The sequence below is a fragment of the Agelaius tricolor genome, unplaced genomic scaffold (genome assembly GCF_023055355.1).
Source record: "Agelaius tricolor isolate 1412-34295 unplaced genomic scaffold, bAgeTri1.0.p SCAF_2, whole genome shotgun sequence".
Lineage (NCBI taxonomy): Eukaryota > Metazoa > Chordata > Aves > Passeriformes > Icteridae > Agelaius > Agelaius tricolor.
The window spans coordinates 46,807,937-47,096,294 of record NW_027269262.1 but is presented as its reverse complement, the minus strand read 5'-3'; the positions used below and the strand labels follow the sequence as shown (position 1 = coordinate 47,096,294).

At 38.5% G+C, this 288,358-nt stretch overlaps 5 protein-coding genes and 1 long non-coding RNA gene across 12 annotated transcripts; 3 read left to right on the top strand and 3 right to left on the bottom strand.

Annotated features, from left to right (window-relative positions):
- Positions 1-63,199: 63,199 nt before the first annotated feature.
- On the bottom strand, positions 63,200-82,648 carry METTL4 (methyltransferase 4, N6-adenosine). Of its 2 annotated transcripts, none has more exons than XM_071417898.1 (9): positions 82,512-82,648; positions 80,630-81,144; positions 79,856-79,918; positions 76,305-76,671; positions 74,121-74,190; positions 72,133-72,307; positions 71,811-71,917; positions 71,124-71,212; positions 63,200-64,977 (listed from the first exon to the last, which is right to left on the bottom strand). In XM_071417898.1, the coding sequence occupies exons 2-9, from the start codon at positions 81,056-81,058 to the stop codon at positions 64,832-64,834; spliced, it is 1,446 nt and encodes a 481-aa protein (XP_071273999.1). In that variant the 5' UTR covers positions 81,059-81,144; positions 82,512-82,648; the 3' UTR covers positions 63,200-64,831. The 2 variants fall into 2 exon arrangements, with proteins under 2 accessions (XP_071273999.1, XP_071274007.1); XM_071417906.1 differs by having other exon boundaries at positions 63,200-64,974.
- Positions 82,649-84,020: 1,372 nt separating this feature from the next.
- NDC80 (NDC80 kinetochore complex component) lies at positions 84,021-98,562 on the top strand. Its single transcript, XM_071449039.1, has 16 exons — positions 84,021-84,646; positions 85,033-85,119; positions 85,895-86,018; positions 86,146-86,318; positions 87,544-87,646; positions 88,461-88,550; positions 89,815-89,908; positions 91,029-91,135; positions 91,946-92,090; positions 92,388-92,593; positions 93,780-93,932; positions 94,206-94,295; positions 95,110-95,202; positions 96,713-96,843; positions 97,215-97,317; positions 97,676-98,562. Exons 1-16 carry the CDS (start codon positions 84,546-84,548, stop codon positions 97,796-97,798), a joined length of 1,923 nt encoding a protein of 640 aa, XP_071305140.1. The 5' UTR covers positions 84,021-84,545; the 3' UTR covers positions 97,799-98,562.
- An 11,273-nt stretch (positions 98,563-109,835) lies between these two features.
- SMCHD1 (structural maintenance of chromosomes flexible hinge domain containing 1) lies at positions 109,836-177,679 on the top strand. Its single transcript, XM_071417888.1, has 48 exons — positions 109,836-110,098; positions 121,730-121,805; positions 122,256-122,417; positions 125,027-125,109; positions 125,215-125,345; positions 126,871-126,985; positions 127,138-127,257; positions 130,129-130,295; positions 132,505-132,598; positions 132,852-133,062; positions 133,901-134,018; positions 134,106-134,289; positions 134,800-134,997; positions 135,081-135,194; positions 135,643-135,749; positions 136,028-136,110; positions 136,266-136,379; positions 138,631-138,708; positions 138,782-138,901; positions 142,871-143,015; positions 143,225-143,321; positions 144,901-144,973; positions 146,606-146,745; positions 147,715-147,849; positions 148,664-148,891; positions 149,611-149,759; positions 150,466-150,554; positions 151,655-151,773; positions 152,406-152,573; positions 153,628-153,753; positions 155,676-155,755; positions 157,057-157,214; positions 158,822-158,937; positions 159,388-159,449; positions 161,402-161,489; positions 161,913-162,044; positions 163,212-163,361; positions 166,779-166,905; positions 167,076-167,195; positions 168,484-168,569; positions 169,542-169,664; positions 169,874-170,064; positions 170,826-170,935; positions 172,258-172,328; positions 173,202-173,373; positions 175,308-175,466; positions 176,162-176,285; positions 177,260-177,679. Exons 1-48 carry the CDS (start codon positions 109,919-109,921, stop codon positions 177,360-177,362), a joined length of 6,096 nt encoding a protein of 2,031 aa, XP_071273989.1. The 5' UTR covers positions 109,836-109,918; the 3' UTR covers positions 177,363-177,679.
- An 11,613-nt stretch (positions 177,680-189,292) lies between these two features.
- On the bottom strand, positions 189,293-192,774 carry LOC139585259 (uncharacterized). Its single transcript, XR_011677010.1, has 2 exons — positions 192,637-192,774; positions 189,293-191,029 (listed from the first exon to the last, which is right to left on the bottom strand). It is a non-coding gene; the product is annotated as an uncharacterized lncRNA (long non-coding RNA).
- Positions 192,775-195,463: 2,689 nt separating this feature from the next.
- EMILIN2 (elastin microfibril interfacer 2) lies at positions 195,464-232,995 on the top strand. The gene is made up of 8 exons (XM_071417822.1): positions 195,464-195,685; positions 195,783-195,905; positions 209,441-209,616; positions 211,420-213,354; positions 218,920-219,252; positions 219,871-219,909; positions 226,140-226,277; positions 226,837-232,995. The coding sequence occupies exons 1-8, from the start codon at positions 195,558-195,560 to the stop codon at positions 227,172-227,174; spliced, it is 3,210 nt and encodes a 1,069-aa protein (XP_071273923.1). The 5' UTR covers positions 195,464-195,557; the 3' UTR covers positions 227,175-232,995.
- A 1,978-nt stretch (positions 232,996-234,973) lies between these two features.
- On the bottom strand, positions 234,974-278,970 carry LPIN2 (lipin 2). Of its 6 annotated transcripts, none has more exons than XM_071417860.1 (20): positions 278,801-278,970; positions 264,768-264,968; positions 262,350-262,445; positions 258,699-258,997; positions 254,565-254,672; positions 250,518-250,641; positions 249,566-249,887; positions 249,226-249,325; positions 248,249-248,436; positions 246,961-247,054; positions 246,551-246,620; positions 246,358-246,447; positions 245,557-245,639; positions 244,305-244,449; positions 243,417-243,565; positions 242,880-242,966; positions 241,375-241,527; positions 240,213-240,327; positions 239,429-239,532; positions 234,974-239,115 (listed from the first exon to the last, which is right to left on the bottom strand). In XM_071417860.1, the coding sequence occupies exons 2-20, from the start codon at positions 264,957-264,959 to the stop codon at positions 238,971-238,973; spliced, it is 2,664 nt and encodes an 887-aa protein (XP_071273961.1). In that variant the 5' UTR covers positions 264,960-264,968; positions 278,801-278,970; the 3' UTR covers positions 234,974-238,970. The 6 variants fall into 6 exon arrangements, with proteins under 6 accessions (XP_071273961.1, XP_071273938.1, XP_071273951.1 ...); XM_071417837.1 differs by lacking the exon at positions 278,801-278,970 and adding an exon at positions 269,968-270,270; XM_071417856.1 differs by lacking the exons at positions 240,213-240,327; positions 278,801-278,970 and adding an exon at positions 269,968-270,269 and having other exon boundaries at positions 238,975-239,115.
- Between the last annotated feature and the right edge of the window lie 9,388 nt (positions 278,971-288,358).

Here is a 288,358-nt window from a genome sequence, read left to right as displayed (position 1 = left end):
AAGGGTCTTTCTTCTTTACTAGAAGTGAGACATAGCACTCAATATGTCTCAATATTTCTCAATTACAGCAATTAAATATATCTGTGTCTCCAGGCACATTGATGATGTTAGGAACAGAAAAATGAGACTTTAGACAGAACATCAAGGATATTTTCTGTTAGATGAGAAATTATATGGCAGTGTCGCCCAAGATAACTGGATTTAATGAAAAAGATGGAGAAATTCTGGTTTTCTGCAGCACCATTTTTTGCTAGGCCATGAGTGTCCCTGTGCCTTTTGCAGACATGTCCATTAACCTGAGAAATGCTTGAGACCTATATTTGCTTCTACTTTCTTCACAGAGTCTCAGAATGGATAAAGTTGGAATGGCTCACAGTGGGTCTTGTGGTCCAACCTTCCTGCTCAAGCAGGGTCATCCTTTGACAGCTGTAATAAGAAGGTGTAGTTGAATACATATCATATGCATATTAGCATAGGTTGAAACATTTTTATCTTATCACAGTCTCAGAAAAGTTCAACATGTTCTCTGTGCTGTCAGAAGGGAAAGAAGTGCGCACAAGTATAAATATTTTATCCATCCGGTGCAACCGCAATTAAACTAAAACACAGAGTGCTAATGTGTTCTTTATGTCACCATGATTAAGAAAACATGATCTGGGGTTTGGGGTTTTTTTCTTTTTTTTTTCCCTTTTTTTTTGTTGATGTTGGCATTTTTTCCCAAAGATATTCAATTTGTTACACTTAAAAAGGAAGAAGTTGGTTGTTAAGAAAATGAGATCATTTCCTACAAAGCTGTGACTTCAAATGCAAAGGATCATGAACTCAGAAGTAGCTCTAAATAAAAAAAAAAAAAAAAAAAACAACAATTACTTTAGGGAAAATAATAAAAAATAAACAAATAAGCTTGTTAACTTTGGGATCTCGCTAATGAAGTTCTCACATGAAGTTAGTCATGAAGCCTCAGGCTCAAGTGGCTGGTCTGAATTAGACCCAGCAGACCCAGTGATGAACCCAGTGATGAACCCCACCAGAGAGAGGGATTTTTTTCCCAAAAGAAATATATTTTATCACAATGATCTTCTGAGCTTTACATTTCAGGGTGTCAGTGACTTCTGCTCACTACCAGTGAGGTTTTCCCAGCCTGCCAAGTGTCACAGGAGTGACATCAAGGAGATTGGACAGGATGCTGGAGCATTATATCAGGATCTTCAGCAGAGATTTGCAGTATTCACATCATGTGCTGTGTGATATTGTACCCAATAAAATAAAATAAAATAAAATGGATCTTTAGCTTGCTTTCCAGACAGTTTCCCCTGGAAACTCAGAGAACACCTGTGAAAGAAATGCCCCAAGGTTTTGTTCCTAAGCTGCTTCAGAGGAAGGTTTCTGAAGTTATTATGTCTCCACATGATACCCTGAGGAGAGGAGCTCAGGGCAAGCATGTGCTAAATAGATTTGAACCCAACCAGCTGCTGATCAGACACCTCCTCCGCGTACTGTGTTGCAAGGAGCAGCACCAGCGTCTGAGACAGTGACAGAGACCATGCCATGATTGTGCCTGCATGAGTGTCTCCCTTCCTGCCCCACAGAAGAAGTAAATTTTCTCATGGAGTTCAGATTGTGAGTCCAGTGAGACCTCTAAAAGCCGGGGGAGAGGATCCATGATGCTCCTGATGTGGAAGCAGGGGCTGGATGACATGCTCACCCTCACACTCCCCACACAGGATCCTGCTCCCCGACACCCAGCACAGAGGACTGGTGGTGTGACTGCCTGTCACACCTGACCCAGCAGGGAGATAAATAGTGGCAAGCCTTCCAGAGAGATACTCAGCGTGCCATTTCTTATGGTCTCCCTGCTGGCAACCAAATTCTTCAGAAACCTTTGTCACATAGACATCTTCTGCTCTTGCCACCTGTGCAGCTACACAGTTTTTCCAGTCCGTTCCTGTTTACAAACTTCTAAGTTTTAAACCTCATGGAAGAATCAGCTGACAGAAGATTACACCAAAATTACAAAAGTGGAGTAAAATAGACCTTTTTAGTAACTACTTTATCATCTGTGACATCTCCATATTTCCTTTCTTCAAACAAGAGAAAAGCCATTAAACTCCAACACTTCCAGCAGAGCTGATGTTTAGGAAATGTTCAGAAATGCCCCTTGGGCAGTGATCACTGAAGTCACAGCCTGGAGCAATCCTTAGGACTCTGCAAGCTCTCTATGCTCACTTATTCATCATCTTCTTGTCTTACGTAAGCACCCAGACTGGCCTCTCCAAATGACCCAAGACTGACCCTTCCAATATTCCTTATTTAGCCTTGCTGAGGTCTTTGCCTGACTGTAAAATGTTAGAGGCTGATTCATTATTGCCTGTGAGATGCATTTTTATCGAAGGGATAACGGAACTATGTAAGGGTTCTTGTCCTTTATTAGCTACTTTTACTCTCAGTCTCAAGCAGCTCAATTCTCCCCACAGAAGAACTGTCAGAAGTTGATCAGGACCTAACCTGCAGTGAGGTGGGGTTTTTTTCCCAATTGCTGTATCAAAAAAATGTAAGTGTGGTCAGATAGGAATTTTCCTTGCCCTCTCAGCTCATCAGCTTTATCAGCTCAGACTGCAGAAGCATCTGCCACTGACCAAAGGCTCAGCTGCGGCAAGGACGTGCATTTCAGGTTCAGCCAAGACCAGATGGTTTTTATCAGCTTGTGCAATAATATTTTATGGTAGCTGTTGTTACTCCATCCTGCCTACAGGCCTTTTAGCCATGTTTCCTCCTGGACATTCTGGAGACAAGGTTGGGGGAGCCATCAATTCCTGCCTGGCCTCGGCCTCACTTTGACATCTACGGTGCTGAGGCAGTGGCTGTCACGCCTTGTGAGTTAAATTCAGATTTCCTATCACAAAGAAGAATGTGAAGAATTCTTCAACAAAGGAGAATGACCCTCATCTTCATGAAGCAATTATAAAAATTCACTCCAACCTATGAATGATTGAACCCAGTGCTAAACTAACAGAGAAAAAGCATGGCAGGAAGCAAAATCACAGTGATAATTTGCCCGAAATATAAACCAAACAAATCAGATAATGGAGATTGCTGACCTCACTGAAATATCGAAACCCACAGATGTTTCCAGGCATGGCATAAGAAGTCTCCTGTGCCTTGTATCTTCTGCACCCGCCAGAGTGACTCCTAAACACGTAGGAACTGCTTTCATGCAGCTCCTTCAGTCCTCACAGCTCTCTGCCACTGTAAGCAGACAGCCGACCGTGGAAGAGCACTGATACCTACCAAGGAACTGGACCTAATGCTTGTCAGATATGGGAGATCAGGCACGGTATAGAATAAGATATATGTGTGCAATTCCATGGCTTCTACAGTGTTTAATTAAGGGATAATGATCCCAGACTAGATGTCACCAGGAAATCCCATGGAGATTGGAGAGCATGTGCTCCCCCACCTAACAAAGCTCCCTCCTTGAGTATCTTCATTGTCCCTGTCATGAGTCTGTGGGTCCTGGTCAAGTAAGAGGATATGAATCCACACTGCAGTCTGAATGCTTGTCACCCAAAACCTTGCATAAAACCACCAAATTAATTCCTGATGAACCATCAAAATATTCTTCAGCCTTGTCAAAACTCATTCCCTGCCTTGCCATGGATTTCAGTGCAGTTTTGAACTGGACTAAGAAGTGCAATGACAGGTTGGACTGGCTTTGAATTAACAGTCCAACACTGAAACAAATCTCCTAAGCAGATTTTTATCCATTTTTGTATGTCAGGCTACCATGGGATGTAGTTTTCTTTGGTTTATTCCTTCATACTAAAATTTTAGACTTACATCACCAAGTAAAATACATTTAGGAGCACATGAGAGTAACATGAATATAAGCAGCATAAGGAGGAAACAACTTCCAGAGGATACCATAATGTGCTGGTTTTGTCTGGGGTAGAGCTAATTTTCTGCACAGAGGCAGGAATGGGGCTGTGTTTTGGATTGGTGCTGAACACAGGGTTTATAATATAATGATGTTTTTGTTGCTGCTGAGCAGGGTTTACACAGAGAAAAGGCCTTTAATGCTCCTGGTACTGTCATGCTGGTGAAGAAGTATGGGGTGCATGAGAGGTAGGGAGGAGACACAACCAGGATGGGTGATCCCAACTGACCAAAGGGGTTTATTCCGGACCATATGACATCATGCTCAGTGTAGAAAGTGGGGAGAAGAAGAAGGAAGTGGAGGAAGTGGGACATTTGGAGTGATCACATTTGTATTCCCAGGTAACCGTGACATGTGACAGGGCCCTGCTCTCCTGGAGATGTCTGAACATCTGCCTGCCCATGGGAAGCAGTGAATAATTCCTTGTTTTGTTTTGCCTCTGTGCATGACTTGCTTTTTCCTATGAAAGTGTCTTTCTCTCAACCCACAAGTTTTCCGGCTTTTGTCCTTCTGATTCTTTCCCCATTCTCACTGGTGGGGGAGTGAGTGGGTGGCTGCATGGTACTTGGTTGCTGACTGAAGTTAAACCATGACACACAACTGCTTACATATTTTTTTCTTCAGAGTTTTTATGAATCAATAATTTCATTATTTACTTTATATTTTAGAATAACTTTTTATGTTTGCTTATTGCATCCATTGAGGGCCTCAATATGACTCTTGGAAACTCCTGCTCAGTAATTTTTCTCCTAAGGATTTGTCATTCACAGCTCAACAACAGTGACTTTAGTTACCTGCTTTAATATGCTCTGATTCACAGCTAAATGCTTTTAAAAGGAGGTCTTAGACAGAGGCATCCCCCCTGTGTAGCAACACTTGAGACAGAAAGGGAAAAGACCCAGCAGTCCCCGTGTGCAGTGCCCTGGGCAGAAGCCCTGTTTGGAGAGCCCCATCAGCACAATTGCAATGTCATAGAATCATAGAAAGGCTTGGGTTGGAAGAGACCTTAAAGATCATCTAGCTCCAAACCCCCTGCCATGGGCAGGGACACCTTCCACCAGACCAAGTTGCTCAAACGCCATCCAACCTGGACTTGAACACTTCCAGGGTTGGGGGCATCCACAACTTCTTTGGACTACTTGTCCCACTGCCCCACCACCCTCACAGTGAAGAAATTCTTCCAAAAATCTAGTCTATAACTCTCCTCTTAAAAATCATGTCCCCTTGTCCTGTCACTATAGGCCCCTGTAAAAATGTTCTCAGTACAAGCTGAGCCATGGGTGAATAGGGGTAGTGCAGGCCAGGACAGCAGCTGACATTGCAGGGCCAAGCCATGCCAGTGGCTGCCAGAACCTGCTTCCAGCTGTGGAACAAACCTCTCCAAGAGCTGCCTTTCTTGATGCAGCTTTAACCAGCAGATGCACATCTCATGGAACTGCTCTTTTTGGTGCCTTAATTTGCAATGCAAATACCTAGAAATGGTGGCAAAGGACAGACCAGTCAAGCAGCTCCTGGAGAGGAGGCACAGTTTCCTAGCACCTGGTTTCTCTACAAGATCCACAATTTTCTGGTGTTTTGGGGGAGTTAAGTCTTCTAAGGCCCAACTCTTCCAGGCTAACCTGGAGTGTCAGAGGGAATTTTAATGCTCTTGGTCAGACTTGCCTGACCAAGAGGAAGATGAAACCTGGCATCTTTTTTTCCAGGCTTAATATACATAGTTTAGCTAAGGGCAAAATCTCCCTTTCTCACCTTTCTTGCCTGTGGCTGTCTGAACTTGACTATTAATATGTATATATATATAAAGTGGAATGATCAAGATGATGGAAAAGATGAGATCTATAGTTTTTGTAGTCTGATAGCACATAGGCATCCAAAGACAAGTCATAAAACACAGTTGCCCAAGGCCATCTCCTGCATCACGAGCTCTTTCCATTTCCCTTTCTCTTTTGTACACAGGAATACTACACCTCTTGCCCAGGGCACTAGCCATGTTATTGTCATTATTGAGTGGGAACCACAAAGACACTTGGAAAAGATCTGTGTTCCAAAAAAAACCTTCATTTTCCTTGTCTGATTCTTTGTTCCACGGGATGTACAGCAACTACAGAGGAAGCAATAAGCCAACTCCATTTGTCCTCAGTCACAGAGAGTATCTGTCACTCATCTGTGCTTTCTAGAGTCTATGGTACCACACAGTGTTTCCCAATAACATAGTTTTATGTCAGTAGAATAAATACCAGCCTAAAAACTCTTTGCATCAGAGGGGTTTTGCATCCTGTTTGATTCAAAGAGCATGTAAGAAACTTTCAGGCACAAACTCAGCCTCATGGGCAGGGGTAAGACTGAGTCAGCACTGAGTTCAAACAGTGTCAAAGTTTGAGTCATATACACCACAAAACCCTGCTCTTAATCAGAGGCTTCCTGCCCTTACATTCATCCCCTCGTACTTAATAACATAGCAGCAGGAATATTTTTACAGAGCTGCAACTCTCTCTTTTATTTGCATTTTGGGGATCATTAAGTGCTACCAAAAGCAGAAATATGGTTGTGTCCCTGTTTAACTCTTCAGATAAGCACTGAAAATGGAAAACACTTTCACAGAAACCTGGCACAAGTGGCAGAGGGAACCCAGCTAGCAGGAAAAAACCACAGATGCAAAAAAAATTAAATCAAACCCCTTAAGCTGAAAAAGTTACTTTTAAATTTATGTAGCACTGCATCCACGAGGGCATTTAACCACAACAGTTATAAACTCAGCACCTCCAGACTTGAGAAAGATTGATTCATTACTTATAGATTATTTATCATTTAAGTATTTTTCTTTTTTTTCTTTTGTTTTTGAGGGATTTTTGTTTTCTTCTGGTTTTGCTGTTTTGTTGTTGTTGAGGATTATATTATGCCCTTTATATAGGTAGAAGCAACCCTTAAGACATACCTTACCATTTCTTTGTTTTTTTGTATTTATTCACCTCATTTTCAATTGCAATGAGTGCTGTCACATGGGAAGAATTTTGCTTCTTCTCATTTCTGAGCTGCAATCATATTGTTTTGGGTTGGTTTTTTTGTGTGTCTGTGCATGACTATTGTTTTTTTCTTTTTTCTTTTTTTTTTTTTAAGTAGGCTAAGTACATCTGTAACCAAAGCAACCAATCTCTGGTTAATGATTGTCTAGAAATTCACCACAGAAGGTTATTTGTTTTCCCAAGAACCTGTGAAAGAAGCTTCTTAAAATTAAAAGAAAGATCCACTCTAAACTTATGAGCTAAGCAACCCAAGGAAAGCCCACAACTAAGAAATTTGAAGCAGGGTTTCAGGGAGGTTTGGTTTAGGCTTCCTCTTATGGGAAGGGGGAGTACCCAAAACTGAATGTCAAAAAAAAGCAATACCAATCCTTGCTGGAACTGGTTTAGAATTTGACCAGCTGGCAGAATATAAAGAGAGAGACAATTTATCATAAGTTGAGAGTTTCTTAAGATATTTGCTTTATTTAATATATTTACAGTGCTCTAGAAACATAGAAGGAGAGTTGTCACAGCAGCAGGACAATCTTACAAGATTATTTAGGTTAATCATGCCAAAGTAGCTTTATCTAGTTTTTCACCCCAGCACAGACAGCTGTCTACTACAGGGCCCAATGGAAGAGAAGGGCCAGATCATAAGAACACCAGACTGTCTGGTCTCTGCAACAATCAATATTCACATCTTTACTCTCAAAGGGCTACCATCCACCCAAAATTGAGCTATGCTGTTCCAAGGAGAGCCCCATACCAACATAATTTGTAATTACTTGTCACAAAGCATAGGGCTTCTAGATCTCAGGGAAAAACAATGTTTAAAATTAGAATAGAAAAATTGGGGTTTTCTCCTCTTCTCTCAGAAAAAAAAAAAAAATTACAGCTCATATTTTCCAGAATGCTCTTGCCTAAGGTACATAACCAGCATGTAGATATTCAGTTCAGAGATGCAGCATTTGCCTGAGATAAAAACAGCTGTAGACATCATTTGATAATTGGAAGTGTGAAAATTGCAAATATTGCAAGTAATTACAGAACAGGTGTAATCAATTTCCCCACTGTAACAGGGATGTGATGCAATTATAGAGAGGAAGGCAGAAAGCTCCTCTTGCTGATATAAGTTGCTTCTCTTCGGTTTAGTGTTGACTGTATAAACCATTGCTTTAATTTTTCCCTGAAAGTTTCCTTATATTGCAGCAGCTCAGTAGAGGCACTTAATCCAGCAGGAAAAATTTACATCTCACCTTATGCATCATTAAAATCTTGAATTACTTCTTTTGAAAGCCTTTGCTCAAGGATTTTTGGAAGCTTAATTCTCCATCCTTTATTATTTTTCCAAGCAGTTCTGGAGAATTAAAAGAGGTCAACCAGGCATAAATTCCTACCATGGAAATCTTGCTGATATCCTCCAAGATATCATGCTCTTTAGTTATTTTATTCTTAATTATAATTTCTCCTTATTTACTTGGTACTAACATAAGACTCACCAACACATTATTCCGAGTACATTTTGAAAGAGAATATGATTCCCTTGCCCTTTCTGCTATTATTAGCTCATTTAATGACCATTTCCTTGGTCACTAAGACAGCTGGACAGTCTGACCTAGCTCAACCTTCACAAAATAAATAATTCTTTGCATTTAGGTCAGAATGTCAACTGTGGCTTATTCCAGATTTAATTACTCCTTCAATTTGCAAATCTAGGGAGATATTTTCCTATGTTTATTATAATTCATTAGAACTAATTGCAGAAGCCTGTTTTTCCCCCCACTGCCAAACTAACCCTCAGTCTGAACTTCCCTCTGCTTCCCTTCAAAGCCTTTTTCTTTAAGAGCCTCTCTGAGCTCCATCTCTGCAAAAGCCATTGTTTCTACTAACTTCACTGGAGCTCATTCCACTCTTGGCTGGGAGCAGGTGAAGAATAAACACTACCATGACACGTGCTGATCTATCACTAAAGTCACCAAATAAGCTGATCCTCAGACAACTTAAAACTGATGCAGATTTGGTGGACATAGTGATGCCTCAGGTTTTAGCTTCTATATTTTTCAGATTCTGTACTGCTTTAGTGTGTGGTTCTGAGCTTCATATTAGGGGATGGTAAGCTCTCTTCACAGAGTAGGTGGATAAAGCAATTCCTTCTCTAGCTTGGGTTCAAGGACAAATGATCCAAATTTCAGCCCCAAGAGCATAAACAGTGGCAACATGAAGAGAGAAAAACAAAAAGGATGGGACTTCATAGCCTAAAGCTGTAATTGGACAATTAACTCCAATATGCAAATGGACCATAACTTATAAAAGTGTGAGACCCCAAGACCAGTCATCCATCTTGTGACCATTTTGGGTTCATCTTGGGTGTAGCCCTGGCTGGGCTCTTGTGCTGCCCAAGGTGTATCCATTGAGGACATTTAATAAATACCTACTTTATTCTTTAACTCAGTCAAATCTCTGTTTAGGTCAGCATTGACAAGGCATCAGTGGGATGGGTGAAAAGCGAGCCACATCCTGTCAGATGGCAGCAAAGAGGAGCGGTGAGTCCTGCCTGCTCTCAGCTCACCTGGGTCAAGCCTGCTCTCCAAGCTGCCCCGCTGCAGAGGATCACCTCCTGCTTCTGGTTACAGCATCCCTCTGGAGTCTGTTCCTCCATGCTGACATGTCAGCAGTCATAGGACAATTTGGTTCAGGGAAGTTTACACCACTGCTGAATAACACAATTCTTATTATTCACAGCAGTACATCTGAAGTTCAGGCCTCTTTCTGGCTTTGGTTTTTTTTTGCATCTTGTTTACTACAAAATGAAGTCATTTGTTAGGAGGTTTGTTTTCATATTTCCTTGGCATTCTCTTTGTAAATGATCTTTAGGTGTTCACATACCTTGATTAGAATTTTTTTCTTGACAACCACAAGCCCTGAACAGATGCCTACAAATTAAAAATTATCTTGACTACAGTTTTGGTTGCAACATAGTCCATGTTCAGTGTGAGCTTGTCTTCTCCCTGACTCTGGTTTTCATATTTCATATACATAGTTCAGCTCTACTGAAAATATTGCTGAAAACAGTAAACAAATAATTTCCCTGAGATTTTTGTTTGTGCAATGAATCTTACCTAGTTCCTAATTGCTGTGCTTCATGTGATCAGCCAACTGAAGAAGCTGTGTAATAAAATTGCTATTAGTGTCTGAAGGGATGATAAAGGCTATCACTACCAATTTACACTTCTAATGTTCATAGCTTTTTCTCTTATTTTAATGCCATATTTCTACAGCTGCTTGATGCATTGAAAAATGTTTCTGCTACTCAGCAAGGATCTCCATAACATTCATTATTCACTTCAGCATAACCAGACATATATTGTGTGGCAAAGGGAATAAATCAGCCCAAAAGGCCTGCCCAGGTATCCAAGCCCAGGCAGACAATCCCACTGTGAGGCTGTCAAGGAAACCAAAATCACAGAGGTCTGTTTGGGCTCAAAATAGCCCTGAAGAGATGGTGATGATTGTTTCTCAGAACTGTCCCTGCTCCATGGACTCATTGCTAGATCTCAAAACACAGGAGGGTTACAGAGACAGCTCTGCTATTCTTAAACTTTCCACACCTCTGGTTTGGCACAGGGAAGTTGCAGTACCCTCCACATGATGTTGGGATAAAATGTACATTCATAAGCATGGAGCAATCAATGCCAGCTTGAGACTGCTGAGAAATGGTGACAACTCCCTACTTCTATAGATTTATTAGTATTGTATATTAAAATAACACCCATTTCTCTAGATCGATTTATAGCTTTTCCTGAAGCAGAACACAGGCATCCACTCCTGTACCTGCACAACACAGATTCTCTTTGAGACAAAAGATGTCTTTTATTCTACTCAACACAGAGCAGTTTCATTACCTGCAGCCTTCTCCATAGCTGATTTCAGACTACCTGGGCCAGAGGGGATCTGATAGAATTTCTCTGAACTGAGATAGAAAGCACTACTACCCTGACTAGCAATTTCCACATAGGTTGCCCAGCCTCAGGAAACAACAGGGACTCACAAACTTTCCCTGCTGCCCACATCATAGCCAAATCCCTCTAGCTGGGAGTCAATATTGTCCAAGAAAAATGAGCCAATAAAATTTTCATCTTGCCTTCAAAACATTGTTGATTAAACAATACTATCACCTTATAAAGTAGCAGGATCGGGGTGACATAATTCACAATGAGTGGAGATAGCTGAGCTTCATTTGAAATTATCTCATTTCTAAACAATCAGGTTTTTGATTACAGCTATGCCTGAAGCTGTTCATTCTCTTTCCTCTGGATGCTTGGCCACTCAAAACAATCACTTACTCTTGATCATGTTTCTGTTGCTGAACAAACACAAGTCTGGTGTTTAATTTATGAGCAAAAATGCTGCAGGATAGGAAGATGCATGAAATGGGAACATGAAAATCAGCAAGATATAATGTCCCTGATAATATGTAGTCCTGCCGGTATAATCTTGGATCAGTCAGGCCCAAAATCTAGCTGCACTAACTTGTCTCAGCACCATTTCATAACTCTGCTTTACAAAAAATTTACAGAAAGACAGGTTTTAGTGGTGTTTCAAAATCCACAATTAAAATATATTTTCCCAAGACAGAGCACTGTCTTTTTCCACGTTATGCAAAATTCTTCTGCAAGTCCTTGAAATAAAAATAAAAATTAGATCTTCTAAAATTTTGCAAAAATTGTAGCTTCTTCACTCTTCCTGTAAGACCCCTACACATCTTCTGGTTAAGCCCTTAGTAAAACATGCTATAATCATTGAACACATCTATGGAGAAGTGGTCAAAATCTTGTAAAAAGAGCAGAAGGAACACTGTGGGAATTAATGAGATTGAAGAGGATTCAAAGATAACAAAATCTGAGGAATGTGCTGGATTTTATCCTGAAGTTTGTCCATGTATCTTGAAAGTGGAAGTAATGCATAACAAAGGAAGTTAAATGCAGCTGAGGACCCCAGGATATGCTGTTCCATTTGCAGCTTAGCTCTAGTAGCTCCATGACACAAATAACCTTTCTTCTGCAAAAGGAAAGGCTGAAACAACAGGCAGAGACTTTTTCTATTTTTTCCCAAATGACAATTATTGGCTTTAAACAAACAATACCATTCAGAGAGGAGCTGTTCCATGTACAACTTTCTTAGTTTTGATGTAGTGGCCAGAGTTTCTCCACACTACAGTATTTGGCTGCAAATACTGGCTTGAGAAAAGCTCCCACGCCAGATCATCCTTAGAAATATGCTGTGAAAAACAAAGAAAATGATATTTCAGAAGGAAATTAGGATTCAGACACAAATTTTTACAACCAGACCTAGGAGTAGTGGGGGCTGGGAAGAAGTATCTATTTCTTTTTTATATTTTAAGAATAAGTTGGAAGTGCTCACAAGGTGAGGATGCAACTGAAATTCTGTGTCTGTTATTTTCTCTTCTGACTATTCATCCTTCCTCCAGACCACATATGCATTTTCTTTAACTCCTAACATTGTCATTTAAAATTATACAACATGAGAGTTTGTTTCTTGTGCTTTATTAACACTAGTATCAAATGACCTGGCCTAAGCAGTTCTGTATTTTAAAACCCTTGTCTCCTGCATTCAGATTCCCTCCTTTTCCTTCTTTTTAAGTACTATCCTACAGTTTCAATTCTGCATTCAAGCCTCCTTCTAAGTACATTTCATCAGACTGCTCAAACAGATTTGCCTCTTGAACCGAATAGGAAGATAAATTAATACTTGGGCAATACAGTGCCATTTCATCTAATGCATAAACTCATTCAGATTGATTTCCCAAGCTAAAAAAATAAATGTTCAGAAATTGATAACAGTGAGGCAGAAGTGCAGCAGCAAAGATGTGGCAGCTGGGGACCTCAGAAGTGGTTATCAGTGAGGTGCTGAAGTGGTGTAAAATGACACACTCCATGGAGGACAGGCTGCAGGGAAAGGCAGCCCCACTGCAGCATGGCAAAGCCTGGAGAGGGACAGGGAAGGGGCTGGGAAACAGAGATGTGGAAGATGAGCAATGGCAACTCCATGGAAGATTTTATAACTGGAATAAGAGCAATAATTAGTAATTAATAAAATAGTTAATAAAACTGATTCCATGGGGGGGGCAAACATCTGTAAAAAATTCAACTGTTCTCAAATGACTTAGCCTACAGTAATGTGAGCAAAGAACTCTTGAGGACACTGTGTTTGTATTGTGGATTCTTTCCTGTGTCTTTTAAACAGCTCCAGGTATGATGAAATTATAAGAAAGAGGTCTTTTTACTCTGTCAGCTTCCTATGGGAAATTTCACTTTCCTTCACGGATCTTTTCTGTTGTGAAGACTTAATTTTCTTTAAACAGCAGCACTTTTAACTCAGACTTTTCTTGATTCAATACATGTTGTTACAAAGATTTTTTCCACAGGAGGTGTCCTATATTTTTGTCTGAATTTCACAATGAAGAGTAAATTTTTCTGAAAGTTTGACAGTATGAACCACCTTGTCAAAAAATTTATTTCAAATTTCTGAATGTTAATTGAGTTCATTCAGTGAATATTTCACAAGTTTCTTTTCTGATTTTGGGGGGTTTAACAAATACCAGAGCATTTTCATTCAGACAAAGATAAGGAAATTTAGTTTGACATCTTGTCCCTCCATTCTCTCTTACAGTTTGAAGGTTTTTCAAGGGAAAGGGAAGCAAATAAGAAACAATCCTGTGATTTTCACAAAATGTTTCTATAACTAATTTTCTGTAACTGATGAGAAACATGTTAGGTTGGAAAGAAGTGTGGGAAAATGGAAGGAGAAAATAGGATGACATTGTTCTCTTTAGAAGGAACCAATGCTGACAGGAGCTGATGCTTCTTTATTTCCAGCTCATCCTCTGTTAAATTTTGTCTGAACTTGTAACATTATTAATTCCCCCTCTGGAGCAAATATTGGGCTGACCTGCATGAGGAACTTTAGACAATTCTCCCTTTTTGTGACACTGAAGTATCTGGTTGAAAGCTCATGGAGATCTATAAGACTTCTTCAAATAAAGTCAATAGATTTTTCATCAGGTCCAAAATGTTGTTCTAGTTCAAAACTAATGACTGAAAACAGCCCCAAGAGTGCCAATGGGTTTTGCCTGTCAATGATTCCCACATGAAATATGCCCAAATTACAGGCAAAACAGTATACCTCTTCCTTCCTTTTTGACAGAAAATCTCTCCCTGTCATCTGAAGCAATTTTATGTACTTTCTATAAACATTCTGAAAGTTTCGGAGATCAAACTGGGTCATGCTGGTAAAAACATGAAGTTTCATCACCAGCATGATATTTCTGCAATATTCAGCCCTTGAAGGAAGGAAAGGAAGAAGAGCTTATTGCAGTCCTCCCTTACATCTGTTGCCATGAAATCTGTGCATGAATAACTGGACAAGAGATTGTGAGTGTCTTACATCCTACACCAGCACTAGGGAAGTGTGTGACCAGCAGAGGGGAGTAGGCTTGCAGTGGGTGCAGCAAACCCTGCTTGTTTCCTGGCCTAGGAGCAGTGAAATGAGATATAAGATGACCCATTCTACCACCATGTCTGTGCTTGCAAAATGAAGGCCCTGCAAACTGCAGCAGGAACCTGTGAGGCACTGAGAGATTTGTCCTTACAGCAAAGATTTATTGTAATGTCTTACATCAAGTGACTTGGGGAAATAAGAATAGGTGGTGGTGGATGAAAATTTAAGAAAGGAGATGGAAAGAAATATGGTAACAGAAAAGCAGAGTTCAGAGAAAAAAACAGCCCATGATTAATAAGTACTGTTGGTTTCAGTTGTCAGCACACATGACACAAAAATCTCTCTTTAGCAAAGAATTATGAGCAGCTGTAACTGGAGTAATGTTGTCTTTGCCAGGCTGATGGCCTTGGAAGGGTGCTCTCCTAGGAAATATATTGCATATATTAGCAGAGATTTTAGTTTGAAAGAGCATAAAGAGTAAACTTTTTTCCTCCCCTCTTATGTTTTAGCTACCTACCAACAAAGATTTCCACAGGATTATAAATTTTATCCTAAAAGAGCTTAATAAAGAGCTTGTGGCAGGCCATTTCCATGTGTGACCAGCCTTTGATGTCTAAAGGTTACACAGAAATTGCCAGTGAAAAATGACTGTAAGGACAGCTTCAATCAATAACGTTACCATGATTGATTTTCACTTGCCTTTGATCCCATGTATAAGTAGCCTGTACCCATTCTTGGGAAAGAAAAACCAAGTGCTGCAACCTCTTCTCCCTATGATTATTTTTATACTGGAGATTTGATACCTCAAGTATTCAGCATGACTGGCATTCTGTGTTTCACCAAGCAGTGAGCTGATGCATTCCTCCCTCCCAGGGCTGAGCAGCAGGTTCCTAACCTCATGCTGCTGGAAGATACACTGAAACAAAAGACTCTTCTGTCTTTAGTGACTTACCTGTATTTCAGATAACTCACTGGAGGAAAGAGGAAAGGGATGTGGAATTAAACATATAGGCTGAATGGACAGCAATTTCTGTATCTGATAAACCTTTATCTTTGATAAGTGCTGATATTCTTAATCCTGGAGTTCAAAACAGACCTGGAACTTCCATAGATTAAAGCAATCAATTAAAATAGATGTGCAGTACCTAATGTATTTCCCTTTGCCTCAGATGAAAGGTCTTAGTCTATCCTTTGTACAGTGCTCAGGGCAATTCAGGGTCTTTGAAAGTTCTCTATCAATCTTCTCTGGCAGGTCCCATGGCTGCTGGTGAATCATTCTTGTTAGATAAGACCAGAATCTTTATTTGAATTTTAATTCTTGCTTTTGGCATTTAGGCACTGCACAAATACCTAAGTCAGGAATACAGTCAGGCTACCTACATGCTGGAGTACCAAATCCATTGTGTGAGCTCACAGATATTTTCATTTAACCTTCAAGGACTCTGGATTTTTACACTTAAGTTATATTTCTATACCTTTTCTCCAAACACTTCTGATCATTCACGTATCCCCCTTCTCTACTCCCTGCCTAACTGTCAGGGATAAACTGAAATTCTCCCTGGCAGAAGCAGAGTGGCAAGTGCTGCAGTGGTAAGAAAGACAGTTTTCTCTGTAGTTTGCACTGGGATCATGCACAGTGCAAAGGTATATTTTGTAGCAATTCAAAGGCAACTCCTCCACTTTGTGGTAAACTAATACACTACTCTGGCTTGAAATATCTTTCATTTGTTATTTTTCTGTCTGCAGAAAAATATGAAGTTTTCATAGGTGCTCATTTTGATTAATGCCTCTAGGTGGGGGGGAAAGGAATAATTTGTCTCACTTTGCATTATTTTCAGATTGACTTGCTATAAAAGGGAGGCTTAAGCTGTGACACTTACTGTCCATCTGCCCATTCATCTGTTGAGCTGTCTGTCAGTCCCTCCTTCTCAGTAGTCTTTGAGCTCACTAGCCACTTTCAGTCAAATTTGACAAATGGCATCATAAAATCAGTAGTAGGCACCAAATTAGAGCACCCACTGATGAGGAGATGGCATCAGCCAGCTGGCCAGCAAACATGTGAAGGCTGCCCAGCCAGCCAGTGAGCAAGGGACACCTTACACAGGCCAGCAGGCAGGAGAGACTGGGGACATTGCTCTGGTGATGTGTGAGACATCTGTGCCACTTCAGCCACTGATGGAAGGCTTGTTAGGGTGACAAACCCACTCTGTAGCTGCCTGGCTGCTGGGTGCACATCTGCACACAACATCTGGCTGTGAGCGTGAGGGATTGCTGCTGGAGGCCAGGGACAGGGGCTCCTCCAGGTCCTGCACCCAGCTGAGCTGAGGGAGTGCCTCTGCCCTGCACCAATCTGCCAAAATGCTGTACGTGGGCAGGGAGGAGGAAAGCTGCCTTCACCTTGAAAAACAGGAGAGATTCCTCTTTCCCTGGAAGGAACCAAGCTCCCTTCTGGTGGAGGAACCCCCCTCACACACACGGGGATGAGGTGGGCAGGAGAGCAAGGCAGAGGCAGGAACTGAAAGAGTCCCAGGCAGAGCAGGGGGACAGTGAGCAGGCAGGTGCTACACATGGGGAGGAAGGCATGTCCTCAGGGCCCACACTGAGAACTCAGTGGCATTTGTGGCACCAAACAGCTGCTGCATCACAGCCATTCAGCCTCTGGCCCAGGAACAACCTAGAGGTGAGGATGTATCTCGCAAAGGTACAGCAGTACTTGGTTGTGCATCCCTTTCCTATTCATATTCTGATTCAGCCTGAGCTTTCCCTGGTTTAAAATGTTCCATGTTGCAGTGTGTGTTCCAGTAAAACCTTTTTCCTGTTGTGCAAAGGCCATCTGGTGCTGCTAACATGCTTGGTTTAAATTAATTGCTTAGGCAGTCACCTCAAGGCTCTGGCTGGCTCTGAGTGCCATGACTTTGTCCAAATTTTTCTGATGTTATTTCCTGCCTTCCTCATCCCTCACCCTACCTGCTGGTCAGGGTTTGAAACATCACACAGGGTCCTTGCTTTCTGTTGGACACAGCAGGACATATGGGGAGAGGAATAGGCGACTTCTTCTTCCCCTTCCTTTGCTCTCAGAACCAATCTTAAAGGCACAAAACTTATTTCTGGGCTAAACAGATGAATGGGGACATGAGCATCATAAAGCCACCCCAGGACATGAAGCATTCAAGGATTGCTGGCATTGCCTTCCCTCATTTTTTATGTCATCTTCCCCTTTGCATTCCTCTTGTGTCCCAACTGCCTTCCAAGTCAAAATGCCAGCCTTCACAATGATTCCAGCTACTCCAACCTGGTTATCAAAACTCCCAGAAATGTCTGGAAGCATCTACAAAATATATGCACATTGTCAGCAGAGACCTTTGTAACCACTCAGAATTTGAAAAATAAAAGAAAATAAAAATTTGAGGCAGAAATTATATGGGGGACAGCTACACAGGTTCATAGGTGGGAGGGGTTTATTATATTTTATTTTTATTTGTGTAATTTTTTTGTATTTATTTTCATTTTTATAGATATTTATTTTTGTGTGCATTTATATATTTATTTTTATTGAGAAATAACAACTTGTTTTTGCTGTTCCTGTTCTTTTGACATAAAAAATTATTGGCAATATGTTGCAAGCAGCCAGGATGGGTGCTGCTTTCTATAAAAAAAGCTAAATATAGGAAGAAGCCAGAAAAGGAAACTAAAATAGTAGGCCACTAATAAAAAAGGAGACTTCAAGAACTGAAGGAGCAGGAAGAGATTGAAGACAACCTGATGGAACAACAAATCTGAAGAACTGGAAATTGAAAAAAAAATACAACTACAATTATGTATAATAATATATCATTATATATCAACTAAGTATAGCAATATATCATTCCACTGGGAGAAAAAGATGGAAATGATAATAGGGGACCAAAATAGCTGTATTAGGTATTTTCTAAGCATCTGAAAATATAAAAGAGGAAATAATAGTAAATAACTTGCTGAAAAGCTCAAGGAAACATAGATCTTATCATCTTTTCTTCTGTATTCGTAATAAATAGGGGTTGTGGATGCAGTTAATTTTGATAAGAGAGACATACACACTGAAACAGGCTTTGAAATGGTTTTGAAAGTATTAAGAAAAAAACAAACCAGAGTTTTTCAACGTGGCACAGGCTGATCAAATCCACTCCTGTTTGAAGTGCTACCCAAACTGATGTTAACAGATCTGCTACAGAAAACATGGGAGCTGCAGTAAGCACTGATTTGGGGTTTTCTTCCACAGCACAATGGTCCCATCAAAGCATCAAGATCCCAGTAGTACTAACAGAAATGACAAACCCAAACATAGTAGAAGCCATTATTTAGCCCTACTCAGTGTTATTTAGGACACACCCCTGGAGCCTCTTTTCTAGGAGAAAAGGAATTATAACAGACTTGAGAAACACAGCTTGGGAGAAAAGAGTGGAGGTGCCCCCTCAGCAGCCTAGGAAAGAGAAAGGGAAGGAAGGCACACTAATCCCCTTCTAACATTTGAAAAGCTTTTATAAAGAAAATTCTTACCTTTTTTTTTTTTCAAATTTACTGGGGATATGACACGAAGAAATAAATTGGATTTAAAACAAAGGAGATTACTCTTAGCTGCTGCAAAATTTTTTAATGAAAAATAGTGTTTTACACTGGACTACACACACCGAATATAGATAGATAGATAGATAGATAGATAGATACGTACATATAAATATATATGCAGCAGCACTGAGGAATTTTCTCCTTTGGAGATTTTAAGACTGAATGGATTGAAATTTGTTAGGTACAGTGTCTGTATTTTTTACCATATTTTTGCAATTTCATGGACTAAATGACCTCTTAAAGCCTTTCCCATGATTATTTTTTTATTCCCATGCAATGATTAGGCACTGACTATTTCTTGAGAATCAAATTGCGGCATTTTCACTGACTTTATTTAAACTGGAAGTGATTTATACACTGTGCAATGGCCACACTTGAAGGACTCTCTCAAGAGATGAAATGAAGCGGGTTATGCTAGCAAGGTGTTCATATGAATGACTGAGATTTTTTTTAACAAGGTCTTGACATCTGCCAATACTCAGCAGAAAGGAAAGGAAAGCTTTGAAGAAATCTGGCTTTAAGGCAAGGTTCAGCAACAGTGAAGTACTTTGTGCCTTGATTTAGGCATGCATGCCCTTTGGAAATGGCATCTTGGACTCAAAGCCCAAATTGTAATTTTTATGGTAAAGGAAGACACACAACACTGTTTTACAGAATTTCTGTGCGTATTGCTTCTCTGTGGGAGTTAGTTTATTCATTATTCTTCTTATGCTGGCCTGGTAAAGACCATGTAAAGCTGATTGCTCTTGATTCATAAGCGAAAAATCTCCTGGATACAGAGAGTTGTCTCTAATGCCTTCTCTACTGACAGTTAAATAGAGTAATTGTTTCTTCAGGTTCAGGGTTCCTAATTTCCCAGGCTGCCAGCACACCAGATCTAATTGTATCAGTCAGGAGGCAGGAGGTTCCCTGGTGGAAGGTAACTCAGTGTGACCAAGGTAAGCAGCTCGGATGTGGGCATGCAGCCCTCAAACGTGCCTCGCTATCAGGCACATCCACCACTTCAGCCCAAAGCTTCCTTCCATCCTGAGCAGTCCTGGTGTTCTCTTCTCTTCAGCACTAGGAATTGAATCAGCCATTGCTGGAGGCTCAGGCTACAACAGCGTTTACACTCACAAAAGGAACCAACCCCACTACACTGAGATTTCTCTTCTAGTATTTTTGCTTGCATCTCCTCTCTAACGCTGCCTATCAGCCTTTTGGGCTTGTCATAAGTTGATGGTCACACAATTCATATCATACTAGTGTCAGAAATAAAGCTGAAGTGCAATAGTTACCCTCATTCCTCAAAAAAAGAAGTCTAGTTGGGAAATGGAGGAAATGGTCTATTTATTAAAAAAAAAACACAAGCTGATATCTGGGTTTCCTGAAGTTTTGAAGTTGTTCTGCAATATTGCTCTGGCACAATCTCCAAATGCAATAAAACACTGAAGAACTAGAGACAGATAGATTAAATTAAGGAGATTTTATTCTCAGAAAAATACACTCTATTCATTTCAGTGTGCTGGGACAAACTGAAGGAGCAGACAGAGCACTCACTGCAGGATGTATTCTGCTTTTGCTTATTTTCTTGAGTATTTCATTGTTTTAAATAACTAGGGGTGTTGGCTCTTCACATTTTACTTTCCTAGAAAACCATAAATTAGTCTAGAAAATGCATTTCCTTCAACTTTAGTTTTGGTACATTAAGCACTTCAACCCTTTCAGTGCTTTCTAATCTTCTCAGTTAAATACAGAAAAGACACGCACAACAGTCCGTAAAATACTGGATTGCATTCTCAACACAATGGTGCATAAGTCACAATTCCCAAAAGGATGGAATCAGTAATACAAGCAAGAGAAAAATAGTCCCTATTAAAACATAAACTGTGTGTACCAGTAGTTTAGAGGGAGCTGTGAAACAGGCTTCCGTCATCAGCATCACTGCATCTTCAGTCAGCCATGTCTTTTGTGGGCTAAGTGCTCACTGAATATTTAAAACTTATGCTAAAACATTTAATAAATAATGCACTAAAGGTCTGATGGTCTGTCAATGCCAACTACATCGTAAAATGGTTAGAAAAGGTAAGTGCTTTTATCACAGATTGTGCTCCCCACCAGTTTGTTATTTTCACTCCATGAATAATTTGTGATTCTAAAAGTAATATTAAAATCCTTTTCCCAAGTGTATCTACACATATTGTACTGTACTGCTATGTTCTACAGTATGAAATATTTAAATAATTTGAACATTTTCTGTGTGATGCATTAGCAGTGAGGGAAAGTACAGAATGTGTAAAATATTTCATAGTTGTCTAAGATTCTGCAAAGTACAGCACAAGTCCATTCTAAAAGGCCTTTTCCTTGTGCTCTCAGTGGATTTGTTGCTCTTTTTGTCTTTCTCAAGTTTTTTCTGGTTTTATTCTTATAAATTCTCTCTGTCCACAGATCTAATTCTTTCCGATAATAGGCTGCCCAGCTCAAGATGAAAATGCATCAGTCAAGGGAGAAGTTGCCACTGGTTTCAGTGGAGATGCCATGTTTCACCAACTGCACAAAGATTTACAAGACTAATTATTGTCCAGCAGCACTGATTTTTGCTAAACAGCCAATACCGAGGAAGGGCATTGGCTCTCCTGGTTGGAAACCAAATGGCATTTTGTATATTTTCTGATATTTCAATGTAAAAATTCCCACACAGTTTTCAAAACATCTTTTCCTTAAGAACTTTGGCTCTAAAGACGTTGTACCACCATAAGTCCCAGTGTGGTTCATTGAAATTTGTCAACGTTACAAGTTTAGCAGTCTGGATTACTTGACACCAAAAGAGTCCTGTAGAGTGCTGAAACATTTAGGGGAGCTGATAACTCCTAGATAACCTCTTCATTAGGCTTCCAAGGGGTGACTGTAAAACTTGCAGAACTACAAGATGTTACTGCAGGAAATGTAGATACATCTTCACCAGTGCTACTCAGTCACAAAAATCTGGACTAGTCTAGAGAAGGATTTCTGTCATTCAATGACCAGTAACCAGTCTGTCCAATCATTTCCTCCCAGAATTTCACCACATAGTAACAGGACACTTTTTCATCCTTCTGAATAAATTAATGTGGGAAATGAGAAAGAACAAGAAGTTCATTAGTAACTTAGATAAAAGGGTTGGATCAGAGATATTTTTGCTTTTCCATTTGAAAACTTATTTCCCTTCTGCAGCCCTTTGTTTAGCTCTGTAGGCAGTAAAGTCCTTAGAGCAGAGCAGCAACACTCTTTTATGTTATACATTTACAATGCTTCACACAATGGGACATTAATCTACTAAAAAAGGACAATCAAATGGTAGATTTGACACCTTTCTAAAAATGCTTTGTTCATTAAAAGTTGTACAGAAAAAAAATCATTACACACATGATACATGTTTGACCACTGACTTGAACTGGTGCTTGGGTCTATTCCTAACTTTTTCATGAGGTAAGTGTTCTTCTATTTCTCCCTTCTGTTCCCTCCCTTACAAAAACAGAGACAATATTCTGATTATGGATGTTGTGTCCCTCCTAGCCCTGCATTTAGTGCTTAACCCCATATTCTTCTGTGATTTTATTAGTAAAATATTGGGGGATATTTATCAAAACTTTGAATATATGTGCGTGTGTGTGTCTGTGTGTGTGTGTGTGTCTGTGTGTGTGTGTGCATACACATGGCTACACAATAAATACATGGATCTACAGAGTGATTTGTTCTGACAGCTGTGTTGTCAAGCTACTGAAGAAATGCCAAAGAAAGATGTAAACTGTGCTGAATGAATGAGGTAATGCTGTGAGGCATCTCCAGGAGCTTTTAAAGAACATAGATGACAGAATACATCATAAATTGTGATGAGCTAAAAAAAAAAACGGGAGAGCAAGGCTGCACAAAGCAGCAGCAACCCCCAAGGATGAAGATCCTTCTGAGAACCACTTGTCACCCAGTTTAGACAGGCAGCCCACCAGAAATGGCTTCTGTTCCAATGGGACTCTGTGCTGAAGGCCCTCCAGCCTTCCCTTCTGCACAGTGAGCTTTCCCATTGAAGCTGCTTTGATCCAGTGCTCATCTCTTATTCTGTGAAAGGTCATGTGCTGAGTTTTGTACTCCTCTTACATTTTCCAGCTTGAGTTATCCTTCTTGAACAACATTTTTAATGACAGTGGTAATTGGACAGAAGACACTCAAACTGAAAGAGTAGACAATGGAGGGAAAGCAGGTGATTAACTCTTCCTAAAATGTGCAAACATTTCCAGAGAAAAATCTGGGGTTGTTGTAAGACAGATGCAAGCTCAAATCTACATAAAGTTTCCAAATGGACAGCTGAAACGTCCCCTTAGGGAAAAGAGAGGTTAAGTGGCTAGCAGCTGCCACAGCACCCCAGATGTGACAGGAGAGGCAGCAAGCACTGACCATAAATTCCCAATTAAGATTAGCTTTGCCACCATCCATAGTTCAGCCATTTTCTTTACTGGAAGAGAGGAATTGAAGTAGGAGCTTTGCAGCCAAAATTGCAGCCAATGGTCTTTGGTAAGGCAGCACACTCAAGGTGTGAGTGAGCAGAGAGAGCAAAGGCATTTTGGAGACAGTGACATTTAAGACTAGCAAAGAGACTCTGGCAGCAACAGTGAGTATAGGTAGACTATTAAAGGTAAATTGTCAGATTAAATATTATACTCTCAAAAAAATTGCTTTCCTTGTTATAAAGAGATTATTAAAATCAAAAGAGTTTAAAGAACCTAATTTACTCTCCTGAGTCGAAGGTGTTTACTTCCTGAATTGCTCCCAGCTTGCACTACTAAACTAGTTAAACCATTTCACTTTTAAAGCTAGTTTCTTGTTGATTTTATTTTGGCCTCTAATTCTATCTTGTTGCAAATTGCAATAAAGCCTCGAGGCTTCCCAACAGGTCATGGGAGTCTAATACGGAGTACAATACAGATGTAATCAAGAGAAACCCACAAGTACAGACAAAAACAGACTAAAACAGATAAAACAAAGGGGAAGGAAAAAGATTGGGACTGCAGGAAGACGTTGGTGATAATAATATAAATATTATTATATAACCATATATATTGTATTTACCTTATATTGTAATTATCGTGTAATTATTGTAAATATTGAAAATATTTACTGTCTGCTCATCACATCTAGCCTATTGTTAGTTATAATTAAAATCTACTTTTCTCTTTCTTCCGCTGTCAGTCACAAGACTCTACCATCAAGTTATATTTGATCGTAGAAGCCAGTCACACCAAGAGGGCTCCAGGGGTAGACCCTTCATACTCATTGCTCCTCCAGGATAAGTAACGTGTTATAAAAGTGTCTTACAACTTGCTCTGAAGAGAGCTATTTCTTTTTGTTTCTCTTTTCAAAACAATTTATGTTTTATTTTTACAAGACTTAGAATTGGAGACTTAGGTACAAAAACACTTCTCCAGAGATGGATCTGATCCTCTCAGTGGTATTTTCTCACTCAATACAAAGAACTGGCACTCTCCCTTTGACCACAGAGATACAAATATGAACACCCTACTGTACTCCTGAAAGCCTTTATTTCCTCAGAATTGGCATAAGAGGACCCTGATTCAACTGACATGTGACATGCCCCTTGGTTTCTGCTGCTGCACTGAACCTTCTGTCATCACATCTTCTACCTCAAGACTTTCAGGGAGGAGTTGGACCAGTTCTTTTTTTTATCCTAAAACTCTTTTCTTTTAAAGAAGAAAAACAGTTCACCCATTATTTTAATTGAAAAGTTTTCTCTTTCTTATGGATGTGAAAGTCTCAGTTGGACTTGGAGCCTTTTTCCATACCTAGCTTGCTCATAAATGATTGCTATGCATCAGTAAGATGTTAAAGTCTCCTGTCCGTTTCGATGCCTACTTGTCATTCTTCAGTGAAGGAGGCATCTTTACTGGAATTCATATCAATTTATAGATCAAAATAATACAGGATAAAAACAACTAAAAATATTTATAAGTCACACATTGCTGGCTGTTGATTGAAGCCAGACATAACAGTGATAAAATTTTGGGTCTACTGATCTCTAACTTCTACCTCCAAGGCATATTCCATAATCATGTTTTTATAATATCAAGAATATTAATGAATCTGTTTAGAAAGTTTAGAGACATGAGTGGCAGGTAAGGTAAGAAAGGATGAATACCAGTGATGAATACTGGAAGTAAAAATCCTGACACAACTGAGGTGCCATAAAAAATAGCACTACTTTTAAGGAATATACTTAAAGCCACACAAGAATAATATCAGTTACTAACTGGGAAGCATTTAAGGTTTATGAAAAATAGTGCATACCTGAACAAATTGGACTCCCAAACTTTTTCAGCACTGACATTTCATAGGTACATAATCTAGAGTCTGCAACTCTTCACAGAACTCATGCTAGAAAAATTAATTAATTACCATTTCTGAGGTTATCTTATTGATGTGTTTCATAATTTTTCTCATTTTAACATCAGTAGATTATGCATTAAATCCAGAATATCTTGACCGGGGTTGAAATCTTCTCTCCTTCCTCTCCACACAGTTAAGAATAAGTTAGGGAGAACAAGCCTAATTATTCTACGGCGAGAGAGTAAGCCTAGAAACAATTTACTGAAGAGTTCCAGCCATAGCTTCAAAGAAGATTAAAAATCAATTAAGTACCATAACAAGTTGCCTATCTCCCTAAATATGCACTAATTTCTATCTCTCCAGATTCCAACCATCCATATTAACTAAAGGAATTTCTCCCTGATGCTTCTGTTGTTTCTCCAACTTCACAAATATGTTAGCTTGAGAGATAATGAAGAGCTGACTACTTTCCATTCAAAGGTTAGAAGATAAACGTTTCAGAAAACGTACTTTAGCTGAGTGCCTGTGGTAATACTCTCATGATACTGTGTCCCATAAACTGGTGTTGCTCCCTCAACATGACTGCAGCGTGAATAAATGGAAGAGGCAGAAACACTTGGGGACACAGTTTAGTGGTGGACTTGGCAGTGCTGCCTAATGGTTGGACTTGATGATCTTAGAGATCTTTTCCAACCTTAACAATGGACACAGTTTAGTGGTGGACTTAGGAATGCTGGCCTAATGGCTGGACTTGCTGATCTTAGAGATCTTTTCCAACCTTAACAATGGACACAGTTTAGTGGTGGACTTAGGAATGCTGGCCTAATGGCTGGACTTGCTGATCTTAGAGATCTTTTCCAACCTTAACAATTCTATGTTTCTATGGGAGGCTTGGAAGAAACCACGGCAGTGTAATACCGTTTTCTGCTTGCCACCTGTCAAACAGAAGATTTGAAGTGCTGCTATTGGGAGGATAGCTCATAATATACATTAGGGTATGTGATAATAGCCAAAAAAATATTTTGAAGTGCTAGACTTATAGACTAGTTAAAACTACAGTGAGAAGAAATAATTTGATTATGCATGAACTTCTTCTAGTGTTGGGAAACACTGCAAAATGCTAGGTACCAATAAAACATTTATTTAGGAGAAAATATATTGCTGGCAATAGGAAAGTGAGTTTGTTCATGTAGGTCAATAGTGATAGGTGTGATTAGAGTGGGTTTGCTTGGCTAGGTCCACAACATCCGGCATAAAGTAAAAGTAATGATACTACAGCTGTTGTCACAAGTAGATGTTTAATAAACCATGTCATGTAGGTAGTTTCAACCTATACACCAGAGAAAGATTCAAATGAAAAATAGTTATTGTTTGCTACCAGTGTTTTAAATGCTTTGAAATTCACAGCATCTACTCTGAGTGCAGGTGTAACAACCACCTATTATAATTTGCTGAAGTAGTTGACTGGTAGCAAAAAAAATATCCTGAAAGAAGATACAGACCTGAAGTATCTCATGCTGAGGCCACTTCATATTGAAGAGTTTTTAAGTGCTATTTTTTCTCCCCCCAGCTTCTAACCTCCATGAGTTAGAGGAACACATAAACCTCAGTGTCTGACTTTGCACAGCTGATTAACCTTGGCTAAGGTCCAAATGCCCACCTAGCCACTCACTCACTCCCTACCTCAGTGGGACAGGGAATTAATAGGATTACAAAATTTGGGGTTGAAGACAGGGGGACAGCTTAGTCATAATCTCATCAGCTCTTAAATAAACTGCAATATTCAGATTAAGTCCAGGCTGTTGTCTTACTCTGCTTACTCCCCTGATGTCCTGACATCACCTGCTGGTGTGAGCACACAGTATCTGCAATTCCCTTCAGCCTGGCACCCTCTTGCTCCCCCCATCACAGTTATAGGGCAGACAGAACCCCAGAACAGAGGAGCAGGCATAAAACTAATTTCCACATGGAAATACTTTCATTTTACTTTTCTACACCATCTCCTGATAGAACATCAGCACCCACAGACATGCTCCCCATTGCAGTTTTCCCAGAGCCACCTCATCCCTAGAACTCTGCCATTTGCTCTGGACTCTCCTGATTCCCCCTCTTCACAGCACTCCTCAGCACTACTTTTAAGCTCTTCAATTTAGCAGAAAAGCCCTCTGTTGGAGGGTTTTAAGAGCATCACAAGACCCTTGACCATTAATGCTGACTGTTCCACAAAAGTACCAATTCAATTCACTCTCTTCCCTTTTACTTGCACAGACAAGTCACTATCCAGTAATGGCTTCAATCAGCTTCAGAGCACACAACAATAAGGATTTAGGAGACACGGGTGTTTGAGCTCATCCTTGATCTTTTCTCTATCAGTACAAAGTGTGTTTGCATTGCTTTTTCCGTGACCCACTTGTAAATATCACCGGTGATACAGGGAGGATGAAGAGATTGTTAAAGTGTTGGAGAGAAGAAAAATAGGGGTGGAAAGAGGAAAACAGACCTCCTAACATCATTTTATATGGACATAAAGATACAAGACTGAATGCTGTGGGTCTTAATCCTAGAAACCAGACCACAGAACCACAAAACTAAGGCATCATGGCTGAACAGTTGGCCATTAGCAGGCCACAGAAAGCAAACTCATCAGAGGATTTTGTTCCAGTCTGTTGTTGCTGCTGCAGTGATATGGGAAAAGAAAGAGAGGATTAGCTAATTGCTGACCTCAGTAGTCATTCAGTTATAGAGTGGATTGAAAACTTACCCTCCAAAATTTCTTCTTTTGAAAATGCAGCTGGGTCAACCTAAAATTGCTGGGAGCAAATTGATATCTCTAGCTTAAAAGAAAACTTAAGAATAATTATAAGATTTACTTGTTTTTCTTTCAGATTTGTAATAAACACTGAAATGTTCAGGGTTTACATTCAAATTGAAACAGTCTCAGTTTATCAAATCAAATATTTTCATTGTCTGATTTCAAATATTATTTTGTTCCTTTTCCCAGACAAGTTATTTCTTTTCCACACAGGATGAACATTTTACTAAACAAAACTATTCTTTATTCAATAAAAAGGGGCAACTTTAAAGATTTGTCCTAATAATCGTTCTATGTTTCTCCTTTACTTTTCTAACTCTCAATGCTCCTGCTAGAGTAAAATGCAGACAAATCTTCACTGGTCTCCTTTCCTCTGTCTGGGTTGTTTTCAGAGCCTGCTTGCTTATTTCTAAGCTGCTGTGCTAGTTTTGCCATGGAGGAAGGGAGAGCAGGACAAAATTTATAACAACATTCTCTTTGGGATGCTGTTCTCATAATGAACACAAATTGCTCTCATTTATCATCTTGTGATGTAATCATATAAAAGCCTTTCCCGTCCTCATCCCTATAAGGTAACTGTTTTGCTGTATTGGATTATAATGACAAATGACAAACTCTTTTGCATGACTTCAACTGTTTGAGTCTGAAGGGATTGTTACTCTGTAATGCCACCGTGGGCTTCCAATGGATGCAACCCATGCCAAAAGCTACAGGTGGAAGTGTACAGTACACCAGCAACTTAACTATGCTGTGATGGCTCTTAAAGGGGCAAAAAGAGAAACAAGCCAACCCAAACAAACAAACACAACAGCAGTCTTCAGGACAACCAAAATTTTAAACACCATAGGGAGTAAATTGTGGCTACATATAACATCTGAATGGGGCATAAATCCAAGGATTCTACTTCTAGGATGTTTTATTCAATAAACAAAACCAGTTGGATTTCTCACTATATCAATGTTCATAGGGTACAAATTACCATGGAGTTATCTACAGGATTCATTTGCTTCATGTCTTTTGGAGTCTAATAAATCGATTCAATTCAGGGCTGCCAAAACATGCAGAGTTCCAGTAACAAGTGATGCAAGTAAAGGGTGCTCAGCAATGCAACACCATTGTCTACCATTTCTCAGGAACCTACTGTGTTGGTATTTCCAGTAGGAGAGGCAGAAATCTTCCCCAGTGTTCCAGGAGAAAACTTCACCATTTCATGTTTCCCCAGAGTATGCCAGCAATTTAAAATTCGTGATGTGCTATTTGCAAATAGTTAGGTACATAATTAATACTCACTTTGAACTTAGAACATTTGCTCTGTTGAGCACAGAATTTGACACATGAGTGAACTGCCTTTTCAGGAAAATCACGGACAGCCATTTCCATAAGACACATGAGTCCTCAACAAGCACCACAAAGAAGTTGAGGTATGCTTTTCCTTTTGTCTTCCACAAGTTTTTTCTGGAGATTTTGATTAAGTACCACGGACTCTCACATCCTTACACATCGAGTGACAGAAGAGTTGAGTCAGCTTTCTAGTATCATTCTTTTCTTCATTTATGCTGCCTGTCCTGTACATGACTAAATATTCAAATTACTTATAGACTGTACTGTTTTCTTTATTAAAATGAATAGTGATACATTTAAAATACATTTAATCTAAATCACATTGTAACACCTACCTCCCATTGAAATAATTGAAATATATTGCAAAAAATTATACATATCTACTCTGCATTTCATTAAAGAATTTTGCAGGCTTAATCAGCCTTGAATATACCTATGCTTCAGCTCTCCACAAGATTAAAATAAAACGGTACCATACTACTCTAATTATAATATTGACCTAAAATCAGCCACCAGCTCTACTGAATTCAGTGAATGTAATGGTGAGGACACTGTGATTTTTTTATATTATTAGCTGGGGAGAGAAGTAGTAGACAAAGTTGATCTCTTATCACCTGAAGAAGAAATGTTATGTTTTCTATATTTACCCCCTGAGTAAACATAACAGCAAAACTCTTGCTTATAACTTAGATGCTTCTCTATTAAAATGACTGAACAATTTGTTTCTCCCACACTTTAAAGGCTCTGCTTTTTGAGGTGCCAAGCAGCAAAGTGACAGAAAATTGCAGGTTCCATGACATCTCCTTTGTCCCCTACTGTTTTGGCTTTTTTACTGAGTGTTTTAAATACTCAGTGTTTTTAATACCATGGCAAGGAGCACATCAATGACACTAACAGACTAGGAAATAGGAACAGGAGTACCACAGCTCTTACCTGATGTTAATCTCCTGCTACCAATGAGAAAGTTTCACCACCACATTCCCTGAGTCTTTTGGTTCATTAATTGATGTTGACAATACATTCCTGCACAGTGGACATTTCGGAAGAAAACCACAGGCACACAAACATGGGGCTCAAAGCAACTCTAAGAAGTGATACAGTCCATCCCCTGTCCCAGTGCACGTCATCTACAGAAGCCTTGACAGGTTATGTCTAAATAATTCCTAAATCCCCAAATGGAGATTTTCCAGTTCAGCTAAGCATTTTGTTGTTGAGTTTAATGGCCATTGTTTGAATTCAGTACCAGAAAATGCTCCTTCTCTTAGCTCCTTCTCTTTTTATGTACCTGAAGACTGTCACAAGCTCCATCAAAGTCTTCTCTGTAAATTAACCAAGTTTATTCCATTTTCCACTGAATTCACATTTTCTGCATGTCCTGTTTCTCTCTGCAGGCACCTTTCCTGTAGCTCCATGAAAGCCTATGGGTCCACAGTGACAACCTGCAACAAACTGTCAACAAATATTTGTCACATCACAAAAATGCATTAAAAATCACTATGGAAATAATATCTGGTTCAGCTATTCTTGCCCATAAGGGACAGATACAAAATCCTGCATAGAGGAGTATGTGAAGCACTTCATCAAAATTAATTTTTAACTTAATTTTATTAATTCACTTTGATGGAAATATTTAATTAGCTACTAAGAAGTAAAGGAGGTTTGGGATCCAAAAAAACATGGTTTTGGATGACTTTCCTTTTCAGGGAGTTCACGTTCTGCCTACTCCAGCTGTTGGCACTACCAGGTATTTGTAAGGGATTCCAGGCTGCTCTCAGTACTATACAGGGCTCTCAGTGGGTACGAAGGGCTGGAAACAACTCACACATAAACAGAGACCAAAAAAATGCTTTCAGATTTTCAGAACTCTGCAGTACCTGTGGTGACAGTGTCATGTTATTCTGTTGAAGCAATGCACTTCTGTAAGAAATAAAAAATGTTGTTTAGCTATCACTCAAGGTCCTAATTGAATATTTGGAATCCAAGACATTTGGATTATTTTGCTGGTTGAGTTATGAAGGTACACTTAGCTGTGGATAAGTTACCCTTTATCTTTGGCTGAAAGCTTTGTATAAAAAATTATGCCCAAACTAATATATTTTCTTTAAATACATCTACTTGTTCAGCAACTGTCTTTAAGGCTGCCACTCTTTCCAAGTAAGTGATTACGTGACCTTCTTCTAAAGTTTTTCTTTTGTTATAAGCAGTTTTTATGGTAATTTTAATGATTATTAATGTATTCTTATCATAACATTCAGGCACTTGTCATTGTCATAACATTGTAATTTTGTAGCATAAGAACCCAATATTGAAATTAACTGGAGGCTGACAAAACACATATTTTTACAAATCTCTCTATGGCCTGTGCAAAGCATCACAGTAGTTTCTCACATTCTGCCCATCTTCTTTCCTGCTTGGGGAGGGATGGAGGTTTTGCAGGATATCTCAGTTTTTGAGTCACAGCCCCCCTGAGATTTGCATCGACAATCTTTGTAAGAGATCGCTCAGCCTGTCTTGGTCTTTTCTTTTAGTGTCGCTTGCTCTTCAGCCACAGCCAGATCTGAAGCAAAGCATGGTTAAGATATCTTACAAAAAAACCTCATTTTTTTAAAACCTGATACTGCTTCTTTCTCCATCACCTGGGAGACACAAGCAGCCAAATGCTCACGTCTGCACAGGCCAGGTGCTCTCACTCCTTACAGCTTTAATCTGTTTTGCCTCCTTAACTCCCCGGAGAAGGTCAAAATGAATGGCATTGACCCCAGGCGTGTAAAATGTCAAAATCTCATTAACTTCATTGTTTCAGCGCTTGGAGATTTTCATTAATTACCCTTTTGTGCCTCTGGTGTCAGCAAGAAGTGTCCTGTGGGTTGCTCAGAGCTTCAGGAGCTGACAGATCATCAAAGATATCCTTATAAAGCTAATACCATAGAATAATTGTGGCTCCCATACCACAACGTTTTCAATTTTAGTGAGAACGGTTCCTGTGGCAGTTGATTTAGGTTCATATTTTATAGTTTTATATTCATGATTTCTTATTAGTACCTAATAAGATACTCTTCTCAGCACCTTGGAAAGTCAGTTCCTGTTTCTTTCACTAGAACATCATCTGCCCTTATGCTGATGGAACCCATGAAAATGATTTCTGAGGCTTATGTCTAGCAACATGTCAAAGGAATCAAAAACCAAGATGTTTCTTATGTGAATAAACAGAACAGTGCAAAGTTATTATGTAGTCCAAAGCAAAAACAGCTATTGGCTGAACTAAATAAGGAAGCTGGAAATATAAAAATACCTTTCCTCACTTCACAATTTGGTTCTGCTCAGCAATTCCATAACAGCCATACCATTATCTCATGAAATCAACAGCTTGGCCTTTGCATGTAATATGCTCACTCTTCACTTGATGATGTGAAGCAGTTCCCAGGCAGAAGCACAAAAAACTTAAATTTTTCATTATTTGCCTACAGGCTAAAAAAAGAGACTGATAAATTATAGAATTTGTAAAAATGATTCTGGTTTTGCTGTTTTTTCAGGAACATGGATCTCATTTTGACATTTTAAGTTCAACGTGTGTGAGATATCACATGGAGTTGGCTGACTCAGTATTTTGGAGCTGCTTTGAAGAAATGGTCCCAAGTATGAGAAAAGTACTTAAGAAGCAGGATTAGCATCAGAATTTTTGGGACTATTACAACCTTTTAGGGCTATTACAATCTTTTAGAAAAATCAGATGATATAGATGTTTTTCAGGCTTTTGGGAGAAGTTGTTCTAAAATGGCATCCTTATTTGTGCAAGGAAATACAATATTGAGACCTAATTCTAAATCTTCTTACAGTTTTAAAAAAAAGATAAACCTACAAAAAGATACATTTTTTAATATTAAGCACTGTAAATAATGAACAGGTCAACTTTAAACCCTTTTTAAATGTGGTGATCAGTGACAGAATCCACAGCATGAAGCTGAGTCAGAGGTGTTTGTGGTTCAAGTTAAGCCAGGAAAAAGGGCTTTGCCATAGGTATTGAAAGCTGTGGTATGGATTTCCTAGGATTTTATTAAATACCAGGAGGTAATGACAAAAAGAACAGAAAAGTGAAAAGAGAAAAAATATAAATAATATCTAGTATAGAGACACCAATGAAAACAGAATTATATTTTCAGGAAAATTCAAACACCAAATTGACCTGGTGTGAAGTACCTCTTTAGACAAAAGAGAGGTGGAGAGGAAGAACAGGTAACAGATAAATGAAAAATAGGTAAAGAAAACAGAAATAGCTTTGGCCAGACATAGACACATCTATGCCCTCCTTGCCCTCAAGAAAGGGCCAAGTCCTTGAGGGTGGTTCTCATCATACTCCCACCATGTCTGAGCAAACCTCAGCACTGGAAGGGAATCTTTGGAGCTCTCACTGGGTGCTATAACCACCTAGCAGATACCTAAAGGATTTTCACTTACAGCCCAGGAAATCAGCTGTCCAACATCGTCTGCAGTTATCTGTGTAGCCTGTGACTGAAGTCAGGCAGGAAAGCCAATGCCTGAGCCTTGCCCAGAGAGACCTTGGTGTCATATTCTGTGCACAGACACCTCCTGTACCTGTCAGAGCCATCTGTGGGCATTCACTTGCTCCTTGGCACCAAAAAGTGGAGATGAACTCACTGCTTTTTCATTGCACCTCATTTCACACATTCCAAGGATGATGGTGAGAGAAAGTCTTTTTCTGCTGCAAAAAATCATCAGTATCTAGTACTCCAATTACTGCCAAAGGCCATGTTTTCAATATCTGCCCAAATCATTGAAGAACTACTTGACAAAGAACTGCTACTACTAAAACAAATGGTGTGGAAGAGATTAACTGGTCACCAAATGGAGTGAGTGAAGCATTCAATAAATGATACAGAGGACTGGCCCTGTCTGAGAGGCACTGTAGATGAAACTGCAATAAGGTATTTCCACTCATCTTAAGGACCTTTTACAGCACATCTTCAGCATCCTAGAGAAACCCTTCTTACAGTTGACTGTGTTCCAGCTGCAGGATGGGAGTTTGTGTGTTTATTCACACCTAGTTACTAAGAAAGTTTGAGTCCTTAAATTAACCAAAATCCACTTGCCTAATGTCTTCAGTTGGGTAGCCAACTGAATCCATAGATTAAAGCTAATATGTCTGTATATTGGAGTATTTTATTCCAGTTCTAGAGCATCACCTCATTGTAAATGACATCTCAAAGTCGTAGTGTCATTTAATGAGTACAATTTTTTCAAATATCATTTTTTTAAAATATTCACTTGCCCCATCTCCTGAAATACCGGCTGCAGGATCTACTAGCTGTTCCTGAACATTTACAAATAAAGCAAGGTGTAAGAAAATCAAAACACATAGACTTGGTTAGCTTTATACAGGACATGAGTGATAGATATTGTGTTGTAAGTCCAAACAGCACACCACAATACTCAGAGAAATCTATAAAACAGAGCCAAAGAGATTATTTATGTTATTTCTTCACCCTAAGGATCAACTGTCTTTTCTAACAGATTTCCCTCCAGCCTGTTCTTAAAGGCAGTCTGACAGATTCCAGCATTCTCCTGGCAATCTATTTCAGCACTTTGTTGCTTTGTTAAAAGAATATGTCTCATCCTGAAGTCAATTCCTTGACTTAGTATTCTCTGTCTTCGAAAAGCAACAGATGTAGAAATTAAATTGATCTTCCTTCTTGTCTCTCCTTCTTTTTGCAGTTTTGAATTGGAAACCTGTGGGAAGAGATTGAAAAAAAATTGTAAAAAAGCATAAATATGTAGTAAATTCTATTACTTTATCTAGTCAATCTTACATCTTACATGATTCTATGGTTTATTTATATACTTTTTTTTTTGTCATTCATTCATTCATACACTTACTAAATTTAATACCCATACAAGCCACATCTCTTCAGTGGGGTTGTGCCACCACAGGATGTTATTACTTCCTATATCTGAGGGGTAATGGATTAGTTTATATACACCATAATGTGATGCTTGCTTTACCACAACACCATGGCTCATGTTCATCTTGTGAACCTTTGTAACTAATAATCTCCTCTGCAGTATTCCTGCATTGTTCTCCATTCTGCACCTGTACATAACTATCCTGATCTATATTTGCATTTCTCTTAGCTAAATTACATTCTACTTCTTTCTAAATCATTTCTCTTTAAGAAAAAAAACAAAAGACAGAAAGAAAAAACTCTACTCCTATCCTTCAACAAGTTTGAAATCCTTAGGAACTCTAGTTTTAGTAACTTCTATGTTTAAGGACTCTTCCTCCAAAGATAAAGCTTTGCAGTCCTTTCAGATCTTAGTCTCATATTCCAAAGAGTCCTCCTTCAAAAAATCTGGGAAGGAGGAAAAAAATCCCAAACTGATGAAGTTGCATGTGTGTATCAGATGACATTCATAACATATGAAGTATGAAATTAAATATTCAGGCATGCTAGAGCAATACTTTTTAATTCAGTCCTGAGAATTAAGCTAAAAGCAGATTTTGTAAACAAAGGCGTATTTTGTTCCACCCAAACCACCACCACAAACTATGTACAAAGTCTTTCCTGGTATTCCTCAATCAAATGATCCATCCCTTGAAGACAATCAGAAAATGGTTATTTTCAAGCAGTGAATATCCTAATGTAGTATTTGTTCGAACGCATAAGGAAAATAAAACCTCCAACTATAAAACTATGGAATGGACCTTTTTAATTCTTATGATGATTTGTCTTATTTTGTAAGAGGAATCTCATCCAGTTTAAGAGTGACATTTTACCTTACACGCCAAAAGGAATGTGAGTACTGAGTATAACCTCACCTTCAAACAGAGGAGGCGGGGACAGAAAAGCTGATTATGAGTTCTGAACAAAGCATGATCCACTTAGGGTAAAATTCTACATAAAAATGCCTTTTTTCCTTTCATTAAAATTTATTCAAAGAACAGATGGGTATGGAGTTTTTTAGCATTTAAAATGGTCTCTTAGGTGTTTAGAAGCAATGATACATGGAAGCTTGTCAACAAATGGCCTAGGGGGTAAAGAAGCTTGACAGTAACAGAGGACCAAATATTCTTTTAAATACTTTCAGAAACAAGCAAAACATTTTTTAGACACACAGGACACATAAAAGCAAACTCTACATTGTATTTTTTAATAATTTAAATGTGTGGCTTCCTTAACAGTGAGGAAAAGTGGTTTCTTCTTGGATTCTACTTCTCGTTTTCTCTACAGATAACTTCTATTTGTGCTATTCATCCACAATTCCTTTTAAGATATTTGCAACATCAGTAGAAAGGAGACCTAGTGAGCTGAAATATTTGTTCCTCTGGCAGCAAGTAGAGGAGCCCTGCATTCAGTGCAGACCAGACCCCTGAGCTCCTGTGTGTGAATGGAATACACTCCAGAATAAAGTCTCACAAATTGACTCCAGAAGTATCTTAACCATGGCTAGTTTTTTTAAAGCTGCTCATGATTTCTCTTCAGTATAGACTATCTCATCCAAAGGAATAAAATTTTCCTGATCAACAACAGCAGTGGGATGGGTTGTTTAAGTGGATGACTTGGATGTGTTGAGGGCAACCATGCCTAAAAGAAGCCACAAGAGTGAAATCCTTGGATATTTCTGCTTCATACATGAGCAGTGACAAATGTGAATTATGTGTGAATGCAATAGCTGTTCTCTCTCCACTAAAGACAAAAATCCTTTTTCTTTCAGAAAAAAGTCTCTGCACTCCTGCAGTATCATCAGGACTTCTGGTGAGCAGTGGTCTTGAGCATGTGCACATGCTGGCAGGCTGTAGTGAAGAATAAACCTCGAATCGAATCAAATCTTTCCAGCAGGGATATCTAGGAAAGTCACAAGGACCACTGAAGTTCCATTTCTTCCTGAACTTCCCAGAAGACACCCAAAAACATCAGCAGCAAATTACTGCAACATCAATATTAATTTTGGGAACGCCTAGGAATCCTTCCGGCACTTTGGCTACACTTAAGATCGTCACACTCTGAGAAACATACTTGTTGAAAAACTAGTAAAAACTAATTGCAGTGGGTATGGAAAAAGCAATATTCTTGAGGCACACAGAAAGTTGTTATTCATTTGAGGTATGCACCTTCTTAAAGATCAAGAAAAGCATGCAGATGTTACCACAGAGCCATGAAAATATTTCACTATTTTAAGGGGTTAATGGAAGGCAAAACAAAGCAGCTGTAACTTTAAATCCTGATAATTTAAAAGACGTTGCTCTGTCATTATTACAACTCATAAAAAATGTATTGTTGCCATAACAACCGCCTCATCACATGTGAGACTGCCTGCAAAACTCAAGCTTTCTTTAATCAGACAGACACATGGGCCCAAACCTGAAAATATTTCACCAATACATTCATGACATTTACTCTCTTGTAAAATGAACTTTAATGCACACAATGATTTTTTAACCATCATTATTATAAGGAAAAAAAAACCACACACACACTATTACTAGAAGACTCCAACAGATTCTGCTTCTCCTCCTAGGCACAAAATTTGTGTCAGGGAATGATTGCATTTCTTCAGATGGAATAGGGTCGATGAATGCATTCAGTGTACATTCTCTTCACTGCCATCATTTTCCTGGGGCTGCACCATGTATCATTTGAGTAACGCTGCACATAAATCCCAGATGGTGGCAGGATTTGCAAATGATCTAATGTGGCAGTCCCTGCCTACATGCAAGGATTCATTGAGGAGAATTGCATTTTAATGGCAGTAGAACGTGCACCACCTGGCTCCATCTGATAAAAAGCCCACACAAAAGAGCAACCACATTTCCCATCCTATGGGCCTGAGAGCGATGTGATGCTTGCTTTACCACAACACCATGACTCATGTTCATCTTGTGAACCTTTGTAATTAATAATTAGTACAGGACCTGCTGCTAAAGCTGCACAGTTCAGGCAGAAACATGGAGCTGGCTGGAAGGATGTCCGTTCAGAGGGAAGGGCAGCATGTCCCCATGTCCTGTGGCAGCTCATTCCACAGCTGCTGCACAGCACAGGTGTCTGGTGAGATGGACAGCAGTGCAGTCACACTGCTCCTGGCTGCCCAAAAGTCATCTCTGCAGCTGTGGCCTGTCCCAGACAGCATTGCTGTCCCAGACCTCCACAGGAACAGTTTCCTCAGATGGTCCCACACTTGGGCTGAAGCCCTCAGCCTGAATGAGCCAGCATTGGGGGACTTACACCTGAAGTCCCATTCCCAGGGGAGCCTAATCTCCAAATTAATAGGTATCTGGGGATGTTGGCTGGGCTTAGAACAAAAATTTCAGCTTTGATAAGGCAGGGCTTAAGTTACACCCTGTGGAAATTTTAGTTTCCACAAACTGAAGCTTTCCATCAAAATCTTATTTCCTTGGATTTTTGTCAGTCAGTCCTCCTCTACCACACAAATGATGTTTAATGTGCTACATTTGATAAAAAATTTAATGTATCCTTTCTTTCCATACAGGTATTTTCTTCAAGTTTTGCAAATTTTCAATCTTAATTCTTCTTAAGTGATGTTCAACAAGTAAATGCATTCCCTTCTAACACATCTCCATGTTTAATCATGGTTTAATCTGATTTTCTGCTCTGGATTTTAGGGGTCAAAGTGCTTGGCTCAAATCCTAGTGCAAACTTGCTTTCTATGCTTCCTTTGCTTTGTGTTTCCTTATTTTTTTTTCCAGGATGTCCCAAAACATGCTCAATGTGCTCATACAGTCACTGTTGCTAAGTGCCCAAACTAGCTGTATAAGTGGAAAGAGTGTTGTGCACTTGTCATTATAGCATTCAGGCTTAGGCAAATATCCCTCATGAAAAAGGAACAGCCCAGAAATATGTTTCTCCTTCAACTGAAATCCTATTGTACTCTGCTACTAACTCTTTTTTTTCCCCATACTTCCATAGACTGGGCTAAATTTACCTGTAAAAAGGAGAGGGAAACAAGAAAACAGAGAGAATTTATATGGTTCAGAGGAATCTGTGTCTAATGTCAGAGAATGGTGGATTAGAGAAACCAGAGGTCTGACTCACTCTGGCAGTTCCTGACTTTCCTGTTTTTCTAGAGAAGTGCACAAACACTTGGTGACACGCCAGTCCTTGGCATGCACCTGCCTCACTGATAGCTCCCACACACACAGGGGAGGTGGGGATTACTTTGGGAAAGATTTAAAGGAAAATAGGAAGAGAAAAAAAGAGGATGATAGGACAAAACCATGGGTGAATTCAGCCCACAGGTTCAGGGAATGGTTAAAGGCAGAGTAAGGAAGAAAGATGCAATCCTCAGCCACCAATAAAACATTTCTCTCACGAGTCACTGCTAGAGAACACATGCTGAGTCATGGGCTCTATAGCAGTAATTTTAGGAGAGATGATTGGACAGTGGGAATGGTCCCTTAAAACACTAATCTGCTTTGGAAATATTTTAGGTCATTCAAGGAATACAGAAAACAATCTTCCCTGAAACCCATCTGTCTGTCCAGACAGTTTTGGATCACAAAGAATTAGTTGTTTGTTTTGCTCATATTTCTTATTAAAAGGTTATATGTTAAACTTAGTACTAATGAGAGGAAAAATAATGGCACTCAGCCTCCATCCCCAAATGAGTCCCTCCTAGAAGTGTTTCATGTTAAATGTCGAGATTGTTATGCAATTATATTTCAAATTCACACACAGACGTACTGTGCTTGCATATTTAACTATGTTTTCCTATACAAGACCTGCTTTCTGTCTTTTGGACTGAATCACTGGCTGAAATGTCCCTTCTGGCCACATTTAAAATCTTGATTATAATCCTTGATGAAACAGGGAAGTGAATAATCCTTGTATTTAATCATAATAAATTAAACTAATGAGCTTTCCTGGAAGATTTATTACTTCTCCTATGGATGAAATTCCACTGGCTGATTGTATGCAAGCCAAAGAAAGTCTTATATAAGGGGAGGGGGTGGGGGAAGGGGTGCATAATATTTTACTTGAAAACAGAACATTCCCTATACGTTCCTAAGAACAACTAGGTTTGTGATTTTTCCTTCACACTTGTATGAGAACCAGAGAGGGAGAGTCAAAGGCAAAGTTCAGGGACTCAGCAATGGGGTGGAGAGATGCAGGATAGTGCCAGGAATGGTTTTAGCCAGTAGCAGTCCTATCTGACACAAGGAGATAGGCTTTAGTTCTTTGCCATTGCATTCACGTAGTACAATACAGTGACTCTTTTGGCAGCACTCTAAAATATATACTCCAAAATTGCATGTACTTATTTAAGACTAGACATGAAAAAAGGTAATATTTTCCACTTAAATCCAAGAAGCTGTTGAAGCACTTTTCCTTTTTCATCAGGAAAAGCAGCTAAGGATGGGGTCTGGTCTTGACTCTGCAGAGATTTTTCTCTGTAATATAGAGACAAAGCCTGGATCCCGAGCTGCAAGTAGAATCAGATAGGAGAGCTTTCCTCCTTGAGTTTCCTGGTCCCATTCAAATGTAGGCACAAAACAAGAAGTATCCCTCTCTTCACATTTGTCTCAGGGCTGTACTAATGTTGGCTTGTTGGCTGATAGTAAACCAGAAGAAGGCATACCCCAGAGTGAGGAGACACACCACCCAAGAGAGCTGTGACCATGCATGAACTCTGATGGGTGATTGTTAGCAACAGGATTGTAGATGGTGTAGCAATAAACAAAGTTCAGTGCATGAAAGGGCACAAAAAATCTCCATATCCAAGTAATAGTAATTTACCCTTGCAATTCTTTCCCTTCTTTTTCTCCTGACAATCAGATAAAGTGTGGGAGGCCATCTGTCTGCAAGAAGACAATCACTGCTCTGCCGTCCCAGTAGGGTGAACTTAGTCACTGCTTAAGGAGAATCATAGGTCTGAGTCAATTACTGCAGACTTTCTACACACAACATGCTTGCTTCTTTGCTCCACTCAGATAGAAAACTATTTTTAAATGCAATCTTATGACTTTGTTTTCACACCTCTTGTAATAAAACAAGAAGTGCTTAATGTTTCTCCTTCTGAAATTTTGGTCATTCTTGCACCATCACTTTAGACCATGTAGTGCCGGTCCAAGGACATGGCTAAAATTTGTTGATGTGCCTTTCAAAGACCAGTCAATTTGCAAGCACCTTGTTAAAAGAAATGAAAAATGTTGTTTTCTGTTGCAGATTAAACTTGTTCCAGACACCAGCAGCAAACTCAGGCATCAAAGAATTTCTGGTCCAGTGGAGCCCTCACAAGCCTAATCGATACTTCAATTGGATACTGCCTGTCAGGGCACCACCTCTGTAATAATTTTCTTCTGACTTTCTTCTCACCCCGTGAAATATCAGGTGAGAAAAATTCCCAATCCATAAACGAACCAAGACACAGAGATATACAGCAAAAGCAACAGTGGGAGAGCTGGGCAGCTGCTTCATTACAGGGTTACAGGCTACTGGCATTTGACTGACATTCCTACAGCAAAAGACAAACAAGCTCTGTCTACTAACATTCATTTTTCTCTCTCCTGCATACCTCTCTCAGAAGCGGCAAGCCTCTGATAATTGCTGCTGGATTCTCCCCTAAGAAATGGGTAAGATGGGGCTCCAAGTGCACTGTGCAAATGCAAACACAACAGAAAGAGAAGAAATTATATTAAATTCCAGTGCTCTTACTTTCTTCTTGTCTAGGTTTGCTGCTTCTGGGTGAGTATGGATTCAGCATGGTATACATGGAGAATTTAATTAAGGAGGGCCAATGAAAGCAAACCTTTCCCTGCTCAGCACCTGTACTCTGACTTCAGTTTTAGAAGCTTGCTTGATTACTGCAGGAAGCAGTTATACAGAAAAGTAAATTTTGATTGTTCTTCATTCTTAAACTCTGTTTGATTACATCTGGTAAATATTGTGCCCTAAAGTCATTTAATTATTCAGCTTTTCCACTTTTAAATAATATTAGTGCTGTATGAAAGGTTACCTGGAGGGCCAATTTTAATGGCTGAATACATCCTGAATAAAAATATTCAAAATTATTTCCAAATGTTTCCAATGCCAGCTTTAATAGTATTCATTTACAAGCAGAGTTAAATTTCAATGTGTACATCAAACTTCATTTATTTTTCTGATTTAACTGCTGGGCTACTCCAGTTGTGGATTTCTGTATATTTTGGAAACAGGTGGCTGTTAAACTAAGTTCTGGTTGAGGGGATAGTATTAATCAGTATACTGCAATTTGCAAGACACTTAAGACTTGAATCCCCCATTAAATCCAAATCTACCCTCACAAGACACTAATTATGGAAATGCATTCATATATTTCAGTGATATTAGTTACACATCGACATCTGCCTCAGACAGACAAATTAAAAAATACTACTGCAAGTTAAACATGGGGTTCTTCAACACATGAGAAGGGAGATGCAGCACCAGGCCACCACCCATTGAACAGAATTTCATTTCTATGCATTAATAATTGTTTCATAAAAGATGATAGATAATTTCCAAATACAATCACAGAATAAAAACAGACAAAAATCAGAAGTTAGCTGAAACCTTTCGGTATAAAAACCTCATATTTTTACATTGATTAAAGTCCCAGACTGAGCAAATATTCATTTGGAGTCACTAGACTACACTCTCCATCATTTTACATGCTGCTATGTTGTGCAATAAAAAGTATAGGAAGCACAGCAGTATCTGTCAAAAGTATTGGCAGAAATAAGGCACTCAATTTCAGCAATTTTGCTAGTTATAGTATAAAAAATCGTCCTATTACCCTGCCTATAATAAATAATAATCTTCACAAGGGTTTGAAAAAACGATATTACAGCCATGTGAATTCATATCTCTCAGGGTATATAAATTGGGGAATAATATCTAAGGTAAGCAAAGCCTTCTGGAGCCTTCCCTTACAAACCACAGTCGTGCAGTAAAGACAGTGCAAAGTTCAGCAAAGCCAGCTGGAAGGCTTCTGTGAACCTCAGGAAGGATTGATCAGACCATGACAAAAGCACTTCAGTCAAACATAAATAGAACTCACATTCATTCAATAATGGTATATCACTAGTTTAAAAGACAAAGAGCTTTTCTGTCTTCTAAAAAAAGAACATCTGAGTTGAGAGTGTGATGTAAAAACCCTTACAAGTAGACGAATCAAAATGGATTTTCACCATCTATTGGGTCACACATCTGTAACCCAAGCCCCTTTGTTCCTGATAGATTTAGTGTCTTTTCCAAATCATGAGACACTTTCCTGTTTAAATTGCTGAAGCTTTACTTTTAGCACTGCAACAATATGGGTGGTTTAGGCAGAGGTAAATTTCTTCACAGGAAAGAAGATCTGGTACAGCTTGAACTCGTTGCAGAAAGAAAAAAGAAAAAAGAAAAAGAAAAAAAGACTGACGACAACCATGTAATTTTTCAAAGTGAAAGGCAAATATTTGACGAGGTTATAATAGACTCAGATAGACTTCCCCAAAGGAATAACATGTGCACCCTTACTGGCAGCAGGACTCTGCTGTGATGAACATATCTGTTTCTTCAGGCCTCATGGGAATGTGGACCTGGGGTTGGGGGTGCTGGTCTCAAGCTGAGGTGTCACTTGGGCTGGAGATCTGGTTTAAAACCACACAAAACCAATCAATCAAAACCCACCCAGACAAAAGGGACATGTCTATATTTTTTGTCTCTGAATTGAAATTCTCTGAAGTGATTTGATGTTGTTGAGCTTCCTGGTCAAAGAATGGACTTTCCTTGAGGTATCTCTAGTGCCCATTCTGAGCATCACAAGAGACACTACAGGGAAACAGGAAGTTCTCTAAGCAAATCCCTGCAGAAGCCCCAGGTTATCAGAACACAATGTGAAATGGTCACAGCCACTTCTTCCTCAGCACACCTTCTCATACCACCCTCTTTCAAAGTAAGGGGGAGAGAAGGAGGACAATCCTCAGCCAGCAGAATTTTGGATGGAAAGTCCATCTGGTTTTGCAGGCATAAGAGAAGCCAAAACCTGGATCTCCTGAGGCTAATGACAGTTTGGAAACTACACTCCAAAGTCTTTATTGTGTTATCACTTCATTTCAGGAAATAAAAAATAATAGGGAATGAGGGTGAATGCTGTACTTCACTAGATGAGCAGTCTTGGAAAAGATTCCAAGAACTCCTTCATATATTTGAGAGTGCTGCTGGCACCAAAATCATCTTGTTTTACTGTGATGTTGCTTTCACCTAGGTGGATAAATGTTCAGCTTCCAGTTTCCAAACAAATATCATCTCACTTGTGAGGTTCTTTGTCTTCCAAACAAAGCTTTAGCATTTTGGGTTTTTCCTGAAGAATTTCAGCCTGATGGATATTGGCAGTAGAAGGCATGTTAAATAATGCATGAAGAAAAAGATGGACACAAGAAGTGTCAGTTTTCCATTTTATACCCTTTCTCCCTGCAGCCTTTGAAACATATTTTATGCAGTTTCTTTAAAATTCATACAAATATATAAAGGCTAACCCTTCACATTAGGCTCTCATGAATATACCATGCAAATTCATATGCAAAGCAGATGTAACCCTCAGGCCATTGCCACATGCCCAGCTGTAAAAGAGGTACCACTGTGTCAGGCAGCATTTTGTTGTTTCTGGCAATCCCTCTGAATTTAAGTCAGTAATGAAACAAAGTGGAACAGACAAAAGCAGTATATTTTACACTCCTTTACACTGGAAATACAAGTACAGATCAACACACTGTCTCTAACCTTATGGGATTTTTAGCTGTCTCCAGGTAAATAAATCAGCCTCTACTTTTGTTCCTTCTCTTACAAATGCCCACAGTTCTGTCAAAGATTTGAAAGCAGTGGTGTAGTAAGATATCTCAAAAACTGATTCCATATGTACAACAAACATCCTTTATATCAAACACACATATATTTGCATTGCTTGCTCAGAGCTAGACTGTGACAAAACAAATAGATGATCTCATTCAAGAAAATCTTCTTTCTAATGATACATGTTGGCATCATATATTTTGATAAAGAAAATACCTTATCTTACTAAGAACCAGTAATTACACAAGTGTCAATATGGAACAGAAGAGAAGTATCTGAAAATATTTGATTCAGCATGATCCAAAACCAACTGAAACCAATGGAAAGACTTTCAGTCTTTCCTGAACTTAGTCTTAATCCCTTCCAGGCATCACACACTATCCTGCATTGATACTCCCACCTAAATAAAGTTGAAATATTTGTGCATCAAAGAACAATTAGTCTGAGAAAAGCAAGAACAAAAAATACTTTCAAGGAACAGTTTCTACTAAAAATTTAATATCAATATTTTACCACTAGGCTAAAACAGCATAATACAACCATAAATGTTGACATAAGACATGCATTAAAATCTTAATTAAAGTGCATTCTGCATAACAGCAAGTCTTGGCAGTGCAGGCCATCTACAAAACACTATGAATTGCATTTGAAATTTGAAAAGAGTATGTGCAATTCTCTTTTAAAAAATGCATCATTTTTCTCAAGAGAGAAGGAAGTTTAATAACATTCAAATTGCCCAGCACTTTAGGTTTGCCTGAAATTACACACACATCATATAATTTGGTCCTTATAAATGTTATTATTTTTCCTACCCAAAGCTACCATGCTATCTAGACTATAATAAATTGTATATAAATTGGGGAATAATATCAATAATCAATAATATTGAGGTCCCAGTAAACTGGTGTTTTTGTAGAAGGGCTTAACACTTCTAGCTCTGATCCAACAAATTCTCTCCACCATAATCTCTTTGGAATTAATGATTTATTATACTTAATGAGACTTCTAACATGCAGAAAATTAGACAAGTCGTTATGTCTTCAAAGGATCACTTCCTGCCAGGCAAAAGTAAGAAAGCAGCAGACACTCAGTAGAGGGATGGATGATCTCTCCAGCTCAGACAAAGAGCTCACTATTTTTTTTTTAATGTATGAATTAATCATCTCCAGTTACCTCTTATGAAGCCATTACTGCTTAGTTTTTATATATAACTGTGCGTCTCAAATCTTTATATTCAAGAGTTGCACATCTGTCAATTAGCATTAATGCGATACAAGGCTCTCTATTTTAGGCTTCATGAGAGCTTAAAGTAGTTAATTTCCTCTCAGGTGCTCCTAAGCATTGAACTTAACTTCAAAACAGTAAAATCTCACTTTTCTCTCTTAAAATTTCCTTCATTTATCTCTTTGTCAGCAGAAATTCTATTTCTTTTAAACAAATACTGTTGTGTTGACACCATGACAACCAATTTGCACAGCAATAAAAATATGGTCCTTGTCCTCCACTGCTTCTTCCCTTCCTTTGGATCTCACATGCACAACACTGGATCAAGACTTAAAGGGTCTTCACCAAAAGAGACCACCCCAGATATAATTCCTGGGGAACATCAACTGGTTCAAATTAAAGGCTTAGATTCAGATTGACACTCAGAAAACTGCTCTTGCTTGAGCCAATTCATCTCCATAACACAGAGGAGGAAGTGGCCCCTGCCATGTAAGAAGGCCTATTGCACCCTTGTGAGGAAGCCATTGTGCTGTCTGTGTTTGGTTATGGTTTTATTTTAGAGTGAAGCATACTCAGTAAACCTGGTAAAAGGAAGCTATGAGAAAAATGGGAAGATGCTAAACCAGGGTTGAGGTCAGCAAAAAACAGATGCCAGTGTAAGAAGGTGGGCCATATTCAGAAATAATAGGATATGGGTTTACACTAGGGAAACCAAGTGTGGTAGGATTCAATAATGCAGGTGGAGATAAGATTCTGGTGTGAGGATCTTTTATTTTCAGTCCTTTCTTTTCTCCAGAGATTAATTTTCAGGGTCTGATCTGGTTTCTACTTTTCCATTCATATATGACAGATCTTGGTTTCACTTCCTTAGGCTGTGGGACCAATCAATGTGAAAGGAGAAAAGTGGGAGATGAAAATGCTGTTTACCCACTGTAAACAACATTTACAGCTAAATATTTGCTCAGAACTGCCCATTCTTTCCTTAAGGGACTTTGGAGGAAGAGACTGGAATCAAGATACAAGACTCATCTTGTTTCTTTCAGCCTCTTACACTGCTCCAAGATAGGAAAAGCAGAATGTGGGGATGTGCAGAATTAGGGAAGACCTATTGAGCCACCAGCTTTCATTACCAGCATGGAATCAGTGTTAGCTGTTTTTTATTTTGGGGCTGAAGGACAGGATTTAGCATCTGGAATGATTTTTTTGTGCTATGGTTTCTTTAACTGCTGCCTTTGCAATGTACCAAAGAAGCCAATGCTTCTTGAGATTTCCTCTGCATTTACCTTTTCTCATTAGAATTTATTTTAATAATCACACATTACTCCAAAACAGCAAAAAAAGTGTCCTTGTTTCTGTCAGAAATATTGCACTTGGTATGCAAAGTTGTTTTTAATCGTCAGATTGGTCTGCATACGTATAGATAGCGCCTTACAGCATTGTTTCTGCAGCCTTAATGGGGAAAATGTACATACTGGGGCAAAGTAATTGGATTTCGGCTGAGAAGCAGCATTTGAATGAAATCAATAAAGATTCTGTCATCTAATATTTTAAGTTTGGTACAATGTGTATACTGCAGGTCAGTGTAAATTCATTAAAAAGATCAATGCGATGAAATTTGTCTTGGGTGCCTTGAAATATCCTAGGGTGACTTGAGAGGAAGTTGCCAAGGAAACAAGAGATGCAACTCAGAGAAACATTTAGGTGTTTTAACTTGATGTCTGAATTCTACTGAGTTTCTGTGATAGTATAATATAGGAAGTTGTCATGGAAACAAAATTCAACAAATGGTTAATGAAGAGCCAGGCCAGGCAATTACTGCAGGTGGCTGTGTCAAACAGTTTGGACCAGAACATCCTTAAAAAATGAGAACTCTCCACAGGTCCTTGGTGGTTGTTTTTTCCACCAAATAAAAAGAGGAAATTATGCTTGGGCACCAAAATGGTAGATGCATTCTCAAAACTGCTAACATTTTAACATCTTTTTAGCTGTGTTAATTTTTGTTAATATAAATCATAACTCTTTAACCAGCATCTAGAAGCTCTCCTACAGGTAATCAACCTGCTTTGAACTTCAGATATAATTCTCTTGTATTATTGTCCATAATAAATGAAACATTTTAATTAAAAATACTTTTAAAACTCAATTTGTATCTTGATTGGTGCCTCTTCCAAAGGCTTTTTGTTTGACATGATGTTTTGGTTTTGCTCTTTTACCCTAGGTTTAGTCCCATGTGTACTTTTCTTCAATAGTAACTCCTTGCCAAACTTATTTTAATTTCTGTAATAGAACATAACAGTCATTTTCCAGGATCATGCAAGCATCAATATTTTTCTTCCTTTATTATTCCATTTCAACTTCTCAATTTCCTGTCTCATTAGGTCTGAGGCGTTTGTTAGCATGTGTACAGTGCTTTAGGGCCTCAGCACTGATGTGAAAACCCATAACTTCCTATCAAATTCAAAGGAGAAATCTAAGAACACATACAGTAGCATGCAATGTATATTCTTTTTTAATGCCTTGAGGAAACCATGGCATTGGCAGTCTCAAGGAGATTAGCTGATACAGGCTCCATAACTAAGCACACAGAAGGCATTTCATTCTGTTATATATATATATATATATTTATATTTATATTTATATATTTATATATTTATATATATATAAATATATATACAGTATATATATTTATAATGTAAATATATATACATTCTGTTCCATGCAGACAGACCACACCTAATGAATAGATAAGATAGAAAGGTAATCTAAATACTTCTGCATGGAAATTCCTTTCACAAAGCTACTTAAAATTCACAATAATTTTACTTCCCCAATGGAATGCCCTCAAATAGTTGTTCCTGGGAAGTATTTCCTATCTAACACTCATACTAAGAACATAATGCTATTTCATTTGCTAAAAAGCTCCTGACCATTATGTTCTAGCTTCAGCCTGTCACTTGTTAGAAATAAGGCTTTTTGAGATGTTTCACAAACATTTTTGTCTGCCTTAAATAGCAAGGGATTAAGATGCCAAGTACTGGATGACAATATTTGTAGCTACCTCACCACTTTCAGTTATAACTACAATTGTGAAATTTACATTATGTCATTTCTGCCAGCTCCACACACACAGACATACAAATGGGACATTTTGAAGCATATCTGTGCTTGTACAGGAATGAGGGTAAAGAAAACTTGTGTCATGTGCTTGGCTACTAGAAATGCCATATGCTTTCAATGAGGTTTAGCTTTTTCATGAACACAGAAAAATCTTCCCTTTGATCCCTTCACCTCCTCCTCACCACTGTACCACAAAGGTGACAGAGGTTGGTGGAGTATCCACACACCCTGTGGTCCTGTTTCCCTCTGCCTGCTGCCCCAGGTTGTTCTTCATATAGTGCAGCTGCACTGATGGTGAACAGGAGAAAAAATAGGAAATCCAACCCAAAAATACAATATTTCTAGCTCAGCAAGACCCCTTCAATTCATTATGGGATTTTTGTGGGGGAACGTAAGATGTAGTGTTACTTTCAAATCTGTCTTCACATGAGCTTCACAAGGTCCAGATGGATGCTTGGAGAGAAGAAAAAAGAGAATCAAACTTTCACAATTGTCTCATTAAAATTCTGGAAATATCTGCACTTCTCCATTCCTTTGAATGAAGATTTCCAGGAAAATTTCAGCTTTTATGTAAGTTTCTGGACTTCATGGTCATGTAGAAAAGTGCTTAAAAGGTTTAGAAAGAGAGGACAGATAGGCTAAGCCTTGTATAGTATGCTTTTTTTAATATCTACACATTATTGAGAGGCTGAAACCACGATACATGAATGATTGGGACTGGTCAATTATCAAGATTCCAAATGTAAACCATATTTAACATGAATGCATGCCCTTGGAAACCACACACAATCTCTTTTACCATCAATGCTCCCAGCAGAAAATCTAAACAGAAGTAGGATTTTGCCAAGCACCAGATGACATCCCTGAGCTGTGAAGGGTACAGAAAGATAAAGAGAGGAAAAATAATTCATTGTCATTCCCAACATAGTAGTTAAGCCTACCTTGCCCTTAAATGCATTTTGCAAACTGTATGATTCTGTAATTTTACAGCTTTGTGCTAAAGATAATACAATAACCTTGAAATTTGCTTCATAGCAACACAATCAATTAACTACTTACATATGGACAAACACTTGAATACATTGTATTGTGTCTGCATGCTACATTGCACTTCTCTTGTAGACTGCATTCAATTAACTCAAGGCTGCTGTGAGTTCCTGACCATGCTGCAGAATAAAGTCCTTCAGTGAAAGGGTGGTTGCCCCTTGTGTGTCAAGATATTCAAACTTTAAACTTGAATGAGTCCTCTGAAAGTTTAATTGCAACACTATTAGTGCTAGAAAGTCTGTTTTTAAGGCCTGTTGCAGTTTAAGGCAGCTGAGGAAGTAAATCAGACTCTGGCTCACTGTTCATTGCCCAAAGATGGTGTAGTCAGCTGGATAAAGACAAAAAATGCATCTTTGTTTGCTATGCAGTCAAATACCATATGTCCTCTGGATTATTTTTCTTTAATAGCATTTATCAGAATTTATCAACTTCTTGAGATCCTAAGTTAAGGAATAAGGAACCTTAAAGTTAGGGTTTCTTTCTCTACTATTTGTATTAAGTAACAAGAAAAAAAAGGTGCTCCACTGTAACAGCAGTATTTTCCCAGCAACTCATTTTGCTTGGTGTTCTGAAAATACAAGCTGAAGAGATATTGAAGCTATGGGAATCCTGGGATACAAAGTTACACTACCTTATTAATCATCTGTCCTTTTTAAATGCTCCCATAGGTTAGCATTTATGTAAGAATCATTGGCATCACTGGGTTTCTTGCATACTTTGTAATGACCAGTGCTACTATGTTCAGTCAGGGATAACAAATTATACTTTACCTAACTTATACAATTATCATTTCACACTTTGACTGCTCACAAAAAGCAATTTACATCCCATACACAAATTTAATGCTTGTACCTCTGAAATTGGGAGCAGTTCTATAAAGAAAACTGATTCCTTATGAATGATTTTTCAAACTATAAATGTGAAAACTCAACCTTAAAAAAATTCAACAGTCCTTTTTCCATTAATATAACTTTCAAAATGAATAGGTCTGTGAGCTTTTTATTCTTGAAAAACATAGTGGAGAGAGGCCAGAGCTGTCTTCCCAGAAGGAGTCTGTTAAATAATAAATATAAACCCCAATAACTTTCAGGCACTTCAAACCAGGCACAAAATACAGAAAACTCACAGCAGTTAGTCAGTAGATCAGAACCAGGGATTCAAGTAATTTTTATTCACTTGCGCAACTCAGGGCAATTTGTCTCTCACTGAACTGCTGTTTACAAAGCATCCACAGCAGAAGAACATTTTAAGCATCATGTGTATGGAACTTCCCACTAGGAAACACAGCTGGTGATATGGCAATTTAACAAAAATAAATTAAATCTATACATGACCCTCTCAAAGGCTGAGCAGTTTGCCAGTGCTTTGGGGAAAATTCTCCTGTTGCTTACATCCTCTTTGACAAATTTTCAGGTCTCTTCTGATCTGCAGACCCTCCCTGCATCTTCAAAGTATGGACTCATGGGTAAATTTAAGCCTCTGGCCAATTGACCTGGCAGGGACTGAGCAAGAAAATCCACATCAAAGGGTACAGGCTGGGACAGGGAATCCAGTCAGCCCCTTGCTCAGCATCAAGGCAGGAGTCATGTACTGTAGGATGTGACTCGTGCACAGGATGTGAGAGCCAAGCCTCTTGCAAAGCTCGTGTGGTCTGCTCTTGGTGAACAGCAACAGGACGGGGCACAGAGATAAGGCTGCTAAATGCCAGCTGTCCCTTGCTGGGGGGCTGCAGCATCTGGAGTGGACACCTTCAGCAGCGACGCCTGCTTCTCCTCCATCAGAGGAACTAGACCACCTGCTATCAAACACATCGGGTGCAGGGTCTGCTCACCCCGACTGTGACATCCTTCATTCCAGGTGGAGAAATCCTGACCTCTTTCTTTCTTTCTTTCTTACCCAGCACTTTTCAGCCATTCCCAGCACTGGACAGGCTGCATGGCTGAACTGGGCCACCCTTCAGCAGCGACCTTGACTTTAGACTGTGCCCCTCACTGGGCCAGCAAAGATCTGTTCAGAGCTCACATAAGCACAGGTGAAAAGTTTAAGTGTACTGCTGACAGAGAGATTTTTACTAAAATGTGTGTGGGAGCCTGAGTTAGCCTGTGGTGAAAACATGGTCTCAGTCTAGATACTCCATCACAAGAATGACAGATCCAAAGTGCACCAATGCACTATCCTAAATCACATTGTTTCTAGTGTCAGGAAAGGAAAGCAAATAAAGCAAGGAGGTAAGGACAAAACATGATGAGTGAAAATATGTATGTGTATCCATAAGCACGTGTGCCCACCCTACACACACACTACATAACCTAATTGCATTTCCCATGATAACACCTTCAGGAAGACAGTTCAATTTCAGCTATGAAACATAGCCCCGTTTTTTTGGGTATGTCATAGATTTCAACTGGCAGTTTACCAGTTGATAGTTTGAGGCTGAAGGAAACACTTTCATTCATTTCACTGAGGGTAATCGTGGTGTGCAAAGGCACTGATTAAAATGATAAACTGAAAGAGGGCCAGAAGTGAGAGAAAACCTCTCTGCCCCTCCTGCCTCTACTCGCTTCCTGCTCCTCAGCACTGGATTCCTCAACCTTTGCCACAACTTGCTGGTAAATAGTCTGGGCTAAAATTAGGTATATAGCAAAGGGTAGGTGTTACCATCTGCTGCATGTTGTTAATTCTTGATGGCCTGATAACGTCTATTTTTGATGTTCTTTATTAGCTTTCAGGGGAGGAGAACACAGGGATGGGGCTCTAGTGCCACCATCAGTGGTTTGCAGTATTTGCTGCTTTTCTTCAGTTAACAGCCACCTCTGTCACAGCAAAGGAGTTTAAGAAGAAAATGCTAGGTAAGACAAGTGACCATGACAATATTTGAGATATTATCCATCATTTCAGTGCTTTGAAATAATCACTGATTTTCTCATCTGGTTCTGAACTCTCCATTTTCATTCTCCACCTACAATCATGCTCCCAAAGATGGAGTAAACAAGCCAGATAAGTGACTTAGCACACATGACTCTCAGCCTTTTACTAGGTAGTAAGCATGTAAATGATGGTTCTTTAAAGACAACAGCTGAAGGCCTGAGCTGTCTTTCTGATCTTTTACACTATACATAGCTAAGTATTTTGCATCATGCTCAGCTAAGCATACTGCAAACAAAACCTGGAAAGAGAAAATAACTCAGAAATTAGCTCAGGCCTCTCAAACTAAAGAGAATCTTCATCATAAGTCAAATTTTCAAGTGAAAAGTTTATTAAGTATTTTAAAGGTTAGTACTGGAGGCTACCTTTTTAATACAAGCTTGGAATGCATTAAAAGTTTTTACCTGGAATCCTGAGCTTTATACTGACCCGTTATTTTGGAATTCCAACTGTATGTAGACTTCTTATTCTTATCTTGCACATCCTCATAAAAGCTCCTTCATCACATGCTACCAGTCATCTCTTCCTAGAGCCCATGTTGGTCATACTCAATAATTCTCTTTCTCCTCCAAGGTGCCAGAGATTTACTATGACACCAGCTGTGACAATTAAGTGCTTCATCCTCTAATGAACCAGATGATGCAGCAGTCCAGCTCTCAATCCCATTGAGCTGCCATCCTGGCTGGGTGCCTCTGCCATCTTGACCTGTCTGCCCAAAGTCCTTCCTGAGAAATCTTGGCTGTGTTCTTCCAAGTGCCTGAAAAAGCCAACAAGCCAAGCACCGCTTTCAGGACTGGCAAGTATATTTGTTTTCAGCATCTCTGCGGTGAGTCAGTGAGACAGATGTACTCTGGAGGGCTAGCAAAGTCACATTGCCTTTTTATGAATAGCTGAGATATTCAAAACTGCAAAGCAGCTTCCCAGAGGAGGCAAATGCGCCCCAGCCTGAGTCGGCTTAGGCCTTCCTGGAAGGCTCAGTGTCTGGAAACATTAAGTAAGAAATATCAACAGCAATTGTAAATGTCAGCAAAGAGAGTTACTACTCACAAGTGATACATTAAAGATCCCCATCCAGTGGGAAAACTGTATCTGATATTAAGCTCTCCCCAGACACAGAGCTCTGCTACAGAGAGATGGAATACTTGTAACTGAAATAGATAAATGCTCTGGCTGCTTTTAGAAAGCCTCCTGAATTATGTGCCTTTTTCAATCTAAAGAGATTTATATCTCAACATGAGCGGGCTCTACTAGAACAATCAGAAAAAAAGGGAATGTCTGCAGGTGACAGTGTTACCCAACTCCAACTCACCATGTGACCTAGAAGCAAGAATTGTTAAATACTTAGCTCAATATTTCTAAAATTGTGGTCCATGATGTTTCTAAGGGTCACTAAAAGATACAAAAGAAGTTTAAAATGTTAGATATCAGGAGCAGCTGTAGTTCATTTCTAAAGGAGGTGGGTTTTGGATGTGGATTATAACACGAGGAGGCAACGTTCACAAGATGAGGAACTCATACACCCTCAGCTGCTACCAGCAGCTCAGTTCCTTCAAGGTAAAGCATTAATTAAAATCACATGTAGCTGGCAATTATAGTTTGGTTTGATACCCCTGTAAGACATAGAAGGAGCTATGTCTGATGCAGTGAGTAAAAATGTTGGGATTACTTGGAAAAAATGAGTCAAAAAATAGTCACAGATGGTTTAGAAAATACTACGCCTGCCTTATAGGGAGCTATCTGTTGTTTTCTAGTCTGAATAAGCTGAGAAATTCACAGAAGGGATGATCGGTGATGAGAAAAGTGGACACCATAAGCTGTCAGGCAAAGGCTTTGTTTGTGTAATCTAGCAGCATTTCATCAGCTTCCAAGAAAATTCACAAGTTCATTCCAGTTGAGGACCATCACATGTGCTGCTGCTATGAAGAAATGGAAGAAAGAATAAGGGTCTTGCAAATATGAAATTATCACCTATAGTACCCAGTCAGAGAAAGAAAACTAAATAGTTGTATCCCTAAATCTTATTCACACACTCCCTCCTCTCACAAACAGACACGCAGAGTATGCAAAAGGATAAGGACTGCTTGCTAATCCCTGGCTACTGCAAAGGAAGATAAGTAATCCTCTGTAATCAAATCTGTATGAAGCCTTTGTTTCTTCATAATAAAGCATTCATGTTACAGATGCCCTGCCAGATTTTACCGTCTTTCCATTATATTGATTCTTAAATAGGAAAGCTATCATACTTCTGACTGCTTCTCATGAGGAGACTAATTAGATTATTTCATCATCTGGTTCATCAAAGCAGGAAATACTTAAGTGTCACAGCTGGTCTCAAACTAAATATCTAGTACCAAGACTTTAAGTGAAAATTATTACATCTTTAGTGGGTATTTCATAAATGGCTAGACAGTAAAAAATTATGAAGATAACAGATATAATCTCACATATTTGGGCTGCAAAGGGAGTCAACTCTGCAAGTGCATTTGGATTTATTTTCTCTTGCTTTTGCTAGTACTATCATCAAAGAGGTTTTGTATAACGAGCAGTTCTGGAAAACTGAGAGAGCTGTTTAGATTTCTGGCAAAGATTTATGACTGAGAATTAAAAACTCTGAGGCAACATCTTCATTTAAAGTGAATGTCCTGTTACTGATGCAGCCTTTCCAATCAGAGTACTCACCACTGTGGAAAGATCAACTACAAGGAAGCACACCCCTCCTTGCAAAGGAGCCATCCCACTGCTCAATCACTATTCACTGTCTATCATTCCTTTCTGAATTTGTAAAATATCTTCCTCTTTTGCACATACTGTCTACATTCAGCAAATCCTCCTGTGTGACAAAGCCACAACTTTGTTGTTCTTCGCCTTCTATATATACACAGAGGAAAAGAAAAGACAAACTACTCATGTGAAAGAAGAGTTTGTTACCACAGTGATTTTGAGTGAAATGGCCTATCACCAGCAGACACTTAGGAAAAGGCCTAGGCTTTGCAGGTCTACTTAAGACCTCAAAAAGAGCAGTGTGATAGTAGGTAAATAATTTCCTTTAAAGAGTATTCTCATGAAAATCATATGTAAAAGTAGAGTCTTCATATTATATCAAAACCTCAGTAACTTTGTTATGGGAAAATATAATCCTATTTCTCTTACAGACCTATAATGTCATTATGTAAATGGCTATACAAAACCATGATTGCATCAACTAAATGAAATTGTTGTGTAAGACAGTTGCCAGCCTCTGCAAATGAGGGTTTTCAGCACTGTAATACCAGAAAGTTTCCTCCTATAATACTAGAGGTAATGTTAACATTGTTGATTCCTGTGGCATTTTTTACTTTGAGGTTTATCATAATTAACCTTGAAGAGCACAGGACCAAAAAAATAACAAATCTGTGGAAGTTGATCATGCAGTGAAAATTGTAATAATATTTAGACTCCTCTTATGTTCTACACTTCCTTGACTTTATTAGAAATTTAGAATTCCTCATAAATTTGCTGGCCAGTTTACTTGGTCAAAAATAGCTCCTTTTAATCTAAACTCCCTTGGTTACTTTTAAAAAATTAGGCTGTAGGCCTCATAAAAATTTTCAACTGAAGTTTTGACTGGGTCACTTTGATGTGGAAAAATGTAATTCTTATGTCATAACTATCTTTTAGAAGTGATATGAACCTCAGAAAAGGACACATTCTTTCTGAACTCAGCCTAATTTTTGGAGTGCAGAGTAATGGAAGATGCAAATAGTTTAAAACACACATGCAATAGTTTGAGGGCAGTAACAGTGCCATAAGAATATTTCCAATAAGCTGTCTCCTGAATTAATGGCATAAAGCTGTTACAAGACAGTGCTATTAAATAAACTGGCAAAATTTTGCTACAAACTTCAGTTAATGATCCTGTAAAATCATGACCCATGATGCAGATATTTTTAGCCTATTACATCATTAGCTATTCTTAAATTTCTAACTTATCTCTGCCTTTGTGCTGGTTTTACTTTGAATGCATTTCATTTTCTACATAGTAGTCAATGTGTAGCCATACTTTATGCTGGAAAAAAAGGCCAGAAATGAAATTCAGATTTTTGTACAATTCTGCGGCTGACCTGTAACCAGCAGTGTGCAACGTCTGCTGTGCTAAAAATGCTGGCCAGGGAACTGCACCCACTCTCCTGTGTTGAAAAATGTCTCCATCTCCAAAAAGGCAAAGAGATGGATCTTTACAGATCTTTACAATGAAGTCTCAAACATGTGTATGAGCTTGTCCACAGTAATGGTTTAAGAACCATGAGCACTGCAGTGGCACTAGTTGTGAAGTGTACAATCCTCATTATTCCACTGCTTTTTGGGCACTGTTTTCCACTTTGTTTTCTCCTCTTTACAGACCCTCATTTTCTCATACATAACTCATTTTCTCATCTCAAAACTGTATGTTACAGAAATACCCTTTAAGGAAGGACACAGAAGGGAAAAAAGAGATCTAAGACAGGCCAAAGTGACTATTCCACCAATCCCAGGTGCTTAAAGGACTGTAGGCTCCACAATCTGAGGCAAATGGAGGCAATATTACGGACAAAATGAGAATGTCTGACCTCCTTCTCCCTCAGCAGAAGTTATTGTTTGGGTTTTACACAAGAAAAGGAAAACTGAATATGGGTGCCCGATATTCCAACTGGTGATAAGCAATACTCCTATTTTACTTAAAGACAATTTACTTACTGACATGGGAAAAAGGACAACATGCCATTGCATATTGAACAACAGGGGGGAAAAAATCTTACTCAAATATTTACCTTCACAGCATTTTATTAGTAGCATTTTGTAGTACTCACATATTATCTGAACATGAGAGACATAATTCTCTCCCAGGATTTTCCTGGGAAGCTGTGAGAAGGCTCAGAGAAAATAATTCTTATCTCTACTTGCTGCACCTGTTGTTGTGCACATGTGGAATGTGTTATGGGGATTGTTTACCAAAGAGTGATTTCTTAATTGGACTCTGGTGATGGTGTTTTGATTGATTGACCAATGAGGTCAAAGCTATATTGGACTGTCTGGCAAGGGTGATGGGTTTTTCATATAGTATAGAATAGTGTAGCAAGAATAAAGTGATTGATCAGCCTTCTGCAATCATGGAGTCAATGCTCATCATTCCCCAGTGGGGACCACTGCTGCTACAGTATTTTAACCATGAGTACTATCTCCCTAGCTGATCTGAAAAAAGTTTCCTGAATTCTGTCAGGGCTATCATTTCCATAAAGGTCATCGAATGAGGCCTTATTTTGTTGTTTTGTTATCAAACAGGTAGCACTAGAGAACTGATAAATAAAAATTCCCTTGTGGATCATAGTCCTGCTATGGTACTGTTGTCCTTTTTTACTTACAAGTTAGGCAACACAACAGAGAAATCACACCTTTCTCTCATGTGGCTTGCATTTTTATGTTCTTGTGGCAGCAGCCAATTTTGCTATTGCCACAACTTCCCATCCTCCAGCTTACATTTACTAAGTAGCCCTTCATTCCCCCTTATCACCAGATGTGATGTTCATGTTTCCAATCCCATACCACATGGGATTCTTGTTTCCAATCCCATGCCACACTCTGTTATCTACAGATGTTTGTGGAAACAGGTAACAAAAAAATAAATTCAAACCATGCAATTTTACAGACAAGCCTTCCTGATAGTTAAAAGAAATCTAAAGGCACCTCCAGTAACAAATATTTAACAAAATAAAGTTACTAATGTGTAAATGAATATTAGATTGAAGAAAACCAGTTGGGAAATCAAGAAGGAGGAACTAAGCAGCAAAAACCAGAGCTATGGAAAGACTTACTTTGTTGTAAGTAAATGCAAACTACTAACTGAAATATAAAAATGGTCTGAAACAAGTAAAGGAAATTTGAGATTTTCTCATCACAGGGAAAATAGGAAAGATTATGCATTTCTTAAGAAGGCACTGTGATTGCAGTGTCAGGATCCCAGTGTCAACAGTGCCTCCCAGCCCTTCTTCTCATAAGACAGGTAGCTAAAAAGCCAAATAAGCCAGAAGGGAGGACCACAACAGAGCTCTGCCTGCAGTCTGGCAGCCAGAGTACTTCCCAGAATGCCTGGATGCCTTGAGAACAGAAGAATTTTGAATCTCAGCCCTCAGAGCATGGCCCGTAACTCTCTAACCCCAAAACAGCCCATGTGGCAGGCTCAGACCCAGAGCTGAAAGCCCAGGCTCTGCAGCACATCAAGAGTTCAACAGGTTGAATAAAAAATGCTTGTGAGTAAAAGGCAACTTTCTTTAGAAAATTTTCAGTCTACTTGAATAACAACCCTGACAAGAAGGTGATAACCTCAACTCCTTTATGCCAGGAAGGAAAGTCCTCAGAGCTAGGCCCAGCTAAGTGACCCAGCCTCATTAGAACAGCTCTGATGTCATTTTAGTGATGTCAAGGCACATTGAAGCTGCCAAAGAACCCACAGAACCATGGACCTGCCCCAACACCCTGCAGGCTTCCCATGCTTCTGAGATGTGGCCAGGGTCATGGGAACACACCTGGGCAGCTGCTATGCTGTTCACTTATCAGTGTCCATGTTATGCTTCCAGAAGATTACAAAGCAAAAATATATCCATTAAACAGTCCCAGGCAAGCTTTCAAACCATGCATGGTATTGGGACATCTCTAACCAAATAAATAGTACCTTTTCCCCACAAATTGGTAACATTAGGACACTGACAAGTAAAAATATGGTGATATTAAATTTCTAGCAATTCACATATCGTTGTTATTCAAAGAACTGTATCCTAGTGATTCACACACTGTATACACTGATTCTCTCCAACAGGTCAGCCTTACCTGCACACACACAAGCACATACACAATTCTGTCCACAAAAATCTGGCCGACCCAGCCATGGAAACATTGAAGGTCAGGTAGGGGCTGGGTATAGGGCCTTGGCAACCTGATCTGGACGAAGATGTCCCTGCTCATTGCAGGGAAGCTGGACTAGATGACCTGTAAAGGTCCCTTCCAAATCAAACTATTCTATGATTCTATGAAAAAACCTGCCAGCTGGGACACCACAAGACTTCTTTCAGCAACTGGAACATACCTCATATCCCTTGGCTATTCTCCAGCCACCTTCCATTCTCTTCTTCTTATGTCCAATCCAAAATAAGCAGTAGGCAAGTCTTTATTGGTGTGTTGAGGCTAGTGAACAAAATTATCGAGGCAGAGTAGCATTTATCTCCTGTAATTTATAGCTGTTTATGTAATTTGGAAATCTATTTTTAAAAGTCAACCCTTTGCTGCTGCTGACACCTATCCAAGCTGAATGCTATGAAGAGGTACGACCTCTTCAATTACCTCACTAACCTCACTTCTTTAATTATGTTTAATCTTGCAAAAGAAGTTTTGCTGTTTCCACAGGAGTACATGCCTAGCAATCATTATTCCAAAAACATATCTTACTGGTATAATTCTTTTTACTTCACAGAAGTTTAAAAATACAAGTAAAGGTCATATGCTAATTTGACATTTCAAAATCACACTCAAACCTGAAGATTCATAAAAGTTTGATTATGACACTTGATGTACTCTATGTATAGAAAAAGCTTAGAAAAACTTCTTTTTGTAATGCAACTGAGTTTTTTTGCAATAAGACATAATATTAAAAGGCTTTAAATAGTAGAGAATACCTAGCCAAAGAAACTTTACCATTGTCCTGCTAAGACAACAACAGATGTACCAAACAACATACTTTCTGAAAATTCTTGAGTAATCACAGTTGTCACTTCTCCAAGGTTGCCACAAGAATTTATAGCTTAAAAAACCCTTTTAATTTGTGAATGTTTTAAGTAAAATACACACTCCACCATTTTTTTAATTTGAATGTGTGATACAAGAATAAAAAAGAAGAAAATCCCATTTAAAATGGGGGAAACAACATTACAAAACCTTAAGAACACTGAAGATGTGCATAATACCTAGGCTGATACTTATTAAATACACCTTTAGTATCTCATTACCATCTTGTATTCCTCCATCCTTACCTTCTCCCCTTTTCTTTCATTTCTTACGAACTTTGTAAACTCTTCAGAGCAAGTTTGTTTTTTTTATACAAGGCTTGACACAACAGAGAGCATTTTTCCCTCTGAGTAATTAACATATACAACATAAAAGGAAAGCAGATCTTAAATTATCCTGTTATATTAGCTGGTTTCACTCATCACTGATCTTTCAGTATGCTGCAGATTCTGCCTCAGAAGAATCTGACAGACACTGAACAATCAGATGGCTGGTTAGGAATAGCTGGGGTCTTGGAGAGCTAGAAAAGTGTAAGGAGCGATTTAAATTATGAATTCAGCATAACAGGCAAATAATTATGCTTAAAAGATGACCCTATCACCTCAAACTATCAACTGCTAACACCACCACGAGATTTCCAAGTTAGCAACAGTTTTCTCCTCCAAGTTTTCTTCTCCTGAGAAAATGTAATGGTTTCAGGTTGGCTGCAGATGTGTAACATCACTTCTGTCATATTCACAAGGTTTTATTCATGGCCAGAGCAGTGGAAAAGCAGCAAACAGGTGTCCAAGGCATAATTTTGTAACTATTTAGGACAGGATAAGATATGACAAGTTCCAATCTTCAACTTTTGACTTAGCCTGAGCAGCTTAGAACCTGCCTGCACAAGTCCTCTACATACAAGCCATACTTAGGAGGCTGGATTCCCAGGTGCTGGAAGTAGCTGCTCAGCTGCTTCCATTCAGTGGTGAACACAGTGATGGTAGGTTAACAGCTGGGCTTGATCTTAGAGGTCTTTTCCAATCTTAATTATTCTAGGATTCTAGAAAGCCACTGTTTGCAAAGGGACTCCACAGAAAAGACAAATTAATCAGGTCATTAATTGTTAAACAGCCTAAAGAAGGTTATTCCCTTAGAAGGGTTCTGCTGCTTAGCTCAAAGGACAAGGGTGGTTTCTTGATCTTTAAGATTGTTCATCTATCTTTTAGCTGGAATTAAAATGATAATCTGGAGTTGTTCATAGCAGCGGATGTGGAACAGACAACATTGTCATTTCTTGTGCTGTTTTGTAGAGTACAAAGGGAAAACAAGATAAGTGAAGCAGTTATCATTTATTACATGCTTGAGTCCCATACATCATTTAGTACTGGATGAGAGCATCTTGGGAGGGCAGGGGAATTCTGACTAGGAAAGCAGAAGCTCCAAGTAGGGAATGTCTTCTAAAACTAAAAGCAAATAAAGAACCATCTATCCCTTGTAGCTGTAGGTAAGATTGCTTATATACTGACAGTTTAAAAGGCAGACTAAATAAAAACATGCAGCAAGAAACATTTCCCTGGGAAACTACTTCCACTATTACGTTATTTACTTATTTTGAGTATGTGTTTAACTGTTGGGGGAGGGAGAAAAAAGCATTTTCCTTGCTTTATTAACTCCACTGCTCCAAGAGGCAAAACATGGAATTGAACAGTAATATAGAAACTGGAAATAAGGCACAAGTTTTCATTTTCATCTTTATTACAAAATTATCAAAAAATACTCTGCTAACATTTTGAAGTTAAACTTAAAAAAATCTTCACAGCTCACCAGGCTACCAAGAGGAAAATGAAGGAAAATAAATTAGGCAATGTATTTTGTTCTTCATTACAAACAGTCAGAACTCAGGAACCTGCCATCAGGAAAATCAGTTTGTCCAGCACCTCTGCCTCTACTGCTATAAATGAGTAAGTAGCAGAGGCCTCATTACATTTTCTTTATATTTTTCAAAGTAAATCTAAGCACAACAAATGATACACAAAGTGTAAAATTCTTTAGTATTTTTTTAAAGGGATCATTTTTTGTTAGCTGAAAAATACAGCTCACTAGCATGGCTTTATAATGTTCCAGAACATTAGGAAAAAATCTTTTAAAAATACATATAATCTGTTAAAATTTCAGAATTTTTAAGATGCTGAAACTGATCATTTACAATGTAGTCAAAAAATTAACACCATATACACAAAGACAGAATTATCAATTGTTTTAAAAGTATCATTTTACATAGAATATGGTCAGTTAAAAATTCATATGCCAATATAAGCACTGCTCCTTTTATTTTCTCTGAGGCAGACAGATACATACAAATATGTAGGAAGATACACTGCCTTCATAACTATTTTAGTTCAAAATCCATTGTTTTGCAAAAAAAACTTTAAGAAAACAGGCATCATTCAGAATTGTTTACTTCCATTGACTCTTGAAAAACAATACAATTCTTTATTATAATTCTTTTAAAATAGCACAAACTACAGTACAGCAGTAGCAATGTGCTATCAGCTCAGATTTGATAGCTGCAGTGAAATTACTTTAAAATATCTTTCTTTTCTTGAGTTTTTAAAAAGAACAGGGATGAACTTACACTCTAACATTGTTGGCAGATGAAAAATTATTGTTTTAACCCACCATATTAACCTGATGGGTTAATATGATTATTCTTCAAAAACCACAAGCCTATAGAACCATAACATGCTAATTCTCTAGGGTCATGTTAAACATTGACCAAGAAGGAAAACTGCAGAGTAACTAGCCCAGTTATGCCAACTTTTTACCAGTTCACTGGATGGTCAAATATGATTTTGGGGTGGCTGACCACCAGGAATCACCAAAGAAACCCCTAGTACAGAAGAACATGTGTGCAAAGCAGAGGGAACATATGTTAATGATTTTGGGGAAATTAGTACTATCAATGTCAATGCATATGTATGTAAAATACAGAATATAAACAGGAGCTTTCTCTATAATCAACATACACAATATTTCAGAGAGGATACTCCCTCATGTACCTGGCCAGATAAAAAATGCCTGCTTCTTAATGCTACACTGCTATTAAGGAGTTTTATCTTCACTGATTTTTGGTAACAACATCAGTATCTAAATATGTTCAGATCATCAATATAAGGGACCACCTTGCACAGAGGGGAGATAGCATTAAACAGGTATCTGGTCACTTAAAGAATTCTAACCAAAATGCAATTGGTTTTATTTCTGTTACCTTTAGGTGCACCATCAGCAATAAAGCTAAGTTCAAGAGCCCCCTGGGAAGATGTGGAATTTCAGAGGGTATAGATGTCTAAGACCCAGCTCAGTTTTCATTCTGCAGAAGAGTGAAATAATCAATGTGCTGAAACTTCAAGACCTCATTTCCCCAGCTGGTCCAACCAGGCTGTAGATTGCGAGCAAATAACTCCAAGCATTCCACATCTGGCTTGATAAACTCTGCCAGAACTGCTGTGCAAGAGAAAAAAAAAAAAGAGAATAACAATGACAATGGTACAAACAATAGCAAAAAAGTAAAACCTCTCCTGTGATGCTGGCAGATGAAAAAATGAATGTTTCATTAAAAAAGGGAAAGACAGCAAATTAATTTCAGAGGTTTCATCAAACAGCTGGACTATTTATAGTGAGAAAGTAATCTTAAATAAATGCCCTTGAGATTCTGAAAAATACTGTCAAGGCCTTCAATAGCCTTGATTTATTGGTTTTCATTTAGAGAAAGGGAAGGAGGATTTATTTCAGCCTCTACATAGATGAATTCTGCATTTTTTTTACTAATATCAACCAAACACCTCCTAAAACCTCACTTAGCGCCAATAACATGGGGGCAATACTTATATAAATAAATAAATAAATAAATACATAAACCCTTTCCTTAATTAAGAGCACACTCTCTTTTCCTCTGTACCTTAAAGGGGATGAAAGTATTTTTTATAATGACAACTGTTAAAAGTAATACCAGTTAAATAAGTATAGCACTAAAAGAGCTATAAAAATGCAGGAACTATTTTTTTCCCCAATATCAATCTGGCAGCTGAAGAGATATTTCTATAACTGTTACTGCTATTCAGTAACATAAATCTCAAATTTCTTTTACAGTTAGGCATTTTTGCTGCCTAAATCCAAATATAAAGATGCCTGTCATTAACATCAACTGTGTCACTGATCATGACTGGCATTCTTGGAGTGATAGAAAAAGATCTTGCATCTTGCTTGAAAAGTATTATTGCCAAGAGTTTATTGTTAAATGTGTTACTTGTCATATAGAGCCATTTAGTCTGTGGCTGGTTTGAGCAACTCCTTAACTAGGCTTCATGAAATGGCTACAAAGACATTGTGTACAAAAACATGAGAAAAGCAAAGGGTTAAGGAGCACCCAACACAGAGAAGGCAGAAAAACTGAAAAAATTATCTATACTAAAAATTGCATGTTAAGTTTTTTGTTTTGCTGCTGAAGATAAAAGAAGAAAAATTACAGAAACATATCCCTCTCCAAAGGATACTTTGGTCATTTTTAGATCAGATCTGCTAGTGATTTCTGAATCTCTGTCACTTAAAAATACAACTGATAAGGCCAACATTTTGCTCCTTCACTCAGTCTCTTCAGATATGATCACTGATATGATCACTGCAGAAAGCAAAAACACATCCAGGCAACATACACCAAAGTATGAGAGGAAATGTTTTTTCTTTTTTTTTTCTTGGTGCAATCCAAGTACTGACTTTTTGCATCAAGTTTGCCAGTCACAGATGCCCCATGTGCGACTCCAGCTGATCAGGTCATGGATTGCTCCTGCTACAGAAAGATGAGCACCCACTTCACTTTCTAGTGTTAGCCAACCCAAGATGCATTCCCTACCCTGCGTGATCACCTCTTCCAAAGCTCCAGTATATTAAAAACTTTTCTGTAAATATTTTTAATGGGTGTTTCCAGGCTTTATTGTATTTTGGCATGGTGTAAAAATCTATTCGCCTTCTCCCAATCTTTAACAAATGTCACATGAATGCCTCAGATGGGTTATCATCAAGGCAGCTTTTAATCTAAAAAATACTGCTACCAGAAGGAATCTTATTCCAAAAACCTGCTTCTTTTAGAGGCAAGATAAAATGTTTAAACAAATCTAGCATTTACAGAGAAGAATCCGGGAAGTTTAGAGGAAAATGTACATTCTGACAGAAAACTCACACACTGTTTGGTGTCGTGGGTGTTCATCTAATTAGACACCACTTATGAGCAGTTGCTTAATATCATTTTGCAAACACAACATAATAAAAAAGTGGTAAAATTTATTGTTCTTTTCACAGCTCCATTAAGATAAGAATTTCTTGTGCATAATTTGCTGACAATTTCATCAGAGGGCCAAAGCACCTCTCCTAGGAGGACAAGCTGACAGTTGGGGCTGTTCATCTTGAAGATGAGAAAGCTCCAGGGAGACCTTGTGGCTTTTCAATGCTTAAATGGGCCTGTAAGAAAGAAGGCAACAAGCTTATTTTAGCAGGGCCTGCACCAATAGGACAGGGGATAAAGGTTTTAAACTAAAATATGATCAATTCAGACTAGATATAAGGAAACAATTGTTTACAGTGAGGGTGCTGAAACACTGAACAGATTGCCCAGAGAGATGGTAGATCTTAAAATTCATAAGTTAAAAATAATCATCATAGCATTAGGTTCAGTAATCCAAAGCAGTTTTAATAGACACCAAAAACTTCCATGCCTAAAAGAACAAATTTGAAAAGCACACTTCAACCAATCTCAAAGACTGGTTCAGAAAGCAAAAAAGGGATAACCAAGAAACCGATCAGTTCAGCAGAAGCAGGAAAAGTGTGCCAGTCTTTCTATCAATTTGGTTCTAGAATTTAAAAAGGAAGTTGCAGGAATCTCCCTTCTACTTCTGGCAGGGACATCTTTTTAAACTTCGAGGGCTTTTTAAAAAAAACAGATATATTACATATAATTTGAGATCACATTATAGTATGATTCTTCATTGCTAGGTTGTAGGCATTTACATAATCACATCAGGCAGTAAGTTGCACTGCAACAAAATTACCATATCAAAAGAGCTGAATTTTGTTGGCTTAAAATCTCATTACATTGGTTTCCTTCAAATAGGAAAAATCAGTGTTCAAGTCACAAATTATGTCTTCTTTGTTAGACCTTTGTATCACCAGTAGGCTATCTTAACACACATGGATCTGATCTGCAGCCCTCAAGCAAACCCTTGGGGTTTTTTCCTCTGAAAACAGCTTAGAGGAGTTCCATCAGTAGAAAAATTAAGTATTGAGTTTTTCTACCACAGGAATAGATTGAAAAACAAAACAGAACACAATTACTTCTATCCACTTACAGATACCACTGACAGGAAACAGGTTAAATAGATGATAAACAGCCTGTTCTTTATCACTTGCAGGTGTCACAAACACCAAGACAGCAACTCAGATACTTATACTTGAGCACCTAATGCCCTAGGACATGTGAAGCGAGCACAAAGCCAGCTGGCAGACACAACAGCTCCAGAAAACCCATTTCATTCTGAAGCACAATCCAGTGTCCAGGCAGGAGACTTGACACAGCTGCATACTCCTAGTCCCAGACACGTATTGAAGATGCATGCTCCTAAAAATGTTTAAATGAGCTAAAGAATTATCTTTGAAACAAGCGACATTTTTTGAACTTCCACTGCTTAAAAAGCAGGTTCTGCATTGACAAATTGGATATATAAAGTGAAAATAACTGTCTGCTTTTTCACTGCCTGATCAGTGAGCCATGCAAAGCACAAAGCACAAGTTATCTCAGTTTAAAATAACCCTTCAAAAGAGTTTGCGACGTAGAGGTCCTTATTGCCCAATTTGTCTAAACCCTGGACCAGAAAACGATCTGAAATCCAGCTCAAAGATGGCTTTACAGCACTGTGTCTTTCCTGAACTTCAAGTTAAACCTAGATGCTGATGCAACAATCAATTAGTCTTACAGCAAGGGCTCACAAGGCCCATAAGGAAACAAAAGGCATTTACTTCTTTTAGTTCCAAGCAAACCTTTATAACATGGCCTAATAAACCATCACTGCTACAGGAGGAGGGACTTCCCATGACTCCTCATTGCACAGTTCTGCTGAATATATGCAAATTGGTTAGAACATAGCCAAGAATTAATTCCACTGCTTTTAGGCAAACTCCTAGACAACAGCATTATTTTCTGACAATAAATGCATATACTTAAAAACTGGAAGAGCAATGGCTGTAACAAGAATAATTTATAATACAGGAAAAGGAAAAAAGGTGATGTGAAGTTATGTAGAACTTCATACACATCTGTAACAGAGTATCTTTTGTGCTCTCTAAGAGCATCATTGAATTGAATTAGGAAGAAAACCTGCTGTTATTTGAATCAAAACCTGGAGTAATAAAATTTGATTTCAACACATTTGCATAAAGCAGCTTAAGTACATTTACAATTATATATTAGAGCTCTAAGCATTGAACACAACACATGCATCACCAAAAACCCCTACAGTTGCAATTTCATGGTTAAATGCACTGTAGGAACACAAACATCTCTTTTTGATGGCTTACTTTAATTTACATCTTTCTCTTCCCCCTGAGAGATAAACTCTTATAATCAGTCATTAAGTGGCTACATATGTATCAACATACAACCTTTATTGTTGTAATAAGAAACAAAGTGCCAGACAGCATCAGTAAATACTAATATTTTTGGCTTTGTTACTACTTAAACAAAGCATAAAGAGTGTGTGTGACTCATCAAGTGTCCTTCTCCCCCCTTGCCAAATCTCTGCTTCTGTTCAAATTTCTTCTGAACCCCTCTAGCATGTAGCTCAGCTGCTCTCTACTGGCTGCTTAAGATCATTGCCTGGTCATTAAAGAGACACCTTGTACAGCACAGAAGTCAAAGCATCAGCAATCAGCTTTTGCTTTACTGTCTACCTTTTCATTACATAACCATATTCTGCTCAGACCTGCCAAAAAACCTGTAGGATATACATGGATTTTCACAAAAACTTTTTAAATCATTCATATTGCTCCAAGCAAGTTCATTTTTTCAAAGAGAAATAGAAATGCTACACAATGTTATCAAATCCCATTACTCAACTGAAGACTCAAGGAATACACACAAGAAATTAGGAAGGACAGTTTCCTACAAATTCCACTCAGGGTTATAATTTATAATGTATTCTCCAATATGGTTTCTAGATTCTGCCCTACAAAATAATTGTTCCAAGGACCACTGTTGCACTAAAATTTTCTATAATACATCCAAACTGCTGGTTTGCACCCTTGGATGCCTCACAAGTTTCCTGTTTGTGTCCAAGTTTGCTGATAAGTATTGGCTTGCTAAAGAGACCCTAGGTGACAGCCTCAAAATAACCACCCCACTGTTCATTAGCTTAAATCAATACATATACCCCCTGCTGTAGCCCTTATTCTTGAAGATGTGGCTTCAGGATGGCACTTTTTTCTTCTATTTTTAGCTAACCAAATTATGTCCTTTCTACTAGTTTTTTAACAGGTGTGTATGTATATATATATATATATGGTAATTTAATAAATGCAAGCCCCCAAACACAGATTTTAGAGCATCCCTGGAGGTACACAATTGTTCAGATCAAAAGTAGTTCTACCCCTTGGGAAGAGAAAAAGAAAAGCATATCAGTGAAGCAAAGCATGACACCTCTCCTTTCCAAGAGCATTAAACATTTCTTCTACCTGCCTTTTCTGATGTGAATACAAAACACCTGGAATATTTGCAGACTCACTGCAAGCTTCCCCCTTAGTGGAGGATGAAATCGATTTTGTGAGAGGTATTAATTATATTTCTTACCACAGCCTCGTAAAGTTCTAAGGTGCTGTAATGATGAAAGAAGTACCACTTTCTATTGACAAAACTAGTAGAAGTGCTTCAGAACAATTCTTTGGACTAGCTCTAAAAAGCTGAATTTATACCCACGCTAACTGGCTGGCTGGAATTACTGCAGCAGTTTCAGTGAGTGAAATACAACTTCAGTGAGTGAAATATAACTCCTCAGAAACAAGCAGGGCATGCCTTATTTTTTGCTTCTTATTAGCAATCTTAAAACAGTTAAGTTTTTGGATTTAAAGGCACAATTGTACTGCTTGCATATAATCAAAATCAATATAATCAAAGGCATATAATCAATTCATGTAGATATATAAACATTTATTTCAGGATGACATAATAATGAAAGAGATTTCTGATTTCCTATTTTATGTATTCCCAAAGTTCTCTCCCTCACAAGGTACTTCAGGTCATTTGTCACAACATCATATATGAAGTATCTGCAAAACTGTTTTTGCAGCATTTAAAAGATAAATTTTGAAAAAGGCAACATTTTTTCTATGTCTACCCAAAATGTTCATATACTACTTGAAGTTCTGGTTTTCACATTAATTTTCTGAGACCGAGACTGAGGTGCTTCAGAAAACTTTTAGAGGAACCACAAGTTCTGTTGAGTAAAATTGCTTGACAGATGGGAAATTAAGGCATTTCTAGATACACCCCATAATGAGGCATTCAAGACCACTGTGCTACAGAAACATTAGGCATAAAAACCAAAACATACCAGCAAGAGGAGGTTTATGTGAATGCAGACTGCAGGGTATGCTGACAATTAACTGATGCTCGGGAATTGGAAGAATACTTTCAGATTTCCTGTCATATAAATCAGAAAAGAAAAGAAACACGAGAATGAATGTTACCCAATGTGATGCTACAGCTCTTGCAGAGTGATTTCAGATGGGAGATAACACACAGAATGCTCATTCACAAACTTCAGGGAAGTCCAAGGAAAGTTAAATGCTGCTCAGACGTAATATATAAAATGAGTTTATGAAATCATTGGGGCTTTGGCCAAAACATGGTTTACAATAGCCACGTAGAGCCACTGAGAACAAACAATGCAGTCCTGTACCGCATCATGTATGGAACAACAGCAGCATCCCCAAAATGGCATCAGCCTGTGCCAATGGCTCGTGGTCCAAGAGAACCTGTCAGCAAAGGAAGCCCTGTCCACAAGGCTTTTGTCCAAGAGTTTCCCAAGACAGCAGATGCAGGAACAGATGGGGGTTCCATTCTTTAGTCTCACTAAGGCACTCCCTTACTCCAAAGCTAATAAGGCTATCTTTAGGCCCACAATCAGCCAAGAGATTTTGGGACATTATACTGTATTATGGGTAAGTGATACATACAAAGGGAATCCTAGCAGCTGCCAAAAAAAAAAAAGACATTTACCATAAATATCCTGACATACCTTAAAGCTTCCTTTACATCTCCTTGAACTCTCCCCAGTACAAGAACTTCATAGGGTTTTTTGTGCAAAGAATCCAAAGGCAACACAAATTCTCCAGCTGTGGTAATCTGACACAAGAGAGTTAAAAATACACAGTAGAAAATTTTAATATCCCATATTTTTCCAAGACCTTTTCCTTTATAAAAAGAAGGATACTGATGATATCACAGCTTTCAAATACCAAAGCAAATGGCAGTAAATAGACAAATTAGAAGAACACAACGTGTCATAGTGCAAGTTTTCTCAGTCTCCAAGAAAGCAACAAAATAAATTAAGAACTTACTTTTACCCAGTGCCACTCAGCAAGTGTTTTCACCGACCAGTGAGGAAAAAGTTCATCCTTAACAAAACGTAAGTGCTTCTGTCTGTTAGTCACCCACATGACTACAAGACAATTTGGAGCAGCTAGTGTTGGTACTGGAATCTGCTTGATTTGCCATGAAGACAAGTAGCTGTACCTATGCCAATAAAGTGAGAAAGCAAATTAGCATATACCAACCATAAAAATTGCAGAGCAAAATAAATGGATAAAAAAATTACACAGACCAGTCACTTCAAGAATTATCTCCTGATAATCTAAGTCATAAAAATAGTTCAAGACTGACACCCAGTGGACAATTCTGAGAGATCTGATATAAAATCATTAGTGTATGTACATAAGTTTTACTGAGCAGAACCTTGAACTATGTACTTCCACTATGCCTCGAAATAAAGCACTATTAGTTGTGGCTCTGAAGTTTAGGAGCCCATGTTTCTTTTCATTTAAGAACTATCAGATGTAACTCAATATTCTCATCTTTGTGCCAGAACAAAGCTATTTAGTGAACAGCTTCTTAGGCAATGTAACACTATTCACTTTTCATAATAAACTCTCTTCTGAATGAAAATCACAAGTGAGTCACACTAATTTGAATGGCAGGAGAAGGGGTCATTAGAGATAATAACTTCTCCAATTATTTTCACAAGTTGTTCATTTTTTTAAATTATCAGCCATGGTAGAATTTTTCTAGGTTATTCAAAACCATTCTGCACTTTTCTGAGCTAACTGAATGCTACACTGGTGAATCCAGGATGCTTTCCAGATCCTGTCCTATTCTACCATTTTTTTTTCATGATGCAATTCTACACTATCAATAGACTGCAGCTCGTGGAACCTACACATTGCAGCACCAAAAATATTGGCACACTGCCCAATGAAAATTGGCAGCCACCATGCAGGTAGCCAGGACCCTACACAATGCTACAGTGAGAAACAGTGAACAAGGATAAAATCCAAATACCTCCTGGACTGTCTAGAGGAGAAAATGTTCACCTAGATGAGAAATGCTTCACAATGATTAACTGCCAACAAGATAATTATGAGCAGTGATAGCTCCTCCACTCTTTCCCTTTTATTATATAAGGGAGAAAGGATCTTGGTGACTAACTTATGCTCGTAACTACAATTATTCTCTGAGTACCTTATATACTCAAGAAAGACACTTCTGAATGAGAAATGTCTCATTTGAATGAGAATTTATAGAGGTTTCTGAAGGGCTTTCAAAAGAAAGCGTACACATTAGTCTCTATATCTTCAAATTATGTCTTCATAACAAGCATCAAAAGCCACAGCAAACTTTATTCTACAAAGCTGTAAGACCATATTTCCTGTCTACCCTTCTTTCAAAGAGATACAATTCTATGGTAATCAAGAGGACTCCACTAGCATAAATATGATGTTACTCAGCAGTGGAGGAAGCCTATAAAAATTTAAGTTAATAACTTCATAAACTACAGTACTCAGAGCTCCTATTGCACTAGAGGATTTCACTGCTGCATTATCATGTTCTTCTAAACATTAGACTGAAGCTTGAGTTACACCTCAAATTAAATAAAAACACACTCAAACTCCTGAGGAAGATTTCAGTCCTGGAAATACTTACATATTTATCTAGTTTTATGTCCACTGAAGTAACCCTATTAATTACAAACTAATATGTGCATGGTCTGGGCTCTACAGAACAGCTGAATCCATACTTTCTTTGTAAAGGGCTAACATTCTCTCAGCATAATTTAAGATCTGCTCTTGCAAATATCTTCTATGCCAAGTATCCAACGCATTTCAGTGAAATACCTAAGACAGTCCATAGATTTGAAGTGTGAAAATATTCACAAGTTTGAGCTACAGTCTCAAGGTTATACTGGTTGTAGATTGGATCAATATATTAAAATGTTAATTACCCTTTGTAAGCTACCATGACAAAGTTTGTTTGATTTTACTATAAAACATACCTGTTACTCCTTTTAACAGACTTGTTCTCCCATGGTGGATCAATCACAATTACATCATATTTTTTCTTGTCTGGCAAGTAAAATTAAAGAAAAAAAAAGCTAAATCAGTAAAGTAGCTTTAAAAATATCTATGAGTTAAAGCAGATATATAGCAAAACTGCAAATTTCTTCTGTTCTTTCCAAATAAGAAGTTAAAAGACTTTTGACATGCTTGTTTTAATTCAGATAATCATATCCAGCAAATTCAATATTTTTAGGCTGATTACCTAAAGAAAGGACTTTTATGTGGTCTGTGTCAGATCCCTCTAAGAAATTTTGAGGATCTTTAGGACTTTCAGGAAAAAAAAGCTAGCAGAGTGCAAGTCTCAAAAATAAAAATTTTTCAAAGTTTCCCAACAGAAGCTATGCAATAAGGCACCCAGCTGAGTGAAAAGCTACAGCCCTGAATGCAAGATTCCTGTCCTGTTTGATCTTTTATCAGGCCAACGGGGACATGCAGAGCTTCAAGCCAGCCCTAGAAAACTGTTTTGCACTACTGGAGGTAAAGAGAGACAGATAGTGTATGAAATGGGAATCAATGAAGAGTAAAAGAACCAAAAGAGTTTTCATGGGAGAAGCTGAGTTTACTTTAGCTGGAGGATAAAAGATACAGAACAAATCCATGAAAAAACAGAACTCCCCAATTTTATTTCTCCAGAGAACATTTTTGTTCTTTCATTTAGTCTGACAGTAAGAACAACAGCTTAGTATCTGATGTTCATGAAATGTGATTACCACATATTATTCATTTAACACTGGAGGTGTTATCCTCAGTGGCCTGACCAGCAAGAATTACTTCTCTTTTGGCAGGTGAAAGAGAAGAAGAGAGATAATAATTAAAAGGGACAGCAGATTTACTCAGGAAAAAAGTCTAGAGTCAGGGCATTATGTTAACATTCACTGTTGTTTATTTCAAAAGCACTTGCCCAGATTTCTTGGACTGCTCTGTAACTCCTTGGAGAATCTTACATGCTCCAGTGTGGAGAGTAGTAGCAGAATGATAATAATCTTCTTTCTTTCCTACAGATGAAAACAGCTTCCTAGCTAGATTTTGGACTTCAAATGCAAAATTATTATTTAGATAGTAAGATTCTACCTCCTGAATATCTTCTCAATAAAAAACAAAATTTAAAAAATCAAAACATCTAAATTACATATGCTTCCTCTCTTCTCATGTGCAATTAAAAAATCTAAAATTAGTGATTAGAGGGAAGAGCAGTAATGCCCAGCTCTTGCTCACAGGCAACATCTTTCCTATAAGACTGTCTGATAAACCCTAGCTGTGACTGATAGTGATAAAAATAATAGTAATAATAATAATGAAGGTCAATTTGAAAGCTAATGGAATGGCACTGAAGACTGATGCATGCGGTCAGCTTAGGGCTGGGGATAGTGGCTTGAATAGCTTTTGATGTACTTTTACAGAGAACTTGATTATTCTAAAATCCCCTAATTTCCCTGTCACTGATTTTTGCATAAGCCAATACTCAGCTGTGAAACACAGCAGCTGAAAAGTCAAGTCATGGTTGCTACTGGTGGTCTTGCTAAAGTGATGTTGCCCTCCAGCTCGGTGCAACAGCCTCTCAAACTGTTACCTTCCCTGGGGGATACTGGGTTTTGTTCCACAACCTGTTTATTCCAATCTAAAAAGACCCTGCCACTGAACAGGATGAGTCTGTAAATGAACATTTGCTTTATGGTGCATTATCTCATCCCTCCCCCATGGTCTAATCTAGCTAAAAATCAAGACAGCAGACCACCACTTCAGCAGTAGCATGGACCTATCTATGCTAAAGGCTCATCCTGTGGGACAGGGACCCAGCAGAACAGCTAATCCCAATTCAATGCGTTTATGTGACTTCTATGCTGACAGCGGCTCAGAACACACTCACAAACTCCTGTATTTTGGCTGAGACTTTTAAAGGAGCCTCCTGGAGACAAATAATCCCCTCATAACATGATTTCCTAGCCACTCAACATTCCTTTGAAAGTCCTTACCTATTTGTGCAAAGTTAGAAATATCACCTTGAAAGCCTGCAGCAGCATTTGCTATGAGTGTAATGCTGTAGCTAAAACCTGTTCATTGAGTCATCTTGACATTACCTGCCCTTCTTGGGCAGGAGAAAAACACCTAACGATACTTACAGTTCAGCAGGGGCTGTAAACATGAAATATCAGATAAGAGGAAACTGCTTCTTGGTGGCACTAAGTATTTCTGCCCCATTAACACAATTATCTTTGCACAGTTTGAGTTGTTTTCCATAACACACGAAAGCAGGTCCTGCTCTGCATTGGAGGTTTTCTCCTCTAGCACATGTACAGCTTGATGGTCACTTTCATTAACAGCTGGAAACTGCTTTGCCATTTCACATAGTTCAGCCAAGCCACAGACAATGTGCTGAGGAACATTATTCTTCCTGCAACTGAGTTTTGCAGTCGTACGGTGAAGAAAACCACTTTTGAGTCCCTCTTGGACTAAATCCAAAGTCCCTTCCCAAATGAGCTTCCTGACCTGTATGGGGACAAAAAAAAAAAAAAAAAAAAAAAAAAAAGAACCAAAGGAAAAAGGAAAAGATCTTTCAAGTATCTACTTGATCAGGGAATGCAACAGAAATCAAAACATTTTCAATCTGCAGGCAGGGAAAAGGATCCTTGCCAATTACTGAGATCAAAAGCTACAAAGGCATTATCATAAGGTGTGTGTCTTGGTCTAACCCCCGCTGGCAACCAAGTACCACAAAGCCATTCGCTCACACCACATGCCTCCCAGTCCCTGGTGGGGAGAAGAATCCAAGGAAAAAAGCAAACCTCATGGGCTACTGTAAGATCAGTTTAAAAACTGAAACTAAAAAATTATTATCATTATTTTAATTACTGAAAAGTGGGAGAGAGAGAGAAGTACAGCCCAAGAGAAACAACTGACGCACAGTAAGAACACCCACCACCTACTGACTGATGTCCAGCCCATCCCTTAGTAGCAAATCCATGGCTCCTGGCCAACTCCCATCGTTTATATAGTGAGCATGAGATCCTATCCATGGAATATCCCTCTGGCCAACTCAGGTCACCTGTCCTGGCCATGTTTCCTCCCAGCTTCCTTTGTGCACCTGCTCGCTGACAGCACAGCAAACTGAAAACTCCTTGATTCAGGGTAAGCATGGCTTAACACACGGATGTTTGAATTGTTGCTGTCAACATTATCCTCATGCTAAACCCAAAATAAGAATATTTGATGTTTTCTGATCTATCCTGATCAGGCTGGAAAGGACAAAGCAGCTGCACCTGGGTGCAGACATTTGGGCAACAGATCTAGCTTTAGCATCCAATATGTTAACTCTGGGGCTTTTTAAAAGTCTTAGGTTTATTTTTCATTTGCAGCACTCCCACTCCATCAACTCAGCATTAGCTGTCCAGCTACCAAGCAGAAAACTAACTCTATCCCAGCCAAAACCAGGACACCACGCTGTTGTTGGTTTCATTTTTTGGTAAAATTACAATAATTAGAATGCTGGAGAAAGAAAGAGAGAGAAACTACTGAATAAAACATTTCAGACAACAGATGTGGAATATCATTGTTTCAACCAAACACAAATTTCAAAGCAATTATCTGAAGTTTAATTTAAAATTCTAATTTAATTTCAAGTTACTGTGCCCATGAACATCTTTTTAATTAAAATGTATACTGGGATCTAAAAATCAGTCATTTTCCACATTTCAATTCACTTCATAAAACAACAGTTTATGCATTTTACAGTCATACAGAAGTACCATCAGTAAATCAAATTAAAGTATCAGAACTCAATTTTTGCAACTTTTCTAAGTGGCAAACATCTCAAATAGCCTGTTAGTCAGTCCAGGATGACACAAGTCTTGGATGTATTTACAGTGTCATTCACCTACTAGGGAGTCAGCATCTCCCCTTCACAAAATTTAGAGACCCATTTTATTCCAAAACATGGAGCCTTTATGAGTTTTGATTGTCAGTGAGGTGGGTTTATCCATTTGTCCATTGTCAGTTACAGGGGCTTTATTAAAGCCCCTGTAAAAAGCCATTATACTGTGGTTTCAAAAGCTTCTGATTACAGAATCTTCAAGATTACAAGAGGGTTTTACAAAATGCACTTTATTACAATTCCCAGATTAGTGAAAGGGGAAGAAAAAGATTTTTTTTTTATAATTTAATAGCGCCACTCTAGATATCAGACAGTAGAGTCATAAATTTTTAGGTTTGTGATAAGAAAAGCTCATATTGTTTCAAGAGAATTAATAAACATATCTTCAGAAATTATACCTTCTTCCATGCATGTGTTAACTCGCAGATGGACAAAGTCTCTTGAATATGAAGCAATCAAAGCAGGAGTTTTAACAAAGGGCTGCTGAAGGAGTTTAGCATATTTTGTACTGTTCCCTATGTTGACATTGACTGAAATTCATAAATGGATTCAACAGCTGAAATTCATAGATTCACTTGCAAAAACAAAAAATTGCGGTTGTTTGGGTTTATTTTTGGTGAGTCTACAGATATAAATAAGTGTCAAAATAATCTGGCTTAATTTGCAGAGGTATAACCTTTAATAACACAAATTTAGTAAAAACCCAATACTTTCTAATCTGTGAATGATACAAGAGGCTAACTGGAGTCACTGATTTTTCCAAACTCTGTATTTTCCACATATTCACCAAATATCACCAAAGTTACACAAACCTCCAAGGCATCAAACTTCTTTTTTTAATTTCTTTCCTTATTTCTATTGTTGAATGATTTTTTAGCCTTTGTGTTTTCATACTCATGTTGATGCTGAACTTCAGAGTTTTCTCCTTTAAGGTGATTCTGCACATGCACAGCTTATTCACTAAAATAATCACAAGACCTCTACACTGTATCAGCAAGTTTACACACGCACATGTTTACTACAAGACTTTTTTTCTTTTTTATAAAAGAAAAAAGCGTAGCCATCTAAATGTAGTTCAAGCAGAACAGATTTAAGCAAAAAGCCCAGTATGATTAAACCTTTGTCAAAGGAAAGAAAGCAAGTGTAGCCCCTAGTTCAGGTTCACATTACTATTTGGGAAAGCAGTAAGAATACATCAAACATTACCTACAGATTGCATTTCTACAATTCACTACTATGTTTCAGTGTAATTCAGTTGTATCTTCATCAGTACACAACTGACATAAGCATACAGACTTCAAATCCAATTCATTCATAATGTTTTAGTAGGACAATATAAAATGTTAGAGAAAGATTAATTTTTTTTTTCAATTGCAGAATAAGATATTTTGACGCACATTTGGTCACAAAGTGTTGAGTAACTCCAGCACAGTGTCCTGAAACACTGAAAGCTGATCTTCAGAACAGGTTATGCTGCCAATTTCAAATCAGCCAATTCCTAATATTCAACTCATCACCACACAATGTTCAGTTGTCTCTAAGAGTCCAAGTTACTTTGAGAATGCAGCTTCCAGATCTTTCTAATGTCTCAGATGCAACTTCACATGTATCCACAAAGAAGACCTATGCTGTAAGCACAAATTCAAATGAGGACTGGAGAGATTGACCTTCCTTTCCCTTTCCTTCTTTTCACCAGTGGAACAAGCTACAAAAACAGAATTTGTTTGCAACCATGCCCTCCACTCGGCACACGCCCAAAGTCAAGTAGCAGGTACTTGCAAAATATACATTTTTCCAACTTACCTTTGAATGGTATTCCAAAGCATCCAGTTCACCTTGGTTGAACACACATTTCCTCTTACGTTTCTGCAGAATTAGCAAAAACCAACAACAAAATCCATATCATTCCACAATGAAATAAAAGGGGAAAAGACATCAAACATACCTGAATTACAAATGAACTCTAAAAGCAGAAGAAAGTTTCCTGTTTTTCTATCACAAGTACAAGCCAAATAAGCAAAAAGATCCGAAAATACCTAACCTGCTGCAGGCTTTCACAAGGTACATAGGCTTAAAGCTGTTTTAAATTATTCATGGCACTAGGATCTGAAGGCACCTAGTGCACAGTTTGTGCTCATGCCTCCTTTGGGCCCATACTAAAACTTTTCAGCTGCCAAGGGCAGTTTACCAATTAGAGAAAAGAATTAACTATGTCTTCATGATTACATTTATTGGCTTAGACAAGTGACTCTTATTTTCTTTTGTCCATATGGAACAGTACTAAACAACACTGAAAGTAAATTCATGCTGTCCTTCCCAACTTGCTAATCTGCACAATCTCAACAGCTACCACAGCTTCAGACTGTGTACCTGACCACAACCAGTGTCAGGGGATTTCAGGAGTAATCCACTGCTTATGAGACACAGAATGCACATTACTGAGAAGGGACCCAGGAATATTCTCAAAAGTTCCCACTCTTCTACACTACCTAAAAAGACTCAGGTATGCAAAACAGTATTAGTAGTTTATTATTTATCAAGGGATTACTGTAATTTACTGTGTTACAGATAACATACCTTCCTAGCAGTGGCAAGACAATCTCCAGTGTCACTCTTTGCTCCTTCTTGGTATTCCTCTCTGCTGCTGTTGGCCTTTATTTCTGTCAGACTCACCTCAGGGCATCCCTGACACAGCTGCTCCTCAGGAGCCGCAGCTATATGGGGCTTAGAAATATCAAAGAACTCCTCCCGAAACACATATCTCATTTTTGCTCTTTTACCTTCTGTTTCTACGGCATTTCCAGGACAGTAAGAAGGACCGTCGCTTGATGATGGGGTGGCAGCAAAAGCAGAACTACTGTGACAGTCTTTGGTAGATGTGGCAGAAGTATTGGGAGTGACGCCACCAGGGTGTGCAAAGGAGTCACAGATCTCATAGCCACACTGGTTGATGAAAGAGAGATGATCCAAAAGCCATCCCACTGTCAGACGATGTACCACAGACATCCTAAGTCCCCTTTTCAGGATGAAAAATCAGCTCCCTGAAACCATGGCCTTCACCAACCATTTGGCCTTCCTGGAGCAACCTCCTCCTGTGGGAATTTTTATAAGAATTCACTTTACAGAATTATCACTGTTTAATAAATTAGCACCTGCCTTCTCACAGACATTTCCATGCCCACACAGGGCACACTGTTGAAACTCCTGACTTCAGCTGCTTTTCCCATTATGTTCATCCCTATACCACTACTTTTTTTATAGCAACTAAATTTTACACAACTTTTTTATACCTTTATACGGTATGCACTTACCCTTTTTAACAAGTCAGAAAACAGCCCTATGACCCATCAATTAAGTCTAACACTATATGGTATGTGTGTATATCTATACACTGTATATACACCACATATACATGCATTTACACTACATGTCTTTATATGTTACACGTGTGCTATATAGACTACATATATTCTATTTATATGCACATGCTATATATATATTCACACATGTGAAAAATGCCAATCACTTGCTTTTAAAATTTTAAAAGTTTAATAGTAATAAAAATGGTTATAAAAATAGCAATATAATTAGAGTAATAATTATTTGGACAATTTGGATTAGGACAATATGAGACAATAGAAACAAAGAGTTACGGATGTCCGGGTACCTTTTCCTGGGCAGCATAAGCCCGAAAAAGGACACATGTTAATGAAGGATTAACCCCTAAAAACAATAACCTGCTGCATATTCATACACCTCATACATGACACATAAATTTCATTCAAACACAGGATTCTGTCTGGCCATTGTCAACTTCTTCCACTTAATCCTAACTGGCGTCTTCATGGCTGAGTGAGGTGGGAAGAAGTTAGAGAATTTATTGCTCTCTTATCAGGAGAAACTTTCTCTGAAACATTTAGGTGTCCTGTGGCTGCTATCTCGCTACAAGTCCCTTCTTTAAAAAAATATCTTACATAGCATAGTTTCTATTTTAACATTTTGTTATAACCTAAAACTACATTTAACACACTAGTTAAATGTGTTAAGAAAATTAATACATCATAACTTTCTAACATAACACATATAATATTCATTTTAATATTTGCAAAAAGGCAATCATAAAATATGCGGTTTTCACACACATAAACACACACATATGTGCACATATACACACTATAGTTATATATACGTGCTCATACTGTATCTACACACACACACAAATATATATACACATATACGTATGGAGACATAGATCACTATGACGGCACCCAGGAGCAGTAACACAGGCACCAGAGCAGGGGTAGCCGCGGCCCCAGCGCTGTTGAGGCCGGGCGCCGACTCCCGTCCCCGCGGGGGCACACAGGGACCGAGAGCTCGGGCTTTTCCCTAGGAAAACTCTCGGCGGCTGGAGAAAAGCCCAGGGCTCGCCGTGGCCCGGCAGCGCCTGTCAGACACTCACCGTGGGCACAAGCACGTCGCCGTACGCCCATGGCCCTTGCCCCGAGCCTTTCCGGGGGTGGGAGCCTCCTCCGCTCCGTTTCCACCGCCCCCAGTCCCCGCCCGCGGCGCTGCCCGGCCCGCGGCCCCGCCGTGACGCAGTTCCGTGTGACGCTCTGGGCCACGTCCGGGCGGGCGGATTTGAAATTGCGAGGAGGCGGCGGCGGCGGCGGCGCTGGCGGTAACGGCAGGGCAGGGCGGGGAGCGGGAGGGCAGCGGCACCTTCACCCTTTCACCCCCTGGGACAAGTGTCCGTGCGGCGGCGGTGAGTCCCGGGCTGCGGACTCGCTGCTGAGTGCCCCCGGTCGCCTTCGGTACGGTTTAGACGCGCTCTCAGGGCGAGCGGGTGGAGCTGCGGCCAGCTCTGCCGCGCTCTACGCTTTATTGGTTTTTTTCTGCTGGCGTGTTGGCTCTGGCAAACTGCTCTTAAATCTCTGCCCAAACTCTGCTTTTTCAGAGTCCTGGCTTTTGTCAGCAGCAGCGTGGCCAGCAGGACCACGGCAGTGACAGAGCCCTGTACGCGGCACTGGTGAGGCCGCACCTCCAGCGCTGTGGCCGCTTCTGGGCCCCGCAATTCATGGTGGGGCTGGAGCGTGTTCGGAGAAGGGCAACAGAGCTGGGGAAGGGTCTGGAGCACAAGTCCTGTGAGGAGCGGCTGTGGGAGCTGGGGGTGTTTAGCCTGGAGAAAAGGAGACTCTGGGGAGCCTTATCACTCTGGAACCACCTGAAAGGAGGCTGAGCCAGGTGGGGATCGGCCTCTTCTCCCAGGCAATAAGCGACAGGACACGGTCCTAAACTGCACCAGGCTTTGGTGGGACAGTTGGAGGAATTCCTCCACAGAAAAGGCGATTGCACACTGGAATGGACTGCTGTCATGAGTGAGTGTGTTAAGCTTGTTCAAACAACCACCACACCTGCTCAGCATGGTGGTGGAGTCAGTGTCCCTGGAGGTGTTTAAGGAAAGGCTGGATGTAGCACTTAGTGCCATGGTCTAGCTTACAAGGTGGTGTTTGGTCATAAGTTGGACTTGATGATCTTGCAGGTCTTTTCCAGACTGATTCTGTTATTCTAGAAGCTAATTGCTTGTTATGTTTGTGAAAATTCATTCTCTCTGTGGTTGGTCTCAGTTAAAGTAATGGAATAATGCAGATTCTTCCCCAGACACAGTGAGAAATGCTGCCCTATGAATTGAGCTTGAGCTAAACTTCTGTTGTGGTTTGTGAGCAGTGGAACTGGAAGCCAAATGAAGCAACAGTTTATATTAATAATGTGTTTTGGTAATGTCTGTAATAGAGGGGGGTTTTATTAGTTATAATTCAGTCATTTAAGCCTATCCCACAAATAAAGTAGAACCTCTGTAGAGGGAAGAAGCAAGCAATTTTTTTGTGACTTTATGTTTCGTGAGTTCTATTTACTTCAAATTCCCCCTTAACGCCACAGTGGCAATAATGGTATTAATATTCCAGTTTGATTTACATTCTGCATGCATATTCTGAAGAGAGCCATAATATTATCTCAGAATAGGTTTTCCAGTTATTATGCTATAATACTGGGACATCAGTTGCAGAGGAATGGATAGGCTCAGAACAAGCGGCTCAGGAGCTGATGTACAGCAGAAGTGCTGTAAGCAGTACTTGTGTACTCGTGGTAGTGGGGCCTTTTTCCCAGTGGACTGAAATGAAAAATTTCTCAAGCTCTTTTGCTTTTAGAACATGTAGGTTTGAAGTGGCCAAATATAAAGAAAGGCAAAACAGTAGGTTTGGAACAAGCACTAACGCTTTTATCAATAAAATTATTGATTTATATATTTCTGGAGTCTAGCGTAATCTTTTTTCTTCTTTTTTTTTTTTTTTTTTTTTGGTCCAATGTACAGGTCTACTTGTTTATTCTGAGCCTTTGGAAAATCATTGTGGCATTTAGAAAAGAAAATACCCTTAGGTGCTGGATTTTCTGATACTGCTGGAATACTGAGGGATTGTGGTTTACAGCAGTCACAATGAGGCGAAGCTCAAGTATTGCTGGAAGCAGCAGTCGACAATCTATGATGGCACTGAGAGTGCAGGACAACAACAAGATGGGTCTTCAGACACCTCAGATGTAAGTCTGGCTGGTCATGTTGCTAAAAATAAGTATATAAAACTAATTCTGAAGAGATTTATCATAGTGTGTTTGAGTGTGTGAGTAGCAACTGAAGAAAAAAATTTGAATAGTGAGAAGAAGGCTCCTTACAGCCAAGGATGTTTGCACAAGTGCTCCAGTTTTGCAAAAACACTTGCTTTAACCTTTTTGTGTACCTGTGTCACGTTTCAAATGGTAACATTTTGTTACACCTTTCTTAGGAGGTGTCTGGATGCATCAGTTGACCTTTCTGGGATGTTACTGGGATGAAGGTGTTTAGGAATATATGTGTGTGTATAGCTCTTGTATGAGCAAAAGATGAATTGGTAGAAGCAGTCACTTGAATCCTTCTCTCTGCTCCTCAGGAAGGACAGAAGCACCTTTGGGAAGCTGAGCATGAGCAAACCTACATCTGGAGCTTCAGAAAGAAAAGTCAGCTGTTTTGGGAACAGGTATGGATAGCTTTCGTTCTCTGCACTGTAAGTCAAAACAAAAATGGTCCTCTGTAATTTTGGCATTTTTCTTTCTTGACAGATTTTCATTATAGGGAATAATGGATCTGAGGCAAGCAGACCTTCAGGTCTGCCTTCCTCCAGTCCTTGCTAACTAAACAATAATGCTGTGGAGCAGGAATTGCTTTGGGAGCTTTGTTGGTTTTTTTTTCCTTTTGGGAATGATGTGCACTGCAGATCTTGAGAGTATTTCAGAGTATTTAAACATTTTCTTGTTTAAGGAAAAATGTTAAGGCATCTGAAGTATACTCTGTGTTAGTTTCCTTTCTCTAAGATACAAACCTTCCAAAAATCTATAAACTTTCTGCTTAGCTCATGACTTTCTGTGTTGTGGGTATCTTCTTGATAGCAAGCCAATGTTGCTGGGGTCTCTTCCTTTTAAATATTCCTTGAATATTTTAGATTTTATTTACAGTCTCAAACATGATTTTTTCATCTTTGGGGGTATTTTTCTGCTCTCTGAAAGTTTATTTCTTTCAATAAAATGAAGAAAGTATTCATCTAGGATGCAGAAATCCCTTTGTTGTACATGTGGCATTGTGGCTTCCAGGTTGATGTTTTTCCAATGACCTTAAATGAAGAGAAAACTTCATGTATCACTTTGTATACCAAATGCAAAGAAAACATAAAGATAGCAGTTGTTGTGACTTAAACATGAAGAGAGTTCTTCTTTCTATGCTTTGTCACAAGACCTGTATTTATTGTCTGTCCCTAGAGCGAGTGGGGCTGGAGGGTCACGCAGCAGCCAGTATGGTGTGTTTGGGACAGAAAAGATAAAGGATCCCAGGCCCCTTCATGACAAGGCATTCATCCAACAATGTATCAAAAAACTTTGTGAGGTAACGTATTAATTTATTCTGCGTGTATGTTAAGAGGTGTAAAATGTGCTAATCAAAATGGTTATTTCCCTTGGTTTCAACTATAAATTTTATTTAGTGACTGGTATTCCATGTGTCTTTTGCACAGTTCCTTGTTGAGAATGCTTATGCCCACAATGTTTCCATGAAATCGCTACAATCTCCATCAGTTAAGGACTTTTTAAAGATCTTCACCTTTATCTATAAATTCCTCTGCCCTTCTTATGAACTGCCTGACTCAAAATTTGAAGAGGAAATTCCCAAAGTTTTTAAAGACCTTGGGTAAGATGATTATTGTTAGTCTCCTGGGCTGAATAGATATGCTATGGCTGGAAATTTAAAAGCTAAGAATTCTGCATTGATAGTTGGGGGGAATGAATAGGTTTATTTATTCAGATGAGACTCTAAAAGTACAATGTTGTGATTGTTTTGTTTCACTTTTGTTTAACTCTAGGTTTACTCTCTGATTTTCAGCATCTGCTATACATTTTATATTTGAATTTGCAGAACTATAAGCTCTTGGAATCTTGCTTTGTCATGTAAAATTTAATTGATTATTTGTATAGAACTTTGAAAGACAAGGCATGATTTTCTTTTACAGACCTTTCTGTTCATTTTGTTAGAATCTAAGAACTAAAATTTCCAGAATTTTGGATCAAGACAATTTAATTTTAGTTTAAACAAATTTAATTTAGCTTAAAATATGTTTTCCTGCCATTTTTCTCATTCTGCTTTCAAAGCAGAATGTGGAAATAACAAAAATTACTGTTGAGGTGAGAAAAACACTAAGTAGCTGAGTGGTTTATTGCTGAATTTGTTCAGTGTTTGAAATCATTAATGCCCCAACACTTTCTTGGAAAGAAAATCCTCTGCCTATTGATAACTGAATTTTCAGTCTCATTAAAAAATAAAAAAAAAATTAAAAAAAGGGAATGTACACCCATGATGGTGTCAGAGTGCCAGGGCTCCTTAAATGTAGGTGCAAATCTTTTTTGTACACTTCTCGGCATTTTAATAAAATTTTGTTTTAATCTATAACATTTGAAACTGCTGACATAGCTTGAAATGTTGAAAAGGATTACACTCTGCTGCACCAAGGGTGTAATTATGGATAAAATTACTAATTCTGACAAGTCACTTGAAGTTTTGGGAGTTCAAGAAGCATCTGGACGACACTCTTGATCATATGGTTTAGTTGTAGGCAGTCCTATGAGGAGCAGGGAGTTGGATTTGTTGATCCTTACAGGTCCCTTTCAAGCCATGATATTCTATGAATCACAAAATGAGAAACCCATGATAATTGAATAAAATCGTGCTCTAAGAACCCAAATTTTTTTTTTAAGTTTTCCTCAAAATTTCCTTTGAAGTACGGTAGAATTAAGTTTGCTCTTCCTTCTGTGCTTTCATCTACATATAAAAATGTGCTGCTTTATTTTCAAAATGTGGTGGTTTGTTTTCATCACTGTCTGCCACAGCTATTAAAAATGGATCTTCTTTGGCCTTACAGGTACCCCTTTGCTCTGTCAAAAAGCTCCATGTACACTGTGGGAGCACCACACACCTGGCCTCAGATTGTGGCAGCTTTGGTTTGGTTAATTGATTGTGTCAAGGTAATGTTTGTCTTAAGATAAATATTTTCACTTTCCAGGCTGGAATGTTTGTTTCAATACAGATTTAGTACATATTTTCTACAAATCTCTTTGTTTAACATATATGTAAACATAGATCTTCTCAGCTGTCATCTGGGAGCTGACCCTTAGCCTTATGTTTTAGTAACTTTTAAAGTGAGCTTTTCATGTTATATTGTGATAGTTTTTTTTCTTTAAATGTGTGCACTGGATAAATGTTTAAAAAAAGGTGGTGAAAAGCTGATCTGTACATACATTAAACGTGAGAAGTTAATGAGTATAATCACTGAATAGAACGTGTATCTCCAGTAGAGATGTTGTGACATCTGCCATTCTCTCCTAAATTTGAAACCTAAGGATGGAATTTTCAATTGAAATTATTCAAATGTCCTGTGATTCTGATACAGAGTGGCGAGTTTTCAGTTTGGGTGGGGTGTTTTTATTTAATTTTAGTTTTGTTTGGTTTGCTCGGGTTTTTAGTAGTGGTAACTGTTGTTGCTACCAGCTCAGGTCTGAGCAAAATTTGGCATCTGTGACAGAAGTTGACCACTGCTGAATTGAGCACCCATGAAAACCCTGTCCTCTTTTGCTCAAAAGACACAAGACAATTTGGCAGTGTTGACTGTCTAGTTCATGCCTCTTTACCTGTGTGTTTAGTCAACTCAACGCAGGCATATTCCATCCTGCTGGCTGAAATCCTCATCCAGTGTTACTTTGCTTCTTTTCATGAAAACCAATATGGAAACTAATGGATGCCTTCATATTTGCTCTTTGTGTGTGCACCTCTGCTTTTCAGCTGTACAATGCGATCAGGGAAAATGCACCATCATTTGATGACAGACAGAGCTGGGGAGGAGAGACAGATGATGGAATTGTACATAATAAGGTACCATAAGAATCAGAATTCCTCAAGTGGATTTTGCCATGTGCTGTAACAACACAATTTAATTACAGTTTAGATTGTTGTTTCATGTATTTATAGATTCTGTTTCCTTTTATATTCACAATGCTTTCTAGGAAGTAGAGTAACATTATATAAAAACCTGATCAACTATTTCCTGAGCAGGTATCATAATCAGTCTATTGGTACAGACTGGGTATTAAACAAAATATTCTCCTTATTTTATATTCACCTTATTCTCCAAGTATATACTGTTCTCCTTTGTGGAGAAAGGGCATCATTATGCTGTTTATTGTTTTAGTAAAGTTTCTGATATATTTTCCTTTAGCACGCAAGACTTCTGAGGTTAACTGCAGTTCAGTGTAAAGACAGTGACTTAATTCTAAATATAGTGACTTGTGCCAATATCTACTGAGTTTACTATGTAAAAATTCATTGTAGTTTTATTTCTGAGCCAAAAAATAGGGTGGCAGTATAATTCGAGCTCTTAATCCAACAGTTTGCTTTCTTTTTAATTTATCATGGATTATTAGTACTACTCAGATTTAACTCAGTGTTAAATCACAGCAGGTGTTTGGAGGGGGCTGCATTATAAGCTAAAACATTTAATTAGAAATTGCAAAAATCAAGTAAAATCATAATTTTGGACTAAGGTTACAACATGATGGTTGGCAAGTAAAAATGCTTTTAAACTAAATACGTTCTTCTACATTGGCACTTATGCATATATATATATATATAGATACAAAATTCACAATACTGGTGTAATTACTTCTGAAGCATCTGTGACTTAGTGTCCAGCAAATTCTTTTTGGGTAACCTTTCTTTAATTCTAGATAAGAGTACTTTGAGATCTGCAGATCTGAATTTTAATGGTCATATTTATAGAAAAGGTCTGTTAAACAGACCTGCAGTTTCCATAAACTAGCCTGAGAGAATCAAATGCATCAAGATGAAAAATTCTTAAATATTCTACCTACAATCTTTGTTAAATATCTTTGTTAAAAATACAGTACTTCCATACCCTTCTTAGTGTGAATTATAGGTGTCTCCTTCTGCCTGAATATATAATCTGTTGACATTCTGTGTTCAAAGGGAGGAAAAAAGTTTAATTTTACAAAAGTGCAATCGAAGCATTAAAGATATTTTTGATGTCTGTTTAATTCCACTGATTGAGTAGCTTTAGACTATCCAGATAATTTACAGGCCTTGGAATGGTTGAAACGAAAGATTTTTAAATTGTTTTCAGCTTTTCATGGACTACTGTGTGAAGTGCTATGATCTTTTCATGAAAGGGAGAGATACCTTTGAAGAGTTGGATGCTGAAGTGCAGTCGAAATTAAGTAAGTTTTCAAATTTTAAGTATTCAATTGTGTTACTGGTTTCTTTTCTCCTAGCATCGGTTTGTTCAGTTTACAAGTGAAAGTGATCTAAGGGAGTCTGAAATACCTAAGTATGTTTCAGTTACTTCAACTTAATGCTCTCTTTTTTATATATATTTTTAGCAGTACAGATGGATAGGTCATGATCTGCTATCAGCTGTAGCTGTGTCACCTGATTTTTTAATGTCTTTGTCACAGAAAACCAGTATGCAATTCTTCAGATGTGAACTCCATCTATGCAGATGACTCTTGTTTCTGTCTGGCAAAGTTAACAATTAAAAAAAAAGAAAACTATTTTCAGAGGATGCACAGCTGATGAGAAAGTTCAGCTTTTGAAAGATCTGAAAGCAGTCTGCAAGAGTTCCAAACTCTATTGTGAGGGTTCTGTATGTGATTCAGCATGCACCTGTGTTTGTCTTCAGGGAGGTAGAAAATTATTAGGTTTTTTTGACTCACTCATTTCACCACCTGCAGAAATACAATGTGAGAACAAGGAAGAAAAACATTTCTTACTTTCTTTGCTCTCCTATGAAAAGCCAGACTAAGGGGCCCTTTGTTTGCAAACTGGAGCCATCAGTTGGAGAGGAAACAAGATACCACACTGTTACTGGATATTGGGAAAAAATAATCATCCCATTTTTTGGCAAAGCCAAATTCAGTAAGGGAAAAGATGTCTCAAGAAGCAAGGAAGTATATGGATAAGAAAGAGGTTGTTAAATAAGTTTGATTTGTTCTAGCTTCACAAGGTAGTCCTGACTTGTATACTCTCCTGTGATGTGGGCTGGATGAGAGTTTGGAAACCCTTCCCTCTTGGGAGTGACTTTGACATGAGGACTCTTTCTGACATGAGGACTGAGGAACCCATTTCTCTTCTTGTTTGTTCTGGGGTTTTTGCCTGGTTACATTTTAATGAAAGGTTTTTCTTATAGGTTTCTTGATTGTTTTTAGTTATTTCTTTAGTGTAAAATAATTATCCAGATAATGGGTATTTACTGTGCTGAAGCTCAAGTTCAGATACTCAAAATAGGTGGTGCTATTGAGATAAATTTGTAACTCCACTCTCTCTTCTGCTCTCCCACAGAGGATTTATTTAATATAGATCCATTCCAGATGGAAAGTTTAGCAGCTGAGAACAAAAGACTTCAAGAAGAGATTGCAAGACTAGAGAAAGAAAAGGAAAGTGAGCCGGTTAGTAAATTGTGTCTGTTTACATGGTGGAGTTTAATTTTATAATATTGACCATTTCTGATGAAGATACTTATGATACATAACAAATGGAAAAATTTCAGTGCTTTGAGATTTTAATTAGGCCAGATTTTTACAGACTCTATACCATTATAGAACAAGGCTGTGTTTTTCTGTGGAATCTTCAGTAACTATTTGTTTGATAATGTGCAGGTATTTACAGGTAATAAGGTCTTATATTGACTGAAATATCAATAAAATACTTGAACCAAATTTTTTAATATAAATTTCAACATTATTTTTTTCAAATGTGTTGGTATTCAAATATGGGATTCAGTGGTAACAAATATATTTTATGGAAAATACTTTGCTTGAAAAGCTGGATTCTGCTTTTAATACATCCTGAGTTTAAAAATGGGTTAGTGGCTGTGCAGGTGGCAAATCGAAATTCCTGCCAACTGTGCAAAATGTGCTGAGTTTATTCCTGGCTTTCCATGCCCCTGTTTCATCTGCCCTCCATATATTATTAGAGTTAAGTTGTGGACTACCTGTAGTAAGAATTGTCTAAAGCAGTGTCTGATGCAAATGAGAGACTTACTGCTGAAATGCAAGAATCTTTTTGGCCTTCTTTGCTGTTATTTTAAATGTGTCTTGACTTGACTTAGCTGTCACAGAGATAAAAAATTATTAAAGTTCTTTAGTTTTATATTTGTGCTATTGATATTGATCAATTACTCTACTTTCTTATCTGGAAAGTGAAGTCATTGTTTTATATTTATCTAAGAGTGCTTGTTCTTTTCACCCATTTCCTAGGATCGTAGAGTAACGCTACGAAACGTGAAATCATCTCTTCAAGCAGATGTCCAGAAATACCAGGCTTATTTGGCTAATCTGGAATCTCATATATCCATCCTTGATCAAAAACTGGAAAGTGTTAATGATGAAGTTGAGACAGCAGGTAAGGAGGACTTGACCCAGTCAGGACAGTGAAGCTAGAAATAGTCTTCAAGTAATTGTACTTCTCAGCTTGAGAGCAGAGCGAGATACTTGGAGTAGGATGATGCTACAAATAAACTTTCCAGAATGGATTGCTTATAAAGATTTTTTTTTTTGTCTAATAGCTCTCTGTACACTGGAGTAATGGAATGGTAATGTTATCTAATAATTATGTTATTTACTCATACAATACAGAGGTGAGGTTTATGTATATAGGCTGGTATTTTATGTCCATTTCACAAATGTTTTATGAACTTAGAAATTGAAGTAGAAGCCATGAAGCAGGAGAATGCCCGGCTCCGGCACATCTTAGATAACCAGAAGTACTCAGCTGCGGACATTGAGAGAATAAATCACGAGAGAAATGAGCTGCAGCAAACCATTAACAAGCTGACTAAGGAGCTGGAAGCAGAAGAACATCAGCTGTGGAATGAAGAGCTAAAATATGCTAGGAATAAAGAGGCGGTATGTGAAAACCCCACTACACTCAGAGGTGGCTGCCAGTTTTCATCATGCAAGCTTAAAATTGGAGTCTTGATAATTTCTTTCCTAAATAATCTAACACCACCACAATACATATATCTAACCAGGCAAAACTGACAAGAATGGCCTCTGTTTACATTATATCTGAAAAATGTTGCGCTTTTCTCCCTTTTTCTGTTTTGCACTTGATGGAAATGTACTTTTTTCTGTATCATAAGCGATGTGTCTAGAATATGAAGCATGGTAAGCTGCCACTGCTACAGCATTAAGAGCTTTGATAACATTAGCATGCCATTGCTTTGATAACACAAGAAATTACAGGCTAATGGTAATATTTCAGAGCAAGGAAGTAAGGCAAAACTAGTGAATTTGAATCAATAGCTTTGCATACATTTAGGGCCTGATTAGTTCTTTGTGTAGCAGTTGTAACATCTTTCAAGGTCCAAGTTATCCCTTCAAACAGCATGAAAAGATATAGTCCTGTAAGTGATGGGATTTAAAGGTTCTGCTTTGCCAATTGGAGAGCTAAAGAAAAGATTTCAAATATATTTGGTAGGGTTACCCTTTATCAAGCACTTTTATTAACTTAAATCCTCAGGTGCAAGTATGAAGCACATAAAACTGGAAAAAGAACCCCTGGGTTCTTTAATGTTTGCATTTAATAGCACTCATTAATTAGAAATTAAAGCGTTTAATAAGCTTTGTTTAAAGGCATGCTCAAGTTAGTTTGTTGTTAGGATGTGTGGCTGTGTAGCATTTCCTGTCAAAACTAATGAGAGAAGGCATATTGACCTTATGACTGATCATTTGTTTAGTATTATTTTCCAGCACGACTTTAGTTCCCCATCAGCTAATTCTCAAAAACTTGAGGCAGGAAAAATTATGGCAGATGAATATGGAAAACCACAGGTGAAACCATTCAGTGTTCTCAGCCATAGACACTAAGAAACCTCAGTGTGCAAACTCTGAAAGAATCATAAAACTGTACCTAATGCAGCAAACTGCTGGACTGGCATTGCATACAGCTCTTGAATACTGTGGGGTAACAAGGAATTAAGGTTACAGAGAGCAACTCAGGAACATGTCTAAAGTACTATATGAATACTTCTTGCAAAGCTTTTCACTTGTATCTCTTTCTATTATTTGTGCCCTTTTCTCCTCTGAGCAGATCGAAATGCAACTGGCAGAGTATCATAAACTGGCTCGAAAGCTGAAATTAATTCCAGTAAGTGCTGAGAATTCCAAAGGCCACGACTTTGAGATTCAGTTTAATCCTGAGTCAGGACCAAACTGCCTAGTCAAATACAGAACTCAGATCAAGGTAAGTAGAATCAATCACTGAAGGCTTTAGATACCACTCACAAAAAAAATGTGTTTCTTTGGGAATGCTGGGAAGGTCTCTCAATCTCACAATGAAATGTCATTGAAAAGCTTGTGTGATGAGTCACCATAATGACATTGTAGTATGTGAAAGAAATTTGGTATTGGAGAATATAGTAACTTAAAAAAAATAAAAGGGAAAGATGTACTGGGGTGCATCTTGGTTCCAATAAGCAAATTGCATTTGTTGGATCTTCTTGTATGCATATTACAGGCTCCCCTCATGGAGATCATCAACGAGACTGAGGAAGAAATTAGTAGAGCCACTCAACGGAAAATTACTTTGGAAGATACTTTGGAACAGGTGAGTTAGTTAATGAAAATTAACACTGAGATACCAACCCTAAAGCTGTATCTGCTGCTTTCATTCAGCCTTTTGCATGGCTAAAGTGTGGTGTGGTGTGGTAGGTTGGTTTTTTGGATTGGTTGGAGTTTTCTGAGGACAAGCAGAGGGGGAGAAGCTGTGAGAAAACTGCTTTAATTGTCATGAAGCCTAGAAGATTTTCTATGAATTTGGGTCTTTGTTGGTTGAAATATTGTGTATTCCCTGAATTAAAGTTTATGTAGCTTACATATATTAGACCATAAACATTGGAAGCATTTGTTTTTAATAAATTGCTCATTCCAGTTGATTGTGTGGCTTACCATCACTGACAAATTGTCATCAGGAAGAATTTTAGTAATATTGGATTTGGGATAGATTGAAAAAGGAGAATTTTATTTCCTCATTCTTTTACCTTTACCTCAGTTTTTATTGCTGAGCATCATGTTATGTGGTATGGAATGTCCTCTTGGCCAGCTGGCCTGGTTTTGCACCTTCCCAGTCTGTTGCCTATCCCTACGCCACTCAGTGAGGGGCCCTGGGAGGGATAGAAAGCCTTGGAATGCTGTGTTAGCACTATTCAGCAGTAGCCAAAACTTTGGTGTGTTACCACACTGTTTAGCACCTTATCCAAAACAAAGCATAACATAGGCTGCTATGAAGAAAGATAATACCATCCCAACCTAGCCTAGTTTAATTGTTTAACCTGTTCAACCAGATGTGGTTTGTGGTGGCATGGATTTTTATGTTGGAATTCTTTTTGAACCATATTTCCTTGGTTATGTTTTCATCCTAGGTGAATGTAATGCTAGAGGACAAGAAACGCAGTGTGAAAATGCTGACAGAAGAAGCTGAAAAGCTGGATGATCTTTACCAGCAGAAGCTTAAGGTAGAACTTCTTACAGTTTGGTGACAACTTATCTTTAATGATACCCTTATCCTTAATTTTTGTATTTACAGCTAAATTTTTGGGTTGCATTCTTTTTGGGCTTCTGCCTTTGCCTTCTTCCCTTCCTCTTACAGGATTTTTTCATTATTTTCAGAAAAGTGATTTGACTGCTACCTTAACTGAATTTCTTGTAAGAGAATCTGGCATCATACTGTAGCAGATCCTGTAAATCATAAATTACTGCATCCAGTAATAAAAGCAGCAACAATCATCTGACATCAGGATGTCTTCGGGCATGTACTTGAAGCAAATTTTAGGATTAACAGAATCTGTCTTGTCTAATCAATTTGTATATAATAAATAAATTTACAGTTTTTAGTAAACATGTTTAATCAGCTTCTGTAAAAACTAAGGAAAACATTGATTGACCAACAAGCATGTGAAATTGTTTTAATGATCTCAAACTGTTGCTTCCTTTAGCTTCCTTTCCCAGCACAGGAGCAGTCCCTATCCTTTTCCCTACTTGCAGTCCAGTAACAAAACATAACCCTCTCTGTTAACAACTGAATGGCTATTTTGGTACCTCCCAACTTCTCTGACAACACTGCTTTAGTGGGGCTGTGGTGCCCTGCAGAAAAATGTTCTTTGAACTATGCCAGTGTTTACCATATATGCTCCTGTAAATCCAAATTCCTGTGCTATAGCCATGAAACAGGGCTATTTCACTGCTATAATACCTGCTGAGGCAGGTGTATATATAGATATATAAAGGCAATTAATTTAGTTTATATTTTTCAAAACCACATGACATTTAGCTTTTGATCTGTTCCTCTTGCATGTACTTTAGAGAAAAGTTAAGCTCATAAAATACACACTTGCCACCAGATGCTTATAAGGCATAGTCATGTAATTCCTCTTCTAATTTTTAAAATGCTGTTTGTAAGTCTTAAGTATTAAAATTATTTTTGAAGGATGATGTTTCAGTAATCTACCAAAATTGCATGTTGAGTTGACGTCAGAATTTTGTTTGGTTTTGTGGACTGTATAGCATCAACAGTGCCATTCTCCTTGAAGAGATGATTATTTGGAATTGTATTCTCTTTCAAACAAAAAAAAAGCTATTTTCTTACTCAAATGTGGTTGTATTTTTTAACCTAGAAACATTTGTTCATGATGTGCCATTTCTAAGCTATTTAGACTATCTAAACAACACTTTTTGATTTTAACTCTGAAGGGAAAGTAGCTGCAAGACAGGCCTTTAAATACGGTTAAAGGAATAAAGAGATGGTTAGGCTTATTCTGGGATGGGGATAATACAGAAAACAGCTGAAACTTTAGGTTTGGGAGGGATGTCCTTGGGTTTGTTTTTTTTTCAGTTCTGAACTTGGAGTTACTTGTGTGAATTTTGAATTCAAGCATTAGGATATAATCAGGTAGTAGAAAGAAGAAAAAAAAATCCAAATTATACCTGAGAAAGGTCTTTTTTTTTCTCCTTTCCTTATGACTATAGGAGATAGAAGAGGAAGAGCAGAAATGTGCAAATGAACTGGAATCATTAAAGAAGCACAAGCAGTTACTTGAGAGTGGTGTCTATGAAGGGCTCAGTGAAGCCACAAATGAATTGCATGATCTCCAAAGACAGTAAGGCTCCTAACTTCCATGTCTGCCTTGTTTATTTTGGTTTTTAAGGATAAAGATATTCTCTTGAATGTAACACAAAGCTGTTTCAGCAGGTATCCATCTTAGTGTATTAATTTCACAAGGTAACAACTGAAAGATGTTTCTCCTCAACAGTATTTTGCAAAAATATTTGTCTGCTGTATCAGAACTCCTGTTTTCCATGTAAGGGGTTTTTTAAGTTGAGCATTAATATATTGTAACTTGGTTCAAATTAATACTAATGGAAAAAAATATGGCTAAACGTGATGATAAATCAGACTTGAAGTGATTGTTTTAAATGTCAGGAATTCTCTAATTATGGACATGACCTTCTGAGTATCTTTACCTTTTAGATATCAAGTCGTTTTGCAAACAACAACAGAAGAGAAGAGAAAAATTGGTGCTAACTTGAGTCGTCTTATAGAAACAGTTGCTACTCATATAGCATCTATAGTGGTAAGCTAAAATTTGATATTCAGAACTAAATCTCTCTAGAGACATTTGCAGTTAAACACTTGGAAATTAGAGCTTACTCTTTCTGAGGAAGTATCAGTTATTTAGCTGCTGCACCGAGTCCATGGATTCTAGTTAAATTTTCTGACAAAACCTTTGGTGTAAATAATCAGAATTGATTGTTAAGTTTCAGCAGCAGTAACATCCTGTCAGGTTAAACCTGTTTCTGATAGATGTCTTTCAGGAAAGTGTTTGATTGAAATTAGTTAACCTGTGCAATTACTGCTTAAAATGCTTTAGCAGAATCAGTAAAATACAGACCATGACAGAGCTACTAAAGTTTTCTGTATCTCTTTTCTAGAAATACCTTGATGAACAGAATGCGAGAATTTACAGAGATGATGAAGAATTCATGCCTGAAGATCTATTGTCAAACTTGACCAGCATCCTAGACAGTTATAAAAAGAAGGCTGAAAGTGTCTAATCACTAGAAAGATGAAGATAAAAATGTTGCATTTCTGAAGCGCTAGTATGGGGCCTTCTAAAGGAATGGGTACTTAGCTGTGTTTAGCACTGAAACTGATTTTAAGTGGAAGGAAGTAATTGTTTGTTTTGTTGACACAAATACATTTGAGAATTAAATATATTAGCATTTTCTTAAATGCTTTGCTCAGACTTTGTACTTTCAATAGCATATGTATGTGTTTAGGGCACACACATCACAGACAGTTCACATCCTTCCCCAAGCCTTATTTTACTAGCAAGACTAAATGTAAATGTCTGCCTCTTGCTTGTTCAGTTACTTATGAAACTGCACAGAGACACCTCTTACATGAGTAAAAAATCAAAACATCTTTTGAAAAGATTAGTCTTGTATAGTAGTCTTGTAAATAATCTAGAAAAAGAAACACAGTAGTTTGAAAACCAAGCTTTGTCTTTAGCTGCTCATACTCCCAGATGAAACTTCACTGAACTTCTTGAATATATGTACCAGAGAAAGCTCTAAATAGGACATCATATGAATTCTGGCTGTATATCTAATCACTTGTAAGTTTGGTGCATGTTAGATACATCAAAATGGTCTACAATGTCTGTATTCTTCTTGTTAGGCCAGTTGGACAAACTTTGATGTTTCCTCAGGAAAGTAACAGTAAAATTAGTGCATGGGCAGCTCTGGTCCAAATGGATTCTTTAAAGAAAATGGATCAATGCTATGTGAAAGTAGTATTTTTATCTATTCTGTGTATTATTTTGTGTTAAAAAATAAATAAATAAAACCCGGCATTCATATCTTGGATAGTTTGTGGTGGTATTTCCTATTAAAAGCATTGAAGTATTTGAGTGTTGTTTTTATAGGTCAAACATTCAAATATACAAAGATAAAAACAATTTTGCAGTTGTTTAAAGGCATTTAGCAGCTGATAGAAAAAGAAAGCTGCTCCTTAATTCTACAATATTTGAATGCAACACGGATCCCTAGGATATACAACCAAACTTGAGTTAGACCCCATCTAAACACAGACTGAATTGTCTAATTCTAGGCTATTTTTGCAGAATGAGTTTAACACTCAGTTGTTCTTAACATAGTGCATGAATCTTCTGGCCCTGGTACAAGTATTTTGTTTCAGATATGATAATGATGACATTATTTAAGCTTCTAATTTTCTGTTCTTTTTTATACTCCAGAATTCTAATTTGACAGCTGGAAAAGTCTTCCAACAGCTGGGAAGTTTTTATGCTTTCTTTTGTTGTCTTCTTTTCTCTTATCTCTACAGACTTACTTTTTGTCTCGTGTAACAAATGAGTCTTTACTACATCCCAGCTCCTTCTCTTTAGAAGTTTTGTCCTTTCGTGATCTCTTTAATACTTTTGTTATCTAAAGTGAGGTAGCAATCTAATGGAGCAAAACTGAGCTGTTGATGAGAGCCACATTCCTTTAAACTATGTGCTCATTTAGGGGCTATGCTCTCTCTTGACTCCCCCATACCTGTTTATCTCTGCTTCTATAACTGACCTTGTGTTTTTAGCATCTGTAAGTTCCTTGCCATGTGCAAGGAACAGTAGTCAGTTGATTAAATGAGAGCAAAATAAATGGCATTTCCAAGGGCTTTCTATTAACCATAATGAAAATGGGTCAAAATCAAAATCACGATGCCTTTGCTTAATGAGCTGGCCAATATAATATTCTGAAATTAAAGTGGTCCAAATATTTTTTAAAAATCCATGTTAGCAACATTGGCAATGTGGTTTTGTTATTGGTCTGTATGTCAGTTAAGCTAAACTGCCTTTAGAACTACCTCAAATTTGGATCTAGGTTCTGTAAAATACTGTGGGGCTGTGTGTTGTAATCTAACAGATCAACACCAGGCAATGTTTACTAGGTACTATGTCTTCACAATTTAAAGATTGAGGGAATTTTTTAATCCTTGTTCAACATGTTTTCTCTGTGATATTGAAAGTCAGGCAGTTATTTTTTATTTGTGTTCTGTAATATGGCTTCTGAATTTAGGCAGTAGGCACTAGAACATAATTACTGCTCTTGGTTTTGGTTTTGTTTCTTTATTGGGATATAAAGTCTTAATGAGAAGGTACCACAGCACTTGCACATTTCAGTAGTATGAGTCATTTGTAAATGTTGCCTCTTGTATGGATACAGTTGCCTCATTTAGTGATAGTGTACCTTTTGTACAGTATAATGTGTCAATTTTTGTATTCTTACACTCAATAAAATTTCTTCTGCCTGTTTCTAAAAAAGACTGATCCTTACTGCAAGTGTAGAAATAGGACATAAAATCCCAATCATCTGACTTTCCTTGAGGAACTAGATAATCATTTTAGCAGCAGATACTAATTCCCTGGCTCTCCTTGCTGTTGAACATGCATTGTGTAGGGGAAAACTAAAATGCAGAAACATCTTCACGTAGATTTTAGAGGAATAAAAATTGCTTTAACCTTTTTAAAAATAGATGGCTTTTCAAAAATTCTTAGTAACATAGGGCCAAGCTGCTTTATGATGACAATGATTTATGTAGTGTCCTTTTGGCATTAAACTCACCAACCAGCCTTTTGCTATCTTCATGTTGCATAAGTATTTCCTTTCCATGACCACTCTTGCATCTGCTTTATTATTATTATTATTATTATTATTATTATTATTATTATTATTTATAAAAAAATAACATTTGATGCTATAGAAGCATGCTGGAAGTCTGTAGCTTTCTTCTTTTCTCTAGGGTATGTTGTATTTTTCGTATTTATTTTGTTGTCAGAACTCTCATCACCATCAAGAACATGGTAGCTCTTTTTTAGTTCTTTTTTTAGAGTACTTCTTGAGTGCATCATGTAGATTCATTCAGGTTGGAAAGGGCTTCTAATTTCATTGAGTTTAACTGTCAGTCTAACAGTGCCCCATCCACCACTCAACCATGTCTCTGAATGCCACATCCTCATGACTTATAAATGCCTCCACGGCTGGTGATTCAACCGCTTCCTTGAGCAGCCTGCTCCAATGCTTGACAACTCCTGCTGTGAAGAAATTTTTCCTAATAGCCAATTTAAACCTCTGCTGCAACCTGTGCCTGCTCAGGCTTTAACGTTGCAGTGTCTTATATGAGGCTTCTGCAATGCCCTTCATTGATTTTGCCAACATAAAGCATGGCATGCCTATGCAAGCCTTTAGTTCTGAGCTGAGTAACAATTTGTGCTCTGTGGCTCTGTAATACTTCCAATAGTGTGCCTGCTCTGGCCTTTTATGGGAGCTCTTAGCCCTGCTCCAACTTATGTGGTAGAATTAAAAAAACAGGTATATATTTTTTTTATGTTCTTTTTTGAAAGAGTAAGGAAGAAGAAAAAGTCAATAGCTGAAGACATTCCCTTTTCACTAACAGGGGCAACTCCCTCAATGCAATGCTCTAGTAAAAAAGGAAGACTCTGGTCTCTCATGCTAAATGACTGTAAAGCAATGGATATTTTGTTAACAAGGGTGTTGCCTATTCATTGCTCATCTACAGGTTATTTGGTATACAAGTATTTTGAGCACTGCAAACAATCTGAAGAGACTATATATATAATCTTTCCACTCTTCTTCGGGATGCTCTTGTTTGCTTTAATACTGGAAACGTTAATGCGTCCTTCAGAGCCAGTTAACCTTCCTCTTTTGGCAGTAGTACAGAACAGGGAACTTACCTGTTTTTTCAGTACTTCCTGTCTACAGATTTTTGGCTTTGAAAATGTCCTGGTATGATGAAATCATGTATCATCAAGTCTTTTATGCTTGCAAAGCTCTCCACCATATAAGGCTATTGAATCTTCATCAGGATTTTAGATTTTAGGTGCTTGTTGGAAGTTTTGATGGTATTCATTCCTTTTTAAGAAATGGAAGAAGCACAGAAGACACAAAGGCCTCAGTGCCCCCCACTTGATGAGGGACTATCAATGTCGTAGTCAATATCGTATCTAAAGGATGTGCACTGACATCTTCAGCATCTTTAGTCCTCTATCAGGAGATTCACAGAGTTCTATCACTCAGCCTGAGGAAACTCCTAATTTCGCAGGCTTTTTTGTTTGGTTGGTTTTTTTTTGGTAGGACTTGATCTGTTTACAGGATTTTTCTAGACATGACAGATGTCAAGTCTGTTGCCCACTACTGCCCACTGGACAGTGGACCTTTTGTGAACCCTGGCTCATAAAGGTCTACCAGTCCCAGTATTTGCCTGAGGTAGACAGGATCATTTGTCTGTCTACAGGATGACTGGCTGCACTGTCCCTCCATTACAGAAGTTCTTATCAACAGCTTCATGATAACAAGGAACCTTTGTGATATGTGGTCTGTATGTTGTTGGAAGGGTGTTTCCTCTAGCACCTCATGCATGAGACCACAGTTTTAATTGGCAGTGACCACAATTTTAATTGGCAGTGACCTGATAAGCATTTTAGTCTCAAGAACCTTTTGCACAAGGCAAAGATTTAAAAGAACATCTGTTACTCCAGTTTCACCTCTAAAGCAACATTTATTGGTCTGGCAAGACTCCAAAGCAGAAGGAAAGGTGATGGAATGTGTATAAGTATTTTGAAACAAGCGAGATGTATGTAATTTTACTTCACTTTTCCTACAAGGATTCAGAATAGTGCATGCCTTTGTATTGTTAGAAGTCATGTGGTTCGGAGAACACTGAACACTAGCACAGTCATGCATGACAACTGGTATGCCCAGCTGAAAGGCATTCACTATTCTGCCTGGAAAAGAGCATCTGGAGTTACTAGTTCTAATTATCTGGAAGGTCTTGATTAGCAATGGAAATTACATTACATTTGAAATGTAGAGTGGACACCAAATAATGGGGTCTGCTTGACTACTGCTGGGTAGTGACTTACCATCTTCTTCCCCCTTCCCAAGGCTTAGGTCATCACTCATAACAAAGTCATAGGAAAGCTGCAGAGTTGAGTCACACAAGACAAGAAAGGGTTGCATGGTTCAGGCAAGTTTAGGTATTTTAAGAGAAAACCACTCACTTGAAAGATATAGAATTGTAAAGGTATAAACAAGAAATCAAGGAATGATAATTCAGCATTAATGAGGATCTCTTCCAGCAATTGCTGGATGGTTTGACTCTACAGAAGCCACTCCTCAGGTTCTTTATAATGGATTTTGAGAACACAAATACTTGGCCTAGAAGCTCCTTAAATACCATCTGTCTTTTGTGTGTGCTTGTATTGGGGTTTGCATGGCCAGGTTTTGGTAGCAGGGGGGCTACAGGGGTGGCTTCTGTGAGAAGCTCCTGGAGGATTCCTCCATCTCCAGCAGAGCCAATGTCCAAGGCAGCTCCACTCCAAGGTGGACGTGCTGCTGGCCAAGGCTGGGCCAATCAGAAATGCTGGCAACACCTCTGTGATAACATATTTTAAAAGAAAAAAGTAAAGGTTATTGTACAGCAGAAATTGTAGCCAGAGAAGAGCAGAGTGAGAATATGGGATAGGAACACCCTGTTAACACCAAGGTCAGTGGAAAAGGAGGGGAAGGAGGTGCTCCAGGTCTAAGGTTCCTCTGCAGCCCATGGTGAGAACCATGCTGAAGCAGGCTGTCATCCTGCAGCCCACGAAGGTCCATGGGGATGCCAAGATCCACCTGCAGCCCAGGGAAGAGACCAACACCAGAACAGGTGGATGCCCAAGACAAGGCTGTGAACCCATGGGAAGCCCATGCTGGAATAGGCTCCTGTCAGGGACCTGTGCAGAGAGAAGCCCACACTGGAGCAGGTTTTGTGGTATGACTAATGACCCTGTGGGGGGCCTACACTGCAGTAGGCTGTGCCTGAAGGACTGCACACTGTGAAAAGGTCACCTACATTCCAGCAGTTTGCAGAGAACTGTTTCCTGTGGAAGGGACCCCACACTGGAGCAGGGGAAGGACCGATCAGCATCAGGAATAATGTGTGATGAACTGACTGTAACCCCCATTCCCTGTCTCCTTGTGCCACTGAGGGAGGGAGGGAGGTAGAGCTGGGAAGGAGAGAAGTGTGGGAGTAAGGTGTTTTAAGGTTTATTTTACTTCTCATTTTACTTCTTACCTGCTTGGATTTGGTTAGTAATAAATTTAATTAATATCCCCAATTGGAGTGTGTTTTGCCCATGGCTGTATTTGGTGAGTGATCTCTCCCTGGCCTTATCCCAGCCCATGAATTCATTGCGTTTTCTCTCCCCCACCCAGTTGCAGAGGGGAGTGAGAAACCGGCTTTGGTGGGTGCCTGGCATCTGGCCAGCATCAACCTACCACAGTGCTACAACAAAAACTGTATGATACATGCTTGAAGAATTTCTGCATGGCAAAACACGCCCATAGTGACAAAGACAGGGCAATGGTTACTGTGTGACCATCCCAAAATCCGGAGTATGAGGCAATGCCACGCAGAGACATGTCACAAATAAGTAAGCAGTCAACTGGGGTTGCCTGGGCTTTCTTGGAGTCCATGGTGCCACTGCTACCGGAGCTTGCGATAAAATCACTCCTTGAACGTTCAGGAGAAAGCAGCCAGGGAAAGGAAAAGGGTAAAAAGAAGAGTGGTAAATAAGAGTGTTAAAAGCAAGGTAACAAGGTGATAGGAAGAGAAAAAGGAGGAAACACCCTTCCAAAAAAAAAGCAAGGTAACAAAGTGATAGGAAGAAAAGGAGGAAACACCCTTCAAAAAAAAAAAAAAGGAAATGCTAGTGATGCTCAGCTATAGGACACCTGGAAGACACTCAGCTAAGACTACAGAACAGCAATAGCAATTTGAATGGAAAAGCATAGGGTCTTACATACGAGGCAGGATCTTCTCTGTGAAAATGTATTTATCAAGTTTTCCTATTTCTTACACATTTTACAGGACATAACAATGTATTTGATCCCAGTCTTTTAAGAGTGTGATTGGAGGGATTTCTTCAGACATGATCTTAAAAATCATGGCAATCATAGCATCTGTTTTATTAGAACAGCAATGCTTGAAGACATAAATCTTATACTGCAACAGCCTTTCAAATTAAAAACTGTTTTCTCCCATTGTGCATTTGCCAGATACATGTTCTCATGTATTTGTTCAAGAATCATTCATGTTTCTTTGTCTACAGAGGAAGAAAGTTTTTATGGTTGATATATCCTCAATAATTTCCCATGAGAAAGTTGACTCTGGAACTCACAAGGTGCAGTGGATTGCCATCAAACTTATTTCACGACCACTGAATATTTGGCTGCATTCATTTGCCCTTGTCAGAGGTGAATGACAAGAGCTTCTTGCTTAGAACAGCTTCTTGCTGAGCTTTTCAGTGAAGTTCCCTGCTATTGCCATGGTTCCTCTCAAATAGTTACATGACAATCCTAGGAGAGCTGACATGCTAAATCCTACAAGTATCCATCTAGTGTGGTGTCTTCCTTCCAAATACGTCTTTGGAAAATAGTGCAAAACAGTACAATGATCAGATATGGAATAACTTGTTTTCCAACTTAAACTCTTCGTACTCAGTAATATTTGGATATTTATTCTAAGGTGAAAGTATATGATTTGTATGTCTACCAGGAATAATTTCATTCTTAATTTTTCTAGTCCTTTATCTCTTTTGTATTCATAGGAAGAAAAAATTGTTTTAAACCTCACTAAATTATGCATTCTCATTACATATTTCATAGCTCAATCCAATGTTTTATGAAGAGTAGATCTTCCTGTCAGCTCTGCATGTTTCCTAATATAACTCCATGTTCCTTCTTTCTTTGTGAGATATACTAGAAGTTCCTGATTATCTTTCCTATTTTTATACTTTTAACCATAATACTTTCTTAGTTTGATAATCCCAGTCCTCTTAGGCATGCTTTCCACAACTATTCATAGCCTATCTGTAGTCATCAGAGCCTTTATTTCTACTGGATTTTAACGAGCATGTCACTTCGTATTTTTCTTAATGAAGTACACAATGAACAGTGAAAATTTACATGAGTTTTACTCACAAAGCCCAGCTGACGGACTTAATTTGGACCAAAGGAGATTGAACTAATGGTTTGTTGTACCTCCCCCTTCTTCACCATCTCTCTCTCAGTTGCCTTCAATTTTTTAAATTTAATTTAATCTTTTATCACATCAGTCAGGTATTTCAGAACCATGGACTGTGTTTACAGTCCTCTCAACTTGACTAAGTGGATTGTGTTTCACAAATTTTATCACTTTATTTGCTCACTAATTTTTGTCAAGTTACTGAGAAGCAAATAAAAAAAATTACCAGATAGCAACTCAGTAACTCACTTCTCTATATCTATCTTAGTTTTCATGTTATGATGATAATTCATTGTTTAATTCTATGATTTGGTTTCTGTCTCTCAGATGGCTTGGTTTTCTGAATAGTGATGCTATTGTTTCACACCTCAGTGACTCAAATAATGATCTTCTTTTATTTCACACCTCAGGGGTTCTCACTAAGGTATTTTTTCTAACAGGCCAGGTCAAAGGTCCATAGAGTTCTAAATCCAAGATGCCATGTCTTCTTACATGTAAAACCTTTGTTAGCTTAAGGAGGAACAGCATTTTTATTGTATCATTTGGAATTGGCAGCATTGCACCTACAAGGCATATGTAGGCAGTAGCATCCAGTATCACTCAATAGACTGTGCCACTGTGACAAGCTACTAGAGAGGCTGTGCACTTTCTTCTAGTGAAAACACAGCATTTTTCATTATGTGTATACAAAATATTTACTATCTAAAAATGTCCAGTCCTGGAAAAAAAAAATCAGGAATTTAATTTATTCCTTCAAAAAAAAAAAAATTAAATACACTCAGGATATAACAATAAATACATCCTTGCACACATACACAAAAAAAACCACTTTCCCGAGCATCATCTGAAATATCAAATTGCAAGATGAACAAATTATTGGTTACTCTATTGTTACTATTAATTTTGAAAAACAACATGATATCTGATCTTAAAATATGGTACATGAATATTAATTCCTTTTTCAAGATAAGAAATTCTTTTTCACAAGGATTAAAATGATTATTCAGTTGTTCAAGAACAAAAAACTTCATACTGCAAAATGAAAACTTTGCAACTGCAGGCACTCTTTAAACCAGCTTGGAGATAGGCTAATAGCAACTTATTTTCATGTAAATTAAGTGCCTGCATTTCAGGTAGAAACATCCCTTCCTCCTTGCAATATTAATTTTGAAACTAGATTAAATAGTTCATCAAGTTTTTTTTCCAAAGCACTTAGCATTCCAAAATGGAAGTACTGTCTCAAGTACACTGTAACACTAAATTTTGTTTGATGTACTCATAAAGTAACAAGGTTTGACACACTCTTCCAAATTTTATCAAGTCATCATTTAGAGGAGCTCAGAGTCACAGCCTATAAAAAAACTCTCAAGAGACCCTTCCTCTCTTAATCAGTCAGTGCAAATGTTCTTCATTCTCACAAAACGCCACACTGCTCAGCTCCACTATGCAATTTGCTTTCTTGTAGTCTAACTGAGCCCAGAGAATGGTGGAGTTACATCCAGATAATGGCCAGTCACAAGTGGTGCTCTGCAGGGCTCAGTGCAGAGGGCTGGGGCCTGTCCTGTTCAGTATCCTCATCGACAACCCAGGTGATCAAGCAAACCCTCAGTCACTTTGCACCAAGATGTGCAGAACTGTTGATCTGCTGGAGGGGAAGAAGACTCTGCAGAGAGATCTGAACAGGCTGGATCAATGGGCTCAGGTCAATGGTCTGAGGTTCAACAAGGCCAAGTGCTGGATCCTGCCCTTGGGTCACAGCAACCCCAGGCAGGGCTACAGGCTTGGGGAAGAGTCACTGGAAAGCTGCCCAGAGGAAAGGGACCTGGGGGTGCTGGTTGGCAGCAGCTGAACATGAGCCAGGGTGTGCCCAAGAAGGCCAATGGCATCCTGGCCTGTGTCAGCAACAGTGTGGCCAGCAGGACAGTCTACCCTGTACTGGGCACTGGTGAGGCCACACCTCAAATCCTCTGCTCTGTTTGGGCCCCTCACTAGACAAAGGACATTGAGGGGCTGGAGCGTGTCCAGAGAAAGGCAATGGAACCTGTGAAGGATCTGACACACAAGTCTTATGAGAAAAAGCTGAGGGTGCTGGGGTTGTTTAGCCTGGAGAAAAGGAGGCTCAGGGGAGGCCTTATCTCTACAACCACCTGAAAGGAGGCTGTAGCCATGTGGTGGTCAGTCTCTTCTCCCAAAACACAAGTGGCAGGACAAGAGGATATAGCCTCAAGCTGTGCCAGGAGAGGTTGAGGTTGGACATCAGGAAGATGGAAGACCTTGGAAGTGTTCAAAAAGCAAGATTTTTTTGTTACTCATTTGTCACCTCTATTGATTTACAAACCTCCCCTACATGCCATCACAATCCTTTCCTCAAAACCAAGACTCCTTGGAACAGAAGCAGCTATGCTTTTGTGAGAGTTGGATGAGTGGACAGTGGGGTAGATTGAGAACTGGGTGACTGGCAGATCCCAGAAGGTCATGATCAGTGGCACAGGGGGGCCATATTTGGAGGCCTGTCATTAGTGTTGTCCCCCAAAACTCAATACTGGGTCCAGTACTGTTTAATTTGTGCATCAATGACTTGGATGAAGAGACAGAGGCCTCCTCAGCAAGTTAACTGGTGACACAAAGCTGGGAAAAGTGGCTGATTCCTATCCCAGAGGGCTGTGCCATCCTTCAGAAGGACCTCAACAGGGTGGAGAAATGGACAAAGAACCTTCTGAAGCTCAACCAAGGTACAACACAGGTTCTGGCATGGGAAGAATAACCCCCTGCACCAGCACAAACTGGGGGTCGACTTCCTGGAAAGCAGCTCTGCAAAGAAGGACCTGGTGGTCCTGGTGGACAACAAACTGTCCATGAGCCAGCAGTGCCCTTGTGGCCAAGAAGGGGATCCTGGGGTACGTTAGGAAGAGAGCATCACTAACAGGTCAAGGAAGGTGATCCTACTCCACAAACCCCAATGGGGCCACAATTGGCGTTCTGTGTCCAGTTCTGGGCACCTCAGTACAAGATATGGAGCTCCTGCAGTGGATATAGTGGAGGGCAACAAAGACAATTGAGGGACTGGAGCACCTCTCTTACGAGGACAGATCTGGGCCTGTTCAGCCTCAGGAGGAGGCAAGTGAGAGACGACCCCACCAACGTGTGCATTGTGTATCTAAAGGGGGGGTGCAAGAGGATGGAGCCAGGCTCTCCTCTGTGGTCCCAAGCAGTAGGACAAGAGGCAACTGGCAGGAACTGATGCACAGGAGGTTCCACCTGAACACGAGGAAGAACCTTACTGTGCCGGTGACTGTACACTGGAACAGATTGTCCAGAGAGGTTGTAGAGTCTCCCCACTGGAGACACTCAAGAACCATCTGGGCACAATTCTTTGCTCTGGGATGACCCTGTTTGAGCACAGATTTGACCAGGTGACCCACTCTGGTCCCTTCCAACTTGACCATTCTGAGATTCTGTGATTATGTAAAACAACACTGTTGGGATCCAGACTGGCTGCTTTGTTTTACGGCAGACGAAGCGGGACTTCACACCTCTGGTCCCTCCCTGGCCGCTGTCCGGTGACAGGAGCGCGCCCGCCGGTGACAGGAGCGCTCCCGCCGGTCCCCTCGGGCGGCGGCTCCCGCGCCACCGCTCGCAACGGCCGGCGGGCCGCGAACACGGGTGCAGCATGCGCTGCCATGGCCCACCCCGCCTGCGCTTTCTACGGCGACGATGACGATCCCGATCCCGATCCTGCTCTACCCGGCGGCGGAAGTGGCACGAGGCGGAGGGCGCTAACTCATTCCGAGATCACACCGCCAAAGTGGCGCATTTGTTTCCAGGCCCGTCCCACCCGCCTGCCCCGCGCCCCCTCGCACTACTTCGTATGGCCAGCACAGTTATCGCCGTCCCTCTCCTTCCCTCACTCCCACCCTCTCCTTCCGGGCCTCCACGGCGCCTCCTTCCCCAGCTTCCGGGCCGGCTCCGCCTCCTCCTTCCCCTGCCGGGACGTATTTTGCCGGGCGGGGGCGCTGGTGGGCCCGGCAGCAGCAGCCGTCGCTGCCGCCATCGCTGCAGGACGGTTTCAGTCTCCTCAGCTCCCCAACATGGCAGCAGCGGCGGGAGGCGGCCGCGCACCTCGCAGGCCGGCGCTGCTGACCCCTCGCGGCAACGGGGACCGCACCGTGTTCCTCTTCGACCGGCGCCGGGAGCAGGCGGACCCGGACGAGAAAGTGCTCAGCTACGGCAAGGACAACTACCGCGCTTTCCGCAGCGCCGTCTGCCAGGTACGCGGTAGGGCGGGCGCGTCGGGCGCGGCGGTGGCGTTGTTTCACTAGTGAGCGTCCGTCCCTGAGGCGCTGGGGCTGGGGGGCGGCCGGGGCGGGGCGGGGGTGTCACAGCCTGCTCGGGGGCCGCCGCGCCTGCCGCCTGCCCGCCAGCTTTGTTGCCGGGATAGATGGGCGGCCATGGCGGAGAGCCCGCGGCCGCCCCGTCGCCGTCGCCTTTCTCCCGCAGCCCGAGAGGCCGGTGCGGGGCGGCGGCGGGAGCAGCCCCTGCCGGCGGGCGGGAAGGCAGCGGGCGGCCCCCGAGCGCCCCCGCTCGGGGAGCGGCGGCGGCGGGCGCGGTGCCGCGCTCCGGAGGGCGTTTGTAGCTGACGCGGTGGTTGGTGCTCGGTCGCAGCGCCGGCTCGGGGGTCTCACAGGTCGCTTCCAACCTAGATGGTTCTGTGGCTCTGTTTCTGCTGTCCGAAGTGGTGGCGATGAGCGCCGTTTCCCGTCTATAGCGGTGGCTGCCATTTAAATACCGTGTCTGGCGGCGCCTTTGCCTGTCGCGTGTCCTTTCGGTTCTTTTTCTCTGTCGTAACGCGAAACGAAACTTACTCTGTCTTCACAGCTCGGGAAGGTGGAGATTGTTTTCCGCGTACGGGCTGTTCCAGCAGTTTGCTGGCGCTGCCAGTAGGCATCGCCCGTTTCTGTCACGGTTTCGTTTTCTGAGCGAGTGGTAAATGCCATAAACCTCTTAGCTGCCTGCGTGTTTTACCATGTGAAATGCGCAGGAAAATCAGCTCTGAATTTCTGTACTAATTTAGTCTGATAAAAAATTTAATTTTAGTTTCTTTGTCCAGTATAATTTGCACTTCGTTTTCTAGCTTGTAAATTCTATTTTTTACATATAGATGGGATATAATAAATACCTGTTTTACATTTTAATAAATAGAATTATTTCTAAATGTTATAAAAATTTATCGATTATTTATGAACCATGTAAGTACTACGAAGTATTATTTTTATATGTAATATAACTATATCATTATTAAATATATAATTAATATAATTATATGTGATAATAATTATATATAAGATACAGGCAAAATATTTATTGAGAAAAAAATAACTAAATAAGTAGTGTATAAATTGTTCTATGTCTGGACAGTGTTTCATGTAATGGCTTCCTAATGTGATGGAAGCTTTGAGTTGCCAGTGTTAGCAGGGATAGCTGTCACTTGTGATTGCAGAGTTCTGTGTCCAAAATGGCATAGCCACGGCAGAGTCATCTTCCCTAGAAGTGTCCAAAAAAGGAGTAGAGGTGGCACTTTGTGATATGATATGGTTTAGAGAGTGTTAAGTCTTGGAAGACTGGGAAGTCTTTTCCAGCCTTTTTGATTCTGTACTCATAAATAAAGGGGTTGTGGAGTGTTAGCACATTGCTTTGTCTGATCAGTGCCCGATAAAGACATGAATACACTACAGTGTAACATTCTGAGAAGCTAGACAGTGGGGTGGGTTCATGACCTTCCAAGGGTTTGTATCTCCTGTGAGTAATTTATGAGTGTTAGATAATTTTCTTCTAGAATTGTCTTAATAGATACAACTGCACCTAGCAGATGAGCTCAAGAATACTAAGTATTTTCAGTAGTTGAGGCAAATATGTACCTGATGAACCCACCCGTCTTTCTCTTAATTTTGTACTTTATCGACAGGCTGAGTTTAACACTAATTTACAATTTGTTCTAGAATGGAGTCTGTCTTTTCTGGGTTTTTTTACATATACTCCACAGTCCAGTGACTTAATGTTTCCATATGTCCACATGGTGTTCAGTTCACAGAGCTTTTGGCATATTTGCAGTACTAAGCCATCATCACCAGCTGTGACAGATCTCGGGTACAAACATCTTTGGGCATTTTTTTTACCAGAGATGTTTTGAAGTTGGTACCTTAATGCTGTTAGGCAGACTTCTCGCATGGGCAGCTGAGCGTTTGAGAAGCCTGATGCTGCAAAGCAGACCTTGCTGTGCTTGAATGTGCTGCCTGTGAAAGTAAAATTTTCAAGTATCGTTTTTTTACTATGTTTAGTATTACAAGCCTTGTCACCAGTCCTGGTGGCTGTTTTGCGTGTTAAGGATAACAGAGTCTGTGCTCTTACAAACTTATGCAGCAAGAACCTCAGCTGATTATTCTGTTAGAGAAAGACCTTCTCCAATAATGTGTTTACTGTTATGAATATGAACGAGACCAAACTTTCTCTGGAGAAAGAGGTTTTCGTTTATTAAAATAGCTGCAAGGAATGGAGTACCCAGGATAAGCCCAGGCACCCACACAGCGAGCCAAAACCAGAACAGTGCGCTAACCCCAAGTGCACTGGGTTCTCCCCACAAAACAAGTATCCAAAAAGAAGAACCCTGACCCAACCGAACTCCCCCCATTTATAGCCCCCTTTGAGTCCAGGATTGGTCCATTTTGGATCCGTGCGGTGATTGGTCCATTTCCAGGCTTCTCTTTGGTCTTTAATGCCGTTCATTCTGGACCAAGCATTTCTGCAGGGCTTCAAACGATTCCAATCCCTCTTTGACCTCTCCTTGCCCCACCAGACCACTGTTTCACCAAACCCTGGACCCTTCTCCTAGAACATTCTAATCAGCCCCCCCCTTAACATAATACAATTAATATAACATAATTAATACAATATAATTGAACTATACCCTAATTTAACATAACTTAATTTTTACCTATAACATTTACCATCGGTGAGTGTGGTCAGAGATGCCTCTGTCACTGCTACTTTCAGTGTAATGACTCTTTGCACTTTGGAACTGTCATCATCTGATATGTGGGGCATCTGACTCTGAAAAAATGCTGAGACAGGTGGATTGGCATGACCTCTAAATGTTGGTACAGTGAAAACTGATGTTTGCTATCTCATGTCTCCCACACCAACAATATACAAGTTCTAGGACTTCTGAAAGAACATTTTGGCATCTCAGTGCTCCAAGAGCTTTGTAAATTTGGTTGTACTCCAAAGTTCTCCATTTCTGGCATCTCGAAAGTTGTAACTAATTACTTTTAGGAGAAAGTGATGAATGGGTTCACCGGCTTGGGACAGACTTTCCTAGGTTCGTGGTGCTGAAAACAGCAGGGAAGTGATGAAAGCTCAGGAAGAACGATTCTTTTGTTAAGTGGATTTTGAGTTAGTTCAAACTAAGGTGAAGTGGAATGTTGTAGTCACTTTTAGACAATTAAAGCTGTTAGGCACTGTCAGACTGCTTGATTGGGCAGATACCAAGTATGTAGCAGTGTTGTTTCCACGGGTCTCCTGTCTGGTGGCTCAGCCTCAGTACAGGCTCAGCTTTCAATGGACTTTGATTGGAAATTTGTTGTACAACTGAATGATGTGAGTGTAGCAGCAAAGGTGCTCCCACATGGCCATGGCTGACAAGGATGCCAGAAATATTAAGCTGTTGGAACTATTTATGTTGTGAACGTTTTCCTATGGCACAAGAGAATTCTTCTGGGTAGATGTGTATGTATAGGAGTCAAATCCTACAAAAAATTATGAAATTAAACCTGATTGTGGTATGCGATGATCCTGAATTGAGAAATTTAAGTACCTGAAGGCATGGTCTTAGGCTGCTACTTCTGAGACTTAGGGATTTTTTTTCATAATGCAGAGAGAAGGTATTTTCCTGTTTGTGGAGCAGAATTGATTCAGCCACTTCAGAGGCTGATTTAGGAGCTTATGCATGTCGTGTCTGTTGTTATATAAAATATTCCTCTATAATAACTAAAATATTCTTAATTAGTTTTTGAAATTTTGGGAGGGGGTTTTAAGCAAATTTTTGGTTTTTTACTATCCCATAAGTAGTTAATGCATGTCTGTGTAGTTGAAAGTGGCTTTATATACTGATAAATTAGCCTTTCATTCTCAGTGTTGCAGGAGGGAAGATTTAGGGAAAAAACCTTATAAGAGGGTGGAGCTTATAGGTCTTGGTTCTTCATCCTTGTAGTGATCAATCCTAAAGCAGAAAGCTCTTAATTAAGAATAATACTAGCTTGAGTATTCAGTTTGTGCCCATGTGGAGCAGTCATATAATTTCAGTCTAGAGAATCATGAAGTTTTAAGGTGAATAAGGGCATTAAATGCTGTGTGTTGCTTCTTCTTGGCAGTACTGTTTCTTGTGCTCCTTATTGTTGTCTTCTGCTAGGTCTGTACCCTACTGCTTGTCCTGATGTTTAGAGTATAATTCAAAAATACTTAGTAGCAGTAAGCAAAATGTAGCTAAACTGTTGGCAGCTAATCTGAGGTTCCTTGCTCGCTTTACCCAGGTGCAATGTGGAACTGGAACACTTGAGTTTGTTGCTGGGATGGCAGAAATCCTTCAGTCACTTAGAGAGGTCATGCTCCTTTGATAGCAGAAAGGTGTCTGTGCTGGAAACTGCACAGAAGTTTTGCCATGTGTGAAGGGATTTTTAAGAGGCTTTGAGGTGAACTACCAGTCTGAAGACAGTTAATGGTACTAAGATTAGGGTTACTACTTGTATAGGATCCAAAGTCATTGGTAAATGCTTCCTTAGTTCTTCTGAAGCTTCTCCTCATTGTTGTGATCTCCTTGTGTAAAAAAAAAAGAAAGCATAGATCTGTAATCTGTATAAAAAGTAATTATCTGTAATTAAATATCAACAAGTATCACAATAAAACAATATTTTTTGCTTTTAGTCTTTTGTTGAGCTTCCCGTTGTATCCTAACCTACTTACTATTTAAACAGATATTTAAATAGATTTTGCCAATCCACCCAAATAAATTCCAATGTCTCAATGAGCCAAGAAGCAGAAAAGGATATTCATTAAGATGGTGTATGGAAAATAAGCATAAGTGTAATATCAAATCAAGACAAGAAATAAGTGAAAATTTTGGTAAATATTTGCTTACAGTGCATAATAAATGAAGTATAATCAAATTATTTGCAATCAAAGAAAAAATATTAGGAACTTCTGCAAGTTTGTATCACCAAAACATCATTCTGATAAATGCTTAATAGAAATACTTCCATTAATGATAAAATCAGTCCATCTTGCAATAATTGTATTTTTGTATTTTAAGCCCTATGATTGCTTAGCAATTTTAGCAATTCTGTGTAACCAGAAACTAAGAATAGATGTATTTTAAACATGCTATGCATATGCAAAGCAAGTTTCTCCTTGATTTTTAAAGACACTGCTGGAAATACTGTAAGATGCAGCAATGCTGTAATTTTTTTTCCAACACTATCACACTGTATTGCAGAATTCACTGAAATTGTTACTGATGTTTTGATGGGAAGAAGGATGCAGTTTGCCTACCTTTGTGCACTTAGGTACAGCCTTATGTGTATCAGTTGATTTGGAAAGCTGAGTGGCTTGTAGGTTCCTGGTCAAATTCAAGTGTTGGCAACACAGTCACATGAAGAGTACCTGCAGTCTTTAGTATTGGTTATCCAGGTGCAGTTGTTAGATGTGACTAAATATTTTTTGGTTTTGAAGAGTGGTTTCTGAATTCTTGTTCCTTTAAGAAGTGGTGCCATACAAAGTATTTTGGTAGGAGAAGCTGGCATGAAATTAATGTTCAAATTTTGGCTGATAGCTGCACTGAGTCTTTGTGATTGTGATTTTAGACATGGTAGTTTGTGAAGGTCTTGTGGAAGTTACTGTCTAGACTCAGACTAAGTCTAGTAACATGCTCTTTGTAGAAATTCTGGGGTCCCAAGCTTCTTTCTGCTTGCTAAAAGTTGCAAATCTTGAAAAGATGTCTGAGTTAGTGCATCATTCTGGACAAATACACTTGTGACTTCTGTAGAGATGTTGTGTCATACCATTTGCCACTTTTCTTTTTTTCTCTTTTTCCATCAAAATTTTGATAAAACTTTAAGGTACCTCAAAAACCTATTCTATTACTGAATCTTGTGATACATAGCAATGTTCTAAGTGTTTCTCTTAAACTCTTAGTTCTTAACTTCTTAACATCTTTTATTGATTACTTTTCGTAAATATTTAGAAGTGTATCAACTGAACTTCTGAAAGTAGTGAAGCTTTTAAGTATGACAGAGGGCAAGGACCTTGAAGTTCTGCAAATGTTACCCTCTGTAATTTGTTCTTTAGATGGAGATGGTGCTGTCAATAAAGGATGGTTGGAAAATATTTTTAGAGCGTTAGTGTTCATTGCTAGTTTTTGTCTGCAGATAGTCTCTAAAAACCATTTGACCAGAAGATATGGGCTCCTGTGTATCTCTGTAATATATAATTTTTTGATTTTAGCTCTAAGAAATGCTTAGAAATAATTTCTACCTTTATTTTTAATTTTACCTGCTTTTCTAGAGACTTTTGGATTCCTCTTTGTTGGTGTCCAAATATATTATATATAAGTTTGTGTTGTGACATTAGGGAAGCTTATTGAGATTGATTAGAGATGACTGTCATCATCCTGCCCTGCTACCATGAGTGCTTAGTCCCAGGTCCTCACTAAGACATCCTCAGCAAGTTGTCATTGTGTTGAGAACTGTCCTAACAGTGGAATGGAAAAGTTTATTTGATTAGCATTCTTAGGAGGCACATACAGTTGTTCTTATATACTTCTGGCAAGGTCTCCACTTAATCTTTTTATATTTTAGTTTTCATATCTGCTACTTCTATTAATTACCTAAATATTATATAGTTGTATGAATAATTGAGAGAGATGATACAAAAGACAGTTCTTGGCTTGAAAATCTGGGATTTGAGAATGAAATAGTTTCCCTTAAATGAGTACTATCATTTCATCCATTGTTGATGTAAGAGATTTCTCTCAATTTGGACTGATAAATCTTCATTAAGTGGGCTGATTAACCGATAAATGCATGTCTTTCAGATGATAATTTGGTAAATAGCATGGGATATTCAGTTAATCAGTGCAAAATTACAGAAGGCTACAGCCTTCTCAGTGTTTGGATGTGGCTCTTAGCTTCATATTTTCAGATTCCCGGACAAGTTTTTGTAAAGCAGCTGCTGGATCAATTTGAAATACTTTAAAAGCTATTTTGCCTTTTGCCATGTTGAGTTGCTAAGTGTATAACTATGAAGGAGAGCATTGAAAATGACATTATCAAATTTCTTAATGTTTAACTAATACAGTTCCAGTTCCCCTTTAGAGGTTTGCATTGGCAGTACAGTTGTAGTAGTCAGAGAAAAAATACTTCTTGGATGTGGAAGGTGACTCCATGGATTTTATGTCTCTGTTATCCTTTGGCTGCATCACTAAGGCCTGCAGCCATTTATTCTCATTATTCTCATGTGCTGTCTGCTTGGATTGGTTACGGTTGGAGGATGCAGAATTTTAAGGGTACAGAAGTTGCATATTGTAGGGAACAACTGTTTGTGTTGGAAAGGTTTGGATTCCAAGGGGTTAAACATCTTTTCTGAAGATACTGTAGTCTTGGCTTCACTGTTCTACCTTTGTCATGTTGGAGTGTGTTCTATACCAGGAGGAGCAGAGGAAGTGGGCCAATGACTCTGTCCTTACAGCATGTTATTTCTCCTTCACTTACCGCCTCAAGCCTATTCATGTGACTGCTAGCGGTGGTGGTGCACACACTAAGTTAAATATTTGTTCTTTGAGCACCTTTTCCAAGGCAGATAGTAAATCCAGAGGCAAAATCTATGTTGACTTCCTGTTGAGTGTTTTAGTTGGCTCAGTAGGCAGGTAAGACTTGCTGTGTGTGTGTAGATCAAGTAGCAGTAAAACTTTTGAGCTTTTGTGCTCATATGTGAAAGAGAAAAGAAACAGAGGCCTGTTTGAAGTGTAAGCTACCGAGGAGTTATCTATGGTTTGAGGGGTTGTGTTTTTGTTTTGAGGTTTGTCAGGTTTTTTTTGGTTTATGAAGAAAACCTGTGACTGAAGCTGGTACATAAACTGAACCTTGCTTCTTGATTCAGACTTAAAGGTTAAAGATACCACAGTTCATTCACGCTTTCATGTGTCATACCTGTAAAGTGCTCTGCTGAAAGCTTCTTGGGCGTGTGACATTGTCTCAAACTCCTTTAGCACTGTATTCATCTCATGTCATAAACATCTACCAGCAGGTTGAGAGCTATTAACTTTATTTATCATTAAACATAGGTGGTGCTCCAGACCGATCCTCCAGTTACAAGGAGGGCATTTTTCTTGTTTGTACAGGCAGCTTTTTTTGCGTCTGTGTCATTCTATGGGTTTAAGGATTGATATCCTGCTGTGTGCAAAACAGGGTAAACTCAGGGGTTTTGTTTTTCTTAATTTAACTTATTGCCTGTTAATACAAACTTCTGATGATTGATTGTGGGGGAAATTAATCACTTAGAGAAGTGATGCATTTCCTTCCCCTCTTCCAAACTCATCTTCTGTCATACACCATTCTTTTCCCATTCCTAGTTTAATTTATCCTTGTTCTCCCAATGCACATCTCATGGTCAATCCCAATTCCTTTGGTTAGGCAACGGGTGGTGTGAGACATCAGGGCGTGTTCGGGGCTTTATTCTGCTGCTCATACTGTTTGTTTTCCTGCTATGATGAATTGCCATAGGTCTCAGCTCCATGGGAGTAGGAGGACAGAGAGAGGAAATTCTGTGCCCTGATGTGGGTCCTCCATGGCCCTCAGCAGCTTTGGGACCCTCCCTGCCCTGGTGTGGAGAACATCCTTTCAGTGGGTCTGTCCTGGGCAATGTCTCCTGATACATCATCTCCTCTGTTGCTTCTCTTTTGTCTCTTCTATGTCTTCCCTAATAAGTTAGAGCAGAAGCACCATGTGCCCTTCTGGTGGAAATCTGGGGGAGGAGTGAGTTATTTCCATGGATTTGAGAGCTATCTGGAACTGGCTATGGCTGTCTCAGGGCAATTGATTGCCTCTTCTCACACTGGTCACCCCTACATCTCTCTGACATCAAAGCCCGGCAGCGTACACTCAGCACGCTTCCAAGTGTGGTTTAGCAACTAATTTGATTTTCATTCAACAGCTATGGTTGTTTTCCCAGAATATTAAAATTTTGGTTTGTTGACATAATCTATACTTTTTAGGCTTTTGGTGTAATTTTTCTCTTCTCTATGTACGTAACAGTTCATCTTTGTACTATTTTAACTCTTGCATTTGCATGAAGTGATAATATGTAACCAACAGTTTAGGGATCCTTGCCTTTTCATGTCTGCCTTTTCTAGGTTGTGGATTTATTTGAAGTTTGTGTCTGTTTTTTTCCCCCCAACGTCTCTTCTTTTGTATACAAAAAGATAAAGGCTTTCGCTTAGTTGTTTGAACACAGTAACCTCCAAACATGCTTTCACTGTGAATGTGCCGAGGTGTTTCTGAGCATAGTGATTGTACTCTTGCAGATTTTGGTGACAGTGAAAGCTTCATCATGGTTGTGTGTCTGGATTATCATGGAATAACTCACAGATTTATCGTATGAACGTTTTTCTGGGTCTGAACTTATCAAATTGAGTTGTGTACATCTTCAGTACTTACTTGGAAAAGGGCACCATGCTGGGCTGAAAAAGACATGGCAGTGAAACCTGAACTTCTTACCAACAGAAGATAACATGATATCTCTTACATGCACAAATCTTACTGAGAAATTAAACATTTGACCAAACATTGTCTGTTAGAACTGAATGAAAATTGCCAACTGTACAAGTAAATTGCCCAGTAGGTTCACTTTAATTCAGGAATGACCAGCAGCTTCTCGTTCTGGAAATCAGATCCACATACTGGCACAGCTGTGCAGCTGCTTCACTGCTACCTGGCATAGTGGGAAGAGACAGGGACTAGGATAACCAAGAATGTAGGAGAGAGGGAGGGAGGAAGTAAAACAAGTAAGTCTTATATAGAAGTGAAGCATTCAAACTGAGTAATTCCCAAAGTTTACAAAGGATATGGCCTGTCAAACCGTGGCATGGACAAGAAAAAACAGTAATCTGCAGTCCAGACTGCCAAACTTGGTCTGTGTACCTACCTAGTAGTTTGTGAAGTGGAAAGGACCTGCTGCCAGTGGACGCTGAAATGCTGGGTTCGCCCAGGAAATTAAAGCATAACCTGCCAGGCTGTTTGGGTTGGTTTAATTGAGGCTCTCCCATGGAATGGGGGGGAGGACCAGAAGGATGAGGCTGCCCCTGCTTCCATAGCAGGCTGCTGCCTTGTACATGCACTAGCTGATCCTAACTTTTTGCTGCCTTAAAGTAAATACTGCACTCTTCATAATGGTGTGAGAGGAGAAGAGCCTTTGGGAGAGTGAGAAAACAAGGAAGCTGTAGCTATAGCTGGAGGGAAAGATGCTTGTCTGTGCTTTCAAATGTAAAACTCTACAGTTACTCTCTATTAACCACTGACCTCAAATGGCACTGTAGGATGTTAGCTTTTAAAAATCCATATATTTTAATGCTTACTTTTCTTGCTCTCAGCAGTTTTATAGTTTTTCCTGTACAGATTTGCTATGTGGAATTTTGTGTAATGTGAGAGGTAAAATTGAAGTGATCTGAATTCAGAAGAGTTAAAAATACTACTTAGGGTTCTTAAGTCTGAATATCAGTCTCTGTCATCTGCATTAGTTTCACTTGCACCAAATACTATGAGAAGTTCACCATTTTTTCTAATTTTGCTGATTAAAGTTACAGATAATAACTGTAACTTTAATGTGGTCACAGGGAGAAAGTAACTGAAATATGGAAAGTAGGCTCTTAATGAAACCATAAGTAGTGTTTAAAAATATTTTCATGAGTCTGAGTAATAGGGATGGAAAGAGAGATGTGGGAAATGATGAGGGCAAGCTGCTACAGAGAATGCTAGAGCTTCCTTCAGGGAAGAATCTGGCTAGAAATGCATAAAGTACTTGTCTGAGTTGTCACTGCAAGACTGACTGGGTTGATGGAGTTTGATGAGACCTGGGTTGACTTTTATTTGAGTTTCAAAGACTGGAAAGGCAGGAGAAGGTACCGATATTTAGTTTATTATTTTGGGAAAGAGATTTGTGTTGATCATCAGGGTGTAAAAATGAAAGCAAAAGTAGAAGCATTTGAATGCATGTAGAAAGCAAGATAAAAAGTCTAAAGCTACAGTAAACACATTCAGAAGAAGGCATCAAAGTGGCAAAGATTGTTTATGTTCAGAAAAATAAACTTCAGTATTTTAACAGTAAAGAATTTTTCTGAAAGAAATCTTTATTTTTTTCAGATGTATGATATAATTGAAGAACAACGACTTTAATACCCAACGTTAAGAAATATTAGGTTGGTTTGGTGTCTTAGGAGTGCAGTCAAATATGGGACACCCTCTAGATCATAACTATTGTTATTGTAGTTTCACAGTCTTGTTCCTCTGCTCTCAAGGGGGTTATCTGTAGGACAGTTCTTCCTCCTTAAAATTCCTGTTGCTCACTAGAGCATATTTTTCTTTTATGCAGGTAAAAGAGCAAACCACCCTAGTATGAACAGATTTGGCTAAAGTGAGAAAATAAGTGATCCTAAGTTCAACCGTGTTCTAAGAGATTATGTGATTACTCACCAGTAGCTTGTGACAAAGTAAATAGACTGTGCCTTTTTTTTTTTTTTTTAAGTATCTGAATAGTTTTTGGACTACTTAGTTATCATAACTAAATAACCTTCAATTTTATAGGCATTTGGCATACCTTCTGATGAAATCTTTGTTATCACCACAACAAATAGGAAGGAAATCTCTGAAGATAACTTCAGTAAGTATCTTAGATGACAAAATAATTACAGTTATTTCTTACATTGGCCATAAAGGTAACATGATAACTGTTTGTGCTCTATGATATACAGTAATTAACTGAAAGTACAAATCCTGTAATAGTTTGCCAAAAATTGTTTAAAAATTACTTTCACAAGCATGATTTTGATGAGTTCATATGATGACAGTTATACTAAGTATTTTCTGTCACAAAGTCTGTAAATGATAGGAAAAAATTATATGTACATCGCTATTACCTGAGAAAACTTGCATTCTAAAGCTTGGAAATGTGAAAGGATATTAATTTAAATGTAGTTGTTGTTAAATGCTGAACAGGCAACGCCTAGGACAATACACAGATTACCTGCGGCTAAGCCCGTACTTGTTTTGAGAGCACAAGTTGCCTGATGCAGTGCTCTTCAATGTACTTTACATTTCATCTTCACTGCAGGCGAGCTTGTTCACGATGGAGTTACTTTATATCTGCTGCAGTCAGTTGATCAAATGTTGCTTTTGGCAACCAAGGAGCGAATTGACTTTCTGCCCCACTATGACACACTTGTCAAAAGTGGCATGTACGAGTACTATGCCAGCGAGGGCCAAAATCCTTTGCGTAAGTACCTGCAAAAGTAATCTTGTGTAAATGATGTTTTTATGAATATAATGTGGTTATGAGCAGTTCAACTTAAAATTATAGCTGCTAAAAAATAGTCCTAACTGCAAAACAAAAATTAATGTGTTCTTTATACAAATTCTTCTTCTAAAAATTGTTAAAAGTAGCCACCTAAGGATCCAGATTTATAGAGATACCTTCTCAAATACTTGTTCAAGAAGTTTGAGTATTTTAGAAGTAAAATAACTTTAGCCTGAATAATCTTGTGCATGTCATTCAGACAGGTCAGCATTTGTGTTATGAGGTTTTTGTCTCCTGTACTAAACTGTAGACTTTGTGTTTGAATTTCATGAACGATTTTTGTGTGAGCTACTATAGAATGTTTTGTGCCCTCCCATCTGGGGTGCTACAGGGCTTAACTTACCAACAAGAGCAAGTAATTCTTTAAAAAGATGCTGCTTTAATCAGTTTTTATCTAAGTGGTGCATGAAATATGTAACCAGTATTTTGTATTGTTTTATTGAATAAATTACTTTCTGTTCATGGCTTCTCTGAAAATTCTGTCTGTGGCTGTGATTACCTTCTAAGTACTATGTAGTTCAAAGGTACAGCAGGTTCAAAATTGCACAGAAAAAAAATCCAAAAAATATCAAGAATCAAGCATCATACCATTCCTGTTGTTTTAAAACAATATAAAAAATGTTTATAAATAGCAGCTGTTATTTTTAAGGACCAGTCTTTCCCCTTTCCTCTTTGTGCACATCATTTGTTCTGTGCCCCGGCAAAGGCACTATTTTGGTTCGGGTTTGGTGGTACTGTTGAGTCAGTGGTACACCCATCCCTGTGCACAGGAATTGCTGTGTAAGGCCACTCAGAGCAAACATTCTGTGGAGATCTGTGCTTTATTCCTGCCAGCAGGCAGTAGTGGACCTGTGGCTTTCCAATACAGAGAAACTGACTGGAAAGGCCAAGCTGGGCATGGTCTGTAGCAACCACACCCTGGTGGAATTTGATTACATAGGCAAGTGTAAAGTATTGTAAGGACTCTAAACCTTAGGAAAAGACCTTTCAGTTGTTAAAGGATGTTAAAGGGTGTGGTTCATGGGACACCAGGAAACACCCTTGGGGATAAAGGAGTAGAAGAGTGCTTGCAGTTGCTTAAATGACTTCAGAGCGCAAGAACTATTGATTTCTATGTGGAAGAAATTGGGTGTAGAAGGCAGGAGAATAGCATGGCTGAGTAAAGACCTCCTGGTCAAACTGAAACACAAGAGAGAATTGCACAGCTGGTGGAAGCAAGCTATAGAATAATAGCAAGCTAGAGAATAATATAGCAATAATAGCTAGCAAGCAAGCTAGAGAATAATGCAGGGATATTGCCTGGGAATATACAGATGAGATCAGGAACACTAAGGCACAGCCGGAGCAAATTGGCAAGGGATGAGAAGAAGGTTAATAAGGGTTTTACAGATACATTAGAAAAGGATGACAAAAAAAGTTGCACCCTAAATAAATGAAATATGAGGTGAGGAGGTCTAGGGGCAGCTGACATGGGGAAGACTGAAGTACTAAACCAATGCCTAACCAATTCTGAGTGTTGATGAAGGACCATTGTTCTTTGCTATGGAATAGTAAATATGGATCACCTAACTGATGCTCAACTACTCTGCAATGAAGAAAGTTGCAAAAAAGTGCAGAACAGTTTTTGTACTTCGATAACAGCTTGAGGGAAAATGCCACGTGCTTCAGTATTGCTGTGTTACACTGATACTCAAGGGTTTTCTTTTACATGTCTGAAGTATGTGGCCAGTGTAAATTGCACTGTAGCATTCTGAAGAACTCTGCAAGTTGTAGGAAATAAGGTTTCCTCTTTAAAGAGACTGACTGGAAATGTGTGTTCACTAAAGCTGGTCAGTCAGATGGAGTTAATCTGAATTTGATGTATTTTTTCAGATTAAATGCAATTTTCCAGTAAACTTAGGTAGTTTTACTTTAATTAGGTAAGTGGTCCAAGCGTTAATGGTTAGAAACAACAAATTTGTGCAAACAGTTTGCCTGACTATTTCTGCAGTGTATTGCCATGGATCTGACAGAAATTTGGCTGTATTTACCATTCACTGAAATCCTTCAACCATTTCTACAATTTTCTTTGTTTTCTATAAAAAATTAACATTGTAATTTTAAGTGTTTCACAAAATTTCAATTCAGTTTTCTTCAGTTAATTAATTCTTCCCTCAATATTTTAACAAGTCAAAGTCCATTTTTATGTACTTTTGACTCACATATGAATCATAAAAATTAATTTCTAATCGTGAAAGGGACAAATCTGTCTTTTGTTAAGGAGATGGTTTATCATTGTTCTTTCTAATAATTGTGATATTGCCATTAAGAGATATGGGAGACTTAGTGATGAAACAAATCATAAAGTGCACGTAGAAAAGCTGTTTTGTTTTTTTAAACAAGATGTTATGTGATTTTGATTGTTCTAACTGGGCTTAGGTCTTGTCTGTGTTTAGCTAATGTGTTGTCCTAATTGTTGAAAGAAACTACTATAAGTGCGTGTCTGTTTTCTGAGCACTAATAGGGTTTTTTTTCGTCAATTTCTTTAGCATTTGCCCTTGCTGAATTGATTGACAATTCTCTATCAGCTACCTCTCAAAATACTGGCATTCGGAGTATACAGATAAAATTGGTAAGATAAAAATACTTCAATGTTTTCAGATGTAGCTTGCATTATCCTTTTTTTTCCTGTTGCTCCTTGTTGACTTGTGCTGTTTGTTTGTCTTTTCCCAAACAGCTGTTTGATGATTCCCAAGGAAAACCAGCTGTTGCTGTGATTGATAATGGAAGTGGAATGACTTCTAAACAGCTTAACAACTGGGCTGTATATAGATTGTCCAAGTTTACAAGACAAGGTGACTTTGAAAGGTTAGCAAGTTCTAAATATTTCTACAACAATTATCTAGCTCTGCAAAGGTCCATAAAATATGCTTTTAAGGCATACCTGTATACCAACACTCAGCTAAACCCTGTCGTTTTATGATTACATAAATAGACCCATACTTTTTCTAAGTAGGCAATAGAGAAGCTTTATAACACAAAACTGCTCTTCTGTTGTTGTGACACACTGAATACTCTGAATACTTTTTTGTTCTTGAGACCTTTTCTAAACTGTCTTTTGCTTGCCTGCATACAGTTTGGGGCATGCTATGTTCTGCAAGGGGTTTTTGTACCATGTTCATCTCTTACCTGAAAGCCTTTCAGTGGTGCATTAAATGATACATTCAATATCTGTTAAGCTACTGCAAAACAGATGGTTTTAGTTCAAATTTTCTTTTTTTTAATTTAAATTTTAATTCTGTATAATGTATTATAAATTATACCTGGAGATGTCTATTTTTTGATGCAGGCTACACAAAATAAATGTTTTGCATTTAAAGAAGAAAGTGGAGGTTCTGTGGTGGGTTTTGCTATTTATATGAATTAACTTTACAGTTTTGAGTCTGTTCTTAAGAGATGTTCTACCTGCACAGCCAGGCTTAATCCTAGTGTATAAAATTCCACAAAATCAGTTATGTACAGTTTTTGAGCTTTGGTCACATTTTAAATACCTTAAGCCTAGGATTGTAAATGTGAAGATGATAATTACAGTCTCAGTCATAACTACTTTGTCATATGAGCAGGTAGTGTAAAAAGTAATATGGTTGTGGGAAGTGATAATATAGCTGGGGGAATTGGAAACATCTCCAAATGGAAAGTCAATGTCTTTTAAGCATCTGGAGATATGTGCATAAAAAGTGATTCTGGGTCATTTGTAGAGAAATTCAATGCTTTTTGAAATTGCTGTAGCCAACTTTAGTAAATTTAGTATTCCTAAAATGCAGATTTAAACTGTGGATTACTACCACTTAATGGAAACAGAGGTCTAAATTATAGTAGGATACCATCTGCACCTTATTTTCATTTGGGACTGTTGTGATTTAAAGATAAATGTTTTCCTAAACTAGATAAGGCTGTTCAAGGTGACTTAGAAGACATGGAATTTCACTACTGATAGCATACATTATCTCTCCAAGTCTGCATTTAATAGTTGGTTGGCATTATTTCCCACTTTGACTTAAAAGTATTTTTATGAAAGGATGCTGTCAGAAAGATCAGGCTTGCTTTTTAAGCCATTTTTTTTAGTAAGATTTGGTTTACGAGAAGGAGCAGAAATGTTTTATAAGATGACTTAGGAAAATACTTACTCTGTCATTATCCTTTTAAAAAGAGTACATCAAGAATTTCAGGCACATATGTTTTAAGCTTGCAGTTTTAAAAGGTATAAAGTGAAGGATTTTTTAACAAAATGCCAGGAGGAAGAATTTAGTAGAAGCTTTAGATCAAAAGTATCTTTATGTTTTTTAATTACTTTTGTCTTGAAAAATTTTATTAAAGACACTTTTATTCTCAGTGATCACTCAGGATACGTGCGTCCTTTGCCAGTGCCTCGTAGTTTAAATAGTGATATCTCATATTTTGGAGTTGGAGGCAAGCAAGCAGTGTTCTTCGTGGGACAGTCTGCCAGAGTAAGTCAATGTCTGACTTTAATTTTATTTTAGAACGTTGGCACACAATCAGATTGTTACTTCCTAATTTTTAATCACAGCATTAAAGTATGTTATGATGTTAATTTTAAGTCTTATTTTGATTTTAAGTGCTGTTTCTTTAATAAAATCAGATGATAAGCAAACCTGCAGCATCTCAGGATGTTCATGAACTTGTCCTTTCTAAAGAGGATTTTGAAAAGAAGGAGAAAAACAAAGAAGCAATATATACTGGATTCATTCGAAACAGAAAGGTAAATACCCTTAAGATTCTCACATTTGTAATTGAAAGCCTTTCCCAGGTTAATGTGATTTAACTGTGTAATATTCCTGTAATACTTACCTGGGGATATCTTCACATTAGTGAAACATTTGCACCATGTAGTGTAAAAGGCAGTAACCAAGAACTTGAAGACACTAAAGACAATTTATGCCTTATTTTTTTATGTGATGCTTTTTCCTCTTTTCAGTTAAGGTTAAATGACAGAAATGCTTTACAGTTTTGCATGTCAGGTTAAGAAAAATACTTTAAAATACTTTTCCAAGCACAGCAATTTTTTTTGTTGTATATGAAACAAAAATGAATTTTCTCTGAAGCAGTAAGGAATAAATTAGGGAACCAAATTGTACTTGTTTAGAAATATGTACGACTAACCTGCATATGGGAGAGAAGTCCAGCCAGACCAACAAAACCCAATGATTTTATAAATATTCATAAATGTTGTAAAATAAATGAACTGTTTAGCTGAAAGCTAAACTCAACAGTCCTGATGCTTTTCATGAAGAAAAAGAGCCTAAGTAAAAAAGCTGTAAGATAAGGAGGAAGATTTAAAAGAACTGGTTTTTGGACATTTTTGGGCAAGGAGGGAGAGGCAAAGATATAGCTAAGGGTGCAGATGGGAGGAAAAATGGGTGGTGTGTATGATAAGGTAGTCAGACTTGAGCCCATATCTTGTGGATTATATCAGTGTTCTTGGTGTTTCATATGGATGAGAAAGGAACAGTAGGTAAATAAGGTTTTTATCATGCCAATTCTGGGTCAGTGAGTTGCAACAAAAAATGAATTGCCAGTTTTGGTTTTATTCTCTCTACAATATCAGACTCAAAAAGTAGAAACTGAAAATAAAAGCTGACAAAATCTGCTTTATTGTAAAGGGTACAAATGCTTTCCCTCCCTGCTTGATACTAAAGAGAAAGGTGGGATGATACAAAGTAGAAGACAAACTAAGGCACGCATAAGTTGGAAGAAAGCAGCTGAATGAGATGCATAGGTACTACTAAAGAGTTCAAGAAGCTGGTGCAATCAACTGTTTGAAATGCTGTGGTAATAATATAAAATCAAAGTTAAATTGACACTGTTAAAATGCAAGTAAAATTTTATTTAGAGTTAAAAGGTAACTTGTAACTATCCAAGAGGGAAGAGATGATGTGAAAAGTAATAGAAGTGAAGTGTGGAGATAATAGAGATTTCCCTAAAAGATTCCTAAAACTCAGGTTTAGGAATTTTTTTGCAAATCATTGAAATACCTAGGCCAGTTCATTATATTGGTGTGAAATAAAATGTATGAATCCATCTCGCTAAAGACTTGAAAAATGGTCTGTACTGTACATACTTCAGCAAGAGAATACTGTGGCAAAAGTAGAAATTGTAAATGGATTACTAGTGTGAGAAGAATAATTGAGCCTTTGAGCCATTCAGTTGGTGAAGGAAGTTACTTTTGCAAAGAAATTAAGATGTAGTTAATATGAAACAAAAAGAACTTTAGAACAAGGCCATAACACTGAAGAGAAGTAATATTAATGGTATCCCTGCTGGTCATCTTTCCTTGATGGGTAATAGGCACCTCTCTTCAATGCAGTCATTTCTCTGGACCATTGAATATTACAGAGAAGTAAATGGTAATTTTCTAGTTGAGATAGATGCTAGGAATGTAGGGGAAGGTGCCATGGTAGTTTGTAATCTGTAGTGGGAATGTAGCCAGATAATTCAGGAGTGGTATTTTGGAGGCTCTTTTGGTCTGTAAATTTCTTCCATGCTGTACAAAGTGGCACTTGTTCAGCATAAGTGTGCAGCTTCTAGGTTTGTCAGATCACATGGGGATGAGGACCAAGCAGCTCTGGCTTTTCTTTATTATTGCCAATCCCATCACTAGCATAGAAGAGTCCAGGCTATGCTATGGGCAGGCAAAAGAGATGTAGTCTTCTTTGACGAAAAGTCTCAAAAATTGTTTAATTATCCTTTTATCTAAGGAGAGCTCTTTGATTCCCTGGGGAAAGTAAGTCTTGATAGAACACCCTTAACTGTTTCACATAACTGGTTAGATAGGACATGTTTCCTTTCATGCCTTAGTGATATGGGGTTTGTCTGCTTTCCTGCAAAATAAGACATGTAGCTGCATTTACTACAACATATGTTCTCAGTTGTAGCAATTGTTTGAATTCACTAGAAAGATCTTAATCTTTGTTTTAAGATTAAGGGTTTTTTTCTGGATGTACCAAATGTAAGGGATTACTCACTGCTCCAGTGTGAAGCATGACATCAACCACTGTGTCTTCCTGCACTTTAGAGAACTGTCAAAAGAGCAAAGTGCATCCATTCAGGAAAAGACAGTCGGTAGTTTCTGGAATGAGGAATCTCTCTTTCTGTTAGACTACTTGACATTTCATCTGGAATTGAGGATTCACTTTTTTTTCTTTTATAACAAAACTGTTTCTTCTGCTTGAGTTTCTGCTATAGAAAGCAGCCTATCCCTTTAAAAGCCAGTAATTTTTTTTGGCTTTGTTTTCTTAAAGAGGACTTAATGTCTTGCACACTTAATGCTTCCACTTGATGGATGAGAACAGGGATATTACACAGCGCTACATTCAGCGTGCTTAAATGCATTTTTAGACAGCACACTTTAAGTGCTGTGGTGAAAGTGAGTTGAAAATAAACTGGATTGGGGATGTCACATTCTCAGTTTGTTGACTTTAATTTGGAAACCTTTATTTTAAGCTTTAATCCTTTGTGATACTTAGCATCGTGTGTTCTGTATTACTTTTATGTTTTTTAATCTCTTTCAAGTTGATGAGAGTTCGGAAATTCAGTTTACATCCCTGATCTTACTATTTTATTCTTTTTGCAGCCATCTGATTCTACTCACATCACAAGTGATGATGAAAGATTTCTTCATAATCTAATATTAGAAGAAAGGCATAAAGAGAGTTTCACAGCAGTTGTCATTACAGGTGTACAACCAGATCACATGCAGTACTTGAAAAACTACTTTCATCTTTGGACAAGGCAGCTGGCGTAAGTTGGTGATTTAAAAGATTTGAATTAAAAGTGGGCTACTAACAAAGTCAAGTAATTATGAACTGCTTCTTTTTTGTACTTTGACATTGGCCTTATTATTTTTAAGGCTGTTAAAACTTCAATTAGCCTCCCTATCTAACCAATTTTACAGAAATTAACACAACTGAATGGGGCACCCCCAACCAAAGATGTGATTTGATGATTAATACATAATCCACTGTAATTCTTACATACATATCCACTGTAATTTTTAGTAGCCTATTAATTTAATGGTGTATTACTAATGTAAAAAGTTATTTATCTAATTCCTAATAACTTCATCAGTTACTTTGCTCACAGCCGTGCTCCTAACCTTGGTACCTAGCATTGTGTTTACAGTTTTAGGGGATCTTTTGGTTGGTTGACTTTTTTAAACAACAATAAAAGAAGGTACTGCTCTTCATCCCAGTTTAAGAGAGAGAAGGATATATGACACTATCTGCTCTGTACTGTAATAATGTTGTCAGTGGGCCTGCAGAGCCTGGAGATACCTGTGAATAGTTTGGGCTTACCTGTTATGATGATGGATCCATCTGTGAATGTAAACTGAAATACAGAGGCCTAGACCAATATTGAAATCTGGCAAACTACACAACTTTGTTTTCAAACTATGATTTCATTTTTGTGATACCTATAATCTGATAATAATAGATGTACTTAAAAGAGGATTAATATAAGAATTAGGTAATATCTTACTATGTGAAATATCATTCAGTGTTGCACATAAAAACTTGTTGCTGAAACCATTTTTAATGTCATGAAAATATAGGGTACATCTACCCGCAGAGGATAATTTAGATCCCTCATTAGCTTCCAGGTGCTCATCCAGTTAACACTCACGCTTTAGTGTGTGTTAGTTCTTTCCAACCATCTCTTGAAGTGAAAGAGCTGCCTCTGTTTGAGATGGAACCCAGGTGCAATTATTCAGATATATGCCCTGTAGCTGTTACAGTAAAACCACTCACTTAGCCTTCCAGTGCTACACAGTCCTGTGTCACTGTTTCAGCTGTAATGGCCCTTTCCCTCAAACACTTCCCCATTCCCTTCTGCCATGCCTTTTGCCACACATGCAGGGTACCAGTTTCATTCCGCTTTCATGCGCTGCAGCACAGCCCTCATTATTGTGGATGCTTTGAAGTGGAGATGAACCCCTAAAATAACAATGTCTTAAGGCCAGGAGACTGCCTTTTGAAGTCTGGAAGCACACAAAATACTAAGCAGTTTGGACATACTATAAAATCCTGAGCAATGAGACCAGGAGGAGCTTTTTTCTGGGAACCAAGATTTCTCTTTGGGGAACATTTAGTGTAGTGGAGGTCAAAGATAAGTAGCTATAAACTTGCAGGTGCATTTGACTTTAGTCATGCATTCAGTCCCCTTGACTAGTACAATCTCATTTTTCTCCAGACCATCCCCCAGAGCTTTAAGGATACAGTCTTTGAAGTTGGAAGAATTAGCTAGCTTGCTGAAAAGTTGAAGTAAATGGAGTTAAGTTCCTCAGTTTTCTCAAATTGCATTTCTCTATGAAATTATTTAATCTATTTGACCACATGGATTTTTTGAAATTTCTTAAATGAGGAAAAATGCCAATTAGAAAGCAACGTTTAGAACTGAAAAACTATTTCTATTATGCAGATCACGTCCATGACTCCTACCTATATTCAAATTTATGTAAATAGTGTAAAGATAGCGATTGTTTGTTACATATTTCTGTTACTATTAGATGATTGATATAAAACTGATATCAGAGACAAAGTGTGGAAACATTTGTGGCTCTAGTTCTGATTTCCAGACTGCAAGACAATTTACAGTAGTTTTTTTTTAGTTTACCCTTTGATGTAAAGGATCTGTAGCCAGATAACAATTGTAACAATTGTAATTTTTTTCACTTACTCATTTTTTTTCAAATTTGTTTCCAATTATTTTACCCAAAAATTGGTCCTAGTGTGATTGTGCATGACAGAGATGAGAAGAATGAAAAGGAGTCACTCCCTTTAGTAAATCTTTTGTACCAGATATATGTTGTCGAGGAGTTGATTTATAACAGTGCAACAAACCAGTTATATTATAATAAAAATAAAAGCTTATTTAGATTTTTTTAAATTATAATGTGCAGTTTTTAAATTTCACTTGCTGGTTTGTTTTTTTTTTCTGAAATGTATTTCAGACATATCTATCACTATTATATCCATGGACCAAAAGGAAATGAAGCTAATGCTGTAACAAAGGAAATAAGCCCTTTCAACAACATTGATATTCAGGTAAGAGATTTTATACATGTGAGTCAAAAGTCCTCTTTAATGCCAACTTATTTTATATTGTGCCTGTTTGTCTGTAATAATGCATTTTAAAATACAGCATTCAAGATGTGTATGTAGTTTAATTTTTTGAAGTAATTCTGTTTAGCATTGCAGTGTAGGAACTAACTCCTTTGCTAACAGTCAATTGTCAAAGTGCTTATTAGTATAAGTCTTTTTGCTTTAAGGAAAATCAGCTTGTTTTCCTTTTTTCCAGATTTCAATGTTTGAAAAGGGAAAAGTGCCAAAGATTGTCAATCTGAGGGAGATCAAAGATGACATGCAGACATTGTATATAAACACTGCAGCAGATAGTTTTGAGTTCAAGGCACATGTTGAAGAAGAAGGTATAGTTGAAGGCATCATCCGATACCATCCCTTCCTTTATGATAAAGAAACATACCCTGATGATCCATGTTTTCCATCAAGTAAGTGAAATGTTTTGCTGCTTGTCAGTCCTATCATAGACAGTCCTACTACTCTAAATATTTTAATGAAATAAAAACAGAACAACTTTAGGTTGAAGTGTAAATATTACCTGGTTTAGGTTGTGACAGAACAAAAAAGTTCACATTCTTTTGGATGAACAGATCTTGTGAATTGTCTGTTGTGGTAACTCGTTCCTGTAAACTTAATCTTTGGCATACCACCATCTGATTCCAAATTATAAACTCTTATGGAATGTACTCCAGTTGAAACTTTGCACTTTCTTGATTGCATGTTTGCTCCAACAAAGTAATAAAATATGAGCAGTTGATTCAAGAGATTTTAAGAGATACAGATTCAAGAGATTATAGTATCGAAATACTGCAAAGGACAACATATAGTCTGAAGTCTTTAGTTTAAAATTTGTTTTACTCAGTTGTGAGTTTTCAAATGCTAGGGGTTTTAAAATTCCTTGTGCCTTTCTTTTTTTGACAAAGCAAATCTTGAGTTAATTGGGACAAGATTTCATGATACTAGAAGAACATCAGTTGAAACGAAGGAAAAAGTAACACTCAAAATTTTAAAGTTTTGATTTGGTAACATTTAACTTCCATTTAGAATTTTTCTTTACCTTCCTTAGTTTTTCTGCTTGGTATTTCTAAAACAGGAAAAAAAATGTAATATTGTATGTAATGAGCTTGATATAATGTGCGTTGCTTCTGTGCTGAATGTAATAACAATAGTACTTCTTCATTAAGTTTGCAATGGGTTTGGATATTACATTAGTTTTTTAAGGAAATATATTCAGGAGACTATCTTTCTTTTTTTTTTTTTAACAAGGATTAAATGATGATGACGACGATGACTGTTTTTTAGTAGAAAAAGGTGCCAGAGGAAAAAGGCCTATTTTTGAATGTTTTTGGAATGGAAGATTAATACCATACACAACTGTGGAAGAGTAAGTGGTGATGTGTTTGTACATTCTCTTTCTATAACGTAAACCTCTCTTTATGAAAAAGGATTGTAATGACTTTCTCCTTTTAAGTTTTGACTGGTGCGCTCCTCCAAAGAAGAGAGGATTGGCACCAATTGAATGCTACAACAGAATTTCTGGTGCATTGTTTACCAATGATAAGTTCCAGGTCAGCACAAACAAACTCACTTTCATGGATCTGGAGCTGAAGCTAAAGGATAAGAATACTTTGTTCACAAGAATCTTCAATGGACAGGTAATTACTGCATTCTGTTAAGTGTTTCTTCTTGGTGAAGTTCAGTGCATGTAATACAGAAACCTTTGTTTACTGGTTATTTGTTCATGTCTCTCTGGTTTAGTGAGCAGTAAAGCTGAATCTTTAAATCTGAAAACTTAAGACTCAGTATTTTTCCTTTTATTTTCTTGAACAATTACTTTATTTAGTTGTTACATGTCAGTTTTTTCTGGAAAAACCCTCTTCCTAAAGGAATATGGCTGCTGGGGGAAGCACTTTTTTTTGACTTTAAGTGTAGCTTTCCTCGAGTTTTTTAAAGTTTTCAGACTGAAGAATCCTTTTTTTTCTTTGCTTCTGTTCCTGTGTTTCTTTTTCTTTTCTGTTTGTTCTTTTTGTGTGTGTGTGACTTTTTGGCTTTTCATTTGAGTACAGTATCTCTGTACTCTTACAACTGTTCAGGCTTCTGATGTGGTCAGATTCAAATTTTATAATACATTGTTAATATGTAATTATTTTGTAATCTCTTTATAGGAGCAGCGAATGAAAATTGACAGAGAATTTGCTCTGTGGCTCAAAGACTGTCATGAAAAATATGACAAACAGATAAAATTCACAGTCTTTAAAGGAATAACTGTACGTACTGATGTATTATCCAAAAGAATGCAGAGCCCTTGGACAATGTATGCTGCAATAGAGTGGGATGGAAAAACATACAAAACTGGACAGCTGGTATGTTAGTTAAACCCTATGAAAGGCAGACACTGTGCATTTGATGCAGAAGTAATGAATTAATTGGTGTCTTCTGCTTATAGGTGAAAACTACTAAGACTCATCCAATATTCTATGGAAGCATTGAGAAATTTTACTTGTATGGGGACCATGATGGGGATATATTTGCCACTGGGGGAGAGGTTCAGATTGCTTTGGTAAGAAGAAATACAGAAAGGATTCTCACAGCTAGTGTGGATATTAAATCTTTAAACATAGTCCATTGTCTGACCTGATTAAATTACTTTAAATAACAGTAAATACCTTTAATGTTATTTTTTACAATCAGCAATCTAGAAATACTCAACTTGAGCTTTAATGTGAATATATTAAAATTATTATTCATTATGAACAGTCTGACTTAGTAAGATTTGTGTATGGAATAAAGTATCACAGTTAACATCAACAGTATATTGTGCATCCATTTGTAACTCTTACGGTTTCAGCAAATTTTAAAACAGTATCTTGTAGTTTCACCAGGTAGTATTTGTTAGCATATTGCATTATATCTGTGTTGACTTGTTTAGTCCCTTGATTGGGAGGTCTTTCTCATCTGACATATTATAAAGTCTGGCCACTTATAACTGCACTGAATTTTTATTTCAGGAACCACAGGCGTTGTATGCTGAAACAAAAATTATTCCAATCTCAAAACTTGACAGAACAGTGTCTGACAAAGTTGTTAAAAAATACATAGAGGATGAAATGGCTAGGTAAGCACCAAGTAACAATTACATAATTGTGGAGTTCCTAATTATAGTTTTTGTATTTAATCAGGAATCAAACAAAGTTCAGTTTTATTCCCAAATGGGAAAGCAGTCAGCTGTTTCAGTAGAAACCAAAAAAAAAAAAAAGCCGAGAAGACATAGGTTGGGATTTGGTTTTTCTTTCCCTACCACAAAAATAGTTTCACATGTATTTAACTAAAGGTAAATTGCTCTTTATTTTAACTTACTGAAAAAACATTCTCCCTTTTTTTTTTTTCTATTAGACTTCCTGATAAATTATCAGTAACATGGCCTGAAGGAGATGAGTTGTTACCAAATGAAACAAGATTTGCTGGTACACCAATAGGTATATTTTTTTCTTCCAAATATTAAACGCCAATTAAAAAATACATTGTGCACCCTTGTTAAAAAGACAAGCATACAGAAATCTCTGATCACTTTTAATTCACTTTTAATTCACAACAGATTTTAAAAGTCTGTCATCTTTCATTTTAAATTCAGGAGCATTAAGAATAGAAATTTTAAATAAAAAAGGAGAAGCAATGCAAAAACTTCCAGGTACAAGCCACGGAGGTTCAAAGAAACTTCTTGTTGAACTCAAAGTTATTTTGCATTGTGAGTATTTCATTATATTTAATTGTATCTTTATTATTTTTAAAGTGCATAATGGATAATAAGGTATTTAATTGTATAATATATGTATATATTTTAAATATATATGTATATATTTAAAATACATATTTGAATGTGACAAATGGATGTCGTAGTTAGACAATATTCCATCAGTTCATGTAGCATTTCAAAGCCACTTTTCATGAAATGACAACTGCCTCAATACCATGTATTGTCTTAATGCTGTATTTTGATTACATCTTCTGTCACAAGTAAGGAGGGCCTAACAATTCCAGCCTGTTCTACTTAACCTGCATAAGAAGATGGGTAAAATGGATAATGTTTCTGTAGTTCATGTAGCAATTTACATGAGCTGCATAAAAGTGGGGAATCAGACTTGTTTAGTATCTAACATAAATTCGCTTCAGAATTTTTAAAAAATCAAGGGGTTTTTTTGATTTACTGGTTTGTGGTTTCCATTTTGTGGGTACTTCACTTGATGTTCTCACATTGCATTGTTAAGAATTGCATTCTGTCCAAGTTTTTTTGTTTTGAACACAGAATTAGAACACCAAATTCTCTGAAAACTCCAATTCTGCACATGTCAAATGTATTTGAAACTTGTAGAAACCTAAAATCTTCTTTCTTTCCATACACCATAAGCAATTCCTTAATCTGTTAGGAGTTGTAAAAATAGCTTTATGAGCACTGAGGTTATTGTAGTGGTACATGTCAAGGAAACCAAATTGAAGTATCTTAGCTACAGTTTAGTGCACGTGTCATGAGGCTACACGTGGTATTTTAATGGCTCTTGTTCATGGGAGCTGGCTGCTGTGCATGACCATTGTCCAGCATAGTGTGCTGGGGCATAAAGAGGTTGGAATTGAACAAAAGCTGTTCATTTAATCTGGATTATCAAATTGTCTCCTATCAGCATGTGTGACACACCAGCATTTTGCAAACTTAATGAGATAGGGCATCCTGATCTCAGCAAGTATGGACTTGAGAGAGACCTGGTGTTTCTGTTGTTCTGTTTTGTCAGGGTCGTTCTTAGGATCACTGAAAAGTCTGCCTTCAGGACCTTTCATGTCTCCTGACCCATTCATTGAGGGAAATTTGTACTTTTAACTGTTTCTACTACTTCCTGTGTTAGCTTTTTTTCTCTACTCAGTTGAAGAATCAGTAGTGTAATCCTCATCTTCTTCACCAGAACAATGAATCCTAAGTGATGATTTGGGCATAGCACACCTAGCAAAACTCAAACCCTTAATTGTATAAATGAGAGAAATGTGGTTACACCCATACAAAGGCCAAGAGCAAATATAATGTACAAAAAGTTTCTCTTCTCTTTTGAGGAGTGAATACTTGATGAACTGTAGTGTGGTCTACCAAGAGACCTGAGCTATGAGAAACCTGATCTGTTACTGGGGAGTCTTATTATACAAGCTTCAATTCAAAATTAGGGTTTGAATTAGGGTAAGGGAATGATAAAATCTTGTTGACAGCTCTTACTTTATCTTATGTATGCCATTTGGTGCAAGGACAGGGTCTTGAAACTGTTTTGCTTAGCTATAAAACAATTTGTATTTCTACTGCATTTCTTTTTATTCTGTGTAGTCTTATTGCAGTCACATTCTATATTTTGAAGTGTGTTTCAGTGGAAAATAAAAAGTATTACTACCTCTTGATACTTCCAACAATAAATCTTACCTTCTGTATTTATCTTAGGTTATAGAACCAGTCACTAAAACTGAAACTGCCTCAGAGTTTCAGTGTGTTATTTTTTGTATATGTCTTAATTCTGCAGAGGTTTATAAAGACAGATAAAACAATTTGGAGCAAAACAGGAATTTTTTTTTCCAGTTATGTTTTCTGTCAACTGCACATTTTTATCATTGCTCCCATTTAAGCGGTTTTGCTACAGTCATTTGTCAGTTTGATCCATTACCAGCATGGAGTGCAGGGTGCTCATAGTTACAGGGAATGTACAACCAATGAGCTAACAAAATTCAACTTTACAAACCTGCTTCTTTCAGTGCAATGGGCCTGAGGCTAGCAAGTTTTAATTAAAATAGGATTAGACAGGGAACTCATTTGTTTAGCTGTGATCATTGTGTTTAGTTGTAAACCTGAATCAATGTTAGTTAGATCCAGAAGTGATAGTAATACTAAATAATAAGTGATGCTAATGCTTGAAAAAGTTAAGAACTATGGTGTAAAATTTAAATACATGAGCTAAGTGTTTGTTTTGCAGCACCTACTGAGAATAAAGAAATAATTTCCCATATCAGTCAGCATGGAGGCAAGTGGCCATACTGGTTTAAAAAAATGGGTAAGTTGCATATTCAATATCTTCAGTTTATTTGTAATTTTTTTTTTCTAATTGTACTTTTATATCTGTTTAGAAAATCTTCAGAAACTTGGTAACTACTCCTTGAAACTGCAAGTAGTGTTGAATGAAAGTAATGCAGACACTTACGCAGGAAGGCCTCTGCCATCTAAAGTATTTAAATTTACTATTGTAGGTAAGAATTCCCATCTTTTTTCCTATTTTTAGTGTTTCTGTTTGATTCATATTATATCAAAATTTGTCATGTCGTAGTTGAGACATGGTTTTCAGCACTGAAAAGTAGCATTTGCATGTGAAATTTGAAGAATTTCCAGGAAACAGTGGGGTTTTGTAGTAGGTTTTGATCTCATGTGTAATGTGTTGGCTCTGTGGCAGGCAGTTTTACATAAAAAATAAAGCTCCTTGATGTGAACTTTCCTAAATGTACATTAAAAAAACCAAACTTAAACTTCATTAGAATCCCCCCTTTTCCACATGCCATTGACATAAATATTCTTTCATAAAACTAGTATTCATTAGGCCAACTTTCATGCATAAACCACAGAAGTGCATTCAAAAACAGGTTATATGTTTAAAATAAACATGTTGAGATTGAAGTCTTTTTTAAATTAATTAATTAAGGAAGAATCCGATGCAAAACTAAATTCTCATTTGGTTGTAATGGATATGTCTCTTTACTGCAATGCTTACTAGAATACTCATTTCAGAAAGGGTCAGTGTGAAAGGAGAGGTGGTGAGGTAGCCTGAGAGGGTTTAGACTTTCCAGAGCTTGATGATGGTGACAGTTATTGTTGAGTGTCTGTGGCTGAGAGAACAGAGAAGGCCAACAAGGTAGATACTGTAGTGGGAGTCTGTTACAGACCACCCAGCCAGGATGCAGAGGCAGATTAAATACATAAACAGCTGGGAGAAGTGTCACAATCACTAGTCCTTGTTCTTACGGGGGACTTCCTCTTTCCCAGATGTATGCTGGAAATATAGCACAGCAGGAAATGGTCTAGGAGGTTCCTAGAGTCTGTTGAAGAGAACTTGCTGAGCTGACACAACTGGTGAGGGAGCCAGCTGCGCAGGGAGCCCCATCTCCTTTGTGACTTTCTCTTTGTGAAGAGAGAAGGACTGGTGGGTGGTTGGAGGCTGTCTTGAGCATATCAGTCATAAAATGGATGTTTACAGTGTTCACTGTTCTTGAAGTAAGGAGAGAACTGTCACCTTGGACTTCCAGAGAGCAGGATTTGGCCTGTTAGGTGAGTGGTTGACAGAGTCCCTTGGGAGGTAGTTCTGAAGGGCAGAGGAATCCAGAAAGGCTGGAAGAAGAAGAGCAAAAAGGAAGTTCACAACCTGAACTTCAGGAAAAGACTCTGGCCTCTTCAAAGATCTGCCTGTTAGAGCTCTATGGAAAGAGGCCCTGGACAGACTGGAGGCCCAAGCAAGTTTGTTAGTATTCACAGTCACTTCCAAGCTCAGATCTGGTTCATCAACTGAATAGAAAGTCAGACAAAAATTCCTGGAGTCTTGCATGGATGAACAAGGAACTACTGGCAAAACTCAACACAAAGAAGTATACAGAAGGTGGAAATGGAACCAAGTAACTGGGGAGGAATACAGACACCATCCAAGCATGCAGGGATGGGGTTAGGAAAGCCAAAGTCCAATTGGAATTGAAAATGGAATCACTAGCAAGTGATATCAAAGTCAAGAAGATAGACTTTTTTAAATACATAGGTGACAAAAGGATGGCTGAAATAAACATGGGCCCACTGTTGAATGAGGCAGGGAACACAGGATGTGGAAAAGTCTGAGATACTGAAATCGTCTGCCTTAGTATTTACTAGTAAGTAAATACTAGAATCCCAGACCCCAAAGACCTTCCCCTGATGAAAGGTCTGGAACAAGGAGGATACACCCTTGGTGGAAGATGATCAGGCCAGGGAATACCTAAGGAAACCGGTGATACCCAAGTCCGTGGGCCATGATGAGACACACTCATGAGCCAGAGAGAGCTGACTGATAATCCTTATGAGGCCACTCAATTAAATAATCATGGCAATTGAGAGAACTTCCTGATGTTTTGAGGAAAGCATCACTCCCATCTACAGAAATCAGGAAGAGGACACACAGAGCTACAGGCCAGTCAACTTCATCTCAGTGGAAAGGTGATGTTTGTGGGAAGGTAATGGAGCAACTAATCCTGAAAACCATTTCCAGGTATGTGAAGGACTAGAAGATCATCAGGAGTAGTTAGCATGGATTCAACTTCTATGATGAAAGGACTAGCTTAGTAGATGTTGTCTACCTAGACTTCAGCAGGGTTCTCATCAGTAAGATCCCATAAGATCCTTACAGAGAAGCTCATGGAGTTTGCACTGGATGAACAGAGTGAGGTGAATTAATGAACAGTGAGCCCAGAGAGTGGTGATCTGTCTAGTTGGAGGGCAGCAAGTAGGGGTTACCCCAGGGGCCAAAACAGGGTTTGAATTCTGCTCAATGTCTTCATTCATGATCTGGATAACAAGAGAGAATGTACCTTTAGCAAGTCTTCCTGATAACACAAAACTGGGAAGAGTGGCTGATACACCTGAGAATTTGCCACCATCCAGAGCGACCTCAACAGGCTGCAGAAATTGGCTGTCTGGAGCCTTAGGAAATCCAGCATGAAGGGCGAAGTCCTGCACCATGGAAGGACAACCCCCTACCTGCCACCCAGGTATCTGGAAAGCAGCAGGAAAGGACCTGGAGGTCCTGGTGGGCAGCAGGTGGACACAAACCAGCAATGTGCCCTTACAGCAACAAGCAGCAACAACTTCTTGGGCTGCATTAGAAGCTGGACAAGGGAGGATTGGTGAGGCTAGCTGGGGTACTGTTCCCAGAACTGGACACATTTCATTACAACACACAGACATGGATATTCTGGAGAGAGTCTAGCACAGGCCCCTGAAGCTGAGAAAGGGACTGGAGGGTCCTGAGGCAGTGAAACAATTTTCCCAGAGAAGTTGTGGTAGCCCCACCCCTGGAAGTGTTCAAGACCAGGTAGTATGGGACTCTGAGCAACCTTGTCTAGTGGAAGGTGTTCCTGTCCACAGTGGGGGGGGTTGGAACTGGGTGATGTTTAAGGTCCTTTCCAACTCAAAGCATTCTATGATTCCATGATCTCTTACCTGAAAAAAGTCTGGGAGAGCAGTGACTGCTTTGCCTGAAGATGACTCATGGGGGTCTTACCAATGTCTATAAATAACTGAAGGAAGTGTAAAGAAGGTGGAGCCAGGCTTTTTCCAGTGGTGCTCAGTGACAGGACCAGAGCCAAGGGGCACACACTGAAACACAGGAGGTTCTCTCCAAACATCAGGAAACAGGGGTTTTTTACTATAAATGTGACGCAGTGGTGGCACAAGTTGCCCAAGAAGTTGTGGAGTTTCTTGGTGATATCAAAAGTTGTCTAAAGATGTTCCTGGGCAGCTGACTCTAGGTGGTGCCATTTGAGCCAGAGGCATTGGATAAGATGACCTCCAGAAAACCCTTCTGACCTCAGCCATTCTGTGAACTTTATCTACAAGAGGGACAGGAAGAGGGAAAGAAAAAAAAGCTAATTTCTTTGCATTTAATATCAAAATGGTTATTTTTGTCACAATTTTGGGAGGTACAGCTAACATCTGTTTTCAGAAGATCAAAGCAGGGGGAAAATATCAATGTTTTCTATTTCTTCCACAAAAGAGAGGCTTTGAATGCAAATTCTTGAGGCAGAAAATAGTTCTTTGTATGTAGCATATTTTTCTAATAGTTTCTACGTATTGTCAGAGTATAAAGAGGTGTTCTTGTATGACAGTAAAGGAAAAAAAATGTTTGGCATTACTTCAAAAGAGTAGTTATCTAAACATATGTCTGAAAACATGCCATGGAAGGCTCAAGATGTTTCTGTGAACTTGCAAGTAAAGAAGAGGAAAAAAAAAACTTGTTCTCTGTAGAAAAATGAACCTTTCCTCTTCTTTTATCTCTTTATCAAAGTGAAAAGAGAATCTTACTATTTTCCAATAGTAGTGTCTGTTTACTTTGTGTCTGAAAACCTCTTGACTTAATTGCAGCCTTAATCAAGAAAAAGCCAAGGAGTGCACATAATTCTTTCTCAAAATGTATTATTCTTTTCTCTTAGAGGGCAAACCAGAGAAATTTTTGGTGGGTCTCTTGGAGCTTCCTTTTCGAATTGGAGTACCTTTTAGTATTCCTTTGGAATTGCAGGATGAATTTGGTCATACAACACACTTGACAAATCGCATTAGACCAATTCTGGAAGCTAGGTAATTCAGCCATCTTTTTTCTTTGCCCTTTCTTTATATGACAATAATATAATAATACTTTAGGGTTTATCTGAATGATATTCTAGCAATTTCTCACATAAATTAACTGATATTTTTTCCTTTTGTTTTCATAAGAATGTCTGAAAGTATCTTAAACACTGTGTTTGTTTTTAAACTGGTTCTCTTGTGTTTTCTATATATTTTTCTAGTGGATTAACACTGAAGCATGACGACATACCTGTGGCAACAAAGTGTGTCATTAAGGGTGTTACTGCTAAAGGCTGTGTAAATAGTTGCCAGGGCAAGGTAGGCTAATAAATTTAAACTTTAAGTAGCATATTAAGAGACAGAGAAAATAATGTTTGTGTGAAATGAATTGTTAAGTTTGGTCTGCACTAATGACTACAGATATTTCTTGGGATATTTTTAAATTATCTTTAAGAGCTCTACTTGGAGAAATTTGTATTTCCTATACCTGCACTCTTTTCACAACTGATGGGACCTGGAGCTAGAAAGGCTGAGCAACACATGGATGTGTGGTAGAGTGTTCCCAGCACACCAAATCAGCTGTCTTAGTTTGAACTAGTGCTGAGATTGGTTTAGACCAAATCATCCTAGTGACTTTTGCACTGAAAGATGATAGGGAGCTAAAGAAAATGAAATCTTACATTCTTAGTTCAGATGAGAGTAGTAGCAGCTAATATGCAGGGTGTCTGCTCAAGCTTCTTTAATTTTTTTAATAATAAGTTTCCACTATTCTTGTTGCACTTACACATTTATGCTTATCCACTTACACACTTATGTTATCTAAAGCCAACCTGTTACTGATGGATTCTCAGCACCTTGTCAAGCTTCTGCTTTACTGTAAAACCCAAAATGTACATTCCATGTTAAAAAGATTTTTTTCATAAAACAGATCTTAATGCTTTTGATGAATATAGATTTAAATATTTTAAAAATATTTTTAAATTATTTACAAGGCATATTTACACAGTATTTTAGCCAGGTCCCTATCCTTTCATTTAGTCTGATAGTCTAGTATATTAATGACAAAGCTAGGAGATGAGGTATCCCATTTTACTGTTGATATTGTTGCTTAGAAAATAGCAAATAATGTTGCTGGTGGAAAGATGTATGAAGAGGAGAAACAGCATATATACCTGCTTATTGAAAATTAAAGGGTGTTCAGTGTAGTAAATTTTGTAGGTGAAGTTCATAATCTAAGGTGAAGGGCAAGAACAATGGCATAAAATGGAGTGGATTATGAGAAATAAAGTATATAGGAGCAAATGTGCCAGACTTTAGCAAGAGATAAATTTGGTGAGGGGCAAGACCAAGAATCAGTTAGGGAATTTGCAGTATAGAAATAATATTGTACCATAATAATTAAAAAAATTATTCTTATTACTATTTTTCATTTTCTGATTTTAATGTGAAAATTTGTTTTAGTGATGCAGTTTACAGCAGTTATTTTTCTTACATCCTTAATCAAAGATAGATGGATAATGCTAGTGATGCCTTGCTAAGGAATAACAAACACAGAACTTGCAGACCCTTATTTTAAAACTGGTTGTTTTTTTTTAACTACTGTATTTTTCCCCCATTAAAACAGCCTCTAAGCAGGAAATGAAAAGTTGTGACCGCTGCTTTTCATAGTTTCAGAATCATGTAGTTTAACATATAAATCCTGAATTGAACATCTCTGGTTATAATAATACGGAAAAGAGGTTTCAGTACAGGAAAAAAAAGAATCTTTATTTTTTGTAGCACTGCAAGACTATTTCTAGGGGCTTCTGAAATTAACATATATACAAATTGACATGATTATGTGAAACTAATACATGGTTTTATTTAAGGTTAATAATTAAAATATTCTTTTCATTAGAACTTTAATCTCAAGATTACTCTTCCTGGTTTGAAAGAAGATACACAAGTCATTAAAATAAGATTGCAGCCTGGTAAGTATCCTTAAAATATTTAGTGAAATTCTTTTAAATTTTATTCTGACACTGTTAATGAAAGCTTCTCCCAAGAAAGTAAAATATTTAGTGAGGCATAAAAAAGGATTCAAGTGATGACTAGAAAGGAAATAAAGCCAAGAGCATCTCATTCTTGGCAGGAGTATCATTGTACTCACAGTACAATCTTATCTACTATTCTAGGGGCTGGAATATTGCTTGCTTATTTGAGATACATTTTTGTCTTTTAATTACTTTAAATCTTTTTCTAATCTAGCACCACTGAATGAATGAATTTCTTATCTTCTTGTTTTTCTTTAGCATTAAGACTTTTAACCTGTACTAATCAGTATTGACCTGTTCTCTCTGCAGAAAACCTTTTATGAATGAATAAGTGGTCATTCAGTTTCTTAACTGAGCAAAGGGGGATGCTTTGGTAATTGAATTGTGTCTGAAATTTTTATGTTACATGAATTTATCATAATGCAAGACAAGAACATAGAGGTCTGTAAGGACACTGCCCTTACCAGAATTTTATGCTTTCTGGATGTCTTGATTCAGAGGAGTCCCTTATATGAGATCTTGTTATCCCTTGTTACCTGGGTTTTTCTGGATTTGGGATATAAAGTATAGTATGAAAGCTAAGTTTTGGCCTCCCAGATTACCAAACTTCAGGCTTGCCCATCTCATTTTGCAGAGATACTGTCTTCTACTTTGTAAGACCAACAATGCACAGTTTAGTCCATTAATCTTTATCCTTTGAGGAGTTAAGGGTTTATGTAGAAAACAGTGAAATGATTGGACTTGAGACAGACTGTGTTGTGTGCTGCTGTTATTTACCTTGGACTATTATTTACCTTCGTCCTTCATTTTGCTTTCGACAATGTAGAGATGCTTCACTGCCTCTTTCTTCTCACTTGAGTTAAATCCTTGGCTTTGTAAGCTGGTTTTTGAGGAAGGAATAATTAAAGCTATTTCAGTCTCATTCTTCAACTAGTGAGTTTGAAATAGAAGATTTAATAAGTCATGCATAAAGGATGCTTCTGAAAAATTACCATCTTTGTTCTTTCAGAACCTATCTTCTAATAGTAATCTATTACTTACTTCTCTTTTTAAAAACTTATAAAATAAGTCTATCTCCTGGAACACATAATTATCTGAATAGCTTCACTTTCTTATCTAAGTAATGACAACAAAATTTTCTTTTGCATTTTTTTGCATGCAGATTGTAGCTGTGATAGCTTTGGCAATTAATTGGATATCTCAACATTATTTTTTTTTGTGTTTATCATGTCACAAGAAAGCTCAAAGTTTCTTTTTTGATGAATCTGAATCCATATAATATGTAAACAAAATTATATCATGTGTTTACACCTTGTATATTCTGAATTTCATCGTGTTTCTCTAAGGGTTATCTACTAAGTTCAAAAGGTTGGCAGATGGTATGTGTTGAAAGACAGAAAGTCTAGAACATGTCAGTACAAACCAACATATATACCCGAATTGTTTGAAATGGTTTGTTTCCACAAATTTCTTAATAGCTTGGCTTTAAAATCTCTGAGATAGCAAATTTAGTGTCTCACAAGTTATCCAGAATGTAACTATTGTTCTGCAATTGTGCATTTTTTACAGGCCCTCCTCGTCAATTGAAAGTAAAACCAGATTCAGAAATTCTAAAGATTGAAAATGGTACAGCTTTTCCCTTTCAGGTTGAAGTACTGGATGAATCAGGAAATATAACAGCACAGCCAGAGTTGATTGTTCATTGTAAGGTAAACTTCATTTCATAGTGTGCCATAAGGATTTTTATTCTTGCCTTTTAAAGGGTTGGAAGAAGAATCTGTGTTGGAATCTACGTAGAATTTAATATCTTTAGCAATGCTTTTCAAGTTTCTACAGCTTGCTAGCCATAACTGTGACTCTCTTACCTCTTATGTATTATGAGCCATTCAGTAAGTTTTAGAATCAGTGGAACATGACCTTAGAAAAGGAGGAGAAAATTATGTGAGGATGTATAGGTTCAATTTTAAGGCATTTTAGACCATATTTATCATATACAATGTTAAAATTTATTCAGAAAAATAACTTCAGAAAGCTTACTTTTGGTATTTATAAGTTGAAAATTCAAGTCTAGTGCCTAATAATAATATTAGAAATTATCATAAGCACCAATATAAGCTCAGAAGGGAATGCATATCTTGCTCTGACTTTAGGAGGTAAAAAAACTTCCCCTTTTGGCCATCTTTTTTGGTCTCAGGAAAGTGACTTCCCCAGTTCTAGTGAAATCCAGCAAGGGTATATAGAAGTGTTTCCCCACTGCAAAATAGGCTGCATTCCATTTGCACTTTATATGGGTCTGTAGACTGGGTCTGCAGTGATATGATGAATGTGATGTTTAAATTCCTTTAATGTGTGATGTTTAGTAAATTACTCCATAAGTTAATTGAATTTATTGCATAATGGCAGAAGAGTCTAATTATTGTGTGTTATTAAAGCAAGTGAGTAGATAGTATACTTTATTTCTATAACTTACTCCTTTCTCCCACACATCTCTTATCACCTGCAGAAAAATACAGGTTCCAGTTGTTTCCAATTGTCTTACAGTTGTTGGAAAACTGAAATATATTATTTTTTTCTGTAAAGAATTATATATATATTTGGACTTTGCAAATAATCATTTCTGAAATAATCATGGTAGTTCTGTAAAAGAAACTTGATGTTTAATCTTACATTTTCAATAGTTTTTAGGTGCTTCAGACCTTCCTGTGTATTCTGTGGACTGCAGTAATGGAGGAACAAACATTTTAACTGGTCCAGTTATACATGTACAGAATATCAAAAAAGACCAGATACTGAAAGCAAGGTTTGAAGTACTTGTAAGTATTGGTTGGACTGTTTGGATTAACAAAAGATTGAAAAGTTTATTGTACTATCTTGCCAGCATTTTTTATGAATAAGCTTAGCTCCACCAAAGTTAGCGGTATCATAAACCTCATAATCAAGTGGCTACGCTTTTTTATCGCTAGAAAATAATAAAAAGGCAAAGAGTTTTTTCCATTTTTTTATTCACTTCTAATTCTATTTGTTAAATCCATGAGGTGTTTCAGAAATATGCATGTTTTCTGGGATTTTTCTTCCCCTTTTTAATTCCTGGATTGTTTTCACAAACTGCCCTCATTGCATAAACATTTTAGTGTAAGAATAGGTATGGCAATCAATAGTTTTTTGTAGCATTTCAGTTTCAAAGCTCATGAAGTATGAATTTTTTAAAATACTGTTGAACATTCTAGTTCCCTGTCAGTCAGGAGAGTCATGCTGCTTGAGAAAATAAGACCTGTGTGTGTTTTACTCTGGAAAATGTGTGAATAAATACTAGTATGGCAAAGTGAATTATGTGAAGGAATACTTAGGATTGCGCTTAAGAAGTATTTTGTAAATTTTATAACCCACTATTTCTGGAATAGAAAAAAATCTAAACAGCTAGCATCAATTCTAGTATCTATTAAAAGTTGTAAGTATATTGGCATATCTTTTTGATTTACTTTTGACAAATCAAGCTGATTTCATGTTTGTACACCTGGTCATACCTGGTAATTCTGCGTAGAGCCATAGGCTATTATGGTGTTATGTGTATGCATATCTAAATTTAGTATCTTAATTATTTGTCTTTTTTTTTTTATCTATGAATAGAATTGCAAAGATGTGCCACCAGTGGAAAAGATTATAAAACTTCTTCCTAGCAGTCATGTTGCAAGACTACAGGTCTTAAGTATGAATGGACAAAAAGCTCTTCAGATTAAACATCAGGATGAAATCAGTTGTGTTGCTGGCCAAGTCATGAATAAACTTATATTTCAGATGTATGATGAAGCAGAAAGGGAAATACCCATAACTGCAGCTGCTGCAGAAAAAATCAAGGCAAGTACTTTTGAGTAAACAGCAGCATAATATGGGGGAGAAACACAAAGCTGATACGCTTAAGATCCATAAATGTCAGACTACTAAATAATATTCCTCAAAACTGTATTAATAAACATGGAAACTTAACTCTCCTTTAAATTATTTTTAAACTATTTTTATTAATTAAATGTCAAGTAATGCTTCAGGGTAATATTATGAAAAGCAGATTAGTATTTTCAGTGCTTCTCCTAAATGCATTAAACAATTATCACGTAGTTATAATTCCTCAGATCCAGGGCCTTCCCAACATTTAGGAACTTTAAATAGGCATGTTCCCCATGAAGGCTTGCTTGCCTATCTTATCCCCCTGTCTTATGTGTGTACTTATGTGGAGTCTAAAGTAAACAGAGAGATTCACCAAATATATGACACTTGTATCTTTTCTAACTCAGTGAGGGAAACCTAATGTATGTTTTGATCTGCTTGTGGTTTTTTTTCAAGTAATTGACTGTATTTCAGCAGATAGCATTGGTTACTGCTGGGAAATGTCCAGGCTTCCCATTGAAAGCTGCCATTGCCTGCCTGTATGTTATATCAGCATATTTAGAGCATATTTAATATGTTATATATGCATATTTAGCATATGCATTTTGAAGCATATTTATGGCTTCAAGATGCATTATGTAGCTAGTCATTTATATTTAGCTTTTGATTAACTTATAAAATTTTAATTTTAGGTCAACTGGACACCTAAAATTGACAGAGAGCTGTTGATGCAGGGATTATTACCAGATGTAAAAGTACCAACTTCAGTAAAAGATGCACGCTACTGTCTAATTACTTACCTTGATGAGCATGTGTCTTTGGAAAGTGCATTCACAGTCAGGTTTGTTCATTTGGTATATTTCTTTATTAACCATGTTATTGGCATAGCATATAGATCTCATTACTTTGGAGTAAAACAAAAGTTTTATTTAGCTGAAATAATGAAAGCGGTTGGCAAATTAACAGGAGAATGTCAACTGGGGAAATGGGACGGGTTTGTGTAAATTTATTACATGTGAGAACATTATCTGTGTGAAAGACTCCATTGTGATTACTGACTTGCATCCACCCCTATAATCATTTGTGTAAATATACATACACTGAAGAAGACTATTGATTTTTTTCTAAAGTTGAAGTAAACATTAGCTCAAAGAATAAGGTGACTGAGGAGAAAGAAATATCCCTACAAAATTAGTTCTTACCTGGTTTCTCAGTCAAAACTGACAGGCTGTAAATTGAACTTTAAAATTACCTGTTTATTGCTCTTAGTGAGTTTAAGACTTGTATCTTATAAAGTTTATTAAGAGGAATCTCATTCTAAATTACTTCAGTGTTTTTCATGTGATTTTAATAGGTTATAATTAATTAATTCACAGCACTCTGATGCCAGGGGTAAATTTGCAGCAATTAGTCATTTCACAGATCTGCAGTAGGAAAATAAAATACACTGCATGACAAAGCATTAAGATTCTTAAATATAATTATCATGCCTGCTATGATGTTATATTTACTTTATGAGAGAAATAAGTCAATTTTCATGTACTCAGACCAGTTCCTGATGAACCCAAACACATTAAATGTAAACTAAAAGGCTCAAACACACTGCAGATGGGTGAAGAACTGCAGAGTGAAATCGGTAAGTTGTTTGCATATTCTTCATTTTCTTTTAAGATATATTTCTTGGCAGTTTGTTAAGACTGTTATATATGTATAGATGTCATCAAGAGTAAATTACCTTCAACTACTTTAATATAAAAAACAGGTTTACATTCTCATTCACAGAAAGATGTTCAGACTTCTGAATTGCCCTTTTACATTTCTGGAGTTACTCTCTGATGAAATTTGCCTCTTACTTTGTACATCAGGACATTCATCACGCTTAGTTAAAATAGCTCATAATTTTTTGTTTAGTTCATGTATTCTGAAATCTCAAAGGCTTAACAGCATTCAGACTGTTGCTAAGGCATGGACTTCAGAGGAAGGCATGTTAGGGATCAGTCTTCTTATTCTTTGGTTTCTGTATGCAGTTGCCACATGACATAGTGAGAAATTAAAAATTCTTTCAGTATTGGAACATTAAAAGCTTGAGTGTGAATAAAGAAAGCACATAGAAGAAAAAGAGATAGAAAAAAAACAGGTTGAAAAAAACTTTCAATTTTAAGATTTTTTTTCCTTTTAATTTTTGGTAAGAAATAATCTTTTTATTCAAAGAAGGGGGTAGCACAAATATGGGATATAACTAAACATTTGGTTTATACCCACAAGACTGGGTGTTCTTATCAATGTGTATAAAAACCTGAAGAGAGTGTAAAAGAGTTGGAGCTGGGCTTTTTCTAGGCATGTTCAGAGACAGTAAATAGAGGCAGTGGGCACCAAGTGAAACACAGGCTGTTCCCCCTGAACATCAGGAAACACTTTTTCACTGTGAGGGTGACTGAGCACTGGCACAGATTGCCCAGAATTTGTGGAGTCTCCCCCCTTAGAAATACTCAGCAGCTGCCTGTTTGCAACTGGCTCAAGGTTGCCCTACTTGAGCAAGGGTTTTGAACCAGGTGACATCCAGAAATACCCTCCAACCTCAGCCTGTCATGTAGTGATAGTTATTTGAATTTTTTCTATATTGTGTCTCTATGTTGTGTATGTTTATATTCCATATGTTGTATAATGTTTTGTTAAAGTAGCTGCTGAGGTGATCATCCTAATAATCATTTTAATCATCATCATCTTTTTTAACAGATGTAATGATTACAGATCAGTTTGGAAATCAAGTTCAGACAGTGACATCTGCATGTGTAAATTCCCTAGGAGTTTCTGGGCCTGGACTCGATAAATCAAATTTGAAAATAACTTGGCAGGTACTTAGAAGATGTCATATAGTTTACTCCTTTGTGGCATTTGTGTGGTAATTGTCTTGATTCTGTTACACAGAACTGAACCAAAAATGTGGAAAGGTAGTCAAATTACATGCTAGTTGGTTGCTTAAAGCATTAAAATTGTATGATCGTGTTCTAAGGAGCACAGCTGCATCTGTTAAAAACCTTATCACTGCTGCAGCTGTAAAATGTGGAGGCCAGTTAACTCTGTGCTTGAGTCAGGGTTGCTTTGTTTCTAGGTCATTGTTCTATATGTTTTCTTCTATCTTGCTTTTAGTCTTCTGTGGTTTTTTTTATGTTGGTACAGTTGATTTTAAGATCTTTTGAAGAACCTTGTAGAATAGACTAGTATCTATACCTTTTAAAATACACTGGATATAACCTGAAAAACAGGTTTCTGAGATATTCTTGAGTTTAAAATGTTTCACTTCTTACTCATGAAGTTCATTTAAATTTAAGAGAAGGAATCGAACTTGTAGTTTAATTTTTAGTCCACTGTCTCACAGTAAAAATACCAAACAGTATTTATAGCATAAATGCTATATTGAAAAAATACTAATAAGTTTTACTTTGCTTTATTTGTTCTTAATAAAATCTTCTTTGTTTCTCAATAGGAAAGTACTCAGACAATGAAAGTAAAAGGTATTCGATACAAACCCTGTTTACTTGGAAGCAAAGAATTGTGCTTTGCTTGGCGTGAGTTTTCTGACTTTATCAGAGTGAATTTGGTAGCAGGATCCCCAGCTAAATTGCAGCTTGTGGATTGGCCAGAGTTAGAAAAGGTAAGTTGAACAATTTTGCTTTGAAAAAAAAAAGCATCATGGTCTCTAGTCAGGTATTTTAATTCAATTTTTAATGCAATAGCTATCTACATTAGACTTCTAAAAGTAAACTTATTTTGGAGTAATCTAACTCATATGTGTTTGTTTACAACCCTAAGTACTGTAAACTTTATTCTTCCCCATTTGCCTTTCTACTGATAGTGTAACTTTTCTGTGGTGCAGTAATTTTACTGTGGGCTGGATCTTGACACCCATCTTTCACTGCTGTTTTCCAAAGATACAATCCTTAGTGGCAGTAATGGCTGGCAGCTCATCTCTCTGTCTCTTACTGGGGTTTTTTGATGTTCAGGATGTAGGATGGCAGTCCCAGATTTACTTCAGTTTACAAGTGTTTACTGTCAGAAAGTAAACTCTTAGAGACAATGGAGTACAAGACTTAATGGAAATGGCTGGAGATTTTTGGTGCTGTCCATCTATTTGCCTTAGGTTTTTTAAATGATTTTTCAGTGTTTACTTTGGCTATTCAAAGAACAATGCTTAACATCTTGCAGAAATCAGAACAGAAAATTGAAAGCAGAAAAAAGAAAATTGTCTGAATAGAGGACAGGAATCAAGATTGGTGTTTTGGGAAAATGGCAAAGGAGGTTACTGAAGAAAATTAAACAAAAGGTCCTGGAAGTTGCATAACTATTTTTGTTCTGTTAGGCAGCTGTTTAAGTATATCAGAAAATAAAATCTTTAGGCCATAGCTCTTCCTACAACAAGAACATTGATAAGGCCCTTCAGAATCATGTCCTTCCTTTTAGTCACATCACCCTGAGTAACCCATGCCATTTAATTCAAGTAGTGCATTTTATTCTAAAAAGAGAATATAAACAAACTCTAGAAATACATGCCTGCATACCATTTAATCATGGTCAAGCTGTTCTGAGAGATAAATAGTATGGGAAAGGTGGACACTGTTGCTCTGTGGATTCCTGAACTGCTGTGAATGTCCAAGATATGTACAATTGATTATCATCATTTGAGTATCATGTATTTGTGTCTCTTCCAGCCTGTTGCAGTGATTAATGGTAGAGAATTGCAGAGGCCCCTTATTGTTCAGTTGTGTGATCAGTGGGGAAATCCAACTCCTGAACCTAATGTCAAAATCAACCTGACAAAGAGTAACAACTTAAAGGTAAGCATTGACCTTATTAGGTAAACCTTGTTTAACACAAGTTCTGTTGTCATGTCTATGGTATGTTACTTTTCAGGACATTTTTGGAAATTTTAATAAAATATTCTAAGAGCACAAAAGAATAACTAATCTAGTATAAGAACTGTGGCAACAAATATTATAAACTGGTCCCAGGACAAAAATCACAAACATAACAAAATTCAGATAGGACAGGGTCTGAGTACAATTCGAATACATTCCAGATATTCTACAGAACCTTTTTCCAAATTTTGCATGCACATCACACCACCACATCTCCCATGTTATCAGAGGTAATTTACTGAATGATAGTAATAACAATGGTACAGTCTCAACTGGCAACCAAATAATTTTTATCTGCTGGTTCTTTGATTTTGATTCCTGAATGTATGACTTACTGGTCTGTATGTAAAGCTGGTCAGCAGGTTTGGGCCCTACTTGATTATCCTGTGAAAAGCAGGATAAATGAAATTAAAGCAGGATAAATGAGATTAAAACAATGAGGATGCAAATCTAGCCCAGATTTAAGTGGTTACTGTCTGTTCCATAAGTGAGGTATGAGTATCAGATGGTTTTCACATCAGTCTGTACAAAGGAAGGACTTTGACAGAATACTCCATTCGTTAAAAATTTATTCCTGTGTTTAAACAAAAAAGGAAAGTCAAGCTGTCAAACATTCCTACCTGTCATTACAGAGACTGTTACATTGAATATATATATTATCAACACAGGATATATTCATCCACCTCTGGACATAACATTTTTTCATTCAGGACAGGTCCTGTTCCCTTTTTATTTTTGCTTGCTGTCCATTTGCATTCCTCAATTTTCTCAGAATAAACAACAACAAGCCAAGAACCTTCTTTTGCTCATTCCGCCAAAGCTGTGCCACAACCTTAGCTTTTGCCCAATTTAACTATGCTATTATTACTTTTTTAATTGGATATTTTGAAGTAGATTTCTTGATATCCTGAACATTTTTTTTCTGTCTTTTTTTACTCTCTTGCCATAGAAGCCTGCCTCACACTTTGGAGATTTTTTTCTTTGCACCATCTACTGTTTTTGTGATGTCAGCTGAAGCTCACTGTGGGCTCTAGTTATTTTGTTCTTGAGAGAAGACACAACCTTGGCAGTAGCACTGTGTGATTGTGCTGCCTGGTCAAAGAGACGTTGTGATAGCGTGCTGTGTCTTCTCAGATTTTTTGCCTTCTTCCAGGGAGCACCAGCAGCATGTCTTAGAGTCCACATGTTCTTTAGCTTAGTGGGATGTGTCCAGGACAAAGTGCTCTGAAAGCCAAGGTTGAACATTGTTATAAAAGTGTTTATTACAGCATGCTCTGCCTTGGCATTTCCAATAGGTTGTATGCACAGTCTCCCAAAAGAAATGAGAAGATTTTGGGAATGGAAATTCTCAAATAAGATGTTCTCTATATTTCAGATTCCACCCTCTACGTCTCCAAAGCCTGATACTATGCAGTTGTAGCATGTGCTCCCTGTACTCCTTTATCTTACAGATCCAAAACTGAGTAACACTGGAGGAACTCTGTAACAAGCACTAAATAGTTTGTAGAAAGTTTTGGATCTGAAAATACACTCAGATTAGCATCTCCTGTGGATGATATGATAGCATCAGTAGCAGTTTAAAAAATAACATTTATAAAACATTTGAATATATTAATGAAGAAAAATATCCTAGTTCAGATGAAGTGATGTCTTTTAAAATGTGGTTGAGAATTTGAACCTTCTTCGTTAATATTGTCCTAATAACAGTATATCTTTCCCTAACTTACAGTACAAATTTTAGCTACAGCTCAAATTAACAGACATATGCAGGCAAATGAGATCAACATTTTATCCTAAGACTATTTCTGTGTTGTTGAAAGATTTTTTTTTTTTTTTGACAGCTTGTTCCTTCAAACCAGCAGCATAAAACAGATGACACTGGTAGGGCTAACCTAGGAGTTTTTAGTATTCATGCACCTAGGTAAGTAGTGAAAACCAGATGGATTTCATAAAGTACTACTAAGTATTAATCTAGAGCTAAGATTTACTATTCATATGCAGGTGGATGGCCAGATAGTAAGTTCTAAAAATCTAAGTGCTTAACTAAATAAAATTCAGTAGCTGCTTCTTTTGATCTACTGAGAAGCTGCTGCTGTAATTTTCTGAATCTTGTTTTATTGTGCTAGACATTGTTTTAAAGGATTGGGTAGAGTGTCCAAAGGAATTTTAAATAGATGTATTTCATTTTTCCTATTTGCAATTCAACTGCTCAAGTCTCATTTCCAGCATATATGTGTCCTGTGGCTCCTGCTTCTTCATCTTGTGCTTCTTCATGCTCACTTCATGTATAGCTTCCCTTACACACTTAGGTCCCATATGGCTTTTCGGTTCATCATTTCTGTATCTTCCTCATATTCACAGTTCTGCAACCCACTCCCTGTATCCCTGAGGTTTTGGAGCAAGACTGGGTTGGCTTTTGGTTATTTGAAACTAGCAAAAAGTGCTTGTTCTTTGCATTTAAATATGGAGGATTTGACTCATAGTACTCTTGCATTTGGAAATCTAAAACAGCATTGCTTTAAATGCTGTTGATGGTGCTCAGTGTATTTATAATGTCTGTGACTTGGCAGAAGGGTGATGAATATTAGTTATCAATTTACTACTGGAGGTTAGAAACAGGTGTGGCATCATACTATTTACAGCATAATGAAAACTGGCTGGGAAGTACAACCTATGTGCAGTTAAATATTATATTCCCAGTTATATTTTTTAAAAGACTGGGAATTTTTGAAAAAACTTTTAAAAATTAAACTTAAAAATTAAACTTTTAAAAATTAACCTTAAACTTAAAAATTTAAGTTTTTAATACTGTAAAGAAAATCAGTTATTTGATAGCATTGAAGACATTATATACTTTCAGTGTACTTTGTTATATGTGAATGCTACTTGGATTCACTCTTTGGAAATCTATCAAAGTGGAATGCTCCTCACCATTTTAACTGCTTTTTGCTTTACTGTCTTCTGCTACTTGAGGCTATAGTTGCTAGTGTCTTACAGGCAATGAAACGTGATTAAAATAATGAAATATTAACACAAAATTAACAAGTTAATATCTTAAGAATGACATTGCATTAACAGTTCCTTTTTTTCTTCTCTTTACTACTACATTACTAGATATTGTTTAGCATGCTTTCATGTACATTATTCAGACTTGAAGCCAGTCGAAAATTGTCTTTTCAGAAGAGATTTTACATCCATTTTTATGATTTCTGTATATTGCAGGGGAGAGCACATTTTACAGATTAAAGCCTCATACAACAAGGCCATATTAGATTGTCTTGTAATCAAAATAAATGTCCTGCCTGATCCTGAGAAACCTATCTGCCTGAATGTTAAATATGACAAAAGCCCTTCTTTTCCAGCAGGAGGTACTTTTCCTGGTAAGTATATGGATTTTTGTGGAAACCAATCACTCAAGAGCTTTGAAAATCTGTGGAAAACAATTTTGGTGGTTTGCCTACTGTATTTTTTTTATTTTTGGTTTTTCTGGTCTTTTTTCTCAGTTCTTTGTAACAGCTGTGTCTAAGATGTAACACTTGGACAGAAGAGATACATAGGTCAACTTTGGAAAGCATTTCAAAAGACCTCTTATTTATTTGTTCCAAATTGCTCCTTTTATCCATCTATAAATGGTAAAACTACAGAATCTCTTTTCTGTCTTACTAAAATATGATCTGAGCCAGTTCATGTATGTTTTCCCTCATCTCTCTCTGGAATAGTAGCAAAGGAAGTAGCTATGAAATTCTAGGTCAGCTGTGAGCCAAGACAAACCAAAAGTAATCAACAGGAGGACAACACAAAATATTCTTTTCTCCTGCTGTAGTCTCTCACAAAAGAGTTTGGTTCTTGGCTGTCATAACTTGATCAGCCAACATTTTTATGGCAAGAGGTTTTTGTTTTTTAAAATACTCCATACAGTGTTATGACCTTGATTAAAGTCATTAGGAGGAATCCTAAAATGACAGAGTGGTTTGGGTTGGAAGGGACCTGTAAAATTATCTACCTCCAACCTCCCTGCCAAACAGACATTTTTCAAATGTAGTGTGTAGTGTAAATCAACCAGGTTTTTAGTTAAGAAAGAGAACTAAACAGCTTCTTCAGGACAATATATATAGTATATATGGCATTAAATTATTTCATAATAAGTTCTGTATTAACCACCTCATATTATTAAATAAATAACATCCTAATTATTTGATTTACTATTGATTTCAGGTATACCTGAGGGCAGGCACTGTAATCTTGGAGGGGGTCATGCCTGAACTTTTCATGCTCATCAAATCATAGTCCTTCCTTAAAGTGCAAAATTCAGTCCTGCACGAACAGTGCAAGTTCATTTACATGCATTAAACCCATTTGCTTTGTTCACGTTTTGAACTAGAAGAAGGGTAACTTTATTCCAGTTTGGATTCCATTTCCTTCAGATCACTGCACTTTCTATGGGACCTACAGGAAAAGTGAAATTTTTCATACTGGGTTATAAAATGGCAAGTAGTTTGACTGCAAAAGCAGTCACCAGAGTGAAATGTCCTCCTACAGCCAACTTCTAACAGATACAACTGTGTGATCCTAGTCTGTAAGAAATAAAGCACTTGTGAAGGAAAAGGGGGATTTGGATTTCTTGTCCTTGAAGGAAGGAATCACCTGCTTAACTGCTATTGGGACGCATTCCTGAGAGCAAGAAGCAGCCTGGTGTGCTGTTTTGATAAGAATGATAATTTGAGAAAGGCAGACTTGAAATTTTAGGATTTTTTTTTAAAGCTGTCATAAAGTAGGTGTTTGGTTTTTCCTAAGGATTGTTACCTGGTCTAGGAGAGAAGGTTTTTCATACCTGATTTGAATTTCTTAGTGGTTTTGGCTCTTTTTGAAATGCTTGTTTTGTAAGTTTTTTTTTCTCTTAAGTATGAGGGAGACACAGAAATAATGAAGTCTGAGCTGCTTAATTCTGAATAAGAATAATCTTCAAAACATGTTTTTTGTCCTACAGATTTTATGGTTAATGTTCTTTCTGAAGATGACACCATTATTAAAAATATTAATCCAGCACGGATTTCTATGAAAATGTGGGAAGCACAGAGCAGCCGGATTAGGACACCAGTTGATGTAAGTCATCAAAATGCATTTTCAAAATGGCTATGAACATGCCAGCATAGGACAAACATAGTAGAAGCTGTCTTTCATTTGACTTGATCTACATCCTGTTCTAGATTTTAAGTAACAAATATTACAGATCAACCCTATGTGTTTATCAGTGTCTGTCCTGCTACAAGTTGTCAGATTGATCATCTGTTCTACAGTAATGACAAAAATGTTGCTGTTCTGCAGAAACTAACTCATAGCAAGGAGGGTATTAGAAGTAGCCATGTTGAATTTTGCAAAGAAAAGACTGGGAGAAGTAAGAACATGAAATTAGTGTCTAAAATACAGGCAGTCTCATTGATTCACTATGGGCTATCAGTACTGCAAATCATTTAAACTTGCATATGGCAAGTTAAGCATATTGCAAGTTAAGTACTTTCAGTACATTGCATTAAATTTTTTGCATCTTTACAGGTTACAACGTTTAGCTGTAGTAAGGTGAAGGATGACAAGGAAGATGGCTTCTTTTACTTCAGGTATAACAGCATTTATTCTATAAATACTCATGGAACTTACTATACAAAATACATAGTTTGAAGTAGAAGAGTTTTATGTTTTGATAATAACAGTCCATCACAGAATTAGTATGATACAGAAGAGGTGAAAGATACTAGCAAGATACAGTGAGATGAAGATTGAATTCTTTTCTAGATGCTTTTGACATTTGTATAATCTGAGAGTAGAGAAGAAAGGAGTCTAAGAAAATATATTAGAATACATTTTGAGATACGCTAGCAATGAGGGAACTAAATCATCAGCTTGTAACTTAGATGGTAACTTTAATTCTTTTCAATATTGCTTTAACTACTGTAGAATTGCAGGCTGGACAAAGCAGATTTAACTCTTTTTTTGCTACCTTCTTTAGCTGTGCATCAATCCTGAGCCATGACCTTGGTCCTGTTAGTAACCATTCCTTGTGATACTTTTTCAGAAATAGTGTCTTAAATGGAAGGTGGTGCCTGAATGCCATGTTATTTCTACATCTATTTCTAGTCTATGGCATTAGCTAAATAGTTATGGTACTGGCTATTGATTTAAGCTTTTGCCTTCTGGGAGTGGGCTTTTCTTGACATCAGTGCCTGTAGTTCACTAGTTGTCCACAAATGTCCAGAATTACAACTCCCAGCCTTATTGAAAAATATGAGAGTAGACGCTGCCCATTAGCCTCCCTTGTAGAAAAGTACGTTTTACATGTTACTGCCAGTGTCTCTGGTATGACTGTCTATCAAGTGACTTTATTTCAAGGTTTCCTGTTCTTGGCACACTCTCAGATGGTTTTCATCTATTTATTGCCAGTCAGTAACACAGATGCCATTACACAGTCTTAAACAACTTCCATAGCAATTGTGTAATTTCTTCTTCTAAAGCCTGTGTCTGTCCAGCCATGAGATCCTTAGCTGATTATTTACTAATTAGTGTTTTAATGTATCCTGACAAGGCTACTGTCAGTCTTAAGCTCAATAAAATGCAGAAAAGAATTGTTGCTTCTGTATGTGAAATGTAAAAAAGGAAAAGTCATGGTCTGTTCTAGAAATATTAAAGCTTTGGGATTTCATTTTTTCCAAGCTAAGCATTCCAGGGAATCTTGCATATTACTACTTCCCAAACAAAATCAGAAGAAATAAATTACTTAATATTGACAAAACTGTTAAACTGCTGTATGTTGAAAACAAGAATCATTAATCAATTCAGGAATGCCACATGTCATGCTTGGAGAAATACCTGCATCTTGGCTGTTTGCATCTCTTCAAAAGTTTGTAAGCACTTTTAAGTCACTGGTATCCCTTGCTGAATACTGCAGAAGTCCTCTGGATGCCATGTGGCCTTCCTTGCTGGGTGAAATTATAGCAGCAGAACCTCAGGTGTCTGGGCTTTTCTTCATGTTTTGGTAGTAGGGGTTCTTTGCCAGTGGTCTACACCTGGAATGCCATAAGGTAGAAGGAAAACTATTTCTCTCTCACTATACTCAGCCTTGACCAGTGATCCAAGTTACACAACTTTGTACCATCTGACTAAGGAGGGAATTAGATACTCTGATTTCATGAAAATGTTATTAAATTTGGAGAGAAATGGTGGTTGTTCCAGATCTAGAGATGTCTATGTTTTGTTCTGGTAGCTGTATGAAAATTCTGAACAGGAAATTAAATGGTGTAGACTTGCAGATTTCTGAATAGGGCCATGACAAACTTCCTGTCATCTAGAAGAGAAACTCTTGCAGGAGATTTCCCTCATTCAAGCTTCCACAAGCCTTACTCTAATTCTCAAGGACGTTTGATGGCCTTCTTTCTGAAAGAGAAGTATTATGCCTTAGTAGGGCTTTCTGACTAGTTTGGAGGACTACTCAGAGTTTGAATTGCTTGTGTACTTACATACTTCTGACTATAATATTGTCTCATGTTTGCTTGGGTTTTATTTTTGATTTTTTTAGGGATAAAATGGTCCCAGAGAGGGTAGGCACTTACATGATCCAGTTTACCTTTGCAATGGATAAGACAAATATGCTCAACAGTGAACAGGTTTGTATCTATAATTAATTGCAAGTAGCCAAAAACACGTAATACACCCAAGAATCATCTGGGTGAAGTGTTAGGATACTTTTTAGGTTCAGAATGAAAATACTTTCACTCACAAATTTTAAAAAAATTGTATTTTTATTCTTGATAGTTACTGATTTCAAACTGTTGATTATCAAAATATGTTTTCATTAACTTCTGTAACCAAAAGTAACCAAAAATTTGACGGTATAACAGAGGTGCATAATTTGCAACCTAGCAGAACTGCTTTATGGTTGTGCTATTTATTTCAGGTCTGTCCACAAATTTCACATACATTTGTTTTAGTGGTTTTTGAGCAACCCAGGTGTGCAAGTGATTTGTAGTTAATTTTATCAGTCTTTATTTTATTTTGTTTTGTTTCATTTTTCCTTCTTTTTCTGCTAGATTATAATTGAAGTTGTACCTAATGACCCTGTACGCTTGTTACCTGATTCTTTACCAGCTACTCCAGCAGTTTCCAATGTTCGAGCTCTTACCAGCCGTACACTGGTCAAGGATTTATACCTCCATTTAATGGTAACTATACTTCCATACAAAATCATAATTAAGGAAAAGTAGAAGACTGCTGAAACTATGTTGAATTTTGCTATAAGGCATTGCTACTGTTTCTTTGCAGATTCACTTCATTAAAAAAGATGTTAATCAGTGATTTTTCAGCATGTGACAGGTCCATCTTCTTAGATTTACATACGGATGACCAAAACTGAAATGTTTTGTCCTTGCTGTCAGGTATCTCTGTTGAAATCCATGTCTTGTTGCCACACAAAAAAATTGTTTCAAGAATAGATTCTAGTGGAAAAACACTTACGTGTACAGCAGATGTTTCTCTCCATGATTTTTATTCCCAGGTACAGTTTCTCTTAGAAATCTTATATTACCAAAACTAAGGTTTCTTGAACTTTGAGTGTTCACAGGGATAAAAGGAAATCACTTAACAGCTACCACAACAGCAAAGCAGACTCAGCTTGTGGAAAAGTAATTTAATTTAATTTCCAGTTAAAAAAGATTTGTGTAATAAGAAACAAAGACCAAAAATCTAAAGCAACGCCTACTGCCCCACCCTTCCTAGGCTCAGCTTTGTTCCAAATTCCTGTACTCTCCCCCAAGCAGTGCAGGGGGATGGAGAATGGGGGCCACAGTCAACCTGTAACAGCCCCTCAGCTCTTTCCTGCCAGTGCTTTTTCTTCAGTTTCCCTGTTCTAGTGCAGGTCCCTTCGTGGGCCACAGTCCTTCATGAACTGCTCCACTGTAAGCCCTTGCCACAGGCTGCAGTCCAGGAATTATCAGCCTGGTTTAGTATGGGGTCCTCCATGGGCTTCCATGCCGGGCTCTGCTTCACCATGGTCCACCATTGGCTATAGGGAAGTACCTGCTCCAGTGTAGTTTCCCTGTGAGCTGCAGGGGAATTTCTGCTCCTCCTGCTGTTCCTTCTCTCACCCTCTGCTGTTTTCTCTTTTTTTTTTACCCATTCTCACCTGCCTGTGCATTTCTGCCTATTCTTAAATATAAAGAAACACCATTTTGGCTCAGTGCTCAGTTGGACCACTGGCCATGTGCAGCCTTTCCTCACAAAGGCTGCCTCTGCAGAGACTGCTAGCACCTTGCCATATAAAACCAGGGCAGTGCAGGAATGGATTATTCAGTTCAGTCCCAAACTAACTTTAATTTCTTTTTTACTCACAGGATGAATACAACAACCACACTGGACTTGATCTAGTTGGCAGAATAATAGCAAAAATTAAAAGCCCCAATGAAGAAGATATTGAGATCCCGCAGTTTCAGGGGAAAGTCAATACAGTAGAGTTTCCATTGGAGAATGGATCAGCTGAAATTGTAAGTGATTGAAATACACAGCTCCATGAACACTGTATAATAAGGCTAATTTTCCTGCAGTTTAAAAGTTATCTTACATCTCATTGTGTTCTGTGGAGATTTAGTTTATATTGTAGGTTTCCCTTAGAAATAAGTAGATAATTTTTTTCTTCTGTGTTTGGTTGCTGATTTTCAGAAAATCTGAAGGAAGGACATTCTTTAAAAAGTTTATCCTTTCCAAGTGAGGGAATTGCACAAGTACTTTGTTAGGGACCAGAACATTCAGGAGAATCCAGGAAAAATATTTTCTTCATCTGAATTTCACGTGTGAACAGCACTTAACCAGTTTGTAGTTAAACCACTAATATTACCAGTATTTTACATTTTTATTTGTAATACTCTCAGACTGTTATATCTTAAGATCATTTAGACTGACTTCTTCATATATTTCTAATTAAATTTTGCTAGGCTCTCTTCTTGTCTAAGTAGTGGGCATATATATACTTTGTAGAAAGGCATCCTACCCTCATTTGAAGAAGATAAAACTACCATTTTTCTTTATGCTTTGTTTCACTCATTAATGCACCTGGCTGTTAGAAATGCTTTTCTTATTTTGGTTTGAATCTCTGACATCATGCATACTCTGAAAATACTGCATATTGTAGTCACATCACTGCAGGCACTTTTTCTACAACAAATACAGATTGAATTTTTAAAACCTGTAAGTTCCATCTTTCACAGTTGTTATAAAATATGATACAAAGACACAGTATAAAATGTGCACCTGCACAAAACCAGGAACTCTTCAAAACATACCAAAGAAAATCCAGCTGAATGTGAAATTTCTTCTGCGTGGAATGGTCACAATCTCTATCTACAATCTCAAGCCTACACAGAACTTGTCAGTAGTATTCCTGTGGTGAAACAGTTGTATATTGATTTTTGTTTTCAACTTGAAATATATAAGAATGGCATAGCAAAATTATACCCCTATTTCATTTGGTTGTCACATATTTTAAAAGTAAGACTTCCACAGAAGTCTTCAAACAGTTAGAAGATGTACCAAAGGAGGATCCAACTTTTTAAGGACATTTTCTCAACCACCTTTTCTAACTCACTCTTTGGAACCAGCTTTATGACAGACCAACATCAGTGTGGGCCAAGTGGAGACAGACACTGCATAGCAATCCAAACAAATTCTTCAAATACATCTTGGAAATCACCACCATAAGACTACAGTAGAATCCTAAAAACTACAGGTCCTACATAGAAACTTCTTTATAATATATATCTTATTCAGTACATTGACTGCTTTTATGGAGCTATATATGTGAAACTGAATGACACAGCCTAAGTTATTCTCTGTCAATAACAGTCAGGAACAGAAACATCTAGTTAACATGGCCAAATGTTATTAATGTGCCAGATTCTTGTCTACTCTAATCCATACAGAAAAGTGACAAAATATGTATGAAAAACAACCTAGTAAAATAAAATGCAGAGACTGAATAGAGGTATCAGATAAAATTAATATACTGATTGATTTACGGTACACTCTTGATTTCTCTGATTTCCATACCATGTTTCAGGAGTAATTAACTGGCTTGTGAACACACTTTCCTCCAGGCAGATGGGGTTAAGAAAACCTAAAGGTTTTAGCTTTAGGTAAAGGAACAGCCAAAACCAGTGGTCTAACAAAACACTCTGCAATTCTTGTATTTACACCTGTGGTAACAAGGTCTAAATTGAGCACTTATATATGGGTAACAATAACCCCATATACAACCTGTGACAGTTCAGATAAAATTACTAGATAATTTCAAAGACTCCTTGCTAATGCAGAAATAAAAGTTTTTTTGTTTATCTCCATGTAGTAACCTCCTGTTGCATAATTGTGACCTAAATTCTCCAGTTCCCCATCAGTGACAAACCATCCAATGTAATGGAGGGGGAGACTGTGATGAGTTTCATGGTGTTTAGCGGGTTGGTGGTTTATTAGGCTTATTTTGCCCTTTACCCCCCCCCCCTTTTTTTTCTTTTTTTGTAAGCAGATGGGGTGTTTTTTTTCTACTTAGGTATTCCTGGTTTGGTGGGAGGTGGGGGGTTTTGCATGCTTCTTCCTTTTTATTATGATGATCTAAAGAGGTCCTGCTGCTTTTGACAGTAACTTGTGTTCCCCAGTCATCCATGGGGACGAATTGCATTTCAGTGAACCCAGTATCTTTTCCCCTCTTCAGGCAGATTTCAGGCATCTGGTTTATGCTGAGTTCACTGACTTCAGACTACTCACAAAACCCATGTGGAAACTGTGCGGGTCTTATGTGGAAAGGATTTGTTGGTTGTGATGCACTGTCCTTTTCATATGACTTGTCATAGGGAGTGGAAGGGACATACTTGTGTTCTTCAAGTATTTTAAAATTGTTCCATCTTGTTTGTAAAGACAGATATGTGTACTTAGCACAAATAATGAAAGTGATAATCTGACATGTTTACCCTTAGTCACAAGTTCAGGAACTTGTTTAATGAAGAAAAATGTTAAGATTTTTGTTGGCATATATTTTCTAAGGAAAAAATAATTCCACTACGGACTTCTGATGAAATATGTAGCTACAATATTTTTGAAAGCTATGAAGACCATCTTTGAAGGTTATATATCTATCTCTTCTTTTAGGCTGCAACCACTTCTCTCTTGATTTGGCCAGTTGAGTGGCAATTTCTATATGTTAAAGGTGGAAACAGTATGAGTTTTATTATAAGAATTATTCGTTTTATGCATGATACCTTTCCCAAAGTAGCAGCGCATTTAGATAGTACCTTTACTAATTTTATTTCTATTTACCTTTATGATTTTATAATATTTCTCACATTTATAAAGAAAGGCAAAGGATTTAGTATGTCTTTTCCATAAGGAATTGATAAGAAGTTAAATGTTTATGATAGTGTTTGGATGTATATTGTTCATTCATTTGGGATTTGCTGTCTACTTCCATGGTAACGGCAGTAACTTTATCTAAGCACTGGGAATAGTTTGTTCTTCCTTCTCCGTGTTTATGCTTTGGGTCTTTCTTTTTAATGATCTGTTTGCATTTCACATACTGAATGAAGTACACCTGAGGATATCTTGCTTATGAGACAGTGCAGAGGATATTATTTCTGAGCGTGTGTCTCTGAAATAAAATACATAGCCAAAAATACTGAGACTTTTTCAGCAGGTAAAATGACAATCTTAATTCCTAAATAATAAAATAGCTATATCTTTGTATTTTACTTTTGTTTAATTGTTATAAAAGGCTGTCAAATGTATAGATATCATGTGTTATGTAACTCACAAGATTCACATTTACACTTATGTAACTTACGAGATTTACATCTGAAGAATGTTTGTTTTGTGTGTAACCTCAAACATGGGCATAAACTTATGTTTGTTTATTTTCACAGAATTTAGTGCTGGCTGAAGACAGTCCTGGAAGAGATAGCACTGAATATATTCTTGTCTTTGAGCCACATCTGCCAGTTTTGAAAAAACCTTTGGAACCATATTGTCTCTCATTTATGTTTTACAATGGTATGTTTCAAGTGCTCTAAAATACTTGCTTTTTCTTAGAATCAGCTATTTTTAGATCCATAATACGTTTTCAGAACTATGTAATAGCTTAATAGATTTTTGCTAATGCTTAAACCAATTAAGCATGTTGCTGTGTTTTCTTTTAAAAGTGTATATGTGTATTTCTGTAGATTCCAAGAAGCAGCAGCTGATGGCAACACTGACCAGGGAGAAAGACCAATTATCTAAGTCCATAGATCTTTACAGAAAGATGTTTGATACTACAAATCAGCTTGTAGCTGAAATGAAATGTAAGTTCAATCAAATATGTAGATAATTTTTCTGTAAATTAAACTTCTGTCTCATACTGATTTTCAGAATAGAGAGAAGGGGAGAAAAATCAATATTGAAATCATGAGAGATAGTAATTAGAGGCTAGCAGACAGGGTGTATATCTTGCAGGGAAGCATCTAATTATTTAGCATCTATCTATTTAGCATTAGGATGTTCCTACCTATAAAGGTCTTTGACATAGAATGTCTTATGTCAGGATTATCTAAAGTAGAAAAGGAACATTGAAGTTGGTGTTCTTTTTATCTGTGACTGCCTTTCACTCCCATCTTTGCATGCTCATACATCTGGAAATTTAACAGTTGCCTAAAAACAGTTTGAGGAGAGTGAGCTGTAGATAATCCTCTTTGAAAAAGGTAGTCTTATGTTTTCAAAATGTTACTTTTTCACCTCACATTTGACCCTGTGTACATTATTCAGAAGTGTTGTGTCATTGTTTATGTTCTTCAGCAAATGTAATTCTTTATGAATGAGGGAAATGTTTTCTTTGTCTTTTTGTTTTTGTTTGAATCATCCTGCCTGTTGATTGCAAGGTTTGTTTTAATAATTGCATTTTGAATTTTTATTTTAAATAATCACCAAAAGTAAATAAAGTGGATTGGCATAGAAGATGCTGCTGTTTGTTGTAATTTTAATACTACATATTTCCATTATGAATAGAAAATCCTGAATTGCAGTGAAAGGCATAAAATGTTTGTTTCATACACTTACATCTGTAGAGAGTAAGTTAGCATAAAGTGTAATGCTGTACTCTTAAGTAACATTTTCAAATACAAACTTATTGTCAATAGAGGGTAGAAAGCAACTCAGCTGTTTACTCATTTGTTTTTGGAATTAGTTCAGATATGAGACCTGAGGAAATAGTGTCCAGAAAGTGGTGTCCCATATAACAGACAAAAGAAGGTAGTGCCAGCCACCACTCTTCTCTCCTGTCTTGCCAATTCACCTGTTGGAGAACCATTTACAATGATAATTGAGGATGAAAACTAAAACCAGCTAATGTTCTCAGACTGATATAAGGTCTAGGCCCCTTTGCTTCTTGAAGCTGAAGGTGTGACATCTGCTGAAAGTGTTTAGAACCTGGACAAAATCACAAGATCTTTGTGGAAAAATTCTTATATTCTGTGCTGAAATTAAGAAGTATATAGGGTCAGTTGCAGCTGGAATAATTCTGAAAAGTTATAAGAAATTCTCTAAGTGTTCCATTGCTTCCTATCACTTCCTCACTCTCTTTTGATTTTGTTTCAGGTCAGGTTAAAGAAGCTGAAACACGAGAAGCTCTCCTGAAGAATGAACTGAAAAAGCACCAAATTGAAATACCACAGACAAACACAGTATGACGTGATTCTTACTAAACTCCATTAATATATCTAAAATTGATATCAATAATATATCAATACTAATATTGCTGAATCACACCTGTTACCAAAACAGTGAAAATTTAAACTGTAGAAAAATTCGTGAATCAATGTCAAACTTAAAATACTGTTAAAGAACTAACAAAACCCTTGTCTTTTAGATCCTGGTCTTGTGTTTCTGCTGGTCATGTTTCTGCTAAGGTTACGAGTGTTACTGGTACTGCTAGATGTTAGAGTAGGTTTTTGGATGTTGGTCAATATATATTGGATGTATTCTTGCATAAGTAAGCCAAAGGAAAGCACTTTTTTTTAGAGAATCAGAGAATTACATATGTTACTGCCAAAGTTCATGTAAAAATAAGTTTGGAAATATTCAGGGCAATGTACCTCATTACTAATTTCCCTTAAAGATACAATTATGTTTTAAGAAACTTTAAAAAAGTTTTCAAACTACTGACATTTGGGGGAAGAAAACACCTATGTAGACAATTATCTTTAGATCAAATAAGACCAAGTTATAGTCATTAATCACAAATCAGTAGAATTAAATTGCAGTCACAGTACTGAAGTTCCCCCTGCTGGCTAAATTTTTCAAGCCTGGACATAGTCACCCTCTGAAATGGTTTCTTTCTGTGCATTCATGATTGTCTCTTCCTGCTGTTTTAAACTTTCCTCACTTTTGTTTCTAATCAAGCACTGATAGTTCTTTGTGAAATGCTCCTTGAAGTCCTTAAAAATTAAAAAAAGGGAAAAAAAAGTAATTAGAAAGTTTGGTCACAATTGCAGTGATTTTTCCCTTTGCGCTTCTCTGAGATTGTGGTCCCTTGTACGTTAAAAGTCTGTTTCAGGTTATTACTTTCAGGTTAGAAAGTTAGCTGATGACAGATAACTACTTCTGCTGCTCAGTCCAATGGTACATGCTTTCTGATTTAAAATTTTCACTCTCAGCTTCAGTATGTGGATTCTCTTCTGAAAAAAAAGATGTTGGAACAAGAAGGAGTAATGAAGCAGCCAAGGAGAACTTGCACCCTCCCAAACTATCCAAAAGGCAACCAGGATATTCTAGGCAAGGTGAGTTTTCTTGCAGGGAGCCTTCTAATGAGTTTTGTTGGTTCCACAGAGTGGTAGTGATGAAAAATTATCCGATGACCAGCTCCCCTAACAGAGCCATCAACAGCAGAATTAAATGTCTGTCTGAAGTTGCAGGATTATTGTGATTACTATGAAAAGGGGACATAGTCTTGGTTTCTGTTTTGACTGCTCTAACTTCTGTGGTACAGATTGCACATTTAGCTCAAATTGAGGATAATGAAGCAGCAAAAGTCATCTCTTGGCACCTGGCAAGTGACATGGACTGTGTAGTCACACTGACCACGGAAGCTGCTCGTTCTATCTTCGATGAAACTCAAGGTCGACAACAAGTGTTACCTCTTGATTCCATTTACAAGAAGACACTTCCAGATTGGAACAGGTAGGGAAAAAACAATGAAAGTTCTGCGTTTGTATTACATACTTCTTCAACTCTTTTTTCTTGTCTAAGTTGATTGTTAAACTTCCGTTAAAGATTTGAAGTATAAAATTTCTGGGCTTATTATTATAGCAACAGTAATGTCTCTTGAAGCATTAGCTGAAATCTCAGCTTTGTCGTCTTTAACTACTGTGTGATGTTCAGGTGTTTCTATTAAATAAGATAATCTTCTTTTTCTTCATGTCTACATGTTTTCTAGAGCAGGAATTTATTTTAAATAATTATAGTGCTTCTAATCAGATTATAACTTTCAAAAATCCAGTTTCAAAATACATTCCTAAAATCATCTGTAGTAATAGAAATTCATTTTACTATATCAGCTGCCTGAATAATAAAGTATAGTAATTCTGCTCCTGAAAATCATTTGCTTATGAAGGTGTCTGCTAATATAATAAGAATGCCTTTTAGAAAAGATCTGATGTATAAATGCATTTATAATGTTCAAATTCTCAGTTTTCATAATACAGTGCATTAAAACTTGTCCATAAATTAGTCATATGAATTTTTTGGAAATAATGTCTCATAACAAATCAATATTTCACTAAAACACCTTTAATATAACTGGCATTTCAGATAATGGTGGAGTCATTTATCTAACATGGAAGTGTTAAGATGCATTCAATTCAGTTGGAGATTCCTGACTAGAATAAAGACAAATTGCTTTCTTCTTTTCTTCTCCTTCACTGTCCTCTTTCTTTAACCAGACCTTTACCTCACTTGAGAAATGGAAGAACCTTCTTCAGACCTATTGGAAATCCTGTATTTGCCAGAGATCTGTTAACATTTCCAGATAACATAGAACACTGTCAAACAGGTAAATGATAAGAAAGAAATAATTAATAACTTATTTCTTTTAAAGAATGAAATACAGAAACATGACAAATGCTAATCCCTTCAGTAATCTTCACTGATGCGTTTGCAAATACCAGAGTACATTCCTCCTGAGTTCTGTTGTAAAAATAGGAGGACATTAGCATTAATTATTTTTAAATAAAAGTGAAAATTTCAACCATGACCACTTTCTTCTGCTTGTTTTCTTAGTTTCATTTTGTCTACTTAGATGTATAGCAGGTTTTTTCTTTTTTAAATTCCTGCAACATTATCTTATTCTCAAACTCTTTAGAGCAGGAACTATCACAAGATTAATTTTATTATCTCATATTGCAGAAGTTACTCCTTTTGTTAGGCTTTGTTTCTAGTTTGGTTCTTCTCAGAAATGTGAAATGCATAGATTTAAGTACATGCAGACTGAACTGTACATGACTGTGTATGTTATGCTTAAACAGCTTAATAGTTGTGAGAAATCTTTCCATTTTTACATAGATTTTAGTTTAGCAAACTATTGTCCTCTTGCTCTTTCTAACAATGTAGCAATCCCTACCCTACCTACACTTTTTTTAATGAAGTAGATCTGCTCCTTTATATGGAGAGTTGGCATCTGTAGTTACTTCAGTAAGTTTTGCATTTTATTTCATGACTTCCCACTATTGAAGTATTCCTCTCTACTGTTAATAAAGACCAATTTTTAATCCTGTGCATTTTCAGAAAGTTAGATATTGACAGACTTTTAACTATAAATTCTTCTTCATTCCCATTGGGGAATTGAAAAACCACATTGCATGACATATCCCGTGCATGACTACGTTGTTAGATTTTGTATGGAACAGACTTTTATTAGCAGAAGAGTCTTAAGCTCACTTGGATCATTGCATGTGAATGTTTTTTTCTTTGATAAAGCATTGAATATGAAGAAAAATATTAAGAAACTGAGAGCAAAATTCAACATTTCAGGAAGATTTTTAAAAAGATAATGTTTATATAATTCCATGAAACTTATTATGTGTATCTTGATCAATGTAAAGTATCAAGAGAGTATTTTATTGAAAAATACACTCAATTATGCCAAAAGGCACTTAAATGTACTATTTTTTCCCTTATGAATTCACTGATGAAAGCAGAAGATTGCATATCTATCTCAACCTCAAGAGAATTTTTTTGAAACAAAAATTACTTACATGCTGTTTCCCTTGCACTTATCTTAGAAGATGTTATAATGATGCCTCAGAATTGACTTTTCAAAACTCAAGTTATTTTGTTCCAGAGAAATTTCATAGTTCAAAAATTTATATTTTTCAGTGTTTGGTATGCTCTTGGGTGATACTATCATTATAGATAACTTGGATGCTGCCAACCACTACAGAAAAGAGGTTTGTATCAATTTTTTTTTAAGTTTATGATACAGATATATTGCAGAGCTACATATTTAATGCATGAAAAACTTAGAGTAATTTCCTAGTTTAGTGCTGTGTTAGCTGTAAGTGTACTTACTGTCTGTGGGTCTCAAAGCACTTAACAGTGAATGAAATCTCTGTAACTGGCACTGACAAAATTACCTCCATTCTACCAATTCCATTATGTGAATGTTTCTATGGCACATGGGACCATGTCTCCAAAGATAAGCATCTTCAGTTCTGATGTGTTAGTGTTAAGCACAGGTTCTTTTGTACTTTCCTAGTCACTCTGTCTCATGAAACACAGGAGTCTAAGGCATATGGTGAAATTTCAGGTCCACTTGAATAAAAACTTGATGTGAAACTTCCTAGATGTCTTTGAGACCCATTTTATTTAAGTTTAATGGTACATGTTTTAGCAGGCAAGAGTCTCTGAGGAAGTGCTGATACTGAGCACTTTTACTTTCAGCTTATGACTTTGCTAGAATCAAAATAATGATTGAGCATAAAAATGTAGAACTGTACTTATTGCCACTGCTTCCTAATACATGTTGATAATCAGCTTTTCCCAGTTATAGATCTGTATTCTGCCTTGAGAGTTCTGGTAAAATGTGAGAACACAAACCCAAAAAAACTGGTCATCATAATTATTGACAATATTGCTTAATTTTAATCTATGCATTCTATTGCTTGAAAGCAAAGTCATGACGTAATTTCATAAAACATGTTTTTCATTAGGGAACAAAGTTGCATTGCAGTTGAAAAATACAAAGGTTCACAACAGTATTGATGAATACTTAGATTTTCTGTGGAGTTACTAATTTATTCTCGATTTTTATACCTGTGCAGGTTGTAAAAATTACACACTGCCCTACCTTGCTGACTAGGGAAGGAGACAGGATTCGCAGCAATGGAAAATTTGGAGGCCTGCAGAATAAAGCTCCTCCAATGGACAAACTCAGAGGAATGGTATTTGGAGCACCAATGCCAAAACTTTACTCTACTATCTCTGCACAGATAGGTGGGTTAATGAAATCACAAACATACAAAACTTACAAAATTCTATTGCTTGTCCTGCATTTTTTATTCTCTGATGTAATACAGAGAGGAAATCTTCAATTTAGCATACAGTTGTTTTAAGAAGTAGGAGCTGTACGGTGTTCTGTTTATAAATTTGCCTTTTCTTAAAAGCTTATAGCTATTATATTTCCTGAAATAAAAAATAATAATAATGAGACAATCCCCTTTATTCTTAGTCTTATTAAAGGAGTATAAGCAGTAATAATCATTCAAATAGCCAGCATGAGAAGCTTGAGCTGATTGAATTCTGGCATCACTGAGAAACAAGTTTTAGGTCTTTCTACTCTGGAAATACCATAATCAATTTAGAATTTCTTCTGTGCAAGTGAGCTCTATGAAGCAGTGGTAGAAAAATTCATATTCTCGAGAGAAAATATCTCATAAGTTACACTATTTCCTATGGGATCACTTCAATTTCTTTATGTGCTTGGATTCTTCATTTCAGAATAAAGGTTAGAAATTAAGTTAGAAGATGCAGTTTCTGACATGTAACAACTGACCTGACTGATGAGTAAAACGTTGAAAAGTCTTACTTACAAACAAGATTGTTCTTAAATACTTAACTTTAAAAAGAAAGGACATGAAGTTTATCCATGACAGTGCAATGGAGAGGTGTGGGGAGAGAACACACATACCTATTAAAGTAGCCATATATATGAAAAACTACTTAGCACTGACCAGTTGAAAACGGGGGAAAAATAAGGACTAAAAAGATCTTTTCTCAGCATTTTAGTAAAAATATATTATGCCTAGGGAAAACACAGTAAGCACTTCAATCACAGACTAAAATACACTGGGTTTAGCACACTTTGTCTGTCAGCATGTTTTCAATTGTTGAGCTCAATTATTACCCAATACAAATGAAATTGAAATTTTTTATAGTTTAGTACTGGCGCAATCGTGGTAGAAGGAAAGGGCATGTTTTAATTTCACTTAGATAGATACTAGACATTTAAAGGAAAATCATAGTAAAATTCCATTTAAAGGACAGCATCTCATTACACAGGGCTTGTTTTGAACTTAATTTTACACTTAGCATTAGTTCTGACATGCTCTTTTTGAATGTTTGTAGGATAAAAGTTGCCAGTGTAATAACAGATTAGGCAAGGTACTTGTAAAATAAGCTGTACTAAGAGTCTGCAGACTTTTGTCAGTCTCTGTATGAGAGCTTTCACCCCATGGCAAACTTAAGGTCATTTAGTGTTCAGTTAAGCTTTGTGCAAGATACCTCATACTCACCTGAAAGTAAAATGAATGAGTCCAGGCTAATATGCTTGAACCCTTCCTTTATTACTTGACATATTTATTCAATGCCTGGACGTGGAAAAATTTTTTGTCTCATATGTTTAAAGAGGAAAAAGGATTGTCAACAAAATACACTTTTGTTTATCTGAGTCTACTTGATTAGATTTCCATAGTGGGACAGAGTGAAACTCAGTAAATGTTCACTTGGTCCACAAGGTGGAATACAATTCAAGTCAATAATACAAGCTTCTGCTTTGTAGCACTGAAAACACAACATGCTACAAGCACTTAATGTCATCAGAGGTAGAGAATTTCACTTGGAGCACACAGACAACAAGAAGTGTACAGTGATACCAGTTTCCCACATCATTTTCAGAGCTTGCAGGTACTTCACTGTCATCTAAGATGTGGACTCAAAAAGAAAAGAGGAGTCAAAATATTGGATATGGTTTTCTTTTTACAGTCATTTTAAGAACAGCCACTATAAGTTTGGATGGTTTTTTAAGTAGTGTTTTGAAAGGTATGTTTTCTTGTGGATTTATACATTGCCTAGTTTCTATTGGTAGCATTCTAAATCAAAATGGTCATTTACTTATTGTTCTGTGGCTTATTGTTTTATTTCTCAATTAGATCTTCTTCAGCAATACCGTGCAGCAGTGATTAAATTTGATAATGTGAATAAGGACCTGGATTTACATTTGCAGTCACTGAACACTCCAGAAATGCAAAAGAGAAAACAGGAACTTGCTGAACAAGAGAAAAGCCTCAAGCTAGTAAAACAAAAATTGGGTAGGTTATTGTTCTATAATTTTGATGTGCTATAGGAAGAGAACAGTTAACTGCAACCAGATGTATTTTGCTCTTACAAAGTAAGAAGTTCAAACTATGAATGAAAATTGTTAACATTAATTAGTAGCTTAGAGATGTCACATTTTAAGGAAAGAATAGAAAAACTGTATGTGGTAGTATGATGCTGTGGATATTGCCTAAAGCAGTACTGCCCTGTATTGTGTTCAGATAATAAGAATGTGGTCAGTCTGTATCTTGTGAACATGAAACTGTGATCTCACTAATAAGAGATTATATAACTATTACTGTGGCTGGCCCCGTGCTACAGAACATTGGCATGCTTTTTGAAATGACTGTGGAGTAAAGAGCTGAATTGCTTTTGCTAAGGAAACACAATCAAAACATTGTGCTATAAAAAGAAACACCCTGAAGTCTGCAAGGATTGTCTGAGTTACAAATTTTTTTTGTGCCAATATCAAATAATATTTTAAAAACCAACATTTACTCTGCAACAGTTATAAATAAATCATTTTAACTGTCATCTTTGAACTTTGTTTTAGATATAAGGTAACCATAAAATTCATGACATTTCTAAAGTCTTATTTCAAAGGTTTAACTCTATTGTTACAGCACCCATTTATAACCAGCAGGTTTAATTTTTCTGTTATTGGTTCTTACTTGCAACTTTTTCATAGGTATGACTCCTGCTTTATCAGATAAAGGTGCTGAATCGTTACTTCAGCCTATAATACTAGATATATCTGACACCCCCATTCCTTCCAAAAGAATGAGAAGAGACACAGTGAAAAAATTGTACAGGTAAGTATTTTCTGAGTCTAGTCATTATTTTCCCATAATCTGAATTCAAAACCAAAACTAGTTTATTCTGCATATTTTTAAATTCATATTTGTATCTAATAAGCAACAATTAATAGAGTTTGCATAAAGCTGATTTTCGAGATAATTTTTAATTTCTTCTAAAAGTTTCTGCCTCATTTAAAAGTTAAATCTCACATAGAAATTTGCTTATTAATTCTAATTCTGCTTCTCTTTATGAACTGATGATTATCTTTGTGCATCACATTCCCCATATTTTTTGGTATATTCCACACTGTTACACCCAAAACTATTTGAGATGGCTCGGTCTGTAAACTCTTTTAAGGTCTGCTGTCAAATACTGGATAGATGAACACAGGAATAATTATTCTTATGTAATAGAATCATTCTTACACCATTTTTTCCAAGTAACTCTCTGTGGTGAACTGGTGGTAAAGTGTTTTACCCATGCATCTGTTCTCATTCCCTCTGTGCTGATGAGTGTTTGAACACACACAAACACACACGCACGAATTTGGGAAATCCGTATATCTGTATCTTTAAAGTAACATGAAACTGCCATTTCTCATGTCTCTCCTCATGACTACATCATTGTCTTTGCTGAGCTATGGTCATTTTTCTGAAATTATTTAAATCTTACCCAGTACTGTTCTGTGAATCTCAGAACAAGTGTTCACTATATTGCTATGTCTCCTTATTTTTTATACTTGTTACTGTTTTAATTTTTATCTACATATAGAACTAAAGTGGTTATGTAGTTAAAGTGATATTAGCCTGTTGCTATTCTTCATTTTAAAGAAATAAATACAGTAATAAAAAGCTGTGTACAAATATGGGGGTTATACTGTTTATACCTTGTGGGAGCTCTATGTTATATAAATATTATATATAGATATATATTTATCTATAAAAAAGAAAAGCTTTGTTTATAAGCCACTGTGCTATGTTTTGTTTAGCTCAGAAGAATGGATTTCCTCTTCTGCAAAGCAGCAGCAACAGCAAGAGCTGCAAGTGGCCCCTTCAGAACTTAATGGAACTCCACGGAAAAGAAAGGCATAGACTGATGAGACTTGCTGGGAAAAGCTGTGTATGGAAAATGTGAATACATTCAGTTAAAGAAAATACTTAGGCGGTATTACCATTACTCTGAAGATTTTTATACTGATAGAAGATACAAATGTATTTCAGTTAGTAGGAACAAAAGTGTAAGTATTTAACATTGATAGCCCAAGTTTTGTATAGTTAATTTTCATTTCTAAAAGCTTTCAAAGTTTTTATGTTCGTGTGTGAAAAAAAAAGGTTTTAAATATATTCTTTTTTATTTATGAAAATAAAAGATCTTTGCAATAAAACTGCTTCAGTACAAAGCACTGACAGTATAATCGCTTGTGTTGAATAGATTGTGTCATGAAATGAGATTTTAATTTAAAAAGCATCCCAAGCTGTCTTGAGGAAGATAGTCAAAGGTCGCTTTAATGATCTGCATTGCAAAGATTTTAGTGATGAACAGGGCAGAAAAGGATCAAGCATGATAAAAGACAGAATTGCAGTCAGAGTCAGAGCAAGCAGCTGGAAACAGACTTGATTGAAAGAAAAAGATAGGGAGGGAGTAGGAAACTAACCTTGAAAAGTACAGTAGTTATTAGTTGAGGCCCTGTGAATAACATAGGAGACAGTGTTCAGGGGTGTGGACATGTGGGTTCACATCTGTCTTAAAGAATTTCTGCCTCGGAGTGAATGTTGACACCAAATCTACTGACCTGTACTCTCAGCAACATGCATTTTATATACATACTCTGTTTCTGAAAAAGGACTTTTACTTAAAAGGACATGGTGGTCTCCTGCTAGAAGTTTTAGAATGCTGATCATTGGTGCACATCTCTGTGACAGTTCTAATAAAATGGAATTTCTCCAAATTAAGGAGAAATAAAGCAGTGTAATTTTTGGTTTAAGGTTTTCCAGAGCTTTATGCTTTAAAGACAGGTTAAACATCAAATTATCCTACTCTTAAAGCAAATAAATATATTCAAGTATAACATGTAACACCAGCAAGAAACTGACCTAGCCCTACCTCAGCCCTTTTTTCTGTTTTTTCTCTCTAAATTTAGACATCAAGACTTGAATCAGGTAGCCATCATGAAGGGTTTGCCATGTCATAATTTGTCCTACCACAAGTTACCTGACTGTACTTCTTTTAAATGCATTTATTTTAATTCTGACATCTGCCTAGCCTCAGTCTCTGGCCTCTGGATAACCTTGAATTTTATTGGATTAAATATGTATTCCTGCAGAAATTTAATCCAGAATTGGATTAAATACATATTCCTGCAGAAATATGTATTCCCATTGGAATTCATCTCTTGCCTTTGGTAGTCAGTGTAGGCACTACTAGCATCATGTGATGGATCTCCCTGGTGGAAGAGGCAAACAGAAAATTAAGGATGGTTTCCAGCATTGTGCAATAGCTATCAGAGATTTCAGGAAATTTCAGCAGGGAACTTTCAGGATTTTCCAGCAGAGTGATGGCAAGTTACTACAGTGCAAGTCACTGCTTTGCAAAGCTGTTGAGGGCAGCTGATTTGGTCATGACAACAAATTTGAGCTCTGAAGGTAAGTGTCAATTTTTTTCCTCTACCCACTCTTTATTCTGCAACAGAGCAGAGCAGGGACCTCAGCCATGCGGGGCGGTGTGTGTTGTCCTCACTAATTTGATGTGGGGCTGGTGGAAATCCATGCAGGAAACTGGGAGAAAGTGGTTGTGGTTTTGGTCTGGGCCTGCTTTTTGACTAGCACCCCAGGATGCAGAGACTGCTTGTCAGGTGAGTGGGGATGGACACCCCATGTAACCCAGGGAGGTAGGTTGGATGACAAGTCCTTTCTGCCAAACCACACTTGTGGTGTTACAGCCCCACCATCAGTATCATGGCCCTGACTCTACATCTCTACAATCCCAGTATCACCAGTACTTCTCTAGCCATGGGACTTGCTCTCCCTCCTCCAGGGCCAGAGTCCCCTTGTTAGCCAGAGCTGCAGTTCAGGGAAAGAGCAGTGAGAGGGAAGGAGGAAGGGATGATGCCCAGGGAGCAAAAGGGGGGCAGGGAACCACTGCAGGGTGTTGCTATGTTACTGCTACAGCAGTAGCCTGGATGAAAAACACGCATTCCAAATGTCCATTGAGACATTGTGAGACTGTAGCAGTGTAATTACTGGAAGTTTTCTGCTGAAGCAATCCAGAGTAGGTGCATATTTGATTAAGTTAGCATTATATTGCTATCCTGAACTCCATTTCAGCTAAGCCTTTAAAGAGATTTGCAGTCACCATTGGTGAATGGTTCATTCTTCAGTTGGTCACAATGGGAAAAGAAAGGTAAGTTGCTTGCTTTTTAACAGCAAAGATATCAGCTGTTGTAAAGACTTTTATTATAGTACATTGCTGCAGTTGTGGTGGTGTTATTTTGTGGATATTTAATAAAGCATTATTAAGGAGCTATCATTAAAACATTATCTGCTTCCATGCACCAACATTTTCTCCCAATAAATTCTCCTCTCAAATTGTTCTGTTTAGGGGTTTGTTTTTTTTAAATACTTAGGAAACAAAATCTATTAAAGTTGCATTTCATGATCACAGAGAAAAGATAGGCAACCATCACAGACCATACCTGCAGTAAATTCCTTTTCACCTGCCAGAATGCAATACACCATAAGAGATGCCCAAATCACTTTCAATGTTTTCTTTTTTAAAAGTCAGTTTGCTTATTATCTAGGAAGTAGAACGTGTCTTACTGATGGTAGCAGTACCAGTATCAGTAAAAAGCAGCTGTTTGCCTCCCTTTCTGCTTGTGACTCGACAGGGTGTATTCAGGGATTTTGACATTCCTGCCACACCAGATCATCTTCCCACAGGAACAGGCATCATTTCAGGTTCATAAAAAGTATGGACTTGTGGATGTGCATACACATGCCAAGTTATATGTGTACATGTGTACATATAGTTCCTCTAGTCTATATTTCCATAGACAAGCTCTTCCACACCCACCGTGACTGTGGAAAAATTCCAAGAGAGCTACTGTGTTGCCTGGATGTGCTTTAGCTGCTCCTGTCCCCTATCTCTGCCTCTGTGGCATGTCTTCTCTGCTGTGAAATGGTTCTAAGAGCAGAGAAGCCCTAGCTTTAGCAATGAAAACTGACTTAGGTACACATGTAAGCTAATTGAATGCAATTTTATTTTAATCCAGCCTATATATAAAACTAAGGAAAATTTTCAGTTATTAGAGGCAAAAAAATACAGTACTTTCAATTTGTAAATACATAAATTCCACACATTTTATAATATATGTTAATGGATTCTTACAACTCTCACTAGCTTTTATAGGACTCAGTATTTATGAGGGCTCTAAAGAAATCCCCACTCACTACTTTGGGGTTATTATTTTACAGTAGCCTTGCTCTTTATGACTACATTATTTAGGCCCTATTTGTATGCATATCATCAAGCACAGGTGAACTTTGCAAGAGAAATAGGACTGCTAAGACCTTCCTTCAAAAAATTGAAAATATTATGTACAACAGCAAAACTATGTGTTTCACTGTCTTACCTAGGAACAAATTATGAAAGATTTTTTTCATCTAATAACACAGCCCAAGAATCTTTGCCTAAATCATATAGTATTCACCCTTTTTAGAAAATGAATGTTACTTTCTAGTTACTGGAAAGACATTTAGTGGGCTGTTGTTTCTTATTATTCACTCCCTCTTTATCCCTCATCCTGCAACTTTGGTAAATCAATTAAACCATATCATGCAGCAAATATTGCAGTGAAGGCTGATTTCAAGAACAGAAAAATTATTTTCCTTTAGTGTACTTAAAAGTTTCAAAGAATGATGAACCAACTAACTGCAGCAACCTCTGATTCATCATTTTTCACACACGCAAAATAAATTGGTAGATTAAAAAGTTACTGAATAAAAAACTGAGCTATTGAATTAAAAGTTGCTGCTACTTTATTTAATGGAAAATGGGAATGATCCCAAAAACTTAAAAGTTAACTTTCCCCAGTAAACAGCTAGTGAAAACAAATGTTTCATATTAAATACAGCTCCTGCTTTTAGCCTGTTCTTATAAACAAAATATAGTAGAGAAATGAAATGGCAATGTAATAAAATTAGCTAAAGGCTGCCTTACAAGAAAAGGGAAAGGTGGACTGTCATGTTCCTGCCCTGTCTTACTTCCAGGAGCCTGTCTTTGTAATTAAGGGTCTCTCAGCATGTGCATGCTCCTGTGTGGTGGTATATTAACCTAAACTGATTCAGAAGATGCAGATCAAAGGTCAAGCTCTGCTCTACAAACTGGAAGAGCTGGTTTAGCAAGAGGAAGATTCATGACAGCCTGAGGAATGCAGTGAAAAGAATTCTGAAACAATGGAGGAGGCCATTCTACAAGTTGCTCAAGAGTTTCTTTTCTTCAGAAAAGAAACAGAGTCCTGGGGCAATTCTAGGACAGAGACCGTCCTGGGAAAAATGAGAAAGGATGGTTGGAAGTCTTCTTCATACTAGGGACTTCTGGCAGATGCAGTCATGAGTAAATTTGGTAATGCATGCCAGAGCTAACCCAGCAGTGACGGGAAGTCAAAGCAGAACTGCTGAACTGGAAGCACACTGAGGGCTGGGTCACAAGTGAGAGGCCTCACCATGCTGAAATTGAGCCTGCTGCTGTTGCAGGTAATTTTGGCTGCTGCTGTTGCAGGTAATTTTAGAGAGAGCTGCCTTCAGTGTAACAACTTCATCTTGCATCATTCATACCTGAACTGACCTGAGACATACGACACAGCTGGTGGAGTCAAACTGCTGCAGGAGCATGATGAAAATGGGGACTGCTAAGATCAGTTAGTGAGTTGTGGCGTGGTGCTGTTGCAGTGTGGTGTTACACAGACATGTGCAAGCTTGCAATTAATCACATCCTTCACTGGCATTTAACCACCATTTTGAAGTTTGTAAGTACATTCCAAGTGGAGAGCCCTTGGATGCCAAAGGCAGTTTGTTGTCATGCAGAGTTTGAAAGGAAAAAGTCCCTCTGAAAGTGGGTGGTCAGACCAAGACTGATTTATCCAGTTGGTCTCTGGATGGCGATTATATCTTCCTCCAGAACTGAGCCCTTCTAGGAGTCCACATCAGAGCATCGGAACTGTACAAGATCTGACCATTCTTGTCCTCCTTTTCTGGAAACAAACACTGGGAGGCCAGCCACAGTGCTGGCAGAGTGCTGTACTTGTCTCATGCTGCTCAAAGTCAAAAGGGTCTTCTTCTTAACTGTTCCTGGAATAAGCTTGTGATGCTGTAGAGTCTCTCTACCCTACTAATCTTTAGCACCCTCCTGTGCCAAGATAAACAAGATTCAAAGATAAGCAAGAGTCCCCAGAAAAGTCTGAATGGAGGAGTGTGGGCTAGGGAAGGAAGCAATAAGAGCACAAGGAATCAGACATATTTGGCTTTGAAATTTGGGTCTGAAGTTTCACATCTACCAAAAGGAGGCTTGAGAGTTTGTTAGGCCCCTGTTGTTGGGTGCTTCCAAGACTGAAGCAGTTTGGGATTAGACATGAAGCAGCTATGGAGGCTACTGGCACATGACTTGAGAGTCCCTAGGAGACTCAACTGCGTGATAAGAATTCCCTGCAATTGGATGCTGATGGCAGAGGGAAGATGAGCAGAAAGATGGAAACTGCTGAAGCTGCCAAAAATAGAATACCAGGTAAGCGTGCAAGGAGTAGCAGGAGAGTTGACCAGTCTAGCAGGACAGATGGACACATCTATCAACCTTTGAGGGAGAGATTTATGGCAGATTAAGGATGGTCTCACCAGTGCAACTCCTAAAGCCTGTTTCTGTTTCCACACTGATAGGTAGGCATGGATTCAGGATTCTAGTGGACACACATTACAAAACATCTTTGCAGTGGACTTGAAACTTATGCCAAATACCCTGTTCCAGAAGATATAATGGGTCACTTTTCCTCACCATTGTGATCAGGTAATTTCCCTGAGTTGGTGAAAGGTCACAAAAACAGAATTAACTTTAAAAAAATGGTTTGGTGACAAAATATTTTTCTTGTGGGAAAGAAAGCACTCTGAATTTTTTAGGTTCTGTATCATCCTTTGAGGTATTTTGTGGCTCCCAGAGCCATCTAATTTCCAGTTACTCAACCACCCACCAAATCACAGCGTGGGAACATGTCTTCTAGGCTATGCAGGCCCGAGTCATTTTTGATGTTAATATTTCTTAAGTATTAGTATTTTCTAGAAAAATAAGCAGGCTTGAATATACACAGATCTACTTCATAAGCTTCACATATAAATTGCCAAGTACACTGGAGAATAGTTGCTCCATATATATTGATACACTGGTTGTTAAATGCCATAAATACATTTTAAATGTTTGTGTTGAATTTTTTCCCTGAACTGCTCTACTTTCTCTGATCTTAGAATTGTAATATATACCACTTCTGGTGTTAAGAAAGATTGGAAACATTATTTTAACCAAATGTGTTGAAGTGCAAATAACAAGTGAACTTTTGAACTCTTGCATTCTCTGAGGATCTGGAGAGGTCTCTGCCAGGCTTGGAGAAAGAGCTGAACATGGATGTTTTGTTAGAATTTTGGCAAATAAAATTATCTGGAATTAGCATGGTTTATTCAGATTCCAGCTTATCACTTCAAACTAGATTTCTCTTAAATAAGAGTTACTCAGTTTCTCTTATGAAAGTTTCCTGTATGTAAGAGGGTAATAGTGACCTGTGTCAAATGCATGATAGCATTATCAAAATAGAGGAATTTGGGGTCAAAGAGTTTGCTGGTTAGCTCTGTTGCCAAGACTGACTGTTCCAGATCCTTATAAAGACATGCTGACACATTGGTGTGATGTGTCAAGGACCTGATGATGTGGAACTTTTTCCATGACACCACTTCAAATGTGAGCCTTTCCTTTGTTGAAAAACTCTCCTGCATGTGCAGAGATTGCATGCAAAAAATAATAATAACAAATATGCCATCGGGGTGGGGGCAGGGGGAAGGGGATGGGGCAAGAACTGGAAGGAAACTTGGTGTCCTTTTCCTGAGTCATAAAAGCACAAAGCATTCAGTGTTCTGCATAAAAATGCAATTTTTTGCAATACATTTATAATACAGTTAGAACTTTGGGAATCAGAACATTTAATAATTGTTACCTGGTTCTCTTGTTTTCAGTTTTCAGATGTTTCAAAATTACAGCTATCACTTTTAAGTCTGCTTTGTCTTTGGAATGCATTTGCCACATTTTTTATGGACACTAACTGTATATCTGCCTCCACTCTTTCCAGTTTTTCTGATTCCTGGGAAAGAGGGAAATTTGTGAGAACATTCCTCAGGTTTTAGGCAATGCCCGTTATTGCTCTTGGAACACTTTGACAAAGCAACTACACAGAGAGATACAGAAGTAGTAAAATCCTGTTCAAATTTTCACTTAGGTGAAAAATAAATAATGCCATCTCAGAATCCATAACATATAAAACTTTCATCTGCATTATTTCCCCTGTCAGCTTACCTTTTCAAAACCAACTGTCTTCTATATATAACATATATATAGGTTGAGAAATGTTGAGAAATTAAGGTTGAGAAATGTTTGTGAATAGAAAATGTAAGCTTCTTCTCAAAAGAAAAAGGAAAGTCAGACTCTAGTATGAAAAAAAGAGCTATTAGATTATCTTCGCCAAAGGATCTAAAACTCTTTGAACATGAAATTCTGGATGTCACTTCATAAGATGTTTTTTTTCCTTCCTAAAATTCAGGTTGTGTTAGCTGGTATAAATTTCTCTAGGATGTAAAATAAAGATGATTAAATAGGATTCATTGCTGTAGGCAGAGAAGCAGTAGACTTCTTTGTGAGCTGCTGGCTATTTTGTACTGCTGGACTTGAAGCCATTGGATTTCCACCCTTGGAACACAACATTGTGGCTCTTCGAGTATTCATTTATGTACATGATGGTGATGGCGAGTAAATTTGATCTGTTCATCATTGACTGTTAAAGTGGCAAAATCTGACTGCTTTGGATGGTATAACTCTCATTTAATAACCTGCACTCAAAGTTAAGTTTTGATAACCAAATGCTTTCTCCCTTTAATATAACAGAATACATATATCAGAAAAACATCCAGGTTTAATATATCAGAAAAAGATCCAAGGTTCCAACAATGACTAGAGAGCAGCTGCATATGGGTCTTTTCTTTTTTAGCAGTCTGATCCTCTATTACACTGGATCAAAGTCTTACTCATAGGCAGAAACCATCATTCATTTAAATGTGTACAATTTTGACTGCTTCAAACATCTGTGTTTGCAGCAGCAGCAGGAAACCACAGAGGCCCTGCACCTTCAAAAGGCCCAAGCCAACCTTGCCCTTAACAGTGGTGAGGTTTTGCTGTCAGCGTAAAATGTTTTGTAACCACTTTTTGCCAATTGAAAAACAGGACCAGACCCTAGAGACAGTCTGTAGAAAAGGATTGTCTTGTTCTCACCCCTGGATGTGTGTCCAACCTATGTTGCAATGTTTGGCTGTGGGCTTCTGCTTTTTTTTTTGTTCCACCTTTTTTTTTTTTTTGTTAACTGCCTGAAAACAAGAGTATATCCATGCAAAGGATCTAGGCTTGAATTTTAAGTTAGGTCCTCACATTAAAATTGCTAAAGCCTAGGAAAAAATTATCTACATTTACATGTCTCAGAGGAGTTTTGCAAGTCACAAGAAATGAGTCAGGCATGAAGTGCTGTCTGTAGGTTGAGGGGGCGACTGAAATGCAAATACCCAGTTACCACAGACAGAACTGAGGGGAAAGAAAGACTCTCACACCAGTAACTTAATCCAGATATATAACCCTTACCAGAGAAAGCTTACACACAAGGAAAACAAAATAAAGTAATTGTAAAGTAAGATTGATAAAAGAGTGAAGAACTTTGATTCCATAACTGGATAAAGAATCTAAAAATAAATAAATTAAAGTCATTGTTGCCTTTCAATGTGCCACATAGCAAATAGTGCCTTAAGGTAATCTGTGTTGCGAACTCCAGACAGCAACTCCAGAGGACTGCTGAAAGTCAGAAGCAGTTGGACAAAGACAGTGAATTACTGAAAAGCACTAATAATAAAAAAAAAAAAAAAAAATCAGAAGACTGGCTTAAAAGTCAGATTTGAAAATGATACCATTATATGTACTTTCCTTTTTGTTTTTGAGTCTGTAGGATGGGTTTGAGTCAAATTTTCAAATTGCTCTCTGCAAAGGAATGCCAGAACTAACTTTCTCTTGCAATACAATCTGAAGTGCTCAAATCATGCTGGAATTCCGGGAACTGGAACTTAAATGAAAAAGCAAAATGTAGATGCTGCAATACTAAAAAAAAATGTAAGGACAAATGAAGCACAGTAGGTAGAGAAATTATTTTTTCTGCCTCAGTTTTAAAAGAGAACCCTGATGTAACAAAATACATCCCGTAATCTAACAATGATAAGTCATTCCTTCTCCATCGAGATTTCACTGTTGTAACTTGTAAAGTCCATTGAACTTAGCAGACCTCTCTAGGAATAAAGGTCTTGGGAGCATTCCCATTTTTTCAAGGGAAAAAGGACAACTCATGCATGAGGCAGTGAAGTTTTGGCTGTCTAAGGATACACTCATTGAAGTGGCTCTTTGTGAGTTATCTAAATCTCTCCAGTTATACACAGCTGATATTTCTAGACATTTGGCTTAATGTTTCTGCTCTGAATATGGATGTCTTCTCCATGAAGGAGAATTGTCCCCATAATTTGTGATAATCTTCAGCAGTACACAATTTGCAGTGAAATTACAGTTTAATAATTTGCAGTGGCTTCCCTGACCTCCAGTTAGGAAATGTCCTACTGTGCTTCAGGCAATTTATTTTCCCCTAGTGCAGTTTAAAAATATGTCTACAGGCACAGCTTCTCTGACATTATTTCTCTATCAATGACAAACTTCAGGGAACAGCAGGAATGAACTGGTGAGATTTACTAATTGAATGTTTGCCTTCAAGTGGCCTATTGTTCGTAATGCTGGAAAACTGCTCAAACTGAATGTGTAGACTGAGAAGAAGCAAGGCAGCTTCTTAAAGATTGTCCTATTTCTCCAAAATCAAAACTAAAAGGAGCAAAATAGTAGCCAATGTATTTCTAAACAGTAATGACACATTTAAGGTTTTAATTTCTTTCAGAAAGAGAAATACAAAGCGAAAGAAAAGACTAAAAACCCCTCTTCTTTTTCTGCTTTCTTCCTACTCCCTCCCCCTCCATCCTAACCTCAGCTGCCCTATGACAATTAGTGTGGGTTCTGTTATTACTGGAATACAGGGATTTTCATCTGGCACAGTTAAACCACTTCCCAAATTAAAATAGGCTATCTCAGCATATGCACAATAATCTGTATCTACAGACCTTTTGCTGGCTTTAACACTGTTGGTGTAATCGGAGTGGCAAAATTCCCTAGAGAGACCAGGCCTCAGCACAAAGCTTGAGACTGTAACACTGAAGACAACAGAGTTCTGATTTTGTTCATATTTTCTACCATCACTGACAGGTACCTATAAAATAACAGGATTCCTTCCTTAATCATTTCTCATCCTAGAGCAGTAATGACTCCACCATGTTTTTCTGTAAATGGGTAAAGGGAAGAAAGAGAAAAGCCCATCATCAACAGGAGCAGAGAGTACCAACAGTTCCCGACAGAGTTCATCCTAAAGTTTAGATTTCATTTAAACTGTTATAAAAAAATAATTTAAATAACATTCTACAAGCCTGAAATCCTGTGCTTGTTAAAGTAAAAGCAAATGCTGTAAATAATGCCAGATGCCCTGAACTGAGTCCATGACTGAGTTCATTCTTGAAAATATGCTCCTATACATAAATTCTTCATATCCTATGTTCACTGAAGTAAATTCTAAAATCATGAATTTATTTTACCACTACTGCATACAGACTTGTCCAGTGCAAGTACTACTGTCATTTGATCCACCAGTTCTCAGTCCCCCACACAGGGAACACACCAGCAACGTTCATCTTTAACTTCTCCCACAGCCATCATCCCTGTAGCCACTGCTCTTCCAAGACTATATAAAACCACACCCTCTTTTGGCAACAGATATTTCCTTTTAATAATAAAAGGCAAATTAAAGAGGATACAAGTCCATGGTTGATCAAGAACACTCGTCTGTACAGCCTGCAGCAGGAAGGATGCTGAAGTGTAAGATGTGTCTGAAAGAATCAGAGGAAATGGTGTCACCATCCTCACCAGGAGGTTTTGATCTCAGGTGGGAAAAGGAAATTCAAGACTAGTCTAATCTCATAGACAACTTTAGGATACTTCTGAAACCTCTGAGATGTTCTAAGTTCTAAATATTTACCAATTTACATAAACACTCAGTTAACTGAAGGATATTATGATACAGAATGGAAATGTCATGGTGAGTGAATTTAAATACATGTTTAAATACTCCTCATTGTCTACCAGTTGTAATTAATTACATGGCTACTGCTCATTAGGAGGCATGTATTTAAACCTACCCAGTTTCTCCCAGTACTGGAAAGAAAAAATCAACAAGGCCATTATCTGTGGAAAACCTTTCTGTACTTCCCTGTACTCCAAGGACTTTACTACCCAAGTAATGGAATTACTTTAAACCTGCATGTCTGAAAACAGAATATTTGGTGTTTTTAAATAAACTATTGATTCTTGCCTGAGGTTTTCAAGATGAGGTGGCAGAATGAGGCAGAAAATGCACAGAGATGGTATCCAGTCATGTTATCCAGCAGAGGTTTGACTGAAACAAATCTTGGGTGCTAAATTCCTAGTTTTCACAGAGGTGAGGGTTGATTCCCACTGACATTGGTGGCAGTGAAGTACTTACCTACTTCAAGTATGTTGCCCTCGGCTCATTTAGATTTCTCAGCTGATCAAACCAGAGCACTGCTGTCACCAGTTTATTTATTTACATAATAAATAGAGAAATCCAACACACATGGTTTGCAGTCTGATTAATACACAGTTGGACACACAATTAGGATACAATGCAAAACATTTATCAAGAATAATTTATTGGAAAATCTGTAGAATAAAAAAAGGTAATTATAAAGTAAATTTTTTGAATGTAAAATAAATAAGAATCAGATGAAACGTTGAGAAGGTTTCCTTCATTTTTTTTTCATTGGGAAATAAGCCAGGAGTTATTTTTTCCAAGGAAGCAAGACTGATCTTGTGAATCACAGTATTAGGTCTTACCAACATAAAGAATTTCCGCCTCTTGTTTTCAGAAAGACCTTCTTATTTTAATTTTCAGTGGACTGACTGCATTTTTAATCAATTTCTTTAAATAAACCAACATCTATTATTACTAAAATGAGATTATAATGTCTGCATAGAAACTTGACCCTGTTGTAGTTAGACTCACTTAACTTTCTTGCTTAGTTCAAACCCCAGGAACTTCAGCATGAGACTGACTGGTTAAACTGATGAACAAGGAATTCAAGCTTCAGAATCACGTGGTTTTCTATTAAGAGCAATGTAATTGTTTAAAAATCTGCTGACAACTTTGTCCCAAGCACTGCAAAGCCATGTGCCACTCCCTTGCTCTCCATTCCAGCTCATCTTTAAAGTATCATGAAAGCTGAAATCTGTCACTTTCAATCAGAGGGCAGCATGTTGAGGAGGGCAGTGCATGCTGTGAAACTCTGAAAGCTGCCCTGTACCACAGGAGGAAAGGACTGCACAGTAATTAATGCCCTCAGTTTTATTCTTTATTCTGAAATACTGTACTACCATCAGAAGTGAAATATCAAAATAAGTATGACAACTCTTCATTTCATAAGAAGCAAGATTCAAATAAACTCTTTACAGCAAGGGTAAACAGTTTAAAAAGTATAGTTTAAGGCTCAGCCTTTTAAATACACTTCAGCAATTTGCCTGCAGGTTTTAGAAGGGCCTGTGCACAGGTAGCAACTGCAGTTTTGTACAAATCAGCTTTGTCCTACTGTATGTGCAGGTTAGAGAAGCAGTAGCTGTGGAAAGAACAAAGGAACTTTGTGCATCTTTTCCCTTGAAGTCACCTGGCAATTTCATCAAATCAAAGATAAGCTGACACAAAAGAAGTCTCTTCCCCCTGCCTCCTCTACCCTCCCACCAACATCCCATCTGCCAAGAAATGCCAATCTCCTCTGATTTTATTCCAGTACTCATTAACTTCTTCGCCCCTTACACGTGTGTCAGCCAGCCTCGGGCTCTTCACTGAAACATCTTGTGGAGCAATAAAATGTTCTCTTCTGACTGTCATCCCATATTGGGTGTCCAGACTTGCTCTGCTCACAAAACCATGGTAACCATATCAGTGGATGATATGTCAGTCAGTCCTCTCACATTATATAACAGGTAATATAAGAGAGCACTTATCTTTTGTATGGCAGGAGTGTAGACTTTAATCCCACTCTTTCTTTAGGTGTCACAACCATTCAGTATAAAGCAGACAGGTTGTTCCACAAGTGTGGCATACTTGTTGTTTACCATGCTCCAGCACTAAGGTCATTCTTCCAGGTGAATAAGGTAGTTTGATCTCTTCTGTCCTGCCTTGAAGCCTTGAACAGATGCAGTGTTGTGCTGAGAGCTTCTCCCAAGGAATAGTCTTGTTTCTTTTGTTCTCCAGCCAAAACCATACCTGTGACAATAAAGAGCATCAGTTTCAACACAAACATTTGATGCATGCCACAACTAGGCAATGTTTGGGCTCTTTGTAATACACCAATTTGTTTTTCTGTTTAAATAAATGAAATTAGCACAAATGTTTTTCCCCAACAAGGAAGTAACACCAGAGAAGAAAGGCTGGAGTCGCCAGGTTGCCCACCCACGCACTGAAACATCCTCCCCACCACACTGCCAGTGCCTAGATAGACAAACATGGCATTTCAGTAAGGAGATGTGGCCAAGCACTGGTTGGAACCACATGGGCTATTTCTCTGCATACTCCAGAGCTCCCAGAATGGTCTCTGCTACAGACCTTTTGTTGTGGAATGAGCAAAACCCTTGTGGTTGTGTAACTGTTATGGCTCTCCAAGGTGGCTCTCCAGTTAAGAGAAAGCCTGAATACTCCACTCTCCCTTCTCTCATTTATTTATTGATTTATCAGTGACTAGTGCTGCTTGGATTTTAAACTAAGTTAAAGTGTTTATAAATAGTAATTTTATTAACATATGTTACTTACTTTTCATTCAGTCATTAATTTTCATTAAGCATTCACAGCTAAATATGTGTCTGACAGACTTTAGTGAGGTGATTACACATAAAAATTTGGAAATTGAAACCCATCACTTCTTGATGGGGAATACTGTTTTTAAGAAATTGCAAACAAAGCTCACGCTCTGATCCGAGAGTGGAAAAATTGCAAAACACCCATCCTAGATTCAAATTAGGATTTTTATGTTCATGTTAAGATTACTATGTAATGACATATAGGCCAAGTGAAGGGACAGGGCTGTGTCACGTCTCTACAAAACAGTATTTAAAACCCTCTTTCCCCAGTAGAGTACTTTTCCTGGTATATCCAAGCCAGCATGCGTCATATACCTCCATCCAAGCTTTCCTCTTTTAGCCTGCAGTTTCCTACAACTTCCTTTCAAAATTTTCTTTGTTCCCTAATGCCAGTTTCATCTTTCCAGAGGGACACTGTGACCTGCTTTGACTCATGGACCGAGTTAGCACAGCACCAAATGTACGCCCAGATTACTCACAGCTGTAGGCCTCACATCTGATGGCTAGTAAGAAGTACCTGAAAGACCTTTTGTGCCACAGACAATATTTCCTTTTTTTTATTAAGGAGAAGCATCAAGGCAGTACAAACACCTCTCTGAAAACCATTCTCCTCAGGTTATTTTGGCAATGTTTTGAGACAGTGAACCTGAAGAAAAGGAACCAGAATTCACAAAGCAATTTGTTGCTGAAATCTACAGAAAAGAAAAGCTGATAGATAAGGGATGCAAATTCCCGGGGAAACACCATTTCTACCCCATGCACCACACCATTACAGATACCTTTCTCTCTTGAAGTTCTGCAGTAAATATCTGGTAATGTTTTTGCAAATTATTCTGCCCACCTGCTCTGTGCACTCTTCTCTCTCTGGCAGCCCTTGCACATGACCCTTGCTGTTTCCCCATCATTATCCTCTTATGAAGTATGAAAGTACGGTTGATCTTGGTGCTAGAAACACAGCCAGACTGCTTAGCAAAGAAACAAGAACTTTAAAACATTTCAAAGGATGTATGGACTCACGTTTCTGAACTGCATCTCCCAAGGATGTGAGCACTGAGCTGGCCAGTCACTGAAGCTCTCCTCAGTGCACTCACAGACTGCGTGCTCCATTTGTAGGGAGGGGTGGAGGGATGCTTTCCATGCACTGTAAGAATCATCTGTCTTGGGATTACTGTGAATTTTAGAGATGAGATGACATAGCACAGAAATACAAAATGTGAACATTTCTGTCTCTCTGGCAACACGATTAACCCTCATACTTACACTGTGAAATAAAACTAGTTACACCCACAGAAAAAATGCAGCCATGCATAGAGCTTGGACCACATCTTCAGCATGCACCTGAGCTGAAGATTCTCCAACCAATTTCTGTACTGGTTACTGTTGAATCAGCTGATATCACACTGATAGGCCCAGTGTGAATATCAGAGGAGCTGAGGTCAACTCTATGTACCCACCCAAGTTCATCCATTTCTCTTCAGCTCAACACTTCTAGCACAAGTCATCCTCTACTGACATTCCTTACTGAGCCATCATGCAGCCACCCTAAAACTTCCCTCTCTGCACCAGCACTTGTATTCAAGTTCCAACAGAGCTCTAGTTTCAGGGAGAAGATGAGACTGGTCCTGCAGGATTTTTTTTTTCATTGTTATGGTTTATTTTAAATGAAACAAACTCCAAAATGCACTGTGCTTTGCAGTGGAAGAAGTCTTATATAGCCTTTTAAAGAAATGGCAGCAAATGCTGTGAAAGCCTTGTTTCATAATATTTACAAAGTAGTTGATCCAGACAGTAAAGGGACAGCTATATATCAGAAAACAGGAGAGATTTTCTTGCATTGTTCTCGAATGAACAAACATTGACAGAGTTCTGAAGTTGCAGAAAGCTCCTGACTTATTATCTGTCATACCCATGGGATAAGCAGGGGCTCTAACAACTCTCCTTCTGATGGTGTCCCCATGTTACATTTGGTCAGGCAATTGACTCTGGGGTTCACAGGTAAATTGGGCGCCCTCATGGAAATTAGGTAACATCTGCTTTGTCTTCCTTCACCAAAATGTAAGCTCAGTGTTTAGCATATGGAAATATTCTGTTGCTCCATGCTCATTTTGTTTAAATCAGTGTATTAATTTTTGTACTATGCAGTCATTCTCAAGACAGGCATGACCTCAGCCTTTCATTATTTAATGACTTTCCCTTTGTGGGACAATGTGCAGCTCTTCCATGTTGCTCATCCCTTTTGGAAAAGGACAAATTTCATGAGTTCCTTGGCTGAGTGAGGAAGGGGGAAAGGAAGAAAAAGCCTTCTTCATTGCTTTTTAGGAACTGAACTGTAGTCTTGCTCTCTACAGGCTTGGGAAACTCCAGATAATTTCTGCCAGCACAAATAATGAAAACCCAATTACATGCTTCCATGAATGCAAACAGTGGCACAGGAAATTGTTTAACCCTTGAGAAGGTTAAAGCATAATTTCTTAAGAGAGTGAGGTGTTATCCTCTTTAAAGCATCTACAGAGCATTAGAAGGGTTTCAAGTGAAATAGGACAGATTGAAGCAACATCTCATCTTTTTCCATTGCTATTTATTGCCAATGAAGTGTTCCGATGCATCTGTAATGGCACACATTTCTCTAGGGGACGGGAAGCTTTAGTGTATATTTCCAATGAAACAGTTCCTAAAAACCAGTCTGAATGCATCATTTTGACCTCAGCATTTAAAGCTTATTTCCCTGCAGACTTGCAGAGGGAAGCTGTTGGGTGAGACTCCCAGTAAGACTGGCAGATGAAATTTGCCTGTTTCAGCAGGTCGGGGCAAATGATGAGGTCAGCAGGCTGCTGCCTGCAGCAGAAGGAAGAGCCCTGCCCTGCTGCTGGCTCTGCCTGCAGTGAGAGCTAGGAAAGCCTGAGCAGCTGCTGTAGGCCATGGGAGGCCTTGGGAGCAGGGCTGGGGCCGGTCAGGCTCAGCAGGAGCAGCTCGCAATGTTCCCAAATCTCCACCCAAACTATTCTCCACCCAAAGATCGCTCTCTCACTTTGCCTCTTCCCACTGGTGGGAGCAGCCTGCCCTGGCTCAGCCTCCATGCTTTTGTTCAGTGTCACTTCAGCCCAAAAATCCAACTCATAAAAGAGAAGGAGCTGAGGATGATAGAAGGGCATCCATGCGGTCCCGCTCTCGGTGGGATGGCTTCACACGGGCAGGCCACTCAGTCAAGGTGCTTGCGTTGGATTTTAACAGCCAAGTGAAGCTGAATCCCCATTTCTCACTCTGCCCAGTGAACACCTCTCCTTACAATTAAAGGCTTACATCCCTCGCTGAGGTAGCTTCGGCACCCTTCCCATGACAGTGGGTGAAATGAGCCGTCATCGGGCCACGAAAGGAACACCACCACCTCACGGCACGGGTGTCAGGCAGGACCACAGGGCTGCCACAGAGCAGCAAACCAGCCTCAGACACCGGGAGCTCAGCACGTCCGCACCGGCCCCACCTGAAGAGCCCGGTGTCCCCTTCCCCGCGGTTCGCGGGCTGCCCTCTGCCCCAGCAGCCCGGCTCTTCCCCAGGAGCCCGGCCTCTCCTCCCATCAGCTTTCCTGGGGGAAAATCTGGTACGGGGGCTGTCGGCTCAGGCAAGGGCCGGGGAGCGGGGGCTGCCCGAGGGGACCGCGGCGCCACATGGGGCCGGGGGCTGCCGCAGGGCTCCTGCCCGGCCGGGGGCTGGAGCGGGGCGGGGGCCGGGGCCGGGGCCGGCCGGGCGGGCGGAGGGGAGCGGCGCCTTGGCCGGAGGGGGGTGCGGAGCCGCCGTGGAGGGCGGAAACGGGGTGGGGGGATTTGCGTCAGTGAGGGAGCTGAGAGCGGGCGGGACGGACGGAGGGACAGACGGACGGAGGGAGCCGGCGGAGAGGCACCGGCCCGCTGCGCTCGCCCGCCGCCGCTGCCCGTCGCCCCATGGAGCTGTGCCCGGGGCCCGCGCCGCCCTCGGGATGGGCTCTCCCGCTCCTCCTCGCCCTGGGCGCCGCCGGGCTAAGCCACGGCACCCCGCACCTGCCGTACTCGCGGCCGGGCTCCCGCAGCAAGTGAGTACCGCCCGCCCGGGGCGCGCTGCGGGACCGGCCGGGCCGGACCGGGCTGCGGAGCCCGGCGTGCCTGACCGACATTGTCCTTCTCCCCCAGGAACTGGTGCGCCTACATAGTGAACAAGAACGTGAGCTGCTCGGTGCTGGACGGGACGGAGAGCTACGTCCAGGCCCAGTACAAGTGCGCCTGGAACCAGTTCCCCTGCGAGCCCACCCTGGTGTAAGTAGCGCAGGGGGCGACCTCGGCAGGGAGAGCGCTTGGCCGCCCATTGCTAAGCCCCGGGGGAGCGCAGGGTGGTTCTCGGCACCCCGAAAGGCACAGGGCTGTGGCAGGGGATGCGGAGCGCCCCTGGTCCCCAGCGCGCCCCGAACAAAGCGCTCGCTCATTGCGGACAGCGGGCTAATGCCGGAGCTAATTAGAGCCAGATTGAGTTGCTGCTCCGCGCTGCCGAGAGGGAGCTGCGCTGGCACACCTCGTCGGCTCGGAGAGGCGTGCAGGCGGGCGGAAAGCACGCGGGCTGCTTTCCGTGGGCACCAGGAGCGCACCTTGGCGCTGCTGGGAGCGCGCCTGGGCCGGAGCTGCCGGCGCACAGCCGCGCTCCAAACCGGTTTTATTGCTGCTCCTCCGAGGTGCTGGATCGGCGCGCAAAGGGAGAGCCAGGAACGTGAGCCAGCGCCTTTACAGTCTGCGTGTCCCTGTCTGTTATCCAGCAAGGGGAGCGGCCAGGGCAGATTTTATGGGGGGTAATGTAAAGTTGCTTGCTTGATTTTAATCTTCGTGCATGTGACCACGTGGATATCTGTGGAGTGGCTACCTACAGCAAGGTGTGCTATAGCGAGCATTAGGGAACAGATGGGTCTCACCTGCTGGCTAATCACAGGGAAATCTCCTTTCCTCATTTTTCCACTTGAAAGGCACTAATATTTACACATTTCTGTTTGAAAGCTCTAGGCAAATGCACTCTGTGAAACCATTTCAGCATCCCCAAGAAGTTGCTGGAAAGACACGCGTAGATTGTCATAAGCTTAGACTTGGGCTGAGGTGGTGATGAAGAGTGTTTTACAATAAAGTTACAGTAACTAGCTTTTATTTTGGCATGAAACAGTGATGATGAGACAGATACTGCTAGATCCTGGGTACTACTGAAATAGAACTTCAGACACCGATGATGCTGCCACCCTGGGGTCGGTGACAATAGGTGTTGGGTGTTTGGCATTCAAATGTGCTGCTTTCTGTTTGTTTGGGTTGTTATTTTTGTTAAAACCCAGCTTTTCTCTATATAAATACTAGAATTGGAGGGGAAAAAACAAACACAGCAGACAGCTGAGTAACACTGTCTTGTGTAACTTCCCTTGTTTCCCTTCGGAGTCTGGAACTGGCCATTTTGGACTTCTGACTGAGTTTGTGGATGTGTAATGGGGTGTGCCCTCTATCCCGAGAAGTCTCTTAGTGGAGCTACAGAGCCATGAGGAGGGGTTGAAACTGAGCTCTTTAAACACATAAATCACCAAGCATTAAGATAAGGAATTTCAGAGGCGGTAAATTAGGACTTTCATGGACTATCTGCTAGCAGATAGTGAAGAAAGTGCGAAGGCATTGCTTCTAGCTCAGGAAATTCCTGCACCGAGAGTGTGAGATTACTGGCAGGAGTGACAAGGGGAAGCCCAGCATGAGCAGGGGGCTGGATTGCACAACCTCCACAAGTCCCATCCCTTCCAGATTTCTCTGTGGTTCTCTGAAATGGCATTGTCTGTCCTTGTGCTTCTAAACATCTGGAGTTGGCTGCTGTCAGAGAGAGAATGTGGGGCTGAACAGACATTTGGTCTCACCAGATGTGTCCAGTCCCATGGGGTTTTTTTGTTCTTTTGAGAATGGAATTAGATGCTTATCATAAGACTTTGTTTCCTCTGTTTGACTTTCTTTGGTGAACATCGCTGTTATTTTCTTCATAACCATAGTGGCAACTGCAGAACAATTCCTTGTTCTTAACATAAAATATTCCTTATTATTACCATGAAATATATTTCTTCTGTAGTGGCAGCTGATTAACACCAAGAGAAGGTGGAATATCAAAATCTTGACATTTTATTGTGTTCAAAACTGTTTATAGGTTGTCATTTTACTTTTGTGTCTGTTGCATATACACTCTCAGTGGCAGAGTAAGAAAGGTGCTCATCCAAAAAGTTTGAAATACATGCCTCAAATGCTGAAAACTCCTAACTTGATTCCTGTGAAAAATATTGTTTAATTCAGGAGTAGCTGCCTGAATAACAAAATGTGTTTATATATGTTTGCTAGTTGATGTTCACAAAAATAGGAAAGAGCTGTAAAACAACAAAGAAATGACTGTGAGGACTTTGTGGAACTTACTCTCTTTTTTTCTCCTTTATACACTTGAACAGAGAACTTGACATGAGCTAAATAGCAGATATTCATGGGAATAAAGTGCAGCCCCTGTGTAGTTTCCTCTCGATACCCATGGTTTTTCTAAGAGCTCATTCAGCTGCAGACAGTGGGGACAGTGAGATCCAAACCAAACAAAGAATTCCTTAACTGTATCATGGATGTGTCTGTTTTATTAGTACTTAAGTCCTATCAGGTCTATTTTTTAATCTACTGTTGGTTTATATTAGTTTAAGACTAGATTTAAAGAGCCCATCTAGTGTAGTCTGGGTTATGCATAACAATTACTTAGATTGCAGTTTACAGGGGAGCATTTCACTGCCTTAAACTTGCAGTGTACTCCTGAATTCCATGTGTTCTTTACAGACAAGGGAGTATGTGTTGCAGATATGGATTATAGTCAGCCCTGATTTGTCTTTGAATTTTTAATTTTTTTTTAATAGCGAGATCTGGTGATTAAGCCTAAAATCATATGCATGCATGAACCCATTTTATCTACCCTTTAGGCTCATTAAAATATAATTTGTCTGAAGACAAAAACCCTAAAGCCCCCTGTTGGAATGACTACACTTCCATGATTGTTAACTGTAAATTCACTTTGCCTGCAGGGTGTATTTCCTGAAAGGTTAAGCTGAAATTCAGGAAATTATTACACTTCGTTGTTTAACTGTTTTATAGGTACTTGGGCTCAATAGTGCATTTCCTTGCTGAAAAGTTGGTGAATACTTTGGCTGATTAAGGTGTCAGGGATGAATGTGAGTTGAAGTGTGGCTGCTCAAGAGATAGGAAGAGAGTAGAAAGAAAGAGCAGAAATGCCCTTTGAAGTATGTTCCCTTTGAAGTGTGAGAGGCTCCTGATTTATTTTTCTTAAAAGTGACTAGCAAAGGAAAGAGAAACTTTGTTATTAATGGGTCACTGGGCTGAAAGGTACAAAAATATTAGTGTTTATACTCACTAGAAAGAGCTTGGATGTTTTGAAATTTAATATTGCTTCATAAATAATTGACCCCTCACCGCTTCTTTTGTCATGAATTTCCATTCCTAGCTTTCTTATGAATGGTTTGGTAACTTAATTAGCAATAACACCAACTTGTAACTAGTAGCATTATCTATTTCTAAAAGAAAAAACACGTTGCCTTTCTGGTTGGATCCTACACACTCTTTAGGGTTGTGGCTTGCTTGGGACAATCCTCTATTGTCACTATAGGTGGTTCAGGGTAGGATGCTGTCCTAGCAGTTGTTTGTTTTGCCCCTTGTTCTGTAGTGTGTGGGTACACCTGGCTGTACCAGAGGTGCACCAGGTTATGGCCCGGTGCTTTTGGGAAAAGCTACTTCCACTAGTAAGGCTTTGATTTTAAATTCTGAAGTGAACTGAATTGGCTGAATGTTTTCTGGGGCGTTTTCTGTTTCTGGACGTTTTATGTCTTTGCTACAGAACTGCAAACAAGACTTCCCCCTAAGAGGTCATAAACAAAACAAAACAAAAAAAATCTTGATGAGAACCTCTGGAGGTCATGCAATCCCCTCATAGCCCCCAGCTAACACCAGAACCAGCTTCAACTTAGATAAGGTTGCTCAGGGACTTGAAGGAAGGATGTTTTATCAGATTTCCTAATTCATGTACCAACCCCCATTAATTTGCTGAAGTGAGTGTGTGCTCAGGTCATCTGTCTTCAGCATGTGAGGAATGAATTTCATGATTTAGTGTAAACTTCTCATCTTAACACTAATGATACATGTATACTTGGCAAGCCCATTATTTCATTTAGAAAATGACCCAGAAAATGATGAATGAAGCAATAGGTAAATTAGCAAGACCCTCCAAATCTCTCACTGAGCAATATTTTCCAACTTCTTGTCATTATATACTTTCAAATTATCATTAATAAGCCCAGTACCAAACTAATCACGATTTTATTCATGGCCCAGAGGATTCAAAGCACAAGATTGAAATTACTTTTGAGAATGTTACTAAAAGTTTTCTGCGTTTACAAACATCAGAACAAATTACTACTTACGAGCAAAACACTGCTTTTAATCAGCAGTATTTTACATTTATTAACAATATATTACTGGGTAAAAGTGGAAATTTTATAACTGAAAACCCTCACATGAGACATCCAGTTCAAGTTGAATGGCTTTATCCATCTGGCAACCCCAGAATGACCTGGGTGGAGCACATCAGCCCCAGTCTAGGAACATATAGGAAATCCCCATGTAGTTTTCAACCTTCTAGCAGTCCCAGAGTAGTTTTCTCTGGGAGTGTTCTGTTGCTAGAAATCAAGCATGCAGATCAGTGTCAGAGTGCTCAGCACCAGGCAGGAGCAAACCTCAGATATACAAGTCAGCACAGGTTGAGCCTGTGTTTGCCACTGGTTTCCAGCAGCACATATCTTGTAAAAAAAACCTTTCAGGATGCACAAAAAACTTGAAGGGAAAGCGAGAGCTGTTTGATGTTTCCCCTCCAAGTATCTATAAAGGTCTTCAGGACTTTCTTTCCAACTTTGTGTATTTTGTATGAAGCAGAATTTCTTTGTACAGGCTCCAGCTAGCTGACTACATAGGGAGGTTAGCCTAGGGGCTTGTGCATTGAAAACAGTAAGGAAACCTAAAAAAACTTTAGTCTCCTGGAGTGCTTGTTTGAAAATCTTTGAGATCCTGCTGGGTGTGGTAAGTTTTCCTGGCTGTCTCCCCAAGCCTGAAATTGTGCATCTCTGTCTCCACACACTGAATGCAGCACAGTCTTTCTTCTCTGTGAACTGGACAGGCAATTCTCATTTCACACATCATTTGAGTTTGTTGCAATAATGTAAAAAAAAAAAAAAAAAAAATCCCATGCTGCTCTTCACTTCCCATTAATGTGATAACTCAAAGTTTCATGCTTTTCTGGTTTGAGAAATGTGTGACCTGGAGGTCTGGGGCCTCTTCTGTTAAGCACCAAATTGTTGCCAAAGCAATAAATTTTTATTTGCAGGGAGCTGCTGAGCCATTTAGTGTATTTCATCATAAATCACCCAAATAATCAAGGAAAATTTTGTACCATTAGACAGTGGGCAGTGCCACTTTTACACATTGGGGATATTATGACTCCCATCTGACTTCATTTGTGCATTTGCATCTCATCTTTCCTTTCCCTTCTGGTTCACTTTTAACTTGGTGTCTTGAAAAGTAACAGCTCTCAAAACAATGCCCTGTTTTATTCTTGAAGTCGGGGTCCCACTTAATCCCACAGGTTAGCTCTTGTCTTCCTGAAAGTATTGGTTATTTGTTTCATCTGGGTATATTTTCAAATAATCTCTCAGCAACAGCTCTTTCTAGAGCATTCTAGAAAACAGCTTATTTCATGGGCAGAGAAGCAGAAGAGATACTGTTGGAGCTCAGTTTTTCAGGCAGCTTTATCAGCAGCAGTGCTCTGCATCCCCACTTCATCTCTCCACTCGTGTAAGGTGAGAAACTTGGTCCCTGCTGCTGGGAGAGGCAGGTGCTGATGTTGTAAACATATAACCTGTTGCAGAGTTGTTCCTGTTCCATCACTGAACACATCACATTGCCACTCTACAAAACTTCCCAGAAATCCTTTTGAAAGGTCTGTCTTTTCAGGCTTCTCCTTTCCATTCTATTTAAGTGGGATTTTAATAGTTTACTGTTGGTCTGTTACCATGTGTTTGACTGGCATTTCAACATTGTTAATCCCAAGATTGAAGCTGTGCTTTGAGCTTTGCCACAGGCTATCTCTGGCTCTGAGTTACTGAAATGCATCCTGTGTCCTTGTTTTGCTGCTCAGAAGAAGAGGATGCCTACATAGTGATAATTTATGAACATTAGGAGTATTAACATTTTAAACTTCTGTGCATTTTCTACTGGACTTTAGTGGTCAGCTTTTTGAAAATAAAATCCTTGGCAGCTACGAGAGAGTTAGATAGGTAGGTATTTGTGTATGTGTGTGTGAAGATTTATGTACAACAAGAAGAAATCACTAGTATGAGCCATGAGGTCATATTTCAGAGTGTGCAGTCCCTTGGTTCTTTCTTCCCACAAAAAAACATTTATCTCCCAAGAGAAAAAATTGTAGTTTGAATCTCATCTTTTTTTGATAGAAGAATTCCAGCTGAGTGGCATAAAATCCATTGTATAAGTAGTGAACAATGGCAATTTTGGAGACTTTGAAATGAAACCATGTGGTGTTGCCTGAGAATAATTGAATGTTTTTGTCTTCTACCAGTTCCTGTAATCTTCTGTCCTTCTTACTGAAGAAAACACAAACTCTGCAGTAAAATTCAGCCAGATTCTCTCAGATGTATTGAAACAGTGTTCAGTGTTGAAGACAACAAAGTACCAGAGACCAGGCAGTTGTGAGCTGACTGGGGCAACACAGTTGGCTGCTTCTTCCCTGGTACCACTAGATGAGATGATAGTTTTATTTAGGGATAGACAAATCCAACTTTGTCCTTCCTTGAATGAAGGAGTAATACAATCACCTGTGCCAGGTCCCTGCCCACTTAGCAATTTCTTCCAGATGGAAGGCCATCTTCTCCCTCCATGCTTAGCGTGAAGCCACCAAGTAAAAATAACCAATGGAAAAAAGTACTGAGTCTCTAAATGCTCATTCCTGTTTTCTGAAACATTCAGTAAAATTACAGTGCCTTCATAGTCAGATACTAAAGCACTCTTTGCAGTGACCTGGATGGGTGATTTCTTGGGTGTGTACACAGCAGGTAATGGTGTTCCTGTGGATGCAGAGTGCTTTGACTCATTCCCTTGCTTTTCTTTAGTTTCTTCCCTGTTGATCCTCTCAGCCAGTAGCAGTTTTTTCTTCAGGATTTAGCTCAGTACAGATCTGGTACAAATGTTGGCCATGCTATACATGACTGCAAAATTTATTAAGAACTCCCTTGTGGGTCTGTGCAAGCCTGGAGAAGCTGAACCTCCATGGTCATATGCACCAGTGATGCTTGTCATAACTTAATATTTTCCACTGGAGTGCCTCAAAACTTTGTTTCTCCCAGCACAAAAAAATCTAAAATACTTTCTTCTTGTTTTTCATTATATATCTTTTATTTTGATTATTATGTTATCCAAAGGCCTTTGAGGAACTTCAGTCTGGCTGTCTGTGAGTGGGCCAGGCACTGGACTAGTGTCTAAGGTCAGTGGCATTTTTCTCAAGAAAATGTAATTGCCCAGACCCCAATGCCTGTAAAGACATTTACTAACCTACTTTATATAAATTCTGGAAAGAAAAAATGCCAGGTAAAGGAAAAATAGCAGTGTAAAGATAAGACTTGCTTAAGTCTATCTGTAAGAATCAGCTTAGTGTCTCTAATGCCAGATTGAAATGGAAAATTATTTTAGGGTGCAATAGGATTCTTTTTAAATAGACGTTCGCTGCATTGTATAATTGGGATTTATTACAGCCTTGATGGCTTGCTGTCACACAATACTTAGACTTCTGTAGGTTTATCTGTTTGCATCAAAACATCTTTTTGCTGCTTGCTATAAATGCCTTAGGATAAATTCTTGGGAGAGACACATTTTTTTCAAATTAAACTCATCTGTGGGCTGAAACACAAGCTAGCTGCTGGTGCTGCTGTATAGTAACAAGGTAATCAAAGAACACAAAACAAAGGTGGGATTTGATTCACCCTGACCCAAACTGTCTGCCCTGTATGCAGAGGGGTGAATCTGAGTGTGGGAGCTTAGACGTGCAGTGATGGGACACAGGTGCAGGTCAGTGGTGTCCAGCACACTCCGTAGGTAACAGGATGTAAATGATGACTTTAGGGTAAAATGCAGCTCTGTTTTGACTCTGCTGTCTGTGTGGACTACTGCTGTTGGCTTTGATGGAAATACAGACAACTAAAACCTATCCTTACCTACACACGGAGCACCTGAAATCCAGGTGAGTGCTGAAACGCACGGTGACAGCTGCAAAAACCTGCAAAGATTTTGGTGGAACTTGGATTTCTGCCACCATTTGTAGGGAATACAAATAAGCCTGCACGTTTGGGAAGCAGGAAACATGGGATTAATGGGTTCTAGTTCAGTGTTTGTGTAGCATAAACAGCCAATAAGGTTACCTTCTATTTTCAGCAGAAGTATTTTCAGCCTACAAAATAAAAAATGTTTAGTCAAAATATGATTGCATTTAATTACATCTTCTAGGTAGTGTTTTTGGATGGTGTCTATATGCCAGTTCTGTGCTCCCATTGCAATATATTGGAGATTTGGATGCCTGGGACTATATAAATATAGTATAACTGTATAAATACAATTACCAGATGATGCAACTTACAAAGAATGTGTCTACATGCAATAAAAATGTTAAATAGTGTAGATTTGATATCTTCTATTTTATAAAGACAGAAATTTGCAGGCTGCTGAAGTCATGGGACTTGTTCCAACCACTACAGAATTTTGGACCAACCTTGAAGCTGTGTGCTCAGAGTAAACATTTTGTACACTGCTTATGTAGAAACATGCTGATTCTGTGGTCCCTTCCTCGCGGTGAGGAGGTGGTGGCACTTATCTCATTGCATTTCCCAAAAGGTTGAATGTTAATATCCAGTTTCAGAGCTGAGCCATATGTTTTCCCACCAATTTCGTCCAAATGTTTCTGATTTGTTTTATCGCTATTAGGTGACATTCCAAGTATCAGTGTTAACTGTTTCCTTCTGTGGTTTAGCACTGTGAGAATACTATAGCTCATTCCCCAGTGAAAATGTCCAGCATTTGCAGCAAACATGGACTTTTAATTAAAGCATTTTCCTATGGAAGTACTTCTCTCTCAAAGAAGAGGAATATTTGAGAGCTGTTGTCACCCTGTACATCTTCATTTCAATTTAAGATAATAAAAGTGCAGGTTTGTATTAATGTTTTGGGTGTGTTTTCTCATTTGATCAGCACGTTGAGTTCATGGTGAAGGTAGTAGGCGTGGGTAGTTACAAGCCTGTTGTGGAAAAACTCCTAAAAAACAGCTGTTCTTATGTTCTCTGTTGCAATGAAAGATTAGAGACGGTTGAAATTTAACCTTTATTTATGCCTTATGAAAGAATTATTTCAGTATTTAGCTCAATTCATCAAGAGATTATGACCATCATCTTGGACTTGAAGTCCACACGAGAATGGAATGACTAGGCACAGTAAATGCTGGTGTGTTATATGCAACTTCTAACCACATAAGAAATTAGTATTTTTAAAGAATACTTGTGAAAGTAATTATGTTTATTAACATTTATTTGAATAGCAGAAATCCAGGTCAACCAGAGGAAGATTTGATGTTTTACTGGTTTTGAATTGCATCGCAGCATATAAAGGTGTAAAAGTGGAGCCTTCATTTTTAAGATACTTAGGAAACTTTTGTGGACCCTTTTGACAAAATTGCCTCACTAGGTAACTCTGTAAAGATTGACACCTGCCAGATAAACCATGTGGAACTGGATGTTACATTCCAACCAGGTATCTTTATCCAGCTTTATAGAGAAGGAACATTTTGTCTGTCTGGCTACCTTGAGTGCGTTTTGTGTGTTTTGTGTGTTTGTGATTGTGTATTTTAAGTTTGCTATGACTATGAGTGAGTAATTGGATTCAGAATACTGCAGATTTAAATAAAGACATGTCTAATTTGTATGTTGTGATAGTTCCCAGTCTTGTGTCTTTCACGTGCATAGAATCATAAATTAGAGATGTGGTCCCTAGGAGACAATTATGGTTTATTTTGTTAGAATTGTAACCAACAACATAATTTTGTTCAGTGCTGTTAGACTGCTATATCCTAGCAAAATCCTGAAAGTCTCCAGATCCTCCACTGAAATTCACTGAGTGAGCAAAGTTCTGACTTTAAAAAGCATTTGTATGATTGAGAAATCCCTGGGGCTGGATGCATGCTGGTGGCTGTCATTTGTCAGTGCGACTGGATGGTGCTGTCACAGTGACACCATTCCTTGCAACTTGCACAGCAGTTGTGCTTGAAGAATGTCATTGGTAGAGAAGCTGTAGCAGTGAAGGTGTGATTTTTAAGAAATTTTTATGTGACTGTATTCAAAATAGAGAAGTGCTATGTAAGTTCCTGTTTCCTAGCCTTACATGTCTAGTATTCCTGGAGGAAATGGGAGTAGATTCATTCTGCTGGACTGGCAGTACAGAGAAGTAGTTCTTAGTAAGTAAATCCCAGTTGAATTTTTGAGCCATCCATGAGTATAACTGTCTTCTCACCAGAGTTCAAAGTGTGAATATGAAAGCTGTGCTAGATCCAGATTTTGAAATGTTCTGATTCTAGCTTATTTTGGCTCTAGGAGAATTGTGATTTAGGATTCAGGTTAATCTGTATTTGATGTACCATATCTGAAAACAAAACAGTTCCAATTTGTGTTGTTTCAAACTTGAAAGAATTTTTTAGAAGTGGACTGTTTTTCAATTTTTTTTTAAATTAAATCCTATTTAAGCATTTTATGCCTATTAGGATCAGGAAGCGGTAAAACAAAGAAGAGTGAGAATGTCAAACATGCCTGTTTTTTATTTTTGAGATAGAGTTTGGAAAAGTTTTTAATTTTTAACATTGGAAAAATACTGATTTCTTTTTATTTATTTATATTCCTCTTTTGTATTTGGTTGTTACTTAATATTTTTCTGACTGTTGAATCCATCAGAAAGTGTCTCTATTGATGAATATGACTACAGAGAAGGTGTTAAAAGAGAAAATTGTTAGAAATGTGATGGAAAATCCTCACCATGTAATTTGAGTGAAGAAGAGCACAGTTTGCATATAAGTAATTCGTACTCATTTTATAAAATTAGTTTCAGCTATATTCTTAAAACTTTGCTGGGAGAAAAGAGAGATTTGGCGTTTGAAAATAACCAAAATACCGTATTTTTCAGGAAGGGGTTTGGCCCTGAAAGTAAAAAGAGGAACACACACAAAGCTAGGAGCAGTTAAGTGTTTTATGGAAATCATACAGAAGTATGTACAACCATTTCCGGCATGGGAAAACTGATCTGGAAGTTCAGAGTTTGCATTTCAGTAATGTGGTGGTTGTGAGAGAGGTTGTAATGACTTTCAAAACCACTTCAAAACACTAAAGTATCTAGCTAATCCTGTTTCTCCTGACTCTGGCAGCTAGCTGGAAGGAAAGGATTCAAACCCAAATTATCTACAGAAGATGTGGGAGATCTTTAGATAAGGGAGAAAGAAAAGGAAGTTCCTGGGTGGCCGGGATATTGTTCTCCCCAGTGGTGCCCTCTACATTGCACTCTTCTATTTAATTTTTAAAGCACTTTGCCATTGGGATTTCTGTACTTTGTAAACAGGATTCAGCAGATGTTTAAGTGAAAACTGTAGAAGAAATGATGAGCTGGAGTGAAGTCTACAGCTGTTTCATATATGGTGTTCAGAAGGTATAAAAGGATTGGAAACCCTGAGTTTGCATGCTCCAAGCCAGAGTCGGAAAAGCTGACAGGCACAGCAAACCACTGCAGTTATGAGCAGCTCATAGGCAGAGATAAAGCACAGATCCTGCCTTCCTATGCTGATCCACAGAAAAACTGAATCCAGAGAGGCTTATTAGTACAAACTACTCTGGCCCAGAAATAGTTGGAAAAAAATATGATTGTCTCTAGTGAAAGCAGCTCTTACCCCTTAAATGAGAAGTCATAAACCAAATAACAATGCAAAATAACACCGAGTATTTCCCAAGTGCAGAAATTAGTCAATGTTGTGGCAGAATTGGGAAAGATACGTTTGGAAGAGAAACAAATTCATAATTAGTAGTTAATATTTTAAGCACACCACCGCAAGTTTGTTAACCAGCTTGGCAAAAAGGGACAGCAAATGGCTGTCAGATGGGGGACATTATATTATATAAAATTGAATAAAATTTCAGCAACTATTTGCATGCATGGCAGGAGAAGATTTGAAGAGTAACAGTAAGCTCACTCTCACTCTGTGACTTCCAATAGGAAATGTTTCACAGTCTGTAAGATTTACTTCTTTCCATTTGGTAGCTGATTACTGATTTTTTTTTTTTTTTTTTTTGACCAGTTAGGAATTTTGGATGTTAATAGCATGCCATGTTCAGTGAAATAGGTGACTTTTCTGTGATAGCATGGCTGTTTCTGGTGCTGTTTTGTCCTGTGTTCTCTCTGTCCCGGGATACACTCCCTGTGAGCCCAGCCAGGCTATGGCTGAAACCTATTACAGAGCTCCTGTAGATTGCTTTGCTGCTGTCCTGATTTATTCTGCTGGTATAACTGTTTAGGGACACTTCAGCTGTGAAATGAGCCTGCACACTGTTCTAATCTGAAATAATCTGAAGGACAAAAGATCTGAAAAAGCTTTAGGGAAATTAGTAGCATGATGCTAGTTTAATTGAGAGAAAGGAATTCACGTGAGAAATTGGGATGACTTACTGTTTCTGTGTGTTCCAAGAATACCATTTTATAGAGCTCAGGTGGCAAATCCCTGTTTTCCTCATTTTCCTCATGTCTCAATCCAAAATGAGCTGTACCTTAAATTGATTTAGGTTTTACCCAATAGCATAGGCTCTGCTTATGCTCTGCTGGGATACCACAGTGTCTGACTGCAGCTGAACATGTGGGATGTGTTTCAAGGCAAGCTATGGAAGAAGTCTATGGTTAAAGAAAGTTGCACAACCAGAATTAGTTTGTAATTTATTAACTTTTGAGTGGTTAATCAGGGAAGCTCAAGGTTGTATGTACATAATGGGCATACAGGTTTGTCTGCCAGACCCTCTTCAGCTTAACTGATGAAGTAGGAAAGAGTTGATTTCTTTGTTGGTTGTAGTGTTTCATCTGATTCCTTCTTTCATGTCCTTGTCTGACTCACACTTCTAGCATTTTGTCCTTCTCTGGAATATCCCTTCCAGCTTTGACTGTGCTGTACATATGGCTTCTGAGGAATGGTTTAAGTGGAGACTGTGGAAATACAAATGGGGCTAAGCAGGCAGAAGCATTTTTTGATGTTCAGAAGAGCCCTGGGGGAAGGGTTCCAATGAAAAATTAGAGGAAAAACATTTTGAATTTGTAGTCTAAGACACTGGTGGTCACGGGTACTGTCAGTGGTGTCTGATGAGTTGTACCTTCACTTGCCATAGAATTTTATCCCTCTGCTCATACATGAAAGCCCCTATTCCATGGCTCCCTATCATGACTGTGTTGAGTGGAGGCAGCTTTAAAACCTAGACAGAAACATTTGTTCATTTGACATTTAAAGCAGAAAATGAATAATAGCTGTAAGTATTTGATTTTCATTATAAAAGGTCCCGAAACCTGTTTTATTTTTAACTTTAATCTAACTAGCAGCTTAGGTTATGGATTGTTTAAAATGCTCTCTGTTTTGGCAGATACCGAACGAGTTTCAGACCTCGATACACAGTTGCATATAAGACAGTGACAGAGCTGGAATGGAGATGTTGTCCTGGCTACAAAGGGGAGGACTGCAGGGAAGGACCTGCAGAAAAGCCAAACACTGCTCGTCGTCCCACAACACCAGCGAGAGCTGCCGTGAAGAAAGGCACAGGTAACTTTTTGTCTGAACTTTGGTAAGCACAGTCATGTCTGGTTTCTTCTTTTGTCTTCTAATCATTATGGTTTCTACTGAACTCAGCTGCTGTCAGGTACAAAAGCCATGTGAAAGACTCTGTGAGGTGGGGAAATAATAGCCAGGCAATAGCAGGCCTGATACAGAGAATTTCCTGAAGAATAACAGAGGAATGGGCTGCAGAACACTGGCTGGAAATGCCAGCTGACTACTCATGGTTCCAAAAAACCTTTAGGTAAAGACTGTGGGTTTTGTAAGAATTTACAGGGCTGGTTTGTTTTTTTTTTTTGTGGTTTCTCCAATGTTCAGGTAAAAAAAAAGGAATATTACTAAAACAAAACAAAACAACCCCTCCCCCCCAAAAAAACAAAAAACCCACAAAAACCCCTGAAAACACAGACACTAATTTTAATGATGCATAAGAGTTCCTAGCAGTTTCACAATGTTTTGTTTAAGATTCTAAAGATTTTACAGATTCACATTAGATTATGTGCTTTAATAAGGGGTAAGAGAATTAGTATGGATAAGCCTCAACTTCTGAAAAATATTTTAAAGAATGAATGATGTTTGTTTGTGTAAGATACTGTCTTCTGAAAGGGCAAGAAGGAATGCTGTTACTGCCATATTATGCCTTTTCTCCATTCAGAAAAAATGATAAACAGATGTTTCCTTCTGAAGGACTTTTTCCAACATAATTGGAGATTAGTGTCACATATAACACTTAGTCAGATTTCCACATGTGTTTTCTGTGTGGTGGAATGTACTGAATGACTGAATATATGGTTTCAAACTAGTCCCATAGATTATATACCTGCTTTAAGAACAAGCTTTTAAAGTATTTTGTTAGCCAACCTAAAATATTAATTCCAAAAGATGATAATAAAACATGGTGATATCTATATCCTTCTCCTCTCTTCTAGGCAAAATTAAAAATTACTTTTGACTTTTCCTGCAGTTTATCCTTTCTTGACCTCTGATAATGTTTGTTTTCTGAGTTTTTGTTCTGGATTTTCTGCAGTTGTTACACATTTTGTGTGAAACTGAACATCCAGATTTGTACATGGCTTTGTAAATGAGGTCCTACCAATGACAAGATTCAGATTCATTAATTGATTTATGATAGGTAAAAAGTAGATTGCAACTAAAAGTCTTCTCTTTCTGATTTTCATACAATGAGTATAAGTTATTTTAATCTAGTAGTTTTGAATGTGTAAATTTTACAGTTTTATACATGTTTTTATTGCCTACTTAGATGTATCCCAAATAGTTAGGTATTTGTGAAGCAAGTGTGATAACTGGAGTGTCTTGCAGAACCCTGTGTCATGTATGGGATGTATAATTGGGTCCCAGGTCAGTAAAACACGGAAGCACAAACCCACTTCAGGCACGTAATTGACTGCCACTGAAGTTTTCAGTGGGAATTCAGGAGCAAATTATTGTTATAGGAGATGCAGTGGTTCTAAGGTGATGTGTATGGACCTGTATTGGTCTGTTATACATGCCATAGCTTAAATCCATTGCTGAACAGGAAGGATGGTTTCCAGTTTCTTTATGGCCACTGTACCTTGGTAGGAATTGGTCACTGTGCTAAAACTTCTAGTTCTGAGGGTTTTGATAATGTATTAATTACTAACAACTGAAAATAAGAACAGAAAAAACAGCAAGCATTAGGCAGTTTAAACCATTATTTCATTTTAAAGAAAAGTGAAGTCAACTGCAGCTTATTAAAACAGGTACCACTGGGAATATTTACATCCACATTTTGTTATTTCTGGGAAACAGATGCAGAACCAACAGGAGCACCGGCGCCTCCACCATATGAGAAGAGAATGCAGTTTCTTGAGGACGAGTTGTTTAGACTTACACGGTCTGTGATTGAACTCCAGTCCTCCGTGGCAGGTGTGAATGAAAACCTGAAGCTGACTGTACAGGAAGATGCTAGCAAGATGTTGGTCACTTGGCTGAACAACCTTTACGACCGCCCGGAGCCTGACAGTGCAGTTGGTGGTGAAACAGACACTATTCAGCTGCCAGGCCTCCTCAACAATAAAGATCAAAAAGACCCTTTTATTGATTTTGAAATGGAAGATATAAAAGCTGAGCTAGCTGAGGTGAAAGAAGCCTTGAAGATGAGGAATGATGAGCTCGAGGAACTGAATGGAAAAGTAAAAGGCTATGAGGGACAATTAAAACAACTGCAGGAGGCAGCACAAGGACCTACAATAACAATGCCCCGTGACAATATATATCAGGACTATATAGACTCAAAATTTGAGTCCCTCAGGCAAGAAATAATGGAAGGATTTGAGAAGAAGATGGCAGATCTGAAGAACTCCTGTGACTATAAACTAGAGGATATTCAGCAGCAGTATGACAACAGTGAAAATAACTGTGTAGGGATAATGGATGTTATAAGAGGAAAAGAGAATGACTTGAGGAAAGAAATAGATACTCTCCGCACTCAGATTCCATCAAACAACTCCAGCTGTTGCAAGAAGGGTGAGGGAAATGACTTTGACCAACAGATGAAAGATTTAGATAAGAAGATTGACAGAATTGTGGAAGCACAGAGGATCTTGAATGTCAGAATAGATAATGAAATCATTCGATTGTCAACTCCAGATCTAGAAGACGTGTTGGGTGAGAGGCTGGAGGAGCTGGATGCAAGGATGAATATTACAGAACGAAATGCTGAAGAACACTGTTTTTACGTTGAGGAGACTCTCCGTGGTGCTATTGCTGCTGAGGTGGACGAACTGAGAGACTTGTTTGACCAAAAGCTGCGGGCGCTGGAGGTCAGGCTAGGCGGGACTATTTTGGAGATTGCCAACACCACGGACCCGGATGGAATGTTTGCTAATCCTGGGCCTATCTTGCCCAGCGATGCTGGATTTGCAAATGAGCAGTTTGCAGCAGAGATGAATTTTGTGAAGGACAAACTGCTGTCGCTTGAGCAGCTCTGTGGGCAGAAATGTCAGTCTGCACCGCGAGGCACCGAGGACCTTCAGAAACAGCTAGAAGATTGTAATGACAAGTACAATCACTTGCTCTTGAAAACAGAGAATAATTCTGTTGTCCTGAGGTCTCTAAATAGCTCTCTTAATGAGAAACTCAACTTAATTAAGGGTAACCAGCGTGACATCCAGAAAATGCAGAGAGACGTACGTGTATTCCGATACAATCTAAATGCCATTGATAAGGATATGAAAAATCTTCAAGATGGCCTGAGTAGCTGCAGGGAGCAGCTTCTGGGTGTCAATTCTACATGCAGAAAAACACAAAGAGGTGTCTTCCGAAAAATTGATCAAATGCAGAGGACATTTGCGAATCAAACTGCTCATTCCAGTGAGAATTGTTGTGGTGAAGTGAAAGACAGACTAGAACAATTGAATGACCATGTCCTGAATGATCTTAGCAAGTGCAAAGAAAAGACCCAAGGGGTCCAGGAGGGTGTTTCAGATGTTGAGAGCAGAGTCTCACATATTGAAAAAGTCTGTAGCAAGCTGGACTCTGTTTCAGACAGCTTGCAGAATATAAAAGAAGGTCTGAATAAGCACGTGAGCAGCTTATGGAACTGCATCCGTGAAATGAATGGAACTATAGCATCGCATTCCACTGATATTTCTGGCCTCAAAAACTCTGTCCAACAGTTTCATAGTCAGGTTTCCAAAATCACCGCAGACATTGAAGGCATGCTGAAATCTCAGCCTGACACAAGTAAGTTTCTTGCTTATTTTTTTTTACTTTTTGCTTCTTTGTTTGTTTTTTAACTGGCTTTCCTTTCTGAAACTCTTAGAAAAGAACTAAACAAGGGAGGAAAAAATATTACACAATTCCTTCTTTATTTTTGCAGTGACTAATTTTGGCTATTTGCTGCAGAACACCACAGAGTACTTTGAGTGCTTTTAAAAGTATCCTCCAAAAAGAAAAAAAAAAAAAAAAAACCAAAAAGAAGTTGTACATGTTGTTATGTTTACTTCGAGCTAGAATAAAGATAGTGGGAAAAGTAGTGTTTTCAAATAGTGATTTTAAAGTGAGTTTTTTGTAATTATTATCTGTATTATGCCAATTCATTTGATTTGATTTTTTTGTTTTGTTTTGTTGTTGAAGATTATTCTGTATTCCTCAGGGAAAATTGAAAAGCAAGTAGAGAAAACTGAAGTCAAATTAATTCAAATTTATTATAAGAAAGGTTTCTTCTAAGTCGTGTTCTTAGCATGAGTTTATACTTATAATTCAGCACCAACTCTTTGATCTAGAAGTTTCACAAATGAGCTCTGGCATATCTTGGCATGGCAATATAAGACTTCTGCTTCGTAGCTCTCCCAGAAGCTTGCATTCCCACAAGGTCATTGGCAGTACTTGGCACATTCCAGCTGGCAATGTTTTAGCACCTCAGCCAGTTCTGTTAATAGTCCAGCATGCTGGTGCAAATCCACCTGCAGTTTGTTTTAAGTTTGCATTAGAGCAGCTGAGAGGCTGGGACACATTCCCTTTGTCCCAGAACGCTGGGAAATGGTAACCTCAGCGTGCTGGTGAGCCTTGCAATGAAGGTTTAGAGACCTTGCCAAATGCTACTCTGTTCCCTCTGCAGTTCTTGCTCCAAATTCCAGCAGTGGGTTGTTTTCCTGAGAGTTGAAGTTTACAGAAGGAAGCTGAGTTGCTGTTTTCCTGTTTCTCTTAGCATGACGCAAAATCATAGGAATTGGAGACTGTTTTGAAACTGCACTCTTCAGTTGGTTGATGCTTCTGGTTTTAATTCTGTGCACGTATGAGATAAGTAAGAGGCCAATTTCTGTGACTGGGTAAAAATTAGAAGAGGTGCTGAGGGAAGAGCCTGTGCGCTTTTGCAGCTGATGATGGTTGGGAGAGATCAGATGTGAGATTCTTGAGTGTTCTTTCTGGAATGGCCAAGTTGTGCCTCATGAAGGGAAGAATATCCTTCTCACCCCAAGGCAGAGACTTGAAAACCTGCAATAGGTGTGTTTCTTTTGTTTAATTGTTTAAAACCAAATGTATAGCAGTATTTGACACATAAGTCCTTCTGAAGGGAGAAGCTTTTGTGTGAAATAAAAAAAAACCAATCTCTTAACTTTAAAGGAGGAAGTAGAGTGAAGAAGGACTGTAAATTTCAGATAATTCTTTTGCTGTAATTTTGACTTAAATTCAGCAGGGTTAGGACCTTTATCCCTAGATCTTGCAGAAACATCCCAGTTTCCATTAAAATGGAACATGGTGTATCTGTGTAATCCTGTTTCTCATCCATCTTCCCCAAAATTAACTATCACTAAGGACCAACATTGGAGGAAGGTCCAAGATACATACAAGTAGTAATCTTTCTGCTGCTGTTTGAAGCAGGTTCTCAAGCGACCTCATGGGTTGCATTTATCAGCCCCTCTTACAGTGTATTAAAGAATTAAAAGCCTCTGCACACCTAGGTTTCCATAAAATAATGCCTTTTCAGGGCAGACCCCTCCATCCACCACTGGGTGTTAAAAGCCTGTGGAAGGACACTGCTGCTGGGTGTGGGGTGCAGGCACTCTGAGCATCCCTTGCTGCTCTGGGGTGCCTCTGAGGGATTCCTGAAGCACACACTGCAGTTCCCAAATGTTTCCAATTACAATAACACTGTCTGGCACAGCAGCCTGAGTAAGTTTTGATGGCAGGAGTTGCAGAAAGATTTTGGCAGAAGAGCCTTTTTTGGAAGTGATTTTGGGAACCCTGTTACGTGAGTTGGGGTATGGCTTTAACTATTTTTACATTTGTGATCTGCAGCCTTGTCTGCCATACCAACATTATTTGACAGGAAGACCTGAACTTGGATCAGTGGAGAGTTTCTTGTGCACAATTTGCCAGCACATCGTAGCATTCAAATGATGTCATATGACTTCAGAGGGGCCGAAAAAGAAACAAGTTGTTGCTAATAAAGTTGTTGAGGGCAGTAAGGCAAGGATGTGTTGCAAGAAATGAAACATAAAATCTTACCACCAAGCAGTCTAAGCCCAGCAAAGTCAAATGACCCTCGTCTTAAAAATATGGCTGTATTATCTTCCATGTTTTTTATTCAGGGGTTTCAATTGCCTCAAGTCAAACTAACAAGCCAGTTTAGCAAATGACTGTGTATCAGATGCAAACCTAGAGACTAGAAAAGTGCTTAATTTGTTGTAATTCCTGGTGAAGGTAGTGAAATGTGAAATGCAGTGGTGACAGCAGGCAGTGGTCTGCTCTAAGCATTCAGGGAACCATGCATGATGTGCTCTCCAAGGTAAAATGATCCTGCAGCTTTCCATCCACATTAAATGGTGCCTTCCCCCAGCTCTGTGTCTGGTAGTCTAAGTTGTTCTCATTGCACTCTGTTCCTCTCTGAGGGTATGTTTGCTCTTCACATGGCATGGAACTGAAAGCCATGCTAAAGCTGGTGGTCTCTATTAAAGTACTGCCTTTTTTATATATATCCATGAAGTTTTCCAGGAATCAAAAGTGGGGTCTTGCAGCCAGATACAGTGCTGGGAGTGCAGTTTGCTTTGGTTATAGGTATTTGACCTGACCTGCAATTCCTGTGGTAGTTGTCTGAGTAGCAGGGTTTTGAAACCAACAACAAAATGTTTTCTGATGAAGTTGTGGCCTAAGAAACCAAATGTGTGCTCTGCATTACAGCATGGATAAAATGCAACATAAAATTTTTAATGCTGTAGTGTGAATAGTCATACAGTCTAGGAGTCTCTGGGCTCCCTGTGAGCTTGTGCACAATGCTGCTTTCTAACAGAATTGTTAAATCCCCTGGGTGTCTATAACAAAATTCAAGTGAGGTCTTTTGGGCTTCTTGTGAGAGCAGTCACAGATTCCTTTACTCTCTAGTTAGCTTTATGCACTTCATTTCTGTGTGTTTGAGGGGCTGAGGAGAGCACCAGAGGATGCTGGTATGTGATGTGGTAACCTCATTGTCACTCACAACAGCGGTGACAAGCAGAGCAGCAAGGATGCTGCTGCTGAGAACAGTGTTCCTGTTCCTAGCTGTGTAATGATCTCAGCTCTGTCCTTGCCTTCCCACATAGATGGGAAGATGATGGGAAGGTTGTGTTCATGGCCTGCTCAGCAAAGTTCAAGCAGATCTCTACTCACATATATCTGATTGCTTCCACTTGAAGTTGAGCTTTAGGCCAGTGATTCTGGATTAAGTGTTATGGAGATGGGACAATTCTGAATATTGCAGTATTCATGTTGCATGCAAGGAAGCAATTTGCTCAGGATATGGGATTTCAGCAGTTGATTGTTATTTAAAGGTCTAGAAAAGCAAGCAGAGAAATGTATTCATTCTCCCAGTGTCATCCCAAATAATTGTCTTAATGAGGCTTAGCATAATTGACTCAAGAAATGACAAGTACATGCATCCCAAGGTAAAGTACTTTGCCAATTTGTTTTTTCAATGAGGTTAATCTGAAGATTTTAGTTGAAGGTCTAAATCAATGTTTCTGTGGACGGAAGTTGTCTTACAAAGCAAATAATTCTGTTAAAAAAATCACTTTGATATTTTCAGAGTTTTTTGAAAATTTTTTTAAGATTTTGTTTAATTTTAAGGTTTTTATGAAAATAGTTTTAATCTGCATAAAGCAAACATTTCACTGTTTAGGCCTCTGCCTTGTGGACAGAGTTACTGAGTGAGCTTCAGACCAGCTTTGTGGTGCATTGCCTGCATGAGTTTCAGTTCTCCTGATGGTTAAAAGTCAGCCAGCAAAAATCAGGGAAGTTTTTTCCTAGCAGCTATATCTAGCAAATGAATGCAGGTGGTGTGAGACTATGACTTCAGACAGCCTCCCAGTACTCCTGAAGGCTTATGTAGGCTTTTAAGGCTTTTATGAGACTGAAAACAAGAAATGAAATTCACAAGGGTAAAGTGCAGGTGTGGAGTAGTCACAAAACAGCACGTGGGTTGCCAGTGATGCTGTCTGGACCCCAGCCACGTGTTGGAGACAATACCTGCACAAGTTTATTGTAAGTTCTTCCTCAAATGGGCAGAGTAAGGCTCTCCTGGGCTCCCCAGACACACACCAGAGCCAGGGGAAGCCTCACACCACATCTGCTGCTTGGCACAGCCAGGTGGGTTAGCCCTAACCACTGGTGAATTTGCCTGGGCTGATTTTGGAGTGTACTGAATTGAAATGTTTCATTGTGAGCACCACTCAGAGAGGTGGTCTGTGCTGGGAACCTTGGCAAGCATCTCTGGTATGTGGCGAGTTGTATCAGATAAATTTTCAATGGGATGTTTGCCCATTTCCACAGAAACTCACATCCATCCCTGCACTGAAAGATATGTTTTAGTCTCAAAATGCAACCAAAGTAACCTATGCTGAAGTTTAATTTAGCATGCAATTCTCTTTACTCTGTGTAAAAGGTGTCATGGCATCTGCTAAAATCTACACATTTGTAAATTTCTGTTCTTAATGTCAATGTAATTCAACTTTACTCTTGGGAGGGCATTGCATCTAGGACTTCATTTTTATGAATAAACCAGAATTCCTATAAAGAGCTTAGATCTTGACCAGATATACAAATGGAACCATGTTAGTGCTGTTCAACCCTGATGTCATATGGGTTGGCTGCCCCAGTGGAAAAGTTTTTTAATGGTATCTCTTCGATTTAAACAATAAAGAATTTTCTGGTAGATTATATCTTTGAGTTCTGCCTTTATTGGCAGAAAATATTAGTCATGGAAGTACTAGGACGTTTAAGCTTGTTGCTTTTTAAGGTAAGGGGAAAAGCCTCTTAAGTCATGTTCATTTACTGATGTTTTTTGCTGTGGGTAATTTTCTTTATGATCATGCTAGAGGGACAGCCTTGTGCTGAGAGTTGTGGGAGCACAGTGGGTGTGGTGGGCTGGGGAGAACTGAAGTGAGAGGAGAGAGAGGGAGGGACAGGGAGGGACAGGGAGAGCTCACTCTGGAATGAAGGTGCTGCTGGGATAAGTGTGATGCTCTGCCTGTTTGGGGCAGAAAGGCCAAGCTGGTGTAACAATTGAATGAATGTTCATAGGTTATTTGATTGCTGCTTGTCCTGTCTCCAGGCTGTCTTCATTCCTTTCCCTGTGCCATACAGGCTACTGTAAGGAGTGGAGTCTGTAGTACTTCAGGAGTGGAATGGTATTTAACCACTGCAGTCTTGGGTCTCAGGGAACAACTGAGTCCTGTTTTGTTTTGAAGTGTTTGTTATGCAAAACCATGCAAGCTCATGTTCTATTTTAGGCAAATAATTTTGTATTTTTCCTGCTCTTTCATCCTGTCAAAGGGCGACCAGACGTACCGCAGCATCCATTGCCACCGAGGCCGCCCGTGCAGCCCCAGCCTGGCATTTCCCTGCTGCCATCCCGGCCCAGGATGCACCCCCCGCGACACAGGATCCCCCTCCTCCCGCCACAGCCGAGACCTCCCCCACGCCCAGCTCTGCCAGGGTCAGCAGTTGTGCCGCTTCTGCCTGGAACAACCGGCATCATCTTGGAGACTGGGGAGGCAGGACCTCCTGGCACGGTTTTGATGTCTGGGAGAGGGCGTCTGAGGAGTGTGGATGGCCAGGCTGGCCAGAGCACCATGCCCATTGCTGAAGGGTTCGCTGGAGCACCAGGTGAGAGAACCAAGCTGGTAATTCATCACTCCTGAGTGCAGTTGATGTGTCAGGTCTTGCTGGAGAGCTGAGCTGACACTGAGATCTGGTGTGCTTTACCAGCCCCCTTTTGGCCTTTCATGGACACCCACTGAGGCTGCTGGGAATGGGTTTTCAGCAGAGATGATTTGTGAATTGGCCTCTGCAGCCTCCAGCTGGCTGCAGGAGTAGGGGAAACTCACTCAGTGCCAGTTTTGCTGCCTTTCCAAGGATGCACAAAGCATGAGGTCAACAGAGATGATGTAAAATCCCTGGTAACTACAGCAGTCTTTGCCGCTAGGGAAACTCAATTTCTTTTTTTCTTTCCGTAATGCTTGCAGTGGATTTAATACATTGGAGTAATAGTTTGGTTCTCTTTGCCATGACCACCCCAGTTTAACAATAATTGAGCATTTCATAGGGGACACTATTTAATAGCTGTTTTGGTAGGTTGCTCTTAAGTAAACCAAGAGGGAGTGGAGCGGCGTGCTCTAGAAAGCATCCCTTAAGAAAGGGCTGCTTTCTAGAGCACTGCAGTGATATTTGGTCATAAGGTACTCTGCTGTGTACTGAGTCACACATATTACTTTTCTTTTGTAGGATATCCAAAGCCACCTCATTCTACCACGGATTCACAAGGTAAGGCAGTTGTTTCCTAGAAATATTTCACATGGGTTCTTAATGTTTATTTCAGTCCCTGGAAGGTCATGGCTGAGAGGAAAAAAATGTGTTATTTTTTAGTATTTAAGTTTAGCATTGAGGAAAATCTGATCAATTTTTGCTAGACCAAAGCATTAAAACATAACCTGTATCTTTTGTAAACATAGAGGTAGGGAGAGGAGTTAGGTTTTGAAAAATCATTTTGGGCTCTTGCTACTTACTTCACTGTGTGTTTTTTAAATACAGAGAGTTTGTATTTTCTAGCTAATGTCAGTATGCACCTTTCATATGCCTTCTAAATTAGAAAATAAAGAGATATTTATGATTATTTTATTATTTCTTTATTAAAACATTAATAAGGCCAAGACTAAGATCTTGAATAACTGCTGGCATCTTACCCTATTGCATGAGGTTGTTCTCCTCTTGGGAGAGCTTCTGGCTTTGTTACAGTCACCAGGGCTCAAGTTCTGACTTCAGTGAAAGCAGAAGGGCTGCCACTCACAGTCACTGACTAAAATGATTCAGAATGCAGTTTTCTTGGTTGGCTGGGGTGCTTTTTTTAAAAATTTGTTAATATCACAATTTATTTAAGAATTTGTATGATGAACAGGTATAAAATTTATGTGGGACATGCTGATTGGCCTAGATAAATATGTTGATTGGGTGCTGCCAGCAATGCAGTCTCATACTCAAGATATTATCAAACCCTGGGGAATGGTATCCTTGATCAAAGTATTTCCACATCCTCTTCAAAAAAAGTTATTTCATCTAAATTTGTTTGAGGAAATAATGGGCGATAGATGGAAGTAAAACATAAGGGCTTTATGGAATTCAAAAACCTACTGCCCCAGGACTTAATTTGATGGCCATAACAAAATCACAAGTACACTTCATGAAGAATGGTCTGGGGACTGACAAAAAAAGAATTGTAAAGAGTTCATGCTCTCATTGTGATATTTATACCTGCTAATTAAAATTCCATCATAGCCTTAAAGCAATCTTTTTGCATTTGAGGATTGTGGTGGTAAGAACAGGCAGCGATAGATGAGGTTTCTGGAAAAGGATAAGAAGTAAAGAAACATTCGTTTATCTTGATGCCAGCAAAGCCAATATAGATGTCTAGATTTCTGTGATAAATGGATTTCCTGGGGGTTTTCTTCCTATTGCAATTTATAGAGAGCAGTGTTTTAATAAGTTTATGCTAAAACTGTGTGAAACAGTAGGTGGATGTTAGAAGTGTTGAAAAGGCAGGGCAAGGCAGGAGTGCACCCATCTGCCGCTTGGTGGAACATGTTGGTGGAACAGTTACCACCCTGGGATCCAGAGGGAGGTGGGCTTGGCCAAGGAGTTCATTTTCCTGATCCATGCCACTGAATACGTATCTAAATACAAGGTATTCCTGCTGATCTGTCCTTAAAATCCCCACAGTGTGCCTTGCAGACCTCAATGGCAGATAGTCAGGAAACAGAGGGATAAGGGTGTTACCAAAAGCTGTTAAGACTTTTGTGGAGTTGGAACATTTACATCCACTGTCCCTAATCTGGACTGGCTGGATTGATGGGCTGAGGACAGTTGGATGAGGTTTAACATGACCTCAAATACCTGATAAGTACCAAGTGCTGCACTTTGGCCACAATAACCTGCTGCAGGGGGCAGAGTGGCTGGGAAGCTGCCCAGAGGAAAAGGACCTGAGGATGCTGGTCAGCAGTGGCTGAACATGAGGCAGTGTGTGCCCAGGGGGACAAGAAGGCCAGTGGCATCCTGGCCCCTATCACAAAGTGTGGCCAGCAGGACTAGGGAAGTGATTCTTCCCAGCATTTGGCACCAGGGAGGCCACACCTCAAGTGCTGTGTCCAGTTCTGGGCCCCTCAGTCCAGGAAGGACATTGAGGTGCTGGAGCATGTTCAGAGAAGGGCAGTGAAGATGGTGAAGGGTCTGGAGCACAAATCTGATGAGAAGCAGCTGAGGGAGCTGGGGGTGTTTAGCCTGGAGAAGAGGAGGCTCAGGAGTGACCTTACCGCTCTCTACAACCACTGAAAGGAGGCTGGAGCCAGCTGAGAGTTGGCCTCTTCTCCCAGGCAAGCAACAGGACAGGAGGACATGACCTTAAGCTGCATTAGGGGAGGATTAGGGTGGACATGAAGAAGAGTTTCTTCACAGAAAGGGTGATTAGACTTTGGAATGGAGTGCCCAGGGAGGTGGTGGAGTCACCGTCCCTGGAGGTGTTTAAGGATGTGGCACTCGGTGCCATGGTTGACCTGGTGATGTTCAGTCATAGGTTGGGCTCAATGATCTCAGAGGTTTTTTCCAGTCCAATTGAGTCTGTGATTCTAGTTGTCAGTGTCTGATGAAGAGAGAGCATTCTGGGACAGAATTCAGCAGTTAACAGTGCTGTGGAAATTAACAGCTGGGGAAGAGAAGATTTTTGGTTTATCAGAGGAGGAACTTACTCTGTGCATAGGGCATCAAGGAATCCTTACTGTCTCATTAGCTCTGGACCACTGCTTGTGATGTCCTTGACAGTCTTCACTCAGTGCATTTTGTAGTACTGAAATTCAAATTTGAAAGATGACCAGACCTTCTTGTACTATAATTCCTAATATAAGAAGCTTGTACTCTTAAAATGGCCTTCTGAGTACTCTCTTTCAGTTCTGTTTCTGAATAGCTTCTGTTACATAAAAGCACTGCTCAGGAAGAAGGGCAGATTGAGGGCTCCAATGCTCCAATTCTGTCTTCTGGGACTAAAGTAGCCCACTTTCATGCTTTTTTTGAATGTTGAGGCATGATTTGCATCTTTTCAGTTCCAGAGTATTTCTTGATTTTTTTTTTTTTTTATTCCTTAGCTATTAGGAACAGTAGGTAAGTGCTGGAGCAATATTCTCTTGCTGCAGTGTGAAAGGATGGAATTGTAAGAGCAGACAGATGTTACTAACAAACTCAGCAGGAAAGTATGTGTGTCTTCATAAAACACCAAGATATCATCCACATCAGAATCACTGTGACTTAGCAGAGCAGCTTCATTGAGCACTGGCTCGTGGAAATCAGTGTGGTGCTGTGCTGCATGGCCAAGCCATAGGCAGGAGGAATGTTTCTGAAAATGACACGTTAAGGTCAAATTGGAGAGTTTAAAAAAAATAGGGAAGGGACAAATTGCTTGTATTTTTGTCCTATTTGCTCTAACAGAAGTTATACACTTTGCCCTCATTTAGATTTAGGAGTATTGACCATATGTGAGAGGAAATTTGGCAAATCCTCCTTACTCCTGCTGTATCCAAGGGACTCAGGGACTCATAAGTGTCCACTGACATATGAATTATGTACTTAGGCTTTCTTCTGTGTCAGTTCTTGAAGAATCCTCATTCCAGTTGCTGAGCAGTTGTCTGCAGCACCTTCATATTGTTATTTTTTTCTCCTTTCATCTTGATAGCAAATGCCTATGCTGTGTGCTGTTTTGTTTTGCTTAATGATCTTTTTTTCCTTTTCTTTCCTTCTGGCCCTTGGGCTCTGTGGGAGGCATGAACTGTGCTTGGAACCAGGAACACAACCAGCAGATAGGTGGAAGTAGATGTAACCTAACAAGGGCCACCCATGCATCTTCTGTGGTTTTTGACTCCCCAGAATGCATTACAGTAGCACAGATTGCCAAGAACAGACTTACCTGCTCCTGCTTACCTGCATGTGTAATATCTCGAGTGAAACCTTCTTGAATGCATCTGAAGTGAAAAGAGCTTTTTCCTCCCCCAAAAGGGGGAGTAAAACTGTGGTTGAAACTTCCATGAAACACGTTGTCTGCCTGGCAGTTTCTTCATCAGAGCTTAGCCTGTGGTTCACAGCTTTAAAATGCTTTAATTTTTTTTTCTGATGTTTATACTTCCACAATATTGACTGCTTAAGTGAAAGTAAGTGTCCCAGCCTGGACCTTCCTTCAAGAAGCTGAACTTTGATCTTTGCATGAAGAAAAGTGTTTGCAAGAGGGGACATGTAGGAGAAGGTGGTGCAGCCCTCTGTAAAGTTTTGAAAAAGCACTGATGAGGTGTTGGTAGGAATTATGAAAACTTCAAACAGGCAGCACAACTCCATCTAGAAGGTGGGAAGAGGGGAAGAGAGCACAGACACACTGGATCTTTACTGTGTGACCTTATATCACCCCCTGAACTGATCTACAAGATATTTAGACAGGTTTAAGATTTCTGCTTTGAATAGATACATATGGTGTGCTGAACTCAGCTGCAGATCTGAAGCAGTTTCATCAGCTTAGCAACAAATAGTCACTTCTAATAACTACGCTAGCAATTAGTAAAGGAAAATCTTGGAGGAAGCTGTGAAGAGTTGAGGGCAGGAATCACTCCTTTATTCAGATGACACCAACCCAAACAGGGCTGTTGCTGCTCCAAAGCTGGCAGTGTTTCTGGGCAGGCAACACGTGCTTTGTTCCATTTTGCAGTGTTACTGCAGGGGAAAGAAACCTTTTGTGTGAGCCAACAATTTGAGGTGTGTTTTCAGTTAATTTCAGTCTCAAGGTAAGCTGAGAGTAGCTTTCTGTGTAAGCAGCATTGTGTTAAGGTGGTGGAGCTTTACAGAAGCTGTTTAAGTAACTAGGCTTCCTGCAATTAATTTTGGTACTTTCAAACAACCTCATCTTAGCTTGCAGTTGCACCTGCAGGCACGTTGGCAGGTAGGAGTAATGAAAAAGGGCTTCTGTCTATCTTCTGAGCTTGAGACAAAATGCTGAATAAGAAGATTTCCAAAGATACATGAGGCAGCTAGTTAACACCCCCGGGGGAAATCAACGTGGTTATCTGCCAATTCTGAAGGTGCAGGCATGTCTTCCCCTTTGCCTTCTCCTCCCCACCCCCCAGGCTGAGTTATTCAGAAAAACAGTGGATAGCAGAACATTTCTATTATCCACATTTTAGGTGAAGTTATGTGACTTTTTAAACTTCCATTTTAAGCAATATCATCTGAATTAGATTGGATTTTAAGAAAAGTGTTTTTACATTGGTCAGGCACTGCAATGGGCTCCCCAGGGAAGTAATCACAGCACCAAGCCTGAGAGAGTTCATGAAGAGTTTGGACACTGCTCTCAGGCACAAGGTGTGATTGTTGGGGTGTCCTGTGCAGGGCCAGGAGTTGGACTTAGATGGTTCTTGTGGGTCCCTTTCAGTTCAGGATTTGATGAATTTAGCATTTGTTGCTGATGGGCATCTCTGATTGAGAGGGAGAGGCCAAACATTAATTTTAAGGAAGGCAGAAGGAGCAGGGTGAAACAGCAGCTGTGGACAACTCCAGGGCATTTGTTGTTTAGCTACTTGCCCAGACAAAGCAGCAAGAATTGACTCGAGCAGTGTGTACTGCCTTAAGGAAAATGTTTAAAGGGAACATTTTTGAAATGAGACTAATAAGTGACTGAGCACTGAACACTTGATATTAAGTCAGTCTGTTAAAAGTAAAAGTTTGTCTTAATTGTCCAAATTATATTTCATCCAACTCAGTCTAACAGCAGTGTTCATCTAGCAGCTGGATAGCCACTATAAAATACCTAAGTGTCTGTTTGATCTGCTGAGAAAAGAATTAAAAATTGTCAAGTGAAAAGTCCCCCAGAAGAGAAGTGATGGAGAGAGACAAAAAGTTCTTTTTGCATTAATACAGAAATGTTATATATTCTTATAGGCATTTTCACTAGGCTTTGGCAGAGAAAGTGGGAGATCTAAGCTGTGCACAGCTTCTCAACGTGACAAGGAAAGCTGGCACAAGCTATAATCTTTAGCATTCCTATGGCCATTGTGATAGTGATGGAGAGTGGAGATGTTGAAAGGCAGCCTCTGTCCTGAGAAAGGTCTTGGACGGAAGCATTACTGAATTGAAGGGTGCTAGGATTTCCACTGCCAGCATTTGCTAGCCATGTACTATTTCCTTAGAACAAAAACCAAAAACAAACAAACAAACAAATAACAACAACAAAAAAACCCAAAAAAACCCTGTGGCCAAGGCAGGAGCTTCATGTTGCTCAGTACATTTTAAGGTGAGACACCTGGGGCCTGGGCTAGCATATGTATTCTGCTAATTCTGGCATCCTGCAATTGGCAGGATTAGTCCAAGTGGAGTATGTGCAAGAACAGACGAACAGACAGAGGATTATAAAGCATCACAGGGACAAGGCTGTGTTATCATCTTGATGTGATTCTGACTTGTGTTGTTACCCATTTCAGGACCTGCCACTGCTGCTGTGCCCTCTCTGGTGTCATTTTCTGCTGGGCTCACACAGAAGCCTTTCTCCAGTGATGTCGGCGTGGTTCACTTCAACAAAGTGCTTGTGAATGACGGGGACTATTATAACCCCAATACAGGTAACAGCCAAGGAATGCACCCCAGACATGCTGGACAGGCAGGAGCATGGGTTACCAGTGTTCCATGTTACCTTAGGCCTTGCTGGTACATTGAAACAAGTCCATCTAAACCAGACACATGGGGGTAAAAGCTTCCTGTGGGTATGGACAGGCACATGCTTTCACAGCTGGTTTTCCATGACTGCCCAGTACGGCTGAGGCCCAGCTCACTTCTACATACACAGCTGGGTGTGCTCCTCAGCCCAGCTGAGCCCAGGTAGCAGAGGTGAGGTTCCTTACTCATCCACTTCACTGTGGCTGGGGCACGGACAGGGGAGGGGACAGGGAGAGGTTCTCATATTGTCCCTCCAAGGTCCCTAACTGGGAGCTGCCTCCTTCTCAAGCACAGAGTGCAAGTTGTGCCTTCACCTCCATGACTCTGATCAGTTGGTCACCTGCCCAGGCTGACCACGAAGCAGTGGGTGACGCACGTGGCTTTATGTTTGTCACTGTGCTTCGGGCAGTCAGGTGTCCCCGTGTTGAGTGACTGTGGTCAGTGCAGGCTGTCTCTGTTCCGCAGGCATTTTCACGTCGCCGTACGAAGGGCGCTACCTGATCACGGCCGTGCTGGCCCCGGAGAGGGACGAGTACGTGGAAGCGGTGCTGTCCGTCTCCAACGCCAGCGTGGCTCAGCTCCACACTGCTGGCTACAGAAGGGAACTGCTGGAGTATCACAAACCCTACTCGGGGAAACAGACCTGTGGTGGTCCTGGGACGTTCCACCTTGTTCTTCACCTCAAAGCAGGAGACGAAGTGAACGTCGTTGTAACGGGAGGCAAACTGGCCTACACAGACTCTGACGAAATGTACTCCACGTTTAGTGGAGTTCTCCTTTATCCTTCCATTTCTCATGTTTAGGTTTACCTTGAACAGGGGAGAAGGGTAAGATATTCAGAAGAAATTAAATGTAATAAAATTCAAAGCTTTAATATATTCAGTTTATATATTTGATTTCAGTGATGGGTTTATGTCTATACAGAAACATTTTCCTTGTCCCTTGTTAACTGAGGTAGCTACAAAAGACACATTTCTGTAGCTAAATGAACTCCATCCCAAGCCCTTTACCTGTACAAGCAGAACAATTGTTTAAACAAGAAGTGTGTTCTCAATAGATACTTCTCCACTGTGCTCCTGCTATTCCCTAGTCAATTGCCTTTGCAATCTTTTCCCTAGTTTTTCAAATTGTTCCTAGTGTATCAAAGTTTACATCTTTGCTCAAGTTTACAGTTGTGGTCAGCTATTTTCATGTTTTCAGTAAAGCAGAGCCGAGAAAGTGAAATTGTAGTGGATATGGTTGATGACTTTTTATTCCTTGTAGTAATGTGCATTGGCATAATCAGTTTGTTCAGTGAAATTGCAAACTGTGGTTGTGCAAACCAAAATGATATTCACCTGAATCAGTTTTCTTTTTTGCCTTTAAGGGCCAAACACTGTGCTAGGAGACAAGGTGAGTGACTCAGTCAGGTGGAAGCAGCAGCACAGAGAGAAACTTGCCTCAGCTTTCCACTGGGAAGATGTGAACGCAAGGTGCAGTTGCTACTAGTGAAAGATTCAGAACAGTTATTGTCTGTTTATGGAGTAAAAAAGATGATTGGTTATTCATGACACTCTTGAGATTAAAGCTTGCTGCTGGAAATTAATAAAAGAGGTCAGAAAAATCAGACTCAACTTTGCTTAGGTAGAAAAGTGGTGATTTTGAAAAATTTTAAAAATTTTACAAGGCCTGTTTCTGGCAGTCCAGCAGTATTTGCATTAGAAGGGAAGTTTGTGTCTTTGGTGCACTGTAGACGACAAATCAGAGAAAAAAAAAGGTTGGTAAAGGAAAATAGTTTTATTAGTCAATATTGTCAAATGCACAAACCAACCCTCTGCCAGAGTTGTTGTGACAACCTCCTGCATCAGTGCTTTCGAGTGAGGTTTGTTTTAACACTCAGCATCTGTTTATATGGATAAAGCAGCCTTCTTAGCTTAAACAGGTAAACACATCTGAGGCAGTAGTATTTTATTTTGCACACTAGCCACTTCTCAGTGGAGGTAACAAAAATGATGCTTTGGCTCTTAGGAGTTAGCATTTCGATCACTTCTGTGGCTGAAATCCAGCCATGTTTAACTGAGAGCAGGACTGTATATTCATTTTTCACATGTACATATATTTGTCACCTGTACATTCTTTGTATCGACTGACCTTTTTAGTAGTCTGTTCATGCCACATAGAGCTGTATTTATCATAGTGGTTTGTGTAGTGTATTTTCCTTATTACAAATGCAGAACAGCTGTTTGTAGCCTCAGAACAAACATTTTTTTTTAGGTGAGGGAAGAACTGCCTGCGCTGTAAAGCAGTACATTGTATTTAGCTGAAGCTCTTCCCATCTGAGGAGATCAGATGAAGACTTGTGCTTTTGTTACTTAGTTTTGGAACAGATACTCCCTAATAACTGTTTCCAGGCAATGAGTTGAGGCCTTCCCACAACAAACTATCACATCCTGGAAGCTGAACTGCTTTAAGAAGAGCAGGCAAAAAAAGCTTTCTGTCCACAGGGGACCTCTGAGTCAGTCCTAGTGCAGCTAGGGTTGCACTGGGGCACTTGTGAGCACAGGAAGGAAATTGTGGGTGGAGTTTAAAGCACCTGATTTGGGAAGATCTCTTGACACCTGATTTCCAGAAATGACGGTGTTAGAGATAAGCAGGAGCTGGGGCAAGCTGTGTTTGCAGGGGGAAGGCTGTTTCTGACAGAGCAGCTGGCAGGCAGTAGCCAGAGATGTACAGTGAACTTGCACTGATGGAAGGAGCCGCCTCCATCCCGTTTCTCTCCTGTGTTTCTGGACCTGAGCACTAGCACACAGTCAGCAACTGCACACTCGTTCAAGGGGGGCTTAGCTTTCTTTTGTCCTTTCTGTCCCATGCCTTCCTAGGGCTCAGAATGGTAGGGACAGACAGGAAGGGTTGTTTTCTGTGTTTTCAAAAGCCAAGCGTATAATACGCTTTTTCTTCGTTTTAAAAACATAATTTCTTGTTACGTACAAAAGCCAGAGAAGCACTTTTCCTTTCAGGATTTTTCACTCTCCTCCAGAAAGCTGTGTTCTCTAAGAAGCTGGCTCCAGACTATGTATGACTCAAGATTATTGTTGCCTGCTCTAAAAATGACTCATGGAAACAAACAAAATGAGCTGAGTGCTTAGGGAGACCTAGCTGGCAAACACAACCTTTTTGTTCCACCTCCCCCCAAGTGAGAAATTTTTAAGAATCATCAGTGCAAGTTTAGTGCTGAGTTGCAAATCAATTATTTAATTATTATCGATCATTTAATTATTACCTAACTGCTCCAGGAGATTCCTAAATCCAACTCACAGATCTTCACAAGCCCAGTTCTGCTAATGGGACAGGGCCATCCTACACCAGAAAGTTTCCCTTTAGACCCAGGATCTGCTGCTGCCTGTGCTGGGACAGTTTAAGCATCAAAATGCAGTGTAACTGCTACTTGTACACTGCTGTAGGGCATTCCCTAAACTGAGTCACAGCAGGGCACAATCTCAGCACCTTATTTTGAGGGCACCTTTAGACTTTTGAGGGACAGCTTCCCATTCATCTCGAGCTGTGTGGGTGGGTAAAGCTATGACCTTTTACAAGGAACCTCTATCTAGGATTCCCACCTTTGTTGAGAGGGATTTGACCTTAATTTGCACTTCCTTGGTAATTGCTGTAATCAGTGTAGGTGGTTTAGTTCCTCCTAATGAGGTTATTTTCCTGGAGCTTACAAGTGGAATATTCACTCACCTGGGAAGACCACAGGGATGTAGCCCATCAACAGGGAAAGGGAGAATGAAACCTGAGTTTGTCTCTGCTCCAGTCAGTGCTTGGATTAAATATTAATAATGCAAGAGCTGGAAGAGACTCGGGCACAAATGCATTCATAGCCCTGACAAGGGTTGGCTCCACACAGAGCAGCCCAGCTTCAAAGAAGGGAGTAAGAGCTCTGCTCCAGAATACCTGAGCCTGCTGACAGAGCATTTACATCTGGTGAGAATCAGCAGCAGCACATGGAAAGACCTGCACTGAAAGGGGCATTTCTCACTGTGGGTTTATGATTTGACTGCCACATCCAGAAGAACCCACAAGCTCAAATAGGAAGCGTCTGTTAACTGAGAAAGCCTTAAAAAAATCCAGTAGGTGGGAGCTCTAATATAGGACTGGTGCCTGTCTCACAGATCACAGTGCTACCTTTTAGAGCTGCATTGTAGGTAGTTTAGTAATGCAGTACATGAGAATTGCAAAGCTCTTAGGCAATACAGTATCTGTTGGGCCCAGTGCTCTAATTTGACATCAAAAGAGGAAGAAACTCAGAAAGAATAAACTCACCTACCAAAGCTGTGCAGGCAGATGTGTGTCTGACAGTCCCTCAGCCAGGCACGAGGCCCCCTGGTTCCTAGGGACTGCAAATATACAAACCAGATGAGTCTCCAGGGCAGCATCACTTGTGAGACAGGTGAGTTCCCAGAGGCAGGGCTTTAGCAGCCAGAACATCTGAAGCCAAGCCAGCATGCTGACAGCCAGAGAGACTTGCCTCTGGCCAAATGTGGCAAGCCTATCCTAAAACCCCAATGTGACACATAAATCAGTCATATCCCCAGGAAAGACTGCAGCAAAGCAGGAATGCCAATTTTCACTGCAAAAAGTGTAAAAAAAATTCTACCTCATTATTTTAATTTGCTATTAAGACCTCTGGAGACAGCAAAGACATTTTTCTACTGTCCACTTTGAGAACACTCAAAGTTATGAGGACTTTCTGTGGTATTCTATCACATTTCCTTTCAGTGTACACCAGACTAGTTTGTGCAGTGTCACTGAGACTCTAGTTGGTTTGGTGAAACCAGCTGGCCCAAAAAGAAAAATTAAAAATAGTCAAGCAAGCTGTAGGTGGAAAGCATAAGAAAGCAACTTGAAACAACAAGCCCATCACCACCCCATGCAGCTTTAAAATGTGCTGGGAATGCAAGGTAAAGAGTTCCCCAACTACAACCAGGAGATTCAAATCAGGATTGAACTCTTTCCTGAGAATACAGCATGCATTTGGAAGTGATTGCTTGCTGATTATCTAAGTCCTTGTATTACAGCCCAGTAGTGGCCATGGGTTCTCTCACTAAAACTAGAAATGCATTTACAGTCTCAGCTGGAGATGGGAGGAATCTGCACTCCACTGAGACTTGCTCAGCAGGTACAGGTTGGCTGCTGGTTGCTCCTGGATGATGGCACAGAGTTCAAATCATCCAGCTACCAGGAATACCTGAGGGCAGTCTCCTGTCATCACAAGACAGGCTTGTGCTCCAGCCAACATAACCTTTTTGCAATGTACCCTGCAGACTTGGGATGCAGAACAGCAGCTCTGCCAATTTTTTGTATATGGGAGATTTCAAACAACACCCTGTAACATGTTACTGCATAACCAGGTTTTGGCACTTATTTCACTGTCTCGATTGTGAAAAAGGAACATGACTAACATTTTTCAGCAAAAAGAACAGTGCATTTCAAAGTATGCTTCAGGGTGTGCATGTCTATACATATATTCATGCATATATAAAAATAATCTCAAAGGGGGAGAGAAATATCCAGGAACATGAACAAACTGTGTGACAGAAAACAACTGCAGATTATGTCCAAATAAAGCCTACCTCTTGTGTAATGCCTTGATGCTCTTTTGCTTTCCAGGGAATACAGCAGCACTGTAAGCCAAAATTTTTTTCTCTTCTCCACCTCCTTTAGAACTGCAGGTTCTGGCTTCACAGTCAAGCTTGCATGTAGATTTAAAATGATTTTTCAGTGTCAAGCACTGTGTCACATAGACTTTGTAGTACATAGAAGTTCTGCCAACACAGCTCTTGTCCATCTCAGTTGCTCAGTCACTGCACTGATTCCGGGTATTTCAGTTGCAAGTATTGCAAGGGACCTACAACCATCACCTACTCCAAGTGCCTGACCAATTCAGTGCTGGACAAAAGCCAAAGCATGTTGATCAAAGGCATTGTCCTTTGCCTTTAATGCCTCTTAAACACTGACAGGCTTGGGGATCCTGAGATGGCCCCTCCACTCCTCCAGCATGGCAGGGGCAGAGCCCACAGGGGCAGGATGTGGCATCTGCAGGGCTGAGCCTCCTGCCACTGCTGCAGTGAGTCTGTGCCTGCCTCACAGCAGATGGAGCAAGGGCTGTCCATGCCTGGGAGTGCTGAGCAGCTGCACAGAGCACTCCCCTCCATCCATGCTGCTGGCATGGGGTGTTTCCCAGTGACTGAGAGTGCAGCCAGCCAGTCATTCCCATGGCCCTGGCAGGACCCCCTTCTTTGTGGTGCATCAAAGCAGCTTCAAGTTCAAGAGCATGGGGAATCCAGGGTGGCTTGAAGCGTCCAATGCCATGTGGGGAGAGCACCTGGCTGCCTTACACACAAGAGATTCCATAAACGCTGTAGTTTGGGGATCTTTGGGGGTTGTTAGTTGTCTGGAATCTGTTTGGTTGTTCATTTTTACCAATCACTGACCTTTGCATTTGTCCTGGTTCTGGCTTGGACAGGGTTAAGTTTTGCAGCAGGGGTGAGCAACTGGATATGAATTGTACACTCTGCTGTTCCTATCACTGTTGTTACTGTTCCTTATTTCACTGCTGTTTCTAGTAAATTGTTCTAATCTCAACCTGTGATCTTCAGCTCTGTGTGCCTCCAGCTGTCATTTCCAGCCCTCCACAGGGGAAGAGAGGGAGCTGGAGGAAGGGTGAGAAAGCTCAGTGGTCTGGGGTATTTCAGTGGGAATACAAAATTGGGGAATACCCTTCCTAAACCATGCCAACACTGCAGAGCAGAGCTGCTCAGAGCTCCTATACATCTAGATCTCTCTGCAAGGCCTTGTCCCTGGAGAGTGAACAGCATCTCCCAGCTTGCATTGTCAGCAAACTTGCAAATGGTGCATTCAGCTCCTGCATCCAGCCCATTGATAAACATATTGAACAGAACTGGCCCTGGAATTGAGCCTTGAGGAGCACCACTGGTCACCCATCACCAGGCAGCAGCAGTTCCTTTCCCTTTCACCACAACCCTCTGAGCCCTGCCCTTCAGCCAGTTCTAGGCTGAGCAGCTCATGCTATGGCTTGTTATCACCAGAGTAGGTACACAGGAAGTATCATCAGAAGTGGGAAATGTAAGATTAGAGGCCAGCAAAGTAGGAAGGTGAATTAAAAAAGAGGGCAGGGAAAGGTTGGCTAAAAGATACAACCAGAAAGAACAGGAGGTGTACCAGTGCTCAAGTGTGACAGAAACACTAGTGGGGGCTTGATTAATTTAAGGCAAGGGAAAGGAGCAAAAGCAGCAAGGGACTGCTTAGGAAACACATTGCACAGGAGTGGCCATCCCTGCAGGCAGAAGACCCTGAAAAACCCTTGCTGTGCCCAACAGTGAAAGCTCTGAGCACACACAGCACAGGGGACATGTGCCCAGAAAACCCAGCTGAGCTGGCTCCGTGCTCACCGCTGGCACGAGAGCTCAGCTGGCAACAAGTGGGAGCATGCACACACTTCCCACCAAAACAGTGCAGGACTGCAGGTCCTCAGAGCACCACATGCATGACTTAACTCCAGGCACAGTGTTCTGCTCCTGGAAACAGTGATTCTGTTCTTTACACATTGAAACCAGCTGCTCCAAGACAGAAAAATCCATCCACCAAGAACAAGACCACCCTCATAGGAGTGCATTACAGTAAGATTGACACAGGAGAAACAATGCCAGCTCAGAAAAGTTTTTGCAACAGATTCAAACATTTGGCATACATCTGGCACAGGACACACCACCCTTCTGTTGCTTGCAGAGGCAGAGTCACTCACTGCAGCACCAAGGATGCAGTCGGACCCAGGTGTGAAGGATGGGCATTGAGCAGACTGCTGGGAGGAATGAGTGCAGCGTGTCAGCAGAGTCATGGGGGAAACCTGGCAGGAACACAGGAGGTGATAAAACACCAGCAGTAACACCAATGACACCACAGAAGGACCAAGAGGCACAGCATCACTGACCTTTTCATGCAGATCCATCATAATGTGACTGAACAATCAGGTTTTCTATGTAGGCTGCTAGGTGGTTGCATTTACCAAGAGCAGCAAGAGACCAGAGAAATTAATTTCAATTGAAAGCTTGAGGCCCCTTTTCCAAGACTGCCTCACAATATTTGCTTCAAACCATTTAACAACTGCTATGGAAGACAATACTCTTTGCCTTGAAAGGGAAAAGTTAACTTTGATTGAAACAGGATAAAACTCCAAATTAGGGCAGATTTACAAGAGCTCAAACTGCACTTACAACTTTTTCTTCAAAGCAGCTTGTAGATTCCCAAGTCATGCCTCTGTTACCTGGTATTTTATATTACCAAGTGCATGTTTGCTTTTTATTATAGCTGTAACCCAATATTGGTACTGGCACAGAAGTTAAGCTTGATGACAGCAATTTCTTATCAGCTGTATAAATACTCTGAAAAAAAAAGTAAATCAAGCCTGAAGGAAAGCAAATATACTGTATCCTGAGAAGACCAACTTGAATTCTATGCTGAACATAAACACAATTTTAATAGCCCCGTGTTTAGTCATTCAGCAGTACAATAAAGGAATTGCCAAATACAAAGTAAAGAGAAATTTTACTTTAAGTCTGTTTTTATTGTGATAACATTGTTCCGAACACCAATAAACATTGCACTGAAGTGTGGGTTGCTGTACCCAAGACAGTCCAGTCTTAACAAAAACCACTGTATTGGTATGATCACAGATTTGACATTTTAAACACACTACCTTATTAGTGATTGGGTTGCTTAATAATCAAGTATTCCACATCTTCAAGATAAAAAATGAAACAAATGACTGAAGAGAGTTTTCCCACCCTCAAAATAAACCAACATTTTAACTTTCATCTGGAAGTAATTAACACTGTAAAAAAGTCCCAAACAATTCCTTTCTATTTAGCAAATTTTAACTCTGGAAATTAAAATTTCTTCAGGTAAAAGTGACACTTTAAAGGCATCTCAAATTCTCTATCTGTGATGTTTCACTAGGAATTTGCATTACAGTCATTTAAACAACTCATCCATATGACAGCATTTTCTAGAAGACTTGCATGAAATATTAACATGAAATCTCATCTCTTTCACGTTTACCATAAATGGATTCAGAGTTTGCTTCAGAAGTCCCATAATGGAGTTGACACAAGTGTTAAAACTTTTCCAGTTGAAAAGAAAAAAAAGGGTTTTGGAAGGCATATACCGATGACAGAAAGTTAAGACGACATGAGCCAGGATTGCACATGCACTTGTACACTGTTGGGAATGAAAGCCCAATCTTCTGAAGTACAAACATGCTTGGTACAGTAAATAAATTTAAAAAAAAATAAATCCAGAAATGCATACCCTTTAAACTGCTGATCTTTAAATCATTATAGAAACAGGTAATGTCCAAGTCACTAACGAGTTTTGAATTGCAATGTTCCTTATTTACTCCCAGACGGGTGTCATTGACTCAGCCTTTGAGGGGTTCCAACGCTAAGAGGATCTGCATCTTCAACAACACAGTCTTAACAGGGGTGTGTGTGTGCCCACAGCCAGGCACACTTAGAAGTTCCTCTTTCACAGAAAGAATGATGTAGCTTGCGCTAATTTTACACCAGTATAGCACAACTTGTTCTCAAACATTCGTTTCAGGCCACTTCTCTCCACTAAGGTAACAAAGGTCAAGCTAACACATAATTCTTATTTACCCCCTCCATGTTCATGTTGTGGCACAAGCCCACAGCTTGATAGCAACGAGATGTCTGCTCTAGAGTCAGTAAAGTGCCCAGCAGCCCCGAGAACACAGGTACACAACGACAGGCCCCATATTCTGTCCCTAAATGGGGTTAACAAACAATCTGAAAAGCTTCAAATACAAGCCAGAGTTAGAAAAACCAAACCCCCTGCCCTGCTCGTATCAGAAAGACTCAGCAACATTTACATTTTATCAAAAAACAAATATCAAACTGTAGCTGTTACAGAGAAAAACAAATCTGTTTTTTTAATTAAGCAACCTTTTGGACACTCCTACAATGCAAAGTGACATGCTAGCAGAATGAGGAGCTCTCAACAAAACTCACACAACCCCCATTTTCATACCAGCTGAAAGTACATGTATTTGGAGATATACCTGATACTGTTTTTCCACACTTCTCATTTACTCAAGATCCCACCTTGAAATCCACAGCTTATCTTTATGACAGTCTGAAAAGTTGAAGGGAATTGAAGGAAAAAAGAAAAGTGAAAAAAGAATATTAACCCAAAAAAACACAGCCAAACCATGGTAACAATCTGTCCCATTTGGGAACTCATGGTTTCATGAAGTGCTTTTATGTTTAGAAAAGCTGTGTAATACCAGGGCTACCAAGAGTAGACTTAAGCATGGTAAAGCAAATTTTGACAGCCACAAAAAGACTGTTTTAGGAAAGGCTGCTTCACTTCCTTTATGCAAAATAGAATCTTTAGATATAATATTTAATCTTGTAATTAAAATACTTTATTACGTTGGATTCTTATTTATTAATTTTAAAGTATTTAAGTGACTTAAAAGCTCAAATCACATTGATATTCAAAGCACTTGGTGATCATGAAAATTTTAGTTTCTAATGAAATCAATGGGATAAAGAGTAGGAAAAGCGAAAAAAAAATACACGCAATGATGTTTGCAAGCTTTTGACATTGAAAAAAATATGAGAAAAAAGCAGTAAAATATCCTTTGAGTTGAATCCTGTGAAAGGATTCAACTCTCTGCTAAAAGACTGAGTAGATTGGTGACCAAGAACCACAGAAGTTATTTTGTTCTCACAGTACAAAAATGAGGATGCCTTTCAATTCACTGACATGCATGACACACCGTGACAGGTAAGTTTTTTTTATCCCACTCTCCTTCTCTTGCTCTGAAAGAGATTCCAGGTTGATTTTGCTTGCCTCCACTCATTATCCAGTGTTTTATAAATAGAGGAATACACTAGAATTTTATAACTGTGGGGGGGATAGTAATTTCATTTTTAAAGTGATTTAAAAATGCCCCCCCCCCCCCCCCGAGTAGTTCACCAATTGTCCAGAGTTAGCTGATGTTACATCAGAACTGAGGGTTAGGACAGCCTGACAATTGAGAAAAAATTACTCCTGGAGAGATGTAAAATCCTCTAAATGTATGCTTTTGCAGGTAGTAAAACTGAGTGATCTGGTGTTTAAATGACTGTAGTCCTTAAGCCCTTTGGGCTGGTGGAATGATATATTCTCACATAGTTTTGTCCAAAAGAAGTCACATGCACTAATTCAACTTAAAAAGCAGCCACCTTTGCCTTCAAGTACTTTTGGAGAAAGTCAATTAGCTGCTTTTATAGCTGATAAACACCAGAACTGGAATGTAATTTGTTCACAGGCTCTGATTGGAACCTTAGGAATGACCAGCATGATGTTTGCAAATAACCCAAAACTTCTTAAAAAGAAAAAAAAAAAAAAAAAAAGAAAAAAGAAAAAAAAAGTTTTATTCTGCTCTGCAGCATTTAACCATTCTCACAGCTGGAACCTCACTACTGAGTTGCATTTTCTTCCAGCTACTGAAAACCTGCAATACAGAACTCTGGAGAGACCTGCAGTAGGCAATTAAAAAATTAAATACATAATTATTTTTTAGTATTGCAATTCCCTGAATATAACCTATACATACATTTTACTGGCCTACACAGCTTACACACACATACACATTATATCTGTGCTGAAAAAGGAAATAAAAATGCCAGTTCCCCAACCCTTACAGAAATGCTCCAAGATTTTTCTTGATGAAAATTTAACATGACACAGCACAGCCTGAAAACAACAAAAGCCATACAAGTGTCTGAAGACATCTTTCATTTTAGCAAACTCATGAAACAGTTTTAACATTGTGTGTAAAAAAAAAAGTAATAAGCAGAGTTAGTACGAGTGTGATTTGTACAAGCCCAGTCTTGTGCATGTAACAAAAGGCATATTTACATTTAAAGAGGAATTTTATGTCTTCAGAATCTGCCAGGCTAGCAAGGTCTGTACATTTTCTGTATTCTAGCTGAGAAAGAGCACAGTGGTCTTAGGCTCTGGCTGCTTTCAAAAATGGCCTAAATGCCCATCTGAACATTAAACCACATTTTCATTAATAGGTCTGACATTCTATTTGGCAGTTTCCATACACTTTTTGGCTTCATTTTAGAAAATATACTTAAGACAACATAAAAAGAATAATCTGTGTTTACAATAAGGTCTGTATTGATGAAAATGCAAAGTCATATTTAACCTCAGTATCTAGTTGCCCTGAAGCACTTGGGTACCATGACCATCAATGACAGGCCAATCTCAAGTGCCATAGAACAGGTATACAATAACAAACAATAAACAAACAAACAAACAAAAAAACCAACACACCCTCCCACAAAAAAAAAAAGACAGTAGCTTTGCATTTTCTTTGTTTTAAACCAATGAAATTAAAGTGATTTCTTTAGTAAGACTTACGGTACCAATATATAAATTAGCATCCTCATTAAGAAAGTTCTTCACATTTAAACTGAAGTTGTGTAGCTCAATATGAAATTCCATCTCCTGGTGAGAAGTACTTTTCAGGCCAGGTCATCCATGTTAAGGTCAGGAAGAGGCTCCCTCCAGTAGCAAAAAGAGCTGAATTCTGGGCATGGAAATGCAGAACTCTGTTCTTTATTAATCAATGGGAACACATATTCCACAAGCTCGCTTAGTCTGTAATACCTGTTTTAAAGGAGAAGAAAGACCATTATTTAACAGTCTAGTTACTGTTCAGCTGCCGTCAAAAGAAGCTTCAGAAGTCCAGACCAGAAAGTTCTAGTCAAATAAGGCCCTACTACCACAAAAGTGATTTTCAACTCTATTTTTCCAATTTTCATTTTGAAAAGTCTCATTCAAGTATCAAAAGCTGTAAGTCCCCAGCAAATAAGGTTTTCCACATTTCACATGTAAAAGGAGATCACAGTCATAAATGCAATTATTTTACAATCCCATTTCTAAACACTTTGTTTAGCTGCAATAACAAAAATGGTCTTACGAAGATTTGTTTCCCTTCGTCTGTTCTTGGATCAGTTCACCCTTTGGATTCACAGTAAATATTCTGCAGTCTGGAACTCCCACTTGCATGTAGGCATATACATCCTGCAAAAGCACCAATACAAGTACATGCTTCAACATTTTCTTATTGAGTGTGGTAACAAGCAATTTATCAAAGGAGTGAGAAAAGCTGATCCAAAAAGGCTACAGTAAAACTGCCCCTTAAAAAAAGTCCTCAAGCAACAGTAAAGAAACCCCAACCCCCAAAACATACACACACACTATAAAAAAGTATTCCCCCTGCCCCCAAAACACTTAATTCTTGTGCCCAAGCCTAGGACCACAAACATGCACAAAGTCTACACCACACCACTGCCTGTGACAATATTCTTCTTACAACACCCCTCTGTCACTTAATTACAGAAGTACTGAACTGCAGAGAAAATAGAGGAACCGTACAACCAGAAAAGGGATTGAAGACTGTAAAGCATTGAATTAATGCCCTTAGGTCACAAAGCAGTCAAAAATACTTTAAAAGAATTCAGAAAGGTGGGACATATTTATTAAAGTGAGACTCCTAATACATCTTTGTAACCTTTCTCATATAAGCAGTTGTAGCAACTTTTACTTAAGGTATCTGCATGTGGCTTTTCCCGACCAAACCCATAAAAGCAGCAGTGTCCCATTTCCATATTCAAATTTTCATAAACACAAAAAGAAAAGCCTGTTTGTTTTGCTTCTCAAGTACATGCATTTTAACCATTCAGTTAGAAAGGCGCACTTACATTGGGCCTGTTTCCAAAAGCAGCATAAAAAGGCTGTTTGCTGGGAGCAAACAAATTCTTGATATCATTCAAACATTCAATTTTGAACTTTTCAGGCTTCTTTTCTATGACTTCCCTAAAATAAAATTTCAACAGTCAAACTCTAAATCATTATTTGATAAAAGGTATCCTCCTTTCCCCATTTATCCAGTATTTATATTCTCATTGCTTCCTGTTGCTAGCACTGGTAGATAGAGAGACAGTGCTAAGTAGGTCTCCAAGAACAATACAAGAAACAATCAAACATTCCCTCTTTTCCAACATCTACAGTAAAAAAACTAGATGAATACTGTGCATAGGCTAAGTATGAATGGAAATGGAATTCCCAGCTGTGAATGCAGCTGTGAACTGCTTTTCTGTAGCTGACTATCTGAATCAGAAAATCTAATCAAGTACACATAAGTGTACTTGTTACAACTCCTATCTCTGACAGAAGTGCGTAAGGCCCATGACATTAATGGAAGCTGCTGTCATTGCTATGGGTGACAAAATAAAAAAAAATAAACAAAAAAGCCCTACAAAACTTAAACAGACAAAATCCCCTCCTCAAACAACCAACCCCAAACACCTGTCCATTATTAGCTCCTCCCATTAAGAATAGGCAGACTGTGGCTGGTCCAAAAGATCAACTTGGTTGAACCATACCTAAACTCCATACTTTTTTTTAAGCAGCTGTATATGGAGCAATCCCAACACCACAAGATCATTTCACATTACAGCCTATATTCCCCAGATGTTTTTTCTTTTCTTTCTATCTTGTGTAGTAACAGTGCACTGCAAACGTTGAAGATATGCTTCAAAAAGACAAAAATGTACTGATATAAACAGAACCTAAGAGTCATCAGTCATGGACTAGATGAATAAAGAGAAGGGAAAATGAGTTCTTCTTGGACTAGTATGTTGTGTTTTGTAGCCATTTCTAACATGCCCACAGGAACAGAAGTATACATGTGAAATTCAGACAAAACAGAGTTTTTAAATGATCACTAGAGGGACATCAAGTCTCAGTAGCAAATATAGTCCAGAGTGGAACGTTTTGTTACAGCTGTAATGCCAAATACTTTTGATCTTCTCTTTCTCTGAAATGGGGAGGGAAGTGATATAGGAAATCCCACATGCTTACCTATGAAAGGCAGAAAACAAACTGCTGGGGGACAGCATGAGAGGGCCCCTGGGGAGAATTGTTCCTTTGTCATTCACCCAGTGCAGGTATCCTCTGGTGATATCTGCCATCCCAATGGCACGGGCAGAACAGTACAGGAACTTGTAGCCATTTCTAGAAAATAAATCACCAACTTAGTTCATACTCCTGCTGAAGTTTCTTTGCAAAGGGAAGTACACAATTAGAGCAATGTCCAGAGGCACCGGTTTAGGTCCTGAATAGCTGCAGAGCTCTGCACACACACAAGGAAAAGACTTTTCTATTGTTAAAAGAATCTGCAAGGCATGTAGTAGTTTAAATACACAACTTAATCAAAACTGAGAAACAGGAAGTGCAAACATAATAGGGATGGTAAAAGTCAGAGGACACAATTAGGTAGACTAGACAGTGTTTAAATAAGTGCCACACTGGTTTTATTCAGCCTCTTTCAGCCCAGCTGTAGGATGACAGCAATTATTTAAATTATCTGCATCACAAAATAATGGGTGCCAGATCTCCTGTCTTTTCCACGTTGTTGGCAGAATTTGCAGTGCAGAGTGAACGATGGGTAACAACAAGCATTCATTAAGCCCCTAAATTCTTCCTGCAGACTTTGTATGTTCATCTGTTACACAGATTTGTATACAGTTACTGCATGCACAAAAGGCTTGAGTGTTTATGTGCATTTTCAAAGACTTGATTCAATTTGGCAAATAATTCCAGAACTGCTCTTCTGTTATGCACTGAATAAACAAAAACACCCACCCCAAGCCACCCAAACAAAACCCAACAAAACAGTAACATTCATGTTACCTCCCATGAAGCACAAGGGGCCACATGAAGGCCAACAATACATCCTAAGACCCCAAATATTTTTTGGAAAAAAGACTACTAAAAAACAAAGACAAAAAGTTGATTATTTTAATTTAATTCTGAAGTTTCTAACAGTTGGTCATCCTCAGTTAGCAAGTTTTATTTCTGGTATCACTGTATTTGAAATAAGTTGTTCCACAACATAAAATCTAACCTAAGGAGCACTCACCTGACTTTGGAAGCAAACTCATTAAACCAGAAAACACTAATGCATTGGAAAGACACTATGTAGTTTAAAATTTATGCCATATGATATTTCTGAAAGGCTTAGTGACCAACCTGATTCAGTGGAAAACAGACATGCATGCTTGAGAAATGATTTCTATTATGGTTCTCTTTAAGTCATGAAAATATTACACACAGTTTTTAAAAGCTACAGTGCAGAACAAAATGTCTGAGAAGGGAGCTAGTAAAAGTGGTGGCTTGCATTCCTGTAAAAGTATAGATCTGTGGAAAGAGCTTAGTTTCATTTGTGTATGACACAAGTCGTTCACTCCAGCATTTCAACCAGTTAATTTTAATAAACTGAGTAATTTTTAACAACTATCCAATTACTTGTACACTAATTCCCATATTCCAGAAAATCCTATTTGTTTCACAGATTGCGTACTCACTCGTTTATGGAATGATAGAGTTTTGCAATGCCCTGATGAGTCCAGTCCTTGCCAAACTGAGGGAGGATATGCCCCAAAGCATCAGACCTAAAAGGAGAATCAAAGGTACCTGACACGTGGTATATGAGTTTTGTTAAGGACAATGACTAATGAACATACAATTTAGAAAGAATATTTACAGAAATATTTCTGAAGGTTTTAACTAAAAAGAGAATTAATAAATAGTCTAGACAGAGCAATTAGTGGGGTCATACAATACAAGTCAGTTTAACCTGTAGCTGCTAAACCTGGAGAAGTCGAATAGAGGGAACAATCACATGGTAAATGTTATCATCTTGGCATTATTCTTTTAAAATATATTTTCTAGTTTGCTTTAAAGGCAAGTACAAATTAAAATAAAAAGCAACGTTATTAACAAACATCCTTTAATAGTTGTCTTAAATAAAGCTTCTTTACCCTGTTTTGAAAAGCAGGATAGGATCAATAAAGCAAGATTGAAAAAAAAAAAAAAGAAAGAAAATCCCCTAAGATACTTACTTGGTTATTGTTCCATCAATGTCTGATATGATGATTTTATCATTCCAGTTCCAGAGGTATATTGTTCCTGCACAACGGCAAGTCCCTTGATACTGGGTTGTAATACTGAATACAACATCATTAGGGCCATCTCTGAGCTTCAACTTTGCCTGTAGAACAAAAGTAAATGAAAATGTAAGTTGCCCGACCTTTAAAATTTTTATGATTTTGGAATCATAAATGAGCTGCACAAAATGGCTCATATATTCTTCCTTGTCTATCTCGATTAACTCATCAAAAAGTGAACCATGGTTTATCACAGGCACAGTTCTGCTGTCCAAGTCTGTTGCAGCCTGGGTACATGTGTATGTCCACAGTTCTTGTACTGCCTACAGCAGCAGGTATTTCATCCTCTGCCACTTTAATTCCTGCACTACAGCAGACTTGCAGCACCATCAAACTGAACTCCCAGTTTGCAATGGGACACAACAGTATTTTCTACTTAGTGGATGCTTTCCTCAAAATTCTTCTCTGATGAAAATCATACATTTAGACAGCAGCAGGGCTAACTTTTAAGTTAAGTTAGACCGCAGTGAATAAACTGCACACCAATTTAAATGTATGCTATCACACAGATGTGCAGATCCCAGGATATCCAAACTGCAGAAGCAAACAATGCCACTTTTCTGGCAACATCTTAACATAGAAGTTTGATTACAGAACTTAATAAGAAATGACTATTTCTTAATCCAAACAGATTCTTAGGAAAAAAAAAAAACAACAGAAAAAATACCAGAAATTCCCTGTAGCTGCCTACCCTTGCACAGGAATACATGTTAAATTTCTTTTTAAAGAAATTTTTTTAAGGATTTTGAACCATCCTATGCACAAGACAGGTATGTCACTTACTATCTGGTCTGAAGACAGTCTAAGTGACTTCTTGTAAGATGGAACGTTCCCATGGGGTGGATGCTCTGCTGGGGCAGAATCCATTTTCAGGGATTCCTTCAACTCCTGGGATGCTTCATCACTAGAAGAATCATCCTCTGGAGGCCTAACGTGACATCAACCAGAATAAATGTAAGCTACATAAAATCCTTCTTTAACAGAGTAATTTTATCCTATCTTATGCCAGAGTAATTTCTGCTTATGCTGAGGGTTTGCTGCTACCTGATAGCACAAATTAAGGAAGTCTATGGTCTAGTGAATGCCCAGATAAAGCCAGTACATGCCAGTAAGCAAGTAAGACTTGGAACATGCCAGTACTGGTGGAGCTCTAAACATGACTATTCCCAGCTGGCTCCATACACAATGGGTTTAGTAGAGACACAGTGTCAGGTGGTCACTAATACTGTGTTGATGAATTAGGCAAACTGCAGATGAAAAGGGACACTGAATGGGTAGCAGTGCTTCGTTTCTACAAAAAGCTGCCTCAGTTACTATGGCATTTAAACTGTGGGTGTTAGTGGAGTAGCTCACCTTTTAAGGTTATTCACAGACTTACTTTCCTGCTCATTAGAGATTTCAAGATTAAAAGAAGCATTTAGTTTCTCTGAAGTATTAAATCACAATGTATTTAGTTCTTTTAACTTTTAAGAAATGAACATTTACAAGTACCTTTGCAAAATCAAGCGGGAATATGCATATGCATATTAAATACCCTAGAATGGTAGAGTTTTGTGCTTTTAAGCACTGATAGCTATCCACCACAACTTGGGCAACATGTGAACAGTAATGAATACTATTTTATTGTTTCAATTATTTAATGTTACAAAAAATTCCACATGGTTCAAATTATTAATACAATATTAGGCCTTCACAAAAGAAAAAAAAGTATTACAAAGTGTATCAGAAACAATATCACTGTACCTACAGAGCAGTGGCCTATTGATAAAGGTACCACATATGTATTTGTTCTGTCATGATTTAAGAAATAAACACAACAGCATTTAGGAAATAATTGTAGTGTATTTGTAGTTCCTACAATGTTTGTTGTCACATTATTTTGCTGAGTTGTTTGCTATACACATCTGGTTCCTCTTCAGTAGCTTACATGTTTTTTCCCACAGTACATTACTACTGAATTCTTCATTCAAAAAAAAAAAAAAAAGGAAAAAAGGCACTATTCAGTCCACAGATAAGTCTTCAGACAGGAACACACCTACTATTAACTTGCTCTTTTATAGTTGCTGGCAGTTCATTTGCTCTTTGCGTCTCAGTTTTCCCCTCTTTTGCCTCTGGTATCTAAAGCAACATAATAAAGAACATATTGACATTTTAGGCATTTTAAACAAATCCAAGTTCAAAACAGCTAGCAAATTAGTACATAAACTATATTAAGTCTCAGAATTACCATTCTATATAATAGTTTCTAAAAGTTATTTTAAAAAAGGATGCTTATGAAGAAATTCTCTACTAAAGCTTTTTCTTATTTCAGGAAACAAAACTCTGTGTGCCAGAAATTGGGAACTGCTAGTTTAACATGAGAAATTTAGCATTAAAAGGAGCTGTCAGCCTTTGAGTTATACATCACTTTTGTGGGAAGTAAGTTGAGGGCCCATACTCAAGGTTTAGAAAGCTTAATTTAGTCTAAAATGGGGTGTCTCAGCTTAAGTATTATGCAGTGCAGCACCTACTTACTTATTTGTGTGTACATTCCTAAAATATACTGCAGTGACTGAAGAGCAGCTCTGATAACTGCTTATGGCTTAGAAGAAAGAATTTTAAGATTAATGTGCAATAGGTGGATACAATAAATTTTGTTGATGCAACTAAAGCACCAAGCAATGATGCAGTATTTGAGGCTAAATACACAGATGCAGCTACAGCTGCTGCAGCATGAGCCGGCCATCAGTGACACTGAGCAATATGAGCAGTGTTTTGAGGTACTTCTGACAAATAACTAGTTTTTTATCTTTTAACATCTAACAAAAAAAAACCAAAACCAATAGGCCTCAGCCACCTGCTTAGTCATGCTTTCTTTCTTGCGCCAGAACCACCACCTTCCAGACTTCTTTGGCATCTTTTCTTTGACCCAAGACTCAACAGTAGCCTGAAAAATTAGACATGTTTTAAATTAGTATAGAAAAACAAAGAGATAATCAGGTGTTACTACATACAAAATTTTCAGAGAAAGTATGCATTTATCTATTTACCTTAGGCAAACTCTTCTGAAACACCTGCAAACTCAGAATCATCGGAGCAGCCAATGCCCAGTTATAATACCTGTTTTAAAACACATTTTTGGTAAGATATTACAAAATCTACAGATCAATAAATATCAGCATGAAAAACTTGCCCTTGTGTTGATGAAAACATGTATTTGCTACCAACCACTAACACTAACATTTTCTGCAAGCAGAGTAATTTTAATATATACGATTCCACATCAGTGGCAATTACAGGAAAGAAATCTCACTTAAGCTAAAGCTAAATTTAATGCAAATCCTTGGTTCAAACAGATTCACACACAAACTGCAATGGAAGTTGAGAAACATGCTCACTTCAGAGACCAGCTCTGAAATGGGCTTTTATATAACCTAATTACAAGAGACAGAGAATTTACCTGTTATAAATCCGTATTACCAAATTAGGATTGTCTATGAGCCCAGGGTTTTCAGCAAATTCATGATAAGTAATGATATGTTCCATGAACTTTTCTGCAATAGAAAGAGATTTTAATTAGAAAGTAATAACATAAAATCCCAAGATGTCTGATTAGTTTACATCTAGGCAAATCCTTTCTGTCATTTCAGAGTGCTGATCCTGCAGCATCACTAAAGATGTGCTAATTGAGGCCTACCTGTCAAGGGTCCTGTGACTGCCTCCTCCCTACAGAAAAAGCCTTGAATCACTTCAACAGTCACAGTAAAGAGCACTAAGAAATTAGAAGAGGAAGGATAAGGAGGAACTAATTCAGTTCAAAGGCTGGAGAAAGAAAGCCATGCTTGTCTAGGCAAATTTTCTTCCAAAATTATGACTGCAGGTAAGGGGCCTACATACTACACTAGAAAAAAGAGGGGGAAGGGTGATGCCAGCTTTTCAGGTTTGAAAAACTACTACTATCACTAAGTAGCCTTTTCACAACTAGTTTCTATATATGTTTGCAGAAATCCATGATTCAGTGGAAGATCCCTGCAATCAAGACATCCTTCTTTCCAATCAAATCCAGTACTGCCACCACGTTACCACAAGAACAGTCCTGAGTCTTTATTAATAAGCACCTAAATGTCACTTAAAGTATTAGAGACTGGATGACCATTTAAAAAAGTAATGTTAAAACACTGCAGTATATGTCCATGAAGATTTCATGCTCCTAAAAGCTCCTTCAAAAATACATACAACTTCAATAGTAAATAGACTAAAGTATTAAGAGAAAAAAAAACAGCTAGTAAAAATCTAGAGGTTAACAATCATTTAGGATAGAAGTAGATGAGAAAATATAGTCCAACACAAAGGGGTTTTTTATCACTTGAAAAAAACTGAAAAATAAGAAAAATTGTCAGGCAATTGGAAAGAAAATGAATTGTTAAGATTTACATAGGACTAAGCAAGGACTGGCAACCAGAAATCAATGTAGTTGGTCAGATAAATAATATATAGTACAAAAAAGGAGACACAAAGATTCTCAAGACATCAAGTGTCCTTGATCAATATGAGGTTCAATTCTGCTATCTCTGCTTGGCAAATGCTTGAAAATTTTAGAAAAATTAAAGACTTTCTATCCCCTTTTCTCAATGTGAGCATAGTTAATAAGCCAAAGTTCTGTAAGGAGGAAATCTGAGCATTCAAGCCACTTCATTTGTTTAGCTGCCTGAGCTCTATTCCTGTTTATACTTTAGTCTTTCACATACCTTTAGAAATCTCTCCATTTTCATTGAGACCTCCACAAAGTGAAAGTGTAACATCAGGCAAGTCCATAGCAGAATCAGACATGCACTCTGTACCACTATCAGCAGCAGCACTTCCCACTGACTGGGGTGACTGGGAACCAGAAAGGGTATCTGACTCTGTCCACTGCCTGAAGCCAGGATCAGAATCACTAAAGGAAAGTGAAAAGTATTTTACTTGCAAAAAAATGTAGCTCTTAGGTTACAGAACACACTATACAATTACTCCCCCCAAAAAATCTTGCCTTTGAATTATTTACTTCATTTCACAATATAAATTTAAAACCAACCTAACAAAAACCCCAGAAACACACATCCAACACCAACCCTTCATAATATTGGCAGACTGTTTCCAGTTCTCCTAACATCCCCTCAATTTGGCAATAATTGCATTTCTTGCCTAAATTGGCTTTAAATAAAAAAAACATCCTCTGTATTCTACTTCTGCAGAATAATACTGTGCCCTTCAGTCTTTACCAGAAAGTTGTAAAGTAAGGAAAAAAGGGCACAGCTTTTTTGTGTTTTTAGAACGCTGTCTGTTGCAGAATGTACAATAGAAAAGAAAAATGACCTTTTAAAAAAAAATCACATTGTCATTTAAGGCTGGAGTCACTAGTTTGATCCAATGAAAAGTTTACAACATGGCTGAACAAGAGTATTTGTACAAAAGCAGTTTAAATGTACTCCCCTCTATGTCTGCAGAACATGCAGGTTCCACAAAGAGGAAAACTCTCAGTAGTCCCCTTCCATGTCATCTTTCAACGTGTTTCTTGTCAAATTAGAATTTTCACAATGAGGTAAGTACTGAATACTTCACAAAAGCCTAAAACCCTGAAGTCCAATTCTTTTTATCAGAACTGGCACATAAATAATACACGTAATGACGCAAGTCATGTAACTGCAGAATTACCCAGATTTACAGCATTTTACTTCAAAATTACCTTTTAGGAAAGTAGAGTGCTGCAACTTCAGGTTCCAAAGCCTTTAGGTCATCCAAGTAAATATCATCAGGGCCTTGATGATGACTTCGCTTGTGCACCCCTGTTAATTTTAATACTTAAGATTACTAAGATGAAGTTACCCAGACATGTTAAATACAAATATAATCATGGAAGATTCACACTTATTTGTATGCTTTTTAGTTCCAGAGTTTCATTATAATTTTAAACACATAAAATTTTAAATAGAAAAAACTGAAAAGTCACATTTATACTTTTTCCACTATGACCTCAAGTTTGGTAGATCACACTGAGGGTAAGAAACAAGAGCTTTATTCCATACCTTTCTTTTTTGAAGGAGAGTCAGTTTTTGCTGTTGGTTTTGTTTCTGGTAAAGGATCCATCAATATTCTGGACTGATGATCACCATCCATTGGCAATGGAAGTTGAGGTTCTATGATTGCAGAAGCAAGAGAGTCTTTAACATCCATCTGCTTTAGGAGAGGATGAGTTCTTGGCTCAGGTTTCAGTACTGTACAGACAGAATCTTTCACATCATCGTCATCTTCAACTTCATCAGAGCTGAGGATAACCCTAAAATGAGTCTTCTCTGATGGAGTAATGGTAGCTGTTCTGTAATGTTCCAGTTTTTCCTTCTTACTTATCTGAAAAACAGAAGTCTAGTCAATCCTTTCACTCCACCTGTTCATGTTATTCCATTCTAAACATTCAATTCGTACTCATGGTACAAGTTCTCATCACACAAGGAAACCAGAAAATAACTTTAAAAAGTATTGTAGCAACATAAAACATGTTTTACCATATTAGCAAAATTCCCTGCAAAAGAATTTTCATAGGAGCTTATTACAATTTCAGTAAAGAAACTGGCATAGAGAAAGCACTGACTTCATCAAACCACAGCAAGGAGAAAGTTTAAGTGTGGATTTACCAGGGCCTTTGTTAGATACCAAATTTACTCTTATCAAGGCTACAGTTCCTCTAGAATGAAACAGAATTTACTCTACAACAAAGAAAATTAACTTCTTAAATTTTTTCCTTCAGGTTCTGACTAAAAATTCAAAAATTTCAGACTTTCACTGCTAGGTTTTCTGGGATTACTTTGTTGAGCAACTTTTGAACTCATCAAGCTGACTCTCTCTGCCTGCCACAAGGGGCTGCTACTTCCCCATTTCAGCTATATCTGAACAACAGGAGCAGATTTCCAATCCTCTCCTAGCAAAGTCTTAAATATGCCAAAAATCAGTTACAAAGTTAGAGACAATAAAGACATTTACCTTGGTTGACTCTGGGAATCCTCCCCATGTCCATTCCATGTGAGATTCAGATCTGAGTAAGCTCTCAGCAGGCTTAACTTCTAGTTCTGAATCACTTTTAGGGCAGACTTGCTCAGAGAAAGGGCTACCAAATCAATAAGAGTGAAAAAAAAAAAAAAAGAAAAAAGAAAGCCAGTGTTTAAAATGCATTAATGCATTTGTTGTCCAGCTACTGTTGGTAGAGTTTTCAACAGCTTAACAGAGCTTCAATTATTTGGCAACATGGCAAGAAGCCCAGCAGGGTTTTCAAACGGTGAGAAATTAGGTTAAAACCAAAATCACATTAAAGACATTAAAGGACTTACATAGTGATCACACAAAACAGATTCCTCCACTGCATCTGCAGTGCAGGAATAGCTCTCCCTTCAGCCCATGTTCCATTTTTCAAACAGAAGAGGAACAAAACTAAAAAGTTCATCGAAAAGTAAGACAGAAAATAGTTTTAAATTCCTTAGCTCTGTAAAAATACAGCATTTCAGCTTGCTATGCAGAGACTTGAATAATAAAAGTCCTGCAAACATAACTCACAAGTGCACAAAACAACATCAATTCCCAGTGCAGGGAAAAAACCATTCAGAAGATAACTTTGGAAAGGAAAAGGAGATTACTTGGAAACTTCCTTCAGATGTGTTTGGATGACATGACCTTTAAAATCCATCTTATTTTTCCTACAGCGGTTATTATCCATAAATCAGAAACAGACTTCTAAAATTTACTTCAGTCAAGATTACTTTTTAGCCAGAAGAACACCCTACAAAATGCTAGAAAGGAGCGATTTCAAAATCATTTAGCACTTAGGATGTTAGAGATTAAAGGAAACTCAAGGTTTTGTCTACCCTTCCTTGAATAGGGCAATTATATTCCATATTCTAGAAATGCTGCTCTTTTTACACTTTGACATTCAGAACATATTATGGTTTGGGTTTATATAAACAAACGTCAGTATTTGAATTTAAACTGCCGGGACCAGAACTGGACACAGCCCTCCATGTGTGGCCTGACCAGCACTAAAAGGAGAGGGATAATCACATCTGTCTCTGCCACTAATGCCCTGTGGATGCAGCCCAGGATCCAGTTTGACTTTGTTGCTGCCGCCGTGCTCCGCTGCCTCAGGCTCAGCTTGCTGTCCCCAGGTCAGCAAGGCTGCTCCCAGCCACACAGATCCCAGCTTGTGTTTGGCTTTTTGGTGGTGGCATCCCAGCATGTGATTGCACACTTGTTTTGCAGTTGCTGCACTTGTAATTTGTGATTGATCTGGGTGCTAGACAATCTCTTTGAGGCTCCCTCTCCCATGAAAGCTTGGGCCAGATGAACTTTTGAGGTCACTTCCAATTTGGGTTGTTCAATGATTTAATACTGAAAATTTTAAAGTAACTCCCTACAGGTATTTAATTTATGGATTTTTTTTTCCATACAAAATTCCTGCGAGGATTAGTTACCTAATTCAGCACTATATATCAAACTTTCTGAAGGTTTGAGGAATTCAGGTTTTGTAGTATCATACAGGACTAAACTATGATCATAATTCGGATTGCAAAAATTGACATTACACAGATCACAATCCAGACAGTAAGAATCCCTCATATTGTTCTGAGAGGACATCCTAAAAATCCAAGATATCAGGACATTTAAACATCTCTACAATGGTGAGTTGTCATCTCAGTTGACTTCCAGCCTTCATCACCCACGGACACAAAAAGAAAACTGGAATCTTCCCCCTCAGTTCTCCATTAACAATGTCATACAGGAATGACACTTTCTGTATTGTTGAAGAGCTTGTTTAAAGTGACACACTGATGAAAATACACGTACACCTTTGTTTTCAGGAAGAACATGAACTAACTCTCCCTACATGTCAAATAATTTGTTCCACCTACACCACAAGTCAACTGGAAGCTATGCACAATATTAACCTCTTTCTAAGTCTAATTCTTAATATTCAACATTTCCTGCAAAAGACCGAATATTTCAGGGCTTTGGGACTCTAAGCCTATTCTATTTCCCTCAAGGTATGTTTTTCACTGTCACTCTCAGGCAGAAGTGTTTAATCAAAAGGCCCATGCTCGTAATAGTGACCAGCTGTGCCAACATTGCCAACAGGCAGAATACTGATGGTATCAGGTATCAAATAGTTAATAGTTGTACTTTCCATCTTATTACACTGAGTAGGGCAAACAGAAGTGTCCCCATGGAAAGGACTTGTGCTATTTTCTTCCTTGAGCTCCCTGCAAGGGTTCTGAAGAGAAAGACAACCAACCGAACTACAAGTTAGAAGTTAGTTAGCTTTTTCAGATCTCCAAAAAGGAGGTTATTAACACCAACCATTTCTCTTCCTCTGTACGACAGCTACATGACAAAATCTTTCTTTGATGGCTTGGGAGAAGTAATTTAAAGCAAAATTTCTCCTCCTAGACGGCTTGTGTCAGAGAACCCCTGACCCAACATCTCCCCCAAAGACAAAAAGGAAAATTGCCAATTTCTCTGTTGAACTGCAATCTGGACTGGATAGCTTTTTGTTAAAAACAACCCCAGAACTGTGAAAAGCCCTGATACCTCACATGAGGCACAAACAAGTTATTAGAGACGGGCCCCATAACACATAAATGAGAAGAGATGCATGAACCTCTCCCAGATATAACCTGCTAGTCTGTTAGCTCAGAGTTTTATAAACTGAAAATAAGTACCAGCCTCCGTGCTACAGTCATCTAGGTGATATAATAACGTGTCAGTCCTAAGGGTCAAACACTGTGACTGCTTTTCAGTCACAAACCACAAACCTTTGGGGAACATTTCAGGACTGCATCTCATTAAGTGTAATTGAGGATGTGGTTGTCAGCCCAAAACATAAAAAGGAATGATAATGGGATTTCCTGTCCAACTGCTTCTGTTCATTAACAAGCTATGCACTGGGGGAATTAGCCGGCACCAAGCATGGTGTGGTACGTTCTGACTCCACTGAGGCCACAGCCCTGCAAACACCTGAAGCAGAGAGATCATACACATTTTAAAAAATATTGGCTGAAGGTTGAACTTTTCCATTCTGCACCACCTATTGATGCAGAAGGACATGTACCTGTGCACTGAGCAGGTAACAAGCAACAATGGCCATCATGGAAGGCTGACCAGTAATCCTCACTGACCTTGTGAATGTACCTGCTATGAGGCAGATTCCTCCATCAAATTGAAAAGCAGTACAACTAGACACTTGCCAAAGAGTGCAGATGAATCAAGATACTACTTAGCATGCTCTGTGAGACATATATGCCCTCTCCTGTACGTCCAAGGTTCAGGAAAACTACAAAATTTACCTCAAGTACTACCATATATGCACAAAATGCTTTCTTATGAATCTGGAAATTGAGGTTAGAGTGGTGAAATCCAAAGTGTGAGCCTTGAAAAATTACAAACTGAATGCAAGGGGAATAGCATGAACATCAGAATGTACTGAAGAGTGTACTTGAATGTATTTACAGAAGAGCCCTGGTCATGGAAAACTGACTGAGAAGCTGTATTATGCCATTTTTAAGAATCCACAGTCAACTGGTGATGATTTCAGTATCTCTGGACAAAGAAAGATACCAGAACTCCAGCAAATCCCCTGTTCTGAAGTGGAATATGATTCAGCTTCAGGATCTGGCTTTACCTTAAGCAATTAGGATTACTCCACACAGTAAAATGTACCTTAACATACCCATCACTTTTGTGTTCTGGCAGATCAAGTATTGCTTACGTTAGGGTGAATCATAGGGAAAATACAAACTTTCCATACCCTTCTCAGCTTGAGGGAAACTTGTTAACTGTATTTCCTCTCTTTAACATTGAAATAATACATTTTGTAAATTTCCCAAAGTTTCAAATTAGTATCAAGAGTTGCATTTGATATCACAGAAGTTGGGCAAGTTTGATAGTTTTACAGATGAGGGGGAAAATTAGTAAAAGGACATAGTAATTTTTTTTTTATATAATTACTCATCATTACACAAATGATGACATTACAAAGTGACTTACTTCTCCAGAGGGGACCAGTCTCCATCAGATAAGGGGTAATGGTCTTTCGAATGATAAATCAAAGATTCTTTTTGTTCTTCGCCCTTTGGTGATGAATTTGAGGATCCTCTGTGGAGACACATAAGACATTATTAAGTCAGCTATAAGAAATCTGTGTTACTAATTCAGAAAGAAAAGAAACTACATAGATGTTATTTAAAAAAATCTAAGAGCAAAAGTAAGGAGTGTATAGCTTAAAGGATTTGTTGTTTGCAAAACAACTTTATGTAACTTCAAAAGTATTTAAAGACTATTATTAATACTTGAAAATACTTCAAATTTTAAAATCTACTACTCCTGGAAGTTAATACTGAAGAAATCACAATAGCATAAATGATACTACACTACATGAGTAACAGTTAGTGATTTTACTCTATACAGGCAGATAATATTATAATATTAACAAAACACAAAGATGAACATAAACTTTTACACAGTGAACTTTACTATGTGACTTTTACAATCACTGGAAAAGTTGAACTAGAAAGGTTAGTTTTGACAATGTACATTTGACAGATTAAAACAGTAAGAAACCAGGGGTAGGTACTAGCATCACAACTTACCCAAGAGCTTACAGATTAACATCAACTACAACAAGGAGATAAAATAATGCACTTTTCTGAACAGTGGGGTTTGTTTTGCACTGGCAAGTCTACTCAATATCTACATCAAAGACCCACACCCAACCAACAGTAAGGCTCACTGAACAGGTATACACCCTATTTCACATAGAAGTCCCCTTGAAATATTACCATCATAAAGTACTTCAGATCTTTTTATAGCTTTCTGAATTAAACTGAATAAATACCTATTCTCAGGACACAACTAACTTGTCTGAGGTTAGATCAAGGGCATCATGGCTATACAGTAGATAAGAAAATAAGGAAGATATGACTGGAATTTGAGTGCAAAATGCAATAGACATTATTTAAAGCCATTATTATGAAAGAAAAAACTATTTTTATTCCAGTGCACAGTTGCACTGGATTTGTTTTGGAATGCTAATGCTCGTTTCTCTTATGGATGGAGGAAAGAAAACATTCTGCTATTATCAAATGTGTAAATATTTATAATTTGCATGCCTACTCAATTAGACACTAAGCAGTTACAGTGATCTACCTCATTTGCACAAGTCTTTCATTTGGAAGACAGTCTAGGTTATGGTAAATGCTGAAGTCTAAAAATGTTTTCTTAGCTCCACTTCTTATTCTGCAGTAGTATTCTTATGAAACCTGATGATGCTGCCTGACTTAAATGGGAACTGCAGAGACTGTACATCCTTTGTGTTCATAAACTAAGCTAAGTCTGACAGAAACGTGTTTCATGCTATCGTTGTCGGCAGTACTAAGCATCTCCAAAGGAGGAAAAAAAAGTATGATTAACAACTAAGTAAACACAAAAAAAATATTAGAGGACCTTAATATCTTTACTTCAGTGGGGAGGGAGGCAGGATGACACATGGGTGGTACTGAACAAATTTTATTCACTGGAAATTAGCAACAAGAAGGATTCATACAAAGGATGCAAAAAATCAAATTTAACCGATAAGTGGATAAACACAAAAGTTAAATATCTAAATGTAGTCAAAGATTATTGAAAATACAAGGGGAAAAATCAGTATGCATCAACTTGTAACTTCAAGGTGCACTATCAACTTTAAGCTATTTATTTTGCAACATTTATAAATAGCACTACCACATCTTCTCATTGTTGTCCACTTTACATATAGTCTAAATAAACGTATACGATTTCAGAGACAGACAATGACTTTAACCCTTTAACACACTTAGCACTGGAGAAATAACGCAGCCTATTTCTGAGTTGTACATACTGTAACCTCAGTTTTTCTAATATTATTTTATATAAGTCTAGCACTACTAACATATCTAAATCATAGCTGGAAAATACAAAGAACATACTTTGAAAAAAGCTGATAAAACACTTGGTAATAGATTTTCCCAAGAAACAGGAAACAGCTTGTTTTCTGCTTTATAAAAAACCAAAGAGATAAGACATTATACACTGGCACCTATGACTGAATTTTTGACCTTCCTGTTAAAACATCAGCCTCCCTTTTCCTTTCCTAGTTTCACTTTGAAACCTGAAGCCATGCCTAAGAACAGTTAAGTTTCTAATTTCTTATCTTTCTTCTTCCTTTTCAGAGCCACACATTTATAACTAAAAAAAAAAGCCACCCAAGAAACAACCAACCAAAACAACATAACCTCAAACAAAACTACTGATACCACCTTACGCCCCCACAGGGTTTGAAGAGAAAACTTACAAACACTTTTTCACAACCTTATCTTTAGCTGGGAAGCAAACAAATGCATGCCTGTTGCAAGGCATTTTATTTCCTGCCCTGGTAGCTCGCTGAAATGAGTTTATATAAACTTGACTAACTGACAGAGAGCCACAAACCTAATGTATTTGGGCCTTCACCATTACAAAGTTTTTTTTGTTTCAGTTCTGCATTACTTGCTGCTCACAAGAAAACATCCTTTTACAAAATCTTCTTTTTGCTTTATAACACCCTGTCTGATAATGTACTTCTACTGCTGTTTCTGCTTATACACATTAAAAAAAAGTTTAGAAATAAAATGCCTTGCTAAACTTTCATTATAAAGAATAGACAAAATAAAACCAGAGTGAACTTGATGAAAACACCAGGGTCTGTTCAGCTATGACTAAACATTCAACATTCTCATCAAACACATCATTTTTTATTCACCTCTAGACAAAGATAATTGCTAGAATAGCAATCTGAACCCTAAACACTGGATGAAAGCAGGCATTATTACAGCCATTACATGACATTCCTAAATACTTCACACATTTGTAATGACACATTAAATAAAGAAAAAACAATTATTGGGTTATATTTTCTCTCCTCCTGTACTTGACAGTTATTTTTATTTTTAATAGTTTTTACTATGACAAGTTTATTGCTGTCTCAATAACTGCATGCTAAAGACCAAGCAAAGTTCTTCCTTTACTTAAACTGAAAAAAAAAATTCAAACCAATCAAATCCCAAGACTTAAACAGAGCAGTGAATATCTAAATGACAATTCAGTGACATAAATATGACACTAATAAAATAAGGCAAATTAACTAAGAAAGCCACAGACACTCTAAAAAACACTTTAAAATCCAGATTTTGTTTGTTGTGTATTACTGGTCATAGGCATGATAACAGATTCATATTTTTCTGTTGCACTAACCTTTTTGTCTGGTGCTTACTAAATTTGAGACTCCTTTGAAGATCCCACTCCATACTTGAAGGAGTTTTTTCAATTGCTTTTTAGTCTCTTACACCAAAACATTCTTTCTATTCTCAGACCTGATCTTGAATTTATTCAGCCAGTATTGCATTTAACAACAATGCCATCCAGTGAAACACCTAACTTTCTTGAAAACCAAGTCCTGATGAGTAGGCTTTTCCTGGATTTGAAGCATTTATATGCTTGATAGCTTTCCTTTATAACCTTAATCTTTCCTACCCTATCTTACCCTATAGACCTCTTCAGCTTATTAGTATGTGCTACCACTTTAGCACAAGCTCCCCTTTACTAAGAATTTATCCACCTCAAAATACAGGATTGATTTTGTTTCCTCTTTCCCCCTCCCCACCTTATTCACTCACATATAAAGAATTCTCCTTACTAACATGAAGGGACATTTATTTACATAATTTTCAGTTGCCATGGTAAACTTCAGGTTACAGAGAAGCCAAATTCAGATGTGGTGGGCTACTGGCATTCCACTCTGCAGTCTATCTAGAGGCTACCAGACACACCAGAAGATCACTCTGCCTCATTAGAGAAATTCCACTGAAACTTTCTCACTCACAACAAATCATTGCAACACTTCTTCACCAAAATGGGCTTAACTGCATGCCATGCTCATTAAAAAATGGCCCAATTTTAAGGCAAATCTGTGAAGATTTGGAAGATACCTGTTTGGAGTTTTGTTTGTTTGTTGTTTGCTGGGTAGAGCCTACCAAAACTTGTACAATACTTCCATGGAGGAAATAAACAAGTCACCTTTTAAATGTCCAGTGGTACAGTGAAAACAGCCACTACCTAAGAGCTTACCGTAGGGGCTGTACACTTTTCTCATCATCTGAGCTTATTTCCATTTCAAAAATGTCTTCAGTCCCAGCAGAAGAGACCTGATCTTCTTTCCTGCTATCTTGTTTGTATTTCTTTCTTCTTCTTTTTTTCTTTTTCACAGAACCTGGGGTGAATACAGTCTCTGTTTCTCCAGAATGTGGAATTTCTGAGTTTGCACATGTCCTCTCATTTTCTCCTGATTTCAAATGACTGTCAGTGTCTTTAAAAAACTGATCTTCAGTGGGTATTGGAGATGTTGCCAAATAAGCGGGAACTTTTTCCTAGGGAAAAAAAAAGAAAAAAAGAAAAAAAGAAAAGGCTATTTTTTTCTGCTTTGTTTTGTGCACACAGGGTAGTTGTCAGCTACAGAATAATCTTTGGACCTATATTTAGACACAAAGATGCCCAATGGTATGAAGATGATATCTAGAAAGGAACCAAGTTCATCACAAGAATGATTACAAAAAGTTCAGAAAAATGCATGCTAGTATTCTTACAGTTTTCACACAAAAACAACTGATTTTGCAGCAAGGTAAACACCCAGTCAGTGGAATGTTTTTGAAGTTATCTGCCCTGAGCATGCCAGTTCCAGGCTTATTAAATGTGTTAATAAAAAAAAAGGCTAATTAAATCCACTGCTGTTTATTTTGAAACAGATTCATGGGAAGGTACAGGTTGAAAGGGACATCTGGACACCATCTGGTCCAATCTTCTGTTGAAAGCAGGGCCTCAGGTTAGGTTATCCAGGACCTTGTCAGGCCAAAGGCTGAGTATTTCTGGTGAGGGAGTCTATCACTTCTCTAGGCAACCTATTCCTGCTTTTGTACAGAAGGATTTTCCTTATATCTAGCTGATATTTTCTCCATGTCCTTTGCCCCATCTTATGACTAGACAGCTTTGTGAAGAGAGCTCTGTAACTACCTTGTAGGTACTGCAAGACCGTGGTTAGATTCCCCTGAATCCTCTTTAGGCTCAATAGAGTAAGCTCCAGCAATTTTTTTTTGCTATTTCAATTTCTCCAGCCCTCCACTGGGCTCTTTCTAACTTTCCATGTGTCTCTTGAACTGGCAAGGCCACAAGTGTGTTCCAGATTTATCTAACACACACCAGGCTGAGTGGGACAACCCCACATCCCTTTACCTGCTGGCTGTGCTATTGCTGATGCTGCCTGGGATGCATTTGCCCTCACTGCAGCCTGGGCACTCTGCTGGCCAGGTGATGCAGAGCTGCATTTCATCCAGTCAGATCCAGCCTGCACTGCTGTGTGTGCCAGCTCACACTCCCAAGCCTTACGTGGGACTGCATGTACATCTTGGTTAAAGCTTGGTGTGAATCTTGTTGGTCCAGTCTCCCAGCCTGCCAAGCTGGCTCTCTGTGGTGGCTTTTTCTGACCTGTCTACCTCTCCCCTCAGTTCAGTGTTACCCACAAAATTATAAAGGTGCCTTCAGTCATGTCATACATGTCAGACATTATTTATGTAAAGTATCTTTCAAAAAGAAAAAGTCAGCTATAATTTACTCACCTTAAAACCAACATACAACCAGCCCTCAACTAATTACAACCCACTGCCCTTTGAAGGAAAAGCTTTAGCTATGGACTGCCTGAGGTTTATTTACATTGTAACTAGACACTGAAAAGACACTGACACCTAGTCTGAAAGAAACACACTGGGTAGGGACAAAGACAAGATGGAACAAAGGCAGAAGAGAATGGAATTTGCATAGTGAAGAGAAAAAGATATGGAACTCAATTTCGTGGTAGAGAATAGAAATAATTACAAGATGTCTGTTATTTTACTGGACTCTTGTGCAGAAGGTTAGTCAGGAACACTGAGGAGACACAGCCAGAGCACTGACACTACTTTTGATGTGCTCCAAGTCTTATCTGCTATTTAAAACTAAATTCAAATTTTCATTGAATGAAGAGTTACAGAACAAATTTAGTTCCACTGACTGTAAAGTAGAGTGAAGTAGAGAAAGGAGAACAAAATACAGCCTTATGCAACATTGATGACACACAGATTTTGCATTATGAGAAACAATTGAAATCAAATGCCTACACCTAAATTGAAGTTAATATTCTGCACAATTAGTGATCAGTAACCAAGAATAACAAAATAAATTAAAAAAAAACACTCAGGAAAAGTTAAAAGAAAACTGGCTGGAAAATTGTCCGGATTTACAGGGATAGTAGTATTTATAAGGTGAGTGGTATTACTTCTGATTGTCAAGATGTGAAAAATGCAAAGACTGATCCCTTAAAGGACCTTTCTGAATGCCCCCAAAGGGGCAAAACAGAAATCAATGAGAGGTTTGTGATTTATCCCTTAAGCAGAGCTTCAAGAGGCAAACAAAGATGTTGATCAGTTGCAGGGGAAAAAAATGCCTAAAAGCAGTAAAAACAACTCAGTTTTGCTTTGTAGGAAGTTTTATCTATATTTTCAGCATGAATTACCAGCTTTCAAGAACACATTATACACAGATAAGGCATTCTTGTTATAAATCAAAATGTACTATGCAAGTGCAATAGCTCCTTTAAAACACTCTACTGGGGACAAAGGCAGTGGTTATCACCCTTCCTTTCTGAAAGTCGTGAGACTGATCAGTTCTCATCATTGTCTGACACAGCCCAGATCTGTAAAAAACTGCTTTCAGTTTTTATTTTAATCATGGTGTACACATGACACAGAACCCAACCTTCCTCTTGTGAAGATGTTACTAATCCCTACCCCAAGTTCATTTGGTTATTTTTTTCTTCCACTTTAAATTGTATTTAACTCCTTTCAGTATGAGAGCTTCCTCTCATCCCTCAAAGTAAACAAGTAGCACCCTCAACTAAAAACTGGATCAATCTCATTTCCTTGAAAGACTGATTCCTAATAAACAGGAAATTATGCTTTATCTTTTACTTCTCTGAGAAAACTTTTTTCCTCTCTTTTCTGACTGTTTTTCATTAAACCTTTTGGAACCTTGTATTTAGAACTACTTTCCTTCAGACTTGCTGAAAAATGCCAACAGACTCAAAAGCAATGCTCAGGACTGACCAATACTGTGATTGCATATCTCCCATATCCTTGGGAAATCAGAGTAAAAATGAACCATTATTCCTGTTTTTCAGAGGCTCATTAGCTTCCAGTTGCAAAAGATTCTTGCAAAATAAATTCTCAAGTCAAAGAAGTTACTGTTACCTGGTGAAAGTTTCATAAATAAAATCATGAAAAACTAGGCTAAAATTTGTAAGGCAAATTAAAAATATGCCTAAAAAACAGACTACCTTTATTAGTAGAAGCACAAGCTGTAATAACTCAAAGCAAAAATCACTGTAAGACACAGCAATGAGTATAACTGCAGTCAACAAGAATGAATTAACTAAAACAAAAAAAAAAAACCAATCTTCAGCACATCTTCCAAATAATGCTCTAATTAATGAAAATAATTAGGTACTTTATTCTTACTGGCAGCAGAATTGTACAAAGCATCAAGCATCTTGGCAGCATATGAAAGAGATGTTAAGATTCAGTTACAGAAAATCTAGCTTTCACAGAAGTGAGGATATTGACAACACTGTATGAAACATGTTTAACCCATTACTGTGTTATTACTACATTGTAATAAGAAGCACGAAGTCCTTACATTTTCCTCCTCGGTTTCTTGCACAAAGAAAGCTTCTCCATTGTCACCCAATTTCATATGCAGATCAACAGCATCCCCATTAATTTCTATATCAATCTGTGGAAAGAGACAATTTATTGTAAACAATTCATCGTGGGGAAAGTGCTGACCTCACGGTCCACTTAGCTCTGAGAGTAAATTTTGTTTTGCTGTAAAGGGTGCCCCTTTCTCCTCTTTCTGACACAAGTCTGTCATAACAGTCTTTAATTTGTTCACTGGCAAAATACATCATGCTCCAGGCAGAGAGCCTAACACCCACAAGAAAAATAAGAAAAAAGAAATTGATATAAAGACGGAATCTTGTTAATACAATTATTGATATAGTCTTTATTTGATGGAAAAATGACTGAGACTGCTCAGATGTTTAAATCTCAATCTGAATTGGGGCCTGGTATGAATCTGAATCCTGAACACCAGAAGTTCCACCTGGAGGCCTCCTGGAGGCAGGCTTTGTCTGAAAGTGATAGGAGACTTGCCACAATTATTTCTGCAACTCAAGTTAGTGTTTCAGATTTTCCTGCTCATATGGGGGTATGACATAGGGCCACAACCGTTCTGCAATCATAGTGTTTTCATCAGAGAATAATGTTTTTATTGTACTAAAAAGGTACTTTTTAGCCATGAAAACCCAGTATTGGTATTGGTAAATAACCAAACATGTACGGGGACTATACCCAAATTGTTAAGATAATCACTTTTCTTCTTCTCCACAATAACAGACTGATTTTGATCTGAAAATCATATATATTTCACTACTGTTTATTTTTAAAATATTTTCTTGTATTTCCAATTCAGCAACATGAGTTTAAAAAAACTCACCTTTTCTTTATACTGGTTTAGACATACAAACATTTCTCAGTTTAGTACCTATACCTCACACTGGTTTCTGGAGACTTCCATATTTACCTGAAGTTGAAGCACAGATACACATACTTTGTTCTCCCACACATCTTGGGACTACAAATTGATCTTGGCCTCATAACATGCCAGAGAAAAATGCATCCACAATGCAGTAACACACACTCTATTGAAAGAACTGCGTGAACAGTAACTCCCAATACGGAGGAAACAAGGAGCAGCAGTCATCGACACAAGCAAAAGCTGAGAATTACACTGACAGTCTGGTACAACAGGAACCAAAAGTAGATGCTTCTACTATTCAACAGCTTTTCAGAGGTATCCAGAAGCTAAAAAACTCTCAAATTTGGTTCAGCTACTCAGAAGTGTATAAAGACATTTAACAACCTCTAATCTCACTTGCCTAGATGTCAGAAAAAGTACAGATATACCACCTCTTTTGTACCCTGTTGAAAACTGTAATGTAATCTGTTACAAAATTGTTAAGGTAAATAAATTCTTTGTCATCAGCAAGCTCATTAAAATAAACACTAACAAGTGGGAAATCAAACAAAAAATAAACACAAAACTTGCTACTCACCTGGGTTACTATGACAAACATACAACTTTAATGCATGTAATTCTAACTATTGACCTTAAACAAAAAATGCCATGACCTAATTGCTCGTTCAGTTTCATTTTATTCTCTTTTTACAACCAAAATATAGAGAGAGGGGTAGCTTCCTGCAATAACAATTTACTTCTTAAAAGAGCAGAATATAATCCTGAGGGTTTATGTCTTGTTTAAATCAATTCATCTTTTGGTAGCACACCCACATGCCATACACAGTATTCCTTACTGACAGTAAAGTCCCCCTACAACAGCTCCATTTTCCAGCCAACCCAACCCAACTCACTCTCTTGGCATGATTAACAAAGCCTATGGGAAGGGGATGGAAGGACAATCTGCTTGGGTAGCACCATCTCAGAATGGCTGGATGGGAAACTGTACCAGGCTCTCTTTCAAACACGCCCACAAAGGAACAAAGCTTCAGTCTCAGTTTTCACTTGCTTGTGGATGTTAATAACTGCATTTTTTATTGCAAATCAGCCTTGAGCACAGCTACAAGAAGCAATATTTATAACAGGTCACCAACACTTAACATATGCTCTGTTAGTCCTTCAGACAATCCAAAAAGAGTTGCTTACATCAGGGATCAGTTAAATAACATTAAGCATTTCTTTTCCAGCATACTTGGATAAGTAAACAAATAGCCCCATGTAAACATTTTAAAACTGTGAAGTCTATATGTGGTATTTGTCTTTTTGCATAGGCCTAGAGTTGTCACCGTTTTTCTTTCACAGTATTTTTGCAGAGTCCTTAGATAACCACAATGTTTTGCACTCTAAAACCACCACCCTGTACAGCATTTATGAGCAACAGTTCTGGACTAAACCAGCCTGCTAAGTGGGAATGTGGGGGGAAGGGAAGGGAAGGGACTAGTTCTCAAAACTTTGTTTTGGCCCACTTTCTGAACTCACCACTTTCTCTTTAGAGCGCAGTACACCAAGCTTCCCGAAGCGGACATGGAAAGGGGAACACTGGTATGTCCCATCCTGCTGCCGGACCACAATGACATCAATGCATCCCGAAAGGGTTGCCTGATTAATGCCTTTGTACAGCTCCTTCACAGTAACCAGGACTTGTCCTGCAAGTTGCCCCACGTAGTTCATAGTCTGAGACTAAGGGAGAGAAAGACAAAAAAAGTAAGTAAATTTAAAACACAGTAGGTTTTTTAATTTTTAAAAAACCATTTATATAGATAAGCAATGACATTTATCAATTACTCTACTGTAACAAGCTTTATACAAATGTTTTCAAGAATCAACAGAACTTTGAGGCAATCCTCATATCACTAAAAGTATCCAGAGTTATAAAACTTACTCCTAATGCATTATCAACTTGAATCTATGACTAATTAAATACTTCAAATAAAATTCTGAAGGACGTCATTTCTAGACCTCAAAGCCTAGATTTATGTGATGCTTAATAACTCAGATAAGCTAAAAAGAAAAATTCATTCTCCAGAGGACTGCTGCTTAATACAACCAATCCTATATGGAAAATGGAGATAATTGTACATAAGGATGCAAAAAAAAAAAAAATCTTACAAGTCAGGAAAAGGTATGTAGAACATACTGCATGTAACTCTTCCTTTACTCAGCTCTTTCTGAAATACAGAGCTGTCATCTTAGAGAAATTATCAAAGTATGTAATGGGAGAAAAGAGATGCATACATTAATAAGATTATGCTACAGTAAACAGGATAAAGAGCACAGAATCACTTACTGAAAATTCTATCTAACCAATTAAAAATACTTAAGTAAATGAATGAATTCTGCATGTCTTTCAGACTAAGAACACAATTTGAACTAATAAGAAATGGAAGTCCAAAGATTTCTCAGAACATCTGAGCTTGAACAGGAAGAGGAGGGAAAACTGTGAAAATGTTCTGATAGAAACCTAAGTGCAACTCTTCCTCATTCTACCTACCATCTTCTCCCTCCCACCCAAAAGTCTGCTACAAGCTCATTTAAAAAACATCCAAGCAACTGCAGCCTCTGAAGTTAAAGATATTTAAGAGAACAAAGAACCACTGCCAACAAGCAAAACGCATAACACTGAACACATAAAAGAGCCTAAATTATATATTTTTTTTTAAAAACTATTTTGGGATATTATTTCTAGAAAAAATCTACAATGATTTTTTTTCCTGTTTGCATTTCTATTTTTATTCGTCACTGAACAAGGTTTAGGATTCTTCTTAATACCTCTAAACAAAACCAGGCTGCATTACAACAGTTCTTCCTACTGATACTGCTTAATTGTCTATATAATTAATCAGTTATTCTTTTTTGAGCCTCCAAAGTCTTCCTTACAGTAACACAGGGTATCTTACACTCACCCAAAAGTGACCATTTTTGTGGCATGTCTATACTGACAGAATTGTAAACAGGCAAGAAATCTAAAACTACTTTCACACAGCAGCTATGGAAACATTTTTCTCCATCTCAGGCTTCTCATACATTCCTGAATCATATTAATGTTTTTTTAAAAATAATTCCTTCCTCTTCACAAGACTTACAAAGGAAGGTGGAGGGTTTCCAATACAGGTTTAACACTGTTTTGAAATTATCCACAGAATTACTATGCTAGGTAACGTGCTAGAGAATTTTTTCCCTGTAGCCTGTTGATGAAGACAAAAAGAACAGACTGTCATTGAGTGAGTCATGAGATTAGGAGGATGGACTCTCTACCAACATTAGTCATTAATTCAGTTTCATCTGTAAGTAGCTTCACATACAACTATAAAACTGATTGCTTGATAGTGAAGTAATAGCTCACTCCTGCTAAAGAGGGAAGGTCTCACTTCAACCTTTCCTCATCTGACCCTCTTAATGAGCTGATTTTAGCTCCCTGACAGCTGGAAAAAGTCTACCATTTTTTGTTGTTGTTTGTTTCAGCAGGTTGTTACTAAGTTAGATCAGCTCATTAAGCAGAACATGACAAACACCTGAGTCATGAGGCCCCGAGCAGCACCAGAGAGCTAGGGGGGAAAAAAAAAAAGTCAGTGAACTGAACATCTTTTTGACAAGTGAGGTATTTGCTGCATCTCATGGAACTGTAACCCAACACAGAGATGTTACAGTATCTCTGCTTTCCTGTTGAAGCAATTAGTCTTCACCTAATATGACAGTCATGTTTAAACTTAATCTCATGAAAAAAGAAAATCTTTAATGCATAATCATTATCATTCATGGCTCTAAGTTGGCCACTTCCAAGAGCTGTCTACAGTATCAGCTTAGAAAGAAAAGTTGATTTTGTGTCACCAAAGAGACAGTATTTGTTAAAATAAATGTTTGACACAATCAGGAATAAAAGTCTTTAACAGGATCCCCATTCCATGTATTTCATTTCAGCAAACAGGACTAGAGAAGTGGGCATTAGCAAGAAATTCTCTAAGATTTCAGCAGTGACTTCTTAAAGGATCAAAATTTCACACCTTCTGCTAAGAACTGCGTTCAGATGATAAATAACCTAGTTTTTCTCACATACATGCTAACTTGACCATAGAAATTTGCCATACAACCCACACAAGACCAAAGCATTCACCTATTTTACACATATTCTTGCCTTTCTGTAGCAAAAGTATCCTGTAGCAATGTTCTCTCCTCGACAGGTATCGGTTTCATTTCTGTAGCTCATAGCACAGCCACTTTTATAAACATACATGCACTGAATAACCTGAACATTTGAAAGTTCATAACCAGTTCACTCTTACATCTGGAAAAGTCATGAACTTTTGTACCCAGTGAGTATTAAAAACATTGCTTATAAGGAAAGTAGCTTTTTATGATCCAAGTCTCAATGTAAATGTTGTTTTGTACATTGCAAGTAAACCAAAGTAGATAAAGGTAATAAACTAATGCACATTATTGCTTACCAGGCTGCAATTCAGCTTTTAACATAATGGTTCACTTTGCAAGATAAACTTGTTATATAAGAAAGTTCAAACTGTAGCAAGAAACCGATCAAATAGAAATGAAGTGTCACTACATACCTGAGAAACACACCATTTTATCTCAAATGTCAATAGAAGCCCAGCTGGGAGATTTTAACATTTGCAGGGCTAGGAATGGGTTGGAGTTTTGTTTGGGTTTGTTTGTTTTCCTTAAATGTTATTGTATATTGCTGTAAAAATTGTGCTGAACAAGTACAGAATCAGACTACAGCAAGAAAGGAACAGTGTAAAATGTTACTGTGTTAGTTTTTGCAAATGCAATAGAAATATCCTGATCACAGCATAACCAATAAGACAAAATATTTTCTCGTTAATACTTTTTGTGTCATGTTTAGTAACCATTTCTTAAATATCACTGCCTTGAAAGCAGAGAGCAGTATGCCTTCCTAACCTCCTATAAAAACCTAAAAAGCATGCTGATTGCTAGTTTAGAAATTCAGGACAAAAGCCTGATGGAAAAGACAAACTAAGAAAGGCAAGGCAGTAACACTTCACAATGCTGTTTAGTTTTAATTTTTATTTCTTTTAATATCCAGAATCTATACATTGCCTGATGCAGTGAAATTCCAGAACTCTGCATAAAAACTGAGATTAATGCAGTTCACTACTACTTACTCACTTTACATTAATGCAGCTCACTACTTACAGCAAATTAAAAGGCTATGAATACCTGAGGTATATGAAAGCAGACACGTTCTTTGTGACTTCTGAGGCTCCAGAAAGACTGATTTTTGAATATTTATGCAATGCTACCTCGTTTACAAAAATTCTTACAGCTGAATATATTAATACCACCAAGATAAGTGCAACTGTAATTGGAATGGGGGAAAGAATCTCTATGCCATATCATGAAAATATTTTTTTTTCTGGCAATAAGCCATTGCACTGGCAAAAGCTGAAACTGAAACTGCTTTGGTTTTATAACTTTCTTTTACTGAGAGAGCATAAAAGTAAATACAAAATAAAAAATATCTCCTTCAGCAGTTCAATAACTAAAACGACTCAACTTATAAAATACTCAAATCAGTGCAACTAAAATTAACCCTGAATATGCTGTTTGACTTTCTCATGTTATAGAAGTGGCTCTCAAAAATAATAATTAAACACTACTCCACCTCAGAGTACCTGATATGCTTTAGATGACAAACAAGACAAACATTATCACAACATGCTTACATTAGCATAACCTGAGCAGGAGGTTTTGTGGATAGGAATTATATCTCTGTACCATTAACAAAGATGTTATTTTAGCTGCCACTAGACCAACATGTTTTCTTCAACATATTTTTAGTGTTATTCAGTAATATCCATATAGAGATGCAAAATGTAATCAAAAGTCTGTCCACAATAGGTGTTTTCTGTGCATATGGAGAACCACTTTACTAATGGTAAACTGCATTTTTTGGGTTCTTAAAGCCATCACCTTTTATGTAAGTGCACTCATATGAATGTGCCTAGCTCAACAGGAGAAAAAAAAGAGTGCAAGTTACTCAAAGGCAAGGTTTCAGATTGCTCTAGAGAGCTACAACTTTAAAGGGCACGAATTTTAACTATCACTGGAAAAAAAAAAGTTACTTAGAAGCAGATCTTAGCTTCCAGTAGCATAGATATTCATACACTCCATTTATTTTGAGATACATTTAGAGGGTTAAAATGCGTCTAATGCCACACGATGTAAACAGCAAAGAAGTTGTATTTGTTTCAAGAGATTAGGCAGAATAAAATAAAAAACATGCAGAGCAGTGGTTTACCTCAATTTATCTCACTTTATCTATATTTGCATACATATAAATTTATGAGGCAGAAGCTTTCCTTAAGCAGAGAAAATCTTCAGCAAGTGTTTTACTAGTTTCTATTTTGTACTCTGAAAAAACTGGGGGGGAAATGACCCCCCCTGTCAAACAGGACCACTGTAGCATCAGCTCTACTCAACAAAAACATCTTTGTTCCCAAGTAAAGATTTTAATTGGGGGTTTAGGATTGCTCCTAGTACTGCACAGAGCAGTTATGGAACAAAATCAGGAAACAAAGTAAGCCTGTTGAATGCCTAATTAAAGTCTTCCACATACTATTAAATATAGGCAGCCAATTTTTATATATTTTAACTGTGTTATAGGAAATTATATACCCATATTTAGCAATAAATCTGTGGAACTCACCAAGATTCCAGAAGGAACCTTTTCATGGGCAGCAACATCACTTCTATTTGAGTCATCTTCAAGAACATCCTTTTCTGAGTTATGCATCTCAGAAAACAGAAAACTAACTTTCCACAATACAGGTAAATGAAAAAATTACATCCATAAGAAAATGTTGTAGCAGCATTTCTTCTCTTCTCATAGAAGCAGAAGAACTATGTAAACCTTCTGGTCTCTTAGAGGAAACTGCTTGGTATACATTCCCACGCAGAATTACGAGTAAAAAGGAAGTGCTTCTTTAAGAAAGCTCACACAGAAACTCCCTCACCAATAGGCTTTGCTTGAAATGTCCCAGCCCCCTTGCACCCTCCGAGATAAGTGACAACACGGGCTGACTTTGCCATATGTTTGCACTGATAGGTGATGATCTTGGTTTGCATCACGTCACATGACTACAGCTGAAGCTCCCATGAAAACAGGGATTTGGTTAATGATTCCTAAGCAAAGTCTACATTAGCTCACTTGGAGACTTTTCACCCACTGTTGCAACTCCAGCACTGGCAGCAGCACTCAAAGTCCTGGTTCAGCCTAAGTCAAGACTGCCTGCTGACACTCCATGTGCTGCTCCCTCTGCTGATGGCGTCACTGGGGCAGCCAGGCATGTTTGATACAGCAAATTTCACAACGTTTCAGGGTCTGCTATTCACGAACTTTTCTCCCTCCTTCTTGAAATTGAAATTACATAATAATAGCAAAGAGACAACTGACGTGGTGTCAAGTTTATACTAATCCATATAAAACCAATGCACACCAAGATGAGCATTTGTTTTCCTGTGGAAATTTTCTTGCTTTCTTCAAACAGAATTGTAAAGCAGTACAATGTGAGTGTGTGGTCAAAACACACAACCTTTTTAAATAACTAGCTCCATGACTCAGAACAAGAATTGATTTTTCATCTGAGGAATTCTGAAATATATCTAAATAAAATAATGGATAGGTGAAATAATTTGAGGGAGAGAAGTAGTAAAGAACCAATTCTGTCCCAGGATGTGAGAGACATTCTCTGAGGACCATCAATATTCCCTCAACATCGACAGGTTCTCACCACCCTAAACCCAAGCACCTCCTTCTCACCCTCACTGGGTTACTGTGTGTCTGCTCAGAAGACTCTGGAGGATTGCTTCTTGAATTACAAGCTTAAAAAAAAATTATCCAGGACTACTATTTATCCTACTACTATTCCTCCTCTAAGTTTTGTAAATTCATGAAAAAGACTTTGATGCAAAGAGAGTGAACCACATTAGAGGATGCAGCAAAATAGCTTGTAGGTCTCCAAAATGATTAATAAACTGACCCTGATGCAGTTTTGGACTTGAGTGTAATGACAAAATCCTAAATTGAGTGTTGGGATTACTATGTCTGCAGTAAGGTTGTAATAAACTGCTACCATCTCTGAGCCCTTTTCTATACATTGAATAAGTTCATATTTCATCTGGCTCCTACAGGAAAAACTAATGGGTTTTTTTAGCAAACATGACAAGAATTTTCATAAAATATTGAGAATTACTAGACACACTCAAATTGTCCTTCCTTTTCATCATTCCTTTATCCTGTATCTTCCATTAAAATATAGAATAAAACATACAGGTATGAGCAAAATGGAAGCAAAATTCATAAGCCAGTGCTTCTTTTCCAACACTACTGACCTCATTTTATGTTGAGACTTTTTTCTGTGATATCTCTACTATTTCAATATTGTTCAGTATTTCAGATGGACACTATTTTCTTCAAAGCTTATAAGAATGTTTTACACAACAGCTTTTCTGGAATACAGATAAAATTGTGTCACTGCAGTAAGGTAAGATTTAGGCAGGTAATAAGCTTTGCACATTTTGTGAGCCCTCATGTCTTTTATTTCTCAATATTAATAAAGGTATGTAAAATATAATTCCTGCTGAGTAAGTTTCAGCACTAGGTTATGTACTTACAAGTTGCACAGGAAAATTAGCTTTTATTTTGAAAAGCAAATACCTCAAATTTGGAAGTGTTAGAAGCAATGTTTTCCATGCAACCTTAATGAAGCTCTTAGGTGCAGGTAGGTTTTCCTGTGGGGTAGTCTCAGAGAGCAATTACAAGTTTTCTCTCTAGACTCACACAAGTTAATAATGCTGACCAAGATCATTCAACATCCTGTGCTCTGTCTTTGACCTGCTCTTTGTGAGTCTACACATTTTATCCTGTTGCTTATTAGTAAAAATCCCTGATGGAAAGTATGATTCCATTTTTAAAACAAGGTTTCTGCAGCAATTGTCATAATAAATTCAATTGCATTTCATTTAGTCTTATAGCATCTCAGAGATGTAGTATTTTTTTTCACCTATGCAATGAAAAATTCAGTACCAATTAGGAATTAAACATGCAGGGAAGTTTAGCATATTTAGAACTTGATTTTTCAGATTTTCCCTGTTTCTTTTACCTCTTTTCACATTGCCTCAATAAGCTGCAGTTGCAAATCAGATTTCTTTTTAATGACCATCTGGGATATGTAAAAGTCTGACCACCTTTGAAAATGACATTTAAGCAATTATTGGACTGTACTGTATAGGAACTGTAGAACAAATACCACCAGAAAACAGCTACAGGGCATTCCCCCAACTCTCAGCAGTTCATACCATTCTGAGTTCTGGAAGGAAGGAAGCACAAATCCTACACACATAGATTCTATCAGCACTCTATCCCAATTCACTCAGAGGTCAGAGTAAGTATGCCAAGGAAAACGAATGGACAAAATCCTTCACTAATGAACATACCCTAATAGATATAGCAAGTATGGGACCTTTGTTCATGTTCCAATTGTCTCCTTCACCCCACCTTGTCACACATAATTTTACCTGCTATCAACCAAGAACGAACATCACAGTTCTCAAAGTAAGGATGGGGTGTGACAATTTTTAGTTTCACACCCCATCCTGACACTGGAAAAGGTCCTTTCTCCACAAGGCTCGACTCCAGCTCCAAAATTCCAACACTTCTCTATTTTCACACACTTTTACACTGTGCTTATTAGGTGCAAAAAAAAGTGGAGGAGTTGCCCACTTCTCCTACACAGATTACAAAAATCAGACTGGGGCTGAAAACACTCTTCTGTGCCCAAATTCTCGGTGCCAGCCCTGGTCTGAAGCATCTGCTTACTGAGGCTGGAAATAAAGCTCTGCTCATTCCACATTGTGCTGAAACACACTCAGCACATCTCCTCTGGTACTTTTAAGTGCAAAAGTCTATCCATGCTGTATATGAGCCTAATTCAAAGGTTATTAACTTTGCTAAATTAAAATAAACTTTGACATGACTAAAAGAAAACATACTGAATTATCTGCCTGAGATGCATCCTGAAAAGGATACACAAATTTTTCAAAAAGAAAACAGCTAGAGTTTTTCCTCTAGCAGAGTGGAAAAATAACATCAAGTGTCACTTATTAAAAAAATAATATAATTGCTAAGATTTTCCATACAAAAGCTGAAGGTACTTAAAATACAACATGGAATTACATTTTTAATTTTAGCAAGTTACACGCAACTAAAAAAGAAATTCTGTTCAACAATGTTGAAAAATACTACTAGGCAGTACTACCTGTTTTTACCTGCAATTCCCAGCTCTCAAAAAAATAAAAACAAACAAAAAAATTTACTATCACATGTAACAACAGTAGATATGAGAATTCAAGCAGTTAACAGAAGTTAGAGAAACGATATTGATATAAAAGTAATGTATTGTTCACTAAACTGGTGGTTAAAAAATAAAATCAAATTCATTTTGCACCTATGATGCAATATGGTAAATTCAATGCCTTCAAGATCTCCTGTCAGGTGGAATCAAGAGCCATTTAAATCAAAACATTTTGTTTTTATCACTGGGAAAAAAATAGCAAGAAAGGAAATCCACAATTTGTTTGGAGTTAGTGCTTTTGTAATTGTGTCAGCAGTTTTATCAGTACGATCTGCAATGAATCATCTGATTTCAGTGTTACAGTATCTGTCCTTGTATTAATTTGAGCATTTTCTTTTTTAAAAAAGTTACCCTTTTTTTCTGTTTACAAAGGAACATCAGTGAGGACAAAGAATACTTTGAGTTCATAAATTGAGTTTTACTGGCAAATCATTAGTTCATTTTAAAACTTCGGTTACACATACACAAAATATTCTTATGCACGTGGAGACCTCAACTTCTTTCAAGGTACTGGAAAAAGTAACTGGCTAATCCAAGAGTGCAGCCCTTTGCAATCTGCATGGGCATATCCCACACCACCCCCTGCCATGCTCCATATATTTCCAGCAACACAGACTCTTGTAAGGCCACATCAGCCTTGGCTGAACTTATTTCCAGACATGTAGCACAGAAACCAATGCTTCTGAACAGAAATTCTATCAATCTCCTTTTTGGATGAGATGAGAGAAAGCAGATGAAGCTTTTCCTGTATGTTTCTACAAAACACTAAACACTTCCTTAATAAGCAATCCAGCAATCCCTTATCTTTGTTTCCTGTTTTTACAACATTCTTTCCAGGTGCTTATCTGCCCCAGGTGCATTTAAATTTTCTTGCAGCCTCCCAGGGTTTAGAAGTCAAACCAAAAAAAACGCAGTCATGTGTGCACACATGAAATCTAACTATATCTAATCTATCTATTCATGGTAAATAATTTGGTTACATTTAGAATGGATATACAAAGGCTAGTACAAACCTTCAGGCTGACAAGAACAGAAATAATGCTTATTCTGAGAAATACGTATATGGAATACTTAAAGAGCTCTAAATATTGCATCTATAAACAAGATGTCTTTTTTCCCCACTTGATAAGACACTTGATAAGATTCTCCATATTGCTAAACTCATGAACATATACCAAAATAAAGCAATATCCCTAAATTTAATTTGCATAAGACTTGGCTGTATCACCAACAAGTTGGGTAAGAATCCTAGTCTTACAGAATTCCCACACAGATGTATTTACATGAGATGTTGGGAAGAGAAAAATTAGATACAGCTGAACAAAGTGGCCTAGGCTTACTCTGTGAGCAAAGCCAATCCACTGCATTATTGAGCTGTAATGACCAGAGGTCACATCTGGCTGAGGGACCTGCTTGCCCCTAGCACACAGCAGCGTCTGCATGGTCTATATGGGACACAACACACCGGTGTAGTGGCCTCACAGATCTCTTGTTTGTGTTAACAGGCATACTTTTTCCTTCAGGAATGAATGGCTTGAAGTCACCACTAAGTACTTTTCTTCTTTAAATCACTGTATTTCAGTTCACATCACAAACTAAATTCTAGTTAGCCGAGGGAGTCAATTACTTCCATTTCTAATGGAATCACAGCTACAAGTCATTATCCGAAGCACTTATTTCAAAGAATTTTGAAAAGAATCCTTCACACATTTCCTTTAAAAGGCTTTTCATAACCATCAATTCAGAAGAAGTGTATTTCCTGAGGAGACAGCTATGCAGTCTAAAAAAAGGTAAACCTAGAGACAGAGCCTAAGACCAGCTTAGCTGGCTTCAGCCACATACACCAACAGAACTATGTCACCTAGTACACTGCAGACTTTTCTATTATTACTTTGCACATTTACATTTCTGGTATTGAACTTCAGCACTCCGGATAAAGAAATGGGCCGATTCATCAGCTAAAAATCTCAAATGCTCACTCAGTGCATACAGAAGCAATGAGGAAGTGTCCCTTAGTCCTGGGAAAATAAGTGACTCAGGACAACTTCTGACAACTAATGTCAAATTACAAATTACATTAGTGCAAAGGTGAAAGAAATTGATTAAAATACTTAGCTAGGAAGGGGAAGCGAGCATCCTTTCTTTGATCATTCCCTGGGAATAAAAATACAAGGAAAAAAATCCCTACCAAGTGTGCTTAAGCTTTGTCCACAAGCAGAAAGACAATCTGACTTGACTAAGCATGACAGTTTCATATTAAATCAGTCTGCCTGCCCAAACTGAAATGCAAGCATTAATGTAACAACCAAGATGAGAGAGCAGCTAGGCAGATTAAATGCATTTTTAAGTGCCACATTCTTTGCAAAAGCACCAACATTTTTTACTATGCTTAAAGTGGATAATTCTATTTTATAACTTAGGAAAAAAACCCTCTGCTTACCTATGTGATAGTGAGTTATGTCCAGAGATGACATCTTTGTATTACTGAAGAACCTTAAACTGTAACTTCAACAAGACCATGAAGAACATTCTCCAGATACAAAAGTCACAGGGATACAGTTTGCTACTATGCTATGTTCTCAGAATGTGCCCAGTATGGGATGAAGACATCTAATCTATCTATCTATCTATCATCTATCTAATCTACTTCAGACTTGTATTTGATCACAAACACACCGCACACTGTTGTGTATATGCCTGAAAGCTTCTTCACTGCAGATATCTGTAACATACAGCACTGAATCTCACACCTTTTCAGACAGTTACATAAGAACGTATTGCTAAATCATGATACAACCAATGATTAAAAGTTATTTCATAAATAATCCAAAGCTATTTTTAAAAAGTCCAATTTGTTGGAAATTCTAACTTAAGCACAGATTCTGTGTTCACACAGAGACTCTGGGAAACTGTTTTCCTGTATGCTGTGATCTTGCACTTAAAAGATGCAAGACTGGAAAACAAAAAAATTGTGATTAAGACTAAAATTGTGATCTAGACTATTAACTGTGTAACCATTTTCCAGGAAGAGAAGCAACAACTGCAACTAAATTAACCTCTGGCTTCGACAAAGGTTCCCAAAGTGGCTTTGAACAAAATCCTTTCACCTCTATCTGATCTAGGTTGCAAATTCTCCAAGGCCGAGACCAAGTCACACAGCATGCAATGCAAAAAAGAGCTGCTCGGGGCCTCAAGGTACATACGGAGGTGTCAAGTGCCCTACCTGCAGTTTGGATTTCCCCTTAACTGATCAAGACTTTACACCAGTGGAAGGAAACGCTAGAGGCAGAGAGAAAGGACATAAAATTCACTGCACTGCAAACCTGAAGCATTTTATGTGGAGGTCTTCCAAGTAAACAATAACAAAGAATTACACTAACTTTTGCAACAACCCAAAATATTAAGAACCAAGAAAAAGATGAAGTATTAAGTACCGAGAATAAATTCAAACACCATCTCTGTTACAGGCCACTAAAAAACTCAAACTTTCTGATATGCTTAACTGAAAAGTTATGATACAAGCTTAAAAATTAATACTGTAATTGCTGACGAGAGCCATTCAGCACTATCCTAGTTATTCCTACTGCAACTAAGAATAAGACCAGATAATACAGCATTTCAGTCAAAGTTCCTGGCATCCTGAGATTATTCAGAAACATTTGAACTTCAGCATACGTGTTTAATAGTGTATTATATAACAGTCATATACTTTTACGGAGCACTTTGCTTTACACCATTCAAGTAAAGAGGTCTTCCTTGATTTTTTTAAGGGATGGCAAAACTCTACATTCCTGTATGTTCTGGAATTCAAAGGAACTGTAGCAGGGACTAGAAGAAAAGGAACAACTTTGGGCCCTGGCTGGAGCTAGCTGCCTAGTATGAATACAAAAAAAGTTGCTAATGTATCCACAAAGTGATAGACATTCCCACACTTAAAAAAAAAAAAAAAAAAAAAGAGAGAAGGCATTTCGTGACTTAATACCTATACATTCTTAAAGTGCATGTAACACTACAAATTTTTCTTCTATTTTGCAAACATTAAATGCTTGGCATGCAAAACTGTCCCAAAAATGCTTGTGAAGTGCAAAAATCCCAACCAACCAAAGAAAACCAAAATAGACCCCAAGGAGTTGTATTTCAGTGATGCTTGTGGGTTCCTTACAACCTGGGATATTCTATAACTCTAAGAACGAAGTTCTATAAGGTTGTCTGTCATCTTCTCTGACAGTATCCTGCACAATACAGTATACGGCTAACAAATACCTTCTTGTAACAACAGTGGTATTTTGTTTGGGGTGGGGAAAAAAAGGTAACCAGATGACGGGCGTGTACAAAGTGCAGCCACAACACAAGTATATTTATGACATAATTTTTCTGGATGGAAATGCACAGGTTTATACAGCCTACTGCCCTGCTCTATCAAAAATCATCGATGCCTGCTTACATGTACTCAGTAACCACTTCAGGAGAAGAAAAACGCAGCTCACACCAGTTAAACCAGACGCACACCTGGCAAGACCCCAAAGAGAGGCACACAAAAAACTGAGGGCAGCGTGGCTCCACTTCAGGCTCCCCACACCAGAGGGACAGACGCGGGAGGCAGCGGCGGAGCGCCCGGCCGGAGCGAGAGTTCAGCGTCCGGGTTTGAGGGGAAGGCTCTGGGCAGCCAGGCCAGGCGAGGCACGGCACGTATCCCGGTGTGCCAGAGCGGCACCGCCGAGCGCGCCGGGAACACCGGCGATCCCGCCACCCTCGGGCTGCGCTGGAGCGGCGGCGCCGGCTGCCAGCCCCGCTCTGCCCAGCCGCACACCGGGCAGCCGGGACACGGCAGGGGGTGATTCCCCTTCGCTCCGCCGGCCTGGGCTGCGGGGAATTGCGGAGCGCTGGCAGTGCCGGCCGGGCGGCCCCGCTCCGCAGCGACGGTTCCGGGGAGGTTCTCGTGGTTCGCTATGGGGAGCGAGCCCGGGCCGGCAGCCGGGGCAGGGCCTGCGCCGCCCTCCCTTCCCCTCGCTCTCCCTCCTTCTTTCCCTCCCTGCCCGGTGGCCGCCCGGGCTCGCCCCGCACGCCGGCAGGGACACCCCGCGCCGAGCCGAGCCGAGCCGCCGACAGCGGCCCCTTCCCGCTTACCTCGAGCGAGGCCCGGCCGGAGCCGGCGCCGGCCGAGGAGGGACGGACGCTGGCTAGACGGAGGGATGGAGCGGGGGAGGGACGGACGGCAGCGGGCAGCCGGGGGAGCCGCGCCCGGGCGGGTGCGAACTGCGCCAAGCGGCGGCCGTTGCTGCAGCGCGTGCACGCCCGCGCGCGCTCCCGCTGGCGGCGGCGGGCGGCGGCGGGGGCGCGCCTGGCCCGGGGAGCCACGTGACATTGGAGCGGCGCCGGGTAGGAGGGGGAAGGGGAGGGAAGGAGGCGCGCGTGCGCGCGGCCCCGTCAGGCGCGGCCCCGGCTGCACGTAGCGCGTCCCGGAGCCTCCCGGCGGGATCCCGCCCGGGCCCTCGGGAGCGGGGATCAGCAGCCGAGCCCGCTCGGGAGCAGCTGCTTATAGCCATGGTCGGAGTCGGGGCTCAGCATTTACCACCCCGCGACAGCGCGGCGGAAAAGACGCGCTGCCCTCACGGTGTTTGCCACTTCATACGTCCCTCGCTGCATCCTTCTGAAAGTTACCGGCCCACCCACAGGAGGAGGGAAATTTTTATTTTTTTCGTATACATGTACATATCCTTATACATACATACAGACATAAGTCATATATGCGTTCTGCCGTAGTATATCTATATCTATCTATATCTATCTATATCTCTATATCTATATATTTATATCTGTGTCATCTATCTATATCTCATAGTCCCAAGCTGTGCCCGAGGAGGTTTCAGATGGACATTAGAAGGATTTTTTCACAGGAAGGGTGGTTAGACGTTGGAATGTCTAACCCGGGGAGGTGGCAGAGTCACCATCCCTGGAGGTGTTTAAGGAAAGACTGGACAGTGGCACTCATGCCATCCATGGTCTGGTTGAGACAATGATATTTTGTAGGTTGTAGTCGATCTTGGAGGTCTTTTCCAACATAATTTATTCAGTGATTCTGTTTTATATTTATTTTGTAATGAAAGTGTAGAATTGCAAAATCAGAACATGTCCAGCAGGCTGTGTATGCATTTCAGGACAGCAGCTTCATTTGCCCACTGCTTTTATGATTCACACCACTGCTTGCTGCAGTCGGTTTGGTGATGTGTTATTATTTACCTGAGTCACGCTATTGCCCAGAGGCCCCAGATGATGCCGTGACATAATATGTACTAAACCATGGTAAAATTCTCACTTCAAACAACTTGCACCATAAAAAAGGGTAAAGAAAAGGAGAAGCAGCATAATTGGAAATACAATTTGGGTTTCACAAATGTGAATTTTTATCACTATCCATGTTGCTTCTTTATTTTATTCTTCCATTTTTCTACCAACTACTACTTCCTCCACCAGACTGTTGACAAAAGTTTTGTTAAAAGTGGGGCTTTGCCCCACTTGGTGTTAGAGCCATTTTAGGTTTTCACATAGGTTTCATGTCGTTGTCACATAATGAGAAATCAGGCTGGTCAGCAGAGCATTCAGGGCAACTGACAGAAAGGCATCTTAGCATGCAAAGGGATATATAGACAAAATTTATTGTGATAGTCTATGTATCTCATAAAAGATGCCTGACAATCTTTTTTTTATCAGTCCTACACAGAGATAAGATCTCTTTATTCATCTGTACCTCCTGGGACAAGCTGCCTAAAAGATTATAGCCAGTGAGTTTGCTTATTTGTAGATAATATATTTAAATCCATTTGAGCATGAAACTAATACAAATCTATCCTTGCATAATGTGCAGGCTAGGTTTTTGAGGAAACTGGTTCATGGAAGAAGGCACAAACACAGAATTACATGGATAGGGTGACTGTATTATGGATATGTAAAAAGGGAGGTCAGATTTCACACCTGCCCATTTAGATGATGTTATTGTCATGTCAGGAATTCTGAGTCAATCTTGGAACACTTTCCAGGACTCAGGATACATGGAAGCAACAAAGAGTAATGGAGCAATTTGCCACCCTTCAGCACTACCATTTTTCAGCTGCAGCAGTTTTCTGAGAGGCCTCCTGTCTGAGTATAACATTGCAATAATAATTACCTAGCCACATTAGCATAACATCTGTCACAAACACACAGTCTGCAGAGCATTTCCCTGCTTTGCTGAGTTCCTTATTTGGCATCTTTGTTTCACAGTTTGGGAGGGAAACCTCTCCAGCAATTGCTCTAAGAGAGTATTTTCATTTGTATTTCTGTGATCTTATCTTTGCTGGTCGTAACAAGAAGTTATTTTTTTATTGGATGGGATTCTCCTTTTCAACACCAGGCAGCCCTGTTCACAGGGAGATAAGAGGGGACTAAATCTGTTCTATGTCCTCAAATATTGACATTAAGCTAAATGCTATTATAAAAATAAGCCATAAAAATCTTTCCTTGAAAAGGGGTAACAAATGGGTAGTTCATACTTTTATATTTCAAACCTGGAATAAGTTCTTCTGAGTAAAGAGCATTTATTTGAAAACACAGTGTCTTTCTTCCCTTTAGGTAACATTTATCATTCCAAAATTATCACCTCTGCACAATCAGGACTACTGAAGCAGGCGTCCCTCAGTATTCTCCTTTTGTATTCTTTGCTCTTTTGCACTTACACATAGAAGATTACAATCAAGCTGTAGAATGGTTTTCATTTTCCACAGCTGTATCTATAAGTGGGATTGGTTTCTGTTGTGCTTGTGTGAAGTGGTGTAGCCAGGAGCTCTCTACATGGAGGCACCATTTGTGGTCCTTGTTGAACCAGCTCACTGCTGGTTAATCCAGGGCCTCCAGGGCACAGGTAACCTGCTACCTCACTTGTGTTCATTTTGCCTTTTCACCACAAATGTCACTATTGTTTCTCCCATCCGGGAGAGGGGAGGGTGTGATGAGAGCAGCTGCTTACTGGTGTGGTTATTTTGGTGGAGGGGAAGCGATTTGAAAGTGCCATATGTAAATCAGTGGCTCTCTGGCTCTTCAGCTGGGGATCCTGTCTGGCAGCAGCAGTGTGTGAGAGGGGTAGCCTGCTGAGGGCTACCTGCCCATAAGGCAGAAAAAGAGCTGGCATTAGTGATGAGTTATAGTTCTGTAATTTTGCCTGTTTGTATGCATACAACACAGAAAGAAACCACTCTCTGGAGCAGTCATTTATTCCATACCCACCATCAGCCCTGCTCATAACTACAGCAGACAGGATGATATCTTACCCTGTAAACCTATGAGAATCCTTATCTTTGCCTCTTAGTCACGACCAACACATGTCCCTCATGATGACATTATGACAGGATGTTATGATTTAGTGAAGTTTAGTTTTATTTTTAAAAAACAAACAAACAAAAAAAAGGAGGTAAGTTAATAGCAAGGATTCAGGGCTGTAAGGAACTGTATCCTGATGCACCAAAATTTTGAAGCACATCAATAGTCCCAAAAGTTGACGGACTTTTGTGTAGAGTTAACATATTTGGTTAAGCCAGCACACTCAAATCAAGTCTCATATAGGCAATATTTCTCCATTCTTTGTCAACCATTAGCAAGTGTTTTACAAACCACTTTCTGATAATAGATAATGATAGGATTTCAGGCCTTCTGTTAAGAAGTTCCTTATCCTTGCCAAAATCATAGCCTAATTAAGCAGGAGGTTTTATTCTGGTCCTGTTAGGATAAGTGATGAAATGGTGAATGGAAATAACTGTGTCAAATTGGATGGTAGAAGATGCAAGATTGGGAAAGAAGGAAGGAAAGGTGTTTCATTTGAAAGCTTGCAGAAGGAGATTGCAGGAAAGAGCTCTCCCATAATGAAATGGGAAATGAGACAAGGGCAAAAGTCAGCAGAAGATTGCACCCAAATCTGGGGCCTTCCTTCTTCTCCATCAGCCCCCTATTGTCTCTCCCACAATACCTTTATAAGACTTTACCTTTAGAAGCCCTTGTGAAACTAGAGTTTTTTTCTAACATTTTTCTCTTTACAGCTTTTGTGGCTCTTTTCCCTGGACAACATTTTGCTTCAATTCTTAAAACTTAATGTCCCTTTAGCAAGACCAAAACACACAAACAATCAAACAAAAAATGTGGGGAAAGACTTGTTGCAGGCGTCTGTCCCCTATAAGTGCAGATTAAATGGGATGTCATTTATGCATTTACCTTATAGTAGCTGTTCAAGGGCAAAGAGCAGAAGTGCAGTCCATGCTAGTTTAAGGATGATCTCAGTTTACATCCAGCTGCTTCAAAGATTATGGCTTAATGTATTACCAAATTATGTCTGTCAGTCTCAGAGCACAGACAGATCTTCCTCAATAATTGGCTAACAAATCCAGAAGAATTCAAGGGCAGCTGGAATCACAGTGCCTTTACTGCAGTGGAAGTCAAAGCCTATTCTTCTCCTCCTTTTTCATCTTCAAAAATCATCCTTTCTGGTTTTAGAAGGTGACTGGATAATATAGCTTATTGCAACACTTTCCCTTGTTAAATACAGTTATTATTACACGAGAACATGAATTTCTGAAAGAGTTATAAACTTGAATATAAAGAATATAAATGTGTGCAGAAAGGGAACGTGTACTTGAGAAATAAGAAAATAAAGAGAAGTGCACTTCAGATAAACATGGTATCCAGTGCCTGAGTTTAAATGTAGTCAAATGATTCTGTGTATTTGATAGGAGTTCCTGTTGCTACAGAAATAATTTGCACTCTATCGTTGTGTAGTGCACAGAGACTGAAACAATTTTTCATACTTATAATGGAGAACAGAATATAAATAATACATTTAAAATGCAAGAAAGAAATTATTCAACCACAGTAACACAATAAGCTTTAGCATACTCAACAGTTTTGTTAATATTAATTTTGAATATTTTGTTATGTAATTGTGAACCACCACAGCTTAAATAATCGAAATAAAAAAGGGAGGGTAATCTTTTGTATGTTTATCTCATTACTGTGCATAACTACACTATTCTTCTGGATAGCAAATGTATTCCTGTAGAACAATACTGATGTGATTCCATTTCCAGCTTTATGAGGAACAAAAAAGCCCCTAACTCTAGTGCATTTTAGTTTAAAATTTTAAAGCTATTTCCAGTAGGTTTAATTGAAATATCAGGAAAACGGTGATTTTTCTTGCAGCAAAAAGCTAAGACCTGATTCTGCTACAATGACACAAAAGAGAAATCTGCTATTGGCTTCATGGTGAGAAAAATGGGCTTTGTAATCTGAGATTTAGGACATTTTTAGAACATTCTTCTGAGATCTAGCTAGATTTCTATTAAAGCTAATGCAGAGACCCCTGCGGCATTCTGCAGGAATTGGATCAGGCTCTCAGTGGTACAGTCTGTTCTATTTATAACTTACTCACTGCTGCTGGTGTTCATGGCAGACAGGCTCCCCACCCCAAGGAGCTGTGCGAGGTGATGGATCTTTACAGATGGAAGGCAGCTTGAAATAATTGCCAATGCAAAATGCGTGTGTGAAATTGTGTGAAACAACCTGCAGCTTTGTGCTGCTTTTGAAGGGCCACTCTGTAACTCTGACAGAGTGCTAGAATTGCACATCTCTAGATGTTTATCATTTTGCTGTAATAATTGCATAAGAAACTACATGCATTGGGGTGTCCTGCCATGGAGATGCTCCTTACTGCATTTCTCTGAAGGACCTATGTCCTTCACTGCAGGGCTATAATACATAGATTTAGAAAAAGATGTGATGGAGAACTGAGTCAAGCTCAATGTCAAACACTACCTAAGTGTAGTTGGATGATTTTAGTTGTAGTTCAGCATGCTTTTAAGTTTCTCCCAACACCATTTTGTGTAGATGTCATCATTTTGATTTCTACAATTTTTTTTCTCTGTTGCATCCTGCATCCTTCTGTCACTCACTATGGACCATCCAAGTTATTTAAACCCTTTACATTATTTACAGGAACATTATTACCCTACTTGCCTACATATAAGTGTTCTATCCAGTATTTCAACCAGCCAGAAAATTTCTGTTGGTTTTAAAAAGAGTTGAATAGAATCCTATTGGAATTCTGCTAGAAAGAAATTAATTTCTTCTCATCTGGGATATCAGTGTCCTGACTTCTGTGCATTTACATGCTATTGAGACTCTTCGCTTTCTCATGCTAACAGTTCTGTAAGGATGGATTAGAAACTGGTATTTCTTGTGTTTTCACACAAGAAATGTGTGTTTCTACACACATTTCTATTTCTACATTAGTAATAGATCCAGCACCTAGAAATACCAGTGGAATTCAGTGCCCTTTCATCAATAATCCCTCTGGAAAAAGACAATACAATATGATCGAGTCTTCTTAGAGTTGAAAGCAATATGAATATCTTCCTAGTAATTAAAATATTTTATTTTAATTTCTTAGGTTTTATAACTTCTGGTCACTTTAAAGTGGAACTTATCTTGCATAGCAACAAAATAAATTCTGACCTTTATTTTTATTGGTTTGTTTTTCAGCTTGAACTCTGCTTCTTTCATGGTATCTAAGCATTTGCAAATGAGTCATATTTTCCTATATCCTCAGTACATAAACATGTGAATGAACACAGTAATGAACGTGGATGAGCACAGCAATGATTTAATGCAGAGATTCTTGCCTTGCATTTATTCCTTGCTTACATGACCGTGAAGCTACATTCTCTTATAAGAAACCAGTGGATTTGATGATAGGGAGTGGATGAAGGGATAGTCTTGGGCAGAGCCACTGAGGAAGAGGAGCAGTGGGTTTATCAGAAATCTGAGTGCTGTGGCAAAAATTGTGGAGGAAAATTAGCATTTGGGGGCAGCTGATACTTCATGGGTAAATGATTTATCCACAGTAACTCATGAAGGCTTTAATGGAGAGGACTGGAAAGCAATCATGTGAGTCTTGGTGATAAGAAATGGCCAGATGTGGTCCTGGTCCACCTGATGAAAAAGATTTGCAGGGAAGAAACTTGGATCAAAAGAAAATTACTTATGCTCCCCTGCATTCATAGGAGATAGTTCTGTTTCTGGAGTTCTTCCACTGTGTCCAGACTGGTCATGGGGAAAAGTAGAGCCCCCATGGCATGAAGAGGACTGTATATATAATTTCCTTGAAAAAGTAAGCAGCATCTGCCTCAAGCTGTGATGGCCTATAAATATTGATTAACACGTCTGTGTAAATGATACCAATATTCCTTTACACTGTAGTAAATGTGTCAGTTCTAGACAGGATTTGCTGTAATGAACTCTGCTTATAATGGACATTTTTTAGTAATTAAATTCACATTGACAGTACATGAATCATTATTCAGATACTTAGAAATTCCTGCAGTGCAGTGCAGTTGTCTGGTACTGAAACATAAGTGCCCATCTACTATGCATTTAAATTTAAAGTTAGGAAATATTACAAATGCTACACAAAAAACCCTATTATTAAACTTCTGTGTTAAAATATTATGGTTAAGATACCACTCACGAAATCTCAGGTTGAACTTATTATCCTGCTGGTGACAGGATCACATTCTTCATTCAAGTTCAGTGGGGCTTACTCAAGGCTGCTTTTTCTGGTGTTTTCTTTCCCTGCTTATCTAGAATTTCTGTGGGTTGAGGAACCTTTTCTGCTACTCCTGCCTTTCCAGCAGTCTTCTTTGCTGCTTGCTGGTTGCTTTTTGTATCCTTTTCTGTTTCCACAGGGGGTACTTCATTTGGATCAGGTGTCTCTTCTGTAGCAGTAATTTCTTCTACATGTGGCTTAATTAAATCTGATTTAGGAGAAGTAATAAAATTTCTGAGTAATCCTAAGTAACAATATTTACTGTGCTCAGCAACATTTCTTTCACATTGGTTATGACCTTATCATGTTCCTTTCCTCTTTCCCTACCCATATAAAGAGGTTCAGTATCACACACAATATTATTATTTATTATGGAACCAAAACCAAGCCCAAGTCTTTATGTCTCTAATTAAAACTATTTAGAGGTAGATACTGGAAAACATTTACAGGTACAGAAATAATTGTTTCCTGCTTAAGTCACCTAATTTACAGGACTGCTCAGAAAAGTCTACCATACCAGTAAGGCAAGAGAGGAAGGAAATGCTGTAAAATATTTGTTCTTGCCTTAGGAGCAAAAAAGTGGGGGAAATAAAAGTACAAAAATGTTCTGTTAGAAATTATATAACATGTATACACCCTGTATACAAAGAAAAAATACTTAGGCAAAAATATGTAAAAAAAATGTTCTGATATTGTCAGAATTTAAGACTGATTTGGAGCTAAAATGCTGTATATGGGAGAGATGTAATTGTGAAGAATAAATCCTTGTCCAAATAGCAATTCTACAGGTAGATTCTAAAAGTACAGTAAAATAATATACAAGTAATACATGAGAATGCTGAGTCATCAGAGAGCTTTTAATTTTCTACTCTTCCTATAAATGAGACCAAAAATGGTCACTTATAACTCCAACTTTACCATTCAATATGGACATAAAATGGGGAGAGAATAATTTATTAATCCCAAGTAGTGGCTAAACAGTCAGGGTTTTCTAAAAGGCTTAGGCACTTAGGGTCCCTGAATCAGCAAGGCCTTATTTTTGGTGAAATATTAAACATCTAGCTGCTGAAATGAGTCTCACTTTGGAAAATAACACCATCTGTGTATGTATACATGCTTACAAAGTCTTTCCTCTGCATCCAGAAATTTAGAAGTATTTATTATGACTTTAAAATCTTCCATCATCCAGGTTAGTCAAGGTGGCAACTTGCAGTGGAAGTAGAAAAGGTAGTTTGAAAATATTGATTTAAATCTCTCTCATTTAGGCCTAACCTGGTAATTCATAATTTGCATCTGTTGTTGATTAAGAGCATCTGTACTGTAACCTGGATTGATTGGGACCTATGAAATATTGATTGGAACAGACAATTAACTCTGTAACAATTTAACAATTTTTTCATTAGAACAGAAGACTCCAACAGTGAAGGCACTCTTACCTTTCTTTCCCCCTTCCTTCTGTTTGCTTGCTGGCATTGCTTTTTTCTTTTTAGATACAGTTTTATTATTTTGATTGTGTCCTTGGACTGTGTCAGTCTGTCCTGACACAGGCATCACAATCACCTGAAGCAAAGCAAGAACAAAACGTGCACAAGCGAGACATGTGGATGCATCACAGATTCAGCCTGAAATCACCATAACTGAATCCCTGGAAGTGATCCCTTTGGAAGCAGCTTATTACTCTAACTTTCAGGGACACATACATCTGCCAAAGCAAAGTAAAACAGAATCCAGCCTATTATCTGGGAGGTGACCCACTTGTATTCCCTGCCTGTTCTGCCAAAAGGAGGGAGGCAGGAGGACAGATTTTTGAAAATGAAGTAGTAGAAATAAACTGTTGTCAAAATCCAATTGCTATTAAAAATAATACTGAGTAATAAACATTGGTTATTGCAAAGAGCAGGTCATATTCTTGTTTGCACTCTGGAGGATGGAAGAGCTGTGGCTCTGTTGTTTGTATGTTGTATGTCATGGGACAAAGATGGAGCCACCTGCATATCAAACTTGAATTGGCTTCATGTCCTACTAAGCAAAATTGTAACATAATTTTGCATTAGACCTTCAAACTC

What these genes read in the sequence shown, in the direction of transcription:
- EMILIN2 (XM_071417822.1), top strand. Translation starts at nt 195,558, where the DNA reads ATGGAGCTGTGCCCGGGGCCCGCGCCGCCCTCGGGATGGGCTCTCCCG. An exon ending in CCCTGCGAGCCCACCCTGGT is followed by an intron (nt 195,906 to 209,440) that starts GTAAGTAGCGCA and finishes CTGTTTTGGCAG; the next exon opens with ATACCGAACGAGTTTCAGAC. An exon ending in TGCCGTGAAGAAAGGCACAG is followed by an intron (nt 209,617 to 211,419) that starts GTAACTTTTTGT and finishes TCTGGGAAACAG; the next exon opens with ATGCAGAACCAACAGGAGCA.
- NDC80 (XM_071449039.1), top strand. Translation starts at nt 84,546, where the DNA reads ATGAGGCGAAGCTCAAGTATTGCTGGAAGCAGCAGTCGACAATCTATG. An exon ending in AAAGTTTTTAAAGACCTTGG is followed by an intron (nt 86,319 to 87,543) that starts GTAAGATGATTA and finishes TTGGCCTTACAG; the next exon opens with GTACCCCTTTGCTCTGTCAA. An exon ending in AAGAAAAGGAAAGTGAGCCG is followed by an intron (nt 91,136 to 91,945) that starts GTTAGTAAATTG and finishes CCCATTTCCTAG; the next exon opens with GATCGTAGAGTAACGCTACG.
- METTL4 (XM_071417898.1), bottom strand. Translation starts at nt 81,058, where the DNA reads ATGTCTGTGGTACATCGTCTGACAGTGGGATGGCTTTTGGATCATCTC. An exon ending in TTTACAGCCCCTGCTGAACT is followed by an intron (nt 74,191 to 76,304) that starts GTAAGTATCGTT and finishes TTTACTTGCCAG; the next exon opens with ACAAGAAAAAATATGATGTA. An exon ending in TCTGTTAAAAGGAGTAACAG is followed by an intron (nt 72,308 to 74,120) that starts GTATGTTTTATA and finishes TTATTGGCATAG; the next exon opens with GTACAGCTACTTGTCTTCAT.
- LPIN2 (XM_071417837.1), bottom strand. Translation starts at nt 270,054, where the DNA reads ATGCATAACTCAGAAAAGGATGTTCTTGAAGATGACTCAAATAGAAGT. An exon ending in AAATGGAGAGATTTCTAAAG is followed by an intron (nt 247,055 to 248,248) that starts GTATGTGAAAGA and finishes TTTCTATTGCAG; the next exon opens with AAAAGTTCATGGAACATATC. An exon ending in ATTGATGGAACAATAACCAA is followed by an intron (nt 242,967 to 243,416) that starts GTAAGTATCTTA and finishes TTCTCCTTTTAG; the next exon opens with GTCTGATGCTTTGGGGCATA.
- SMCHD1 (XM_071417888.1), top strand. Translation starts at nt 109,919, where the DNA reads ATGGCAGCAGCGGCGGGAGGCGGCCGCGCACCTCGCAGGCCGGCGCTG. An exon ending in TGATCCATGTTTTCCATCAA is followed by an intron (nt 133,063 to 133,900) that starts GTAAGTGAAATG and finishes TTTTTTAACAAG; the next exon opens with GATTAAATGATGATGACGAC. An exon ending in ACTCAAAGTTATTTTGCATT is followed by an intron (nt 136,380 to 138,630) that starts GTGAGTATTTCA and finishes TTTGTTTTGCAG; the next exon opens with CACCTACTGAGAATAAAGAA.